We start from the raw sequence: 288,358 nt of genomic DNA, 5'->3' as shown, positions 1-288,358 counted from the left end.
CCCATCCCATTTTAAATTATTGTTGTTACATTTTACATGTTTGTTTTATACACACACACACACACACACACACACTCAAAACAGGTAATTTTATTTATGGTTATTTTGCTATATTAAAAAAACCTTTAAAATAGAGTTATTTATGCAGCCATTATTCCATATTGCATAATCTATGACTATACATTTATAATTAGCAGTGAGATTTATGCTACCTTTTTTGTATTTTCATTGATGTTAATTAGTATAATTTTACTTCCACTCAAATAATCCCCTGTAGAATTTCTTGTAAGACAGGTCTGATCTAATTAACTCCTTCAGTTTTTGTGTCTTCAGAAAGTCTTTATCCCTCATTTGTTTCTGAAGAATACCTTTGCTGGGTATAGAATTCTTGCTTAGAATTTATTTCGTTTCAATATTTTGAATATGTCATCCCATTCTCTCTTGGCCTTGTTTCTCTGGATAATTTCCAATGTTTTATCCTCCAGATTTCTGATTGTTTCTTCTGTATGGTTGAGTGTACTTTTGAAACTCTTTACTTCTTCAGTTAAGTTACTATATTTTTCAACTCTAAGACTCCTGTGTCTTTTTGGGGGGCAGGTTCATGGTTGCTATTTCTTTGTCAGACATCTTGATTTGTTTATGTATTGTTCTATTTTTGTTTAGTTGTTTGTCAGTGTTTTCTTGCCATTCACTAAACTTCCTTAAGAAGATTATTCTGTGTTATTTGAGCATTCATAGATCTCCATTTCTTTAGGATCAGTTATTGGATTTTTATTGATTTCCATTGGGGGTGTCATATTTACCTGCTTTTTCATGGTCTTTGATTCTTATGAGGGTATCTGTACATTTGAGTAATAGGACTCCTCTTCCAGACTTTATACATTTGCTTTGGCGGAGACATTTCTTCACCTGTCAGCTCAGTTTGGGTTTCTGGGTCTATCTCCTGGTAATGTCTTTAGAAAAGTGGTACCTGCTATTAAGGTCTATTTTTTGGATGAGGGAACTATTTGTGCTCTGATGACAGTGGTGGGGTGCCACTACCTATGAACAGTTGGATAGGACTGCCCAATCAAATGAAGCTGTAGGATGGGCCCCACAGATGCCTGAATTCTCTAGTCAGGATTACTAGATAGTTGAGACTGGGCATAATATTCACTAGTAGATGGGCCTATAAATTAGCTTTCCAGCTCTGACAAGGCAGCAGGCCAGGGCCCAGTACCTATATAACTTATTGTTTGGGACCCAAATTAAGCCTGTGTATGCACTGAATTCCCTGGTTAGGTGAGACCACCAGCTTTGCTCTACAGATGGGACTGTGTTCTCTGTTAAAATGCCACTGTATGTAAGGCTGTTGAATGTGCTATGCAGTTCCCATATATTCTAGTTAGCTTCCCTGACTGGATAACCTGAAGACTGTATCCAATAACGAACGTGCTATGAATTAGAGCCCCTGCCCAGGTTCAGTGGGAGAAGCAGCTCTAAAACCAGTAAAACTCTTTGTTGTCTTAACTCAGGCCAGCCTACACTCTAAGGTCCATGGCTGAACGGGACCACTATCTTTGCTGTGCAGACTGTCAGCTCTGTCTGCCCTTCTGTCAGCTCAAATACTTCCCTTCTGTCAGCTCAAATACCACTCAGTTTTCAAGCATTTTTGCCAGTTCTTCTGGTCAGATGGGACTGGAAGACATTTTCTACAGCATATGGGGCTATGTTTCTGCCCCTTTGCCTAGGTGGGAAGGGGAGCAGCTGCTCTAGGTTACTTGTGATTTCCCAAACAGGCTTTCTGATTGGGAAAGGCTGGAAGCTACACTCATCCTTCCTTATATATTAACTCCCTGCCTGTGCATAGCAAAGGAAGCCTTCAAATCTGGCATTAGCTTTGCTTTGGAGGCAGTCAACTCTGCCGGCCTCTCCGCTTGAGTACTACTGGCCAGCATATCTTCCAGAAGTTATCACCAGCCCTTCTGCTCATATGAGGCTGGAAGGCACCCTCCCCAGCTGATGTGATTCAGCTTCTTTCCTGGGTGAGCAAACCAGGCTCTAAAGCCACCAAAATTTTTTGCTTGAGGATCTGAATCAAGCAGATCCACACCCTGCCAAGTAACTTGGTTAGAGTCTCCCAATTTGGTTTTGCAGATAAGCAAAGATGCTGGTTGGGAATACTATTTGGACACGACAGATATGAATTCTGTCTGTTAAGATTCAAGTGGTGGTTTAGCAAGCCCCTCCCCACTCTCCATCACAATTACATTCCCAGTGGCTGGGCACCTCAGATTATCTTGCAGTCCCAATGGTAGGAATTTAGAATAGTGTCTCCCACAAAGTAATCTGAGTTTTCTTTTCCAATTGGAGGAGCAGAGGCTCAGGGAAGACCTCTTTGCATGGTGCTGTGCCATCCTGGGGGAGGGACAATGCAATCAATGTGTAGTTGCTGCTCTTGCTCTTCTAATGTAGTCTGTCTTGGTCTCTGAGGTGCAGGTGATGCTTCAGCCTCACCCCCATATTCTAGGATTGTCTCAGTGGTGTTTGTTCTTGAACAGATGTTACTTCAGCTTGTGAGGGAGAATGAGGTCAGGAATGACCTATGTCTCTGTCTTGGTAATTTCTTTCCTTATATCTAACATGCTTAAGCCTTCATGTTTTATCTACTACCCATTAAGGTATAGATTCTACAACAACAATGATTTTTATAAAATATACACACATATACACACACATGCATTTTAAACTTAGAGCCAGAAACAAACAAGAAAACAAATAAAAGGCATGAGTGACTTTTTTTTTCCCTGTCTCCAAAGATAACAAAAGATAGAAATAGCAACAAAAAAAATCAAAAAGCTGTAACATGCTTCTGTATACCCATGATAAAGAAATTTCCCAACTATGTTATTGTCATCTAAAAGAAAATGTACCTCATGGGAACCCAGGTGCAAATGGTTTGACTGAGATTTCTTAGAAATCTAAGATGACTTCCATACCTTTTCAAACCATTCTACAGTGTTTTTCATTTTTTCTTTTTCTTTTTCTTTCTTTTTTTTTTTTCTTTTTCACAGCTATTTCTGAGATGGTGCAGCTGCAGCTGTACGCACAACAATAGTTCAGCTTACTGGCATCTATTTCCTGATTTAGAATCAACAGGGAAATAATTGTCAGGACTTGAAATGGAATGCTTCAATACAATAGTTGTACATTTAAAAATTAATGTGAGTCTATTTAATTCTAACACCTAGAGATGGGTTTTAAAAAAGCAATACTTCAACAATTTCTCTTTGGGAATAGCTAAATTGGAATTTAAAGATTTTCTGCCTGACCTTAATGTATGTAGAATATTTTTATTCTTTTATCTTTCATTACTATGACTTCAATATGAGAAAATAGTTAAAAAAATTCTCTGTGACATACATATATTTGCATGTACTTATTTATACTTATAACTTAACTAATTTAACTATACTTAACTATAACAACTGGTCAATGTAAACACATGATATAACTTTGAAAAGAAAACAAAATACATTTTCCCTAAGAAATGTTGATTATTTATATTGAGAGTCATATAGTTAATTTCCTCATTAAATATGTCCTAATAAATATGTGGTTGAAAAAACCCAACAGAAAACACTTAAAATTTTACTTTGAAAAATTTAGTAACAATAAGCCTTCTGAGATTTTAGGAAGTGATACAGGGTTAGGGCTACATAATGCCAAAGTGTTGGAAAGAGAATAATGCAATAAAAGTGAATTCTTTCAAACCATTGAGAAAGTAGACCTATTTGATTTCAATATGTTCTCAAAGTAATACATGTCAATTAAAAATAAGTATTTTCTTTTTTTTAATTTTTAAAAATCTTAAGTCATGGATGCAAATATTCCTCAGGTTTAAATTATGTTTATAAGTAAACAAATAGTTAATACATATTAAATGCTTTCTGTATGCTAGACACTGTGCTGTTGTTCACATGCATTTCATCACTTAGTTTTCACAGTTTTTTTATGTATTATTATTTTTCATATTTTACAAATGAGAAAGAAGTAGCATAAAGAGGTTAATACAGCTAATATGTGATAGAACCAGAATTCTAACCACATTTTTCCATGTTTTCACATATAATAGCCTAAAGTTAAATTAGCTTGAGGAGAAATGGAATTAAACTTCCATTGTCATAATATGCTTTCATATTAAAACACAATGACTTTTTTAAAGTATTTTTTCCATACTTTAAATATATCATTTCATTGGTTTGGGGCTCATGGTTTTCCCTAGCTTTCTTATTTCTGTCTACTTTTTGTTATTGTTTATTTTATTTGCCTTAACTCAAGCAACATGATGTGTGCTCTTATCTCTTGATGTTTGGGCATGCTTAGAAACCTGACATCAAAATATGCAGTTAAAAGTTTAAATAATATAGAGGACATTTCTCACTGATCCTCAGAACTACTTGTCAAATGTTTTCAAGCAGTAATCCTATTAATGTAAAGGTCCCTTTGACAAAATGAATTCAATCTGGTTCTCCCCAACTGTATCTAAATAGATAGTAAATAACAAAATCCTTATATACATATGTGAACCACTTTTCCAAATTATTATAAAGTGATTTTATCTCATATGTTCAATATACAATTGGAATGTAGTTATACCACAATATTCTCTGTGCTTTGATGAATGAAGCTAGTCTGAGAGATCTGCCAAAGAATTCTGGAACTGAATGAGATAACTGCTGGACTCATAGTATAATTATTGACAAATGAATAGGGTTCATTTATTTAATGACTCATTAAACAAATATTAATTATTCACTGTTGAAAATTATAGTTGTCATTAGGATAGATGTTAAAGTCACAATACTAGCCTTCAGGATGCTCAGTCAGCTATGGCAGTGGGGATGTATCACAGACTGTTATAATAGACCGTGATCAATGTCATGTTAGAAGTACACCTATTATGACTGAGGACCAGGGAAGGAGTTTGGGAAAGTTTGGCAAAGCTTATCTCTAGTAGAATTACTTAGAAGCTCATCAGTAAAGATGAGATGGACATTTGTGGCAGTGGAAAGCAAAACACAGCATGAGAAAACAATGGAGATGCATACAAAATAGAGGAGTGACAGGGAGGCTGAGGAGTAGGCACAGTCATTGTATGCGATGCTAAAACATGGGTTTTATCCTAAGACTACAAGGAATCCTTGAAGGAGCTATGTAATGTTACTGAAGAAAAAAGATCTATTTTAGAAATATCATTAAGTCAAGAGTATGCAGAAAGAATTAAGAGAAAATCAAACAAGAATAAGAAAAAATGAAGTCTGGAAGTAAGACGTACTTAGTGGGAGAGGTGAAAAAGGCTACATGAGGGATATTAGTATGAGGAAATAGCTAGAGTTACTGAACAACTGGATATGAGGGGTGCAAAGAGGAAGGAATCTGGGTTGACTTTTGGACTTTTATTTTGGGTTGCTATCTAGAGGAGTAAAGATGGAGAGCAGGTTTGAAGGGTATTGGCAGTGATTTAAAATGTAAACAAATGCATCATGTAATGGCTAGAGACTTTGTGAGAGGAGGGCCAGAGAATGATGTACAATGGATAATTGGATAAAGAAGTGCCTTCACAAAGGAACCTTTTTTTTTTTTAATTTCATAACTAGGTAGAAATGGTAAGGTATTTGTTTTGTTTTGATTAATTTGATCGATGAAGAAAAGATAATCATTAATTTAAGGATGCAATATGTATTTTCAATCGTGAGTTATATGACCAAAGTTGATAATATGTCTGTAAAATTTTCAGGAAACTTGAAATTGACTACTAATTGGGTACGATGCAGTTTTATATACTATTAAACTACCTCATATGGTAGATAATAAAGTACTACTAACTCCATGCTTAATATTGGAATAACACTGTACTTCTAAAGAAATTTAAATTATTAAAAATAATTCAGCATGAAAAAATGAATCTGTGACAAAACTGTCAGCTTTAATATCAATTAGATTCAGGAACTCTTGAGTCTGTCGAGATGACAAAGTTGCCTTATTAAATCTTCAAATGTTACTTGGATCATGGGAGGTCTTTGCCATAACATGTAGGCTCCAATTTAGAGTGATAGGCTTATCTGGTACAAATCTGACTCAGTGTTTAGAGTGATGTTAGAATAACTGCCTTGTGGATCCTCCCTATGGGGTCCATGTACACCTTAGTGAGGTCTATTACCTAGAATAGTAGTCTCATTTCAAATCTATCACACCTCTTTCAGTCCTATGATCTTTATATGGGAAAGACAGCACCTTATAGTAATTCTTTCTTTATTTGACTAATATAAATTGCATCACTTTCTTCACACACACACACACACACACACAAATATATATATATATATATATATATATATATATATATATATATATATATATATAATGTTTTTTAAATGTGGCTTCAAAAATAAACTCTTCAGTTTTAATCCTACACAAGTTATCGAACTATTCCTCTGAAAATATTTTAACAAAGTTGACTTGAAATTCTGTATAAACATCTCTGCTTTCTGCAGTAGCACTGACCTATTATTAAGGCAAATAAAGAGTTAATAAAACCAAGTAAAAATTATTGAGAATATGATCTTAAAGAGGTTACTCTTTGAAAATCAACTTTGCACAATCTCTAACAAAGTACAGAGTTTATGCAAAGTAAGAACACTGCAAATTCAGCATTAATCAAATTACTCTGTAATTAATGTTATCAGCCTTACCCAGAGGGTAACCTGCTAACCTTACTTTTGGGATTTGTATTTTCATTCTGCAGCCATTCAGATTACAGCTTTTTGATTTATACTTTATTTTATTATATAACATAATCCCTGATATTTAAATTATCATAATTTTGAGAAGTTTAAAAGGCCATTCCCTTATATTTGATAATGGTACATTTGGTAAAGCTTTCTTTGAGACTGGTATTTTTAGTATATATATATATATATATATATATATATATATATATATATATATATATGGGTATTGTTAATTAGTGGGAGACTGAATATCTGGTTCTCTAGATACAATTTATGCAAGTGTACATGTACAGTTTAAAATGAGGGAAACAGTGAGGTGTACATACTTTTTGTATGAAAGGATGCCTTTTCTCAAATATAATTGTGGTCTCATTTAAGATACTTTAGAGATTAAAAGTAGTCTTTGGTATAACTGAATTATTTATATTCTCGATGGTCTGGTGATTTGATTATAATAATTGACTACATTTGAAACATAACTTTCTAAGTGATTGAAAATGTTTAAGTGCATTGTATAAACATGTAATTAATTAGTTAAAAGTTATTCTAATGGAAAACTTGAAATGTTCATAGACATTAAAATACAAGTACACGTTCTAATCTTTTATTGGTAAATGCAATTGTGTTTGTTCCCAAGAAGATAATCATTCTTGTTGATAAATGTCATTATTTTGGTTGATTTTTTGTTTTGTTCCCAAAAAGGTGGAGTGGGGGGGGGTGACAAAGAAACTGGTTCTGAATGTACAAAGCAGAAGTGGAGGTAGAAAATATCCTAAGTAATGCAAGTTTATTAGATATTGCCACAGGAAACTGGATAGTAAAAATGAAGGAATAAGTGCCTTTGCTCTCATAAAGAGATTTATAGGGCTGTGCTGAATTTATGTCTTGTTAATTCAAAGTAGTAAGAAAGTGAATAAGTAGAGTTACAAAAAAACATCCAAGAAAATAAACCAGACCCTCCAAGCAAAATTAAAATGATATTTTGGCTCAACAGAAGACTATTCTATACATACATTTCTAGAGCATTTCATGTTCTGCTGTCAGTTATGATGCAGTGTTGGGGGGGATGTCTCGGATGATTACCTGATGTAAGATTATGAAGAAAACCTTAAAGAAAAAGATCTCTTAAATAACCCTTTTATTGTACTGGAAATATGTAACAAATATAAGGTTAGGCTGCCAATAATAAGTACCATTTTTACATAAATTTCTCATTTATTATTGAAATTAATTTTAAAATTAATTTATCTCATCTTCCATGTTCTTTTGTGAATGGACTGAGAAAAAGAACAAAATATTAGATAGGCCCTTTTAAAATTTATTGACAAATACATTAATGATTATATGTTAAAACATGAATCAAGTCCACCTCCTCTTCAGATTTACTGGCTTAATGCCACTTAATGACTTGTACCATGGAAATCAAAAGAGACCAAATGCATTTGTTGTTTCCTTAGTAATACCTACAACTAAGAATAGAGTATTATGAGTCTGTTTGTGTAATTTTATGGATTTGAAGTTACATATAATAGAAAACTATATAAATAATGAGTTTTTGGCTACCATGGAATTTAAAATTAATAAACTATATTAATATCTAGAATGAAAGATTGAGAGCAACAGCCACAGCATGACATTGTCAGATTTCGATTCACTGTGCCTGCTAAATTATACAGATGTTAACTTACTGTTTCACATCCACTAGATAGAAAAGGAATACCTCAAGCTTGTTTGCTAAGGTATTTCCTAGGGCAAGTATAGATTATCATAGATAGAGGCCTTGGGGATTTCTTCTCATTTTGATTGATGGGATTAAAAATTATAGATTGTTCAGTTTGAGTAGCACTCTGATTTTTGTTTACTATCATCTATGGGGCCAGAGTTGGATTTGTGTTATATTTCTTAGTTGAGACAGCAACTGCCACTTTGCTACCGTCTTTCTTTTTCACAGTGTTCTCTCCTCAGGCATTCAAATCCCTGCCCTCAATTCCCCCAAATTCTTACCCTAAGCATCATTGCCATCTGTATATCCTATAAGCATTCTTAAACCTTCACTCACCTCCCCAGCTTGTCTCTAGACTTAAGCATTATGTGAACCCCTGGGAACTGGCATACCTTTCTCCAAATCTACATTTTTGTCTTTCTTGTACACCAAACAAAGAATGCTGGACTTATAATAAATTGATTTGACTCCAGCCTTGGCTCTGAATAATTCATGAAAACTTATGCAGATCACAATATGATGCCCATCATCTTGGGCCCTTTGACTTCAGCTGTCTAATTTATTCTCTTTATTTTGGCAGTAGCATAAGAGCATGTCTCTGACAAGAACATGGATTTCTAGGTAGTTGCTCTTGCACCCTCCCACTTACTCTGAGATTGGTTCACACTTGGACTTGTGTCTTTTCAGTGGTCCTTGTCAACAGCTTCCATATGCTGGTTTTTTATTTTTGTGGTCACCCATTTGTAATTTTTTGGAATCTCTTCTGGATTTCTAAGATTTGGGATTCCCTCTTGGCTTTGATTCAGCTTGATCTTCTGGTTTTGGTATTTCTACTCTCTGTAATGATAAACGCCCATCTTAAGTATTTGCTCATGAGAGCCCCAATTGTCCCCTCAGTTATAATCATTTTTATTCTCCCTTGGGGTTTGACTTTTATTATATTTAAATTTGGATATCAAAGTTGATAAATGTCTCTAATTCTGAACTTACATGCTGATTTTATTCTTTTATGCATAGTTAAAACTATTTCTACTGGCTTCGGGCATGGTACTCTCAGAGATCTTCTTGCTGTAATAGAAATGGATCCTGGAAGAGCACATTCTTTAAGGCAATGTGTTAGGAAAGGTTTGCAAGAACATGATGAAGTATAAAAATGGAGAAAAAAAATCACAGGAATAGGTGCTACATGGAAGAGAAGACATGCTCATTAAATAAATATATGGAAAGTTTCTTAATATAATTATTAATTTGGGAAATGCAAATTTAAACCACAAAGGAGAACATTTTGTATTTCCTAGATTGTCAGCCATCTAGGAACCTGATAATACCAAATATGAAGAAGATGCCAATTAAAGAACCTTGAATACACTCTGGTGAGAATGTATATTGATGCACACACTTTAGGAAAATAGTTACCATTATCTTAATATTCACATATCCCTAAATTAACTAATTATGTGTTTTAAAGAAATGTTTCCACATTTGGTCCAGAAGATATGTAAAACAATGGTCACAGTAACAAATTTGTGAAAACAAACATCTGGAAACAATAAAAATAAACATTGACAAAAAGTGGACAAATAAGTAGTGGTTCAGACAATGAAATGTGAGAAATAATAAGCTCTGAATAAGCCACAGATACTCAGAACCGTACACATAAATGCTAACCTGCCATTGAGTGAGCAAAGCAATTGCCAGAACACTACCTATAGTAAGATATATTTTAATAAAGTTCAGAAACAAAATAATACTATTTTTATTTGGCATGCATATAAATATAATAAAGGCATAGGAATCATAATAATGGTAAATACAGAACTTGTTATACTATTATCTTCTTTAGCAGAGGTCAGCAGGGATGAGGGAGAATATACAGGTAAAAAAAATACCGCTTGGTGGGTTTCTTATTGGGTTTGGTAGCAGGCTCCTGGGAGTTCACTATATTATTATTCTTGAGAACCTTGCATACATATTACATAAATGTATCAAATAGCATGTTAAAAATATAATAAAAGAATATATGCTTTTCAATAAAATTTCCCAGTCCCTAAATAAGAAATTTCCTTTACTGATTTTCATATGATGAGTATCATTTATCTAGTTTTATTGAGACATAATTGACATACAACAATTATATTGAGGTATAATTGACATAAAGTGTAAATAAATGTAAAAGTTTCAGATGTATAGCATAATGATGTGACATATGTATATAGTGAAACCACAATAAGTTTAGTTAACATCCATCACTTCATATAGTTACAATTTTGGTTTTCCTTGTAATGAGAACCTTTAGGATCTACTCTCTTTGCAATTTTCAGATATACCATACAACATTGTTAGCTATGATCATCATGTTGAATGTTTACTTTTATTTCTGTTTTAGGAAGTGATTTTATCCTTCATGGGGTGAAGTATTAGCTATAAAGTAGATGAGGAACAAGTACTTACTAAATTTGGTAGGCTAGATGTTATCACAGAGGGATTTTAATATATAAGCAAACACATTTTAATGTTTTCTCCCTTTTTATTTATATTGCCTAATAATACATCATGCCTCACTAACCTTTTGGTAGAGGAAAATACAACAATACAGTTAGTATAACAATAGACAGTTCCCATTCAAAAGAGTTGTTGTGAGCTCTCCTTTTAAACTTTAGATGTATTTAACAAGACAGTGTTCATTTTATGTTTGCTTCAGAGTAAGTCCTTTGCTGTCAATATGACAAAATCAAGTAAAATGCTGGCTAGATGAGAGCACAATCATTTATCCTCTACTACATATCAAGAAATGTTAAAGAAAGATTCTAAATTCTGACAAAGCCTTTCAATACTTGTAACTGACCAGTAGGTAGAATTAAAAAAAAAAAAAAAAGAAGTGTTTTTTTTCAGTAGCACCAAAAGAACTCAAGTGCCTGAGCAGTTAGTGAATGCTTGATAGGTCAGATGCTATTGTCATTTTGTAAGAGGCTCTTAGATATTTAGAAAGTATTCTGTGTGAGCACATACCATTGAACAAATCGCAGGAGGATACATACATGTCAGGCCACAATGACTGCCTCTAGATGTACTTGCTAATAAGCTTGTTATCAGCACATCACTGCTCAGGAATGCATACTGTGCAATAAATTTGCTCCTCTCTCAGTTCAGATCTTTGTGAATGAACAAAATAGAAAAGTGGGAAACAACTCATGTTTAGGGATTAAAAACATTCGAACCAAAAGAATAACAACAAAATACAGCTTATGAACCCAGCCTTAAATTAACTCCATATCCAAAAGATTACATCTCCCATTCTGTGAGTTCTCTTAAAGTTGCTACTATAAACATGTTATGATCTTTTGACACTTCACTTTCTCATGACTTTTGTGATCAGTTACTCCATCATTCCTTTTTTTAGAAGGAACTTAGGGGTAGGGAAGTCCGTCTATTTCTTATAATTGTTCCTTAAGCTCAGCACCATGCCCCACTAATTGGGCAGCTGTGGCACATGAATACACCCTTTCTCCATGAACTTCCACCTTTTCTTCAAAGCAACTTTTTCACAGGTCAAGGGTAAGTGACTGAAGGCACCTAGCAGATGATGTAGTCTTGCCCTGAATCTTTACCCTGGCACTAATGGACTATCGCTGTAACAGGAGTGTGATGGATGACCTCTGCTCATCAGAGGGGTTGACACACTCTTATTTTCCTATCCTTAAATAAATACAAATATTCTGTTAGAAAATACATGGATTTACCTTTTAACTCTTAATTTTCATGAAGTTAAAACTGAGAAAAAATAAAATCAAAAGAAGCCTTAGAACTCTCAAAGTGAGTCATAGAAGTTTCTGACTATTCCAACATAAACTTAGGTAGGAAGAGAAGACCCTAAGTGGTGAGTGCCATGAAACCCTCACACTTTAAGCCTGCACTTTCCATATCAATGGAGTCACCTAGCTGCTCTCTTTATAATCCTCATACCCTTAGTTTCTACCAGTCAATTCTTAGACCACTGAGCCTGCTAAGGAAAGAGTAATGTGCTGTTCATTTTACCTTATAATAGGAGTTGGTAAACTTTTTCTGAATGAGCTGTAAGATTTTTGCAACTCTATTATTATAGTGGGAAAGCAGCCAGAGATAATACATAGATGAATGAGTGTGTCTGTGTTCAAACAAAACTTTATTTGTGGGCACAAATATGAATTTTATATAACTTCCACCTGCCACAACATAATTATATTTTTTTCATCTTTTCTGAATCATTAAAAAATGTAGAAACTGTTCTCAGCTTTCAAGTGGTACAAAAATAGGCAGTGGGCTTTTGCTATAGCATTCTTGGTACATCCATTGCTAATGACAGTTGAGGTATATGGTAATATATTCAAGTTAATGCGCGATGCCATTGTTACTTTAAACTAAAGCAAAGTAAATTCACTTTTTCATATTCACACTTGCATATCATGGACTTCCAACAATCATGTATGGACTTTTGAAAACTATTGCATTTGCTTCTTATCAGTCAAATAAAATATGAAGGAAACTTTAAAAAACTCTCTTTAGGGGAATAAAAATAACCCAGCAGCTTTGTTCAGATTCAGTGGTGTTATGCATTGCATTATAGATAGCTTTAAGAAATGTTCAGCCAGGAATAATGCACAGGTGTGGTGAATAGCCATAGCTTCAGGGAATTTAAATCCTTTTCTATCTACATTATAAATCTGGTTACTCCTTTTAGAAGCACATACCAAATAAATTTCACAATTAATGTACTAACTTTACATTCAGAAATCCTATTTCTTAGAGATATCTCTGATTAAGTAATGGGCAAGGTGTTGCATAATCAAGGCACAGTTGGTCCTGCTAAGGATTCCCCTTGTTAATAACCAGCTGTTTTCAAGGGAGTCACTGGATATAAGTGGTTATCTATCTATTTATTGCTCTGCCTTAATAATGCACTTGTGAAAATCTTCTCTCCCGCATATACTTCCTTAATTTTTGACTTTTGTAAATTTCTGTATTTAGACCAATGATGAGAAAACTACTTGCTGCCAAATCACTGAATAACCAATCTCTGAATGGTCTTCTGAGCCATTATCTGATTTTCAAATAAATCAGTGGCCACTATTTCATAATACATTCCAAAGATGCTAGGTTTAATTTTAAGCAATTTAAGTGTTTTCTTTAGTCTTTCCTGGGTGACCCTTTCCTTTGGCCTTTGCTTATTTATTTCTAATTGTCTCTTGACACACAATCTGACTATAATCAGTGTTTAGTCTTCCTCTAACTCTTCTGCCATCAGATGCACTGATTTCTTTTTATCTACAGCTCATTTGCATTCTCACCTGAAAAGGTGCAGCATCTCAGTAAGTCATGCTTCCCACTGAACCCAATTACTCCCACTGTGCAAAGCAAAGTGAGCCTGAACATCCCATGTGGAATAGGCAACATATGGTTGCTACTATCAACACAGCTGGAACATCTGTGTATAAATTCATGCTCTGTGTGCATCACTTCAGTTGCATACTCATATGAGGCTGAGAGCATGTACAGTTGGGAGGAAGTCTTAGAGATAGTATAGCAAAGAAATAGAAGAGTAGATTTGAAAGATGTATTTACCTAGCGACTGCTCCAGCTCTGTTCTGCTTTCTTGAATGAAGGATAACTACAATTACTCATTTAAAAATTTCTCAACTTCATAATGTAGAAAGAAATCCCATAAATGAACTAGAAAGCTAGGAAAATGATATCAACCTTTGGTTTACCATGTGTCAAATTAATAAGAAAACAATTTCACACACAACACTAACCATACTTACATGTGCCCATCACTGCCCTAAAGTTCTTAAATGGATCATATTATCTAGTGCTCTATAAATACTGTATGTTGAGTCCTCTTATTATACATATTTTATAAATGAATATATTGAGTTAAATTGCACAAGAGACAAAACCAGGATATGAACTAATGTAGTTTGGCTTTTATATATATCTATATTTGTAGATATATAAAAATATGTTGATATTATATATTAACATAATATACATTTATATATAAATATATGTATATATAATCCTATCTGTACATTTATTTATTTTCATGCTATTCCTGAAAAATATCTCAAAAACAAATTACTATAATTAGGATTTATAAATTTGTACCATTTCTTTTCCCTAGTGATACCAGCTCAAGGTTATTAGAAGTGTGCTAGGAAACAATGGCTAGATATTCTTTGTCTAAATTACCTGGGAAGGAAGCAGATATACTAAGGAGAAGACAGAATGGAGGTGAAAACCAGCAGGTATGGTTGAAATGGAGAGAATAGTAACTATGTCTCTCCTCCCACTCCAGTAAGTGACAACTAACCAGATGCTTATTCAACAGAACTTTCTCAGTCTTGACGTAGAAATAGCAATTTCCACTGAGGGAAGAATCTGTTAGTCATATGCTTGCTATATAAAGAAGACACAAATGATATAAGGAAAACATTGAGGAAAAAATCCACAACATATACAAATCATTAACAGTTTGCATGAAAAATCTATCTGGCATTGGACAATTTCAAGGAACTATTAAAACTAATTTTGTTTCAGTATAATTCCACAAATATTACTGACCTCCTATTTTTACAAGGCACTATGGTTCTCAGAATATTTTCATTAGAAATACCAATAAGTACAAATTAGATTTGGAGTTGAGTTTTATAGCCTTTCCCTTCTTTTTCCTGTGTTTTAATTATGAGCCAGCAATTAATTAAAAAGAAAATCAAACAAAAAAGCAGAGGAAATATAAAATAGGAATGCCAAATTAAGGGGAACTGGTCTTTATAGAATCAAAATGTAAGTGGAAGTTTCTTAGCAACAATAAGTGTACTGAATTTATTAATACCTTTTGTAACCTAGATTTTGGTAAATTCTGAAGAAATAAATTCCTTACAGACATAGGAAAAGCAGTTATAGTCCTTAAGGAAATTAGAGTCGATGAGTACATTTAAGACCTGTGTGGCACCAAAATCAAACAAACAAAAAACCCAACAAATAACAAACAAAACAAAACAAACAAACAAACAAACAAAAAAACAGTTGGAATTTAATTCCAAAGCTATATGTTGAATAAATGTATAAAGTTACCCAACTCTGTTTACAAATGCTAAAGGAATTGAACGCAAGTAAAGATGGCCATAGAGTAGCAGAAATCAGGGTGAGTCTTTATTGTTTGTTGAATAAATTATGGAATACATCTTGAAATAGACATGGGAGAATTTCTAATAAGGTGACTAACAAAGAAATGAGAATTGGCACAATACTGAAGGTGGCTTGACTCAAATAGAGGACTTGATATGAGAGAGTTAATAAAAATTAATGTGGCACTATAGAGTGCCTTAAGTATTACATGGGAAATCAGTTGTTTTGTGTGTGTGTGTGTGTGTGCACGCGCGCGCGTGTGTGAGTGCGTGTGTGTTTACTCTGAAAAATGACAGAGCCCCAAAATAAATTCCCTATAAAAGGAATTGATATTATGTGAAAAGCTTTTGGGGATATCATTCCATTAGGAAAGTGCAAGATCAGCAATAAGATATAGGAAACAAAATTATTGGAAGCTAAAGGACAAGTTTGAAGGCAATGAAGAATTTCAGTGTGATGTGAGAAGAATGGCTGAGAAAATGAAGAGGGTTGGTAGACTTTTACGAAGGATGGAAAAAAGTAGGAAAATTAACCCCAAGATTTAGTAATTTGAAGACCAGTAGAATTATAGTACTAATGATAAAAATGAAGCCATTGGATAAGAAGAGAGTTCCATCATGAGGGAAAATAAATTTTCTTTAGATATTTTGGTTTGTTAGTGATGACAAATAAATAAATGTAGCTGTCTTCTATAGACAAAGTGAATCTAAAGGTCTTAGAGATCTGTATGGACAGAGAAGAATTTGAAGGGAAGTGATAATCTTTCAAAAGCAGTGAGCATAGGAAAAGAGTAGAGGTGTAAGGGGTGAGCTAGCGAAGTACAGAGAAACAGAACAATCCTAGAGTACATTCCAGTTGGTGGCAAGGAAGGAACATGTTTCAATAATGTAGGGGTAACTGACTATCATTAAACAGAGTTAGTATCTCACTGTACTTATGGAAAAAGAAGAGTTTTTGAAGATTATATCATGATTACAATGAATGCTTAGTTTATATCCGTGTGTTTGTGTATGTGTTAAATTTATGCAGATTAAGAAAATGTCCTCCTTAAGCATTTTTCTTCCACAAGTGCAAAAGATGTTTTCAAATACATTTTTATATTCATTTTTAAAGTTATGTGTCTTGGCAGGACGCCAAGCCATAACTCAAGGCCAGATCTCTGGAAATTATTCAATAGGCAAAGTTTTTGTTGGATTTGTTTTTGTTTACAGCCCTCTTCCTTTGATGTTCAGGTTTAGTTTTCCCTAGAACATGACCTCTTTTTCCAAATGCCATCGCCCTGCAGAACCAGAAAAGGCCCCACACCTCAGATTTTCTCTTTCTTTATAGCAAATTCTATTATTCTTAACTCATCAGTCTTAACTGGTTCTAATTTAATGACTTATTGGATTAAAAGTGCTCAAATGTTGTCTTTTTCTAATTATATTCATACATCCTAAAAATAAAGATATAACTGTTTTAACAGAATATGTAGAATTTCCATGTGAGGAAGTAAATGTTACCTCACTTACTGGACTGACAATTCTTATGGGCAGGCATTTTGTGTCCTTTGCTGCAGTTGACCGAGATCCTGTCACTGCAGGTATCTTTTGTCTGGGATTCAGTATATAATTTTAACCAATTAAATAACCACAAATCCTTCTAATAGAAAATAAACATAAATAGCATTTATAGTATTTATTGTAACTTGAGGTTTCCATCATTATTTCAGTCCAGCACACCATTATCTGTGCTGGTTTTAATGAGACTGCTAGCAAAGAAAAATAACTGTTCTCATTTTGTGTTGTGTCCAGAAATACTTTATTGGTAATACTGAAAGATAACTCACCGTTGATCTGATTTAAATTTAAATAAAGGACTTAAAAAGGGAAACTTCCCTGTTGCATTGCCCTTAGCTAATATTGTTATGCTAATCCTAAATATGCATTATACAGTCAGAAGCTTAAATGATCAACAGTAGCTGCATGTTTTTCTGCTGATTTCTTTTTCTTTTTTTTTCTCTTTTTTTTGTTGCTATTTTTTTAAATTTATGCAAGGTAAGTTTCCTATTCATATTTTTAACTTCACCTAATGTACCCAATAACAATGTAAAGAAACAGAGATGTTTTAAAAGATTCAGAAAAGTTTACTGATTAAAAGATTACTACACAACTTTCAGAGTTCTACATATGGCATCAACTAAGTGGATTTGAAAGTTAAATTACAGAATGAATACATTCATTTGGACATGATTTATATTATCTTAACACCTTTAATATATATTTTTTGAGATATATTCAATTGTATCTGTACTAACGTAAAAAAAATTCTTGAAAAGTGATGACTCTTTTTTTTAGCTGAACACTTGTTTATTGTGATTAAAATTCATCTCACAAGACAGCAATTTAAGAAAACACCAAGCTACTAACTGTATAGCAAATTTTTATATGATGTCTTTTTGAAAAATATTTTTTAATGTTTATTTATTTTTGAGAGAGAGAGACAGAGTTTGAGCAGGGGAGGGGGAGAGAGAGAGGGAGACACAGAATCCAAAGCAGGCTTCAGGCTCTGAGCTGTCAGCACAGAACCTGACTAAGAGGCTGGAACCAGGAGCTGTGAGATCATGACCTGAGCTGAAGTCAGACACTTAACAGACTGAGCCACGCAGGTGCCCCACATTTTGTCTTTTGTTTCAATTGGTGCTATCATTTATATATTGCTTCTATTATTAACATAGTACAAAAATATGAAATGTGCTATTTATTTTTAAAGTTTATTTTGAGAAGGAGAGAAAGCTCCAACAGGAAGGGGAAGAGAGAATCCCAAGTAGGCTCTGTGCTGTCAGCACAGAACCCCATGAGTGACTTGAGCTCACAAACCATGAGATGAGAACCTGAGTCAAAATCAAGAGTTGGACACTCAACCCACTGAGTCACCCATGTGCCCTGAAATGTACTATCTTAAGGCATATGTTATAATAATTTAGTTTATAGGCAAAAACTCAATTTATGTCTACATCACTATAGGGAACTTAAATGAATTTTATATATACATGCTTTAGAGTTTTTGCTTAATGTTAATATAATGTATTCCTTTTCTTTTAAATCATATTAATATACTAACATTTGACATGAATCTTTGGTAACAGCTGGAATATGAAAAATAGATTAATACTCCTGATTTCTGATAATACAATTTTGATAAAGTGTTAGTGAAATCTAGCAAGGCCCTTTTACATCATTCAAAAAAACTTGTCAATGGTAATTATGCAAATATATACTTTTCAGCAAGTTTATATACAGATGTACAAGTACTTAGCACTTCCATATGCCTTCACAATGACCTAATTTCCATAAGCAAACACAGTTTGCTGTGTGCAAGACTACTAACATTTAGATTTTAAAGTGAGAGCTAAGCACTATATAACACAAAGATATTTCAGTGACAGAATATTCTATTAAAAAAACCATATTTTTCATTAATGATTATGAATTAATAAGGAAATTGATGCTAACTGTACACTTTTTACTTGGTCTTATTTTGGGTCATATTTTTATTTATTATTTTTGGAGGGAGTACATTGTTTGCCCCATTCTTCCTCTAAATTTTTTTCTTCCATATTATTACATTGGTTAAGACCTTGCATACAACATTGAATAGAAGTGATGATAATGGGCATTCTTATCTCATTTCTGATTTTTAGGGAATATTTTAATTTATTCTCTTTTACTGAGATGACTACACTTTTGGGTGATCAATATCAGTGACAGAAGATGATATAGATTTCTGATTTTATAGAATTTTGCCCTGAGCTGGTTGCCCTAGCATCAAGGCCCTTGACCTTGACTGTCTGTATTAATTCTCCTGATACTCGCTGAATAAAGGGTTTAGAAACCTCAACTGGCCTCCAAGAGTTGACTGACATAGACCCACTGCTGGGCCATGCCTACACCTGCTTGATAATTTGGGAATTGAATGATTTCATTTAATATAAATAAATATTTAAGTATATATATCATTTATTTCTGTATGTATATGTATATATATATATATATGTATGTGTGTAAAAACAATGTAAATGTTTATTACATAAAAACAAAGTGTTGCCATATGAAATTAATTATAAAATCTGAAGATAGCCGCTTTCATTAAAAATCCAAAGTTTAAAAATAAGTCTGAGGCAAATTAACAAAATTGCTACACTCTTTTCAGATATTTTGAGAATAGAGGTAGATATTCAAAAAAGATAAAAGATATACAGTGATTGTTCAATACAATTATAATGATGAAAGGTCATTCTGTATCTATGTGTATTTCTGATCCAGGAAATAGAAGAATATATGATTTATAACAAATAATTTGGTGTCCTATATTAAAAGAGAACAAGCACTGAAATTCTATGCCTGCTGCTACTGGTGGAGAATGACAAATCAGTGACTTAGCCACAGGTGTTGTAAATAGCATGTTTCACACAGCCAAGATCAAAATGCCTTTGGAGCTAGAGAGCAGGAATCGTTAAGAATAGGACTCTTACAAACAGGTGTGTGTGCGTGCGTGTGTGTGTATAAAAATATACCTGTAATTGACATTTAGCAGATAACTATTTCATATTTTTATAAGCTGCTTTGTTTAAAAAAAAGTACTTCAGAGATTCAGTAAGATCTGTATAAAATCCTTTGTACCAAATTACTATCTATAATTATATTAATATAGTTCATATCCAAGAAACATCAGTCCGAAACAGGTATTGGTTTGATATAAATCAATCAAAGTAAAGCTTCAAAACAGAAATAAATAAGGTCTTAATGCTCTTTCTTTTGTTAAAGGTGACTTTCAGCAGCAAAAATTCTATTTTCTGTAGAATGTGACCACTTTACCTGCTGAATCAAGTAGAATGTGGAGATATTCAGGAAATACTATTGATTTTAAGCATTATTTGAACCTATAAACAGATTTAAAATGACCTTCTACTGTGATAACAATATCTATAATTTGAAAAGTTTGTAGAGGAAGAAATGTTGCAAGGTCCGGAGTAAGATAAATGGCAATTTATGGAGGTCAGTTGGCCAATTTCAGATCAAAATAGTTGATATCACTGCAAAGCAGTAAATATAGCAACACAATTTCTGGAAAATCACAATTTGAGAATACTTTAATTTTTAAGGAATTGTTTTACTGGCCACTTGGAAATTACTTTATCTATTAAGTTAATGTTATAACTTGGCCATTTGCTATAGCGTGTATTGACTCCTTGAAACACATAACTATGGAAATCTATCTGAGCTTTGGTTTGCCAAAAAGACATCATATAGTGAACCTTAAGTCTTAGGTCAGCCCATGTTAATGTTAAAAGTGTAGAAATAATAATAATGAGTATGTTTTATTTATTTTTTTACAAGTTAACTTCTTTTAGATAACACAATGTCTCTTTTTCAGCTAAATCTAGTGACGTTCTTTAGGGTTCATTACATTTCCACTTTTTACAAATAAACTTGGTATCCATGGTTCCAGTGGTTGGTCCAGACTCAGGTTTAACCTTGCAAATAGATATCAGTTAAAGTTTTGTTAATGGAAGGTGAGTAAGTTCTGGAGATCTACTATACAACATGAGGCCTATAGTTAATAGTATGGTATTGTATACTTAAAAATTGGCTAATGGTAAAATTTATGTTAAGTGCTCTTATCATACATACAAAAAAAACAATTTAATTTAAATTAATAAATAAAGAGGGCAGGAGGAAACTTGTAGAATTTAAGGCATAGCCTTGATTTCAGTGATAATTTCACAGTTGTATATTTTTCTCCAAGTTATATATATGGAATCTATAGCTTTTTATATGTTGATCATGGTTCAGTAAAGTGGCACTTAAAATGTAGTTTAAAATAATTCCAGATTGGAGTGCCTGGATGGTTCAGTCAGTTAAATGTCTGACTTTAGCTCATGTCATGATATCACCATTTGTGAGTTCGAGCCCCATGTCGGGCTCTGTGCTGACAACTCAGAGCCTGGAGCCTCCTTTGGATTCTGTTCTTCCCTCTCTCTGTCTCACCCGCCTCTCAAAAATAAAATATTTTTAAAAAATAATAATTCAAGTTTTTCCATATTTGTTCAGTATTCTAAGTTGGAAGAGCTTAGTATAAGCCAACATGTAGAGCTTAAGAAGTTACACATTTATAATCATTTAAAAATACTAAATAGAAAATAGGAAAAGTAAACCTGTCTAAAAGCAAAGCTCATTTCTAATGAACACAGAGCTTTTCTACAAGAAAGGGGATATTTTTCTAACCAAGCAGGCTATTCATCCAGAAAAAAACATTCATCTTTCTGACCAACTTCTACCTGGCCCCCCAGGAATTTCTAACTTCCTGTTGTTTGCTTCATTCTTGCAAGCCCCATCTGTCTGAAAACACCTCCCTTTCAGTCTCATTTTGAAAACTTGTTTTCTGGATTCACCTAATTATTTTGTTGTGCCCTTACTCAGCATTCAGCTCAAACACTTTGTGTTCTTGTTCTTGTTAATCTGGTTTACAGGCAAAACATAATCTCATTAAAAAAGAGCTGAAGAAAGTATTTTAAGTATTTCCTGCCGAGTATTACTTGGAATTTCCTTGGTTGAATTTTTCAAGGCTTAAAAGTCACAATATTTTTAGTTATTGGGATTTCTTTAAGAATGATTTTCCTGGGAGAAAAAGTTATAAACATTTTATTTTTAGAAGTTTCTGTAAATGTTGAGGTCAATTCATTTCTTTATCAAGTGTCTACTCTTTTATCCATTCATCTGCTTGAAGTAGAAGACATTAGATAGACCTAAAAATCATCTGTAAAAATATCTGTATGTTTCCTATTTTATATGTATCAAAATCTGGGGAAGAGGAGGGGACTGGCAATACTACTTTTAAAATAACTGTTTTACAAGGAATCCTTCTAAACTTTTAGCCTGATTTGCCTTCATTTCCTTCATTATCCTCTGTGAATTTATATGTACTACTCCAACCCCCATCACCATATAGTTAAGGGTATATTACTTAAGAACAAGGTCATTTTTTTTATAACCACATTAAAGAACTTTAACATTGATCCCATGCTATTATTGAATCTAGATTGTATATTCCAACTTGTCATTTGTCCAATAAATGCCATCTATAGTGTGTTTGTTTGTTTGTTTGTTTGTTTGTTTTTCCCCTGATCTAGATCTACACCAGGTATACTCATTGCATTTGTTTGTTATGTTGTTCTAGTTTTCTTTATTTTAGAACATTATCTCAGCATTCCCTTGTGTTTCTTGACCTTGACATTTTTGTAAAAGATCCCACAATTTGGATTATTCTAATATTCCCTCAAGATTAGATTCATGTTATGAATTTTTGGCAGTGATACCACAAAAATGATGTCTCTGTTACAGATTTTGAGGTTCAGTTTCTCAGAATGTTCAGGTGGTCTCAGAACCAACCAACTGGAATCACATCAAAGGAGAAGTCATGTATAAAAGACTACAGAGCAGGTGACCTACCAGTTTTTTAATAATTTATTTATATCACATACTAGGAACTGTTACAGATACTAGCACTATATTGATAAAGATGCTGAATGGCTAGCATCACAGATCAGCAAATTACAACCTTCTGGCCAGATCCAGCCATGGCTATTAATTCAAGAATTGTTTATGGTTACTCTTGTGCTGCTATGGCAAAGTAGAGTAAAGATAATAGAAAATTTATGGTTAACAAAGCCTAAAATTCTTACTGTCTGGATCTTTGTAGAGAAAGTTAGCCAGTCCCTGCTTAAGACAGCATAATCTAGATAATGTATTTTTGTAGATAAACAGTTATTGATAAACAGTTGAGCAATGAGAAAAAAATATGTTAACAGTCATGTGGCTTTAATTTTTTGTGTGTGTGGGGTGAATAGATTTTGACATTACATCTTATATTCTACTGTCTGTTTAGTACAAAATATGTAATACTTTAAAATACTTGACTAGTCACATTCTAGGTCTTGTCGAGGAAGAGTAAGCAGTGTCACCTAGCCAGAAATCCTAGTGTTTCTGAGCCTAACTCTCCTATGATTCTATTGTTCTCTTGCCCACTGCCTACTATAGGCTTTCTTCAAAGGACTAAGCTCATGAGGCTTTAGCATTTCTTGTGTCAGCAAAGACATGTTTCCCCCTCCTTCAAGCAATTTATTTTATTTTATTTATTTTTTAAATTTTTAAAAAGTTTATTTTTGAGAGACAGCATGAGCAGAGGAGGGGCAGAGAGAGAGGGAGACACAGAATCTGAAGCAGAGCCCGATGTAGGGCTCGAACCCATGAACCATGAGATCATAACCTGAACTGAAGTTGGACACTTAACCAACTGAGCCACCCAGGCACCCCTCAAGTGGTTTATTAAAGGGAGAATTAGATTGACTTTAGTGAAATATATTCCATCTTTCCTGAAGACAGAATTTTTGTCCCCTTTAAGAACACTTCTGCTTATGTCTTGAGCAGAATCACATTTTCAAACTGGTGTCTGGACATGCGAATAAATCCCATTATCCATTAATAGGATTTGTCTGCACACCTCCTGTGCATCCTTTGGTGACTGTGAAGTCTTTCACAGTGGGCTGCTTTTTTCTTTTCTTTTCTTTTCTTTCTTTTTTTTTTTTTTAGGTTTCCTCTGAACATCAGTCCAAATAATTTCACTCTATGATACATTTATTTCGTTTAAACTCATCAAGAGAGTGAGAGACTAGTAGTTGATAAAAGTCTTGAATGGCATTGTATTCTCCCTTATTTCACTCAAGGAGATGCCCTGAATTTAGTCTTTTATCTGGGAAAGAACTACAATTTAAATATTTGCAAAATACCTTGGGAATAAAACCAACATCTGTGTTCTTAGATGATGCATTACTCACTACCATTTTTAAGTCTCTGTCATTTAGACTGTCACAAAAATGTGGTTAAAATGCTTAAAGAATAGTGGTATCTATAAAAATAGTCTAAAAAATTGGAAATTTGTTTATAATTTGATGGTAGAAATATTGTACTTTGGGAAATAAAAACATACTCTAGTTTTTAGAAGAATGGGAATTTATACTAATAATAGTACATATTGGTCAGACTAGATCAATAAGATTAATATTGAGTGAAGATAGATCAAATGTCCAGTGTTCTTATTGGGCAACTTGTATCTGCCTATACCTTCATTCCTAGTTGCTAGCAGGAGGTGCCCTTCAGGTCTTACTCTGAATGGCACCCTTTCTATTATCAATCTAGCCTTCTAATGATAACAATACTAACAGTTACTAGAAATTGCTATTCTGTACTATGCCCCTTATTTTATCTGTAATTCTTGCAACTTTTTGCAAGGCAGACATTATTGTCTCATTGTTACAAATAGAAGAAAGGCCTTTGAGTCTCCAAAGTTCAGCTAGTAAGTGACAGAGTTAGGATTAAAACCCAGATCTAACACCAATGTCCACTAACCCACCTACTTTTATCTCAGAGGTTTACACATACTGATCAGACATATTGATGATTATTTGGCCTCATTGGTTAAATGTGGAGCAAATTTTTAAAATAAGAATTGCAACAAGAACACTTTTTTTTTCATTGAGATTTGTCTTATTCCAGAATTCTAATTGCAAAATCATCCCCCCAACCTGTGCAGTGACAGTATACTACATTATTTGTATATTCTTTCAAACCTGCTCATTACTTTACTGCCTGACATTGCTTGATATGTGCCAATCTGACACAAACAAAAGATTTCTAGATATCGAACATTTTCTTGTCAAATGATGTTAAAGAACTAACCTAAAATATACCTCCAACTTCCATGCTCCTAAGTTTTCTATTTCTCATTTCTCTAGAAACCTTCCTTATATTACGGTTCTTCAAGTTAGCTAGAATATTAGTAAATTTAATTGTTTTAATTAAAGAGTTAATCCTCCTTTAAAGAAATTTTAGACACAAAAGCAAATAGCCATAACTTCTTATAGATCTATGCAAAATTAAATATACCTGCATGTAAATTTACCAAGCTGTGAGTGTACTTTACATATAACCATTTTAACTGCACACCGGTTTTAAAGAAGGATAACAGGTGATACTGGAAACCTCCTCCCAAGGCTTACTATGACTTGTCAGAATCAATGCTGTAAATTCCAGACACTATCACAACTCCTTCTATTTCTGAGTATATAAAAATTGGGAGTGGGAAGAAGGAGACATCAGAAGTATAAAACCATTTATTTTGAAGGAAGTGAACTATTTATAATAAGAGCTTTTTACTTTGTCTGAAATCAGTTGGAGAGCTTGGGAGAATAGGACATTTGGGCAGTCTAAGAGATAGTCATGTGTATTTCCGAATACCTACAAAAAGGGAGGCTATTTGATTAAATTGCAGAATATTCAGAGCCACAGATGTTAGAGTGACACATAGCCAAAAGGGTGAGAAGAGACAATAATATAAAGAGTCTAAGTAGAAAAGAATAGTATCAAAAGGAAAAGAAAATGGTAGGAGGAAGAAGCAGAAAACAGAAGATGGTAGGAGGAAGAAGCAGAAAACAGAAAGCAAAAGTCCATTTGGCCACTGGTTCATGTGAGGTCTACCTCCGAGAAAAGAGAAGAGGGGATATAAGACCATTGGAGACTTAGCCACCCTCTATGAGAGAGACTTTATTAGTGGAAAGGATGGATGTGGAGTTGAGTAATATCCCAACCACATACTCAGCCCTCTTCAGACTGATAGAGACCCCTAGAATGTGATGAAACAGGACCAAGCCAGAGTCATGAAAGGATCTTGCCCCAAGCACTGGCATGGTAACTTGCCAACTTGGAGCCTTGTCTATGCTCTCTTGACTTCCGTATCCCCATCCTATAGGGCAACCAACAGAAGGAAGGAATAGAGAAGAAGTGGAAAAATAGACCACTATTTTCCTAACATTCTCTTTCTCCCAAGCCACACATTTTACCAAAAGAAAGACAGAAGGTGTGGATCAGATATAAAATTACATAGTTAAATTGTACTGACCAGAAAGTTATTTCATCCATTCAGGATGATTTCACAGGAATGAAAAGGAGTATTATATATGGCCCTAAGGGAGGATTATATATGGCCCAATTGTAGGACAATGATTACAATAAATGCAAAAAGTGTCAGGTTTATACCCTATTGAGAAAGAAACTTGAATAAGCTGGTTATAAAAAAAATGAGGGGCGCCTGGGTAGCTCAGTCGGTTGAACATCTGACTTCGGCTCAGGTCATGATCTCGCGGTTTGTGAGTTTGAGCCCCGTGTCAGGCTCTGTGCTGACAGCTCAGAGCCTGGAGCCTGCTTCGGATTCTGTGTCCCCCTCTCTCTCTGCCCTTCCCCTGCTCATGCTGTGTCCTCTAGGTCTCAAAAATAAGTAAAAAACATTAAAAAAAAATTTTAAATGAACATGCCAGCACTATAATCATGTGCCTTTCAAAAATAGTGCTCTTGTGGTTCTTACAAAGTGTAATATTATTGTCATATTTATACAATAATTTACTATGTAAATTGGTCTCTGCTCAAACAGAATTGTATCTTTCATGACATAGTAAGATAAGTAATGGGATAAAAAGGCAGAGAGGAAAGAGTTGAAACTATGATAGACAGGGAAGATACCTATTATAATAATATTGAACAGTAACCTCTTTTATTTTAATCCTTGTTAATCCTGCATCCAAACTGCTAAACAGATAGTACTATTGTAGCAAGGAATTTGGGACTTGCTAGGGTAAAATAAAAGGGATTTTGATTTTGAAAATAACTCTTGAAATTTACATATTGAATATGTCAAATGTATTGAAGAAGGGGGATTCAACTGAGGCTGAATTCCGTAAGAGAATAGGAAGGATAAGAATTGCTGAGACCAATTCAACATTAAGGATTGGGAGTCTAGACTGGATTGGTGACCCAGATCCCGTTTCTGAGGAAAGCAATTTTTCTAAGTTCTGGCTTATATCCAATGCAGGCTGTAATTTTCTAAATTTGCCACCTCTCTCCATCCTGGTTCAGGTCACTATATCTAGCCTAAATTATTACTCTAGATAATAATCTGCTACCTTGTCACTCTACAGTCTTGGAAACAAGCAGAATGTCTCAATCAGAGCATAAATCAGGTCATTACACAACTCTGCTCAAGTCTTCCAATGGTTGCCAGTTTCAACCAAAGTTAAAAAAAAAAAGACATACCTGTTGAGCCCTATAAAATTTGACCTACCATCATGACTCCATTACCTGTCTAATCTCATTTCTTACTAACTCCCTTTATTATTTCTTTTCTAACTCCATCCATACAGACCTTCTGGTGCCCTTTGCACTTAGGAGGCCTTAGGAGCTCTACAATGGTTCTGCATTTCATCTACCCGGAACACTCTTCTCTTAGATTTGTAACACATCCTCACTCACTTCCTTCACATCTTTGCTCAAATATCACCCCTACCCGAGCACTCTATTTATGTTTGCCATGTACTTCACCCAATCCCCATCCTGGTACTTCCAATAAGTATCCCCTGCTTTGTTTAAAATATTTTTCCATACATATCATCAACTTCTAACATAGTGAATAATTAGATTAATGACATGATTTGCCATGAATTTGGGACACTTGATTATGAAAGAGGTCACTAAAATAATGAAAATGATGCAATTAAAATATCTGCTTATTGACCAACAATTGGTCTTATGATATTAAAGAATCTATAAAATGCTTCTGTTAAGAAGTTCTCTTATTTTTATAGAATAAAAATAGCATTTATGTGAACAATAAGGTAAAAGATTAAAATTTTAGTATTGAATATACTATGAATATTAAAATAATATATATGAACATTAAAATAGAACAGTTACTGTTGCCACAGCAAAATTACTTTTTTTTAAACATTTATTTATTTATTTAGAGAGAGAGTACATGCACGAGAATCCCAAAAAGGCTTTGTACTGTCAGCACAGAGCCCAACGTGGGGATTAATATCAAACTGTGAGATCATGACCTGAACTGAAATGAAGAGTTTCAACTGACTGAGACACCTAGGTGTCCCTCAAAATTATTTTATAATTTCTTCAGCTGTATCTTTCTATAGTATAGTATCATTTTTCAACATGGAATTATTATTTCCATTTTTCATGGAATTTCTTAGAGAATGTTGGTAAGGAATATGTTGAAAGTCACCATTAACTTTCATAAAAAATGTAAATCCAGTATTTGAGTTTTTATTGTACATTTTTTTTTCTTTTTGTCCTTATTTTGAGTCCTTTGATGCCAAAAGGAATTAGTAGACAATGAAAAGGGTTACCAAACAATAAAATAAAATTTAAAAGACATATAGATTTAAGTTATATGGTAAATAATAAAACCATTTTGGTATGATCATTCAGATTTCTGACAGTATTCTTTATTAGGGAACTTGGAACTTTATACTGCCACTTGTAAGTTGAGAGCTTTCTACATCTTGCGGCCTATGGCCCAGGTAAGGGTGCAACTGGATGGCAGCATTGATTACTTTTTGCACATACCAATAGAAGAAACTATATATAGTCTACATATAGTATACATATATATGTGTCTACATATACACATATATATACATATATATGTATATATATGTATATATATATATAATTTTTAACTGTTTTTGGAAATAATTTTTGATTCACAGGAGGTTACAAAGTCAGTCTAGAAAGGACGTGTGTGTGTGTGTGTGTGTGTGTGTGTGTGTGTGTGTGAGAGAGAGAGAGAGATTCTTCTGGACATCTGGGTCTATATTGTTGCCTTATATTTATTTTTTGTGTTACCTGTATGATATCTGTCTTCCTCTACTAATTGTAAGTTTCGGAAGGGCAATGAATTTTGTGTGTTTTGTTCACTGCTGAATCTCAAGAGCTTAGATCAATCCTTGCATAAGTGATGTACTCAGTAAAAAATCTGCTGAATTAAATGAGTTGATAATAGATTCATCACTTTAGCATGCACAGGCCATATTGTATGGTAATAGATAAAATGACACTCATAGCCTGAGACCCTGATCATGAGAATTATGGTAATCATACCAAAACGTCTTTTCATCTCCTTTCTGTTGTAGCAAAACAAACAATGCCTTAGCCTTGAAGTATATAATTTGGCAATGTAAAGCACAAAAATAATTTAAAAATTACAAAATCCTATTGTATTTTAGCTATGTTTCAGTATATTTATTTAAGAATAATTTCCAAGAAGTAGCCTTTTCAAAGAGACAGCTTAGTGTACATTAATTTGGGGATAGGATGTTTGGGCAGTATGATTGGAGTCATGGTTTAGTTACATTGCTTACACAATTTAGGTTTATCAGGAGAGTGAGCAGAGAGATCTAAAGTCTCATAAATGTTACAGGGGAATATTTATTTTAGGCCTTCAAGGTCTTTCATGGTCTTGTATTTTGGTCAGCATGGGCCTCAAGGCCAATATGCCAAGATCCTACAACATTGATACTTACTATTCTGAAGTTTATAAATCTGAAGAACAAGCAAGTTTTGTGATTTCAAAAGATGAATGAGTTTCCAGCACAGTGATTGGTTTTTCATATGACTTTTGGTTTTCTTTGGAGACTTCAGTCATTGATCCAGGGTAATAGCTGTATGGCCATATTTAAGACTGGGAAGGATGTGCCATAGGGTTGTGATGCCAAGGATTATGAAAGGTAGAAGCATAAATAGATCATTTCCCATGCACCAGTTTTCCTTTGTCCTAATCAGGAAAACAAACCTCAGGTTCCATCTGAATTCATTGGAATTGATGACTCAGAAAGTGGCATAGTGACCAGGCAGGTCTCTAAGTTTTCTTTTCTTCTTCCCCTCCTCCCCCCCCCTTCTCCTCCTCCTCCGCCTTTTTCTTTTTTCTGCTTCTATTTTTTTTTTTTTTTTTTGCCATTAGTCAGGTATGACACTGTTATATCAAATGTTACCCCTTGTAAACTAATGGGTTGGAGTTAAAGGGAAAAGTCTTCATTTCCATTTCTGATAAGAATCTTAAACTAACAGAGAAGTAAGGTTGGCTATGAAAATAAGGCATAGAGGCAAAGATAAGGATGGCAGTCAGTTACTCTTGGCATTTGGGTCTTCGTCCAAGAATCTTTTGGTGGAAACTGTTTCCATATGGAAGTCTGCTGCTGGATCGAAGCTTCTTGGGAACCCTGTTTCCTTCATGATGCCATTTTCACTGGTCTTGAGAGATTCTCAATTATAGATCTCAGACTTGTCAAGATCTCTAAGTCATGGGAATAAGATGGTTTATTTCAAGATGGCAGCTGCAGGTCCAGGCATCCAATCCTTGTAATCAATAGCTGTATTTGTAGTTAATAGTACATAGTGAGGTCCTTGTTTGTTTGTTTGTTTGTTTGTTTAAAGAGCATGAGCATGGAAGGGACAGAGAGAGAGGGAGAGAGAATCTCAAGCAGGCTCTACACTGACAGTGATGTGGGGCTTGAACTCACGAACCATGAGATCATGACTTGAGCTGCAACCAAGAGTCGGACACTTAACCAACTGAGCCACCCAGGCTCCTCCATAGTAAGGTCCTTTTAACTAACTAACTAACTAACTAAGTAAGTAAGTAACTAACTAACTAACAGCAGTCTTATGTTGGTATCATTTTCAGTAAAACTAGGTCTCCAGATTGAAGGTTGTAGAGGGATTTCTATAGTTTTCCCTGAGAGAAAGCATTTAGGCCTATTGGTTATAAAGGTATACTGTCTTAAACATTTGAAGTATTTGACCATTCATTATGGACTTAATTGTACGCTTCCAAAGTTCATATGTTAAAACCTTAATCCCCAATGTGGCTGTGTTTGGAGATAGAGTCTATAGGAGCTAATTAATATTAAATGAGGTCATAGGATGGGGCCCTGATCCAATAGGATTAGTGTTCTTAGAAGCTACCAGAAAGAGTATGCTCGTTATCTCTCCCTCCCTCCCTTGCTGTCTTTTGCTCTCCCTCTTTCCTCTGTATGTGAAGATTCAGTGAGAAGGTACGTGTTTGCAAGCCAAGAAGAGGTCCCTCACCAGAAACTGAATCATCCAGCACCTTGATCTTAGACTTTCCAGCACTGTGAGAAATTTCCATTGTTCAAGCTACCCATTCTATGATATTTTGTTATTGCAGCTTGAGCAGTCTAACACACTATTTATACCTGTAGAAATTTATAATCAGTAACCAGAGGTGTAATTCTAGTCTGTTAGGGTGGGCTGTGATTAGTCCATACAGTGATATCCTCTTATTTCCTTTTGTGAAAATCCAAAAGACATTAAAGCTAGGTATAGGTATTTACCTATACCACAGCAGTTATAATTCATCAGATAATTTTCAAGCTTTATTTTAAATACACCTTTTGTTCCTTTATTGATGACTAAAGATAACAAGGTAGTATCTTATAAAGTACTTTGATTACAGTGCCTATGAAATATGTACCTCAGTTACTGAATTAGTGATTTAGTATATACCCCAAGTGGGAAATACAAAGACTATAAGATAAAAATAAGCCGTCTAAAAAATAGAGAAACAATGGTAAAATCATTCTTACTGTCATTTGAAGAAGGTGAATGCTTAAAATCCATCCTTCAATATTCAAATAGATGTTTAGTTCTTGCCTTTACAGTTATGCCAGGCTTATGAATTTGGCAGATGGGACATATGTCAGAAACATCCTAGGGAATTTTGAGTAAAATTGCCTTATGAATGCTGATTTAAGATTGGAGATAATTTATCTATGCTACAAGGATAAAATAGATCTGTTCTGGGTAATAGATTATGTTAGCCAGCGTTATCAGAATGAAACAAAAAAAGGAAACCTCTCTTGAGGAATAGCACACAACTAGTTTATAAACAGATAGTCAGTGATTACTCTGATAGTGAAAACATATTATACATGGTGAAGACATTGACAGTTGTTTAGAGCCTTTTGATTTATACCATGAAGCATACCATAGTGGTTACTGATTGTCCCTTCAGTGACTACTGCATAAACTTTAGAAACATAAATCAACTCCTAGACAAATAGTGTACCAGTCTTTGCTTGAACATTATCATGCTTTTGAAATAAGAAGCATGCAATCATTAAAACAAATATGCAATCATTAAAACTTATTTTAATTAATGTATTTTACTTGTACATAATGAATTATAACAATTGAAATTCCAAACAAACTTGATCAATTTTAAAATCTTTCCATTCATGAGGGGAAGGAGGCAATCATTTTGGTAACTGGTGGCCATTCTAGAAAACCTACAGATATTTGTTAATCTGAATTTGGTGCCTGGATTTGGGAAATTCCAAAAAAAAAAAAACAAAAACACTTCACAAGGGAAACAAGACATGGGAAAGCCATACATTTTCAAAGGAAGAAATAGGAACAACAATAAAGGGAAATGATTTTAGCAATTTAAATTGCACTTCTCATAATAAGGAAACTTAAAAAATGATTCAGTTCAAGAATATTCTAGAAATACTGAAAATTAACATAATACTTTAATAACAAAAATGGGACTTTCTCTCTGCACAGAGAATAATCTGATCATTTTTAGAATAAAAATTTTATTTTACTTTTTTGTATTTATGGAGAAATATTTTGCAGAAAAGGAACTATAAACCTTTTATGAATAAATATATTAAAATAGAGTCAAAGTTATTACAATGTTTAACATGTTTCATTATTTTCATTTACTTTAATTTTTACTATTCATATTCACAGCTATAATCTGCATGTATATATGTGTAGGACAAGATGTATACAAATATGTAATTATTTATATGCATGATAATATCAAACATTGACTTTAGGTTAAGATATAATGAACTCTATCAATATATCAAACAAAATAATGCATATTTTATATTTATTATTCTATATTAATAAAATATGGTTCTCTTAAGAAAATGGCAGGTCATAGCTATGATTTTGTATGTATTCTTATATCTATAATAGCTATAGTTAATATAATTTCAAATATGTATACTAGCTATCTTCTTTAATCAAAACAACCAACTTTTGTTCCTCCAGACCAAGAAAAAACTAGAAGTTGGGACATTCAAATGTCTTAACTATTTTTCTTAGCGGAAAGTTAATTTGTGTTACCTTTATAGATATATGAATGCATAAATAATATCACCCAAAGGCATTTGAATATATTGACAAATTTTAGCTCTTCTGCAATGCATAAGGATAAACTAAAACTAAATTTAGTGACTAAATATTAATTATTTTTTACTTCAAATTTATCCAGTTATCCCAATATTAGTAATACAATTCAATGTTATTACTAGTTATTAAATTTGATTAAAGGTATTAAAATTATAATTTACATCTACACATTAAGCCTTTATGATTTATGACATAAATGAATTTAGACACTTTAAAACACCTATCATTAAAATTTTCATTTAAACATAATTTTATATATTTAAAAACTTAAACAATTGCAGAATTAACAATAACTTATTTGACTCATAAAACCATTGTAATATTTTTAAATATCAAATTATGTGATTTTAAGACTAGTGACATATAAACTAAAATATTATATGAAGATTAATTGTATATAGTAAAATCTGCAACAATATATAGAGTAGACTTTTAAACAAATAATGTTAACTTCATTTATTTATCAGAAATATTAAAAGAACATTTTCATAACAAAATTCATGTATATATAAATACTTAACTTTAATACTTAAATTAAGTATTAATGAAATATTTAACTAAACTTTAAAGATTTTAATGCTTTGGAGCTCTTAGGTGTTTCTTTAGTCAGAGTTGTAGGTTTAATGTTCGTTAATCAACATACTAAGGAACAAGAAATACAGTTTATTAATTTTGTGTTTTGTTTTGTTTTTCTCTCAAGTTAGCTAACATACAGTGTAGTCTTGGCTTCAGGATTAGAACTCAGTAATTTTTCTCTTACATATAACACCCAGTTGTCATCCCAACAAGTGCCTTCTTCATTTTCTCCCCAAATCTCCCATTTTCCTTAATCCTACAACTCCCCACTCCCATCAACCCTCAGTTTTTTCTTTATATTTAAGAATCTCTTATGGTTTGCCTTACTCTAAATTTTGAACTTATTTTTCCTTCCCTTCCCCTATGGTCATCTGTTAAACATCAATTTACACACATGAGTGAAATCATATGGTATCTGACTTTATCTAACTTATTTTGCCTAGCATAATACCCTCCAGTTCCATTCACATTGTTTCAAATGTCAAGATTTCATTCTTTTACATTGCTGAGAGTATTCCACTGTGTGTGTGTGTGTGTGTGTGTGTGTGTGTGTGTGTGTGTGTGTGTGTACCACATCTTCTACCCATTCATCAGTTGATGGACATTTGTGCTCTTTCCATAATTTAGCTATTGCTGATCATGCTGCTATAAACATTGGAGCACATGTGCCCTTTGAATCAGCACTCCTATATCCTTTGGACAAATGCCTACTAGTGAAATTGCTGGGTCCTAGGGTAATTCTATTTTTTTATTTTGTGAGGAACCTCCATTCTGTTTTCCAGAGTGGCTGCACTGTTTGCATTCCCACCAACAGTGCAAGAGGGTTTCCATTTCTCTCCATCCTCACCAACATTTCTTGTTTCCTGAGTTGTTAATTTTAACCACTTTGAACAGTGTGAGGTGGTATCTCAATGTGGTTTTGATTTGTATTTCCTGGATGATTAGTGATGGTAAGCATCTATTCATGCCATCTGGATGTCTTTGGAAAAGTGTCTATTCATGTCTTCTGCCCATTCACTGGATTATTTGTTTTTTGGGTGTTGAATTGGTAAGTTCTTTATAGATTTTGAATACTCACCCTTTATCCAGTATGTCATTTGCAAATATCTTTTCCCATTCTGTAAGTTGCCTTTTAATTTTGTTGATTGTTTCCTTTGCTGTGCAGAAGCTTTTTATCTCAATGAGGTCCCAGTAGATCATTTTTCCTTTTATTTCCCTTGCCTTGCGAGACATGTCAAGTAAGAAGTTGCTGCAGCTGAGGTCAAAGAGGTTGCTGCCTGTTTTATCCTGTAGGATTTGGATGGTTTTCTGTCTCACATTTAGGTCTTCATCCATTTTGAGTTTATTTTTGTGTATGGTGTAAGGCAGTGGTCCAGTTTCATTCTTCTGCATGTTGCTGTTCAGTTCACCCAGCACCATTTGCTAAAGAGACTGTCTTTTTTTCATTGGGTACTCTTTCCTGTTTTGTTAAAGATTAATTGGCCACATATTTGTGGGTCCATTTCTGGGTTCTCTATTTTATTCCATTTGTCTATGTGTCTGTTTTTGTGCCAATAAATACCATGCCATCTTGATGATTACAGCTTTGTTGTACAGGCTAAATTCCAGGATTGTGATGCATCCAGCTTTGGTTTTCTTTTTCAATGTTACTTTGGCTATTTGGTGTCTTTTGTGTTTCCATATGAATTTTAGGATTGTTTGTTTAGCTCTGTGAAGAATGCTGGTGCTATTTTGGTAGGGATTGCATTGAATGTGTAGATTACTTTGGGTAGTATAGACATTTTAGGAGTGTTTGTTCTTCCAAACCATGAGCATGGAATGTTTTCTATTTCTTCATGTCTTCTTCAATTTATTTCATAAGCTTTCTATAGTTTTCAGTGTACAGATCTTTTATCTCTTCAGTTAGGTTTATTCCTAGGTATTTTATGGTGTTTGCTGCAATTGTAAATGGGATTAATTCCTTGATATCTCTTTTTGTTGCTTCATTTTTGGTGTATAGAAATGCAACTTATTTCTGTACATTGATTTTATATCCTGCGACTTTGCTAAATTCATGTATTAGCTCTAAAAGGTTTTTGGAGAAGTCTTTCAGGTTTTCCAGAGTATCATGTCATCTGTGAAAAGTGAAAGTTTGACTTCCTTGTTGCCAATTTAGATGATTTTTATTTTGTTTTGTTGTCTGATTGATGAGGCTAGGACTTCCAACACTATGATAAATAACAATGTTGAGAGTAGACATACCTGTCATGTTCCTGATCTCAGGGGAAAACTCTCAGTTTTTCCCCATTGAGGAATTTATTAGTTGTGGGCCTCTCATATATGACTTTTATGATGTTAAGGTATTTTCTTCCATCCTGACTTTTGTAAGGTTTTTTATTAAGAAAGGATGCTGTATTTTGTCAAATGCTTCTCCTGCATCTATTGACAGGATCATATGGGTCTTATCCTTTCTTCTATTAAAATGATGTATCACATTGATTGATTTGCAAATATTGAACCAGCCCTGTAGCCCAGGAGTGAATCCCTCTTGACCATAGTGAATAATTCTTTTAATATACTGTTGAATTTGATTTGCTAGTATCTTGTTGAGAATTTTTGCATCCATGTTCATCAGGGATATTGACCTGTAATCCTCCTTTTTAGTGGGCTCTCTGTCTGGTTTGGGAATCACAGTAATAACGCTGGCATCATAAAATGAGTCTGGAGGCTTTTCTTCTGTTTCTATTTTTTGGAACAGCTTGAGAAGAATAGGTATGAACTCAGCTTTAAATGTCTAGTAGAATTCCCCTTGAAAGCCCAATCTGGCCCAAGACTTACTTGCTGGGAGATTTTTGATAACTGATTCAATTTCTTTGCTGGTTATGGGTCTGTTCAAATTTTCTATTTCTTCCTGTTTGAGTTTTAGTGGTGTGTGAGTGCCTAGGAATTTGTATATTTCTTCCACATTGTCCAATTTGTTGGCATATAATTTTTCATAGTATTCTCTAATAATTGTTTATGTTTCTGTGGTGTTGGTTGTGATCTCTCCTCTTTCATTCATGATTTTATTTATTTGGGACCTCTCTGTTATCTTTTTGAGGAGTCTCACTTGAATTTTGTCAATTTTGTTTCTTTCAAAAACCAGGTCTTAGATTCATTGATCTGTTCTACTGTTTTGTGTTTTTGTTTCTCTGTTTGGATTCTATATTGTTTCTTTCTGCTCTAATCTTTGTTATTTCTCTTCTTCTGCTGACTTTGGGCTTTCTTTGCTGCTGCCTTTCTAGCTCTTTTAGGTATGAGCTTAGGTTTTGTATTTGAGACCTTTCTTGCTTCTTGAGATAGTCCTGGATTGCAATGTATTTTCCTCTTAAGACTGCTTTTGCTATATCCCAAAGGGTTTGGACTGTCATATTTTCATTTTCATTTGTTTTCATATATATTTTTAAATTCTTCTTTAGTTCCCTGGTTGACCCTTCATTCTTTAGTAGGATGTTCTTTAACCTCCATGTGTTTGGGGAATTTCCAAATATTTTCTTGTCATTGATTTCAAATTACATAGTGTTGTGATCTGAAAATATGCATGGTATGATCTCAATCCTTTTATACTTGTTGAGGGCTATTTTGTGACCCAATATGTGATCTATTTTGGAGAATGTTCCATATGCACTCAAGAAGAATGTATATTCTGCTGCTTTTAGATGAAAAGTTCTGAATATATCTGTTAAGTCCTGTGGTCCAATGTGTCATGCAGAGCTGTTGTTTCCTTATTGATTTTCTACCTAGATGATCTGTCCATTGTTGTAAGTGGAGTATTAAAGTCCCCTACAATCACAGTATTATTACCTTTTCATTTATTTATGTTTGTGATTAATTGATTCTTATATTTGGCTTCTTTCACAGAGGGAGCATAAACATTTACAATTATTAGCTCTTCTTGATGGATAGACCCCTTAATTATGATATAATGCCCTCCTTCATCTCTTGTTATAGTCTTTGTTTTAAAATCTAGTTTGTCTGATATAAGTATGGCTACTCTGGCTTTCTTATGTTGTCCAGTAGCATGATAGATGGTTCTTCATCCCCTCACTTTCAATCTAAAGGTGTCCTCAGGTTTAAAATGAGTCTCTTATAGACAGCATATAGATGGATCTTTTTTTTTTTAATTTGTTCTGATACCCTACGTCTTTTGATTGGGACATTTATTCCATTTACATAGATTGGATTTAGAGTCATTGTGTTATCTGTAGGTTTCATGCTTACGGTGATGTCTCTGGTCCTCTGTAGTCTTTGCGGCGTTCCACTCACAGAGCCCCCCTTAGGATCTCTTGCAGGGCTGGTTTAGTGGTCATGAACTCCTTCAGTTTTTGTATGTCTGGGAAAGCCTTTATCTCCTTCTATTCTGAATGACAGCCTTGCTGGATAAAGGATTCTTGGCTGCATAATTTTCCTATTCAGCACATTGTATATTTCCTGCCACTCCCTTCTGGCCTGCCAAGTTTCAGTGGACATGTCTGCTATTACCCTTATATGTCTACCCTTGTATGTTAAGGCCTATTTGTCCCTTACTGCTTTCAGAATTCTATCTTTGTATTTTGCCAGTTTCAGTATTATATATCATGGTGTTGACCTGTTTCTGTTGATTTTGAAAGGAGTTTTCTGCGCCTCTTGGACTTGGATGCCTGTTTTCTTCTCCAGATTAGGGAAGTGCTCAGCTATAATTTATTCAAATAAATCTTCTGCCCCTTTCTCTCTTCTTCTGGAACTTTTATGATACGGATATTATTTCACTTCATTGAATCACTTAAGTCTCTAGTTCTCCCCTCGTGGCCTAGTAATTTCCTTTTCCTCTTTTTTTCAGCTTCGTCATTTCCCATCATTTTATCTTCTGTTTCAGCTATTCTCTCCTCTGTTTCTTCCATCCTCACTGTCACTGTATCTGGTTTAATTGGCGTCTCATTTATAGCATTTCTTAATTCATCATGACTATTTCTTAGGTCTTTGATCTCTGAAGCAATAGATTCTCTGCTGGCTTCTATGCTTTTTTCAAGCCTGGCTTTTATCCTAAATTCTCATGACTTTTATCCTAAATTCTTGTTCAGATATATTGTTTACATCTATTTTGAGCAATTCTCTGGCTGTCATTTCTTCCTGGATTTTCTTTTGAGGAGAATTCTTCCATTTAATCATTTTGGCTAGGTTTCTGTCTTTTATGTGTTTTAACAGCTTGTTATGTGTCCTGCTCCTGCAAGTACTACTATATTAAAAGGGAATCATACACTGTCCAGGCCTGGCACTTCAGGAAGTGTTTTCTGAGTGTGTTTCATGCACTTTGTTGTTGCATATTTGGCTGCTCTATCCCACTTCTCAGTCCTCTGCAAAGCTCCTTCTTGCTCATAGTGGTGGATTGGTTGGACCTTGTACCAGATGTGCTTTGATTTGTTTGTTGAAGTAACCCTGGAAAAAAGGAAAGGGCAGGGGAACTTGATACCATACAAAGAGAAAAGTGGAAATGGTGAACAAAGAGACCAAGCGGAGAATTAAAGGAACTATAAGGTTTAATCTAGAGAAAGATAAAGGAAAATAAAGAAGGAGATACAGAAAAGGTGTAAAAAGAGTAGAGTAAAACTGCCTGATTAAACAAAGAAATAAAACAGAGAAAGAATATGAATTGACCAAAAATATGAATTGACCAAAAATAAAATCAGAAACTATGAGCCGATTCCAAAGCAAAAAAGAGGAAGGTAGAAAGAAAAAGAAGAGAAAAGAGAAAAAAAATTAAAAATTGAAACAGACTAACATACAAAATGACAGGATAGTTGTTTGTTGGTGTCTAGAACCAGTGTGTGTGCTGGTCTGGAGGAGAGGCCTTCTGAAACCCTCAGTGTCAGTCTCAGTCAGGTAGATAAGCATTTACCAGGCACAGGGTGAGGGGTGGGTCAGGGTTTGGTGTAAGCAGGTCCTGCCTCCACTGGGGCCGCTGTGCTGTTCACTCAAGTCCCAACGTGTTGATGTTGGGGAGGAAAAATAGTGACATCCTAATCTCTTCTCCCTGGACCAGGTGTCTAAAACCACCCTGTTCAGGCAGCCCTCACATAGTAGCCTGGGTACTCGGCTTGCTCTGCTCCACAGTCTCCCCTGCCTTCTAGTCGCTTGACTGGGATTCAAATCCCGATGTCTTAAGGGGCCCTGCACTATGCAGATTCTGTTCTGGTGTAGTATCACTCAGCTCTGCTGATTAAAGGCCTTTGGCTGGTGCCTGCAGTAAAGTTAAAGAAGATGACTGCAGAGAAGGGAGTTAAGATGGCAGAGAAGTAGAGGGACCGGGATTTCCCTATCCTTCAAACATAGCTGTATTGAGGTCAGAACACTTGGAACACCCAGGAAATCAATTTGCCAAGTGACAGATCTCCACAGGTGAAGGGCAACGTCTTGGTGGCACAGAGGGTCTTTTGTCCTTGGGGAGACAACAAAGCCTCCTCCCACAGTACTCAAGGACAGGGACTGTTCTCTTCCAGGGTGTTCCTGAGATCCCTACCTTCCCCAAGGCTGGCTACCTCCCCTGCAGGCATGGGAACACGACTGGTTCTGGTCCGGAGAAAGTCTCACAATTTTGAAAACTCCAATCTCCAGCTCCTGGAGCTGTTTGCAAAGTAGAAACTGTCACTCTTCATATTTCTCGTTACCCAGTCTGTGGTCCAGAGAGGTTTTTCTCTTGTACTAGTACAATACTGCAATCCACAACTGCTCTGTCATTCTCTCCCTTTTGTCTCTCCACTGAAGTGGTTCCCTCTCCTCCCTGCCTATGCTGTTTTATCTCCCCCAGTTTGCATACACACACCTCTGTCCTGCCAAGCTGTCTCCCTCCACTGTGGAGATCTTTCTGTCACTCTGCAGATTGATTTCCTGAGGGTTCCAAGTGTTCTGACCTCAATACAGCTGTGTTTTAGCGACAAGGGAAATACCAGTCCCCCCTACATCTCGATCATCTTAACTCCCTTTTCTGAATTATTATTTTTTTAATTTTACTCTCTATCTGAGCTACATATTCCTAGATTGCATACATAATAACAGAAAATTATTTTGATAAAGTAGTGCACAAAATTTTCAAAAGGATAGAAAAGGAGAGGGAGAGGAAATGAAAGTAAATAGGTGAAGGAGAATTAAGAGGAGCCAGATTCAGACAAATAAGAAAGTTTCAGTATAAAAAGCTAATTATTATCCCTTTTCAATAAGAAGGAGATTAGATGAAGAAAATCTGTTTTTATGTGCACATGTATGTGTGTGCCTACACATACACTGCCAACACACACACACAAGGATGTGTTACATTTGGTTTAAATAAAGTAGCTTCTTTCTTATGTGAGCTCTTGAAGACAGGAAAGACCATCTCCTCATGAGGATTTCTTTCCTTTGTTTTAAGATGCCTCTCAAATTGACAGATTTGCTCATTGCAAAGTTCTAAGTGATCCTTGTAATTCTAAATTTCCTTGGTAATATATAAAAAACACACAACAATAGAAAAATAGAGTGAGGATATGAACAGTTTTTGTGTGTGCATATATGCATTGATGCTAGTATAATAAATGCAAAGAAATTACTAAAGGAATATTGACCACTTTTATAATATACTTTACAAATTTTTTCTGAATATTTTTTATGGCTTTTAATTTTATTCATGATGATTTTTATCATATAGAATTGTTAACATTTTGCTAATGTGCAGAGATCAATATAAATAAATTTGGAGCAAATTAAAAAAAATCCTGGGTAAAAGTTCTCCAAATATTCTCCAAATATTCACATATATGTGCCATTAACAGTATAATATACATGTACATGTCTGAAAATATTAACACTATTCTCTAACCTGTATGTTTGAAATTGCCCTATAAAGCGAAGGCAAGACAAAGTGGGAGTTCTTAACTGAGAACTATTACTATTAATACCCAAGCTGTACTCTGCCATAACAAGGCAGAGTGCAAGACAGAAGCAGAACTCCTATAGCAGTCCCTGCTTGGGCCCTAAAGGGAAATGACAATGGGTCTGGTATATCCCTTCCTCTTTAAAGCAGAATTACACACCTAGTACTGATCGAAACATGGCACCAAAAGTGAAGGAGACACACAAGCACCCTTAAGTCTTTATTAGCTCAAATTTTCATTAAAACAATAAATATGAGAATAGCATTAAAATGAATATTTCAGGGAGAACCCAAAGCTTAAAGGTATAACAGGATAGAGGAAGAACAATGTTCAGTTTTGTTATGAGAATTGTTCACTGTTCAAATTTTCAGAAGATAAGAAGCATAGGTTTTGTTAACTAAGGAATAAGGTATAGGGCAGCAAGACTGGGACCATGGGTTAGAAGCTGTTGGTTGGACAATTTGAGTTGGTTAGTGTAGGTGGGAAGGAATTTTGGGGGTCTAAGTGCTGGCAAAGATCAGATGGGAAATATTTTCGTTTGTCATGGCCTGTTAGACATTCAGTCTACAATTCTAAGTACATTTAAAAAAGGAACACATTGCTTCTCTCTTTTTACACACACACACACACACACACACACACACACACACACACACACACATTCTTTCCCCTTAAAGTACATGACTTTGTATAGCCTTTCTCCTTTTTAAAACATATTCCACATTCTTGGAAATTAGCAAACACAGGCTAGAATCCTGTCCATTCGCATATAATATTGGGCAATTCTTGGCACATGATATTATGGAGATTACTTACCTTCTTAAGTGATTTCCCCTTTTTCTTTTTAAGTTGCAGAAGAAAATAAAGGACTGATCAATAAAAGGTAAATAGAAATAGAATCAGAAGACAGTAGAACCTTGGAGAAATCATAATTTAAATTTAGACTTCATTTATGTACATTCATGGACATTACATTCTTTTTTATAGTGTTTTTAGATATATTAATAAAATCCTCTATACCACTGATCTTTTTTAAATACCTAGTCATACTTATTTTAGAAAATGTTTTAACTTCCTTAATTATTCTTTGGACAGTCTCTGATTTATCTTCCTTTACCTTGGAAAGTAGCCTCCACTTGCAGATAGTTAATTTTAACTATTTTGTGCAGTGGCTTTTTAACTTCTTATCTATTATATTATTTCAGAAAGTAAGTTATTTTCAAATAAGGGGGAAATAAAAAATATTAGTTGAATAAGATCAATGTCTGACTACTTCAAGGGAATGTTTTTAGATATGAAAAATAAGAAAATATGTGTATGTGTGCTTAAATTTGTGAAGTTCTATTCAGATGTAGGTGTATTCTCATTTTGGAGGTGGTAATGGAAGGACACCCACATGCTCATCTTGATTTGTTTGTAATCTAACATTAGATCTGAGCACATAACATCTTTTTTTCTGTATATGGGAAGATGAAATCAATCGTATGACTCTTTTTCAATGAGAAAAGACTCTTCCAACACATAAGTTACTTTCTTTTCAGTGTTTATATGATGTGACCACAAACTATTGGCTATAGATGATTGCTACAAAGATATACATCTGCTCCTAAATGGGCAACACAAAAGACTTTGGGATTGGTGTTCAGATTTCACAATGCTATAAATGTAATCACAAAAATTTGCATGAAGATACAGAGAAATTTATCTGTGGAAGAAATAATGATTCAGAGATGCAAAAAAGAATGAAGTGAAATCAACAGAAAATACTCTCTCCCTGGTCCTTGTTAGCTTTCCAGCTCCTGCTTCCAATTCAACAAGAATGCCCATTGCTATTGGCTTTGATTGCCTCAGGATCCTTCTATCAAATTCCTTTATTGTTTGAGCTATCCCAAGTTGGTATCAGTTGAAATCAATAGAACACTAACTAAATTATTCTGAACTAAAACACTGAAATTTCATTATTGACCAAGTTTTCCAAAACTTTTCATTTCCAAGGTGGCCCCTTAAATAATGGGGTTATAGAAGTTATCCTTATGGTTCTTACTTCCACCTTCCTACATACAAAAACATCAAACACTTTAATTTCCCAAATGTGGTATTTCTGTATTGGAATAGGTTAACTTTGGATTTAGCCAGTGTGTGTTAGAAACTCCTTAAAATAATGCCTCACTAGCATTTTTTTCGCTTCTGCCATAAGCAGACAGGTCAGGTTCAGTTCATGCACAGAAAATTCATTATGATCACAGCATTTATTAAGGAAAAAATTCAATGAAGAAATTTCAGTAGACGCCATTGACTTGTATTTGCTGAGGCCTTTTCAGAGCATAACTCCCCCCGCCACCCCACCCAAACCATTAGTATATTCTAACAATGCCAATTTTCATCTAAGATACTAAGATATTACATGTATATGAGTTACAAACAGTATTTTACTTAATTACCTAAGTATATATTTTTTTCAACCTCTCCTGATTTTTTCCAAGCTTGGAAAATATGCCAGATCAAAGAGAATGAGCTGTAGCTACCTTTCTTAGGAGTAGGTAAAAAGCCCAGGCTATGTTTATTTCATCACTAAAAGGTACCTTGAATCACAGGGGAAAATTCTGTGACTTCCTTTGTGACTGAAAGCCTTCTTTATGATTTTCAATAATAGTTGTTAAGACAGTGGATATATTCCATAAGCACTATGTAACTAAGTATTAATTTTTCAGTAGTTTTTCTGCATATGTGAACTAATTCAGATTCCCTTAGGAGATTCCCATAAGTGTGAGCTATAGCATATTCATTCAGGTCATTCATCTTGATCTTCTACCAAAGAAAAATAATGTTTCATATGAGAGTATTTTAAAGTGACTGATGAGGATATTGAAAGAACAATAAATTGCTAGTCATAATGAAAATATATTGATGTGCTAAGTGAAAATCCTTCTCTAGTAGCTCTACTTTATTTAGAAATGGAAGAAAGAGAGCATAAGAGACAATGACCCCAGATCCCCCTGTCCTGCTATCCTTGCTATGACAAGCCCTGATAGCTAATGACTCCAATAGACATGCCAGGAGCCAAGCAACATGGATTTGGTGGACATATTGCCATCTTGTCCATACGGTGCACCTGTAAATCACAGGGTACCTCATCAATGTAACTTACCTCACAAATAGAAGAAAATGTACATTTTTCCCTTGCTTTCCATACCATAATGATTTGCTTACTGCTTTTTGCTCTATCACTCTCCTCTCACCAACAACATACCATCAGATCTGGCCACCTTTCCTTCACTCAGATATACCCATTTTGTTTCCACCTAAGCATCTTAGTACAAGCTTTGCCTTCTGTGTATACCATTATTCCCTGAAATGTTACAGGCTGACTCTTTTCATTATTTTAAATTTTTTTTTTAAGTTTATTTATTTTTGAGAGAGAGAGAGAGAGAGAGACAGAGCATGAGTGGGGTAGGGCAGAGAGAGAGAGGGAGACACAGAATCTGAAGCAGGCTCCAGGCTCTGAGCTGTCTGCACAGAGCCCAACACGGGGCTTGAACCAATGAACCATGAGATCATGACCTGAGCCAAAGGCGGACAGACACTTAACCGACTGAGCCACCCAGGTGCCCCTGACTGTTTTCATTTGTAAATCATTTAAATTTATATATATTTTCATGTTAAGTTGGATAAATAATTAATTTAATGCTTGTCTTTGCCCCTTCATAATATAAGCTCCATGAGATATAGGTCTCTGTTTTCTTTACTGCTGTATCCTCATACCTATAACAGGATTGATCAGAGTGGAAGTCCGCATATGTTTGTTGAATGAAGACATCACGATAGCAACACAAACAAATGTTGAAAGCATGATATAAGCAATAAGATGATTGTCATGAAATAGATATTGCATTATAGATTATTTAAAGTAGCCAAACCATAATCAGATAGTTTCAGTGAGAGACAGAAAGAAGGAAGTGCCTGGTTCTTGAGAATATAATAAATGCCTGGTTTTTGAGAATGTATAAAGACGAAATATTCAAATCTTTAAGGAGACATGGAATTTCTTTGTGGTTTTTTTTGTTTGTTTGTTTCGTTTATTTGTTGTTTGTTTTCAAAATTAGTCCCTAGTTTAAAATAGAGAACCCCTGCTTCAGTGACAAAATGAAGTGTTTGAACCAGTGTTCAAAATCTGGGCATTTCCCATGTTTTCCATGTTTGTATATATATGTGATGCTATAAAAAAAAGCATAAATTAATGGCTTATATCATAAACATACAGGGAGTAATTTATTATCTTCCCTTTAATATCCAAAAGCTCTCATTCTCTTCTTTGCCTGTTACAGAAAAACTTTTCGGGTGTGAAGATTACAGGTCCTCAAATCAGAGAACTAGAATTGACTTGTGGGTCTACCATTATGTAACCCTTTTTAATCTAAATTTACCCTGCTTTAAACTGGCAATAACAATAGTACTGAGCTCATAGACTGTTGTGGGTATAAATGAGATTAGTCTGGCATATGTAAAAGAGCAGACCCTCCCACTTACTGAATACTTGTGTTTTATCTGTTTGGAATACTTTATATTGCCTAATTTAGGCTAACAGTCTTTAAGTTAGGTATAATTGCCACAATTAAGAGATAAGAAAACTGAGGAACAAAGAAATTAAGTCACTTTCCAGAGTCATTCGGTTGGTAATAATGCTTATATAGGATAAGTACTTTACATGTTACCTTGCTATTTATTTCAGTGGTCCTCAGTGTGCTCTAGCTTTTAAGTTACATTGAGAACAAATAAAATTACTCCAACATCATCCCATTTATCTACTTCACCATGTGTTTCTACATTCTGATTATCTCTCATTTATCTTCCCTGAATCTTTGGTCATAGTTTTTCTCCATGTCTTTAATATCTGAATTCTCATTTGGAACACTGGCAGTATTATAGAACGGTAAATGGCTTAAGTGTCTTAACTCTGAGCTCCAACTCTGAGTCCTGAGTTGGAAATCTGACTCCATAACTCAGTAGGGGTATGATTTTGATCAAATGACTTTAATATTTAAACTGCAACTTTTGTTACATAATATTGGGGAAATGATCATGCTTTATATGGTGTTGTGAAATTATGTGTAAGTGACTTACCATGTTGCTTGTTACCTAGTAGATGCTTCATTAGTTTTAGCATATTAGTGATCTTGGCTAGGGCATGTAATAATCCTCCTTATAGTGACACTCCTACACTCTATATATGGAGGGAGATTATGGTCATCTTTTAAGCTTTTTGTCAAATATTTCTGATTATCCCACTTTTCTGGCATGTGTGAGATTGGACATCCCCAATCCTTTGAAGTTAGCTGTGGCTAATGATAATGAAATGTATGTGGGATTGCCTGTGTCTTTCTTATACAAATGTAGCTAAATTTAGTGAATGATTTACTATCTTTCCTTCTCCCTGATACACTGGTTGGAAATGTTCTATATGATGCATGCCCTCTTAGCCTGAGACCTGGAACCTGAGGATATAGGCAGAGTTTGCAGCAGACCCTGTGATGGGCACATGGCTAAGAAACAAAGAACCATTTATTCTTGTTAAAATACTATTAAGATTTTTGGGTTTTCCATAATAACAACAAAATCTAGACTATCTGGACTGATGCAGGGGATGCAAGACTTTTTTACATCCTCATCTAACATTTCACTAGGAGAAAGGCAAGCTATTCATTGAAGCACATAAAATATTTTTTTAACACAATGTGTTTTGGATCTTCTCTTTACTTATTTCTTGATAGAAAGAAAAAAAATTCTCTGAAAGAGGAAAAATGGCTCTGTTGAGGACAGGTTGTGAGTTTCAGGATCATGGAGACTAGAGAAATAAGGGAAATCTCTGTAACATGGAATAGAATAAAGACACTCCTCAGAATTTGGAAATTATGTTTCTCATTATTCCATATGACCATGATTACCAAATTGTGTAACCAGGGATAGATGAGGTGTGTGATCATGTCAGGTTTGGCTTTTGCTATGTAACTTCCTGAAACTAAAAATAAATGTAGGGGGGGAAAAAAGTAGAGGGACACCTGGGTGGTTTAGTCAGTTAAGAATTCAACTGTTGATTTCAGCTCAGGTCATGATCTCACGGTTCATGGGATGGAGCCCTGTGTTGGGCTCTGGGCTGACAGCATGGAGCCTGCTTGGGATTCTCTCTCTCCCTCTCTCTGCTCCTCCCCTGCTTTGTCTCTCTTGCATACATTCTCTCTCTCTCTCTCTCTCTCAAAATAAATAAATAAATAAGCATTAAAAAAAAGGTAAATGTAAATACTGACACTTGTCACTAATTATATTGTGGTTGATAAGAATTAGTGTTCTCACTCAGGTTTCAATACTGTGAAGAGCATCGGAAGTTTTTCTGATTACCCTATGTGAAGAGTACTTTACTATGCCCTTTATGGGAATTCCTGGAGCCACCTAGAGACAGTGCTCCTTAATTAACTGTAGGGAGTTTTGAATCAAGAATAGCCGTTCTAAACCTAGATGTTCCCCAAACATGTTTATTATTTATGCTCTGTAGATGCTTAAATGCTAATGTAACACCATTTATGAATAACAAAAAATATTTGATACAAAGAAGATATATTGTATTATTAGGGTTCTTCCAGAGAAATAAACTAAAAAGATAAACAGTTGACCTTTCAACTATATGGGTTGTTCAAGGGTCAACTATACTAATAGTTCCAGGTGTTTTTCTTTCTTTTTTATTTTTAAAAGTTTATTTACTTTTTGAGAGAGAGAGAGAGAGAAATAGAGAGAGAAAGAGAGAGAGAGAGAGAGATTGAGTGCAAGTGGGGGAGGGGCAGAGAGAGAGGGAGAAGGATCTGAAGCAGGCTCTGTGCTGACAGCAGAGAGCCTTACACATACATGGCTCAGACTCATGAACTGTGAGATCATGACCTGAGCCCAAGTTGGATGCTTAACCAACTGAACCTCCCAGGTGCCTCGCCAGGTGTTTTTCTATTACTCTGTCCCTTCTACCTGAAATGGCATTCTTCTTAGTGGCTCCCTCTCCCCTCAGATACCTGTGCACATAGTCCTATCTTTATTATGGAAAACTAAAATATAATTTCTTTTCTCTAGCTTACTTTATTGTAAGAATACAGTATATAATACATATAAAATACAAATATGCATTCATTAATTATCTGTTTTTGTTTTGGTAAGGCTTCCAGTCAATAGTAGGCTATTAGTAGTTAAGTTTTGGGGAAGGCAAAGGTTATATATGGATTTTTGACTGCAAATCCTAACCCCCATGTTGTTCAAAGATCCTGTGTGTGTGTGTATGTGTGTGTGTATTCGATTTTTTTGAAGTTTATTTATTTATTTTGAGAAAGACAGACAGTGCAAGTGGGGGAGGGGCAGATAGAGAGGGAGACAGAGAATCTCAAGCAGGCTCCGCACTGCCAGCATGCAGGGCTCGAGCTCATAAAACCATGAGATCATGACCTCAGCCAAAACCAAGAGTTAGACTCTTAACTGACTGAGCCACCCAGGTGCCCCTCTATATATGAGATTTTAAAGAGTTGGCTCATGCATTTATGGAGGAGGCTGGCAAGTCTAAAATTTTCAGGGTAGGCCAGCAGGCAATACGCCCATCAAGGAGCTGATGATGTTGCAGCTAGAGTCTGAAGGTACTCTAAGAAAGAATTTCTCCTCATTGGAGGATGTCAGTCTTTCTTTTTTTAATTTTTTCCCCCCTTTCTTTAAGGCCCTTCATCCTGATTGGATGAAGCCCACCACATCTGGGAGAGTAATCTGCTTTAAAGACTACTAACTTAAATGTTAATATCATCTAAGAAAACACCTTCAACAGCAATGTTCAGACTAATTTTTGACCACATATTGAGTATTGTAGCTTAGCTGAGAGGAAACATAAAATTAACCATCAAATATATTAACCCTTTAAATGTTGAGTGACTTGATTTTTTATATGTAATGCTTTTATTTTGTATTCTCCTATGAATAAGATTTACTTATATGAATTTAGAAAAAAAATATATTTCTAAAATTGAATCATATATATGTTTGTCTTAACTTTCTGACTCTTACTCTTTCCTATGCTTGTTTTGTTTGTTTGTTTTTATCTTTTTTCAGATTGCACAAAGTGAGCCATGTTCAGATTAATTCTGTGGAATAATCCCTGCTCTTTATTCTAGTACTAATCTATTCATTACTTTTTCTTCCATTTTGTTTTATGTGACTACTTCTCTTACTCTTACATACTTCCTTCTGTTTTCCACATTTTGAAGCTACATTTCTTCAAAGATCACTGTGCCCAAAATAAGATCTACTTGAGCCAATTAGTTAATAATTAGTATGTTACAACTTTGCTAGACTCTGCTCTCATATCTTGCACCTCATGAGCCACTGTCTAGCCTAATTTGAGGCATCACTCTTTGGTTCCTGGTCCAATAAATTGTGTCCTATGTAGAAGTCACGTTGTACTAAATGTGGCCTCCTGTGTGATAAGAGCTGCTTTTCACTGCTTCTTTGGAAGCAAGCTGTGCAATTGGCTATCACTTGCAGGCTTACATCCAGTACCACCAAGACCTGGATCATTACATTTTTATAACAACTTTCAAAACAAAAGACCTGCGATAAAAGTTACTTTCTAAGCCAAGTATTGAATATCTAAATATATAGATACTAAAATTATCTCCACTAAAACCATCACAAACCGTAAGAGAGAAAAACAAATGTAGTTGGAAAATTTTGAAAATGGTATTATGTAAGAGACCAAACATAAGATTTCAGTTTTATAATGTTCAAAATACGTATTTCATGCAAACATTAAAATAAATTATTTGAGCAATTATGAAAAAATAAATGGTGAGCAAAACTGACATGCTTTTATCATATCATAGCCGTACTGATGACAGTGTGTCTGATGTTCAGTTACTGAAAAGAAAATGGTATAAAGTTAAGGTGGGAGAAAAACAAGAGGATACCAACTAGTTAATGAATAAATAAATTAAGTAATCAAGGATGGTGAAAGATAAAAAATAATTGATATTTTTCATAGTACTTTTGAATGAGTCTTAGTTTAAGCAGCCTAGCTCTCTGGTTGAATGTTTTAATGAGGGATCTGCCATCTTTTCACTGATCTTCAGCTTGCCTTGCTTACCAGAGATAATAGGCCCATAAAATATTAAGTTTCCTAGAAATATTTAAATGCTTAGTGGAAAGGCATAGAATGATATATACATATATTTGTCAGTAAAAGCAAACACTCATAACAAAGGATACTTTTAAAGTTCCTTTTTCCTCCTGTTAGCCACCTCCTAAACACTTCTCCAACAGACATATTTTATGGAAATTCTTATTTTATGACACTTGTTTCAAGTTTCTTATTTTCTTATGAGAAAAACAGTGCATAAATAACATAAATCTGAATGAGAACAGTGTACTAATGGAGGAATTTCTTTCTACATATCTAGTTTGTACTCCTCTTTTTTTTTTTTTTAACCAATTTGGGACATGGCCCTTAGTTTTCAAATAAATAGTTGAGACAATTCCAAGCCTGAGTAGCTGAGCTCAATTAAATTTCCCTTGCTACACTTCTAACATTTTCTTACCATTTTTAGTTCGTTGTCACTGACATGATTTCTAGGCAGATATTCCCTGTGGCATTTGCTTACCATCCTTTGCATTTTGAACATCAACTTAATAGTATTTTAGTAACATGTAAGTTGTATTTTTTCCAAGGTGTCAAAGCAGGTGATATGAAATAAAGGAAAACAATTTAATTGAATGAAGGAAAGATTATTTATTCAGTTCAAGTTAGCTGATCATTATTTAGCTGTGAGAAGAGGCAAGTGTGATACAAAGATACACACACACACACACACACACACACACACACAAAACACTGGCCCCTAAGAATTTACCACCTAATATGTGAGAGAGACACACATCATTTTCCTCTATTATCTGTGGCATAAAGAGAGCACTGGCTCTATCAATGTTCTCAACTTTTCATTTGTAATAACTTAATTTGTTTGCACCTCTTGATGTTTGAGTAGGTAAGAAACAAAGAACAAAAATTTCCAAACTTTGGTGAACTGGTAGGGTCCAGTCAAATGTACAAAAGAGGAGCATCAAACTGGGGAGATATAGGGAAGTATTGCAGTATATAGTTACATATGTGAAGAAAATGCTGTTTGTCAGACGTGTGATAGGGAATAATTACTGACAAATACCACTTCAGAGAACCGCTAAAAACAGGATAAGGATTTTTAACTCACTGTATTTTTAAATTTACCGATAACCTTTTGTTTTTCTCTTCCTAGATGATGCCATTGCCCTTATCGATGATTTTGACTTATTGTTTTTACAAAACTCTCTTAAAATTTACTCTCACAGCGTTCTCATTTTATTGGAAATTAAGCATGTAATCAGCCCTTTAGTGACCATCTTAGCAAACAGACCTCTATCTCTTTAGGCTGAGATGTAGTTCACTGGCAGGCATAGATATTACTCTATAAAGTTGTCTTCAACCTTCTGTTCCACAGAAAGACCCTTAGTAATAACAGATAATTGCCTTAATGATTTTGAGTATGTTGACATTGTCAAGCTACTTTTGAAAAGATGAGACTTTAATAAACTAAGAACAATATTTGGAAAATGTATTATGTTTTTTTGAATTTACTTCATTGTTTTCATTTGGTGGAACATATTTTCCTATTATTAGAAAAAAATCAATGGGTAAGAAACCTGAACTCTTAAATAAAAAAATGAACCTACATTCATCTAGAGAAAATAAACCCAAGGAATATAAACCAGAAAAGTGCAAATCGGTTTTAAAAATACAGTCTTAAATAGCTATCAAATGCAGTGCACGCTCCATAAACTGCAGACGGCTTCCTGAATAAAATATGAGGACATGTAGCTCTGTGACTATCTATCTCAGTTAGTTAAAAAAAATTCTGAAGAAAATTTCTAAATAGGCCATATACTATCTGCAAAGGAATAAACAAAGTATCCAGCAGTGACAGTGTTTGCTTTTCATGTGGTGGAACTGTGTGCAAATACAAGGCCTAACAAATGTCAGCTCCTCATTTGCAAATGAAGATGTAAAAGGAAATGTCGGTGGCAGTACATGCAACAGTTCATATTTGAAGTTTGGCACAGTGAACTGACAGCCACAGAGGAGCTGCAGTGGCCTAATCCTTTCTTTCTGCCTTCTAGCAATGATAGTTGGGAAGGGGGGGAGGTTAATAAATATGTGATGAGGAAAAGCTGTGGAAGAATAGCATATCTTCTCTGCAAGAACTCATCTTCAGAGATAATTAACTAGGTGACAACATACAATATGCCATTAACAACAGCATTCAAATCATTTCTGGACTTAAGTACAGTTTTAAGCCGCTTATCAGATTTTCATTTCTGAATCCATTCAGCTGTCAGGCTTACATCCTGGCTCTTTATTGAAGCTCACATGGGAATCCAAAACCTTCTAATTTTCTATACAGATTCATTTCAGAATCAATTAGAGTTGGTGGCAGCCTTGTCCCTGTGTGTAAAGGGGATTAGCTGGGCACTTGCTCAGCTGAATCTACCTCTGAATGTACATTCAACCTTCCGTCGAGAATGAGCTCTTTCTCCCCCCTTCTAGAGGACTCTTCAGCAATTGAACTCCTGTAGACAACAGATGGCAGATAATCACTCGAACAGCCTCCAATTTTGTCAGTAAAAGAAAAGTGATCGTCCACCTCTCTCCTACAGTAAGTAGGTAAGAGACCTCTGGGCATTTGAAGCATGTTCTGCTTTTAAAATAAGGAAATCCACAATCAGCCCCCCTTCTCTGGCAATCTCCTAACAATGTCATCCTTGAGTCCTTGTCCCTGACTTTCTCTCATCAACTACTGGCACATCTTCTCAACCCTTCTGCTTTTTCATTCCTCATCCTGCCTCACCCAATTTTGCTGAAACCTTTATTCTTTCTGTGTGCTATCCAGCCCTAAAAACCATTCTTCATGTTAGCAATAAAACATTTTAATGTTATTCTTTCAAAAAAAAAGTTATGTAGCATATCACAGATAAAAGTACCCTATATTATTTTGCAGGTAAAGCATTTTATGAACAGTCTAAAATGTGTCACTTAAGTTATCAAAAAAATATGCAGAAAATGAATATAGTCCATGTGATCATGGCTATTTGCTTTTTATGTTTTCTAATACTCTGCTCAATTACATTAAACATTCAATATCTTTTCCTGCATGAAAAGTATTTAATTATATTATTTCCTTATTTTAAAAATTATGAAATCATGAAAGTAGTCGAGGGACCTAGTTTAAAAACAAATAAAGTAACAAATGTTATAATTAAAAAAGATAAGTCCATGGCCTCTGCCCTTCAATGCTTACGAGCATTATAGTCATTCAGATATTTTAGAGGTTTCTTCTGGTATTTTCCTTCATATTTTAAAATACTTCACTTGTGGGGACCCTGGGTGGGTCAGTCCGTTAGGCATCTGACTCTTTAAAATAATTTTTTTTAATGTTTATTTATTTTTGGGAGACAGAGAGATTGAGTGGGGGTGGCGGCATAGAGTGAGGGAGACACAGAATCTGAAGCAGGCTCCAGGCTCTGAGCTGTCAGCACAGAGCCCGATGCAGGACTCGAACTCACAAATTGGGGGATCATGACCTGGGCCGAAGTCAGACACTCAACCGACTGAGCTACCCAGCTGCCCAGGCATCTGATTCTTGATATCAGCCCAGGTCATGATCTCATGGTTGGTCATGAGATCGGGCCCTGCATAGGCTCTATGCTGAGTGTGATGTCTGCTTGTGATTCTCTCTCTCTCTCTCTCTCTCTCTCTCCCTCCCTCTCTCCCTCTCTCTCTGCCCCTCCCCTTCTCACATTCTCTCCCTCTCTTTCTCAAAATAAATAAATAAATACAAAAAAAAAATAAAATATAGGGGCTCCTGGGTGGCTCAGTCAGTCAAGCCTCTGACTCTTGATTTCAGCTCAGGTCATGATCTCATGGTGAGTTTGAGCCCCATGTTGGGCTTTATGCTGACAGTACAGAGCCAGCTTGGTATTCTCTCTGTCTGTCCCCTTGCCTACTCACGCTAACTCTCTGTGTCTCTCAACATAAATAAATAAATTAATTAATTAATTAATTAAAAAATAAATAAGTAAAATATAATAAAAATACTTTACTTGCAGTACTATTTTCTAACTTCTCAATTTTATAAAGATCTTTATTTTTTTATTAATTAATTAATTAATTAATTAATTTTTTAAGTAGGCCCCATGCCTAATGCAGAGCTTGAACTCACCATGACCCTGAGATGCTGTACCAAATAAGCCAGCCAGGAACTCCTCTAACTACCCATTTTAAATGTTATATATTAATTTCTTTCTAGGAAATATAATGTTTGAACTCGTTCACTTTAGGCTGCCACTTTGCACTTTTGCACATGTGTTCCACGAGGCACCATATGTGTAATTGGAGTATGAATATTGTCCATGGAATTGTACAAAGCAGTGGGGACCCTGTACCTTGATACAGCATCACTAAGATCATCCTGTTTTATCTTTATTTGTCTATTGCTTTACTGATTTAGTCAAGTCTACACTGCCACTAGTAATAAGATGCAGTATTCTATGCTATCACTTAAAGTGTTTCTAATTAAACTATTTTTCATATTACAATATTTTTATATTATATCTATTTAAAATAATTTTTTAAGTTTTATTTAGAAAGAACTTGTTACCATATATGTATCATGTTTTGCCTACATAGAAAAATATAATAGAAATAAATTGGTTAAGGCTTTTCTAAAAGTTATTTATATTAAGAATCTGACTTATGAGTCACTTTCATCTCAAGGTTTTATTTATGTTTTTCAAAACAATATTGCTTTTCAAAATAATATTATTATCCTCTGTACTATCAAGAGTGCTAGAAATGCAGATATTGTAAAAGATTGCTTTACTATTGTGTCTTGAATTTTCCCCAAGCCTCTAACACTGCCATTTTCTTGATTTTAAGAGATGTCAGCAGCAAGTTTTCAGACCACAACTGGTGCTCTGATTTCTTCCTTAAATGGTAATTAAATAGTCTATTACTTGAAAACTATAGGTGTTACAGTTGTCCAGACATTCTACCAAGATTACTAACCATATTCCTTCGTGTACAGGCAAGAACAACTATGTTTCAAATGATTCCTAGTCAAGAGCTTTTGTAAAATACTATTGATTGATCATAAAATGTGTTCTAATTTCAAGGTTGTTAAAATAGGGAAAATAAAACCCACAAATCTAATAATTTATGAAGTAATAATCAAGGATCAATTAAATTTCTTACATTTTTATGACTATCAAAGATATAAGGACAATTAAAGATCTTTCTAGGACTAATAAAGATCTAGATGAGCTAAGGAATATTCAGTAAACACACTTTTATTGTTATTGCACACCATTTTGTTATCCCTAGTGTTAGTAATTGCATTTTTTATGTTGATTACTTTTGTCTGTATCATTCAATAATTTGTTCCCTACGTCTCCAACAGAAGTTTTAAAATCCAACTCAGTTCAGTCAAACATTCAGGATCCCACCCCCCCACTCCCCTTTGGAGACATCCCTTCGAAAGGCCTCTTTTCCTTGCTGCAGGGTGGGATGTTTGTTTTCATTAAATTATTTGAGACTTTCTTTAGAATCTTACCGTCATTTGTTGTGGATCCCATATTTCATGACTCATACCTTTCTCCTTTTTCATTACTCATAGAATATATCCAGAAGATAACTGAGGAGTACATGGGAAGACATTTTTAAAATTACTGTTCTAAAATACTTTAATGTTAATCTCACATTTGATTAATGGTTTTGCTGGTGTAGAATATTTGGATGGACATCAGGTTTCTTTAAAAGTTAAATGACATTAAAAAGTTATTTATTTATTTATTTATGACATAATTTATTGGCAGGCTAACATAAGTGTGTAAAAGTGCTCTTGGTTTTTGGAGTAGATTCCCATGGTTCATCGCTTACATACAACAGCCAGTGCTCATCCCAACAAGTGCCCTCCTCAATGCCCATCGCTCATTTCCCCCTCCCCCCTACCTCCCCATCAACCCTGTTTGTTCTCTGTATTTAAGAGTCTTTTATGATTTACCTCCCTCCCTCTCTGTTTGTATCTTTTTTTTTTCCCCTTCCCTTCCCCCATGGTCTTTTGTGAAGTTTCTCAAGATCCACATATCAGTGAAAACATATGATAATCTGGCTTTCTCTGACTGACTTATTTCACTTAGCATAATACCTTCCAGTTCCATCCATGTTGCTGCAAATGGCATGATTTCACTCTTTCTCATTGCCAAGTAGTATTCCATTGTAAATATAAACCACATCTTCTTTATCCATTCATCAGTTGATGGGCATTTAGGCTCTTTCTATAATTTGGCTATTGTTGAGAGTGCTGCTATAAACATTGGGGTACAAGTGCCCCTATGCATCAGCACTCCTGTATCCTTTGGATAAATTCCTAGTAGTGCTATTACTGGGTTATAGGGTAGTTCTATTTTTGTTTTTATGAGGAACCTCCACACTGTTTTCCAGAGCAGTTGCACCAGTTTGCATTCCCACCAACAGTGCAAGAGGGTTTCCGTTTCTCCACATCCTCACCAACATCCATTGTTTCCTGAGTTGTTAATTTTAGCCACCCTGACCAGTGTGAGGTGGTATCTCAGTGTGGTTTTGATTTGTATTTCCCTGATGGGGAGTGACATTGAGCATCTTTTCATGTGTCTGTTGGCCGTCTGGATGTCTTCAATAAATTAAAAAAAATACATAATAATAAAGGGGCACCTGGGTGGCTCAGTTAAGTGTGTAACTTTTGCTTCGGTCATGATCTTGTGATTCATGAGTTCGAGCCCTGCATCAGGCTGCCTGTTGTCAGCACACAGCCGGCTTTGAATCCTCTGTCCCCCTCTCTTTCTGCCCCTCCCCTGCTCACTTTCTCTTTCTCTCCCTCTCTCTTTCTCCCACTGTCTCACTCTCAAAAATAAATAAGCATTTAAAAAAATTTAAATGACATTATTTCCATTGAGTCATACTCTCAAGCGTTATTCTTGACCTCTTTAATGACATTATTATCTTAATCTTTTCTGCAGAAATAATGAGAATATTTTTTTAAACCTTGGAAAATTCACAATATTATGTTTAGATGGTTATCTTGTTTATTATGCTTCATTGACCCCTTTAAAATATAGAACATGTATCCTCAGTTCTGGGATTTTTTTTCTGTTAATATTTAATAATTTCTCACCTCTTACCTTGCCCTAAGTTTTTGGTGTTCCTAGTATATGAACATGATACCTACAGAATTGAACGTCTATTATACTCATCATTTTTTTTAATATTTCCCATCTCTACCTTTATTTTGATCTTTTACCAGAGTAATTTCCTCAGCTTAATCATTCATTTCTTCTGACTTTCTCTTTCTTTCTTTCTTTCTTTCTTTCTTTCTTTCTTTCTTTCTTTCTTTCTTTCTTTCTTTCTCTCTCTCTCTCTCTCTCTCTCTCTCTCTCTCTCTCTCTCTCTCTCTCTTTCTTTCTTTCAATTCTTATTTTTGAGAGATAGAGACAGAGTACAGGCAGGGTAGGGGCAGAGGGAGAGGGAGACACAGAATCTGAAGCAGGCTCCAGGCTCTGAGCTGTCAGCACAGAGCCCGACGCGGGGCTGGAACTCATCAACAGCAAGATCATGACCTGAGCAGAAGTTGGAGGCTTAATCAGCTGAGCTACCCAGACATCCCTCTCCTGACAGTTTTAATTTGGGTTGTATTTATTAATTTCTGTCTTTCATGATTTTAATTCCCAAGAATATATCCTTGTTCTTGAATTGATCCTTTCCTAAATAGCATCCTGTTCTTATTTCATAATGAAATATACTTTTTTTTTTTAATTCACACACAGACACCATCTTCTTAATTATTTTTATGGTTGTATTGTCTTCATATTTCCAGCAAAATGTGGCTACCAGCTTATATTTTAGATTGAAACACTGAAATGATCATTAGAATTTCTGTTTGAGAAGCAGGAATTTTGATGAGTAGGCTTCACCAAAAGGTTATAAAAGAGAAGAATATTCACATATTCTTCAAATATTCAAACATTGCAGACCCCATCATATCCTAATTGTGACTTATGTTTCTGTAGAAAGTTGAGATAAGTGCATATTTTCAACCTAACCACACATAATTGAGAAACTCAAAATTTAATATTTTTCATGATAGACATATCAACTACATATATTTAAATTATACAATTTGATAAGTTTTGACATATGTGTATATATATGATCATCACCAAAATTAAGACACTGAACATATATACCTTAAAAATTTCTTTTTGCTTTTATAATCATACCCTTTGTTCATTCCCACATCCTTATCCCCCTTCTATCCCCAGGCAGCCACTGATCAGTTTTAGGTCACTATGTGTTATTTTGCACTTCCTAGAATTTTATATAAATGCAGTCATATATTATATATTTATTTTGTCTGAATTATTTCACTCTGCATAATAATTCTGAGAAAAACCCATGTCAAAGCATGAATCAATATTTAGTTCCTCTTTTTTTTTACTTAGTACTTCACTATAGGGGTATACCATAATTTGTTTATTCTTTTCACTTATTGATCAATGTTGGGTTGTTTGCTTTTTAAATCTACAGAATAAGATGTTACATGCATTTGTATATATGTATTTATATTACATATGCATTATTTGCTCATATATATATTTTCTACCAATTTATGGCTTATATTCTCATTTTTAAGTGTGTTTCAAAATCAGATTTTTTAAATTTTGATGAAGTCTAACTTATTTATACTTTTATGGATCATGTTTTGTGTCATATTTAAAAAACGTTTGAATAAACCAAGGTCACAAAGGTTTTCTCTTGTATTTTTTTCAAGAGATATTATCACTTTATTTATGTTTTCATTGATAACCCAATTTTGATTAATTTTTTCCTAATGTTTGAGGTATATATTAAAGTTTATTTTATGCTTATTCCTTCTTCACATTTTTATTTTGCATTTAAAAAAACAGTTATTCTTTTATATGTGAGCCTATTTATGGCGTCTCTATATTTTTATATTTTTCGTGTCGATACATTCTCTTTTGATTACTAAAGATTTATAATAAGCTTTAAATTATTATCCAAAATTATATTTATCCACAATAATTATCCAAAATTATTATTCTTTTTCAATGTTGTTTTGTCTATTCTAGATACTTTGCACTTCCTTATGAAATTTAGAATCAGTTTGGCAATTGACACAGAAGGGCCTGATGGGATTTGGACTGGGATTATGTTGAAAATGCAGGTCAGGGGGCGCCTGGGTGGCTCAGTCGGTTGAGCGGCTGACTTCGGCTCAGGTCATGATCTCGCGGTCCGTGAGTTCGAGCCCCGCGTCGGACTCTGTGCTGACAGCTCAGAGCCTGGAGCCTGTTTCAGATTCTGTGTCTCCCTCTCTCTGACCCTCTCCCGTTCATGCTCTGTCTCTTTCTGTCTCAAAAATAAATAAATGTTAAAAAAATAAAAAAGAAAAGAAAGAAAATGCAGGCCAGTTTGGGGAGAAGTGACATCTTAGTAATGTTGTGTCTTCTGAAACATGTTATATTGCTCTATTTACCTAGCTTCCTTTGTTTTGCTCAGTAGTGTTGGTAGTTTTCAGCATATAGGTCTTTCCCATCTTTGTAAGATTTATCCCTAAGTATTTCATTTTCTTATGCTATTATAAATGTTATTGTTTTCCTATTTACTGTTTCAGATTATTCTTTAATATAATACAAGGGTACTGTTTATTTTTGAATATTTATTTTTTTATACTCTTATTAACATCACATTTTATTTTTAGTAGCTTTTTGTATTTCATATTTTTGGCATAAACAGTAATGTTCTCTGCAAAATATGACAGCTTTACTTGTTTTAGTTTTCCACAATGGGTGCTTTTTATTTATTTTCCTTGCCAGATTGCATTGTCTAGAATGTGCAGTGTAATGTTGGACAGAAGTGGTGACAATGGCATCCTTGAACTTCTGCTGAAAGGCAAAAAGCATTTAGTATTTTACCAAGTATGATGTTATTGGTAGTGCTTCATAGATGCCTTTATATCAGGTAGAGAAAAATCCTTTCTTTCTTTTTAAATTTATTTTTCTTCATAATTTTTGGAAGCGAGAGCTCGCTCATGTGCGTGCACAAGCAGGGGAGGTGCAGAGGGAGAGCGAGGAAGAGCATCGTAAGCAGGCTCCACACACAGCACCCCACGTGGGGCTTAGTGTCACTACTGTGAGATCATGGCTTGAGCCCAAATCAACTGACTGAGCCACAGATGACCTGAGAAAAATCCCTAATCGGAATCTGCTGATGTTGAATTCTGTTAAGAGGTTATATGTATATAAATACATTTTTTTCTAAAGTTTTGTTTAGAATTTTGTTATCTATGATCATGAGTGATGTTGTTCTGTAGTGTTTAATGTTTTGGTATCAGTATAGCACTAACTTTATAAACTAAGTTGGGAAGTACTCCCTCTTCAATTTTCTGGCAGAGTTTATATATAATCGATATTATTTCTGACTTAAAGATTTGGTTTGCCTCCATTTCTCTTTTTATCTTATTTTCCCTTATTATATTTTTAATATCTACAGAATATCTTGTGGTAGTCCTGTTACTGGTCATTTTTCTTTGTCCTTTCTTTTTTACTGGTCAGTCTGATTTTACCAATTGCATTAATCTTCTCAAAGAACCAATTTTTTACTTCAGTGGTTTTCCTCTGTTTTTGTTTCCTATTTCACTAACTTTGTATTATCTTTGTTAGTTCCTTCTTTCTGCTTACTTTGGGTTTAATCTGTTCTTTTCTTGATTTCTTAAAGTAGAAGATAAGCTCATCATCATTTGAGATGTTCTTATTCACGATACAGATACTTACGTATTTAATATATAGTTTCTCTAAATTCCAGCTTTAGCAGCAATATACAAATTCTGTTATGTTGTGTTATTAATTTCATTCAGTTAAAAGGCCTTCAAGTTTCTATTTTGATTTCTTCTTAGACTTTGAGTTACTGAGAAGTATGTTATTTACTTCTGAAATACTTGGAAAATTTCCTTACAGTATTATGTTATCATTATAATTTAACACATACTATATATGACTTAAATAATGTTAAATTTATCAAAACTAGTTTTTTGGCCCAGAATATGGTCTATCTTAGTCAATGTTTCATGTGTACTAAGTAATGTGTCTTCTATTTTTCATCTATAATTGTCAATTAGGTAAAATATTTGATGTTGCTCAGTTACTCTATGTGCTTACTAAGTTTGTGTCTAATTGTTCTATCCATATGTTATGAGAAAATTATAGAAGTTTCCAAATATAATTGTCAGATTATTTTTCCTCACAGTTCCATCAGTTTATCTTTCATGTATTTTGAAGAGCTGTTGGTGCATAAATATTTAGAATTATAATGTACTCTTAGTAAGCATACCTCTATTTTTATGAAAACAACTCTCATACCTGTAATATTATTTTCTCTCAAATCTACTTTATCTGGTATTAACATAGCTACTGCAGCTTTCTTTTAACTAGCCTTAGCATAGTGCAACTTTATCATTTAATCTCAACCTATTTATGTCTTTATATTTAAAGTGCATTTCTTACAGGAAGCATATAACTCTTGCTGTGTATATGTGTGTGTAAATCTCTAAGGTGACAATCTTTGCTTGTAATGGAGTGTTTAAACCATGTACACTGAATACGATCATTGATATGGCTAGATCTATAATCTTTCTACTTGTTTTCAGTTTATCTCACTCATTCTTTGTTTCCTTCTTTCTCCTTTTCTTACTTCTTGTATTAATTGGGTCATTTTTATGATTCTGTTTTATCACCTTAATTGGTTTATTAGTTAAAATTGTTTTTAAAGACTTTTATTAACTCAGTAATTGTTATAGTGTACATAATATGCATCTTTAACTTATCTGTCTCAAAGTAATATTATACGACATGATATATAATGTTATAAACTTACGTTTGTTTTATTCTGGCTTATATGTTTTAGTTCTCATATATTTTACTTATATATCAATTTTAACCTTCTAATACACTGTTATCATTTTAGTTTAAAGAATTCATTATCTTAATTATATTTAAATTAGATTTAAATATAAGAAGTAAATCATGTATTAGGCCATGTTGTTACCAAATTTAGTGTCTTTATTTATTTGTGTAGATCCATGCTTCTATTTGCTATAATTTTTATTCTGTCTGAAGGATTATATTTAACAATTTTTTTAATGTTGATCTGTTGGTAAAGAAATTTTTTGTCAATTTTATGTCTGAAAATGTCTTTTTTTCACCTTCATTATTAGAAGATATTTTGAAAGAAGTTCAAATTAATAGTTTTTTTTCCTTTCAATACTTTACAACGTAGTTCTATTGTCTTTTGATTGCGTAAGAAGTTGAACAACATAATTCTGACTTCTAAGTACCTCAGTAATATTTTATAATAGAAAATAAGATAGAAGAAGAAAATAAGAAGAAAGAAAAAATATAATTAATTGTGAAGGATCAGTGTTGAAACATATGGGTCCTTTAAATAGACGTGTAAATTTAAAGCATGTGTTTTGGAATGAGTTAATATATGTTTAAATCCTATGTCTATTACTAGATATGCAACTTAGGCAAATGATATAAATTTCTGTTCCTCAGTTTACTTACATAGTAGATAATAAGAATACTGACCCCATGTGAATAAATTAAAGAACAATTGGAATATAATGCATTAAAAATCTTGAGAATTATAAAAATATTTGTTGCTCAAAGAGTAAGTACTTTGGGCATTTTTTGTATGTGAATACAATATTATTTTAAACATGTACAGAGTCTTTACCTGCAACAGAATTTTTACCAATGGTGCACTAAATAGCCTGGCTACTAATATCACTGATACAAGATATTTTTGGAAATGGTGTTTATATCAGTACGACATCCTAAGTGACAGTGTTCTATTTAGTATGTGCATTTTTTCTATAACTTTAATAGAGGTGTTAATAAAACAGATTTCACTCACTGCTTCTCCAGCATGCTTCATTTCTTGATGTAGATCTGAATTTCTGACCTACATCATTTTCATTCTGTGCAAAGTACTTCTTTTAACATTTATCTCAGGGTGGATCTGTTACTGCTGAATTCCATCAGGCTTTATTTTTGTTGTAATTATTTGTCTCAGAGTTTTTTTCTTTTACTTTCAATGGATATACAACTCTAGGTTGGTATTTTTTTTCTTTTATTTCAGTTTTTTACATATTTGATTTCATTCGCTTCTTGCTTGCCTGTGTCTGACAAGATGCCTGATCTAATTCTTGTCTTTGTTCCTCTAATGGGACTCTGGATCTCACTGGATCTTGGAAGATTTTTCCTTTGCTCTGGTTTTCTGCACTTTCAGTACAATATGCCTCAGTCTATTTATTTATTTTTATTTATCATGTTTTACATTCTCTAGATTCCTGGATCTGTGATTTGCTGTCTTTTATAAATTTTGGGAGATTTTTATCTATTATGACTTCAAAAATTTCTTCTGCTCTCTTATTGTTCTCCTTTTGGCATTTCACTTGATCACTTGTTACACCCTTTGAAGTTGTCCCACAGATTATGGGTGTTCTCTTCTGCTTTTTACATTTTTTTGTTTTCACTTTTCCCTTCAGATTGGAATCTTTCTATTGACATAGATTCAGTCACTGATTCTTTCCTCAGTCATGTCCACTCTACTAATGAATTCATCAAAGGGATTTTTCATTTATGTTATGGTGAGTTTTTCTTTAATATAAAAACAAGAACTTTAGAATTCAACCATATAATCTAAACTTACTTATTGAACAAATACTTATCCACAATTTCCATGAAGATTGGGCATTAATCTCTTATTGATTATATTAAGTGATAAATAAATCTCACCGTTTAAAAAGTCAAATAATACCTTTTTAAGTGGATGAGTGTTTCTAGAACCAGTTATTTTAAGAAGTATTCCTTTGTGCTCAAATTCTGTGTGGTTGATTGGTCTAACTCTGTCCTCAACAAAAAGCCTGACCTGCTTACACTTGACAAACTTAATAGATATCTTTGCTTCCATAAACCAATATTATTGAAAAGCCTATTTTTATTACCTCCAAAGTACATCCTAAATCTGTTCATTTCTTTCCTCATCCACTGTTGCTGTTCTCACCCAAGCCATAATAACCTTTGCCTGACCAAGTACAGTAGCCACCCGGTAGATTTCCTTGCTACCACTTTTTGCCCTTGTTTCAAGAGGATTTCTCTTCCCACTTCAACTGTCAGAACTCAGATCAACTTTTTTTTGAATGATAAGGACATATATTGGCTCCCAAAATTGGAAGTCCAATGAGGTTCTTAAGGGTTGAGTTAATTCTGTGATACTGGCTCATTTCTCTGCAGATCTCTTGGCTGTGAGTGATTCTGTGTGTCAGCTTCATAGTGAGATTGTATCTCCATGTGATGACATGTATAGGAACATGGAGAAAGTCACTTGTAGAAACTCTGTCGGATCTTCCAGACAAATGTCCCTCAGAATCTCCTTGACTAAAGCTCCATTTCTGAAAAAATTCATTAATTTTTTGTGAATGTCCATTAACAGGACAATGGAAATAACAGACAAATCAAGCCTCTTTGAGTAGAACTGGAACCAGCTTGCGTGAGCTTCATGAGCAGAAGTGGATACTTGAACAATGTTGGGGTTTTATTAGAAAAAAAGAGGAGAACACTGGAAAATAATGGACACACAAAAGATATCTGCTATACCTAGGAAGATCATATGTTCTGGTTAATAGGAATAGTTCTGTGTATACTGGTTTTTGTGGGATATTAAATGATTTGGTTACTTAAAATTTCCCAACATCTACAATCCATAGTTTACACAGCAGCCAGAATGATCTTTTAAATATTGCCGGATTACTTTTCTCCTGTATTACTCCACAACTGTTTCTAATTCCCACTAAATATAAAATAAAATTTCCTCATTACCTTTGCCTTCACAGCCCCTCCTTGCCTCTATGACAAAATCTCCCTCCATGACGTTTCAGTCACACTTTTTGTTACCCAAATAAGTCCAGCTCGATTTCATACAGAAGCCTTTGAATTACATTCTCCCCTATGCTTGGAATGCTGTGTTCCTTAATTTTTATATGGTATGATTCTTGTGATTCACATCTTAGCTCAGATGTTCAGATTGTCCGAACAATCTAAATTAGCACACTTATTTGCTTTCTATAAAATCAATCTTTTTTTTATAAATTAATTTCTATTTTTATTTTATTTTATTTTATTTTTGAAATTTACATCCAAATTAGTTAGCATTTATGGCAACAATGATTTCAGGAGTAGACTCCTTAGTGCCCCTTACCCATTTAGCCCATCCCCCTTCCCACAACCCCTCCAGTAACCCTCAGTTTGTTCTCCATATTTATGAGTCTCTTCTGTTTTGTCTCCCTCCTGTTTTTATATTATTTTTGTTTCCATTCCCTTTTGTTCATCTGTTTTGTCTCTTAAAGTCTTCATATGAGTGAAGTCATATGATTTTTGTCTTTCTCTGACTGACTAATTTCACTTAGCTTAATACCCTCCAGTTCCATCCATGTAGTTGCAAATGGCAAGATTTCATTATTTTTGATTGCTGAGTAATACTCCAGTGTGTGTATGTGTGTGTGTGTGTGTGTGTGTGTGTGTGTGTGTGTATACACATATATACATATACCACATTTTCTTTACCCATTCATCCATCTATGGACATTTGGGCTCTTTCCATACTTTGGCTGTTGTTGATAGTAATGCTATAAACATGGGGGTGCATGTGTCCTTTTGAATTGGTACACCTGTATCCTGTGGATAAATGCCTAGTAGTGCAATTGCTGGGTTGTAGGGTAGTTCTATTTTTGGTTTTTTGAGGAACCTCCATACTGATTTCCAGAGTGGCTGCACCAGCTTGCATTCCCACCAACAATGCAAAAGAGATCCTCTTTCTCCGCATCCTCGCCAATATCTGTTGTTGCATGAGTTGTTAATGTTAGCCATTCTGACAGGTGTAAGGTGATATCTCATTACGGTTTTGATTTGCATTTCCCTGATGATGAATGATGTGGAGCATTTTTTCATGTGTCTGTTGGCCATCTGGATGTCTTCTTTAGAGAAGTGTCTATTCATGTCTTTTGCCCATTTCTTCACTGGAGTATTTGGTTTTGGGTGTTGAGTTTGATAAGTTCTTTATAGATTTTGGATACTAACCTTTTCTCTGATATGTCATTTGCAAATATCTTCTCCCATTCTGTAGGTTGCCTTTTAGTTTTGCTGATTGTTTCCTTTGCTGTGCAGAAGCTTTTTATTTTGATGAGGTCCAATAGTTCATTCTTGCTTTTGTTTCCCTTGCCTCCAGAGATGTGTTGAGTAAGAAGTTGCTGCAGCCAAGGTCAAAGAGGTTTTTGTCTGCCTTCTCCCCAAGGATTTTGATGGCTTCCTGTGTTACATTTAAGTCTTTCATCCAATTTGAGTTTATTTTTGTGTATGGTATAACAAAGTGATCCAGGTTCATTCTTCTGCATGTGGCTGTCCCATTTTCCCAGCACCACTTGCTGAAGAGACTGTTATTCCATTGGATATTCTTTCCTGCTTTGTCAAAGATTAGTTGTCCATATATTTCTGGGTCCATTTCCGGGTTCTCTGTTCTGTTCCATTTTTCTGAGTGTCTGTTCTTGTTCCAGTACCATACTGTTGTGAGGATTACAGCTTTGTAGTATAGCTTGAAGTCTGGGATTGTGATGCCTCCTGCTTTGGTTTTCTTTTTCAAGATTGCTTTGGCTATTTGGGGTCTTTTCTGGTTCCATACAAATTTTAGGATTATTTGTTCTAGCTCTGTGAAGAATGGTGGTGTTATTTTGATAGGGATTGCATTGAATATGTAGATTGCCTTGGGTAGTATCGACATTTTAACAATATGTGTTCTTCCTATCCAGGAGCATAGCATCTTTTTCCACTTTTTTATGTCTTCTTCAATTTCTTTCATAAGCTTTCTACAGTTTTCAGTGTATAGATTTTTCATTTCTTTGGTTATATTTATTCCTGGGTATTTTATGGTTTTTTTTGTGCAACTGTAAATGGGATCTATTCCTTGATTTCTCTTTCTGTCGCTTCATGGTTGATGTATAGGAATGCAACCAATTTCCTTCCACTTTGCCAAATTCATGAATCAGTTCTAGCAGTTTTTTGGTGGAATCTTTTGGGTTTTCCATATAGAGTATCATGTCATCTGCGAAAAGTGAAAGTTTGACCTCCTCCTGGCCAATTTAGATATCTTTTATTTCTTTGTGTTGTCTGATTGCAGAGGCTAAGACTTCCAATACTATGTTGAATAACAGTGGCTAGAGTGTTCATTCCTGTCTTGTTCCTGACCTTAAAGGAAAAGCTCTCAGTTTCTCCCCATTGAGGATGATATTAGCGTTGGGTCGTTCATATATGGCTTTTATGATCTTGAAGTATGCTCCTTCTATCCCTACTTTCTTGAGGGTTTTTTTCAAGAAGGATGCTGTATTTTGTCAAATGCTTTCTCTGCATCTATTGAAAGGATCATATGGTTCTTGTCCTTTCTTTTATTGATGTGATGAATCATGTTAATTGTTTTGTGGATATTGAACCAGCCCTGCATCCCAGGTATAAATCCCACTTGGTCGTGGTGAATAATTTTTTTAATGTATTGTTGGATCCAGTTGGCTAATATCTTGTTGAGAATTTTGCATCCATGTTCATCAGGGAAATTGGTCTATAGTTCTCCTTTTAAGAGTGGTCTCTGTCTGGTTTTGGAATCAAGGTAATGCTGGCTTCATAGAAAGGGTTTGGAAGTTTTCCTTGCATTTCTATTTTTTGGAACAGTTTCAAGAGAATAGGTGTTAACTCTTCCTTAAGTGTTTGGTAGAATTCCCCTGGAAAGCCATCTGACCCTGGACTCTTGTTTTTTGGCAGATTTTTGATTACTAATTCCATTTCCTTACTGGTTATGGGTCTGTTCAAATTTTCTATTTCTTCCTGTTACAGTTTTGGTAGTGTATATGTGTCTAGGGATTTGTCCATTTCTTCCATATTACCCATTTTATTGCTCATAATATTCTCTTATTGTTTTTATTCCTGCTGTGTTGGTTGTGATCTCTCCTCTTTCATTCTTGATTTTATTTATTTGGGTCCTTTCCTTTTTCTTTTTTGATAAAACTGACTAGTAGTTTATCAGTTTTGTTAATTCTTTCAAAGAACCAGCTTCTGGTTTCATCAATCTGTTCTACTGTTTTTTTAATTTCGATAGCATTAATTTCAGCTCTAATCTTGGTTATGTCCTGTGTTCTGCTGGTTTTCGGTTTTAGTTACTGTTCTTTTTCCAGCGCCTTATGGCATATGGTTAGGTACTGTATCTGAGATCTTTCTTCCTTCTTTCAGATATACTAGATTGCTATATAATTTCCTCTTATGACTGCCTTATTGCATCCCAGAGGTTTTGGGTTGTGGTGTTATTTTCATTGGCTTCCGTGAACTTTTTAAGTTCCTCTTTAACTGCTTGGTTAGCCCATTCATTCTTTCATAGGATGTTCTTCAATCTCCAAGTATTTGTTACCTTTCCAAAATTTTTCTTGTGGTTAATTTCGAGTTTCATAGCATTGTGGTCTGAAAATATGCACGGTGTGATCTCAATCTTTTTGTACTTTCTGAGAGCTGATTTGTGTCCTAGTATATGGCCTAGTCTGGAGAACATTCCATGTACACTGGAGAAGAATGTGTATTCTGCTACTTTAGGATAAAATTTTCTGAATATATCCGTTAAGTCCATCTGGTTCAGTGTGTCATTCAAAGCCATTGTTTCCTTGTTGATTTTTTGATTAGATGATCTGTCCATTGTTGTGAGTGGGGTGTTGAAGTCTCCTACTATTATGGTATTACTGTCGATGAGTTTCTTTATGTTTGTGATTAATTGATTTATATATTTGGATTCTCCCACATTTGGCACATAAATCTTTACAGTTGTTAGGTCTTCTTGGTGGATAGACCCCTTCATTATGATATAATGCCCTTCTGCATCTCTTGATACAGTCTTTATTTTAAAGTCTAGATTGTCTAAGTATGGCTGCTCCAGCTTTCTTTTGTTGACCATTAGCATGATAGATGGTTCTCCATCCCCTTATTCAATCTGAAGGTGTCTTTAGATCTAAAGTGGATCTCCTGTAAACAGCCTATAGATGGATCTTGTTGTCTTATCCATTCTGTTACCCTTTGTCTTTTGATTGGAGCATTGAGTCCATTGACGTTTAGAGTGAGTACTGAAAGATATGAATTTATTGCCATTATGATGCTTGTAGAGTTGGAATTTCTGATAGTGTTCTCTGGTCCTTTCTATTCTTTGTTGCTTTTGGTATTTATTTATTTATTTATTTATTTATTTCTAGATATAGATATATAGATATTTTCATCTTTTCTCCCCTCAGAAAGTCCCCCTTAAAATTTTTTGCAGGGCTGGTTTAGTGGTCACAAACTCCTTTAATTTTTGTTTGTCTGGGAAACTTTTTATCTCTCCTTCTATTTTGTATGACAGCCTTGCTGGATAAGGAATTCTTGGCTGCATATTTTTCTGATTCAGCACACTGAATATATCTTGCCACTCCTTTCTGGCCTGCCAAGTTTCTGTGGATAGGTCTGCTGCAAACCTGATCTGTCTTCCTTTGTAGGTTAGGGACTTTTTTTTCCCTTGCTGCTTTCATGATTCTCCCCTTGCCTGAGTATTTTGTGAATTAGACTATGATATGCCTTGTTGATGATCGGTTTTTGTTGAATATAATGGGATTCCTCTGTGCTTCCTGAATTTTGATGTCTGTGTCTTTCCCGGGTTAGGAAAGTTTTTCACTATGATTTGCTCACAAAGGCCTTCTACCCCTATTTCTCTCTCTTCCTCTTCTGGGACCCCTATGATTCTGATGTTGTTCCTTTTTAATGAGTCACTGATTTCTCTAATTCTTAAATCATGCTCTTTTGCCTTAATCTCCTTCTTTTTTTCTGCTTCATTATTCTCTATAAGTTTGTCGTCTCTGTCGCTGATTCTCTGTTCTGCCTCCTTCATCCTTGCCGCTGCTGCATGCATCTGTGATTGCAGCTCAGTTATAGCATTTTTAATTTCATTCTGGCTATTTTTTACTTCTTTTATCTTGGCAGAAAGGGATTCTAATCTATTTTTGATTCCAGTTAGTATTCTTATTATCATGATTCTAAATTCTGGTTCAGATATCTTGCTTGTATCTATGTTTGTTAAATCCCTGGCTGTCATTTCTTCTTCTTTTTTTTTTTTTTTTTTTTTTTGGTGAATTCCTTTGTTTTGTCATTTTGAAGGGAGAAAAGGAATTAATGAGGTAGAAAAATTGAAATAAAAAATTAAAATTAAAAAAATATTAACATTAAAAAATTAAAAACACACACACAGATGTGTGATGCTAGATGCTAGGTGTGTTTTGTCTGAGTGTTGAAAGTGGTTTGACAGATTAGAGAAAAAAAGAAAGGGGGAGAAAAAAATTGAAAAAAAAATAAATGAAGGAAATTGAGAATTTGCAAGATGAATACACTGAAGTAGACTAAAATGATATGAGGGGAGCAAAATAGAATTTGAAAAAATATGAACAAAAGTAAAGAGTAAAGTAGAAAAAAATTAAAGAAAATTAATAAAAATTAAAAATAAATATGAATCTTTTCTTTTTCTACATTCAAGAAAAAGAAAATAAATGAAAAAGAGAAAAAAGATGAAAAAAGGAAATTGTTTGAAAATTTGTAAAAGTGAATTCATTGTAGTAGACTAAAATAAAATAATAGAAGTAAATAGAATTTGAAAAAATTTACAGAAAAGCAAAATATGTATTAAAAAATTATAGGAAAATATTTTTAATAGAAATTGAAAGTAAAAAGTTTATCTCTTTCTACATTCAATAAAAATAAAAGAAACGAAAAAGAGAAAAAAAGACAAAGAAAAAAGGGAAATCGTTTGAAAATTTGAAAAGGTGAACACACTGAAGTAGCTGAAATAAAATGATGGAAGTAAAATAGAATTTGAAAAAATTTACACAAAGGTAAAAAATATAGTAATAAAAATTTAAAATATTTTTAATAAAAATTGAAAATAAAAATGAGTTTTTTTCTCTTTCTGTATTCAGGAAAGGAAAGAAAGTTTAAAAGAGAAAAAAAAAGAAAGAAAGAAAATTGAATAGATGGACTTGCTAACAAATTGAAGTAGGACTGAAATTACTTCATTTTCCTCTGGAAGTCAGTCTATGTAGTGCTTTATAGTCCATAAACTAAGCTGGTGGTGAGAATTGTGTTCTTGAGAGTGAAGTTGGCCCAGTTGGGAGGGGCTCAGTGTAATGGCTCTGTTCTCCATTAGATGGCACAGCTAGCCTACTGGGGTGGATTGTTGCAGGGCTCGCAGGTGCACATGCACATGTGCAGGAGTGGTGAAAATGGTGCCACCCAGCTACCCAGTCTGTTCTCCTGGATCAGCAGTTGCGCACGTGTCCTCTGTCTTCAGCTTTTGTCTACTCCCTGCTTTCTCACTCTTGGTGACCAGGCCCCAGGCAGTACCTCTCTCCCGAGTTTTGTCTCAGATGTGACTGTTTTCCCTGGCCCCTTACTTCTGAAGGACTTTGACCTGTTCCACCCCTCTGTGGGAGGGTCTCACCAAGCAGTGGCCGAATGAGTAATGGCTTAATGTCAGCTACACCCAGGAATGCTTGCTGGACCCTGCTGCTGCTGGTGCCCTGAGACTATGGCCAGATGCCAGCCCACCCCAGAAAATGTTTGCGAGATAGTGTAGCAGCAACATTTCAGGGAGTATGGAAAATCACAGCACACATCTGACACCAGGCTTCACCCTTAACGACCTTGTTCCAGCACCAGAAAATGTGGGCATTATCTGGGGTCTGCTGGGACCAGGTCGCTTCAACAGTCTCTACCAAGAGTCCTTCCAGCAGTGGAACCGCTTTTCCCTGTGTGGCCTGAGGACCTCCCAGACCCCACTCTGTTCCCAGACCCCATTCTGCTCCTGGGGATTCACCCTTCCCACCAGAGCACCACCAGGTATCCAGCTGTAGAGTTGCAGACTGTGCTCCCCTTGTTTACAGTCTTAATAGAATTTAAACCCTCTCCTTTCTCCTTTCTGCTTTCTCCTTTCTCATTTCTCCCTTTTTAGTTTAGTCCCTGCAGTTGTTTACAATTTTCCACTTTCTTTCCAGCTGCTTTTGGGGAGGGGTGCTTTTCCCATATTCTATCCCCCTCCCCCAGTCTCCGTCCTCTCTCCATTCACAAAAGCACCTCCCTTCTTGCACCTTCTTGGTCCCCAAGAAGTGGTTCACTTCTCTGCACCACATACCTGCTGAATTCTGTGGTTCAGGTTGTGCGGATTGTTGTGTTAATCCTCCAGTCAGTTTTCTAGGTGCATAGGATGGTTTAGTGTTGGTCTGGCTGTATTTCATGGACGCGAGATACACAAAAACCTTCCATGCTGTTCCGCCATCTTGCCTTCTCCTATAAAATCAATCTTTTTTTTTTTTTAAATTTTTTTTCAACGTTTTTTGTTTATTTTTGGGACAGAGAGACACAGAGCATGAACGGGGGAGGGGCCGAGAGAGAGACAGAGACACAGAATCGGAAACAGGCTCCAGGCTCTGAGCCATCAGTCCAGAGCCCGACACGGCTCAAACCCACGGACCGCGAGATCGTGACCTGGCTGAAGTCGGACGCTTAACCGACTGCGCCACCCAGGCGCCCCTAAAATCAATCTTTTTTAAAGAAGTTGTTCTCATAGCTTCTATCACTCTCTGAAATTTTCTTGTACATGAATGTATTTATTTGTTATTCTCTTTTACGCCATCTAGTGCATATAATACATGAAATCAGGGAACTTGTCATTCTTAACACAACTGTCTCTGCATAGCCTAGAACAGTGACTGTCACATGGTTATGATTTAACAAATTTAGGTAATGAATAATTTTATTTAGAGTAGCAATTTTTGTCCTTGTTCATTCTTCTTTCTACAGCAAATATACCCATTCTTTCAACCATGCTTTTCAGGATAAGATATTGAGATTCTTCAGCAACCATTTCGTATAATTTTAGATGTGCCTTCATGTGATTTTGTAATTCTTAAAATATGAAGTGCAGAACTTAACACAGTACTCCAGAATGTACTCCTCTAGTAGCTGGGAAAACACATTCATTTGTGAATATACTAAAAATGCATAGAGTATCTGGGATACCTATGGCTTGTGGTAGCCAATGCACATCATTAGTTTATTTTGAATTCAATCTAAGATTAAAAGCAAAACTCTCCTCTTATTTTTTAATTAATATTTTAAATCAAGATCCATTCATCTGCATTTCTCTTTCCTAATGTTAAGCAAATTGTAAATGGATTCTATGACAAAATGTAGTTCTATAGGGAACTTAATATCATGAAATCATATTAAAATTAGTTGGAATTCCCATATTAATGGGCCCACAATACTAAATCAAATTTCAGAATCTGCAAAGAATTCAGAATCTGATAGTCTTATGGGGTTTCCCTTATACATAACTAGTTGTTTTTCTCTTGCTGATTAAAAAAATTATCTTTATCTTTATTTATTGACATTTAAATTATAATGTAATTTGATGCTGTTCTCTTTTGGTTCATCTTATTGGGGACTCTCTGATTCCTGCACCCAAATGTCTATTTCCTTCCCCAGATTAGAGAAGTTTTCAGATTTTTTTTTTACCTTAGGGTCCTATTTATTTATTTGTTTGTTTGTTTGTTTTAAAAATATAGTTGACATACAATATTGTGTTAGCTTCGGGTGTACAACACAATGATTTGACATTTATATACATTGTGAGTGATTGTCATGATCCAGCTTTGTTATTACAATGTTATTGACTGTATTCCCTGTGCTCTACTTTACATCCCCATGACTGATTTATGTTAAAACTGCAAGTTTATACTTCTCAGTCTCCTTCTCCTGTTTTATCCATATATCCACCCCACTCCCTTCTGACAATCATCAGTTTGTTCTCTACATTTATGTATCTGTTTTTGTTCTTTTTTGTTTTGTTTATTCATTTCTTTATCTCACATATAAGTGAAATTATACAGTATTTGTATTTCTGTGTCTGTCTATTTTCACTCAATATGATGTCCTCTAATTCCATCTATGATGATGCAAATTGCAAGATTTTATTTTTTATAGCAGATAAATATCCCATTGTGTGTGTGTGAGTATGTGTGTGTATGTGTGTATTTTGCATCTTCTTTACCCCTTGATCTAACTATGACAGGTAGGTTTTTTCCATATCCTGACTACTATAAATAATGCTGAATATAAATAATATTGAACATAGGGGTACCTATATTTTTTTTAATTAGTGTTTTTTCATTGTCTTCATATTAATACCAAGAAGTAGAATTGCTGATCATATGGTAGCTCTATTTTTAATTTTTTGAAGAACCCCCATACTCTTTTTTCATAGTAACAGCACTAATTTACATTTTCACCAACAGTGCACAAGTATTATCTTTTATCCACAATTGTGCCAACACTTTTTATTTCTTGTACTTTTTATAATAGGCATTCTGACAGGTGTAAGGTGTTATCTCCCTGGGGCTTTGATTTGCATTTCCCTGATGATGTTACATTGGGCATCTTCATGTGGTGATTGGCTTCTATGTGTCTTCTTTAAAGTGTTTATTCATGTCCTCTCCCCAATTTTTAGTTAGACTATTTGATTCTTTTGTTGTTATTGGTGGTTTTGGGGTTTGAGCTCTATGAGTACTTTATATATTTTAAATATTAACCCCTTATCAAATATATAACTTGCAAATACAATTGACTCCCACAAAGTGGAGATTAGGGAAGGTGACACTCTATGTAGTTGAAAATTTACATATAACTTTTGATAACCCAGAAACTTAATTTCTACTAGGCTACTGTTTCTAGAAGCATTACCGATAACAGAGTCAATTAACACATATTTTGTATGTTACATGTATTGTATACTATATTCTCACAATAAAATAAGAGAAAAGAAAATGTTCTTAGGAAAATATTAAGACAAAGAAAATACATTTACAGTACTCTACTGTATTTATTGAACAAAGTCTACATGTAAGTAAGCCTGCACAGTTCAAACCCATGTTGTTCAAGGATCAACTGTATCTTCTCCCATTTAGTAGGTTACTTTTCATTCTGTTGATGGTTTCTTTTGCTATGGAAAAGCTTTTTAGTTTGATTTACCCTACCTTTTTTTTTCATTTTTAAACCATTATTTATTCAGACTACAGAATATTGGATTTACATCTGACAGTTTATCATATGCATTATGAATATTATACTGGTGCATTGCATATTTTATTTATTTATTATTTTTAAATTAATAAACATAAGTTCCATGTTAATATAAATTAAATATATATTGGATTGACTTTTTTTTTTTTGAGTTCCTGGCAAGGACAACTTTTATTTATTTATTTATTTAAACTTATGTCCAAATTAGTATATAGTGCAATAATGATTTCAGGGGTAGATTCCAGTGATTTATCCCCTACGTATAACACCCAGTGCTCATCCCAACAAGTGCCCTTAATGCCCCTTTCCCATTTAGCCCATCCCCCACCCACAATCCCTCCAGGAACCCTCAGTTTGTTCTCTATATTTAAGAGTCTGTTATGTTTTGTCCCCCTCCCTGTTTTTATATTACTTTTGCTTCCCTTCTGTATGTTCATCTGTTTTGTATCTTAAATTCCACATATGAGTGAAGTCATATGATATTTGCCTTTCTCAGTCTGACTAATTTCATTTAGCGTAATACCCTCTATTTCCATCCACACTGTTGCAAATGTCAAGATTTTATTCTTTTTGATTGTCAAGTAATACTCCATTGTGTGTGTGTGTGTGTGTGTGTGTGTGTGCGTGTGTGTATGTATAAATAAAATCATTTGATAGCACTATGAGTATTTCCCTGTATATTACTAGTTACTTTTCTCTTGCTGCTTTTATGATTCTCTTTAAGTATTGACATTTTAACTATCGTGTGTCATCATGTGGACCTCTTTGATTTCATCTTGTTTGGGGCTCTCTGCTTCTTGGATCTGGATGTCTTTTCCTTCTTCAGGTTAGGAAAGTTTTCAGCTATTATTTCTTCAAATACATTTTCTGAAACTTTCTCTCTTTTCCTTCTGGGGCCCCTATAATGTGATTGTTAGTGTGTTTAATATCATCTCAGAGGTCACTTAAGTTATCCTCATTTTAATTTTTTAATTTTAACTTAATTTTAATATTTATTGTTTTTTTTTCTTTTTCTTTCTTTATTTTTTGTTTATCCTGAGTGTCTGTATTTTGTGTGTGTGTGTGTGTGTGTGTGTGTGTGTGTGTGTGTTTGTTTTAGGGTGGGAACATATTCCTCTGTCTCTTCATTTTGCCTGACTCTTTGTTTGCTCCTATGCATTAGATAGATCAGCTACATTCTCTGGTCTTGAAGGAATGGTCTTAGATAGAACGTGTCCTATCACTCCTGCATGGACCCTCCCACTGTGTCTGGTTTATGAATGCTGTGGTAGTGCTGATGCATGTGGCTGGCCCCTGGTCTATCTGGCTGTAGGGCCAAGCTATTACTGTGGCAGGTGTGCTGGTGGGCAGGATTATCCTATCTTCTGTGAGCTGTAACTGAGGTACAGGTTTATGCAGGGCTTTCTGTGGGGCACACTTCCCTGGCACTTGCAGTCTAGAAGGAGAATTCTTAAGTGTTACCCTCATTGCCGGGATTAGCATGGCAGGGTCAGGTAGTAGCAGTGGCTGCCACCACCAGTATCTTAGTACCCAGGGAGAGGCCCAGCTGCCTTTCTCTCTGGCAGGTGCTCCAGGGTTAGTAAATTGGTCACCTATGGTATATGTGCATTTTAATCTGGCATTTTTGCATTGGTTCTGTGTTGTCTGCACACGAGCCCTTCGAGAGTGGTTTTCCTTTTTCCCTATAGTTCTGTAGTTTTCTTGGACATAATCCCAATTGTTTTACAAAGTCAGATGTTTTGGGGGCTTGTCTCTCCTCCACAGGATCTAAAAGTTGTAGGCCTGATGTGGATCTTGAATTCTCTTGCTTCTCAGGAAAAAACTCTATACCTTTATTTCCTCCTACCATAGGATTCTGCCTTTTTCTTTTAGTGTGACCATATCTTGGGCTCTTGTACATATCTCTGTTGTCTGTCACTTGTTGAGAGACTCTACTCATCTAGTTCCTAAGTCCCCTTCAGAGGGAATTATTTCCCCTGTAGTAGTAGATTTGTTGTATCTTTGGGAGCAGGTGAGCTCAGTATATTGCTACCCCATGGTGTTAACCTTTCCTGAAATCAACAATGTTGGAAGGAGGGAGCAGTGTCTCCCATGCCATGCCAGTCAGTTTTTATCCCCTAATATTTCTGTTTGGGCAAATTTTAATGATTTATCTTAAAGTTCACTTTTCTTCATAGCTCAGTGCATTGTCTATGTAACTAAGAGTAGTTCCTGATGTCTTCTTTCTTTCTACTTGCAGTTTACATTATTGTTTACATCTCTAGGCTGAAATTGTTTAAATTATCTTGCATATTAGCCACCTTTTCCTCTAGAGCTTTAACCTATTAATTGTGGTTATTTTAAATTCCCTGCTATATCTCTGAGTCTGTTTCTGCTGATAATTATATCTCTTGGCATGTTTTTATCTCTTGATTTGTTTGTGCACATTATAATTTAAAAAATATATAGGAAAGCTTAGATAGTATAATAAAGACTGATAAAAACCACAAAACTACAACATTTAAGTTTTGAAAATAAACACACCTTCATATTTTTCCTACTTCTGGACATTTCATGTGAGATTTGAGGTTAATTTGTCTAGAAGTAAAGGTGAGTTGTTTGGATAGTATTGCTACTTTTGTTATCCTTAGTGGCCCTCAGGCTTTAAATTGCTTTAGTGATATCTAGCATTTAGAGTGAGGATATATTTGTCAGAGGTTTTCTTTTGATTACTGTTTCACATTTAGCTGTATGTAGGCCTTCCCTTTCTGCTGTGTCTCGGAGAAGATCTCTCTCCAGTATTTCACTGCTAATTGTTTTTTTATTTTTGTTAGCCTGGTAGTTAGTTGTTGTGTTATGGGGTAAAGTATCTTCTCAATTACTCTTATTATGCCTCAGTCTTATGCAACCACTCTTTCTCTAAGTCTTGAGAATGTGGATTTCTCACTATTCCTATTCCTCCTGCAGCTATAGTTCTGGGTGCAGATGCATCCCTGCCCTTTCCCCAGGGCTGGGAATTTTGTGTATGTTTCCTTTCACTGTCATAAAAGTGACATTGTGTATTGCCCTTCCCTTATAACTTAAGTCTTTTGTTCTCTATGGGAGGTAGGATATAGGGAATTATTTCACATGTTCCTTGCAGCAGCTGCTATTCTTACCTTGGCTTTTGCTACAAGGAAAGCTTTCCCAAGTTTGTCATCAGTTATTTTTTGTTTTTTGTTTGTTTGTTTGTTTGTTTGTTTGAGCTTCTGTGAAGTCCATGGGGAAGAGCATGCATGTAAGTGCATTTGCATCACCCATGGATTCTATATTCTGCTAGACCATATTTGGCCTTTACCAGTTCTTTAACAATTTTCAGTTATTTAACAATTCTCATTAGTGTCAAGCTGTTTCTGCACAGATAAGCATATTATCATGTCTTTTCCCTCCTTTCAGGTTTACAGTGCTCTCACAGTTTTCAGATTTCATAGATTTCAGGTTAGTTTTTGCCTTTCCAACTCAGGTCTTTAATGAGTTCAAGAAATGTGGTAAATTTTGCACTTCAACTGTTTTGTTTGTTTCTATAAGGGTGGAAACAATGTTCTTTCCAGTTTTAAATACACCATGCAGAAATTAGAAGCCCCTTACCTGCATCTTTAAAATATATTTTTATTGAATGTATAGAGCTTCACATTCAAATTTTATTGGTGGTTGTTCTCTCCACAATATTTTTTGATAATGTTATCTTTTGACTTACATAGCTCCTGATAAAAAAAAATTTACAATAGGGGTACTTGTGGGGCTCAGTCTGTTAAGCGTCTGACTCTTGATTTTGGTTCAGGTCATGATCTCACACTTTGTGAGTTTGAGCCTCACATCCAGCTCTGCACTGACAGCACAGAGCCTGCTTGGGATTCTCTGTCTCTCTGCCCCTCCCCAGCTTGTGCACAGTCTTGCATGTGCGCTCTCTTTTTCTCTAAATAAATAAATAAACACAGAAAGAAAGAAAGAAAGAAAGAAAGAAAGAAAGAAAGAAAGAAAGAAAGAAAGAAAGAAAAAAAGAAATAGTTTGTGATAATACTCACATTTTTATCCACTGTATATAGTAAAACTTTTTTTCTCTGTCTGTTTGATGGTAAACAACTCTGTTATGGAGAATTGGTATTATTTTTCTAAGTTGAATTTGCTTGTGGTTTTTGAGGGTTTCGAGGTATAAGTTTGAAATTTTTATCAAATGTAAAAAATAAGAATTGTGCATGTGTCTATTCCATATCTGGAACTCTGGGTATATTTGTGTTAGATTTCTTAATATTTTAAACATGTTACTGATGTGCTGCTTATATTTTTCATTATTTTTCTGGGTGTTCTTAATTTTTAGTAGTTTCTGTTCCTTCATCTTTGATTTTACTCATATTTGGTTCTGTACTATCTAATATCCTGTTAACACAGCATAGTGAAATTTTTATTTCAGGCATTATTTTTTTCATGTCCAAATGTTTGATTTATGTTATTTTTTATATCCTTTTTCCCCCTCATTATGCACACTTTCATCATTTGTGCACATATTGATCATTTGTGGAACAGTAGAGTTAATGTCTTTGTCTGCTCATTCTATTCTCTCAGTCATGTATTCATTGATTTTTATTGCTGTAATTTTCTTTGTTGTGTTAAATGTCCCTTCTTTGAATATATGATATATTTTTATTGTTTTTAATGTTTATTTATTTTTGAGAGACAGAGAAAGACAGAGTATGAGTGGGGAAGGAGCAGAGAGAGAGGGAGACACAGAATCCGAAGCAGGCTCCAGGCTCTGAGCCGTCAGCACAGAGCCCAATGTGGGACTCAAACCCACAAACTGTGAGATCATGACCTGAGCCAAAGTTGGTGCTTAACCAACTGAGCCACCCAGGTGCCCTGCATATATGATAATTTTTATTAGATGGCAGATTTATAAATTTTACATTATTAAATGTTGGATTTTTTTTAATGCTGTTAAATGGTCTTACATTTTGTTCTGGCAAGGAGTGGACTTAATTAAGATCAGTTTACTCATTCTGAAGTCTGTTGTTAGGTTTAAATAGAGCATGTCTAGAGCATCATTTAATCTAGGACTAGTTTGGCCACACTCCTAAGATATAGAACTTTGGGGGCACTTAAGATACTTAACCATGATTTTGATAATATCTCTACTTAACTTGTGTGAGTTTACATGACTACCAGCTCCATGAGATTTTTGAGAACTGGCTTTCATGCTATAAATGTGCAAATTGGTATTTGGCTGAAGCTGCCGTAGGACCTACATGCAGCTTTATGAACATATTTCTCTTCGTTGGTCCCTCCTCTGTGAAACTCTGCTTTATAAGTTTCCAGCTGGCTTGTCCAATCCAAACAACACTTTCTGTCTGTTTGAGTCGGTGAATATTTTTGAGTGTCTACATTCAAATGTGAATCGAAGGGTACTCAACTTAGTTATTGTAGATTATTGGTACTTCTTGTTTTCCATAATTCTTTTTTCTGTCTTTTGTTCAGCTTGATTACTTTCCATTACTCAATCTTCCAGGTCACTAATTCGTTCTTCTGCTTCCTTCATACTGTTCAGTACATGAAGCATGTTTTTCATTTTGTTTGTTGAGCTCTTTGTCTCTGTTATATTATTCTTTATCTCTGTGTTAAGGGTCTCACTCATATCTTCCATGCTTTTCTCAAGTCCAGTGAGTATCCTGATGATCATTGCTTTAAATTGTCTATCAGGCATGTTACTTAAATCTATTTCACTTAAATCTCTGGTCATGGCCTTGTCCTGTTCTTTAATTGGGGATAAATTTCTGTCTCATTTTGTCTATCTCTGTGTATGTTTCTATGTGTTAATAAAGTCAGCTATGTCTTCTTCTCTTGAAAGCAGTGACTTTATGAAGAAGAGGTCGGTCCTGGAGTGTCCTGCAGTGCAGTGTCCCCTGTTCACCAGAACTTGGCACTTTAGGAAAGTATCCTATGTGTGTTGCTTATGCCCTACTATTGTATCTGAGTCACTTTTCCTTTCATTGCAATCGTTTGTACTGACTCTTTGCCTGTTGTGGGGCTATGCTCACTCTCTGTGGTGTTAGTGAGGCACAGGTAGGCCAGCTCTGAGGAGGCATGCAGGCAAGGGAACTTTAGAGCAGGGCGGAAGTGTTAGGAAAATTTGTGCTGGGCCACGGAGTCCTATCCTCTATCTTCTGAAATGCTGTGGCGGCTGAGGGCTGTGCACTAGAGTAGCCAGGAGCCTGAGACACGGTGCAATGTGAGGCAGTGGCTGGAGTTAAGTGGCTGGGTGCAGCAGCTGGGTGCGGTGTGGAGCTGGGTGTGGCACATGATAGTAGCTGTGCGCCCAGCAGCTGGGCAGTGCATGCACAAGGCTTTAACAAAATTTACCCTGAACCTAGGGCCAAGACTAGCATGCTTGGTGTGGACGAGTCCTCAAGAGAACTCGTGGGCATGGCACACTGCTAGCAGTTTATGTAGCGTCTGTATGGGCCTGATACCCAGAAGTGGTTCTGTGTTTATGTGGGGGGCAGGAGAGGAAAATGGTACCTGCCAGCTCCCTTGTTTTCAGATAAGTTCCCCAACACAGTCCAAAGTCAGTATGAACAGATCTGTCTCCCATTCACCCCTGGCATTTTTTATATTGCCTCTCTGGGCAGGACACTGTCTCTCTAAGGGTGGTGACCCAGCTCGCACTTGCTCTCCCAGGTGGCCCAGTGCTGATTCAGCTGACTTTTAAAGCTCCAGGCTCTAAGTCCCACTGTTTTTACAAACTCACTCACAGAATTCAGCCCCTCTTATTTTTGAAGCCCAAAATACTCGGGATTAGTCTTCCCCACGTGAGCTCCCTAGTGTAAGGGCCTGTTTCTCTGCCTTCTTTGCACACACAACCTCCTCCCTCCTGCATGCAGTCTCCCTCCAGCTTTCTGACCTTCCTGAGTTTTCAGATACAGCTTCTTTTCTGTATTTAGTTGTGGAGTTTCTTCTGCCAGTCTTTGGATCACTCTCCAGTTTATTGACTTGGATGTGTATGAAATCTAGCTGTTAACATGGGACAGGTGAGCTTAGAGTCTTCCTACTGTGCCATCTTGATGCAAAGTATTATTGCTCTTCTAATCCTACTGCTACTACTATAGAAACACTGATATTTCTAAATGTGTCACTAGTAAAATCTTTGCAATTCGTGCTTGCTTCAGTAAAACATTTCTAGTATTTTTCCTCTAGTATACAATGCTTTTTTTCTGTTAAACTTGATCCCATTACTTCTTATGACTAAGAGGTTTCTTTATTCAATAATGTGTTAGACAAGCCTGTAAGATATTCTTTGAGATCAAACAAGTACCAATCCTAGTTATTCTATTCACAGATATAAGAAACCTGTTTGTGGAAAATCAACTTAGATTGTGTAGATTCATGATAACTTAAGAAAAAAAAATAATGTTTATTTTTGAGAGAGAGAGAGAGAGACAGAGCATGAGTGAGGGAGGGGGAAAGAGAGACAGAGACACAGAATCGTAAGCACGATCCAGGCTCTGGGCTGTCAGCACAGAGCCGGATGTGGGGCTTGAACCCAAGAGCTGTGAGATCATGACCTGAGTGGAAGTCAGATGCAAAACTGACTGAGCCACCCAGGCACCCCTTTTTTAAAAAAAAAGTTTTTAATTTTTTATATGGTAACTTACATGTTTCAGGAAAATATGGATTAAGAAATTTTTCTTATTTTTACATTTGACTGGCCTAAAAATATTCTTTTTTATTGTCACCTAGAATCTACCTGGTTTACTTAGGTTCACGTAAAAAACTTAATTTTGTATAACTACTATTTATTTCCTCCTCACCTAACAGGTTTTAATTATATAATTCATTATATTACAGGGAGCACAGCAGTTAGACTCTAGAAGGAAGAAATGGTATTATGAGTGTTTATAGATGTTATATATATTTCAGTATCACAGACCCAAGTTTTTTTTTCATGTTTATAAAAGAAAGATCAAGTTATATAAGTTTAAAGGATATAAACATTGAAATGAATCCAAAGAAAGTTTGCTCTTTTCCCCTCTTATTTTTTCCCCCTATATTTTTTTCATTTCCTATGTACCAAATAAAAATATGAGGGCAGACTAATAGGATAAATCTGTTAAAAAAAAAAAACCATATAGTCAGCTTCAGAAAGTAAGAGCCGGACATTACTATGCTGTTTTCTGGAAGAATGTAGGCTCCATGAAGACAAGAGTAGGTTTCTTTTTATTACGGATGTATCACAGTGAATGAGAAAAACTTTGTTTATAATAATTGCTTAATAATTTTTATTGGTCACTATCTATTGAATGAATGCATATACTTCAATGAATATAATTTTCCATTCTTTCAGTATTCACAAAACTCATCAATCCACTCCCCCTAACATACACTTACTGTATTGTTGCTAAACCCAAGTCTCAAAGAGCTTATTGCCTGATGTCACTAAAGGAAAATAGAATCAATTAAGTGAAGCTTAATGTTATGTGGTCTTTTTTCAATGTCTGTAAATAACATAGAAGTATTATAATTTGGGTAAAAAATTATCTGGAAATCATGTTCTTTATATATTTTTCATTGAACTAGGAATGTAACCTCATGATATATTCTTTAAAAACTCCTTCGGGAGACATGAGATAAAATATATTTTACATAGATATATAGACACATATAACTCTAACTCCATGTTTGTACCTACTCAGCTACAGCTACATAATTTTCTGTCTACTATCCATTTAAATCTAATTTTTATAGTAGGTTTATATTTAGTCTATTCTTTGTTTTGCCACAGTATTTTTATTGCAGGAGTGTTTGTTATTTGTTTTGCTTTATTCTATTGTGTTTTATTTTGGTTCGGAGTTACTTTTTTGTCTCATAACGTGCAGAGGAGGTCAAATATTACCATTTTTAATTAGCTTGTGTCATTCTGTAAGAAAAATCACTTTTTAGGTTTTGGCCAAATATACAATAGTGGCCATGTCTATAAGCACCATCTATCTCTTTGTGAATAAGCATTAACTAAAAGAAAACCTTTGGAAGTAGTAGTGGTAGTGCTGTTGCTGCTGCTGCTGCTGCAGCTGCTGCTGCTGATGTAATATTGTAGTGGGCTAGGCAAGCACACGTGCAGTTCTAGACTTTTTCTATGTGTGTGTTCTATGATCTACGGCAGGTAAATAGTAGCTGATCTCGCCCCTTCCCTTTCTTCCTTTGTACAAAATGATGACACTGAATACCTAGGCATAGTGACTAAGGGAATTTTTCTTTACACATGTGAGTATGAAATAATATATTTTTAATGTGATGTTCATTTGTGTTTTCAGATTTTCAGCTTGTAGTGACAGTCACAGACTCCTTTGCTTTTTGCCACATAGAGAACTCTATCTGAGTGAGGGTTTTAGATGGAGGCATAGGAAGATCCTGAACAACCTCCTCCCATAGGCATACCAAATCTAAGCTAAATATGGATAATTGCCCTCTGTAAAAGATCTGAAAACTAGATGAACTGCCTCTCCAGGGCAAAGAACAAAAAGACTACATTGAGACAGGAGAGGAAGAAACATGGTCTCACCAAAAACTCCACCCCTGTTGTGGCAACACATAATAAGGGAGAGATCTTATTAGTCTGACACTACTCTTAGGGGAGCAGAGGGCTGATACCCCACATTAGACATTCTAACCCTTGGGATTTAGACAGGAAAGTCAAACTCCTAAATGATCTGGCTTAGAAAACCAATAGGGCCAACATCCAAGTGGTCCCAAGTGCTACAGGATCCTTTTATTTTATTTTTTATTTTTATTTTTTAAATGTTTATTTTTGAGAGAGAGAGAGAGTGTGTGGGGGGGAGGGGTAGATAGAGAGGTAGTTCTGTGCTGACAGTGGAGAGCCTGGTGTGGGGCTCCAACTCAGGAGCCATGGGATCATGACCTGAACTGAAGTCAGCCACTTAACGGATGGACCCACCCAGGCGCCCCAATATAGGATCCTTTCAAAAGACTCACATGCAGTCTCACTTGACTCAAGACATAGAGAAAAAATAGCAGTTTTAAAAGAGGCTAGACTGTCTGTGAAGGAGAGTCACTTGCTAATCTAAAAGCATCTGCTGCAGGGGGAAGTGACAGTTGAAACTCTCCCCAGAGAGAAAGGTGCTGGTGGATACCATTGTACTCTCCACCTACCTGGCTAGCACAGCTGGACAAGCTGAGATGGCATCCACCCACCAACTTACTAAGGTAGGCAGTGGTGAGTGGTGGCAGCACTCTTTTGCTGCCTTACTGAAGCTGGAGAACAGGTGCAATTGCAGCATTCCCATGCTCCCTTGCCAGGGCAGGTGAGCATGAATGGTGGTGAAGTTGTTTCACTTCCTTGCTAAGTAAATGTGTACAGGAAGTCACAACACTCTCGCTCTCCCTGGCTAGAGATACCAAGCACCAATGGCCATGGTATTCCCCTGGTTTTAGCTTAGGCTTAAGCTCGTGCATGTACAGCGATGTTTTTCCACTGCATTGCTGAAGCCCATGGGTATATGCAACCAAGACCATTTCCCTCTGCTTTTCTAAAGCTGTGAGCATGTACTGCTCCTACACTCTCCAGCTACCTTTCTTAAGCCATTGGGCACTATTCACAGTGAGCATCTTTTGATGGTAAGACCCTGATGGCCAAGGGATGAGTGTTACTGAACTCCATGGAAATGTAACAATAGTGAAAGCATTTCTTAGCAGACCACCACGCCAATGGCTCTGCACAGAGGACTGAAACACAACCCATCCTCCTGTGAAAAAGGCCTATTTACTCTGTCTGGAGCTACACCTGAGGGACAGGCTTCAGGTTTTCCACACATCTTGGGGCAAAAAAAGGCATTCCAGGGAATATACGCATGGACACGGTACTTTAATGTACCCTCTTTGGCCTCACTACAGCTCAACAAAACCCCCCAGAAAGGAACTTCCACACTTGTCTGGAACCTTAATTTTTACAACTGTTGCCCACGGGACACTGCTGAATCTCCTGGTCTGGAGGCAAGCAGTGATTACAATTGCGACTCCACAGGGCTGTATATATTTTGCATACTTTAAATGCTGCTGTCTTAATCAGTAAAGACACGGAGTAGCCAAAATAATATTAAAAAAGAAAAGTAAAGCAGGAGGCATCACAATTATGGACTTCAAACTGTATTGCCAAGCTATAATCATCAAGATAGTAAGATACTGGTCAACTAACTAATCTTTGACAAAGCTGGAAAGAATGTCCAGTGGAAAAAAAGTCTCTTCAGCACATGATGCTAGGAAAACTGGACAGTGACATATAGAAGAATGAATCTGGACCGCTTTCTTACACCATACACAAAAATAAACTCAGAATGGATGAAATACCTAATCTAAGACAGGAAAACTTCAAAATCCTAGAGGAGAAAACAACAACTTCTTTGACCTTGGCCATAGCAATATCTTAATAGACATATCTCTGGAGCAAGGGAAACAAAAGCAAAAATGAACTATTGGCCCTCATCAAGATAAAACACTTCCGCACATTGAAGAAAACAATCAACAAAACTAAAAGGCAGTGATGGAGTGGGAGAAGATATTTGCAAATGACATATCTGATAAAGGGTTAGTATCCAAAATCTATAAAGAACTTATCAAACTCAACACCAAAAACAAATAACCCAGTGAAGAAACGGGCAAAAGACATGAACAGACACTTTTCCAAAGAAGACAGGCTAATAGATACATGAAAAATGATGAACACCACTCATCACCAGGAAAATAAAAATCAAAGCCACAATGAGATACCACCTCACACCTGTCAGAATGTCTATTAACATTAACAACTTAAGAAACAACAGAAGTTGGTGAGGATGCAGAGAAAGGGGGACGCTTTTGCACTGCTGATGAGAATGCAAACTGTTGCAGGTACTCTGAAAAACGGAACAGAGCTTCCTCAAAAATTTAAAAATAGAACTACCCTATGACCCAGAAATAGCACTACTAAGTATTTATCCAAAGGTTACAAAAATGCTGATTTGAAGGGGCACATGCATTGCAATGTTTATTGCAGTACTATTGACAATATCCAAAGTATGGAAAGAGCCCAGATGTCCATTGACTGATGAATGGATAAAGATGTGGTATATATATTCAATGGAAGATAATTTAAGAATTCCAAATAAGATAATACCAGAGATCTCTGCCAAAACACATTAAAAATAAAATGTCAAAAGTTAAAGAATCTTAAAAGAAGCAAGGGAACACATTGTTATATAAAAGGGAAACCTAGGGGCGCCTGGGTGGCGCAGTCGGTTAAGCGTCCAACTTCAGCCAGGTCACGATCTCGCGGTCCGTGAGTTCGAGCCCCGCGTCAGGCTCTGGGCTGATGGCTCAGAGCCTGGAGCCTGTTTCCGATTCTGTGTCTCCGTCTCTCTCTGCCCCTCCCCCGTTCATGCTCTGTCTCTCTCTGTCCCAAAAAATAAATAAACGTTGAAAAAAAAAAAAAAAAAAAAAGGAAACCTATAAGGTGATCAGCAGATTTCCCAGTAGAAACTTTGCAGGCCAGGTGGGAAATGGGATGACATATTCAAAGTGCTGAAAGGACAACCAAAACAATACAACTTCCAATCAAGAATACTCTACTTTGCAAGGTTATCATTCAAAATTGAAGAAGAAAGAGTTTTCCAGACAAGTAAAAGCTAAATGAGTATATCACTCCTACAGCAGCTTTACAAGAAATGTTAAAAAGGCTTCTTTTAGCTGGAAAAAAATGGCACTAAATAATAAGAAAACATACGAAAGTAAAATTCTCACTGGAAAAGGTTAATACGCAGTAAAGGTAGTGGATTGAACCCTATAAAATAGTTCCTATGAAGGTTAAAAGCCAAACACAATAAACTAAACTAAAATTAGTTAAGAGCTACATAAAATAAAAAGCTGTAAAATGTACTACCAAAAACATAAATAATTGGTGGGTTTGGGGACTAAAATGTAGAGTTTGGTCATGTGTTTAACGTTTCTATAGATTTAAAAGAGATTGCCATATATATGTAATATATATATCTATAATTTATATGAAAATTCTAAAGATAAATCATCAAATCAAAATGGAAGAAAGAGACAAAAGTTACAGAGAGGAATAATACAATACAGTACAATACAATACAATGACAGAAAATAATTAACTGGCAATAAGTACATACTTATCAATAATTAATTTTAATGTAAATGGACTAAATTGTCTGCTCAAAAGACGTAGAGTGGCTGAATGTGTAAAAATACAGATACATTTATATACTGGCTATAAGAGACTCACTTCAGAAATCAGAACAAACACAGTCTTAAAGTGAAGAGATGGAAAAAGATATTCTATGTAAATGGAAGTTAAAAAAAATGGTTCGGATATAAAAAAAATCAGACAAAATAGACTGTAAAACAAAGACTGCAATAAAAGACATAGTGGGGTACTATCTAATTATAAAGGAGTCAGTCTAGAAAGATTATAAATATATTTAGACCCAATATAGAAGCACAAAAATATAAAACAATTATTAATAGACCTAAAAGGAAAAGTTGACAGCAATACAATGAGAAGGGACTTTAACACTCCATATACATCAATGGATAGATCATCCAGATAGAAAATCAATAAAGAACCACCAGCCTTCAGTGACACGTTAGACCAGATGAACTTAATAGATACATACAAAACATACCATCCAAAGCAACAGAATACAAATTCTTCCAAGTGCACCTGGAACATTCTCCAGGATAGATCACACATTAGGCACAAAATAAGTCAGTAAATTCAAGAAAATTGAAATAGTATCAAACATCTTTTCTGACCAAAATGGTATGATATTGAATCCAGTTACAAGGAGAAAACTGGAAAAACTACAAATATGTAGAGATTAAACAACATATTACTGAAAAATGACTAGGTCATAGAAGAAATTAAATGAAAAAATTATTAGACATAAATAAAAATTGAAATATTACATACCAAATTTATAGGATGCAGCAAAAGTGGCTCTCAAAAAACATAAACAATTTAACTTTACACTTAAGGAACTAGTGAAATAAGAACATATAAAGCCCAAATTTAGTAGAAGGAAAGAAATAATAAAGATCAGAATGGAAATGAATGAAATAGAGGCTAAAAGGACTATAAAAAAATCAATGAAACTAAGAGCTGCTTCTTTGAAAAGATAAAGTTTAAAAACGTGTATATAGACTAACCAAGAAAAAAAGGGTTCAAATGAATAAAATCAGAAATAAAAGAGAAGTTATGTCTTCTACCACAGAAACACAAATGATCAGGGGAGGCCACTCTGAATTGTATGCCATCAAGTAGAACAATCTACATGAAATTTATAAATTCCTAGAGAGTTAGAATCTTCCAACATATTATCATTAAGAAATAGAAATTTTTTAATAGACTGATTACTGGCAAGGATTGAACCTTTAATCAAAAACCTTCACCAAAACAAAAGCCCAGGGCCAGATGGCTTTACTGGCGAGTTCTCTCAAATATTCAAAAAGATTTAATAACTATCCTTCTCAAACCGTTACAGAAACTTGAAGAGGAGGGAATACTTCCAAGCCCCTTTTACACAGTAAGCATTACCATGATACTCAAATCAAACAAGTACTCTACAAGGAAGAAAATTTCTGGCTATTATCCCTGTTCAACTTAGATGTAAAATTACCAAGATGCTAGTAAACCAAATTCAACAATACACTATAAGGATCATGCATTAAGATCAAGTGGTATTTATTCTAAGCATGTAACAATGGTTCAAGATCCACAGATTAATCAACATGATATACCACATTAACAAAATGAAAGGTAAAAATCATACTACTATCTCAATAGATGCAGAAACAACATTTGACAAGTATTTATTTATTATTAAAAAATGTCAACAAAGTGGGTATAGAGGGAACATACTTCAACTTAATAAAGGCTATATATGGCATACCCATAGTTATATCATACTCAGTGGTGAAAAGTCAAAGCTATCCTCTAAGATCAAGAATAAGACAAGGACTTCCACTATCCCAACTTTTATTCAACATAGTATTGGTAGTCCTACCTATAGCAATTTGGCAAGAAATAGGAATAAAAGGCATCCAAATTGGAAAGGAAGAAATAAAACTGTTACCATTTGCAGATGACTTGATATAGAAAGTCCTACAGACTCCACCAAAAAACTGTTAGAAATAACAAATGAATTCAGTAAAGTTGGAGGATACAAAGTTAATATACAAAAATGTTGCATATCTAGCCACAACTAAGTAACAGAAAGAAATCAAGAAAATAATCCTATTTACAATTGCATCATATTTAATAAAATACCTAGAAATAAATGAGGAGGTGAAAGACTTGTACGTTAAAAACTGTAAGACATTGATGAAAAAATTTTAAGAAGACACAAATGAAATGAAATATATTTCATGTTCATGGATTGGTAGAATTAATACTGTTAACATGTCTATACTACCCAAAGCAATCTGCAGGTTCAGTGCAACAATCATCAACCTTCCAATGGCATTTTTCACAGAACTAGAACCAATCCAAAATTTGTATGAAACACAGAAGACCCTGAATACCTAAAATAATCTTGAGAGTGTACAAAACCAGAATTAGAAAACAACCTGATTTCAAAGTGTACTACAAAGCTGTAATAATCAAAACAGTATGGTATTGGCATAAAAATTGGAACATAGATCAGTGGGATAGAATAGAGAATCCAGATATAAACTTAACACACATGATCAATTAATTAGTGAGAAAGGATGCAAGGATAATTAAGAAAGGACAGTCTCTTCAATAAATATTTCAGGGAAAACAGGACCTTACATGGAAAAGAATGAAACTGGACCACTCTCTTATACCATATACAGAAATTCACTTAAAATGGATTAAAGACTTGAATGTAAGACCTGAAATTATAAGACTTCTAGGACAAAACAGATAGGAAGCTCCTTGATACAATCCTAGGGTTTACTTTTGGATCTGACACCACAGACAATGGAAACAAAAGCAAAACAAACAAATGGGACTGTATCAAACTTAAATCTTCTCCACAGCAAAAAAAAAAAAAAAACATCAACAAAATGAAAAGGCAACTACTGAAATGGGAGAAGATATTTGCAAACTGTCTGATAAGGGGTTAATATTGAAAATACACAAAGAACTCATACAACTTAACAATAAAACCAAACAAATAAAACCAAATAATTGAATTTGAAACTGAGCAGAAGGTCTGAATAGACTTTTTTTTTCTGAAAAAGATATATAGATGGAAAACAGACACATGAAAAGGCTCTAAATATCATTAATCATTAGGGAAATGCAAATAAAAAGTAATGAAATATTATACATGTCAGAATGCATATTATCAAAAAAAGACAAAGAATAACAAATGTTGGAGAGGATGTGAAGAAGAGGGAACCCTCATGTATTGTTGGTAAGAATGTAAATTGGTGCAGCCATCCTTGGAAAACAGTATGGAGATTCTTCAAAAATTAAAAATAGAATTACCATATGACCCAGCAATTCCACTACTGGGTATCTGTGGGAAAAAATGAAAACACTGATTTGAAAAGATACATGTACCCTGTATTCATGCAGCGTTATGCACAATACCCAAGGTATGGAAAAAATTTGATCCATCAACGGATCCATCAATGGATGGATAAAGAAACGATGATATGTATATATACACATGCACACATACACACACAGTGGAATGCTACTCAGCCATAAAAAGAATGGAATATTGCCTTTTGTGACAGCATGGATAGACCTTGAGGGTATTTTGCTAATTGAAGTAAGTCAGACAGAGAATGACAAATACCTCATGATTTCACTTATATGTAGAATCTAAAAAACAGAACAAATAAACAAAACAAAACCCAGCTTTGTAGATACAAAGAGCAGATTGCTGGTTGCCAGGGTTGGGCGTAAGTGCAAAATGGATGAAGGGGATTGAGAAGTATAAACTTCCAGTTATAAAATAGTCATGGAGATATGATGCACAGCAAGGGAAATATAGTCAGTAATATTGTAGTAATTTTGTATGGTAACTAGACTTATTTTGGTGATCATCTTGTAATGTATTCAAATCACTATGTTGTATATATGAAACTAATATAGTGTTGTATGGCAATTGTACATCAATTAAAAAAATATAGTTTGCATGTGTCAAATAGCACATTAAGAAAATAACATACTAATTGTAAGTGGTAGGGTTACAATTGAGTCTAAGTAGAGGTTTGGTGTGCAGAAGAATAAGGTGTTGGATTTCTGTACTATCTAAGATACCCCTAAAGCCATGCAATCCCATTCCCTTCTGTAAGCCATCCAGAGTTTGGGATATAAACTCCTGTGTGGTTCTCCACTGCTTAAAACCCTTCAAGTGTACTTATTGCCACCTGACCTTTTTGATCTAAAGCATAATTTTCTAATGATACTGTTTTCCTTGGCTATAACAATTTAAGAAAAACACTGGAGATATTGCTGCACAAGACTGCAACTGATATATATTATACTGCAGTCCAGCAAAATACAAAACCACATACTAAGTATTTCTGACTTAACAATATGAAATTTATTTTCAATCCCAACAAGGAGAAGTGATTATCTTTCTAGGGATGACACACCTAATTTTTTTCACATTGGAATTTATCTAACACTATTAATATGTTTCCCAATTTATGTCACTGAGAAATACAATAAATTTTCCAAAAGGAGTTAGGGAAGAAGGTATGCAATGGTCAAAACAGATGAAAGTAGAATTTCAAATAATTTTGTTTAGAAATTTCAGTGGTTTGCAAATTTTGAAAATATGCCTGGAGGAATACTTTAATGCTTAAAAGATATTAATGCCCAGCCAGCCATAAAATAATGTTCTGACCTTTTCATACGATTCTAGACAAAGGAAGATTGTTTCTCCTGTGCATGGACACCATGAATTCCCTAGGCTGTTTATCAACAAGGTATAGCTAATATGAAACCCTTCAGCCATTATGTGCTCCAAAAGGCTGTGGTAATAATCACCCAGCAGAGGAGAGAGAGATGCCTACTATTTTGACTGTCTACTTAAGTGCTCCAAGCTCTAAATGAGGTCATCACAACAGAAGTAACCATCAGTTATAATCAGGAGAAATTTTTTAAAAGCCACATCACAAATGCTGTTGGGAAAACTGTTCTGTAGCATGCAGAACAATGAAACTGGACCACTTTCTCACACCATACACAAAAATAAATTTAAAATGTATGAAAGACCTAAATATAAGACAGGAAACCATCAAAATCCTAGAGGAATTCACAGGCAGCAACCTCTTTGACCTTGGCCATAGCAAGTTCATACTATACACGTCTCTGGAGGCAAGGGAAACAAAAGAAAAAAATTAATTATTGGGACTTCATCAAGATAGAAAACTTCTGCATAGTGAAAGAAACAATCAACAAAACTAAAAGGCAACCAATGTTATGGGAGAAGATATTTGCAAATGACATATTGAATACAGGGTTAGTATCCAAAACCTATAAAGAACTTTTCTTTTTTTTTTTTTTAAATTTTAACGTTTATTTATTTTTGAGACAGAGAGAGACAGAGCATGAACAGGGGAGGATCAGAGAGAGGGAGACACAGAATCTAAAACAGGTGCTTACAGCTCAGAGCCCAACACGGGGCTCGAACTCACTGACGGCGAGATCATGACCTGAGCCGAAGTCGGCCGCTTAACCGACTGAGCCACCCAGGCTCCCCTATAAAGAACTTTTCAAACTCAACACCAAAAACCAAATAATACAGTTAATAAATGGGAAGAAGACATGAATAAACATTATTCCAAAGAAGACATCCAGATGGCCAATAGACATGTGAAAACATGTTCAACACCACTCATCATCAGGGAAATACAAATCAAAGCCACAATGAGTACCACCTTGAACCTATCAGAATGGTTAAAATTACCAGCACGGGAAACAACAGATGTTGGCCAGGATGTGGAGAAAGGGGAACCCTCTTAACATTGTTGGTGAGAATGCAACCTGGTGCAAACACTCTGTAAAATAGTGTGGAGGTTCCTCAAAAGTTAAAACTAGAACTACCCAAGGACCCAGCAATTGGACTACAAAGTATTTACCCAAAAGATATAAAAATACTGATTTGAAGGGACACATGCACCCCAATGTTATAGTAACACTATCAACAATAGCCAAATTATGGAAAGAGCCCAAATGTCCATCAACTGATGAATGGATAAAAAGAATGGGTATATGTATACAATGGAATATTACTTACTATCAAAAAGAATGATATCTTGCTGTTTGCAATGACATGAATAGAACTCTACTGTACTATGCTAAGTGAAATAACTCAGAGAAAGACAAATACCACATGATTTCACTCATGTGGAATTTAAGAAACAAAACAGATGAACATAAAGAAAGGGGGAGAAAAAAGAGAGAGAGGAAATCATAAGAGACTCTTTAAAAAAAATTTTTTTTAATGTTTATATTTTGAGAGGGAGAGAGAGACAGAGTGTGAGCAGGGGAAGGGCAGAGGGAGAGGGAGACACAGAATCAGAAGCAGGATCTAGGCTCTGAGCTGTCCCCACAGAGCCCAATGCAGGGCTCAAACTCATAAGCTGTGAGATCATGACCTGAGCCCAAGTCAGACACTTAACTGACTGAATCACCCAGGTGCCCCATTAGACTCTTAACTGTAGAGAACAAACTGAGGGTTGATGGAGGGAGGGAGGCAGGGATGGGCTAAGCTGGTGATGGGTATTAAGGAGGGCACTTGATCTGATGAGCACTAAGTGTTATATGTAAATGATGAATCACTAAATTCTACACCTAAAACCAATATTGCCCTACATGTTAACTAACTAGAATTCAAATAAAATCTTGAAATAAAAAAAATTAAAAATTAAAAAGCCACATCCAAATTCTCTCCATTTAATATTTATATTATATTGCTCTTCCTAAATATCTTCCCAGCCCTTAAATATGTCTCTTTTTCATCAAGTGATGACCTGTATGTTAGTTTAGAAATTAATCTGATGGCATTTATTTTAATTCTATTTTATTTTTAAATAAAATATGGTACAGAAGTAATTTATGTACTACTTACCTTTTGACTAGTTTGGCTACATTATAACCTCTTTAATTTATTAATTAATCCATTAAATGCTCATGGAGTTCCAAATAGGAATTGAAAACTTTTCAGGGAGGTTAAAGCTTAATATGTAAATGATCCACGCAATTGAATTACTATAATGTAATTTATAATATGAACAATACTTATAGAAACATATGAGGAAAACAGTAAAAATTTCAACTCTCAATTGTATTTTCTCACATTTTTAAATATCTTCTACTTAGAGAGTTTCCTGAAGTTGAGATATCATTATTTTCTCTTCATTCTTTACCCTAGTGATGCATCTATTTCTGCTTTCTGATAATCACCTCAGGGGTGAAAAAAATATCTCTTGCTGCGACAATTGTGAGCTGCATTTTTTGGATATTTTTGGATATTTCATAGGTACATTGAAATAACCCAGTGTGAAAATTAGATACCGATAGAGAAATAATAAAAAATTAGGTAGCTGTAGCTAGAGATACAGAAAAGCATAGATTTGTGTGTCTGTATATGTATGTAAAATATATTTCATGTTTCCCAAAGCATTTCATTTTAAGAGTTGTAGAAGGCATTTGCATTGTATGTAACTGAGTACTATACATATCCTAAGAAAAATGGGAAAAAGACTTCAGCAGGTACTTGACAAAAGAGTTTACCCAATAAGTATACTAAATAAGTTAGCCAAGAAGCATAATAAAATGTGTTTAGCATCTCAATATTGGTAAGCATCATTAATGTAAAATAAAGTAATACTATTAACACTATTTTAGTATTCAAATGACTAAGATTAAAAAGAGTGACAATTTTAAGAGTTGGCTAGAAAATGTCTAACTTGAGCTCTCACACATCATTGATGAGGTTGTAAATTGGAGCCATCCCCTGGAAAATCTTTGGCATTATCTACTAAAGTTTATCATACACATATCCTATGAAATAGCCATTTTCCTTAAATATATACCCTGAGTGTACATGACCTAAAACACATACATATGATGCATCACAAACAAACAAGATGGTCTCATGTCAGTATTATTCACAGTATATCAACTCTGGGGAGAAAAAGTCCATGTTCAATAACAGTGGAATGAATTTTTCTATTATAATTATCCAATGGAGTACTGATATTTTTTAATGAAAATGAGTGAGTTCTTGTTTTCATAACATTAATGAATCATCCAAAAATAGTGTTGAGAGAAAGACACTAAAGGAAACTAATATATATGGCTTATATTTCCATTAAAGTTCAAAAACAGGCAAAACACCTATAGTATTCAAAGTTAGGAAAGTAGATAACTTCATGTGGAAGAAAAGGGATAGTTAAGTGACAGTGGCATAAATGTTTTCACAGATATTGGTGATGTTTATTCTTGATCTAGATGGTGTTACATAGGTGTGAAAAGTTTATGATAATTCATCAATCACAACACTGTAATTTTTATACTTTTCTCTATATTAAATATCAGTAAAAACTTTATTTGAAATAGAACTTAATTTAATATGCATGATTATAATCCTTTAAATGCTTAAGAAACAGTTAATCTCTGTTATTAAAACAGATTTTTTTAAAAATGCATATTTCTATAATTGGTGTTAGTTAAATGCCCTTTCATTTGTTCAATGGATAGTAAATATCTTCATTCCCACATACCTTCTACTCACACATATACATTGGAAATATACTTTTGGAAAATAGATCATTTGTCACAAAATTTTAAAGATGGTTATTGAAGGATACTTGGTGACTCAGTCAGTTAAGCATCCAGCTCTTGATTTTGGCGCAGGTCATGATCCCAGGGTCCTGGGATCGAGCCCCACATTGGGTTCTGCATTGGGCATAGAGTCTGCTTAAGATTCTTTTTCTCCCTTTCTCTCTACACTCCCCCGTGCTTTTTCTCTCATAAACAAACAAACAAACAAACAAACTTGTTGAAATATTGGACAAATTGTTTTCTCCGGGAAAGACAGAATTTTAATTTACCAGCACTGAGAGAACTTAATCCTTATGTGCTCTCAAGGAAGAAGAGATACTTTCACTTACTTCCAAAATCATCAACTCATGAAATACAATGAAAACTGAAGTCTCTACCTCACCATTTGATAGAATCAGCTCTGATATTCTACAAATATTTCAGTGCTCCTGTTTATTTGTCTAAAATGCTTGGTATTGCAAAATACAGTTATTTTTCATCTTTTTAATAATACTTAATATACTAATTATACAAGCAGTATCTTACTAATTACACAGTATATATAGGTCATAAGAATTTTTTTAATAATACAATATACCATTATAGTAAAGTTGAGTTTATGACCAATATAAACATAAATATGTTAAAATAATTTTATTAAATACATCTTCTTTCAGTTTGCTTATTAATTTGATAAGGCACACTTGCATTCTAAAAACTTAAATAAGAAATCTTTAACAGTAAATAAATGTGTGCAGTTAATATTATGTGCAGTGATTTTTAAAATCATACGGCTGAAATATTCAGATAAAATCAATAAAGCTTTCTCTTTCTTTCTCCCTTTCCCTCTCTTTCTCTTTCTTTTCTTTTCTTTCTTTCTTTCTTTCTTTCTTTCTTTCTTTCTTTCTTTCTTTCTTTCTTTCTTTCTTTCATTTTTCTTTCAACTGAAACTATTACTTAAACTGCTTAGAAAGATCAATATCAGATATTCGCCAATCCAAAACAATTTTAGATTAAAAAAAAGGCAACTTTTTGTTACATTAAGAGTGCTTTATAAGTCAGAATTTCAAATGCAGAATTAGAACATCCACGCCATTATACTTTACATGTTTTTCTTTTATTTTTCTGACTTTTAATTATGAAAGAAATATTTGTCCATTGATATGTGAAGCATTTGTGAACTAAATGAATACTTCTGTTTATAAAAGTTGTGTGTTCCCTTTTCCCTCATGTATCTGTATTGTTACATACAAAGACATACACAAAAATAACAAAACTGACATTTTATATCTGTTATATTTTATGCTCTATTTTTGGAAGTTAACAGAGCTTAAAGTTTGAATAGTCTTTCTCTATGTAATCATGCAGAAAAATTATAATTCTATCACTTTTAGTTCATTTCCCTGGATTCTTGCACTCTTTGTAACAATTCAATACCCATTTCAAAAATGCAGTGAACCATTTTTCACTATCTCACTGAAGGAGCAATATCCTTGTTCTCTTTTAATATCCATTTCTTTAGGAAGCACATTCCAGCAACTGTTTCCAAGATATAAACATTAGTATTACAGCACACTATTTGACTATAGCCTGTGGGGAGGATTTCCATGCTTCAATACAGTATAATATTCAAAAAAATAAAACTTTTAAAGCTTGAAAGGGGCTAAGGCAACATGATTGGGTTGTGACTACCATCTTGAATTAGGTATTCTAATGACATGCCTATTTCTTCTTTTCAAGCTTCATTTTCCATTAAATATAATCTGAGCAATTCAAATGTGGACTGAATCTCATAGTTTTTCAGAAATCCAGTTTATCTGTTCCAAGCTCATAGCTTCCATTTACTTCAAAGATTGAAACATATAAAGAACCTCTGTCTATGGTTAGTATAGTGAGGCCTTTAAAACAAGATACTATATGAAATACATAACTAAAGTAAAATGCCAATACACTTATTCAAATTTGTTCATCAGGCCAGTAGAGCCATGATTGACAAAAGCGATATTGAGCTTATTTATGTACTATATCCTGGTGATGCAAGTAAAAATAATTATTATTAAAGTAAGGGCATGAAGATGCGAGAAATGTGGAAATTCGCCTCATTTAATAGGGTAGTTGCATTGTTGTTAAGGTTTTTATTTCTTAATTTTCTATATTATACTCTTGCTATGTAATTAAAATGAAAAAGGTAAAATTAGGACATTAAATGAAGCAAAATCAACATTAAATTTTTATTAACAATATAAATTTTTAAACGTGAATGACATTTCACTTTTTCTTTATTAATACAACTTCCATATTTTTCAAGGTCCATGGAGCTGGTGATATATTACTAATTATTATCTTTGGTTTGAAACAGATCACTTACATTTGCTTTGGGCTCCCTTGATTTTTTTTTTAAATTGTGCCCATAGATAACCCAAAGGTTTTCTTAGGGTATACCAAAATTCCTCAAATATGTCCAGTGAGAAAGATAGACTGTTAATGATTCCCTAATTGCATTACCAACACTAAGATTAACCACCCCCATTCAGAGTCTGAGTTCTGGTTTATATAATCATTTATCACCTGGTGAGTCAAATCTACTTATATATTATTAAAGACAACTACTATTTGAAAGAAAACTTTTCATGATTTTTTTTTAGGAAATCCATTTTATTCTCTTATATATGTAGTCATGTGAGGATATATCCCACAATTCTTGGAAGTCTATTTTTTGTTTCCCCCCAAGGGTCCTGTGTGAAATTGTATCTTAAAGACCACGGCAGAATAAAAGCTGTATATTAACCTCTATATGAGTTTTTTTAATGGAAAAAAAGAGAAAAATAGTATCTCATAATACCTCTGTGATTCAGGTAGGGTGTAGTTGCACCTTTATGGTTAAAATTGTAGGCATTATTTTTGTCAGATGATCTCTGAGTTTAGAAATGACTATATACTGAACACAAGCATTGAGAGGCTGTATATGTCCTATCTAAGCCATATGTTTGGCACCCTACCACATGTTAATTATAAATATAATTTAAGTTGGAGTAAGAAAAAACAGAATTTCTTAACTACAAGGCAAATTAGAAGCATATTTTAAATAAAGTGTTTTATATTCTCAAAAAAACCCCACAAACTACTCACTATATTTATGCGATTACCTGCTATTTTCTTTCTTTTTAAATATCTATTTCAATATGGTATTGAGTGATTAAAAGATACTATAGCAATCTCTGATTCTTAGAAAATTACTTTTATTGCTGGCACCATATAGCCAAATTATATTTGCTAAGATTGAGAAATGAAATGTTTTCATTTGTTGTTAAATAGGATGTGTATAGAAAGAGTATTTAATAGCATAAATGTTTTAAAGTTGATTTCCTCATATCTGGGACATTATGCTTTCCTGAGAGTTTTACGTGCATCTAAGACTATTAGAATTTGTGAAACATGTAAAATACTATCCTTGAAAGAATATTATTCTGGTTTGCCCACTAAAACTATCTTAATAGAAATTGATGATGCATAATCACTAATCCTTGCAGTATTCTGCTTTAATATTATTATTTTTTTTTGTCAAAAGTAATATCCAACCTGAATTATAGTCAAAGCAGCATCACTGGATTAAAACTATAATCAGTATCAATATTTTGATCACTGGCTTAGGCCTGTTTGCTAAATAAGACATTTCCAGGATTATCCAATACTTAAAATATTTTCATATTATCTTATCATTGTTTCTTTCACATAAAAACAGTCAATAAAGGGGGACTCTATGAAGTACATAAGACAATGGTACCTTTATATACAAGATAACAGCCATTGACATTATCTGGTTCCCTGATTTTACAGGTACAGAGTATGACTTTCCTAAGGTCATAGTACCAAAAATCATTAAAGTCACAATCAGTAGGAATAAAATAACTGAGTGCCATGTTCATTTTACTATATCACATTCTCCCTAGTTTATAATATAATACATTATTTTTTTTGCACAAATAATTTATTTTTTTTCAATATATGAAATTTATTGTCAAATTGGTTTCCATACAACACCCAGTGCTCATCCCAAAAGGTGCCCTCCTCAATACCCATCACCCACCCTCCCCTCCCTCCCACCCCCCATCAACCATCAGTTTGTTCTCAGTTTTTAACAGTCTCTTATGCTTTGGCTCTCTCCCACTCTAACCTCTTTTTTTTTTTTTCCTTCCCCTCCCCCATGGGTTTCTGTTAAGTTTCTCAAGATCCACATAAGAGTGAAACCATATGGTATCTGTTTTTCTCTGTATGGCTTATTTCACTTAGCATCACACTCTCCAGTTCCATCCACGTTGCTACAAAAGGCCATATTTCATTCTTTCTCATTGCCATGTAGTATTCCATTGTGTATATAAACCACAATTTCTTTATCCATTCATCAGTTGATGGACATTTAGGCTCTTTCCACAATTTGGCTACTGTTGAGAATGCTGCTTATAATATAATGCATTATACTAGAGTTCTACTAATTTTAGAGTAAACATATGTCCTAGGATGTTTAGAGCAATGCTGGTCTACATTTACTGCCATGGCATAATTAATAGCATCCTTTTCACGCTCAAAAGTGTCCACATTTGATTGCTACATTAAATGGTTGCCCTAACCCATACTATTGAATTCATGCTAATATTTACATATGAATGTGTTCTCGTAGGTTGAACCTGAACATAAATGTACAATAGTATGCAACTGTATGAGGCACTTAATATTATATAAGGAATAATAATATAGACTTTGGGAATCACACAGAACTCAGACCAAATCAGCTTGGCATATAGTTCCCATGTTGCCTGAGGTGAGATAGTCTCTCTGGGATTCAGTTTTTATATCAATAAAATATGTCCTATAATACCTGCATTGATATGTTATCTTGGAGATTAAATCAGAAAAAATATAACAAGTGTAGTGGCAACCAACACATATTATTTCAATTCTTATAATAACTTTATTTTTTTAAAGAGAAAAATCTTTAGCATAGTATTTGGGACTATTTATAGAATTGAATAACTGTTCAGTAGCTTAAATGCAAACACTACCTACTGCTCTGGTAGAATCCATTTTGAGCTGAAATTAACAATTGTTCCACTTACCACAGCAAGGAATCCATTTTGCTAAAAATAACAGAAAGGGACATGCTGTATTCCAAAATACATGTATATCGGTTCACTTGAAAAAAATGGATTTTAAATGTATGCAATGCAATAGTCTCCTAATTTCATTCTCTAATTTCCTCATAGACCATTGTTTTCCCTTATTTTTAACTAAAACCTTAGAATTTCCTTAGGAATAAGCTGTCATTCTTGACACAATGTCCCACTGAGACCTTAGCAACTAGTCTTGAAAGAAAAACAAAATGAAATGTATTACACAGAAATTTCCTAATATATTTAAGGTTTTTAGTTAGAAGATACCATATATATGAGATATATGAAAATTAATTCTAATAAAATCAAAATGATGGTTTAATTTTAAAATGCTTTTATTAATAGCAAATATTTTGAAGTTAATATAAATTTAATTCATAATACATGTAAGTAGTTAGCCATGAATATACTGCAAATTATTCTCCATTCTTTTGATAAATATTTCTTGAAACTAGCTATTTTTTGGGTATGGGCATTGACTGACAACATGCCTTCAGGGTCAGTGACTCTATGTATGTCCTATTTTTTGACATAAACCTTAATTCTTCCTCTTATTAAACTACAATTCTATAGATGTTCCACAGAAAATTTCACATCTACCCTCCCGACCCCAACACACATAGATACATGACATTGTGTGTAAGAACATGAGTGTTTATGAAGTGTATGAGTCTAAGGCTCAGTAGAAATTTTAAGGTTAAAGATAGAAATTTTGGAAATTGTGCACACTTAGATAGTATTAAAGCCACGGGTTTGTAGAATTTTATTTAATCATGGAGTTTGGATTGAGAAGGAAAATAACACAGAGCCTAACAGGGAAGTCTAGCATTTAGATGTCCAGAAGAGGAAGAAGGGCCAGAAAAGGTGAATAACAAGAATGGGCTGGATTGCCAATTTTAATTCTGACATGTAAAGAACTTAGAAATTCCCACTTGCATCCCTAAATAGGAAAAATAGAGACAGACTGAAAGTATGGACTTTCTTTGGTCCCATTTAAACTGAGGTATTAGGGTAAATCACTATACTCAAATTTAGAAACAGATGCTTATCCATGGAGACACAGCCAAGGTCTGTCTATCTGAAGCATAAGCTTCTGTATAGGTCAATAGAAACTGAAATTAATAAAACACAGCAGAGATAATTTTGATGAATAGCTTGAGGCTGAGTGTGGAAGAGCATGACAGTGAAGAAAGTATGGAGGGCCACAGATTTAAAGGGTCCCACTGTTTTGTGGGCTCCTTCCTGAAATCCCAGTAGGTTCTCATGGTGAAGATACGAGAAAAATCTTCTCTACCTCTGGCAAGAAGAGAAGATCAAGCATTGTGAAATATAACCAGAAGTTTCCACATAACAAAAGTCAGAAGAAAAGAAGGGCTTTTCTAGAGATTCATCCTAGTTAGAGGTAGTAAATTTCTCCATTAATGCCCCCTTCCCTGTAGCCTTTCTGTCTTACCTAAGGGGGCTTTGATCAAAATCAACAGGAGCCAGGATTTCAGTGAAATCATATGAATACTGCTGACAGAGAATGGAGTAAAAGACAGGATGGAAAAAGACTATACCATTAGAGAAACACTTGTGAAGCCCATGGCCTTAAAACACACTTAAGGCCCACCAAAAGGAAAAGCAAAACAGAACTAAAACAAACAAACAAACAAACAAAAAGATCTCAGGCTGAAGACTTGACTCAGATATTACACAGATGTCCTATTTATTAAGGAGGGAATTTATGATTCATATATTAAGGTCTCTAACAGACAACATGTAAGAATAGATATGTAATATTAGCAAAGAAATCGCAACTCTAAGAATCAAAAGGAAATGCCAGGAGTCAAAAACATTATAAAAAATGGAGAATGCTTGGATGGTTTCTTCAATAGAATCAACACAATGAGAGAAAGAATCAGAGGCCTTGAAGATATATCAGCAGAAACTTCCAAAACTGAAATAAAAACAGGAAAAAAAAGGAAAGAAGAAGAAAAGAATAAAGTAGGAAGGGAGTTAGGGAGGAGAAAGAAAAAAAAAGAAATATAGTAGAATGGGCCAATCAAAAACCATGGGACAACATGAAATGGTACAACATGCATAATTGGAATACTAGAAAGAGCAGAAAGAGAGAATGGAACAGATGGAATATTTGAAGTGATAATAGGTGAAAACTTCCTAAAAGTGATGATAGACAACAAAATGATACAGGGTGTCAGAGAAAATCAAGTAGGAATAATAAAACAAACAAACAAAAACAACCAGGCATATCCTATTTATACTGGAAAAACCAAAGGGAAAAGTTATGAGAGAAGATAGGGGTTGGGAAAGGTGGTTACACCATACATGAATGAGAACAAGAATCAGAATTACAATGAATGTAACATAATAACCTAAGAGAAAACCAACAAGAAAAGGCAGACCAAATTGAAAATCACTGACTTTTATTGGACCCATCAGAAAACTTAAAGTTACAGCCAAGATACACTTGCCTAGAACAGAAGCTGTTGGATTCATAAACTAGTAGGAACACTTACATGGCAAATTTGTTGAGTTGCTAGAGACTAAGTATGCATAAATATGAGAGAGAGAGAGCTTTTGGTGACTGAAGTTTTAGGGAGGCATTTGTAGATTTTACCTCCAGGAAACCGACTAGGTTTTCATGGTGAAGAGTCAAGAAGGATCTCCTGGCTGTCAGGAGACAGTAAAATTTCTGAGGTCTTGAATTTCCAAAATATCTTTATTTTCAATTGCACCAAAAATAATAAAATATCTAGAAATAAACTTAACCAAGGAGATGAAAAATCTGTACTCTAAAAACTATAATTTTTTAAAATTTTTTATGTTTATTTATATTTGAGAGAGACAGAGCAAGCAGGGGAGGGTCATAGAGAGATGGAGACAGAATGTGAAACAGCCTCCAGATTCTCAGCTGTCAGCACAGAGCCTGATGTGGGGCTCTAATTCATGAGCTGTGAGATCATGACCTGAGCTGAAGCCGGCCGCTTCATTGACTGAGCCACTCAGGCACCCCTGAAAACTATAAAATATTGAGGAAATAAATTGAAGATAAAACAAACCGGTGGAAAGATAGTCAATGATCATGGAATGAAAGAGTTAATATTGTTAAAATGTCCATACAAAAGCAATCTACATATTCAATGCAGTCCCTCTCAAAATACCAAAAGCATTTTTCACAGAACTAAAACAAATAATACTAAAATTAGTATGGAGTCAAAAAATACCCCAAATTGCCAAAGCAGTCTTGAGAAAGAACAAAGCTGGATGTGTCCCAATTCCAGATTTCAAGATATACTACAAAGTATTAGTAATGAAAACAGTATGGTACTTGCACAAAAATAGACACACAATTCAATAGAACACCATAGAGAGCCAAGAAATAAACCTATACTTATATGGTCAATTAATCTATGACAGTAGAGGCAAGAGTATACAAAGTGAAAAAGATGATATCTTAAATAATAGTATTGGGAAGGGGCGCCTGGGTGGCTCAGTTGGTTGAACATCCAACTTGACTCAGGTCATGATCTCACAGTTTGCAAGTTCGAGCCCCAAATCGTGCTGTCAGCATAGAGCCCGCTTTGGATACTCAGTTCCCTTCTCTCTGCCCCTGCCCCACTTGCACTCTCTCTCTCTCTCTCAAAAATAAACAATAAAAAACAATAATAATGGTATTGGGAAAACTAGACCACTCTCTTATACCATACACAAAAATAAATTAAAAATGGATTAAAGATATAAATGTGAGACCTGAAACCACAAACTGTTAGAACATAAGGAGTAATTTTTTTGATATGAACTGTAGCAACATTTTTTTTAGATATCTCCTTTGGTAAGGGAAACAAAAGCAAAATTAAACTATTGGAACTACATCAAAATAAAAAGCTCTGCACAGCAAAGGAAACAATCAACAAAACTAAAAGACAGCCTACTGAATGGGAGAAGACATTTACAAATGATATATCTGATAAGGGGTTAGTATCCAGAATGTATAAAGAACTCATACAACTCAACATCAAAATGGGTTAAAAATGAGCAGAGGACAGGGGTGCCTGGGTGGCTCAGTCAGTTAAGCATCCAACTTTGGCTCAGGTCATGATCTCACAGCTGATGTGTTCAAGCCCTGCATCAGGCTCTGTGCTGACAGCTTAGAGCCTGGACCCTGCTTTGTATTCTGTGTCTCCCTCTCTCTCTCTTCCCCTTTCCTGCTCATGCTCTGTCTCTCTCTGTCTCTCAAAAATAAATAAATGTTAATTTAAAAAAATGAGCAGAAGATGTGTATAGATATTTCTCCTAAGAAGATATCCAGATGGTCAACAGACACATGAAAAGATGCTTAGCATTACTTATCATCAGAGAAATGCAGATCAAAACCACAATGAGATAGGACCTCACATCTTGTGCACTGTTGATGGGAATAGAAACTGGTGTAGCCACTGTGAAAACAGTATGGAGATTCCTAAAAAGCTTAAAAATAGAATTACCATATGATCCACTAATTCCACTACTGAGTTTTACCCGAAGAGTATGAAAATATGAATTGGAAAAGATATATGGACTCCTATGTTTATCACTGCATTATTTACAATAGCCGAAGTATGGAAACAACCCATCTCCATTGATATCTGAATGGATAAAGACATGATACACACACACACACACACACACACACACTGGAATATTACTCAGTCATGTAAAGAATTAAATCTTACCATTTGCAACAGCATAGGTGGATCTACAGGGTATAATGCTAAGTGAAATAAGTTAGTCACAGAAAGAGAAATACTGTATGATTTCAGTCTTTTGTGAAATTTAAGAAGCAAAACAGATGAACAAAGGAAAAAAGAGACAAACCAAGAAACAGACTCTAAACTGTTAGAGAATAAATTAGTTACTAGAGGGGAGGTGCGTGAGGGGATGGGTTAAATAGTTGAAGGGGATTAATAGTACACTTATCATGATTAACCCTGAATAATGTATAGAATTGTTGAATCACTGTATTTTACACCTGAAACTAATATAACACTGGATGTTAGTTATACTGGAATTTTGAATGAATGAATGAATGAATGAATGAATGAATAAGTGTAGTTTAATAATATCATTTATACCTCAATAAAACTTAACATTTTAATTTTTTTAAAAAAGTTTATTTTGAGAGAGAGAGTGAATGGGAGGGGGGAAGAAAGAGAGGGAGAGAGAGAATCCCAAGCAGGTTCTGTGCTGTCAGTGCAGAGCCTGAGACAGGGCTCAAGCACACGAACAGTGAGATCATGACCTGTGCCAAAAACAAGAGTTGGTCACTTATCAACTGAGCCCCCCCATGTGCCCCAACATTTTTACTTTGTTGAACCACTTTCGAGGCACTGATCCACTTTCTATGATTTGGAGGTAAAATAAAACATAATAGTAACAAAACATATTCTAAGCCATAAGGTATATGCTGAGTAAAAGCAATGACTGCTTGTCTTGTTAACATTATATCCCAGAATGTAGCACTTTGCCTTGAATTAGGACATACATGTTAAAAATTTGCTCCATCACATGATTTTTCCTCTAAAACCAATAAATCATCCTGGGATAACTTATTAGGGATCACTGGGACCCTGGATTGAATTCTAGGAAGACAGGTATGTCCAGTAATAAAGGCACAATGTCTTTTTTAGTCTTTTTTTTTTTTTTTTTTGGCATGAAGGCTTTACTATATCAATCTGTAGAAGGACACACTTTTCTCAGTGTGTTCTGAAAAACACACTTTGTTCTGAAAAACAAACTTTAATGGCAGCTTTTACTCATGGATGAAAATACACTAAATTATATTTTACACACTGTTGGTTACCAACCTTAATTCATTGATTGCATTCTAATTAATTTTAGTTGAAACAGAACTTCTTACATTACAATTTGAGCTGGGAATATACAGAATAGTTTATTTATTTAAATAATTTAATATGTTAAATTTTCCATAAATAAGAGTTCTTCATTCTAGACAATGTTTTAAAATGTCTTTTCTTCTTCTTTAGTATAAATATAATGATGATAAATGAATGTTATAACATAAAATTTTCAGGGGAGTTTCTTCAGGTGTTTAGTTACATTAAAATCAACAAGCAGCTTCATTCTTTTTTTATAATATAGAAAAACAATGAAAGTATTTATTGTTATTTTAATAATAGGAACTTGGAGTGAAAGCCCTAGGCATAAAGATGCATATTTGGAAGAGTAACTTGTACAGCTTGCATTTAAAAAAAGGATAAATAATGTATATTAGGGCCACGACCTCTTAGGGTAATGAAATAATGACTTCTTTCATTTAAATATTTAGATTCATTTCCTAAGTTGTGATTGCTCTTAGCTTTTTTGTGGCCACTTAATTGTGCTGTATATTTGCATCCCAAAATGACAACAAACTAGTATCTCCAGTGGAATCTAAGAACGAATGACAGGGAGAGAAGTCAAAAGATAGATATTTTGGAATACAAATTGAATTTAACATAAGTAAGAAGATTCATGAAGGCCAGGAAGAGAAAATTGTGCTGGCAATAATCAGACCGTCTTGAATTTTTTTTTATTGGGTACTTGGAATAGATCAGATGTCATCTCATGTTTTTTACAAAGTTCACCTTCCTTCTAAATGTTGTTGGATTCTTTTTTAACTTATATATTTGCAATTCATGGTTTTTAAGCCATGAACTAATCTTTGACCATAGAATTATTTTTCTAAAACATTATGATTCATAAACATTACATTAATTCACTTAAAATATTCTCTATTTTGCTTTATTTTACTAGAGACCACTTAAACAACTACCAGGGAAATGAGGATTTGCTTGAATTATTTATAAGTCTTGAACATGTGCTAACTGTAGACCCAGGCATATTTGAACTGATCTCAGAGTTCAATCTTCTTACCAAATACCTTCTAGCTGAAACAATCACATCATATGCCAAAGTCAAATTGATATTGACAGATTCTTTATCTTAGTTTTATATTCATAGTAACTTATTTAACTTGAGTCCATTCAACATTTTTTTTTTCAGAACATATTGATCAGATTGAATGGAATTGGGCCTTTTTTTTAGTGGAAACAGTAGTTTGATATTTCAAGTTATGTGTGGTCAATGCATGGAGTATTCTAAGCATGAGTTATTTAATTCCATCATTGTAAGAATTCATATGTATTATGATATAGTTACTTAAAAATGGTAAAATAAGGTATGATTTACTGTTTTTACTATATGTGGTCTTATGTGATCCTCTTGTTTCTTCTACAAATATTTCAGCATATTATTTTAAAATAATAACAAATTTTAAATAGTATATCTGATACTCACAAAAGATTGTTGACTAGGTAATGATTGTATCCTTAAAATTCCTGGGAAAGCTCGTAAGTTCTTTTAACAATTTAATTCTTAGAAAAGGACATTAAAACATCTTGGTCATCAAAATGTAATATAACACTCTTCCATTAATCTACCTTGGTCAGGATTACTTCCACCACAAAATATGTATCCTAATAATATATCTGAATGTAAATAGCCAGAGTTAAAAATTAGAAAGTAATCAAATAGATTTTAATAAATTCAGAGGAAATTTGCAGAAACATGAATGTGGTTTTGTGTGTGTATGTGTGTATGTGTGTTTTTAAGTATAAATGGAAAGGGGAGAGTTGGATAAACACTCTTCCAAGTCTGTGGGACTTTTTCCTCCTGGTGAGCTACACTAAATAAATGTACAAATCAATATTTATTTTTAATTTTTATTTGATTTTAGTTTTCAATGCTAATTACTCGAAAACACACTGTTAGTAATAGTAAAAAATGTGATTTTAAAAATAAATTTGAAGACATTTATTATTCAAATTATATATAAACAGCCTAGTAAAATAAACATAGTACCCTAAGTCAGCCTCTGTCATCTCTTTATATTCACTTGCTATACTATCCAGTAAGGCATGAATGAAAATTAGAAGTATTTAAGTTAATTAAGCAAAAATTACTTTGAATGCTTACTGATTTTCTGCTTTGACATATATAGATCTTATGAACTAGTCCATATAGAAGTACTTCAGCATTATCTTAGACTGCTGTTACAATTAACAGAGCTTATAGAGGCACAAGGTTAAAATAGGTTCTAGTCAAGCAAAATTAATTGTTTAATCACACCTTGTAGTGGACTGAATAAAATCCTCCAAAGATCATGTCCCTCGAGAACCTCAGGATGTGACATTATTTGAATTTGGGATGTCTAAAGATGTAACTTATTAAATTTAGATGTGCTCATACTAGAATAGGAGGAGCTCTGAATAAGTGACTGGTGTCCTTAAAAGAGGAGAGGACACATAGTGACACATATAAAGTAAAAAAGCCATGTGAAAACAGTGACAGAGTTGGAATTACACAGCTGTAAACTAAGGATCACCTGGGGCTACGGGAAGCTATAGGAGGCAATGAAGGATTGTTTTTTAAAGTCTTTAGAGGCAGTGTGGCTTCACTGACATTTTGATTTTGGACTTCTTTGTCTCCAGAACTGTGAGGGAATAAATTTATGTTGTTTTAAGACACTGATTTTGTGGTTATTTATTATGACAACACTGGGAAACTAATATACACTCATAAATTCTAGTTAAAGGGCAAATCAACAAGAGGAAATGAAAAAAATTGTATTGACAGTTATTTATCAGTAATCTAGGTGTAATTTCATATTAAACCAGAAAATTTGTGACAATTTTTGATAGGGATAAAACTTTGAAAGATATGGATTAAGTACAGAATAGCATTTACCAACTGTAATTTCTCTAAATTCTTTAATGAATTATCCAGTTAAAAGTTTCAATATATTTCATATATTCAAAATCTTTCAGAAAATGTAGTGGTTTTGGGGGATTATTGTAAGATTTATTTTTATAATTAATTATTATTATTATTTTAATTTGGAGCAGTTTTGCTATGATGTTCCAAGGTATAGTTTTCTTTGCTGTCACCTACCTGGGGGTCCCTAGAAATACTTGAACCTGTTTTTTAATGTCATTTATTACTATTGAAAATTCCTGACAGTATATATTTAATCATGCTTTTTCCTTTTTCCCATCTGTCTTCTGATACCTCAGTTAAATATAAACTATATGATTTTATCATCTTTCTTATAACTTTCCCCAAATTCTTTTCGGTATCTTTCATTTTTCTCATCTCTATGCTTGACCTTAATATAGTCTGTGACCTATCTTCTAGCTCACTGTCTTTCTCATGCTGCTTCTAATTTGTGTTAAATATATTATGTACTTAATTTCCATTAATGTATTTCAGTTGTAGAGTTTTTTCACAAGTGTATAGGTTTTCTAATAACATTCTCCATCTAATCACCTATTTTCTTAGTATTAATCATTTATTTTAAGACTGACACAACTCCATTTTCTTGATTACTTATGAGTCCATTTCTATTTTCTGTTTTTAATATCTTAATTTTTAATCAGTTGATGCTATTCCTTGTTAGACCTGGCAAATGTTTTGTTTGCTTGTTTGCTGCTGACCTTTATGTATAAAATTGTTGGAAGCCGTGAAAAATATTTTTTTTGCATAAATGATCTACTTTTCTTTTTATAGCCTGTTATTGTGATCTAATCAGAGAATAAGGTGATTTGAGGCTGTATTTTAGTGTTTGTGGGGCTGGCCTATTTCTTATTTGCTCTGATTCCTAGGGTGTTTTGTTTTAAGAATCTTAAATAAAAACCTGGGCTATTTAATTGGTTCTTGGTAGTCTCTGAAATCTAATTTTTGTTTGTTTGTTTGTTTGTTTGTTTGTTTCCTTAATATCACAAGGCTGCCAAATGCTCTGGTTGGTTAGTTAGCTCTCGGCTGTCACTTTTTGAATGGGTACTTTGACCTTTGCCCTATGTAGCTAGATTTGCGGAAGACTTTTGTTTGTTTGTTTTCCCTTTCCTATGAGATCAGTGTCCCTCAAGTTTTGGGTGCCCTGATTGGTCAAATAAATCCAAAAAGATATTCTTTTTTACTTTCATAGAGCTGTTAATTATTTTTCTTTAGGAAGATTTATCTGATACAAGCTGCTTCTTCATATCTGGAAGCAGAAGTCACATTAAGAAAACAAATATCTAGCCTAACCATAAAGATTTTCTGAACTATTTTTGGAAAAAAACATTTGAAGAAAAACTGCAATTAAGCTGTGACATGAATGTACTTACCAGAAACGAGATCTCTTATAATTAGGTAATAGAGTATCTCTATCTTTCTGCTTAAATTTATAGAAAAATTTTTGTAAGAATAGATTCTCTTGGCTTTTGTTTTTGGTCCCATATATTCAACCAGGCATCATGAAGTTTCTGGCTTTTGAATGGAAAAAAAAGGTCACTAATTTGAAGAGACACATTTATTGTATACTAAATTTCCACACATACATGGATTTTTTATACTAGTTCTATCTTGATTCTCCAATGACCTAAATTGTTTCTTTCAACACAATTACCATAATACCATGCTATTTTAAAATAAGCTTTTAGGGGCACCTGGGTGGCTCAGTCAGTAAACTGTCAGACTTTAGTTCAGGTCATGATCTCATGGTTCATGAGTTCTAGCCCCACATTGGGCTCTGTGCTGACAGCTCAGAGCCTGGAGCCTGCTTCGGATTCTGTCTCCCTCGCTCTCTGCCCCTCCCCCACTTGAGTTCTGTCTCTCTCTTTCTCTCTCTCTCAAGAATAAATAAAAACATTAAAAAAGTGTAAAAAATACTTTTAATTTAGTTCTTAGAAATTAATGCAAACATAGCATACATACCTGCAAATAATATTCAGTAGAATGTAAGTTTTCTTCTAGTGCCTCTTCTCCGCGTTGTATAGTTATACATACACACACACACACACACACACACACACACACACACACACATACACACATACACATATAGTTGTATAGTTGTGTGTGTATATATATATACATATGTATGTGTGTGTGTGTATATATATATATGTATATATTTGCATGTAGTATTAATTATATTTGTCAATTTATTGTATACTCCCTGGGGTTATTATATACATATACATTTTTTGTTTTTTTTCCCAGATGTTTTTAATTTTTTTTAAATATGAAATTTATTGTCAAATTGGTTTCCATACAACACCCAGTGCTCATCCCAACTTTCCCCTCCCTCCCACCCCCCATCAACCCTCAGTTTATTCTCAGTTTTTAAGAGTCTCTTATGATTTGCCTCCTTCCCTCTCTATAACTTTTTTTCCCCTTCCCCTCCCCTATGGTCTTCTGTTAAGTTTCTCAAGATCCACATAAGACTGAAAGCATATGGTATCTGTCTTTCTCTGTATGACTTATTTTACTTAGCATAACACTCTCCAGTTCCATCCATGTTGCTACAAAAGGCCGTATTCCATTCTTTCTCATTTCCAAGTAGTATTCCATTGTATATATAAACCACAACTTCTTTATTCATTCATCAATGGATGCACATTCAGGGTCTTTCCATAATTTGGCTATTGTTGAAATTGCTGCTATAAACATTGGGATACAATTGCCCGTATGCATCAGCACTCCTGTATCTTATGGGTAAATTCCTAGCAGTGCTATTGCTGGGTCATAGGGTAGACCTATTTTTAATTTTTTGAGGAACCTCCACACTGTTTTCCAGAGTGGCTGCACTAGTTTGCATTCCCACCAACAGTGCAAGAGGGTTCCCATTTCTCCACCTCCTCTCCAGCATCTATAGTCTCCTGATTTGTTCATTTTAGTCACTCTCACTGGCATGAGGTTATATCTCAGTGTGGTTTTGATTTGTATTTCCCTGATGAGGAGTGATGTTGAGCATCTTTTCATGTGCCTGTTGGCCATCTGGATGTCTTCTTTAGAGAAGTGTCTATTCGTGTCTTCTGCCCATTTCTTCACTGGATTATTTGTGTTTTGGGTGTGGAGTTTGGTGAGTTCTTTATAGATTTTGGATACTAGCCATTTGTCCAATATGTCATTTGCAAATACCTTTTCCCATTCCATCGGTTGACTTTTAGTTCTGTTGATTGTTTCCTTTGCAGTGCAGAAGTTTTTATCTTCATTAGGTCCCAATACTTCATTTTTGCTTTTAATTCCCTTGCCTTTGGAGATGTGTCAAGTAAGATATTGCTGCGACTGAGGTCAGAGAGGTTTTTTTCTTGCTTTCTCTTCTAGGGTTTTGATGGTTTCCTGTCTCACATTCATATATATGTATATATGTATATATTTGCATGTAGTGTTAATTATGTTTGTCAATTTATTGTATACTCCCTGGAGTTATTATATATGTATACAGTTTTTTGTTTTGTTTTGTATTTAAGGCTTTATTATTTAGAACAGTTTTAGGTTTACAACAAAACTGAGAGAAGACCAGAGATTTCCCACATATACACTGCCCCTACACATCCAAGCCCCCCACCCATTATCAGTATCACTCACCAGAATGATACTTTTATTTTTTTTCCCAAGGATGAACTGACATAGAAATATAATCACCCAAAGTTCACCGTTTATTTTAATATTCACTCCTAGTGGTATGCATTCAATTGGTTTAGACAAATATATGATGATATATATTCATTATTATAATATCATACAGAATCACCAGTTGGAGTCATAGAGTATGTAGCTATTTCAAATAGATTTCAAATAGATTTCTTTCACTCAGTAATATGCATTGAAGTTTTCTTCATGTCTTTTAATAGTTTGTTAGTTCATTTCTTTTTAGCACTGAATAATATTCCATTGTTTGAATAAACCACATTATTTATCCACTCACCTACTGGAGGGCATTTTGATCACTTTCAAGTTTTGGCAATTATGAGTAAACCTATGTGCAGGTTTTTGCATGGCCTTAAATCTTCAACTCTTTTGGGTGGGTACCAAGGAGTGTAATTGCTTCATCATATGGTTAAATTTTATCTAGTTTTGTAAGAAATTTTTACAGTCTTCCAAAGTAGCTGTACCATTTTGCATTCCCAACATCAATGAATGCAAGTCCTGTTATTCCATATCATTACCAATATTTTGTGTTGTTAGTGACCCAGGTTTTGGAAATTATAATAAGTATATAGTATTGATCTTGTTTTAATTTGTGTTTCCCATATGACATATGATAGAGTATATTAATTCTCTTCATATCACAAAACCTTCTGAGATATTCATAATATTAGCTATCTTAAAAAATAAGAAAAATTAAGCATAGAAAGTTGGGTTAACCAACAAAAGATTGTATGGCTTAGGGATGGTAGAGCCAGAATTTATATAATTTAGATGTTATGTCTGTACTCTTTACTATAAACACATTATCTTGAAGACTGTTCCATTTAAATATTTATAGAACACTGGTATTTTTAATTGCTGCATAGTGTTCTATGCAGACTCTATTAATGTTACTTTGGACTACGTTATTTTTTACTTTTTTTCTATTTTAAACAACAATATCCCTAATATATACATCATTGCCTTTTTCTGTTGGCTAATATATATTTTTGTAAGTTAAATTTTCAGAAATGAATCTGACTGAATCAATGGAGATATGACATTTAAAAATTTAGCAGCTTGTTTTAATATCTATACCTTTTTATTATGGTTGACATTTTACTGGGAAATTATTTGCTCAGTGTTATTTATATTCATCATCTTGGTAATCTCTGTGATTACTTCTTTTATACTTTTTGAATTGGCTTATGAAGTTCCTTTTTGTTTTTAATTTCACTCAGATTTATTTACAGTAAACACTAATTTCTCAAGTAATTTCTTTTTTTCTATAGTTAGTTTCCCATCCAGAGCGTTGATAATGCCTCTCCATTTACTAAATTATATTTTTTATGTTCTAAGTGAAGTTTTTTACTTTTTATTTTTATTGGTCTTCCTCATTTCATTTTAGATAGTATTCATTTTGGAATCATTGTGTTTGAAAGCTTTTTACATTACATTTGCTTTATGGTTACTGGTGATATATAGGAAGGATAATGTGTTTGATATGATGATCTCATAGCCAGAGACCTTGCTGATCTCTTATTCTTGTCTTGAATAACCCATTTAGGTGATACTATCTCCAGCAAATAATGGCAGTTTTATCTTTTATCTTTTTACAATGCTTATTCATAGCCAATCATTTTGTTGTTGACTTTAAACGTTGTCTAGGATGCCAATACATTTTAATTTTTGGTCCCTTTTTTGAATTTTATGAAGGTATAGTTTACACAGCATGGAGTTCACCTATTTTAAGTGTGCAATTCAATATTTTGTCATAAATTTAGAAAATTGTGACATCATCTCCATAATTGAATTTTTAACATTTCTTTCACCTGAAAAGATTCCTTGTACCCATTTGCAGTCATTACCTAATCCATTCCCAGCCAAAGGCAACCACTAATCTCCTAGTAGAACATTATAGTACTAAGTAGCAAAGCAGCCAAACTTGCCTGTTCTTGTCTTTAATAACAGTGTCACAAATGTTTCACTTTTAAATGTGTATGAACAGTTTCTTGTCAACTAAGTTAAAGAAGTTTCCTTTTATTCTGAATTTGACAAGAGCTTTTTTATTAGGAATTAACTTTAATTTTGCCAGACATTTTTCCTGAAGGTAGTCATCATCTGAATTTGACATTGTTTTTCTCATTTATCAGAGATCATTTTATAGATAAACTTTACTAGATTGAGCTATATTTGCCTTTTATTCTTTTACTTGTATATGATATACTATTATTTTTAGAAATCTATATTACATATCTGTTGCTGTATAACAACTAGCTAACACAAATAATAATTATTTATTATTTCCCCTTATATTTTAAGTACACAAATTGGCAGCATTGCACTTGGGTGTTCTAGCTCAGAATTTCTCACGAGATGGCTAATGATGCAATTATCCAGAGTCTTGACTGGAACTGAAGGATCCACTTTCAGGGAGTCTTTTGAACATGCTTGGCAGTTTGTGCCAGCGAGTTGTTTCCTCTCTATGTAGAATCTTTCATAGGACTTCTTGAGTCTCTGCAGCATGTGGAGTAGGGCTTCCCCCAGACTGAGCAGTCCAAGACTACCATGTAAACTACAGTACTTTTTTTGACAGAGCCTTGGCGGTCACAAACTGTTACTTATCTTCTATTCCATGGGTCAAATAGTCCAGCCCTAACTGAATGAGTGAGGGAGCTAAACAAAGGCTTATCCTAGGAGACAAATATTATTTGGTGTAATATCCACAGATCTTCATGTATTCTTACTAATATTTATTATTTGTTATTATTACCATTTATGTTTCTAAGTAACACTGGGGAACATTTTTTATTTCATGCGGTATGTGTATCAAATAATTTGATAATGTTATTTCAGCTTTACAAAATGATTTGGGACCTTTTCTAATCCTCAGTTTAAATAAATTTAAATATATTTGTCCCTTGATGAACATATAAATCCATCACGAGTGTAGGTGATTTTAACACCTGACTTTTAAACATGGAAATAACAGAAAAAGCAATCAGTGATGAAAAAGATTAATTGAAAACTGCAGTTATCAAGTGGGATGTATTAGATATGTACAGAAATATACATGTAATGGTTAAAAATTAAACATATCTACAAAATTGATACCATATCATTAGTTACCTACATTTTATATAGTTCTTACTATGTGCAAGAAAATGTTCAGAATTCTTTACATATATTAGGTCATTAGATTGTCACAAATAACCTATAATTTGGGTACTTCTGCTATATTCACTTTAGAGATAAAGAACCTGAGGAAGAGATGATTAAAAGGGATGTAACTATTAACAGGCAGAATGAATATTTAAATCTATCATTTAGACTCCAAAGTCTGTTTGGTTAGCCAATGCCTTGTGCACTCAAATAACAGCTCTCAATAAGCAGGTAAATACTTAATGAATGATCCAAAGTATGTTTTGAAAATATAACACTCCTAAAATAAAGCACAATCATTAAAGAGACCTAAAAATACATTGAAATCACCATGTATTGCATAATTTAAGGATATTCCTAAATAGCTACATTTAAAGGAGAGTTTTTAATGAAAATTAAAAAAATAACTTTAAAATTGAATAGTAATAAAACTCTACATATAAACTTGTAAGTTTGAAAATATCTATATTTGAGAGGAATTTGTAACATTAAAATTTATATTCACAAATTTTAAAAGTCAAAAATTAATGATTTCAAAGCCCATAGTAAGAAATTAGAAAAAAACAAAAACAGAAATAAACACAAAGAAAGATGTTTAGTGATGTTCCAAGCATGCTATGAGGGTGCATACGTGAGTTGTGTCTTTCCATGTCAGCTTTATTGAATCATAAAGCAAGGTTAACATAATTATAAAGCAGATTCAGGATTCCAAACTCAATGACATTTCAGTATGCATTTAACTTGGCTTCCTACACATCATACAAAGCAAAGAATACAAAGTCACACCAACAAACAAGATACAACAAGGGGTAGGAAGTTAACAAACCAAACATTCAGTCTGTGAGCACTCAATTGAGATGGGGCCTCAGTGTGGTCCAGGTCAGCTCTGGGCTCATGCTACTTATTATGTTCAAGCAGTGGAGAATATCTGATCTGTTCAGAGATCAACTGGGCAGACCCTTTGGCAGCAGTTGCCATTTTGAAATGGTCAGATGTAAAAGGGTCAGAGTTGGGACAGTCTGATAGTTTGCTGCAAAAATTATCCCTTTTTAAAAGACTTTAATCAGTCTTGGGCCTTTGTAGACCTCCTCTGGTTCTGCTGGTTATCAGTTCTGAATGTTGTCAGCCTATGCTGGTTTCCGTGATATCTGGTCTTAGCTGCAACAGCCTGGGATGTTTATATCACTGCCCGACATAAGTCCTGCTTGACATGAGTGACTCCATCCTGCCCTCACAAATGACAAAAAATTGGGTCAGATATCAATGAGATAGAAAAGAAGTAATGTAGAGGCTAAACAAATGCAAACTTGTTTTGTTTTTACATTTGTGAAGATGGGAGAAATATAAACTTATCCTCTAAGTAGATTTCTGAAGAGGGGTTGGTTAATGGCTATAAAATCTCTTCCTTACTTATATGTTGAAAATTGTTTTCAATTATTAAAGACAATATTTGAAGGAGAGATTAGCTGGATATAAAATCTTGGTTCACAATTTGAGTTAAAAAAATACTTCTCTATTACTCCATTGTTGTCTGGCTTTGTATGTTGGTCTTAAAATTGCTAGTCAAATTTTTATTAGTCATTTGATCATTTGTCCTGAAAGCTTTGAAGATTTTAATTTACCTTTGAAATCTAGTAGTTTAATTACAAAAGATCTCAGTATTGGGTTTTTTAAATTTTTTTTAAATGTTTATTTTTGAGAGAGAGAGCATGAGCAGAGGAGGGGCAGTGAGAGAGGGAAACACAGAATCTGAAGCAGGCTGCAGAGCCCAATGTGGGGCTCAAACTCATGAACCATGAGATCATGACCCGAACCGAGAGATCATGACCTGAGCTGAAGTCAGACGCTTAACCCACTGAGCTACGCAGGCACTCCAGGTCTCAGTATTGTTTTGTGTTAACATTCCAGAATACTTGGTAAACCCTTTTAATGGATATATATGTCCAGACTTTCCTATTTCCAGAGAGTTGTTTTGCATTATAGATTTAAATGTTAATTCTGCTCCATTATTTTTGTCATTGTTGTTTGTAATCAAGAATTCTGAGGTAACATGAATATGATTCTTTCTGTGCTAGTCTTGCATTTCCACTTCTTTCTTTTTCACCCTTTTATATTAACTTACATTGACTTTGTGATCTAGATAGTTTTCCTGTCTTTCTTCAATGTCCCTAATTAAATTTTCACTTTAATCTTTTCTCCCTTGGGAACAATGTTATTTACTTTTTTTGCGTGTTTTCTGAGTTAAATATGTCTTTTTCCATCTCTTTTGTAAATTCACTGTTGTTGTTTTATTTGTTCCTATGCATGTCTATTTCATCTTAGATCTTGAATTTGATTCAAAGTAGTTTTCATGCTTGTTTGAGTATACAGCTGACTGTTAAGCAACATGGTGTTTAGGGGTGCCACCCCCTCATGCAGTGGAAAATCCACATATAACATTTAACTTCCCCAAAACTTAACTACTAATAGCTTACTATTAACCAGAAGCCTTACCAATAACATAAATAATAGATTAACACATACTTTGTATTTTACATGTGTTATATACTATATTCATACAATAATACCTAGCTTTTTCTCCTCCTCCTCCTCCTCCTCATCCTCCTCTGCCTCCTCCTTCTTCTTTTTTTGTTTCTTGTTTTTTGTGTTTTTTTTTTTTTGTATTTCTAGGCTGTGCATTTCACCTGCAATTTTTTTTTAAGTTTTGCACATTTCCAAAAAATTTCCAATATATTTATTGACAAGAAAATCTGCATGTAAGTGGTCCCACACAGTGCAAACTCATGATGGGTTATAGGGGTCAACTGTGTAACTCTTACACTTGATTTGTGTGAGTTTCAGTTTCTTATTTTCTGCAATGAACTTTATATCTCTATCACTCATTTTCTTTTACATTGCGGTGTTTTACTAGATTCCTAGCTTAATGTCAATTATTTTTCTTTTCCACTTCGCCATTTAATTACTGCAAAGCACATTTTAGCACATTTTCTTCCCCAGAAGCCATTTGTTCACTACAGTCCCTTTAAAACACCCTTGACCCTTTCTTCTGATTCTATTTCAACTGATTCTTTCCATTAAAGAAAACACCTTTTGAAATTATAAGGTAAATAATTTACATGAGGTTTTTCTCTGTATACCATGCTCTGATTGTCCCATTGCATTTTTAGAATTTTCAAATTTAGGAAGCCTTTAATCTTCTTTGTTGGTTCTTCCCACACTTCCTCATACTCCTTCAGTAGCATCCCACCCAACCTCTGTCTCTGCTCCACAAAAAGAATTAAGGTGGAGTGGAGGTGAGGCAGGAGTGTGTTCCACCACATTGTTGTGATTTGTTGATTTTTCTATTTATATTCAGTTATTTTTCAGTTTGGGAAATTATAGGAGATTGGTTATTACACACCTATCATTATGTATATCTACCTAGAAGCTCAAGAGTTGCTTTTGTTTTTTATCTATTATTATAGTTTCAATCTTTTAATCAAAGTGTTTAGAATATTAACATCTAATATAATTATTGATATTATTGGATTTAGGTACATGTAGTTATTTGTTTTCTGTCAGTTTTCTGTTTTTTCTTTCTTTGTAACTTCTACCCTCTTTTTAAAATTTTTGTATAACTTAATTTTAATTTATTTATTTACCTTTTAATGCCAAGTTTAGGGGTCATTCAGATAACCTGGGCAGAACGTATACCCTGATTTGCATTTCTGTTCCCTGACTTTCTCCTTTCGGATTCCCTTTTTCTTCTTTGGAAGCTTTGGGTGTCCTGGTTTCTCCTTCCAGAAAGATACTGGATTTTCTATTAGAGTTTAAGCTACTCCAAGTGTCTGTCTTGATTGTTGCTGTCAGTGAAAAGAAAGAAAGAAAGTAGGAAAGGATGAAAGGAAGGAAGGGTCAAATAATGAAACTTGGAATATCAGTGCATACCTTGTTGCCTCCTCCAAGTCTTAACTTCTTTCCAAAATCTTTCTACTTTTTTTCACCTTCATATTTTTTTAAATTGAGTTTACAATTGATATCCCCAAGAGTGTTATTTGTTAGTCACTTACTCTTCAGTCACAGAAACAGTGACTTTCATAAACAGTCATGTTTATAAACCTTGGTTTTTTTCCCTTCTTTTCTTCGTGTAGAAGGTCTATTGATTGGTCTTCAAATTCATGGACATATCTTATTTTCAGCAATATCCCCTCTTGTGACTTTTCTATTTCAGATATTGTGTACTTTAGATGTAAAATTTCTATTTGATTCCTTTTAGCAGTTTTCCTTTCTTTATTGATATTTCTGATCCATTCATGTATTTAGACTTTTTCTTTAATTGCTTGAACATATTTATTTAACTGCATAAATCCCTTTCATGCTACTAACAATGCATGGATCAACTTGAGTCTTCTTTACTAACTACAGATTTATCTTATTTGGGGGATAAATTTTACTTTTTTTTTTTTTTTGCACGTTAAGGAGTTTTTGATTGTGCAGTGGAAATTATGTATAATCCATTTTAGATGATACAGATATATTATTGTGTTCTGAAATATATTGATTTCGTTTCTAACAGATAATAAAATAATAGTTAATCACCTTTAATTTGGAGAATCATGGTGTTCTCTACTTTGCTGGTTCAAGTGCTTGGTTTTACTCTCTGGCCAAGAGAAAATGCTTTTGGATTATTGTCTTTATTCCAAAAGTGGACCTTCCATGGAAAGCGTGAGGTGTTCAAAACTGCCTATAAATTGGCAAATCTCAAGCTCAAAATTCAGTCTCTCCTTCATTGATTAATGGCTTAAATCTCTTTTCAGCAATTTTAGGCTTGCAGCTAATGCTTCGTGGTAATCCTTATAAATCTTCCCAAAAGGAAATTTTCTTCAAAGTCATGTTTCCGTTTTTGTTTCTGTTTTCAGAGCTTCAAATTGTTATTTGTAGGGGAGTTAGTACAACACAAGCTACTGTACTATTTCTGGAATGAGAATTGTCTGTTTTCTATTCATTAATATGTATCTGTAAAATAAATCAATACAAACTTAAGAATCAAAGAGGCTTAAGAATTTAGTGTAAGAAAGCATACTGGAAACAATAGAAAACATTGAAACAAAGGTATCATCATAATTTTAGGTGTAAGGGAGTTTGCTAATTGATTAATTGTAGAAGTATTTGCCAGTTTGAGGTCCTCTTGTCTAGTAGATATACTACTGTGCCCTTTCCTTAGATGCTCTCCTGAATCACTGTTGAAACAAAATAATCTCAAAAGCTATTGAAATAACCCTGCTTCAATGTATTTTGGTCTTCCTTTGCTTATAAGTATTTCCACGGAATTGTAGATTCTTGAACTTAGAAGGAACCTGTATGATAACCTATAATCTGATCTCACATCCAGTGTAAGAATTCCTTCTCCACCTCCTGAACAAATGATCACGCGAACAGTTCAAACACTATTAGTGATAGGGTGTTCATTTTTCTGCTTTTACTCAGAAACAGATGCAAGCATTATGTTTTGCTGTGAAAGACACACAGTGAAAAAGAACATGTTCTTTTATTATCCAAAATCCAACAGAATTAACCAGATTGGACAACTTAATTTCAATTCCTTGCTACCAGAAGTATCATCTAAAGAGGCTGTGACTAAGGCTGAACTTACTCTGAAAACTCCTAGAAGCCAAGCATGAAAACCAGATTTGGGTAAAAAAAAAAGTTGATTGTTAATCTATTTATAGTTAAATTTATGTCCCAAGAAGACAGTGAGCAGAATAGGAAGTTTTATTTCCTAAGCTAATTTTTTTTTCCTTATTTGGGGCAAATAAACCAGGCTGTACCACTTCTTAGGGTTTCTCCCTGCAAGGACATCCTGGCTCTGCTATAGACTTAGACCCAGAGGCACAGGCTGATAAATGGTACTTACAAATTCAAAATGTGATTTCATTTAAAATTGAATATACTACTCTTCAACCTGGGAAAATCTGTTACTATTTAAATAAACAAAAAGGTACTTTATATACATTCATTCTAGTACTTCTATGTAGCTATATGTATATATATATAAATTTATTTTCACACATTGGCTATGTGGGTTTACCTATATGTATTTATAAATTCTGACAAGTTGACTAACAGTCAGATAGGCCTTGAATATATTCTTCCATGGTAGAAGTTATTGAAAAATGTCTTCCTCAAAGTTTTGCTGTCATAGGGCAAATACACTTCTCAGATGACTAGTGAAATGTGTGGTTCAACTTTTTGCTGCAAGTTTCACATGTCGATGACCTATAAGACATTACATAATTGCAACTGCTATGATAAATATGATGATTTATGATGTGTGTATTAAAGCCAAATCAATATGTGTGAATTTCTTTTAGGGTTCCCCATAGAGATTCAATTCAAGGTCCATGTAAATTTAATGTATGTCCTTATTTATGGTCCTTTATCATCAATTAAAACAAATCAGAATACCATTCACAATTTAGAGGTTAAACATCAAAGAAAGAGAGTCATTTGAAGTATTTTCTAAGTGTAAGTTTTTAAAATAAAACTTCCAAAGCTTAGAGGTCTGTTCTTTATTTTAGGAATGGATTGTAACCTGATCGATGTTGGAAAAAGAAAATGCCCTATTGCTATTTAGAAGTAATTGTTTTGTCAATGGACAGAGGAAAAGTTCTCTATGTTGGTAAAATAGGAAATTGTGAAATGATTAAATGGCTAAAAGCAAATTCTCAGGGTTTGATGTCATCAGTACCCGTAGTAAATCAGGAGCTCATCAGTTTGGTGGCAATTTGCTAAAGTAGAAAGCTGAAAGTATTATAAAACGAAGCCACATCGAACTTTACTTTTATGTGATATTTCACACCTAAAGCTGATAGATATGGAAGTTTTAATAGCCAAAAGACAGTGTATTAAATCTACTCTTCTGTCAGAGCCAAGTATATATTTGGTAAATAAGACAAAGTTGCCACTTACACAGGCAAAAGTAAAAAGTCTTGGGTAGAGTCCATGGATTTGCTTAAGATATATAATGCCAAAAGGAAAATATTATGTATAAAGTTTTTAATATAATATAAAGTACATAATTTTTCAAAACAGATTCATAAAAATCTACAAACAGAAACTGTAGAAAACATGGATGTAGCATGGAAGAAGAGGAAATTCTGTTTTATCAGAAGTACACAGCAGTAATGATAATATCGAATACTCTATAAACCCAAATTTGTGGAGAGGAAGTATTGAAGAATAAGAAAATGTATGCTGGCTCTGGGAACTTGTTCCCTTTCTAGTGACTCTTTTTGCACTCTTGTTCCCTTTTTGTACTCTTTTTAGTGACTTTTGCCTCCCTGTTAATGGTTATGGTGGTACCTGAATAGATTTGGATACCTGATGTGTCCTGTTAGAATGCATGCCAGTTTCCATAAAGCATGGTCTTGGATTATTCTCAGAGTAAACTGAGGCTTATCAGATACCCCAAATGGGTGCACCTGGGTGACTCAGTTAAGCATCTCTTGATTTCTGCTCAGATCATGATCTCACAGTTCGTGGGTTCGAACCCCACGTCAGGCTCTTCGCTGACAGTGTGGAGCCTGTTTGGGATTCTTTCTCTCTCCGTCTCTCTGTCCCTCCTGAGTCTCTCTATCTGTCTGTCTCTCTCTCTCAAAATAAATAAATAAACTTAAAAAATACCCCAAACATAATGGGGAGAGAGAAAAAGAAAGACAGATTCACAAAGGAGTAAATGACATGATAGGGAACCAGGAAGCAAATATGAGTCTCTGTGATTTTTGTCAGGAATCTACATGAAATTTTTTCCATGGTATGTGTATAGATAGATAGATAGATAGATAGATTCTATGTATATATATAGATATAGATATATTCTATATATATTCTATAGATATATTCTATATATATATTCTATATATATTCTATAAATATTATAAATTTCAGATGAAATGAAAATATTCATAAGGAAAATGAACTTTTTATGTATGTTTATTGTTTGAATTTCAACATATACCTCATGATCATAGAAAAAACAATCTAGGATTTGATTATAGGTAGATAAACATATAGATAGATAATCATAAACATCAGCTGACTAAATGCAGAGAATCTTAAAATAATATGGAGGAAGAAGGAAATGGATAAAATGAAGTTGGAAAGCCCTTATAAAGAATATTTAATGCATAATCAATGTTTATTGAGTAAAATAAAAAAAAACAATGCTAGGGGAGTCTGAGTGGCACAGATGGGTAAGTATCCAACTCTTAGTTTTGGCTTAGGTCATGATCTCGCAGTTCATGGAATTAAGCCCCATGTGAGGCTGGCCTCTGACAGTGTGGAGCCTGCTTGTGATTCTCTCACTCCTCTCTCTGCCCCTACCCCACTCATCAGTGGACACTCTCTCAAAATAAATAAACCCCCATAACAGTAATATGCTAATGGGAAGGTATAATTTATTAAGATAGATGACTGAATAACAAATAGAATAAAACTATCAAAAGGGTTATATATTTTCTTTATGCTGTATGGAAAGTAAAATGTGATTTTTTTCCCTAAGATTTTATTTAAATTCAACTTGGTTAACATACACTGTAGTATTGGTTTCAGAAGTAGAATTTAGTGATTCATCACTTACATATAACACCCAGTGCTCATCACAAGTGCCCCCCATAATGGCCATCATCCACTGAGCCCATTCCCTCACCCATCTCCCCTCCAGGAACCCTCAGTTTATTCTTTACAGTTAAGAGTGTTTTATAGTTCACCACCTTTTATTTTTATCTTATTTTATTTTTCCTTCCCTTCCCCTATGAAGTGAAATGTAATTTAAATGTAAACTATTAATGCAACAATTTAAGAAATAATGAACATTAAGCCATATTAAGTGAGCCACCATTTAAAAATAAAAAAGGTATGATCCTTCTCTTCTGCCCTCATTGGATCACGTTTAGTTTTTGTGGTTTTTTTTTTTTTTTGGTTTTTGTTTTCTGTGATTTAATTCTTTGCACTTAAAACAGCAAATATAGGAAACCAACTTTGCAAGGGGTATAGAATTATTCTGAGAAATGACATCTTCATAATAACAGGCACCAGGATTGTCTTATTGATTTCTGTAGCATAGATCTCTAGCACAGTGTCTGATACATAGTAAATGAAAAGTATATGCATATGTGTTAAGTATATAACAACTGTATTCAAATATTTAATGTCAGATTAAAGTCTTTAAAATTATGTAACTGGTAGAATTTTGACCAAAGGATGGGAATAACCAGAATCAAAGTATGTTTCAATAATAAAGTGGTTTATCATTTCCTTTAGTTGATTGAGAGTAGATTTGAAGACTAATTTTTGTGTTTACTGTAGAAGACACTCAAAATACAGTCGGTGGTGAAAAATGTTAGAAAAATGATTTTGGAGCCTTGCTAAACCTTCACAATCTATAATTGTATATTATCATCTCTCTCTCTTTCTCTCTCACTTTTTCAGCTTTCTGATTGCCCAAGTATTAATAAAATTATGCCAACAAAATTAATTGAGATTTTAAGCTGTTGTTAAATGCTAAAACTTTGCATAGTGATAATCAATTATCAGCTATTTCATTTGAAAAGTCAAAGTTGCAGCTTAAAATAACATTAAAATAACAATAAAACAGTATACTCACATACATTAATAAAGCTCATTTACTATACTCATTGACTATAATTAAGAAATCTAACAAATAATAATATGAATAACATAATTAATTATCGGGCCTACTTAGATACTACTTCTTCTGAAAATCATGTATTACACCAGTCTTATGGTCTTAAACCAATGTAAGGAATCACATACCTCTAGCCTCACTTTCCTAAGTTACCCATTGTTTATATATATATATATGACAGCAACATTTAATTGATAGAAAACTTTTTTTTCCCATTATTGAACACATTTGACTTACTGCTATTTCATAGTGCTGTATCTTCCTTGGGTTATTTCATAACTTTTAATTTCTTTTTAGCTGAGGATATTTCCATTGAGACCATTATAATAAGAAGACTGAAGGTCTGAGATCAGAAAGAAGACCGCTTCAAGCAGAGAGAATACTTGGGTAAGTACCTTGCTTACTCAAGGGACCAAAAGGACAATGTACTACAACGTAGTAAGTGAGGGACAAAAGAGTAGGAAATGAGAGGTGTATGGGGGCCTTCTATGCCAAGGTGATGGGAAAACATTAGAGAGTTTACAGCAGGGAGTTGGAATGAACTAAGATATGTTTTTAAAAGGCCACTGTGACTGCTTTGTGGAGGACAGATAACAAAGAGACCAGAGTAAAAGCAGGCAGGGGGTATTCCATTATTTTAGGCAAAAGCTAGTAGTGGCTTAGAGTAGGGTATAAGTGCTAGAAATAGAATCTGACAAGTTCTCTGTATGCTCAATTTGGAGACAATACAACCTGCTGTGGTATTCAACTGGGAAAGGCAGGAAAGAGAGCAGGGGGCAATAATAGCTCATAAAGTTTTGGCATGCTCAACTGGATGCATCATTATTAGAATTTATAGAGATGAGAAGTTCAGAGGGAGAAACAGATTTGAAGTAAAGAAGGGGAAAATCAAGTGTTAATTATTGATGTGTTAATTTTTGGATGCTTATTAGATATCTAACTATAGACATAAAGGGGGCAGTTAAATATACAAGTCTTGAGTACTAAGAACCAGGTTACAAAATCTTCTTACCAAGTCAAATATCCATCCCTGCCTGGAGAGCTTATCAGAATTCTTAATGAGTTGTTTTATTTTGTTTTGTTAAGTTTGATTTGGTTTTAAATTATGGTTCCCAAACCTCTGATAGTTTTTCAAAGAAATTATACTCTTCTTCTTCAATATAGTATTTCTTCATGTAAGGAGAAATATTTTAGTGATGATTTGCATTTGTCATGTAAACTTAATGGAAGCAGAAGTTTCTAAAACTCAGAGGACAATAATGAAGATAAAATGAAAGTTCTGTACTTGTATGCTGATTCAGTTTGAATTTTTTCTCTCTGCTCCTTCATATATCCTGAGAAATTAATTTTGACTCGATATGAATATTGAACTATATGGTTAGAAAACAATGGAGATCCTTTCAATGTATTTTAGCCTAAATAACTAGAGTCTGTCCTTAGTTTTCTTCTCAAGAACATTCTTCCTTTGTCTATCCCCTTTCTCCTTTGTATCATCACATTTTTTGTTGTTGTCGTTGTTGTTGTGAATTTTCATTTGGAGCATTTTCGTCTTTATAATCCATGTTCTGTTCTGTTTCACCTTAAACAAATAAAAAAAAGCAACTTAGTTAAAATATCTCTCTAGCTAAGAACCCATTTATCTGTTCTCATTTTTTTTTAATTTTTTTTTAACGTTTATTTATTTTTGAGACAGAGAGAGACAGAGCATGAACAGGGGAGGGGCAGAGAGAGAGGGAGACACAGAATCTGAAACAGGCTCCAGGCTCTGAGCTGTCAGCCTACGGCCCGACGCAGGGCTCGAACCCATAGACGGTGAGATCATGACCTGAGCCGAAGTCGGACGCTTAACCAACGAAGCCACCCAGGCGCCCCTATCTGTTCTCATTTTTATAGAAAAATTCTAAAGATTAATTGTCTAGACAACTCATCACTTTGTACATACTCTGTTAACATTGCTAATCTCCACCTCAGTCCACAAAAACTCTTCAAAGCTACCAAAGACTTACATATTTCCCACTAAAAAGAAATGTTTCTATCCTAATCTCATTTGATTTCTCAGTAACTCTTTATACATTTATCATACCTTTTATAAACTCCTACTTAGCTTTTCATGCTAACTTTCACAACAGTATGCAGTCCTGTTTTTCTCCCTAATTTATTGGCCATTCCCTCTCAATATTCTCACTGATTTAATAAATTCGATCAGACTTTTAAATATTAGAGTTCCTTCAAATTATGTCGTGGCTTTTTTTTTTTTTTTTTTTTTTTTTTTTTTTTTGCTGTATATTCACTGCTCACCAAATTTTATGGCCATCTGTTTGGTGATTACTTTCAAAATACATCTCAAGCCAAAACAATTTCTTTGAAACTCAGATTGGTATAGTCAAATTTATACTTGACATTTCCACTTAATCATTTCAAACTTCTTGTGTGGGAAACATAAGACTGGATTCTCTTTTTATCCAAAACCTTATACTCATTTAGTAAATGGCATCACTGTCCACCAACTTGCTAAAGCCAGAGATTCAGAGCCATATTCCACTTATTCCTTTTCCATACTTTCCATATCCAGTTTTGGTAAGTCCTTTTCATTCTATCCCTAAAACATACCTGATATCCATTCATTTTTCTCCATTCCCACTCCAACTTTGTTAAAGCCACCATATTTTTTAATGTAGTTATTTCAATGACTTCTTAAATGATCCCTGTCTAAAATCTACTTAAAAATACAGGAATCAGTGATCTTTAAAAGGAAAAGAACTGATCATATAATTCTCTAGCATGGCTTCCCAATGACCAGGAAGGCTCTCTGAATCTAAGCTCTCCCTTCCTTCCATCCCAATCTTTTGCCAATACCTCCTTCATTCAATTTGCTCCATTCTACTTTGGCCTTCCACTACTTAAAATATGCCAAGTGTCTTTCTGCTTAAGGGTTTTACTGTTTCCTCTTTTGGGAATGTTTAATCCTGGCCCTTTGCTTGTCTGCTCCTATTTTTCCATGCCAACTTAAAAATCGTCTCCACGTTGATTTATCTAATCCCATTACCTAAATTTATCTAATCCCATTACCTATCTAATCCCATTACCTACTGTTCATATTTTCTATGTCAACATTCTTTTTATTTATCTTATGACATAGCCATTATAAATTTCCTTGAATTTCAGAGACCATATCTGTCTTATTTACCTGTAATGGTGTCTTCCCGTATATACTATGGACTTAATGTTTTCATCACCCCAAAATTCATACGTTGAAGCCTAAATACCATGCAATGGTATTTGGAAGTGAGGCCTTTAGAAGGTAATTAGGTCATGAGGATGGAGCTCGCATGCCTGGGAATAATGACCTTGTAAGAAAAGACAAGAGAGAGATGGCCTTTCTCTCTCTGCTCTCCATCACGTAAGGAGACAAGAAGATGTCAGTCTAGAAACCAGGAGGTGAGCCCTCACCAAAAACTAAATATGCTGGCACTTTGATCTTGTACTTCCCAACCTGAAAAACTATGAGAAATAAATGTTTGTTGTTTAAGCCATTCAGTTTATGGCAATTTGTTATTTGCCGCATGAGCAGAATAAGGTCCACTAAATAATTTTTGATAGAAAGAAAGAGGAACTTTCCAAGAATACATAGAAGACATTTTATCTTAAAATCTGTGGACAGTAACAAATAGTTTTGGGAGTAACTGTGCTTTCATGGTCTTATTTGGCACCAGGACCTGAGAGTCTGGATGGCACTGCTTTACTAATTCGTTGGAATAAGCCCTTGGTATTTCTCTATAGTCTATGCATTCTTTCCTGGAAAGAATTTATGGATAGATTTTAATTTTTTGAACTCTTTGAAATTATATGTTGTTTTGTGAATTTTTTATTATGAACATTTGCCCAAGATGAGCTTTTTAAAAATTTCCAATCTTGTATTCAAGTTGCAGAAAAAGCTCAATTAAAAATGATTATAACAGTCATTGAAATCACTGTCATGAATTTTGGACACTACTCTGGGTCATCAATCTAATGTTCTTTCTTTCTTTTTTTGGTAAATAACTTACATACCTGGAAGCCAATATGCAATCACATAAAGAATGCTGATTTTGAATCTTCAAAACCTAGTGGAGAATACTGTTTCTACTACTTACTACTTGGCTGAACTTGGGCAACTTAGTTAACCATTCTGTAAGCCATTCCACTGTATGTAAAGTAAATCTAATAACATCTATTTTACAGACTAATTGTGAGAATTAGAGAAAGTATATACTAAGCACATAATATAGTACCTAATAAAAATTAATGGTCATTCAACATTGAAAAGCATTGATACTGTTATTGTAATAATAACCACTCTATATTTATCAACTTATTCTACTCATAATTTCATGTATAGCATGTTTGTATCCAGATGACTCAGAAATGTGAACTTTATATGTGACATCATATCATTAAATAGCCTAGACTTGGTAAAGTTTCTGCCAGTTTCTATATATGCATATACTTTATACATATCATACCTACTAACTGGATTTGCCACTCTCCTTAAAACTATCATTCACTCTTCCCTGTCCTGTTCCATGCTCAAGGATGCTTACTCCTACACATGGCACCACAGAGACCCTATTGATTTCTGGCCCCTGATTGAGTTTGTTCAATGGTATTGCAGGAAATCAGATGGCTAGGAGAAAATGTTGAAGGTATTTATCATTCCTAATAACCTCTGTCCTTACCTTGCCTCAATATGAGCAATGTCAGTATTCTGTTTTTGGTATTCTTGTTGGACAGCTCTGATTCTATGACTTCACACTCTCTGTGAGGCCTCAATAACATCATTCCCACCGTGTTCCCAGGAAGCCTGTCACTAATGCTCCAGTATACGACCATACCTTTCTGTGACCCATAATTCAGGTCAAATTTGTGTAAAATTACCTTCATAAATATGTGTTAAATTAAAAATTGAGTTTCCTCACAGTACTCTGAATGTCACCCTACTGTGTGCAAGTTAATGATCTAAGCATTATTAATCATCAGAACATCCAAGGACAAAATAATTCTGCCTAGTTCTACCATCACATAAAACTTTTCATTTAGCTGTGTACAGATGTGTTCTCAGTGATTCAGCTCAGTCAGTGTCACACTTTTATAAAGCAGATAGAAATAGGAAGCAATTTACTTCGCTGTTATAACGCTCCATTGCCACTTGTAAAAGGGAAATGTGCTAAACACAGAATGCTCTCTCATTGTTCTCTTCTAAAAGAATGTTTCCATAATTCTTCTGAAATCAAAATATATGTTTGTTGAATTAATGTCAGGGATTGAGTGGTAGTGATTTGCTTCCTCCTACACAATTTCAGAGAAGATGGGTAAAAAAGAAAGAAAAACAATTGCTTTCACTTAAGTACTTTTGACTTAAAGTACAAATGTCAGGAACAAAAAATTACAGAAATATATTTATAAGAAACAAGTGGATTTTCCAATGCTGATGTGCATTGTTTCCATTTAAACTAGTCCAGAATTTTAGTAGATGCAAAAGACAACATTATTCATTCAAATACATAGAGATAAGAGGGATGGAGGTAGAGATATATGTATATAAACAAAAACACATATATATATATACATGTATATTTTATCTTTTACATATTTTTTTTGGATTTTTGACATTATAAAAACATCTTCCATTTATTACCAATACTTGGAGAACACATAAAAAAGATTATTTTACAAATCCTATATACATCATACTCTGTGCTTAATAGGTACAAGTGTCAGGAAGAACCTGAGCACATATTGTTTACAAAAATCTAAATTATTTGAAAAATGAGTATATTAATGGGGCACCTGGGTGGCTCAGTCAGTTAAGCGTCTGACTCTTGGTTTGTGCTCAGTTTGTGAGTTCAAGCCCTGTAGCAGGCTTTGTGCTGGCACTGCAAAACATGGTTGGGATTTTCTGTCTCCTCTCTCTCTCTGCCTTTCCCCCACTTGTGCTCTCTCTGTCTCTGTCTCTATCTCTCTTTCTATCAATAATGAATAAATTAAAAAAAGAAAAAGAGAATATATTAATATTTTGACCATGAAAGTGAGGATAACAAAGAAGCACAATTAAGGGAAAATATTTTTTTGGAAATTAGGTAGAACAGACATTTCATTGGATTTGATTTCTATAGAGTAGATGGAATAAAATATTTTTTATCTTGATAGTGTTTTCCCCCTAATATCGCAGCTTCTTCCTTAAGCTATTGTGAGAGATTTATTCTCCCTCTCTAGTTTTCTTTATTTTAAATAACTTTGTTTTAAACGTTTTATTTATTTAACATATGCTTATTGAAAAAGAACCAAAAGTGTACTCCTTGACTCTGAGATCAATTAAGGTAAAATTACCCACATGAACATATCTACTCAAGTGACATATAGAGTGATAAGGAGAGTATCCATCAGGGTTGTCCAGAAAACAGAACCCGTAAGAGACAGATGATAGATTGATAGAGGATAGATAAATAGAGACAGAGAGACAACAACTATATAGATAGATTTCAAAGAATTGGCTTATGCAATTGTGAGAACTGATAAGTCTGTATTGTTTAGGGTAGGCTGGGAGGTTGTAATTGTCAGGCAGGAACTTATGCTGTAGTCTTAAAGCAGAATTTCTTCTTCCTGCAGTAAACCTCAGTTTTGTTCTTACAGATGTACATGCGAATAAATGAGTCCCATTCACATTATTAAGGAAAATTCTTCTTTATTCAAAGTCAACTGATTGTGGATGTTAACCATATGTACAAAATACCTTCACAGTGACACCTAGATTCATGTTTTAGAAAATAACAGGATTATATGCCAACCAAGTTGACATATAAAACTAACCATCATAGGAATAAAAACTTTTGGTGTAATAATAACTGATATTTGAATAGTAATTTAAAATGAAGTGAAATTACTTTAAAAGCCATTATCATAATTGATCTTTACAATGGGGTTGTAACAGAGGCTGTAAAATGTTTAACAGGCTCAGTTAACAGCACAATTTTTCACCTGAGGCATATAGACTCAAAGTAGTATATACAGACCAAATGGAATGAAAGACAATTTATGGGGGAAATAAAGATTTGACAATTATAAATGTCACAGGAAAATCTTTAAAAGAGAGAATCAGGGGTGCCTGGGTGGCTCAGTTGGTTGAGTGTGTGACTTCAGCTCAGGTCATGATCTTGTGGTTCATGGGTTCAAGCCCCACATTGGCTCTAGTCCCCATTGGGCTCACTGTCAGAAAAAAAAAACCTGCTTTGGATCCTCTCTCCCCCATCTCTGCCTCTCCCTCACTTTCTCTCTCTCTCAAAAATAAATAAACATTAAAAAGAGAGAGAATAAGTATGGAAATATTTTTAAACTATAGCAACTTATTTATAAATATTTTGCATGAATCAGCAAAGCTGAGAGCTTTGGTTCTCAGATCAGAAAGATCTGATTCAATTTATTTGCTTATTCTTTCATCCATTCATTTATTGTATTTGACCTTCCTGGCCCCAGTTTTCTCATTTGTAAAATGCATTTAAAACTAGAGTTGTAGGGGCACCTGGGTAACTCAATTCTTAAGCATCCAACTATTGGTTTCCGCTCAGGTCATGATCTCATGGTTCATGAGTTCGAGCCCCGTGTGAGTCTTCACACTGACAAGGCAGAGCCTGCTTGGGATTCTCTTTCTCCCTCTCTCTTCACTCTTCCCCTGCTCATGTGCTCGCTCTCTCTCTCTCTCTCTCTCTCTGGAAATAACTAAATAAACTTAAAAAAATTTAATTGGAGAAACAGATCACAGGGGATGAGGAGGAGAGGGAGCCCTGTTCACAGAGAGAGAGAGAGACAGAGAGGAAAAGAGAAAACTACACAGGGGATCACACAAGGAAAATACTTCCCCAAATCCATTAATGGGGAAAACTAGAGAGGCTGATTTTTCTGATTTTTACAGCCAGCGGGGCTCAAAAACTGGAGTTTTGGAGGTTCACGGCAAGGCAGATGTGGAACCTGATGGGCACTACAGTGCTCCTGTGGAGAAGGTGAGCAGATAGGCCAGGCGGATGATGTGGTCTGAGGGTCCCCTGGGACACATTTCCCCCTTCTTGGAGTACATATGGGAGAGGTGGCATTTCCTCTCTGGGGACAGAATAGCTGGCAGGTGCCATTTCCCTCCTCTGCTCCTCAGCATAGGCACACAGACATCCGCTGAGGGCGACTAACCTGGACACTGGCTCTTTGCTGCACTTTACTCCAGACTCTATGCTCCTGTGCTTTGGTGCTACTGCCCTTCTGGAACAAACCTGCATCAGTGCCAGGGCAGTAAAACCCTCCCCCATGCACAGGTCCCCACCACACCTGGCCTACCTTGGATAGATCCCCAGGTGCACTTCACTGCAAGACAGGCAGATGGCCTGAACACAGACAGGGTGAAGGCAACAATCTGTGAGACTCCTGGCACACATGAGGGGAGATTGTTCACTCTTCCAGGAAGGCTCCCTGGACAGCAGCAGGCGCAAACTGCCCTCTGGGGAGGAGAGAGCAGGCTGGCACCATTTCTCTCCCCAACTCCTCAGTGTAAACAAACTTCAGTAAGCAACACAGTGCCAACACTGGCAGCCTAAACCACTGACACCAAGCCCTGCCCTCTGCACTCTGGTAGGAGTGCTTTTCTCAGGCAAGTGTGCCTGCAAACCAGCATAGCAGGCCTCTCCCCTGGAAGACCAGCACAACCCCCCACCACACACACACACACACACACACACACACACACACAAAACACATCTACTGACCATAGAATTCTGCAAGGCTTCAGCTCTAGTGGAAATAACATCAGATCTCTTTTAACAAGCAGACCAGAGCACACCTAGTTAAAACTACCTACACCCTGGCTGAGTTTCCAACACTCCCCAAACTCCATAGAGGACTGACCTGAGGGATAGAGCAACCATACAGAGCACTAGAGTGCATGCAGCATACACCAGAGACACTTCCTGAAGTGTCCAGCCCTGAACAGTATGTGACCTCTTCTTCATAAAGCCATTATTCTGAGGAGCAGGAAACCCAACAGGCTTTTCTAACACACAGAAGATAAAGACCTAGACAAAATGCCAAGATGAAAGAATTTATCCCAAAAGAAAGAACAAGAAAAGGTCAGAACCAGGGATCTAATCAAAACATATATAAGTAATATGCTTGACCCAGAAATTAGAGCAACAATTTTAAGGATACTAATCTCACCACTGTTATTCAACATAGTGTTGGAAGTCCTAGACTCAGCAATCAGACAACACAAAGAAACAAAAGGCATCCAAACTGGCAAGGAGGAAGTCAGCTTTCAGTCAGACAACATGATACTTTATGCGGAAAACCCAAAAGACTCCACCAAAAAACTGCTAGAACTGATACATGAATTCAGCAAAGTCACAGGATATAAAATCAACACACATAAATCAGTTGCATTTCTATACACCAAAAATGAAGAAGCATAAAGAAATCAAGGAATTGATCCCATTCACAATTGCACCAAAAAACATAAAATATCTAGGAATAAACCCAACCAAAGATTTGAAAAATCTATACACTGAAAACTATAGAAAGCTTATGAAAAAATTGAAGACGACACCAAAAAAATATAAAAACATTCCATGTTCATGGATTGGAAGAACAAAAATTGTTAAAATGTTGACACAACCCAAAACAATCTACTTATTCAATGTAATCCCTATCAAAATACCACCAGCATTCTTTACAGACCTGAAACAAACAAACCTAAATTTGTATGGAATCAGAAAAGACCCCAAATAGCCAAAGCAATCCTGAAAAAAGAAAACTAAAGCTGGAGACCTCAGAATTCTGGACTTAAAGCTGTATTACAAAGCTATAATCATCAAGACAGTATGGTACTGGCACAAAAACAGACACATAGATTAATGGAATAGAGTAGAGAACCCAGAAATGGACCCACAAACAAAGAATATCCAATGGAAAAAAGACAATCTCTTCAGCAAATGATGTTGGGAAAACTGTATGGCAACATGCAGAAGAATTAATCTGGACCACTTTCTTAAGCCATACACAAAAATAAACTCAAAATGGATGAAAGAGCTAAACATAAGACAGGAAGCCATCAAAATCCTAGAGGGGAAAATAGGCAGCAACCTATTTGACCTTAGCCGCAGAAATTTCTTACTTGACATGTCTCTTAAGGCAAGGGAAACAAAAGCAAAAATGAACTTTTGGGAACTCATCAAGATAACCTTCTGCATAGCAAAGGAAATAATCTGCAAAATCAAAAAACAACTGGTTGAATGGGAGAAGATATTTGCAAACAACATATCAGATAAAGGGTATACAAAATCTGTAGTATCCAAAATCTATAAAGAACTTATCAAACTCAGTACCCAAAACACAAATAGTTCAGTGAAGAAATGGGCAAAAGACATGAATAGACATTTTTCCAAAGAAGACAACCAGATGGCTAACAGACATATGAAAAAAATGCTCAACATCACTCATCATCAGGGAAATGCAAATAAAACCACAATGAGATGCCACCTTACACCTGTCAGAATGGCTAAAATTAACAACTCAGGCAACAACGGATGTTGGCGAGGATGTGGAGAAAGGAGGAACCCTTTTGCACTGCTGTTGGGAATGCAAACTGGTGCAGCTACTCTGGAAAACAGAATGGAGGTTCCTCAAAAAATTAGAAATAGAACTACCCTATGATCCAGCAATAGCACTACTAGGAATTTATCCAAAGGACACAAAAATGCTGATTCGAAGGGATACATGCACCCCCATGTTTATAGCAGCACTATCAACAATAGCCAAAGTATGGAAAGAGCCCAAATGTCCATCGATGGATGAATGGATAAAGATTGGTATATGTATTCAATGGTATATTACTCAGCAATGAAAAAGAATGAAATCTTGCCATTTGCAGCAACGTGGATGGAACTAGAGTGTAATATGCTAAGCGAAATAAGTCAGTCAGAGAAAAACAAATATATGATTTCAGTCATATATGGAATTTAAGATACAAAACAGATGAGCATAAGAGAAGGAAAGCAAAAATAATATAAAAACAGACAAACCATAAGAGACTCCTAAATACAGAGAACAAACTGAGGGTTGATAATGGGGTATTGGTTGTGGGGAAGGACTAAAAAGGTGAAGGACATTCAGGAGGGCACTGGTTGGGATGAACACTGGGTCTTACATGTAAGTGATGAATTACTAAATTCTATTCCTGATTTTTTTTAATTAAAAACAAACAACAAAAATAATCATGAGGATTCTTACCAGCTAGGCATGAGAAAAGCATAGAAGACACCAGGGAGTCCCATACCACAGAGATAAAAGAGCTTTAAGCCAATCAGACCCGAATAAAAAATGCAATAATGGAGAATGAAAAACAACTGAATGTAATGACTGCAATGATGGAAGAGACAGAGGAATGAATAACTGGTATAGAACATAGAATTATGGAAAATAATGAGGCTACACAAAAGAGGGAAAAAATCTTACAACACAAAAGTAGATTTATGGAACTCAGTGACTCCATGAAACATAATAACATTCATATCTTAGGAGTCCCAGAAGAAGAGAGAGGAAAGGATGCAGAAGGTTTATTTGAGGAAATTCTAGCTGAAAACTTACCTAATATGGGGAAAGAAACAGACATCTAAATCTGGGAGGCACAGAGAACTCCCCAAAAAATCAATTAAAGCAGGCCAACACCAAGATTTTTCGTAGCTAAATTTGCAAAATATAGAGATAAAGAAAAAAATCCTAAAAGCATAAAGGCAAATAAGTCCCTAACTTTCAAGGGAAAATAAAGAAGGTTAGCAGCAGATGTCTCTATAGAAAGTTGGTAGGCCAGAAGGGAGTGGCATGATATATTCAACCTCCTGAATGGGAAAAATATGCAGCCAAGAATACTCTATCAAGCAAAGCTGTCATTCGGAATAGAGTGAGAGATAAAGAATTTCTCAAAAATAAAAGCAGTTCATGTCCACTAAATCACCCATGCAAGAAAGATTAAAGGGGACCCTTTAAGTGTGAAAGAAAAACCAAAAGCAACAAAGAAAAGAACAGAAAAAATCTCCAGATATGACAAAACACATAATAAAATGGCACTAAATTTGTGTCTATCAATAATGACTCTGAGTGTAAATGGACTAAATGTTCTAATCAAAAGACTTCGGGTGTCAGAATTGATTTAAAAACAAGAACTATCTATATGTTGCCTATAAGAGACTTATTTTCAACCTAAAGGCACCTACAGCCTGAAACTGAAGGGACAGAGAACCGTTTATCATGCTAATGGACATCAAAAAAAAAAAAAAAGCCAGGGTAGCAATACTTATATCAGACAAAATAGACTTTAAACCACAGATTATAACAAGACATAAAGAAGGGCACTATATCGAAATAAAGTGGTCTATTCAACAAATAGAACAATTATAAATATTGGGTGTCCCCAATGTGAAAGCACCCAAATGTATAAGATAGTTAATAAAAAAACATAAACACACTCTTTGATAATAATAGAATAACAGTAGGGGACATCAATGGAAAGATCATGTTAGCAGAAAATCAAAAAGAAAACAATGGTTTTGAATTACACACTGGGCCAGATGGACTTAACAGATATGTTCAGATCATTCCATCCTAAGACAGCAGAATATTCATTCTTTTTGAATGGATGTGGGAAATTCTCTGGAATAGATCACCTACTGGGTCACAAGTCAGACCACAACAAGTACAAAAGACTGAGATCATACCATGCATATTTTCAGACCACAACACTATGAAACTTGAAGTCAACCACAAGAAAATATTTGGAACAACCATAAATACATGGAAGTTAATGAACATTTTACTAAAGAATGAATGGGTCAACCAGAAAATTAATGAAGAAAAAAAAATACATGGAAGCAAATGAAAATGACAACATGATGGTCCAAAACCTTTGGAATGCAGCAAAAGTGGTCATAAGAGGGAAATAGATAGCAATACATGCCTACATTAGAAAGCAAAAAAAATCTCATACACAACATGGCCTTACAATAAAGGAGCCAGAAAAAGAACAACAAATGGAGCCTACAGCCAGCAGAAGAGGGTGGATAATAAACATTAGAGCAGAAATAAATGATATAAAAACAAACCAAAAAATTAGAATAGATCAATGAAATCAGGAAAAGATTCTTTGAAAAAATTGATAAAATTGATAACCCCCTAGCCCCTAGAAAGAAAGAAAGAAAGAAAGAAAGAAAGAAAGAAAGAAAGAAAGAAAGGACCCAAATGAATAAAACCATGAATGAGAGAGAGATAATACTCAACACCACAGAAATGAAAACAATGAGAATAATGCCAAAATATTGGGCAATGGAAAGAAATGGATGAATTCCTAGAAACATATAAACTACCAAAACTGAAACAAGAAGAAGTAAAAAACTTAAATGGACCAATAACCAGCAAACAAATGGAGTCAGTAATCAAAAATTTCCCAACAAAAGTACAGGGCCACATGGCTTCCCTGGGGAATTTTACAAACACTTAAAGAAGAGTTGATACCTATTCTCCTCAAACTGTTCCGAAATACAGAAATGGAAAGAAAACTTTCAAACTCATTCTTTGAGGCTAGCATTACCTTGATTGCAAAAACAGACAAAGACCCCACTAAAAAAGAATAACATGCCGGTATCCCTAATAAACATAGATGCAAAAATTCTCAACAAAATACTAGCAAATTGAATCCCACAGTACATTAAAGGAATTATTCACCACAACCAAATAAGATTTATTTCTGGGTTGCAAGTGCAGTTCAATTTTCACAAATCAATGTGATACACTATAATAGTAAAAGAAAAGATAAGGAACATATGATCCTCTCAATAGATGAAGAAAAAGCATTTGACAAAGTACAGCATCCACTCTTGATAAAAACCCTCAACAACATAGGATACAGGGAACATAAGTCAATATCATAAAGACCATATATGAAATACCCAGAGCTAATATCATCCTCAGTGGGAGAAAAACTGAGGGGTTTTCCTCTATGGTCAGGAACAAGACAGGGATGTCCAATGTCACCAGTTTTATTTAACTTAGTACTGGAAGTCTTAGCCTCAGTAATCAGATAAGAAAAATAAATAAAAGGCATCCAAATTTGCAAGGAAGAGGTCAAACTCACTATTTGCAGACAACATAATACTCTAAGTAGAAAACCTGAAAGACATCACCAAAAAATTGCTAGAACTGATACACAAATTCAGTAAAGTCATAGGAAACAAAATCAATATAGACATCTGTTGCATTTCTATACACTAATGAGTCAGAAGAAAGAGAAATCAAGGAATTGATCTTACTTACAATTGCACCAAAAACAATAAGATACCTCAGTATAAACAACCAAAAGGGTAAAAGATCTATACTCTAAAAACTATAAGACACTTTTGAATGAAATTGAGGATGACACAAAGAAATGAAAAAACAAAACAAAACAAAACAAAAAAACCATTCCATGCTCCTGGATTGGAAGAAAAAATATTGTTAAAATGTTTATACTACCCAAAGCAACCTACACACTTAATGCAATCCCTTTTAAAACACCACCAGCATTTTCACAGAGCTAGAAAAAAAATCCTAAAATTTGTATGGAACCATGAAAGACTCTGAATAGCCAAAAAACTGCTAGATATATATCCCACCCACCTGCCTTTTTGGAAATTCATGGTGAGGCAGTAACCCCTTACCCCTAGAAAGTTTTCTGTGGTTGACCTTTATGCACAATATAAAACATCACTAATCTGGTTGTAGTTTCTACATCTCCATTTGTAATAAACAAGTGATTGGAAGAATTTTTAGCCAGAATTTGTTAAGGGAAACATATAAAGTATATTTTATATACTTTATATACTTTATATACTGTATATACTTTATATACTGTATATTACGTATGGAGGATGCATTATTTATATTGTTAGCTTCAACTAAGCGAAATAATAAATAAATTCAACAAATTGATGTAAATTGATGAAACCAATGAGGGAGAACCTCCTGAAAAAACTAATTTGGTAATAATAGAATTCATTTACACAAGAAAAAATGATTAATGTCTAATAATAAAAACATTTAAACTCACTTGTAGTGAAAATATAAAATTAAATATTAAAATATTATAATCCACCTACTAAAATGGAAGGATTTTAGAGCTATTTATCCATCTATTTGCCAGGTTAAGGAGGCAGGCAAGTGATGTGACACTGCTGTGGTACAAGCATCTGGAAACCAAGAGAAAGATGGGAATGATAAACTCTAAAAATAACATATGCCCTTTATTTTTTTCTTAAAAAATGTTTATTTATTTATTTTAAGAGAGAGAGAGTGAAGTAGTGCACATGTGTGAGAGCAGGGGTGGGTTGGGGGAGCAGAGAGAGAATCCCAAGCAGGCTCCACACTGTCATCCTGGATCCCTATGCAGGGCTAGGTGACCTGAGTCAAAATCGAGAGTGAATTGCTTAACTGATTGAGTCACCCAGGTGCCCCACCATATGCCTTTTAAAACAGAAAATCATCATGTAGAAATTTATAATTATAAAAAATAGAAAAATACAAATTATTTTTAAGGATATTCATCACAATATGATTTGCAACAACACAAAATAAAGTTTCCTCAAATATGAAATTGCGTAGATAAATGGCATTCTGTACAACTGTTCAAAGTCAAGGGGCACCTGGGCGGCTTAGTCGGTTAAGTGTCCAGCTCTTGATTTTGGCTCAGGTCATGATCTCACCGTTAGTGGGATTGAACTCTACATAGTGCAGAGCCCTCTGCTGTCAGTGCAGAACCTGCTTGGGATTCTCTCTCTCCTCTGCCTCTACCCAACTCGTGCATGTGTTCTCTCTCTCTCTGTCTCTCTCTCTCCCCCCCCCCTCAAAATAAATAAATAAACATTAACAAAAAACTGTTCAAAGTCAAGATAGAGAATACAATTTTGTGACTGGAGAAAACAAGTTTAGAAAGCAAGCTCAAAAGCAGAGTGTATGTTAATTATGATATGTATCCTTATGCAAAATATCAAAAATGATTTACTAAGGGACATGGAATTATGGGTAAATTTTTTTCTGTGTTAACCAGTTGCTTTCCCAATCAATATGAAATAGTTTCCTATTAAATGATACCAGATTACGAAATGAATAAAAATGTACAAAAATGTGTTGGAGGAATAACATTACCAAGCCTAAAAACATTTCTTTAGACCTAGTAAATGACAACAAAAAATCAGAAATGGAATAAATATATGTTTTTGCTTCTTCTAGTGATCCTGAATTAGAAATCAAATCTGAAACAAATTTATATATAATTAGGTTAAAATTTGGGACTTTATGTGGATCCTTATGAAGATTGAGAAGCACAAATTGAATAATAGTCAACATTTTGTGTTTATTTAATCATAGCAGAAAGTAGAAAGAAAAATAATCAGCTGATTATGTAAACAGAAAATGTACTTTGTACGATACTATGGGTTTATTGAGAAGTGTATAAACTGGCCTATAGTCCCTTTCACGATTATAACTGCTCATCTATAATTTCTAATGAAGTCTACTGAACTATACACTGGGGATAATATATCTGTTTAAAAATGAATTTCTGAGCTTCAAGGGTTTTTTTTGATGTAAAGAAATTTCAAATTCAAATTCATTATGCATATTTGACCTCTGCCCCACTATTAGAAATGAAAAAGGATGCAACAACTGTATTTTTTCCTGTCAAAATTAAACTGTCATTTTGAATATTAATGAGAACTTCATCTATTGATTTATCTTTAGCTAATTGTTGTGGATGTCTCATTTTGGTTTTGCCACTTGGCTATAAAGCCTGTCAATATTTTATTGATTAGAGAATGGAAAATCAATGGTTTTATTCACTATGGCCAACATGAAGATTTAATATATCCTCATAGCCAGACATATTATGAAGAAATAAGTATACTAATGATCACTTTAGAAATTTGTTGTTAGTAATTTTTAAGATATAAACAAAAATTCTGTAAAGAACTGGATGTGTAGAAGCATCTGGAGATAATTTACATTTATTCTTTAGATTAACTGTGCTAGTAATAGGCCCATGAAAATCCTACCTAGTATAGTGTGATGGCATGTGAATTAATATTGGACTTGCAATATAAATATCTTGTTACAGTTTCTTTGAATATAGGAAAAATATACACTAAATGGATACCAAAACAGGAAACTAAAATATGAAAGGGGGGTAGAAAGAAAGTAATAAAAAGGAAGGGCGGGGGATGGAAGGAAATAAGGAAAGGAAGGAAGGAAGGAAAGAAAGAAGGAAGGAAGGAAAGAAGAATTTCTTAGTGGCAGAGTGAAATGCTTGTGTGGAATGAAAAATTCCAACTTTTCCTATTTTACCTTATGCTTTTAAATACATTGTGCTATTTAATCTTCTATCTGGATCACTGCTTACAAGTCTATTTTGAAGGTCTCTTTGCTGTACTAGATGCTTTCCGATTTAAAGGCATTCTTAGGTCATTAGTTTTATAAGTAACATTTTTTCAGGTCACTAAGTTCTCAGAGTTCCTTTTTTATGATATATTTTATTTGATATTTCTGTACATGGTCTCTTGATAGACTCCTCTGGGTAAAAGTGAAAGAGAATAAAGGGCAAAATATGTAGGCAGTAACCTAAACAGCAATGCCAGAGTGTATTAAACTCTACTTTATGTGAGCAGATAAAGTGCATAGGCCAATTTTGTTGTTGTGAAAGGGCATTTTTTAAAGGTGTGCAGAAGTATGCATGGGGGTGTACATGTTTGTATATGTGCATATTGATAAAAAGAAAAACTTTTTTTATTTTAATTCTAGTCATAGTTTCAAAGAGGTAAGAATTACTGAAAAAAAAGAAATTGAAGGTGCCATTTCATGCCCTTAAGTATTAGATAGGTACCCTGAATTTTGAATATATGAATGAAAAGAAAAACATATTATCCTGCATTATAATGCTTGTTTATATAATTATAAAATAGGAATACAAAACACATTCTTACTGCCTTTTCTGGAGAAGATCAAATAGATCATTTAAATCCTTAAGGAGAATATTGTATCTGCAAGTTGCTTAAATCTATATGGGAAGTATCGTTTGTTTCCCACACTCTTTAACTCCCAGATGTATAAAAAAAATACCCGTAATTCTGAGGGAAAAAACCCACAGTGTGGAAATTTATGGATAGCACTCTGATGAAAAAGAGCTGGGAGAAAGCTAAAGTGATTAAATTTAAAAAGTCATTTTGGGGGCGCCTGGGTGGCTCAGTCAGTTAGGTGGCCGACTTCGGCTCAGGTCATGATCTCACTGTCTGTGAGTTCGAGCCCCGCGTCGGGCTCTGTGCTGACAGCTCAGAGCCTGGAGCCTGTTTCGGATTCTGTACCCTCCCCCATTCATGCTCTGTCTCTCTCTGTCTCAAAAATAAATAAACGTTAAAAAAAATTTTTTTTTAAATAAATAAAAAGTCATTTTGGAAAAGCAAAAACCAAGTGGTAGGGACATCCCCACAATGGGGAATGAATCCAGAGACTGTAAGGCAGAAATTTCTAGAGAAGACACTTGAGTTCGAAGTTGTCCAGAGATCGAGTCTGGATGAGAACATGTTAAATACAAGTGGGGAAAGTCCAAGGTAATGGTTGAATGAAGTTGTAATCATATGGTGAATATGTGGTTGCGGTGCTTGTGTATGTCATTAAAGAGCCGAACACCCAAAATGTGGGTGATAAAAGTATCAAAGGAATTTTATGAGTGATGTAAGCCCTTTCATATTCATCTCTTTTATATGCATAACATAAAATTTAGCTGATCAATGGGAGCAGGCAGTGTTTAACTATTATAATCTCTAATCAATGGACTAAATTTTAATGTTTTTTTTTAAAGTATTTGTTTAAATGGAGACTAAAACTAACTATTTTGCATGTTGTTACCTAAGAAAATAACTGGAATATATATTTCTTCCAATCCTGAAATTCTGTTTTTTTTTTTTAAAGCAGTCACACTTTTTAGACATGACTGATATGTAGTGGGGTGGACCTCATTTTGTTGAAACTGAGAAACATAAACAGTAATCTACCTGAACCAAAAATTGAGCCCTCTTTGTCCTGAGTTGGAGTTTCTGTAAGCAAAGGTAGAAGACTTCTAATGAAGGAGTTCTGACTGCTCTAACACATGGGAGGATATTTATATAGCTGTTTATTCATTTGATTTTTTTAAATGTTTTATTTCCACTCGATCCAGAGTGGCACATATTCACGGGCCTGCATACAGAATTCCATTCTCTTACACAGTGATGGTTTTCTTCTGCAGTATTTCAAATTCCCTTCATAAGGGATGCCAGGGACTTAATACCCCACATTCAATTCACAACCAATAACAAATGGGGATCAATGAATAAATATATCCAGTTTCCCTCTTGTAGAGATGGGACAACTCAGAACAGGTATTACACAGCCTACAAAGATCCATTGATTTGGTCCCAGTTCCCCAAAGTACAAACATGAATAGCAACGTATTCTTGGTTGATTTTTTTTCCTTTCCATATCTCACTTAATCCTTTTTTCAGTGTTTACTTGAACTACCTCACATAAAAATCAAACCTAAGATAATCTTCATTTTCCACAAAGATTTTTGATAGTTTATAAAAATACAAATGATCTAATAAAGAATAGAACTAAAGTTCCTAAAGTTATAAAGTATACAGCCTCGTTGAAGTAAACTTGAAAATTTCAAAGCAGATATTAAAGTCATCCATTATGAAAAGAAAAAAAATAATAGTGCTATAATTTTTACCAATATATTATCAAAATTACAATAATATGTTTACTGAAAATCCTTACTTTGAAAATTGCCCCCAAATGATTTTCTGAACATTATTATTGGATATGATCCATTTAAATGTTGGAAACGTAGATAAAATATTTTAGAATTGTTAACATCATTTTTGTATGTGTTTAAGAGGAATCTTCTATTTGTTTGTGAAAACAAAACTATGTAATCAATATTTAAGGACATTTAATATGTCTTTTTATATATTACAGAAATGGAACATAAATCAGATAATCAGAAAACAGTTGCTAATAGTTAAGATATAAGTTATGTTAAGGGATATAAGTGTATAGAAATTCATATCTTCTTTTTATATGTATGAGGAAATTATTCATGCAGTCTCTGATTCTCAAAATAGTGTTAAAAGTCAGTATTTTCAATAAGATGGAGTAGATGCACTTTTTCCTGTTCTTCCGATCAAGTTTAGGTAAAAATTGTACACCTAGGTAATTATATAAAACAAACATAAGAATGCTCTGAAATGTGGAGAGAAGAAGGCAGACTGTCTAAGGACCTTTGGACTAAGGAATAGCATGGCAATTCATCCCCTAGATTTCCTTTTTGTCTCATATATCATTAATTTGGTGGTAGAGAAGCTTGTAACCCCAAAATACCAGGTAAAGACAAGAAAGCCCCAATGAAAACGTTCTTTATCTAGTTGAAGAACCAGGAAAGGACAGCCTAGCAAGACAGAAAACATTTAGGTAATAATTGACCTACTCTTGTCCAAACACCATAGAATAAACTGTGGACCCACTATAACCTTTGTAAGCAAAGTTTGAATAGAGGCCAAGACTGCCACCTTCAGCTGGCTATAATGAGGCACCCCTGCCCTGCCACCAGAGTTGTATTGAGGCCAGAGGCTGAATGAAGAACTGGGACTTTCATTACCACTGGATGCTAATGAGAACTTCTGCCTCTTTCTCATCCCCATGATGTCAATGGAGACCACATGGGGAATTTAGGCTTATAACCTCACCCAGAGGTAATGAGAATCCCTTCCCCTACAGTCTGCTAGATTGGTGTCAGAGGTGGCCTACTGAAGAGTCAGATCTTTCTCCACAGCCCAGAGGTAATGAGCCATGTCTCTGCCTCTGTGGGAGAAAGGGGGGCATGCAGAGAAGTAACGAGACCCCCCCTGACCTACAATGCATCTATGAAAGCATCTATGAAAGTCTAGTGAGGAGTATCACGACACCCTGACCAATGGTAGGGAAGTGCCTCCGAATTCCTAGGGTATGGATGGAGGCTGAGTAGAAAACCTGGAATTTCACCCCATTTAGCAGTAATGATACGATATTCCCCTTTCCCTGATGGTACAGCGTCAGAAGAGTCCTCCCAAAGCAGATAATTTAAATAAGATTCAGAGTTTGAGAACATAGTATCTTAAACGTTAAGGAAATTTTCTTTCTTTTTTTCTTTTTTTTGGGGGGGTGAGAAAGTTGTTTCTTTTTTTAAAGTTTTTATTTTAATTCATTTAGTTAACATACAGTGTTATGTTACTTTCAGGGGTACAATATACTGATTCAATACTTCTATACAACACCTTATGCTGAACTCAACAGGACCAGTGCACTCCTTAATCCACATCATTTATTTCTTTCTCTCCCTTTGCTTTTTTGTTTTATTTCTTAAATTCCACATATGAGTAAAATCATATATTTGACTTACTCGACTTAGCATTATACTCTATATCTCCATCCATATCTATCTATATCTATATCTATCTATCTATCTATCTATCTATCTATCTATATCTAATCTATCATCTCTATACCACTTCTTCTTTATCCATTCATCTATTGATGGACACTTGGGCTGCTTCCATAATTTTGCTATTGTAAATAATGCTACAATAAACATAGATGTGCATGTATCTCTTTGGATTACTGTTTTTGTATTTTGGGGTAAATACCTAGTAATGCCATTACTGGATTGTAGGGTAGTTCTGTTTTTAACTTTTTGAGGAACCTCCGTATTGTTTTCCACAGTGGCTACATCAATTTGCATTCCCACTAACAGTGAATGACGGTTCCCTTTTCTCCACATCCTTACCAACACTTGTTTCTTGCGTTTTTTATTTTAGCCATTCTGACAGGTACGAGTCTTATCTCCTTGTGGTTTTGATTTGAATTTCCCTGATGATAAGAGATGATGAGCATCTTTTCATGTGTGTGTTGGCCATCTGCATGTATTCTTTGAAAAAATATTCATGTCTTTTGCCACTTTTTAATAAGATTTTGAGTTGTGTAAATTCTTTATATATTTTGGATACTAAATCTTTATCAGATATGTCATTTGCAAATATCTTCTCTTATTTTCTAAGGTTGCCTTTTAGTTTTATTGATTGTTTCCTTCCTGTTGTGCAGGTTTTGATGTAGTCCCAATAGTTTATTTTTGTTGTTGTTTCTCTTGCCTCCAGAGACCTATAGAGAAAAAAGTTGCTATGGCAGATGTCAAAAAAGTTACTGCCTATGTTCTCTTCTAGGGTTTTATATGGTTTCAGGTCTCACATTAATGTCTTTAATCCATTTTGAATTTACTTTATATATGGTATAAGAAAGTGGTCCAGTTTCTTTCTTTTCCATGTTGTTGTCCAGTTTTCCCAACACCATTTGTTAAAAGAGACTGTCATTTTCCTTTTGGGTATTCTTTCCTGATTTGTTGAAGATTAATTAATCTCATATATAATTGTGGTTTATTTCTGGGCTTTCTATTTTGCTCCATTGATATTTGTGTCTATTTTTCTGTGTGTGCCAGTAAGATACTATTTTGATTACTACAGCTTTGTAATATAACTTGAAGTCCAGAATTGTGATGCTTTTAGCTTTGCTTTTCTTTCAAGATTGCTTTGGCTATTTGGGGTCTTTTGTGGTTCCATAAAAATTTTAGGATTGTTCTAGCTCTGTGAAAAATGCTATTGGTATTTTGATGGGGATTGCATGAAATCTGTAGATTGCTCTGGGTAGTATAGACATTTTAACAATATTTATTCTTCCAGTCCATGAGCATGAAATCTCAATTTCATCAGTGTTTTATAGTACTGATAAAGTACTATAAAGAACAGAGTACAGGTTCAGAGTACAGGGTTTAAACAACCCTTTGTTTAGGTTTATTCCTAGGTATCTTGTTATTTTTGGTACAATTATAAATGAGATTATTTTCTTAATTTTTCTGCTGCCTCATTATTGGTGTATAGAAATTCAACTGAATTTCAGTTTCAGTATATTGATTTTATATCTTGTGACTTTACTGAATTCGTTTATCATTTCTAGCAGGTTTTTTTGGTGGAATCTTTGGATTTTTTATATATATTATTATGTTATCTGCAAATAGTGTAAGGTTTGCTTCTTTCATACTGATTTGGATGCCTTTTAATTCTTTTTGTTATCTGTTTTGGCTAGGACTTCCAGTATTGTGTTGAGTAAGGGTAGTGACAGTGAACATCTTTGTCTTTGATCTTAGGGGAAAAGCTCTCAGTTTTTCCCCATTAAGGATGAAATTAGCTGTAGGCTTTTTATATATGGCCCTTAAGATGTTGAGTTATGTTCCATCTGTCCCTACTTTGTTGATGGTTTTTATCATGCTTAGATGTTGTACTTTGTCTAATGATTTTTTCTATGTACATTGAAAAGATCATATGTTTTTTACCCATTCTCTTATTGAGGTGATGTATCACATTTATTGACTTGTTAACATTGAACCTCTCTTACATCCCAGGATGAAATCGCACTCGATTGTGGTGAATGATATTTTTAATGCATTGTTGGATTCAGTTTCCTAGGATTTTTGCATGTATGTTCATCAGGAATATTGGCCTGTAGTTCTCTTTTCTAGTGGTGTCTTTAACTGATTTTGCTATCAGGGTAATGCTGGCTTCCTAGAATGAGTTTGGATGTTGTTCTTCCTTTTCTGTTTTTTGGAATAGTTTGAGAAAAGAGGTGTTAACTCCTCAAATGTTTGATAGAATTTGCCTGTGAAGTCCTCTGGTCCTGTTGGGAGTTTTTTGATTATCAATTCAGTTTATTTTCTGGTTATTGGTTTGTTCATATTTTCTATATCTTCTTGTTTATATATTTCTAGGAATTTATCAATTTTTTCTAAGTTGTCCAATTTGTTGGACAACTTATAATATTCTCTTATAATTATTTTTCATCATATTATTAGTATTTCTGTGATGTTTGTTATTTCTTTTCTCTTATTTATGATTTTATTTATTTCAGTACTTTTTTTTTTCTTGATAAGTCTGGATAGAGCTTTATCACTTTTATTGATATTTTTCAAAGAACCAGCTCCTGGTTTCATTGATCTGTTGTATTCTTTTTGTTTATTTGTTTGTTTTAGTTTCTATATCATTCATTTCTGTTCTAATCTTTATTATTTCCTTCTCTCTGCCGATTTTAGGTTTTGTTTATAATTCTTTTTCTAGCTCCCTTAGGTGTAACATTAGGTTGTTTATTTGAGATTTATTTTTCTTGGTTCTTGAGGTAAACCCTGTATTGCTATGAACTCTCTTCTTAAAATTGATTTGGTACATCCAAAAGGTTTTACACCATTGTATTTTCATTTTTATTTATTTCCATGTACTTTTTTATTCCCTCTTTATTCCTGTTTGATCCATTCATTATTTAGTAGAATATTATTTAACCTCCATGTATCTTTGATCTTGCCAAATTTTTTTTCTTGTGACTGACTTTCAGTTTCATAGACTTGTGGTCAGAAAAGATGCATAGTACACTTCAGTCTTCTTGAATTTGTTGAGGCTTGTTTTGTGGTCTAATATGCAATCTATTCTGGAGAATATTCTATGTGCACTTGAAAAGAATGTGTATTCAGATGTTCTGAGATGGAATGTTCTGAATATGTCTGTTAAATATCTCTGTTCCAGTGTGTGATTCAAAACCATTGTTTCCTTGCTGATTTTCTGTTTGGATGATTTGTCCATTGATGTAAGTGGGGTGTTGAAGTGCCTACTATTATTATGTTATTATCAATTAGTTCCTTTATGTTTTTTATTAACTGTTTTGTGCATTTGGGTATCCTATGTTTGGTGCATAAAATTTCAATTGTTGTGTCTTCTTGTTAGATTGCCCCTTTATTATTATATAGTGTCCCTCTTTGTCTCTTGTTACAGTCTTTGTTTTACAGTCTATTTTGTCTGACATAAATATTGCTACTCTGGCTTCCTTTTGACATCCATTTGCATGATAGATCATTCTCCATCCCTTTACTATGAATCTAAAGATGTCTTTAGGTCTAAAATGTATTACTTGTATGCAGCTATAGATGGGCCTTTTTTTCCCCATTCTGTCACACATGTCTTTTGTTTGGACCAGTTAGTCTAAATCATTTACATTCAAAGTAATTATTGATAGATATGTGATTTATTGTCATTTTATTATTTGTTTTGTGGTTGTTTCTGAATATTTGCTCCTTTCTTGTTTTTCTTTTTTTCATGTTTTGCTGATTTTCTTACTGATATATTTGGATTTCTTTATCTTTTTCTTTGCATATTTACTAGTGGTTTTTGATTTGTGGTTACCATTAGGTTTGTATATAACCTCTTCTGGATATAGCAGTCTAGATTAAGTTAATGGTCATTTAGTCTGAATCCATTCTTTACACCTCTCCTTCCCATGTTTTAGGTATATATTGTCATATTTTACATCCTTTTATTTTGTGAGTTCCTTGACTGTTTTTTTTTTACAGAAATATTCATTTTCACTGCTTTTGTGTTTCCTACATTTATAGTGTCACTTTTGGCCTCTCCTTTCCACTCAGAGTGCCCTTTAATATTTCTCACAGGGCTGGTTTAGTGTTCATTAGTTACTTTAGTTTTTGTTTGCCTGGGAAACTATTTATCTCTCCATCTTTTCTGAATGATAGCCTTGCTAGATAGAATATTCTTGGCTACAGATTTTCCCATTCAGCACTTTGAATATATCATGTCATTTCCTTATGGTTTAGAAAGTTTCTGCTGAAAAATCCCCTGATAGCCTTATAGAGTTTCCCTTGTATGTTATTGTCTTCTTTTGCTGCTTTAATAATTGTTTTTTATTTCCTTCATCACTATATTTTGCCAACTTAATTATATTATGCGTTAGTGTGGATCTGCTTTTGTTGATTTTTTGGGGGTTTCTCTGTGCCCCTAGGATCTGGATATTTGTTTCTTTCCCCAAATTAGGGAAGTTTTCAGCTTTTATTTCTGCATGTAAATTGCCTGCCTTCTTATCTATCTCTTCTTTCGAGGACTCCTATAATATGAACGTTATTTTGTTTGGTGGAGTCACTGAGTTCCCTAAGTCCTTTCTGATTTTCTATATATTTTTTGTCTCTTTCACTCAGCTTGATAACTTTCCATTACTCTGTATTCTATGTCACTAATTCATTCCTCTGTGTCTTCCAGCTGCTGTTTATTCTATCAAGGTATGTTTCTCATTTCATTTGTTATTTCTTATCTCTGTATTAAGTGCATCACTCATGTCTTCCACTCTTTTCTCAAATCCAGTGAGTATCCTTATGCTTATTGCTTTAAATTCTCCATCAGACATGTTACTTACATCTTTTCACTTAGATGTCTGGCCATGTCTTTGTCCTCTTCTTTCATCTGGGAAAATTTCCTACGTCTTCTCATTTTATTTAAGTCTCTGTGCCTGTTTCTCTGTGTGCCTGATTTTCCTAAGTCAGCTATATCCCCTCTTCTTGAGGGTAATGGCTTTACGAAGAAGAGGTCCTGTAGTGCCCTGCCATATAGTGTCTTCTGTTACCCAGGGCCTGGTGCTTCTGGGAGTGTCTCCAATGCGTGCTGTGTGTGCTCTCCTGTTCTGTCCTGGCCAATTTGTCCTTCAGGCCAGTCATTTGCAGAGACTGTCTTTATTGTGCACAATGTTTGGTCCCTGGTCTGAATGTGGTGCATTTTACCTGGGTGTGTTCTGGTCTGCTTCTGAAATGAGACCTGTCTCCACTGCCACTGGAACTAAGGCTCTACAAAACTCCCAACTGAGGAGACACTGTGTAAGCAGGAATTTGGACCAGTCTGAAGGAGGGTGCCTGACAAGCTGGGACTGAGGCAAGGGATGCTGAGAAGGGTGGTTCCACTGGAGTGCTGAGTGGGAGGTGGGGTAGGGGGATCTTGGTATAAGCAAGTTAGGTAGCTAGTGTTGGTGCTATGCTAGTTCTTGCAGGTGGCCTTGTGTTTATGCTGAGGAGCAGGGGAGGGAAATTATGCTGGTCATTTCTTTTATTATGAGAAGGGTCTTTCTGTGAATACTGCCTCTTTGTGACTTGCTCTGAGTTAAGCAAATAACCTCCCCACTGTGTGCTCCAGGGTATTTTCAGATTACTCTTTCCGCACTGTTTGTCTAAGGGTTGTTTTCCTGTGTTTTCTCCAAGAACAGTCCAGTGCCCTCCAGACTCTATCCCAGCCTCACCTGCTGACCTTTGAAACTCCAGGCTTTAAGCTCTGCTAGTTGTAAGAACTACAAAAAGTGGCCCTTATCTAAGCAATTTCTAAGCCAATTGTTATGGGGATTTCTTTTTCTTAGGTGCTCCCCTGTGTCTTACTTTGTCTCTGGCCCTTCTGCCTGACTGCAGCTCTCTCCTTACCACAGTGTCCACTATCTGTTTCTCTCCCAAACCTCATCCCTGCATTTTGTACCTTCTTTGATGTGGTCTCTTCTCTCCCTTTTATTGTGGAGTTTATTTTACCCATCTTTAGGTCAATTTTTGGGGTATGTAGGATGATTTGATAGTTATCTGGTTTTATTCATGTGGTGAGGTAAGCATAAGGTCCTCTCACTCTACCATCATCTTCTGACCCCTGTTTTATTTTATTTTATTTTTCTTCAGTTTCTCAAACCTGTCAAACGTTTTGCTGCCTCTGGGCCTTTGTGTAGTCCATTCCTTCTTTTTGATTGCTCTTCCAGATTTAATACTCCTCCTCCCCAACCACCCGTGTTCATCCTCAGAAGATAACTTTTCAACCTCAAAGCTAAGTTTCATGTACAGTTTTTTTTTCATTCCATTGTATGCTTTTGTCTCTTAGAACTTACCACAAGGTGCAATGATGTGTCTATGTATTTTGTGTTTATATGCCTTGTTAGCCATGTGTTCCACGATGTTGAAAAGCTCTCACTGCTTCACCACTTTAGCCCTGAGACATACATAATAAACATTCAATAAACATTTTATGACAAAAAAATGGCTACATAGTAAAATTTAAGTGATTGGGTATGTGGGTATTCAATGGAAATCTCTTTCAATGTTTTTGTATGTACGCAAATGTTCATAATAAAATAGAAAAAGAACAAAACATATTAAGTACTTAAATGAGCACTAATAGCTGAGAACCAGTAGTGTATTCATCACAATTTTGAAGTATATATTCCTATGAATATATTCAAGGATCAGAAAAAGTCAATAATGCTACAATCTTCTGATTTTCTTGACAAAATATTACAAAAGATGCCTATGCCTGCATCCCTGTTTCTTTTCATATCTTGTAGACTAGAATCAGGAAACCTTATATGGAAAGTCATTAATAAGGCCTATTGTATAATGGACTATTGGTCCATGTAAAGAGATCATATTTTAGAAAGATGTACAGACTAGACATGTCCAAATGAAATGTAATGCAAGGCACATGTGTAATTTTATATTTTCTAGTAGCCACATTTAAAAGAATAAAAATTAGCAGGTTAATTAATTTTAATAGTCTTTTATTTAATAAAATATGTCAATATATAATATTTCAACATGCAATCAATATAAAAATTATAAATGAGTTATTTTTTAATACAGAGTCTTCAAAAACACAGTATGTGTTTTACAGTATATCTCAGTTCAGGCTCAAGTGCAACAATAAGCACAGGAAGCTAGTGGCCACTCTATTGGACAGCACAGGTATAGATAGATAATAGGCTTAGTGCATTTAGATTAAAAGATGTCTCATATTTGTATAATGGCTAGTAACCATCAATGTATTCAAGATTCTCCAATTAGAATAGACATTCAATAATACTAGTAGCTAAAGCATTTATTGAATGCAGTTAAATTAAATGAATTCTTTGAAGAACAATACAGGGTCCCAGACTCAGGAGTCATTAGGCACCACAAAATCAGAGGCTTTATACAAACACTGTAAATTCTAAGAGCTAAGCATTCTGAACAATATCTAACATCACTGTTTATCCACACTCTTTCTTGTGAATGCCAAAAATTGAATATCTATGCTCAAAAAACACTTTTACTATCAGTTCTAAAAGTTAGACCTGGAACTATCCAAAATGATTTGATTTATTAGGTTTATGCTTTCTGGTGCAATAAGAAATTTATAGTAAATTTAACATTTTATAGACTCCTAAAAAGCCTCTTCAGGGTTTGATTTTATTGCCGGCTAGCTTGGCCTTGCCAAGGGCTCATGTTTATTTGCTTTTTGTTTTCTCCCCTACCATATAGTCTGACAAACTAGAAACTAAGAGTATGAGACCCACATTTTCCCAAATAGGGATGACAAAGAATTCTCAATTTCACTTCCTATAGCTTGTAATGTGTCACCATTTGCATTGTGTAAATGAGGAAATGGTTCATTATTCTTGATTTCGCAAAAACATCATTCATACAATGCAGGCTTATAATTAAGAATATAGAGTTTATTGGTGGGGAAGTGAAAGACTAGCATGAAATCTAGAAACAAATTTTAATTTAACATGACAGTCTCTATTTTTTTAAAGATAGACACAACTGCCCTCAGCAGTTTATCTCTGGTTAAGTTTAGTTCGAACTGATCTCTGATCATGCCATTGGTGAGAAATGCAAAAGTAAAAGGGAAAGAGCATACGCGTGTGTGTGTGTGTGTGCGCGCGCGCGCGTGTGTGTGTGGGTGTGTGTGTGTGTGCGTTTAAAGAGATGACAAGAATATGAAGCGTGGTATATGATTAGGAAAGATATTTAAGTAGATTGGTTCCAGATCTTTGAGTCTTGTAGGTCATGGAGAGTGTGTCAGTACAGGTCCCCCAGTACACAAGCACTATGGTGAAATTAGAAGTACAGGTTTGGGAGAGAGAATAGCTGTGAAAGATAGTGGGGGATAAAGTAGGATTGGATATAGGATGAGGTAGAATGAGAGAAGTGGAAGGTGATTTTTTATATTTTTATAAGAACAACTGGATTAATGATGGTGCCATTTGATGAGCAGAGAAAGTAGTAGGTTTGGGAGGGAGAAAAAAATACTATTGTGATGTAAAGAGTAAGGTACCATTTAGGTATCCATGTGGAGACACTGAATAGACAATTTGATAGAGGAATTTGAATCTCAGTGTGGTCTCAGCTGGATATAATTATTTTAAAAGTCATAGCTTAACAATTACAATTAAAATCACAATGTTGTACAGAATCAATCAAGAGGTAAGTATAGATGAACAATTAATTATTGAAATAATATTCAGAGTCTTACATACAGATAATCATCTAGAAAATGAAGTTAAAAAAGAAGCGACCAGTGAGGTAAAAGAGAAACTAGTGAAATGTGGCATTTAAAAAACCAAGTGTATTAGTAAGTTTTCTCCAGAAAACCAGAATCAATAGGACATATATGAATAGATATAAGAGGACCTGTGATGTCTGAGGTTAGAAATCAGATGCCCAGTTTAAGAAGAGAGAGAATTTTCCCTTCCTCCACCTTTATAGTCAGTCTAGTTGAATCTTCAGTGGATTGGATAATGAGTACCCACATTGCTGAGGGAGGATTTTCTTTACTTAGTTTACTGATTCAAATGCTAATCTCTTCTAGAAACACCCTTACAAACACACCCATAAATAATGTTTTACCAACAATCTGGGCATCTGTTAACCCAGTCAAACTGGCACATAAAATTAACCATCAAACCAAATGAAATATATGTTTTAAGAGGAAGTAATGAGCAAAGACAAGTACTATGAGAGGCTTTTGAGAAGCCTCTGTTTCTCAGACTTAGTGAAACAATTTCTTTTAGGACTACCTTCCAAACTCAGTTATTTTTAAAGTTTTGGGAAATAAATTTGGATTTTCACCTTTGAGCCTGCATTTTTATATACACAAAAGCACTTTAAGTTACTCTGGGGAAAAAAAACCATTGTATCCATTAGGTTATCAACCTAAGACCACAGAAACAAAATCTCTGTGTCCTCCTATGTAATTCTTCCCTTTCTCTCTTCTGGACTCTGGATATGAAAGAAATTATTAAAAATATACCTGTTCCTGAGAAAAACTATACTACTCTATTTAGAAGATAGGAAATGCCACCATAAACCATGTTTTTGACTATTTAAAGAAACATTTTTTCTATCCTTTTTGTCTCATTTGATGCCAAAAGGATGTTCGAATGAATTTATGACTGAGCACAGGCATATCTCCTGGTTGAGCAGTCTTTTATAAGTACAGTACTCCTTTACTTTGTGCCTTACAAATTATAAGAGAGACTCAGGGAGTCTAGGTTTTGAAGTGGACTAGTGCTCCATTTTCAGTGACAACTGATTTCCACTGTTTTGCTGTCCTTTGTCTCAATTATGATTGAACTGGAATGCCATTTCAGTTCCATAATCCGAGAACTGCTGCAAATCAAAGAACCTTAACTTTAGGTATTAGCAAATATTTTATGATTTTGATATGCCTCCATTATGTAATTTTTTTTTTATCAGCATACTTTAATCACCTGTAAGGAGAGCCCTCCCAGAGAAAAATCATAGTCATTTTCTCTTGCCACTGTTGTAGGGTTCCCTTTCCTTTCATTGTTCCTCGCTATTAATTCCTAGTGTTTCAGAGACCTTTTCTTTAGGCAAACCCTTCTATGAAACTATATGTGAGTGACAACTCACATGTAAGTCATGCTTATCTATTAGCATATTATTTTTAATGTGAAAATTATGCATTAGCTCAAAAACAATTCTATGGGTACAAAAGCATCTTGATTTTTTTTAAGGAAAGTTACCCTTCCAAAATTCCAAGATACTTTATTTATCTGGGCAAGAAGTAGTGATTTTTTTCACATCAATCACGTATATTAGAGCAGTGCAACTTGTGTGTGTGTGTGTGTGTGTGTGTGTGTGTGTGTGTGTGTGTGTGATTTCCCATGGAGCTCAGTAATTCACAGAAATAGTGCTCAAGTGGAGTAAAGTTGGAGTTGACCGTCAAAGACAGAGTTCTTTCTACATACACACTCTGCCAAAATTGAGAGTCAGAAATCAATTAAAAGATTTTTATAATTTGTTGCCAATGACATAAAGAAAGCTTGTTAAGGGCATCTGGGTGGCTCAGTCGGTTAAGTGTCCAACTCTTGATTTCAGCGCAGGTCTGATCTCACAGTTCCTGAGTTCGAGCCCCGCATCAGGCTATGTGCTGACAGCGTGCAGCCTGCTTGGAATTCTCTCTTTCTCTCTCTCTGACCCTCCCTTGCTCATGCTCTTTCTCTGTCTCAAAATAAACAAATAAACTTTAAAAAGGGAGCTTGTTCAATGGCTTATTTAATATGCAATAAAACCTCTCAGATTCTGCGGTTTTGAAAATGTCTAAGGCTCTTTACTTCGTTCTCAAAGAAGACTAATTTTAACCATTGAACATAAAAATATATGAAATATTTTTTAATGTTTATTTCTGAGAGACGGGGGTTAGAGGGGCAGAGAGAGGGAGACAGAGAATCCCAAGCAGGCTCACGTTATCAGTGCAAAGCCTGACTCAGGGCTCAAACTCACAAACTATGATATCATGACCTGAGCCAAAATCAAGAGTTGGACGCTTAACCAACTGAGTCACCCATGTGCCCCAAAATATTTTTAAAATATATTATTATCGAGTATTTTTCACACAGTTACAAACGTATACCCAACTCGGATCATGTTGCCCAGCACATGCACAGTGAGAGGTGCCTGCATCCAGCTGAAGGGAAGAGAACATTGGGTTTTAGAGGATGTCTCAACAGGGGGTATCACAGAAAACTGCGAGGCAGGTAGTGCATAAAGGGGACCTTGAAAAACTCAGACAGTTACCCATGAAAGAATCAGCATTTGAACTCTTAGCCTACAAAGAGCATCTTTGCTCTTCAGTGTTGTCCGGAAAAACCTCAAGAAAGTTACAACTACACTCTGGTACTTTTGCAGGGCTTATCCAGCTTCCCCCCCACCCTTCAGCATAATACACAAGAGGGAGTGGACCTTGACGATAGAAAAGAGGACAATTATCTCAGAGCCAGACCATGCCTCTCCTTTATACCCTGTAGTCCAGAATTCCAGCTCAAGTCTGCTGTGAGGGTATGAGAGGCAATGAAGTTTAAAATACACTTTTAAGTGGAAGCTGTGCACTGAATTTAATAATAGAAAGTGACTGGAAATTTATTGGATTTTTGCAGAATATAATTGGGGAGGCAACAGAAAATTTAAAAGAGCATTTATTGATCTATTTAATCAGTGCATATTTATTCAGCACCTACCACGTAGCAGATATTGCTATAGTTGTTGAGGATACATCTGTGAACAACAGCACAGATAAAACACCTGCCCCCATGGAACATAAATGTAAATTCTATTGAGAGCCTCTTTAAGACAGAAGAAAAATAAAACCAATTCCTATTTCAACTTCACTGAGTTGACATACATTATTAAACGTGTTAAAACCAGTATCAAAAAATCTCACATTACAGATTTGAAATAAAAATTTAAGCTGTTTTTCTCCCAGAGTTTGTAATTCATTGCTTCAAGTCAACTTTCACATGGCACTGGCTTCTTGGAATTGCTAATTTTCCTACATTGACCTTGCTTGTACCTGAAGAGGCCATCAGAAAATGGGTGGAAGAGCAGCATTTCCAGTGTGTCTCCTGCCCCTAGTTTATTAGGGGTTTAAAGATAATTTTAAGTTTTAAATAGTGACTTTTTTTTCTGGCTATGTCAATAAAGCATTTAGTATTATTACATCTCTCATGAAAACTTAGTGAAATCCACCTGTGAAATAACAAGTCCAATGTTCTTTTTGAGACTTAATTTTCAGAGATAGTACATTCCTTTGCTTTTGTATCCACATCTTGGTTCCCACTTGGTTGTGTTTGCATACACCTTGGGCTTATCCAACTGTGGTAAGATATTGGCTAGTATTCTTTTTTGTTGTGTTGTGTTGTGTTGTGTTGTTTTGTGTTTCTTTCCCGAGTCACTTTGTCTAAATGAAAGTATTTGGTTGTTCCTATATCTTTAATTGGTCTCTGAACCACTTCTATCCATTTTTGGGCATGATGTCATGCTGGTACATCAGTCTTTTTTTCCCGCCTCAAAAATTTTCTCTTTTTATTCTCTTACTGTTTACAGTCTAAAATTGGTTGACTTTCCAACATTGCAAAACCATGAATTTCTTGAATCTCTCTGAAACCTTATAATCTTGCTTGCAGACCGGCAGATTCTTTCTGAGCTCTTCTCTTTCTCACCCAAGAGAGATCAGTGCAAACATATACCCAGTTATAATGTTTTGTGCCTTCTTTTCCTCATCCTACAATTTTACTTTGTACATTATCTGTTTCCAAGTACTTCAGATGACACTTTACTATTTTTTTTTACCATTGCATAATGTTGATTGCCATCTTTCAAGCATACTAGTGTCTCCGCTGTCCATTCTTTGGCTTCTAAGCCAATGCATACAGTTCTTTTTTTTTTTTTTTTTGAGAAATATTCTTCTACCATAATGAATGCCAAAAAGAGGATAAAAGACACTTATATTTAATTTACATCTAAAAGAGCTAAGGAGAGGCTTATTGGGGAAGAAAGTAAAAGTCCCATAGGCTGGGAACAGAGGAAGGAAAATTTGAATGGGAAAAACAGGCTATACATAATAGACTGGGATAAAATTTAGTCCAAACCTATGAAGAATATAAGAAAAAGTGCTAAGAGGTTAGGTATTGCTTCACAGTTAATGTGTTTTGAGTGATAGAAGTAAAGAATGCATTTTCTTTTATATTAAAGAGTTGATAGTCAAACTTTGTCATAGATATAAAATATTGAACACTGGACCATAGGTTCATGAGTTTTACATATAAACCACAGTTGTTCTTTTTTCAACTTAAATTATCATAATTTATAGCTATAATAACACTGGCATAATTCTAATACAAAGGTGGTTTATTTTGTTTCATTATAATATGATTAGATGGGTATACAATTTAACATGTAGATTTTAGAAATGATTTTCCCTTCATTACAAGGTGTCTAGAGATTCCAGTGTCTTTTTATGACAAAGATAGTTTTGAAGTTTAAATGGGAATAAGGCAAGAAATAAAACTCAATTATTATATTTTTCTGTCTCCACACAAAAAAGTCAGTACAAAAGCTACAAAGATGGTACTGGTACTCTGTTCCTTTCATACCTATTATTTTGATTCATAGTCACATTAATTTTTTCTACTTTTCTTCAAAACTGAAATGCAGATAGATGGTCCGGAATGAGAGAGGAGGGAACAGCTAAAAGTGATTATTTGTTTCAAGTTTCTGATGCTTGGATTAAAAATGTATAGGGGTTATAGGTCAGATTGAGGAATATATATTACATATCTGTTTCTGAACTTTGAATTTTTACGTTTACCATATTTACCTTTGGACATGTAAAGCAAAAGAATAATGGAAACTAAAATTTGGATCAGTATTTTATGGACTGTTCTTAATATGTTGTATATTTTACTGCATATACACTTAGTTGAAAGATCACAGTACTAAGAGTTAAAAGATCATGGTAACTTTCCTGCTTCTGACACTAACTATAGCTAGAATTCTAAGAAGTTACGTACTTTTCTACATACTAATTTTCATGTCTTAATATAAAGAAACTTCTGATTTTATTAATTTCTGTTCTACTCTAAAACTATATTGTCAAATTTGTATGTAATTAGTTACAGATAAAAAATTATTTTATGTTTTATAATTATTGAATTCTAGGAAATATGAGCTCATTATTATAATCTTTTCCCAGTTAGTAGAGGAAATATTTCCCAGTTAGTAGAGGGAATATTCAAGCACACATTTCCCTGGGTGAGTCAATCAACATCTCTAAGTGTTGTTTACCCAAATTTTCCTATCAGTAAATAGGGATAATAGTATTATGCATATAACCATGCAGACAAAATAATAAAATATGCACTCAAAAACCATAAGGCAAAAATGATGTATCTCTTCTTAAAATATATTAGAAGAAGTAGAGTGGCTGTTCAATGTTTATTTTTTCCAAGTTAAGCATAAATGGAATCATATTTTAAATACAGGAACCACACTTGGAGAATGAGCGTGCCATTTATAAGGTCATAGGATAGCTGTTTTAAATAATCTCTATGCATAATGTGGGGCTCAAACTAGAATAGCTGTTTTAAAAACCAAGGGAAAGTATTAAAATAATTATTACCCTGAAATGCTTACTCTAAGTTGTGTTTTGAGGATATCAAAATACAGCAATGGATACAGATGATCAAAAAACAACTCTTCATAAACAATTTTGCTTTTCCTAATTATTGTTTATATTAATACCCAGAAAATATTAAAAGGATTAAGAACACAATACATTTTTGACAATTTTTATACAAGAAGTAATGGTTGGACATTTTAAGAACACTTGATACCTAACGAATTATCATTCTGAAAGTAGAAAGGTATGTAGATGAATACAAACATATGCATATATGGATATATTTACATGTGGCTAAGTTTTCAAACACAAAAACATATGTTCTTATTGTGTTGATGTTGTTTTTTTAATGTGGTCTGTATGATTTCTGTAAAATGGAGAAAATTATTAACAGTTTTATCTCTCAGGTGTTTGGAAGTTTATTCTAAGTTCTATGATTTCAAAAAGAGTATTGAAAACAGAAGCATTATCATTCAGGACATTCTATTTCTCACAAGTATTAAGGTATTTTAAGGTTTATAGATTTTTTAAGACAAGCAATTTTTTGTTCTTCTTTTGTTAACAAGCATGAATTTTATGCTGAAACATGACCCCACTTGAACAAAGCTTATAAACTCTTTCCAATGCTCATTAAACCCTAAAGAGCTCTAATCACCATTTTGTGGGTTTGAACTCCTTTTCTGGTTAATGTCTTTACAATTATTGTTTTGCCCATATGTCATTTTAGAATAGTAGGTAATTTTTCTCTCACATTCTGACTCTTGTCTTCAGTGTGATGTGTGTACCAGATAAAGTGAGATAAGGTGAGATCTTGCTTTATTTGCCTCTTAACTGTATATGGTGTATGTATTTCACTTGGCATCATGTCTGGGAAAATCGATTAAGTTTCAATTCAGAAAAGAAGCCAGAAATCTCTTCAAGTTAAATCAGTGAGAATTGCTGTAATCAAATTTTACCCTGTTCTTTAAACAATTATGGTTTTATAAAACATTTCTGCAAAGAACTGTACACTGATGGATGTTTGAGAACAACTTTAAAGTACTAAGTTTAAGTTAAAATGATTTTTCAATTAGGGAATGTTTGAAAACTTGGCATATGAAAACAGATGCACGAGAATCTAAATTTAATGTTATCTTTTTACAAACCTTGAGCTTGTAAACTTTTGCAACTATAGATAATGATGATTCTTAATTTGGAAAATAAATATGCATGTATCACACCAAAACTTTCTAAATTATGTAAAAATTATAACTCTAAGGTACAGTATAAGAACTAAAATTGCAGAAGTATTTCAAACTGACACATCTTTCTACTATGTTTAATTTTATCTACAATAAAGGAAGATAACTTCATCTTTACTGCCAATTAAATGTATATTATTTTTCTTACTCTATTTTATTTTATTCTGAATGAATGGCCTTTCAAGTGTTTCGTGTATATTTCACTAAATGGACTTATTAAATACTTAAATATATTATAAGAAGCAGATACACTTTTGCACTGTAAGATTACCGAAGGAATGTTCAAAGAGGTATATTATACACTATCATCAGTGTAAGAAAACAGTGAGGTGTAAATAAATAAGAAATGGATTATATTATGGCAAAAGGATTGGTTTGCAGTGAAGACAAAGTCAAAGCATATTAAAATGGCTATTCAGTGTTGGAATTTAAGCAAGATCCATTTCATTTTATACCAGGGAGTCTAGTCTAATCTTTCTCAGAGTCCCCCTGAACAAGTTGAGATAATGGCAGTCTCATGCTTCTTGGCTTATCTTCCCATAAACCCTTCTGTCGAACTTAGAATATTGATTGTCTCCAAACATTTGCCAACCCATTTGGTAACCACCTTCTTTTCCACAAATATTGCTAGAGTGCTCAATTATCAGCTGTTAAATATCTGAACAATATCCTTTGTCTGGCCAGCTGCTAAAATGTCCAGTTGCTGAGCTTATTTCGTCTCAAATACATAGGAGGCCTGCCAACAGCATCATATCTCAGCACACTTCAACCAGTCCTGATACCATCTTTTCAGTGGCCAGCTGTTGCATTTATAGTTAAATTGTTGCCAAACTAAAGGCCACAAAAAACAATGCCTTGTCTTTTGGGGGGAACTTTTATCTTGTCCATGCTTCATCATCAATGTCATGTTGCTCTGAGCTATCGCCAGCCTCCTACAGATCTCCAGAATGCTTTTGGAACTTATTTTGTATTCATCATAGCTGGCGAATAATTGAAGCAATCCACCTGCTCTAGGGCTTGTCTGTCAACTTTGATCTGGTTGCGGCATGAGTGACACTTGCTTATTGTTGTAAATTTGGCTACTGGTTTTTCAGGCAAAGTGAGCAATGTGCTTTATGATAGATCTCTGTAGGTCCTTTTCCTCTTGAAAAGCACAACTAAGTGTTATTCATAACTGCATTTCTAGTTTATCCATAAACACTTAATTTTAAATTGAAAAGGAATTGAATCCTGCTTATAAGTAAATAATGGCTAAGTGTATAAAAACATTTGTTATGTAAAATGTATAAAGGAGAGAATTATCTATATCCCTTACATAAAATAACTACTTTAAATATTAAGTGTTATTTCTAGTCTTTTATTCTGGAAGTTACAAATGGATTGTATATGAATTTGGTGGCTATCTCTTACTTCAAATGCAGATTTGGAATGTTACCATTTTGGCAAATTGATATATTTTTTATGAGAAATATATAATAGTTGAGAAATTAGCAATAACACTGAAAATAAAAAAACAAAACCAATAAATAATTATTAATATTTTTGTGATAAATAGGTCCATGTTTTTCTATTTATGTATGTTTTATGTATATTTATCATAGTTTTAAAAATTGAGATAACTCTATACATATTTGTTTTTCTTAATATATGATGGTAACAAATAGATAATATAAATAATAAAAACTAACCATTTCCCCTTCTCTTTAATAAGATACTTCACGGAAAAAAATTAATATTTACTGCTACCTTTCCACAGTATTTCTGTTTTTTTAAACCAATACAAGAATGTGTAAATGCTATTCAGTATTTTTACTTATAAATACCATATTATATACATTATTTTCATTTACCACATGTATCATTTTGTTCAAGTTATTTTCTCATATATGATGTTAATAAATATCTCCCCATATGAGTAATACATTTGGAGGCTTAATTTTAATGGAATATAAAGTTTTATCTTCATTGATGATCTTTCTTTGATTATTAAACTGTTATTTGAAATTAAGAGCATTTATAATTTTTATTTTATAAACACAGTGATAATAACCAATATGATGCAAAGTGATAAAAGTAGGTATCCTCTAGAATTGAAATTAATGATAAAAGAGTATAAAGTTTAAAAATAATCTTGATTAATATGGTCTCTTGCTTAACAGAAAGAAAATTTAGTCTTCAACAGTTTTAAATATAACATGTCCATTTTGATATAGATTCTGATACCATTTTTATGTTGTATATAAATGTATATTTTTCTTTCAGAGATTATCATTATTTTTATAACTATTATTTTAAAATGCCTATGTGCAATCATTTTTTAAAATATTTTATAGTTACATGCAAAAAGTCAGAAAAAGTGGTTGAGAAAAGTAATACTAACTGCATTTATAAGTGCATATGTAATTTATATATCTAATTTTAACTAGACATAGATGTAAATATCATTGGAGACATTAATGCAAATGTATACACATATGTTTATCTAATTTGCCACTTTTTGTAAAAGTGGAATTATACTCTGAAACCTATTTTATTATTAAATAGAGAACAGTAATCAGTAACACATTAATCCAATCAATAAAATGGTATTATGAAAATTAATTGAACTTTTAATATTTATATTCATAAAGCATATTCACATGCTTTATATTCATATTCATATGTACAAAATCAATTACAACTAGATTAAATATTTAAATATAAATAAGCCAAAATGTTAAAATAATTAAAAGCAAATAATTTTATGACTTTGGCAGATTATATTTTCTTAAAATACATAATGTAAAAAAACAAATTAGTAAAGGAATATAATGGTATATGCAGCTACAGAAAAATTTGAAGTTTAGATATGCTTACAAATCCCACTTGGAAACATAAAACAAATGAGTCATTGGAAAGCTATGGAAAATGCATATTTATTTATTGCTATGGGAATACAAATTATTATAACCAGTTTGTGTACACTTTGACAGGATCTGATACAATTTGTAAGGCACATACTCTAAGGCCTACTTAGGAATGCTACTAATTCTAAGAATTCTACTGTGAGCATCTATATTAGAAAAGCAGTCATATATATGCCTATATAGTTATATATAGAATGGCTAGCATTTTGTATGACCAAATGGTAGAAATCAGTACCATAAAAAAACATGAATTATAAGATGAAGTATTAGTTTTCCTTTGTCATGAAGAGGGACACCTCCATCTTTATGTAGATCTAACCAAGGAAAGATGTATACAAATATTATCTATTGAAGGTGTGCAATTGAGAGACATGTTATTTAATTTAATAATGCTTATTTATCCTTTTAATGCATTTCTTCTACAATATCACTGCAACTTACCTGTTTCACTCCACTGAGGAAAAGCAATTTAAGTAGTAGCAGATATTATCTGTGTGAAAAACAATAAATGTGCTTTGCCTGTGAACCTTTAAAAAAAATAAGTGAATGTCTTTTTAGGGCAGTTGCATTATCCAGAATTTAAAATCTACCTTTCTCTACACTTTGGAAAAGGAAGGGAAATTATAGCACTTTGTGGCTGGGGTTTCTCCACGTTAATGGGATAAATATTGATTTCCACAACTTCATAAAGTGGGATTCTCAAATATTATGCTATAAAACTTTGACTATTTATTTTGTTCATTTTGCACAAAAAGTTATATGTCTATTCACATATTTTCATGTTTTGTTTTTCCCTAAGTGTAATAATAATGTCTCAGGTTTTATCCTAAGGGTTAAGGAATCTTTTTCCTGTTAATTTTAGATATTCTAAAAGACTGGTTTTGTGAAGAGCATATATGCAAGCACTTATAGAATTTGTTTATTACCTCTGCACATTGATACATGGCTTTCTATGTTCTAATTTGTAGTCTCATTTTAAGCATATTGTATTTTTTTCTACTTGTTCTTTAGTGTACTTTTTAAAAGTGTAATCTCTCTATGCATTTAAGAAAATGAAATCAATTATGATTAACTTGTTTAAAATTGTTCTTTTTTATTTTTTTTAAAGACCTTGGCATGTGTATAACCTTGGTTTGCAAGGATAATTTGTTCCAGAAATATGCTTGTAATCCAAAGCACTTGTATATCAAAGCGGATTTCCCCATAAGAAATAATGGAAACTCAGACGATTCATTCCATGACCCAAAAATATTCATATCAAAATGGCTACAATACTGTAATGTAATACAAAATAATAAAGAAAATACAAAATATGAAGAAAAATAAACAAATTAACCTGCACTTACCTTTGAAAACCTTTAGGGCTGATGTGAGGAGACAGGAGAGAGGAGGGTTATTGTGTAGGATGACTTCCACTATCACTAACAGATGTTGACTACAGTATTAATAAACTGTTGTCATATCCCACATTTAATGTAACTGGCAATAAGGCAGCAGAGGAAATGGTCTATATCTGCAGGCAGTGTGATCTAAAATGAAGCAAAGCATTCCTCAGCTTACCCTTGTATGGAAAAGCAAAGAACCGTCCATAGGTGCTTTAAAGTGACAAAAAATACACTGGTGTCAGTTGTGGGCACCTTCCAACATTCTCAAAAATCATTGATTTCTGCCCAACACTTTGACCTAAGACCGAACATCTGAATATGGGAGACGATCACCCATAATCCTGCAGCAAGAGAAAGAGAGAACCATTGGCTTAGTTGTGACCATGTGACATCTGGCATCATGTACTATTCGTATTGCCAAGCCATCACGAGTTTATCAAGTTAAAATTTATTAGAAATGTTTGCTCATCTTGCAGAATACTCACAGAACAAGTTACTCCCAACCCAAGGTTGTACCGGATTTCTTTGGTGTGTGAATGATTATATGAGAATTTTCTCAGTATTTTAAAAACTTTGGTGGATTTCCTCTCCAAGCAGTATTTTGGAGGCAATAAAATTTAAGTCAGATATTGAGTGTGAGCCCTTGACCTCATTTGGAGAGCTATTGTATAACCTTAAATAATTAACCTATCTACTTTTATTTTCTGTCATGAAGCTAAAAAAATACTAATAACCTCAAAGAAATGTAGTGAATATTGATAGAATAGTGTTTGAAAGACATTTTGAGGTATTTGGTGTAAACAGAAAATATTCTTATTTCTGAAATGAAATGTGGTTTGTAAGATGTAATTTGAATATTCTCTGACAGGATATATAAGAGGATCTATAATACTACCTTACATTAATACAAATATTTAAATTTTCCAAGTGCTTTTATATATATATTTTTATAGCTTTACTTTTTGTTATTCAGTGGTTGTTCTTTGAAAAAAAAATGAAAAAAATACAGAAAACCCTAATAATGCCATAGTGACTGTGTCAGTGGTTATAATGGGAAATGATAACCATTGATGCAGTCACATTTGTGTATTTTTAAGACATTTTCCTAATTATTCCAAATTGAATGTCTTAAAAATATACTTCTTACTTGAAAATATTTCATTACATTAAGAAATATTTATAAACAAAATGTAATAACTAATTGCAGATTGAGATCTTTCAACCATCTGTAAAGCAAAAAAGAAAGAAAGTGAGGCAGGAGTGAAGGTAAGAGGAAGAGAGAGGGAGAGACAGTGAGAAAGAGAGGACTAGAGGAGAGGAAGGAAGGGAGGGGGCGGGAGAGGAGAGGAGAGAGGGAAGAAGAGAGAGAGAAAGGGAGGGAGGGAGAGAGAGGGAAGGAAAAAAGGAAGGAAGGAAGGAAGGGAGGGAGGGAGGGGGGGAGGAAGGAAGGAAGGAAGGAAGGAAGGAAGGAAGGAAGGAAGGAAGGAAAGATATTTTTAAAGCACCCAGGAATTGACAACACTATTTAGAAAAGGTGTCTTCTATAGCATAACTGATTTAATATGGAGCATTTGGAATTAGACACTGTTCTCAAGCTACTGAAGGCATTAGTGACTCCTTTTTGAGTTTATAGCACAGAGTATGAATGATTGTCTAAGTCCACCCCTCAAAGCATCAAGTTACAATGCTCTAAAGCCATTTAGCATATTCTTATTGACTTACAGACCATGGAAATAATGACAGAAAGAAAGAGATTTGAATACATTTATTGTGGCTCTCCACAGTGGTCTGATAACTTGACTATCAAGCAGGGCTTTGGGGCCTGTTAGTGGCAAAGCTGTGGAAAAAAAGCAAAGTCACTTTATCTTAAGCTACCGGAAAGTTTAATAGTGTTGGACTACTAGTGCGTTAACTCATCTCTACCACAAATTTTCAGTCTACTAAACAAGAAGAAGATGGTGTGGATTCACGTTAGATCAAAATAATAAATCCAAGCGATTCTTTTCTACTTTTCAGTGGCTCTTGGGAGGTTTTTTGCACAGAGAATTCCTAAGAAGCTGCACACCAAGTAAGGTTGTTAATAAAAAAGTGAGTTTTATGGTCAGCTAAAATTGAATATTAAGTAATTTTGTCTTTAAAATACTAATGACAAATGTTCCATGGTAAAGCTAATAATATAAATAGCAACTTTAATAGATATCACATTTATGGGGTCGTCATACAGATATTGTACAAAATGCCTTATATACATTTTCTCATGTCTTTCATACAACACTATGATGTAGATTTAGTCATTATCTTCCTCCACAGATTGTAAAACTCAGCCATAAAAAGGTTAAGTACCTTAAAGAACAGATCCAGTAAGCACTAGATCTAGGATTTCAACCCAGAGAATTTAATTCTATTCTTTGAAATACTAATCTCCAAATCTCCTTAATTTAAATTAAATGCACCAGAGATTGATGCAGAGATATTACATTGGACATTATCATGAGGAAGGATTGCATTTTAGAAATGTCCTTTGTGATTTTCCTTTCCCTGGGTTCTAATTCATCTCTTTCCTCTTGTCTTCTGCAACTTTATTTTTTTTTCCTAAACGATGGTTATTCTGCTACTTCTCAAACCAGTCCTAGACACAGAAATATTTTATTCTACCATGTTTAGGTTAACTGGATAACTGAGGCAATGGAGTAAAAATGTTTATATTATGTGATGCAATTTTCAATACAAATAAAAAATAAGTTGCCCAAAGAGATTAATATCTTAAAGGAAAAATTAGGCTCGGAGAATGGACATGATGCCACATGTTTTTTTTTTTTTTCCTGGCATTTAGAGGCAGTCCAATAAGTATCACTATATTTGCTGTTCAAGTTGAGATCCAATGGAAACATAGGGGAGACAGAGAGACAGTGATGGATGTATGAATTTTATTACTGAGTGGTAATGAAACAATTTGCTTATATTTGTGATGGTTACAATGGCTTATTCTTACTTCGCTCAAGAATAAGGGTCTTTTACTAACACAGACACTGGCAAAGTTAAAACCTACTGGCCTTGTACCCAGTATAGAGCAGGGCTTACTCCATTGAGCTCATGACTTGGCCGTGGTCATGTAGGACCCAGACGTGGAAGACAGGAGATACCAAAAGAGGGGGAGAAAGGTAAACGGCTGAGCAATAACTTTACTGTCTCTTTTTGAAAAGCTCAATCATATCATTTGCTATTTCCTTGGGAGAATATGGAGTGTGTGTGTGTGTGTGTGTGTGTGTGTGTGTGTGTGTGTGTAATTTGGCAGAGGGTTCCAGTAGGATAGAAGAAAAGGCTAGTAGTGGTACTCTCACATGAAATAACATGAAATGAAGAGAATTAAGAAATTATATTTCCCTGTGTCATTATTTTTTCTATGCTAGAAAATATACAAAATACTCTCATCTTAAAATATTAAAACATATACACAAAAAGAAAATAACTATTTCTGTGATGTTTTATTTCTATATCTCATTTTATTTTAACTGAAAAAAATAATTTGTTTTTGTATATAAACTTAGCCTTTTCTCTTGTTTATTTTTAAATGTCAAATCATTATGTGTGGACTATTATTCATATTGTCTTCTCTCTCTCTCTTTTTTCTGAAACTCTCCCTCACAACACACAAGCACACAAATAGGTCATAACGATCTCTTTATAACATTGCATCTTACTCTCTGGTGCTTTCATTATTGCTGCATTCATACACCATTATTTGGGTTTTATGCTTAAACCCCTTTGCAAGGATATTTGATTTCTTTCTAATTTCCACTCTCATCCTCACCACTTGGAACTGTCATTCTTAAATTTTAAACATCCAGCAGGGTATCACCTTATGGTTAATTTGCTTCTAATATGTATTTTGGCCATTTGGATAACCTCCTCGGGTAGTACTTGTTCAAATCTTGTGCTTATTTTACTTTTACTTGTCTTTAATTTCTCATTGAATTATAGTTCTTTATATAATTCCAGTGTGAACTTTGTGTCTTAGATATTTTCTCTGACTCCATAGCTTTCCTCCACTACCTTACAGTGACATTTAATAGATAACTTTTAAAAATTTTAATGTTGGGTGCCTGGGTGACTCAGTCGGTTAAGCGTCTGACTCTTGATTTCGACTCAGATCATGATCTCACAGTTCGTGAGTTTGAGCTCCACATCAGGTTCTGTGCTGTTAGTGCAGAGTATGCTTGGGATTATTTCTCTCTCTCTCTCTCTGCCCCTCCCCTGCTCATGCTCTCTCTCTCTAAACAAAAAAAAAATGCCAAAAAAAACCCCATAGATATATGTTTCAGTGTTGATGTGTCTACATGTGATTCCATTTTGAAGTAATGACAGTACAGCTTTAAAGGCCAGACAATAGGCTGAGGTTAGTGGAACAGAATTCTGGGCCAGACTATTAGTCTTTCTACTTCCAGACTTCTTATTATTTAAGATAAGCATTCATATTCTATAAGCTACATATATTTGAAATTTTTGTAATTTACATCCAAAATCATCTTGTCAGGCAGATTATTGTGTGGTTTTGAGGAAGAGATCTCCAAAGTTAACACAGAAGCCATACTGCAGTCACAAATTGTATATATGCAAGGGTGCTAAGTGGTGAATATGAGAACTGACATGGTTCCTATGTGGACTGTTAACTAATTACTCTGATTCTAGTTCTTTTTCTCCATCTTGCTTCTAATATAGGTAGACTCCTACCTTGAAACCTCTCTCCAAAGAGTCTTCATTAAAAAGAATTGGCAAAGGATACCTATTTCCACCTTCTCCAAAATGTTCACCTATGGTTTCCTAGACTTTGGTGTATTACTCAAACTATCCCATTATGGTCTTCTAGAATTTTTTTTTTTTTTTGGATCCACTTATAACTACTCCACCTAATCACAGTTTCATTTGGTATCTATCCCTTATGGTATATAGTCATGGTCATTGTAATGAGATTAAGGGATAAAAGGAGGGAAATATGTAAGTGCAGGTAACTACTGTCAAAGAAAAATTGTATTAAGTGGTAAGACTTTATTCAGGACTATTGCAAGAGGGGAGAGAGCTTGAACTCTAAGTCTTCTGAAATAAAAGGTCGTATATACACCAGAGTGAGCTAATGGAAAAGTACTACAGTACATTAGTGAAGCATAAGTCAATGTGATGAGGCCACCTGTATTTGCTAATTGCACTTACCTAAGTTAGGCTCCTACCCACACAGAAACAGGGAGACAGGGGCCCTATCTTTCTTGATGATTCCATTCAAAGGAATGGTTCCTGGGTCCTTGAGTAGTATATTCCTGGTTATAGAAGATTTACATCACAAAGGAGGAGAGAATTTATAATTGTTAAGTTTCTAAAGTAAATGCTCTAAATAAAGCAAGGTAAGGTGCCTAGATTCAGGAAGAAACTTGTCTGAATTTTTATCAAAGTAGAACTTTAAAGTCATCAAGATCACTGTGTTGATGAGAATTTCAGAATTTCTAAAACCTCCCCACTGATTCTTATGCATGGCTGGATTAGGTACAACAAGACAACTATGATCTTTTATAACAGTTTAATTCAAACTCATGACTAAGGTAATCTCAAATTAGGTTGCTTCTCTAACTACGTTGCCAAGCATACACTTTATTCTCTCTTTATAGAAGAAGTTCACTTTGCTTTTACACCCACCCACAAATAATTCTAATTGTTTTTAACATACGATTGTATTACTTTATATTTGGTGTTAATTATATTACAGATTAAATTAATACCAGAAATATATTATTTTAATTATAAAAATCAATAACACATAGTCACACCAAGAAAACTGTCATGGTATTTTCAATATGTGAGGACAAAGCTAATCAGGCCTCTGTTAATGTAAAATTAAGACATTTTGTCATGGTTGAGACATTAATTTGGGGCTCCTAAGCAAATAAGTAGGGAGAAGAGCTTTTCATTTTTTGAAATATTATAGTAGTGATCCCTCAGAATGTCTAATGCCTTTCCATTTCCCCAAAGTTAATGGCCCTCCCAGAGATTACTGGGAGGGAAGGGACTGGGCACTACAACCTAGTGAGAACTGTGCATTAGATGAAATGTAAGTGCTTCTCCCACTCAGGCAGAAGTAGAAGGACACTGGCAACTATTTTACAGTTACCACTTTATGCAAGGGGTCTCTTCTGATCTCTTTCAGTTGAACAGTCTTAAAAAACTGTGCTTTGTAGACCCTTCAGCCTCACCCTCTGCTGCTGCATTACAAAGTGCTGGACAGCACCAGGACTCAGTTTACGGACCCTTTTCCTTGCATCTGACACTTGAGCTAAATTAATGTATATCACCTGCTTTAGCAATGACCTGACTGTTGCCTAAGAGGTTTAATCCAATTTTACAAGGAAGCTTGAGCATCTGTAGTTTTCAGATGGGATTACTAGTCAGATGGCTATGAAATTAACCAATTAACCAATTGGTCCAAGAACTCTGCTATGGATAATTTTTCTGATAAAGTTAACTATGAGGAGACAGGAAAGAGTTTCCATGGTGGGGGTGAGGAAAGAAAAGAGTACAGAGATTGACATACTGGACAAGCCCAGGTAGGGCAATGCCATTGACAGTGAGCAGAGCTGGAAGCTGGCAAACAACATGAACACAGAAAAAGTTAAAACACACAGGGGCACCTGCATGGCTCAGTCAGTTAAGCATCTGACTTTGGCTCAGGTCGTGATCTCACAGTTTCTGGATTTGAGCCCTGCCTTGTGCTCTGTGCTGACAGCTTGAGCCTGCTTCACATTTTGTCTCTGTCTCTCTCTGCCCCTACCCCTCTCTGTCCCTCCTTCTCTCCCTCTCTCTCTCTGTCAAATATAAATAAACATTAAAAGAAGTTACAAACACATGTATGTTTATAAATGACAATTCCCCAGTTGCAGAGATGACCAAAGCAACTCTTTAAGGAAAAGAATTGCAGAAATAGTTTGAATTTCCAAAGGATTCTAGAAACACCCTAAAGTTTTATAAAATCAAGAGGTACAGAACTTTGGGATATTATACATATGACAATATTTTATTCTCTCTTTCTTCAGATGAAAGGACATACAGAAAACATGTTTTAAAAGGTTTTGTCCTGGGGCACCTGGGTGGCCCAGTCGATTAAACATCTGACTCTTCATTTTGGCTCTGGTCATGATTTCATGGTCATGAGATGGAGTCCCATGTCAGGCTCCATGCTGAGTGTGGAGCCTGCTTGGGATTCTCTCCCTCTCTCCCTCTCTCTCTGCCCCTGCCCTGTTTACACGCTCTCGCTGTCTGTCAAACAATTAAAAAATACGTAAAAACAAAACAAACAAAAAAAATATCCTTATCCATTTTTCCCTACACACATAATTACATTTTCTCCTGAAAATATATTTCATGGTGTCTATATTTTGAAGTTGAAGCATTCTGGTCAAATATGGGATCCTTCAGAGATCCCTTTGATTATAATTTCTATGAAAGTCCTCCATGAATTTTAAGTGATGGACATTTTGTCCTATGAAAGCCGGGCTTATCCCAAGTTAGTTTTATATATGGAGGCACTTTGGGTGTTATACCTGAAATTTTAAGATAATATGTCTGTAACTGTTCAGTGCCAGTGTTGAAAAATTCACCTTTGCTCTCTTGGTAATACCTTCCAATAGGTTTCAAGTGACTTGCCATAATACCTTCAAGCAACTCTGACAAAACAGCCCAGTAGAACCCTTCAGTGAGGGAATTGTCCTAGGTAAGGAATTCTACTGAAATCATTCTTTGGCCTAATATCTTGATTTGTTTGGTTTTATTCACATATCTATACATTTATGCAGACATTTTATCTTCTTTGACCACCTTAATGAACCCCTCCTCTTTCCTAGAATTTTATTAGTTGTTGAGGATGGAGTGGTAAATAGAATTTTAATGTGAGGTGCATTTAAATAAAATTGTAACTCCCAATAGTAATTAGCAATGAACCCTTGCCTAAGACCATGGAAATTAAAAATATAGCCAATTTTAATTGCTTTTATTTTTCTTGATTATGCTGCCATATCCTAGTTCCCAATAAATGTAGGTCCTAGTGATTATGTAACATTCTGGGTTTTTTTTTTTTAATTTTAATTTTATTTTTGAGGGAGAGAGAGAGAGAGAGAGATAAATAGAGTATGATCAGGGGAGGGGCAGAGAGAGAAGGAGAGAGAGAATCCCAAGCAGGCTCTGTGCTGAAAGCAGTGAGCCTCGTGAGGGGCTTGAACTCAAGAACCATGAGGTCATGACCTGAGCTGAAGTCAGAGGCTCTATAGACTGAGCTTCACAGGAGCCCTGTGACATTCTTGATATCTAGCTAAGAGATACTAATCTATACTTCTCTTCCCATCTTTCATTGATAGTGGCTAATTTGAAACTTGCTACTTGGAAAAAAAAAAGGCAAATAATGGATTTGTGATGTCTACTCAGTCATTCCTTCATTCAGTAAACAAAAGGGGGCAGTGTCATGGGTAGTTAATAGGGCCATCTTTTGTTTCCCAAATAAATTATATTTTGGTGTGAGTCTCTTAATATCTTTCACATTTATTTCTATTTTAGTGATACTGCCTAGAATGCATAGTTCCTGCCCTAAATTAATTTCTCCTGGGGTACTGAAATTTCTTCTTTAGAAAGATCACTGAAATAGAGTGGTAAAAGGAAATTACATATCAAGAAGATACTAAACTGAAGGATGAAACAATTGTTTGATAGTAGTGGGAATGAAAATAAAGCAAGGGTTCAAAATATTTAGGAAAGGATTAGAAGAACTAGTTGTTTGAAAGGATAAATAGGCTGAGGAAAAGTGATTTAGGAGTCTAGGATCGCTTGTTAATGTGTGAGTGCTTTGCAAGTATTTTTCATGAAAAATTATTTTTCTAAATATTTTTTGCATGGTCATCTATGAAATGCCATTGAATTAGCACAAGTATGTGAGATTATTCATATGTGGAATGAAATAAACACATTGAATGAAAGAATAAAATAGTTGGGAAAGAAATAACTGAAATTTCAGCTAATGATGTTTAGTATTTATTTTTCAGGACCAGATATATTCTGAAATGTTTTATTTGTTCTATTTAAATCGATTAATATTCACAGTAACTGTAAATTAAGCACTGTTATTTTTCCAGTTTAACAGATGAAGAAACTAAAGTCTGAGTCATTTAGTAACTTTTCTAATGTTATATAGCTTGGCAGAGTGAGGATTAAAACATATTTAAGGCCCATAGGTTTATAGCCTGGTTTAGTAATATCTATATTCTATTGTCTATATTTTAAATTTCTGAAATGCTCTATAAGAGCAAATACCATATCTTCTTGTTTATGAAAGCAGAATAAAAATATACATTAAATTTACATTTCTTATCTACTCCCAAAATACTTATTTTCTGGGACTATTTATGACTTTGATAGTTATCGCAATATAATATCACATGCAGAATTCTTACTGCTTAATTTTATCCATATGAACAGATTATTTTTCTATTTCCCTTTATGGAATGCCATGCAAGTTGAAAATCTATACCAATAAAACCTTTTTAATGGAGGCTGATAATTCCTACCAGGATTTGCCTCGAGTAAAGTTTTGATTTTTAATAACTTCTTTTTAAACTGATTAGAAGAATTTGAAGAATAATTTCCTTAAAGCATTTATTTCCAAAGTCATTTTTAAATTGCACTATCATTTTCAAGTTGTGATCAGTCTGCATTATTTTCAGAGAAGAGGCAGTTTGGAAACAATCTGTAGTAGCAGGCAATTCTTGTCATAACTTTTTTAGCAACAGAAAACAATAAAATTAAACATAACCAACAATTTTCAAATATTATTCATTTGACTTTAGAAAATATCTGACTTTAGAAAATAAAATAAAGGTAACTATAGATATTTGTAATCCCTTGAAGAATTATAATTTTTAAAATATGTTACGGAAGCCCTTCTGATTTTAAATAAAATCATCTGGAAGGCTTGTTAAAATGTTGATGCCTCGATCCCAGCCCTGGAGATTCTGATTCAGTATGTCCAGGATAGGGCCCAGTTTTGCCTTTGTGACAGGTCTCCACATAATGTTTACATTGCTATTTCATGGCTCACACTTCATGAAGCATTGCTTTAGTCCACATTTAAGACTATTGAGATATCACTGTGAAATTAAGCAAAAAACAAACAAACAAACATTTAATCAAAATACAAGAAAGAACTAGATTTGTTCCCAGCTCCGATACCTCTTGTTTTGTATTCATTTATTTGTTTGTTTACTTTATAAACTGAAAATCTACCTGGAAAACAGAAAACAAAAAACAACTCCAAAGTATTTCTTTTGTGTAGTCTCTGAATAGTAAAAGACAAGCTCCCCCACATGTCTATGATGAAGAGTACATCCAGTCAGCCTCTAGACATAAACTGATCAAACCCATGTGATTTACCTTTTAATCTTCATCCTTTCTGGCCATCCTTTTCTCATTAGACCCAAAACACACTAATAGTGTATACTAAAATTAGAAGCTTTAATAGAAAAATAGCAAAGACAGGCCATGAGAACCAGCAATCTTAGAATTGTAATTTACATTCCAGTGGGAGCCATCTATGAAAAGACTTATTTTAATTTAATCCTCAGTTAGGGGTCCTGTTTTCAGAGCAAAAAAGAAACACTGAAATCAGCTCTCTATGAGCAATGCAGATTTTTAATATAGTTAGATTATAAGGTAATAACATTTTGCAAGTTTCCAAAACTTATGATCCCACACAGGTTTAATTGCCATAAGCCATTAGTTGAGAACATTTTCCTGAGAAATATATATTGAACAAAAATGTGAATGGAAAGCAACTGTTTCAAATATCTTAAACTGTGCAACTTCATGTTAAATGTTTTTTCTCCTATGAAAAGAAAAAAAAAGATTATGTTCTAATATGTTTAGAATTTCTCAAATTGCTCATTTAAAAAAAAATGTATCAGTGGGAACAAACTGTCTTGGAAACAAAAGAGATAGCTTTACCCAAATTTCCTTTTGTATGTTATTTTAGGAAACCAAGTTAACACATACAACATAGTAAAATTAAAAACATACTAAAGACGAGTAAGTGTGTGGTTTATTCTCCATTTACCTTTACCCAGCTCTATTCTTCACCCTTTTCTGTTGCACTCAGTCCAGGAGGCTGGCCCCTGGACACTCTATCTTCCAGATTCCCTTGACATCTAGCTTTTGTTGGTTTTGGATGATGGTAACCTGGGCAGTTTAAAAGAGGAAACAGAAACTAAAATATTTGTTCCCCACTTCCTGCATTGTATCATATTTGTCCCTGGTAGTCATTGTATTCCTCTGTGGCAATAACTTCCATTAGCTGGCCCACTTATCCAATATTCTAGCATTCACTGAGCACCAGTAACTATTTCCTCCTTTGTCCCTGAGGCCCTCGAGTTGGTAACTGTGTCCTTCTGTAGCTTTTCTCTGGGTATCTCACTGTCTATGATTTGATCTTTTAAGCCAGGATTTTCCATCTTGACACAATTGACATTTTGAATTGGATAGTTCTCTTTTGTGCAGAGGTATCCTGTGGATTGTAGGATGTTTAGAGTCATTTTTGCTCTCTACCCACAAGAAGCAAGTAGCACCCCTCCTCAGTAATGATAATCAAATATGTCTCCAGAATGTCAAGTGTCCCTTGGAGGACAAAATCCACCCTCTCCTCCAGCACACACCCCCTCTAGCTGAGAACCACTGCCATAAACCATCTCATGGTTCCGTATTATTTTCCTTACAGTCTCTTCATTATAACCATTGGAATAGAATCTTGACTCATATAAGGGAAGATAATTAACTAAAACAGTTGGAAAAGATGATGTATTAACCAATTTCAATAATGTTGGAAAAGTAAATCATGATTAATTAAGTCTATATGGTAAGATTATACCAGCCCATGGAAAATCTTTTATCCTTACTGTATAGGAATAGTTCTTAAAGGTGTAACTATGGACTTTACTTAATAAAATGACTATTTTCAAATTGGAACTTTGTTTAAATAATTTGTTAAGTAATATATAGCATTACCAAAATGCAGATAACATAAAAAGTCAGAGTTGCATTATATTAAATCTATAAAGTATTGTAAAGAGTATTAAGAATAGTAAAGTAACTCAAAGCTAATAAAAATATATAGATGTTTATTTGAATGATGTAAAATAACAATTATTTACATTTGGAAATTATTATAAAAAATAAACTCAGAACTAAAAATCCAATGAACACATCTTTTATGAATATTATAAAATGGTCCTTATTAATGATGTTTTAGCATTTTCAGTTCTCTACTTTCTGTGCATAAGATAGCGTTTCTCTACCCTATTGAAATTAAGTTTATCCACATGACTCTTTATCCAATCAAATATGTGCAGAAGCAAATTATTTTTCTTTTCCTTTTTGAAATTGATACTCTGTAACTGGCTCTCATATTTAAACACAATGATGGTAAGAATTGGTCAATCTCATATATAATGTAAGTAATAGATATAATCATTAGTTACTCATGATGACTGCTTGGTTTATCAGTTCTAACAGAGTTTATCTTTTATGCCCATCTTAAAATTTCACATTATTAAAAACAAAGTTAGCTTTTTGTTAGTTTACCATTCACGATGAAGGCGGGGATGAAACATACTGCATATAATTATAAAATTTTAGATTAGATTTAATGTATTAATTCACAGGGAAATATATTTAATCACTTAAACAAATGAAAAGCTAATATTTGTATCACATAATTCTTAGTACTGTAAGAAGACTAAACTACTTTGCAATTAATTCTTTCTAAAACTATAAAATAATCCTTCAATTATTAGCTCGTCTACTCTCAACCCTTGAGAATTGTGGAAACAAAGTTTGCTAATTGTAGCATATCAGAATTTTAACCTCATAACTTTTAAATCCTCATCTAGTGATTTTTCTAATATGCCTTTTTCCCTTTCTTATGCCATTAATTTCTAGATCATAAGATATGATAAATGTAAACCACCACATAATGTGTTCTCTGGATGGTAGAAATAATACAGGAAAAAAACTTAATATTTAAAAGTGTCTTCCATGTGCGAATTTGTTTAATTCTCACAACTATACTATAGAGGTTTATTGCTATTGTTGTTTGTGTGATATTTAAAATATAGGTGAGCAATTGTTATATTTTCCAAATTAGTACTCCAGCGTGTAAGCAGCAACTGCTCTTTAAAGCAGCTTTACTTCACAGAAAGATTGGTGCAGTAGTAAAACCCATGGTCTCTTAAAATAGCTATAGGTCTCAAAACTTAGGAAGACACTAGCAAGCAGATAGAGCGTTAGGTTGTCCTTTGGTCATAGCTCTTCTAGGACATTTGCATGTGAAAGATATATCAATCCATCTGGTTCTAGTTTAATAATTCTTTGTTGCATTTGTATATTGTTGGGAGGTAGAATGATAACATGCCTCACAAGGATATTTATAGTAGAATTTAAACTGCATGAAGTCAGAAGCTTGTAACTGCGGAATTTGCTTGGATAAATTTGAGTGTATCTTGTTCAAAGCTGCATCCCCAAAATATTGGCTACAGTTAAGCATGTAGTAGATATTTCACAAGTGTGTTCTTGAAGACATTCATAATCACATCCATATTTGGATAACAAAATGAAGATTTAAAAGGAAAATCAGAGGAAAATATTTAAAGAAGTCAAAAAGCACATAGAGTTACTATAATTGTGGATTTAACCAAATAGTAATCTATATTTTTGTTCAATAAACATTCTTTCTTAGTGTTCCCATAAGTATATGATAGCCTAAGGACTTAATGTACATTTATTTTTTTTAGATAACTTTTATAATGTTTATTTTTGAGAGAGAGAGAGAGAGAGAGACAGAGTGCAAGCAGGGGAGGGGCAGAGACAGAGAGAGACACAGAATCCGAAGCAGACTCCAGGCTCTGAGCTGTCAGCACGGAGCCTGACGCAGGGCTCAAACTGACAGACCGCGAGATCGCGACCTGAGCACAAGTCGGACACTAAACCGACTGAGCCACCAAGCGCCCCTTAATGTACATTTAACAAGAGAAACTTGCCCAGGCCTATTTCAGACACTATTGTATAGCAATACTATGCCATTGTGTAAAATGTACATTGTAGTAACAATGATGCGAATTTCCATGCTAGCAGCAATTCACTAGTCCTGTTGTGAATATAGCCAAACTTTCACATATTAGTGTGCAGAAAACTAGGTTTCTAGAATATGATTGTGAACCCTTACTTCTTTTTTTTTTATTTGCAGTGTGTGTGTGTGTGTGTGTGTGTGTGTGTGTGTGTAATTAGACCAATGTCAAAGTCTTTGTAAATTTGAAAATAGATGTGATTTATTACTATTTCACCTCATCTGCACCTTACTATTTATTCTCCTCTGAGTTGTTTATATCATATTCATGAGTTTGAAAATTGGCCAGTATCGGAGAAGAATCATGTTTATTTTTGAAAATTAATTACTCTGTTGCAGCTTTCACTACTTGTTTATACCCCTTTACCTGCCCCCCATTGACTTCAGTCACAAACAAGTCTTTTAAAATACTCTGCCACATTACAGCAGAATAGCCTGGTGAGTAAGAAGCTAGGAGCAGTACCAGAAACCATTAAACCTTACACAAATGATGCCAGTAAGGTTTGCCACAGCAGCAGTGCTGTATTCAATTATAAATAATAACACAAGTACAAGTGCATGCCCTGGGCTCTCAGCTGATTAAATATCATAACTACACAGGCTCAAGTACCGAGGCATGAAAGAAAGATTCCCAGTTTTTACCGAGAAACTAAAACTCTATCACTTAAGTGTTAATTGGTGTTCCATTGAGTAACAATGCTGTGAACTGAAAAGGCAAGACAAGGACTCCCTGCTGTAATGTTAAAATGGTATGTGTCTGTTATCAGGTTGCTAAATTACCAGTGGTGTATACACTACCTCATCTAGTTGAAATAATGCAGGAGAACAGTAGGGGGTGAATGGGACCAACCTGCAAATTGATAAATAGATTCAGTTCATGGGCACCTGAATTATATCTCACGATCATGTATCCTACATCTTCTGACTATGAGTGATTAAAAAGGAAGGTACTTAAATGAGATTTCATTATTTACTTGCCGTGTAATGTCACGTAGATGTGAGTGTTTGTAATTAAAATGTGAATGTACTATTTTGTACTGTGCACAAAATACACACAAATAAAAGCAAACATTTATTGATATCAATGTTTATATTGAGTTATAATGTCATAATCTTGGGGATTTTCCTGAGAAAAGGAAAGAAAAATAATAATTCTTGAAATATACATGGTTCCTCTGCACTATCACTAACTGTGAGGTAGATCATTGTCTCCAATTTACACAAGAGGAAAATGATGCTCAAAGAATTGATACTTAAGACAGGTATACAATCAGACAAGACGATTGTTTCTAATTACCAGTTCTGATCTCTTTGTATTAGACCACAATTTCATTTACAAATTTGTCAAAACTAAATACAGTGATAAAATTTTCATCCTTTTATTTCAAGTAATCATACTTTGTTAAATTCATACATATTTTGTTAGAAGAATAATCCCCCTAATCTCCCAGGTATTCTGGGGATCCCTAATTCCAGGGATAATATAGAAAGTAAGATAAACTGGGGCCCCTGGGTGGCTCAGTCGGTTAAGCGTCCGACTTCGGCTCAGATCATGATCTCACGGTTGGTGAGTTCGAGCCCCACGTCAGGCTCTGTGCTGACAGCTCAGAGCCTGGAGCCTGCTTCAGATTCTTTGTCTCCCTCTCTCTCTGCCAACCCCCACTCATGCTCTGTCTCTCTCTGCCTCTCAAAAATAAAGAAATGTAATAAGAAAAAAAATCTTTAAAAAAAAGAAAGATAAAGTATTTTACTATTTGAACTTTTGTACAGTATATCTTTTTGATTAAGAAAAAAATACTGTCAGTGGCCGTGAATGTTTATATGTATGGATAGTAAAGATTATTGGCCATGCTTGATAAAGTCTTAGCAGTGAACACATCTGGATTGACCCTCACCTAATTCTTTAAGAGCTTTACAGCATTTTATATGTATGTATCCCAGGGTGTAGTGGAACAATTTGTGCTGAATTATTTTTTTTAATTGAAAATATTGATTATGTTTAGATTTGATAAATTCTACAGTTGTGCTAATATGGTAGCCACCAGCTTGGTGTGATTATTTAAATTTAATTAAAACTAAGTAAGATTTGAAATTCAGTTTCTTAATTATGCTTGCTACATTTCACCTGCTACCAAGATACAAGTGACAATTGGCTACCAAACTAAACATTTCAATGTTGCAGAACTCCTATTTAACAAGGCAATTTTAGAACATATGGAGTTGTACTATACATTTGAAAGAACTACAATTTTTCATACAAATTCTACCAGAAACACTGAACGTATCATTATTCTAATTTTAAATATATAATATTAATGACACAAATGTTAAGAATTAAGTGGCAAAAAACAGTTAAACAATATGATACAAGATGTGTATGAGGAATCCTTTTGACAGGTTACCAGCAGTAAGTATGTAGCTGAGGAATGCATCAGTGAATTTGAAGATAGTTCCATAGTTATCATTCAAACTGAAACTTACAGAGGAAAGAGTAAAAATCATCTTCGGTCATCATCATAATCATAATCACACAGAAGATATAGGACAATATCAAGCAGTCTAATGTATACAGACGTATCTTGTTTTATTGTGTTTTATTTTATTGTACTTTGCAGATATTGTATTTTTTACAAAAAGAAGTTTTATGGCATTCCTGCATTGAGCAAGTCTATCAGCAACTTTTTTCCAACAGCATTTGCCCAGTTTGTGTCTCTGTGTTGCATTTTGGTAACTTTGTAATATTTCAAAAACTTCTTCAGTGTTATTATATTTTTTACGGTGATCTGTGATCAGTGATCATTGGTGTTACTATGATAGTCATTTTGGTATGCCATGAACCACACCTATGTGAAGCAGGCAAACTTAATTGATAAATGTGGTGTGTGTTCTGACTGCTCCACGGAGTGGCTGCTCCCCACCATCTCTCCTCAGGCTTCCCTATACTCTGAGACACAACGATATTGAAATTAGGCCAATTAATAACCCTGCATCGGCCTCTAAGTGTTCAACTGAAAGGAGGAGTTACACATCTCTCAGTTTAAATCAAAGTTATAAATGATTAAGCTTAGTGAGGAAGGCACATCAAAAGCCTGGATAGGCCAAAAGCTAGGTCTCTTACACCAAACTATCAAGAGGTGAATGCAAAGGAAAAATTGTTGAAAGGAGATTAAAAGTGCTACTCCACTGAACATCCAAATGATAAGAAAGCAAACAGACTTATTGCTGAAATGGAGAAAGTTTTAGTGGTCTGCATAGAAGAGCAAATCAACCACAACCATGTTTCCTTAAATCAAAGCCTAATGCAAAGCAAGGCCCTTATGTCTTCAATTCTACAAAAGTTGAGAGGGGTGAAGAAGTTGCAGAAGAAATGTTTGAAGCTAGCAGAAGTGCATGAAGTTTAAAAAGTGGTCTCCATAACAGAAAAGTGCAAGGTGAAACAGCAAGTGCTGATGTAGAAGCTGTAGCAAGTTACCCAGAAAATCTAAGATAAATAATGACGGTGGAAACACTAAACAACAAATTTTCAGTAGAGACAAAGCAGTGTTCTACTGGAAGAAGATGCCATTTGGACTTTTATAGCTGGAGAAGAGAAGTCAGTGCCTGGCTTCAAAGCTCCAAAGGACCAGCTGACACTCTTGATAGGGGTCAATGGAGCTAGTGACTTTATGTTGAAGCCAGTGTTCATTTACCATTCTGAAAATCCTAGGACCCTTAGGAATTATGCTAAATATACTCTGCCTGTGTTCTATATGAATAACAAAACCTGGATAACAACACTTCTGTTTACAACATGGTTTACTGAATGAATACTTTCAGCCCACTATTGAGATCTAGTGCCCAGAAAAAAAGATTACTTTCAAAATCTTCCAGCTTACTGACAATGCCCTTGGTCACCCTGGAGCTCTGAAGGAGATACACAATGAGATTAATGTTGTTTTCCTGCTTGGTAACACGCAACTATTTTGTAGCCTATGGATTAAGGAGTAATTGTGATTTTCAAGTCTCATTATTTAACAAACACATTTTGCAAGGCTCTAGCTGCCATAGATAGTGATTCCTCTCATTGATCTGGGCAAAGTAAATTGAAAAACTTCTGGAAACAATTCACCATTCTAGATACCATTAAGAACATTTGTGATTCATGGGAAGAGGTCAAAACAGTAACATGAGTTTCAAAGATGTTGATCGAAGACTTCAGTGGAGGAAGTAACTATAGATGTGATAGAAACAGCAAGAGAAATAGAAGTAGAAGTAGAGCCTGGAGATGTGACTGAATTGTTGCAATCTCATGATCAAATTTGAACAGATGAGGAGTTGCTTCTTATGGATGAGCAAAGAAAGTAGTTTCTTGCGATGGAATCTACTCCTGGTGAAGAAACTGTGGGGAGTGTTGAACTGTATATGTATTACATAAGGTTAATTGATAAATCAGGGTTTGACAGGATTAACTCAAATTTTGAAAGAATTTCTGTGGGTAAAATGCTATCAAACAGCATCACATGCTACAGAAATCATCTGTGAAAGGAAGAGTCACTTAATGTGGCAAACTTTGTTACTGTCTTACTTTAAGAAATTGTTGCAGCCACTGCATTCTTCAGCAACCACCACCTTGATTGGTCAGTGGCCATCAACACTGAGGCAGGACCCTCCACCAGCAAAAAGATTATGACTTGCTGACAGCTCAGACAATGCTTTGCATATTTTAGCACAAAAGTATTTTTATTAAGAGTATGAACATTGTGGTTTTAGATATACTATTAAACACTTAATAGACAATAATGTCATGGAACATAACTTTTATATGCACTGAGAAACAAAAAAATTCATTTTACTCACTGTATTGTGATAATTGCCTTACTGTGGTGGCCTGAATCCAAATGCACAATATCTCTGAGGATATTTGTCTTTCTCTGATGGACTTACTTCGCTTAGCATAATACTCTCTAGCTCCACCCATGTTGTTGCAAATGGCAAGATTTCATTCTTTTCTATTGCTGAGTAATCTCCATTATATATATACCACTTCTTCTTTATCCATTCATCAGTGGATGGACACTTGGACTGTATCTGTAATTTGGCTATTATAGATAATGCTGCTATAAACATTGGGGAGCTTGTATCCCTTCGAATTAGTATTTTTGTATTCTTTTTGTAAATACCTAGTAGTGCAATTGCTGGATCATAGGGTTCCACTTTCTGAGGAAACTGCATACTGTTTCCTACAGTGGCTGCACCAGTTTGCATTCCCACCAACAGTGCAAGAGGGTTCCCCTTTCACCACATCCTCACCATCCTCTGTTGATTCATTGTAATTCTTATTTGTATTGCCCTATGAGCAGTGATGTTGAGCATCTTTTCATGTATATTTGTGTCTTCTTTAGAGAAATGTCTATTCATACCTTCTGCATTTTTTAATTGGATTATTTATTTTTTGAGTGTTGAGTGTTATAAGTTCTTTATATATTTTAGATATTAACCCCTTATCAGATACGTCATTTGCAAATAACTTCTACCATTCCATAGGTTACCTTTGAGTTTTGTTGATAGTTTCCTTCTCTGTGTAGACATTTTTTTTTTATTTTGATGAAGTCCCAGTAGTTTATTTTTCTTTTGTTTCCCTTGCCACCAGAGACATATCCGGAAAGAAGTTGTTATGGCTGATGTCAAAATGATTATTGCCTATGTTCTCCTCTAGGGTTTTTATGGTTTCAGGTTTCATATTTAGGTCTTCAATCCATTTGAATTTGTTTTTGTGTGTGCTGTAAAAAAATGGTCCAGTTTCATTCTTTGCATGTTGTTGTCCACTTTTTCTTCACCTTTACACTTTGGTTTAATTCCTTCTTCGCATTTTATTGATAGCCGCAGGTTTATAAGTCTTTAAAATTTATTTTGCCTTATTATTTATGTATATATATATATATATATATATATATACACACACACACATACATGTATATACTTAATGCTTATTTATTTATTTTAAGAGAGAGAGTGCATGAACGGGGGGTGGGAGCAGAGAGGGGGAGAGAGAGAGAATCCCGTGCAAAATCCACACTGTCAGCACAGAGCCCAACACAGGGTTCGATCCCACCAACTGGGAGATCATGACTTCTGCTGAAATCAGGGGTTGGTCACTTAGCCGACAGAGCCACCCAGGCACCCCAAATTTATTTTGCTTTATACAAAATATTTAAGTTGTTCCAATATCTAATATTTTTTAAATGTAGTAAATTTCTAATTTGTTTTCCAATTTAACCTTTTGTTAGAAAATTATTTTCTTGGCAATTGATCATAATACGTAGTCATTATATATATATATATATATATATATATATATATATATATATATATATAATGGCAATCCTAATAAACCACACTCTAAAATAATTTTTTCACATTGACAAAGTATGTGTTATACTTAAAATGCGTTACATATTATAAGGAAAGGAAATAATAGAAAATAATTTTTATTTTTTATTTATTTTTTAAAAATTTTTAATGTTTATTTTTTAGAGGGAGAGAGAGATGGAGTGCAAGTGGGGGAGGAGCAGAGAGAGAGGGAGGGAGACACAGACTCTAAAGCAGGCTCCAGGCTCTGAGCTATCAACACAGAGCCCAAAGCAGGGCTTGAACTCACTAACCACAAGATTATGTCCTGTGCCGAAGTCAGCCATTTAACTGAGCCACCCAGGCGCCCGTAGAAAATAATTTTTAAAAAGTAATTTGTTCTACACAAATATAAGCCTATTAGCTTTAGCCTGCATTCTAAGTGTCCGTGTGTAGAAATCCTACGTTTCTATTAGTCTACTTGTAAAAATTACAAATGAAATACATTTAGTAAAGAAATAGAATTATAAAAAATGCATACGTGGGGGAAAAGATTGCTGTAATCCCATGCCCCTCTCCCAGCCACTGCTAACGTATTATACTGCTTTTCAGTATAATATATATATTTGTAAAAAATGTAGACACTCCTAAAAGAGGCAATAAGCAAAATGCTATCATTAAATGAGGAAAATCAAACCTTTATGCCCATTCACATTGAGAACTTCCCAAACACCTGGAAACTTTACCTCCAGTTCACTACATATCAGCTTGTTGCCATAATTTACCTGCTACTTTACATTATAATGACATGGTACCGAAGAGACAAAACTGTTGTTTCCCTGCTGAAAATGTAATCAATACACACCTGTTTTCTGCTGGGAAAACTGCAGCGGTAGATGTGGTAGCATTTTAACCTGTAAGATGGTGACAAAGTAGCATGCTGGAAACACAGGAATTTGACAAACTTTCACATACTGTTTGCAAATTGAACACAAGCAGTGGGATACTGGCATATGTTACTATTTCCATGATGACAGATTATGATGCTTCAGGTAAAAGTTAGAATCATTCATGGAAAAGTAGAGGAAATCCAGTCATGAAACAAAGCTACAGGGGTACAACTTCATGTTTTCTAATATCTTCCAAGTATATTTCATTTTAATGTAAAGTTTCTTTTAAAAGCAAAGGAGTTTAGTCAGCGATCAATATCCATAGAAGTGGGGGAGTGGAGATTACATTAGACTTTTTCTTGAATTAATTATATTTCAGACAAAACTAAAAGGTTTAATTATGATGTTTGAATAATTGATTAAATTTTATTTCAAATTAATGATTTTTGCAGTGCATATGTAAAAATAAGCTATGTCTGAATGAGGTACACCATCAGTCATCTTTCCTCCAAATTAGGATGTATTATCCACATTGTTAGTCTATTTCACGCAAAATTGAACAAATCGGCCACATAATCAGCTGTTTTCCTTCTTAGAACAGAATTAACAAAAACAAAACAATATTGAATTTTGATCAATAATATTTGGTCATTTGTTGAGCATGCCTTTAAACAATATTATTAGTTTACTTTTATGGTGGAGGGAAATTGAATAGCATTTTAGAAACTTCAAAAATTATTGGTTTTAGAAATTTTTTTAAGTATCTCTCTTCATTAGTGATAAATAAAATTTCAAGTTTGTATATTTATCAATACATTTATTGATTTTCCAGTTATTTTTCTTTGTATATAGTCCCCAAAAATCAAGTCTACTTGTCTTTGAGATCTAATTAAAAAAAGGTGATCTAGGGGTGCCTGGGTGGCTCAGTTTGGTTAAGCGTCAGACTCTGGATTTCAGCTTAGGTCATGATCTCACAATTTGTGAATCAGCAAGGAGCCTGCTTGGGATTCTCTCCCTCAAAATAAATAAACTTTAAAAGAGAGAGAGAGAGAAAAGAAAAGGTGATCTGAAGGCAAATTCCAACCAAAACATTGCATTTTAAAAGACTTTAATTTGGAATAATCTAAAATTAAGATTGTTTAAAATATTTTATGTATTTTTTTTTATTTTAGAGAGAGAGAAAGAGAGCACAGTGTGGGAGGGGCCAGGGTGGGAGAGGCCAGGGTGGGGGAGAGTGAGAGAGAGAGAGAGAGAGAGAGAGAGAGAGAGGATTTTAAGCAGGCTCCACGCTAAGCATAGAGCTTGATCTCACAACGGTGAGTGAGATCATGACCTGAGCTGATCACGAGTTGGATGCTTAACTGACTGAGCCACCCAGGTACCCCTAAAATTATGATTTTAACTATATTTTTTTGCTTGAAAAAGAGTACAGATTTTCTAGTTACTTGTTTTTATCTTGTTTATATTGTAGATTAGATTATGTTGTCATATTTAATTTAGTTGTTATTTATACTATTTATATAATGTGGTTTTTGTCCTGTAGTAGATAATAATAAGGTTTGGAGTGTGATGCCAAAGACCCTAATTACACATATTCTGTTTACAGTAGGAAATTGTCAGTGCTACTAGAGCAAAACAGAGGGAAGAAACTTGAGATATTCTTTTGTTAGTTTTCCCATTTAAAGGTTTACTTTGTATATAGTAAAAGCAATCAGTTACCCAGTGGAAACTATAGGAAATATGCCTCTGAACATTTTTCTTGTCCCTCCATCATTTGCACTTTATAATCTTCTATTTATGAAGAGGTCAAATAATTGTGCTGTTGAGTTGCCATTCATGTCTCATATGTAAACTCCAGGTTTACCTCCTTGGACGATGCCTTCCCTGACTACCTCCTATTTTGTGCAAGTATTTTACTTGAAACTCTTCTTATGTATTTCTTTGTTTTGGGTTATGTTGAGTCTGTTTTCTTACTTCCTAAAATATAAGAATCCTTTCTTTTAAATTTTTAAATTTTTTTTTTTTTTGAGAGAAAGAGAGAGAATCCCAGGGAGGCATCAGCATGGAGCCTGATGCAGGGCTCAAACTCAGGAACCATGAGATCATGACCTGAGCCGAAGACAAGAGTCGGATGCTTAACCGACTGAACCGCTCTGGTGCCTAGAATGTAAGAATCCTTAAAGGAAGTACCCTTGGCTATCTGCTTCATTGCAGTTTCCAAGTCGTCAAGAACAGTGCAGCATACATATTATATACTCAGTCAACACTGGAAGTTGCTGAAAGAAAAAAAAATTAATTAAATAAATAAATACATAAATAAATAATCTGAATTAATAATAAATTAAGAACTCAACCCCACATTAGGTACATGAGGTAACTTTTATTTTGACTAATCTGTGGCCATTTAATATAACCCTCTGTCAAAATCTAGACTAAGTCTCCAAGGCCACTAACAAGTTCTAGTCAGTGTTCCTGACAAGACATATTTATCTTCTCTACTTATTTACCCCACTGAGTTTCACTCAGAGACACAGAAAAAAACCATAATTTCAAAATTGTATATTCATCTTTTTATGCTTATGTATGTTGTTGAATACCCTATAGTAGTAGAATTGAAGATGGGGGTTATATCCTTAATTCAGTAATAAAGAAAATCTCATAAAAAGAAAATTAAAATTGAAAATACTTTATGAATCCATGTGTTGCATTCTTATATAGCATTCTAGAGAAAATCCAACCCACCTAGTTTTCCTTCTAGTTTGAAACAGATTATAATTTCTTCAGTTAAGTATTAGATGATATATTTGGCTTGTTTCTAAGGGTCATTTTGGTTAAGTTATGAACCTTAAACATAAGAGTTGCACTTAACATTTTGTCATATTTACGCTATCAGAGACCATAGACACATGTTACAATCTGAAATCTATGCTCACTTCTGGGCATAGGCTGAGTAAAAAAGTGGGGATAAATGCCTGCACAACTAAACTTACAGTCTTTCTCTCAGGAATAGAATTCAACTCCACTCTTCTACATCAGGGTCCCTTTAAGTCTACTCTTTTCAAGGAGTGGAAGCAATAAGTTTGTCTTGCCTTGAATTCGGAGAATTATTTTGAGATTGAACAAAGTGGCAATAGCAGCTCACACAGAAGTACTATTAATGCCCCTCTTCCCTGTGTTCATTCTGATACATTTAGCTGGCCAGCCTGTACTTGACTTGTGTTTGGTCCATCCCTACATTCTTAAATCCAACTGTCTTGGGATCAGACTCTGCCAAGGCCTGGCCTACACCATCTGCTCTGACTGACTGCCAGGATTCCCGGCTGCCCTGACAAGCCTGGAGAACCATTCTGGTTTTTGTCTCTCCTGTGAATATTTGTGGTTTCCAAATAAGTGACTCTCGGTTAAGTGAAATATTAGTGTCCCAATCGTAGACGTTAATATTTCTATCCCATTGCTATTCTAACTATGAAAATCTCCAACATCTAAAATATGATACTTTGTTTTAGGTGACAAAATTAACTGTAAACATTGACCAAATGAAGCCTATACATACAAAGTAGACCAGTACAATAATGTTAATTCTGTAACTATATTTGAGAAACAATGGCTAAAGAAACTGACAAATGTGTCCTGGAAAACAGAATACCTGTATTGAGTAATGACATGCTAGTGGTGTCTTAACCTTAAAATGCAAAAATACACAAATATACACAGGGAATGAGGAGGGTTTTGTTTTATTGTTTAAGTCTACATTCTGTCACTGAGTGTTCATCAATGAAAAACTCTAACCGTCATGTCTGTTTAGTTCAGCAAATGCTTACAAAACTGCAAGCACTTGCCTATTCTCTGGACTTGGAGCCTCAATATTCAACATCCTCAGGGGCTCATGTTCAAGAAGGTATAATATAGTGGCTCTGTAAATTGGTTGATTCATAATATCATCCTACAAAGCATTGAAGTAAGTCTGTATAGAGTAGACATTTATATGTAAACTGTTTCAAATCACCTGTTAACCTGTTAAGGTTAACATGTTTTCTAGTAATTCAAAATCATGGAACTTTAAATGCTTTTCTTATTTTTATGTTTATCATTGTTTTATAGGTTAGATTAATGGATGAAAGAAGGATTTTTTTGTTTTATTTTTGTTGTCAATTCTGCTGCTTAAATTTGAGCCATTTTTATAACTGGAAATTTCTTAAAAGGTGAAATTAGAGTGATTCTTGCTTTGAGAAGTTATATTTACAGGGTATGTTCATCCTGACTGCTATGGGGTTTATTTGTTACAAATAACACATGACAAGACTTTCTGCTGTTTATATTTAAAACAGTCAACAACTTTCAAATATGTTTTCTTAAAAATAGTATCTAATCCATCATTTTTTAACTACATTTAGAGAAGCTGTGGAATCAGATTACCCCTAGCAAAAAAGGCAAGATAATTGACAAATATTATAGTTGTTTAATCTAGAATAAATAACTTTTCATTTTCTGACATTTTTGTTTATTATTTGCTTATGATGAGATGTTAAGTAATTTTAATAAACATTTGCAAACCTGAAGTTTTGGAGAACATATACTTTAAGAAATAGAAAATTAGCTGTAATTGGAAGGTCTCTCCCATTCTTTCAAATATATACACACATACACACATGTACATATACATACATATCTATAACCACACACATATATGTGAAGTATGTTTTTTTTCCTTATATCAACAATAGAAATTGAGAGAGAAGTAGCTGAGTAAAATAAAGGTAGCATCCACAGGTAACAGCCAGCAAAGAAGAGTAGGGATAAAAATGAGATTCAGAAAATTAACCAAATTAGAAATTTTGCTATTGTATCTAATGCAACACTTAATTTTCCGCTTTTAGGAAACCATAGATTTTTTTAATAGATGATGTTTGTCAACTTGTGAAAAATTGTCTGTTTATCTTCATTTCAAAGAGTGTCTTTTATCTTCATTTCCCTTTCCTTCTTGCTGAAACAAGGTTGGGAGCAGAGAATGAGAGGTTCAAAGATGGAAATATATAAAGTATGTTCAAAGATATTAAGAACATTACAGGAAGACTATCAAAATATAATATTTATTAGATTGCATACAGTAGGCCAGAGTTTATACTACATAGCAATTATATAAGAGAGAAATATGGTAGATGGAATTCATAATGTAGTAACTCCTATAACTAGTGGATTATTGACTTTCTACACAGAAGAAGAAATTGCATTTATCCCAAATGGTGGAGCATCAGGACAACTGGACTAAAAAATAGTTTTTCTTAATATTTGCAAGAGAAAAGTTAGGAGAAAATTTTTAAAAAAGGGCTAGGGATGCCTGGGTGGTCCAGTAGGTAGAGCGTCAGACTTTGGCTTCAGGTCGTGATCTCACCGTTTGTGGGTTTAAGCTCCATATAGGGCTCTTTGCTGTCAGCACAGAGCCAACTTGGATTGTCTGTCCCCCTCTCTCTGTCCCTCCTCAGCTCATGCTGTCTCTCAAAAATAAATAAACATTGGGGCACCTGGGTGGCTCAGTCGATTGAGCGTCCAACTTCTGCTCAGTCATGACCTCGCAGTTCACAGGTTCGAGCCCCTAGTCAGGGCTCGTTGCTGACAGCTCAGAGCCTGGAGCCTGCTTCAGATTCTGTGCCTCCCTCCCTCTCTGCCCCTCCCCGCTGTTGCACTCTGTCATTCCCGCTCTCAAAAATAAGTAAACATTTAAAAAAAGAAACTTAAAAAAATAAACAATTAAAAAAAGAGTTCCTACTATTTCTAGGCATAAAAATTGTTTGAGTCTTAAAAAAAAATAATGGTAGAAAGTATTAACTTCCAATCATATAATTATGTTAACTGAGTTAAGTCAAGGCAGTTACTTTTTCAATTAGGCATTTATAATATCTTCATGGAAATTTTACTTTCTGTTTTTAAACCTGAACTCACAACATTGTTATAATATTAATACTCATTTACTAATATATATTCTTAAGAACAATTGTAATTTGCATTTTGGAAATTGTGAATAAGAAAGAGGAGTATGTTGATCATTGTCTTAAAATCATGATTCCTTTTATCTATCATATCTATCTAACTTACACCCAGTAAAATTTACTATTTTGGGTGTAAATTTCTAGTGAGTTTTGACAAATAGAGACATATATCTTTCACCAGAGTAAAACTACAGAACAGTTCCACTGCCCTAAGAAATTTATTCATGTTGCCACTTTTTAACCACTGCCTCTCACACTCCAAACCACAGGCAGTCACAGATTTTTATGTAAATGGAATCACTCAGTATATATCCTTTTGAATCTTGCCACTTCCACTCATATTGCCTTGAAGATTCAATATGCTATTATGTGTATTAACAGTTTGTTCTTTTTTATTGTTAAATAGGATTCCGTTATATGGATGTGCTGCATCCATATAATTGTTACCCAATTACTAGACTTTTTTTTTAATTTTAAGCATTTATATATAAAGCTACTATAAACATTTTCATATAGGGTTTTTTATAAAGAAAATTTTATTTTTTAATACTACAGTAGATATCAGTTTATCTTTATAAGAAATTGCCAAACTATTTTCCAGAGAGACCATACCATTTTGCATTCCCACTATCAATGAATGAAAGTTCCAGTTGATTGGTTTCTATATCAACACTTAGTATTGTCTTTTTGAAATTTTATTTTAACTCTGACTTTCTTTTATAAAATATTCTGTAGTGCGAATAACACGATCTAACATGGGGATTTAATTTCTTCTTTCAAAACATATCTTTGCCATAAACTGTGTGATCAGGTGCATGAAATTGATTTTTTTTTTTAAAAGTATAATGTTTATCCTAATGTTAATGATACATATATTTATTTAATCATAGTATAATAGTTATCCTATGATATAATTGACAATATCTTCAAATATTGCACAATTCGTTTCTAAAATCTTTAAGTTATATGCTCATTTTACTTCTGAGGTTTTGAGATTTCTTTTTCTTTCAGTTATTATATAATCCCTTAAGAAATGTAATCACTATAAATAGGATAGCAGCCATTGTACATGAAAACTTGCATTTGGTTTTCACATAGTTATTCAAAGGCAAGCATAAAGAGCATAGGTTAAAAAAATATGATTAAACATATTACCAGATCAATCCTGAGATTGCAAATATGTATACAAATATGTGATTTGAGTTTGTATGCATACTTACATACACATATAATACTTATATACACATTTAAGCTTTTTATTTCTGTTTTGATAATGGCAATGATGAAGAACTTTTCTGTAGGGTTTTTGCATTTAAATCCATCACTCATTGGCTCTATATAATATTGAAAACATATTAGTTGTGAAACAAAAAAGATTATGAACTATGTGTTTTACTTAACAACTATTTGTGTATATGCATCTCAAATTGTGATCTATGTATAGACAATGTCCTATTTGTATGTAATTGGCCTATATTATACAAATAGTAGACTATGGGTTGGAAGACTATATTTGAAAAGCTAATGGCAATTATCCACATGAATTGAAACAATAATTACATATATTAAATTTTTTATTTACTCTTAATTTTAAAAATTATCAATGATTTTAGAACTATTAAATTATATATATGCACAATGTGAAAGTAAATAGCTCTAAGTGAGCATACAGTTAAATGCAATACTGTATTTTCAAAAGGGGTGCACTTTAATTTGCTGGTTAGTTTTACAACCCACTATCATTTTTATAGTTATGAAAACATAGAAGAGCGTTCATATCTCACGCTTCAGCACTCAAAGAATTATTAATGTCAAAATAATTAGTTACAATTTTTATATTGCTTTCACAGAATTACTTGTATAGATATAAAGCAACACACTTAGTTTTAATTACTGGTACAGTAAAATGATTACTTGTTCACTTATGCAAAATTACTTTAAAATATTTGTTTTTAAGACCCTTTTCACAGGGTAAATAGATGTTTATAAGTAAGGAAAAATTACATGGTACAACGTTTTCTCTGTGAATTTCTTATAAATAAGCTCCATGGCATTAATACTATAGTACTTTTTATATTGGTTTAATTTAATTTTAGCCATTAATTATTGAAGCCTATCTATAAACATCTTTATTTTTTTAAGTTTTTTTTTTAATTCCAATATAGCTAACCTACAACGTTATATTAGTTTCAGGTGTACAATGTAGAGATTCAGCAATCCTATACTCAATCTGTTCCTGATAAGTGTAGTCTTTAATCCCCATCACCTATTTCACCCAACCCCTCACGCACCTTTCCTCTATCAGTTTGTTCCCTATAGGTAAGTCTGCTTCTTTGTCTCTCTTTTTCTTTTGCTTATTTTTTTGTTTCTTAAATTCCACATATGATTGAAATTATATGGTATTTGCCTTTCTTTGACTCATTTCACTTTGCATTATACTCTCTAGCTCTATCCATGTCATTGCTAATGACAAGATTTCATTCTGTTTTATTCCTGAATAATATTCCTTTATATATATCACTTCTTTATCCATTCATCTGTCAATGAACACTTGGGCTGCTTCCAAAATTTGGTTATTGTAAATAATGCTGCAGTAAACATAAGAGTGTATGTATTCCTTTGGATTCGTGTTTTGTATTTTTGGATAAATACCTACTAGTGCAATTACTGGATCGTAGGGTAGCTCTACTTTTAACTTTTTGAGGAAACTCCATACTGTTTTCTAAAGTGGCTGTACCCAACAACAACAGTGCATTCCCAACAACAGTGCACAAGTGTTCCTTTTTCTCCACGTCCCTGTCAACACTTGCTTTATCTTGTGTTTTTAATTATAGCTATTCTGTCAGGTGTGAGGTAATACCTCACTGTGGTTTTGATTTACATTTCCCTGATGTTGAGCATCTTTTCATGTGTCTGTTGGCCACCTGTATGTCTTCTTTAGAGAAACGTCTGTTCGTGTCTTACTTTTTAATTGGATTATTTGTGTGGGGATTTTTGGTGCTGAGTTATGTAAGTTCTTTATACATTTTGGATACTAACACTTTATCAGCTATGTCATTTGCAAATATTTTCTCTCATTCTGTAGATTGTCTTTTGGTTTTGTTGTTTATTTTCTTCACTGTGCAGAAGCTTTTTATTTTGATGTAGTTGCAATTTTATTTTTGCTTTTGTTTCCCTTGCTTCAGGAGACATATCTAGAAAACTGTTGCTATAGATGATGTCAGAGACATTACTCCCTGTGCTCCTTCCTAATATTTTTGTGGTTCCAGGCTCACATTTAGGTCTTTAATCCATTTTGAGTTTATTTTTGTGTATAGTGTGAGAACATGGTCTGGTTTCATTCTTCTGCATATAGTTGTCCAGTTTTCCCACCACCATTTGTTGAAGAGATTGTCTTCTTTCCTCCTTTGTGGAAGATTAATTGACCATATAATTGTACATTTAATTATGGGTTTTCTCTTCTGTTCCACTGATGTATGTGTCTATTTTGATGCCAATGCCAGGACCATACTCTTTTGATTACTAAAGCTTTGTAATATAACTTGAAGTCTGGAATTGTGATTCCTCCAGTTGTTGTTTTTGTTTAGCTTTGTTTTTCTACATTGTTTTGTCTATTTAGGGTCTTTTGTGGTTCCACACTCATTTTAGGATTGTTCGTTTTGTTCTGCGAAAAATGCTATTTGTATTTTGAATGAGATTACATTAAATCTGTAGATAGACATTTTAATAATAGTTGTTCTTCCACCCCATGAACATGGAACGTCTGTCTTTAAACTTTAAAAGAGGTTTACTTTTCTCTGTACTTCCTCCCAAATTCTTGTGTAAGATTCTAGAAAACACAGTAACCTAGAATCCTATACAAACTCTCAGGGTTTTGTTTCTTTGTTTGTTTTGGTTTGTTTTTGTTTTTTGCTTCCTCCTTTCACACTCTTCTACAATTCACCTCCTGTAAGTTGCTTTTACCTGTCAGAATTTCTGTGCCTTTTTTTGACTATGGGTAGCAAGTTATTTCATTAATAATTTTTAATTACTTAAGACATCATTTTTTTTATTCTACTTGTGCTCTTTTAGGTCTTTAGTGATAGAACATTTCTAAAATCCCAGGTTCTTTTAAAATAACAACTCCACCATCAATCTGTTTGTTCTCAATTAGTAAATTCTACCTGAAGGACAATTAGTTTGTATATATCAGTCTGTTGAACTTGTCTAAACTTTTCATTCTCATTCAGTGCTATTGGGTACTGTTAATTCTTTCTGATTTGGGTCTTGTCCAATAAATCAATTAAATAATGCTTAAGATTTAGATTGTTATAGCCTCTATTATTAAAAATACTCTGGCCACATTACTTATGGTGGACAGCTACTAGATGCTGAATGCATTGTTGAACAATTATTTCTGATCATGGTTTTTGCTTTATCTGTTTATCACTAGAAATCTTATTTCAATATATGACCTAATAGATTACAATTGTGTGCAGAAATTCAAGAGACAAGTGTCGCCTGTGTGGTACAGTCAGTTGAGCAACGGACTCTTGATTTCATCTCAGATCATGATTTCATGGTTCATAACATTGAACCATGTCTTGGGCTCTGCACTCGCAGCATGCAACCTGCTTGGGATTCTCTCTCTCCCTCTGTCTCTGCCCCTCTGCTGCTCATTGCACACATGCACCCTTTCTTTTCCTCTCTCTCAACAAACAAAAAAACTCAAAAAGAATTTCAGAGACAAAATGTAATTGAGCCTTCCTTATTTATGCTAGCAAGACATCTAAATAGCTATAGGGGAAGATTAAGTTGGTGCAGATTTGAACCCGTCATAGACATATCTAAGCACCAGATCTGTGAGTCAGGTGGTTAGAACAAGCTAGAATATTAAGACATTCCTGTAAGAGTCCCCTCCTAAGCCAAAATACCCATCAATTCATAGTTTTTATGTTTTGTACATTATAATGTGTACACTTAAGTATATAAAATAAAAAAGCTCATCATTTTTCATGTAAAACTGTCTCACATAGTATGAGAAACACTGACCAAAATAGTTGTAACTGGAAAGAATTCATATAATTTCTGTCATCACCTTCTAATTTCTTTTTTTTCTTATTGTATTACATCAGTACCAAATATAGCTTATGCTCACACATTTTGTTAAAATGATCCTGGGGATATAAATATTCTATCCTTATTATTTTATGAATAATATTTGGATCTAAATATCATAGTCTTATATTTTATGAATCATATTTACCTTTTGAGGAGAAGAATCATAATTATTTCTCTCTTATTGTTCTTTGCATTATTGGGACTTAGCATATTGCCAAGTCATAATAGACATGAAAGGATACATTTGCTGAATTGAGGGGTAAAATAAATTTCCCTCTCTCTCTCTCTGTCTCTCTCCCTTTTCATGATTTCTCAAATATCAGCCCAAGGAGTTCCATAAATCCCTGAGATATATTCTGAGAGATTCTGATATAGTGGGTCTTCAGAAGTGCTTGAAGAGATGAATTTTTGCAGATATATCTGGTGATACTAATGCAGATAGATGGTCACTGGACAAAACTTTGAGATAAACAGTAGTTACAAAAAGAAGGTAACTTGGGTAATTTGTGAACTAAACAAAATTCTAATGAATCATTTTGGTAAAGCACAATATATTATAGGTTTAAAATGGTACATCATTAACATAAGAAATCAAGAAATAGAGAAATTAATATAAACTGGAAATATAGTAGTTTCATTCCAATTTGATTTTTAGCTTGTTTTATACAATCAGTAAAAAACGTGGTTGAGGCACATAATGCCTAAAGTAAAATTAATTTAAGAAGACCAATAACATGAGTGAACCTTTTAACTCACTAAATTTAACATGAGCACTAACACCACCACCAAGAGCAAGATAGTAAATAGAAAGGATATCAATATTTCATATATGTTAAATATGTAACAATGAATTCTTTGTATTATCATAATTTTTATTCTGCAGGGGAGTTTGTTTTTCTTCTCTGTTAGGCATAAATTTAAATTCTGTCTGAATATGAGCATTGGATTTGCTGCAGTCCATTCTCCAAGATGACCTCTGATCTAAAGAACCTAGAGAATGTGGTTTCAAACCTGCCATGCCTAACATGTGCTGCTGTGTACTACAATTACAACAGCTATTTTTCTATATGTATGATTCTATGTATATAGATAGATATGTTCTCCTATATTTAGAAGATTAAATATATAAGAATATGATATATAAGAATATATATGTATTTTCCTGTATAAGAATATATAGTAGGGGTGCTTGGGTTGCTCAGTCAGTTAGGCATCCATCTCTTGGTTTCAGCTCAGGTCATGATCTCATGGTTCGTGAATTAGAGCCCCGCATCAGGCTCCTCATTGCTGGTGGGGAGCCTGCTTGGAATTCTCTCTCTCCCTGTCTCACTGCCCCTCCCCCACTCATGGTCTCTCTGTCTGTGTCGCTCTCATAATAAATAAATAAATAAATAAATAAATAAATAAATAAATATGAAAAGAAGGATATGTATATTATTCTATATATAATATATTCTTTATTTACTGAAATATGGAAAACTAATAGAGTGATTTATTAGTGACCAAGATGACCTTTACATTCTCCTCAGCTTGACTAATTTTTACAGAGTTCTTTTTATGACCATAAGTCTCGACTTCCTTTTCTTAGAGCATTTACTTTAGAAAATGTGCAGTTGCAAATTTCTTCTCTGCCCCTTTGAGATACACATTGTCTCTAAGCCTCTTTCCAGTTTTAGAGTCTCCATGTGTCTTTCTCAAGGACCTGGGAGCCATCCCTCTGAAGTGTAATCAAAGGGAAAGAAAGCACCCCTGTCTCCCAGTCTCTGTGAGAGGATAGGAGCCTCACTTTGATAAGTGCTGATTGGCAAATAGATGAACTAATCACATCCACCAGTCTCTCCCAAATGTCTTCCAGTTCTTGTCCACTAGTTTATCCTTCCAGCGTTTTGTTTTGTAGGAATTGAGCTCAGACAGTCTCCCTTATTAAAATAGTCTTGAATAAAATCTCCTTTGCCTATTTAACTCTAGCAAAATTTTTTTTGACATTGGTATTTACTTCTTTATCATAATCTTATAAGAAAACTCTTACTTTATTTAAAAAAAAAACTTCAATATGTTTTATCAGAAAATTCTTCAGCTCCAGGATATCTAGCTAATCAAATGCAGCCTAATTAGATTTATAATTGCTAGTGAATCTCTCATTATAAATAGTAATTTATATTGATGTGTCGTTTTAATTTATCTCTGTAGTTTCAGTGCGTCATAAAAATCTCTACCAATAGCCTCTTTCTATAAGCTCCACATTTATCTTATCATTATTTCCTAATTCAAATAAAGACATACAAGATACAAAAATGATGGGAGCTTTTTTGGAAAAGTAGATAGTCATTATTGCCCTCTGAGTCTCAGTTTTCTGATCTATAAATGCTCTCTTAAAAATTATGTATACACACACATATAAAGAGAGAGAGAGAGAGAGAGAGGGAAGAGTTGACACACAATATTATATTAGTTTCAGATATACAACATAGTAATTCAGCAACTCTATACATTAAACTATGCTCACCACAAATGTAGCTAACATCTGTCACTATGGAACCCTATAACAATAGCATTGACTATATCCCCTATGCTGTACCATTTAGTCCCATGGCATATTCACTCCATAACTGGAAGCCTGTATCACCCACTCCTCTTTGCCTGTTTTGTCCATCCCCTTATCACCTTCCCCTCTAGCAACCATCTGTTTGTTCTCTGTATTTATAGGGGCTGATTCTGTTTTTTGTGTGTATGTTGTTTATTCATCTTTATTTTTAGATTCCACATATAAGTGAAATTATATGTTATTTTTCCTTATCTGTCTACCTAATTTCACTTAGCTTAATACCCTCTAGGTCTGTCCATGTTGTCACAATGGCATGATCAGGTCTTTTTATGGTGTGTAATATTTCACAAATATCCCATATACATATGTATATATCTCACATCTTTCTTATCCATTCATCTATTGATGGATACTTAGCTTGCTTCCATATCTTAGCTAATGTATGCAATGCTGAAATAAACATAGGAGCACCTTTTTGAATGAGTGCTTTTATTTTCTTTGGGTAAATAACAAGCAGTAGAATTATTGAAGCATACAATATTTCTATTTTTAATTTTTGAGGAACCTCCATTCTGTTTTCCATGAAGGAAACGATCAACAAAACGGCAACCTACTAAATGGGAGAAGTTATATACAAATGATATATCCAATAAATGAGTAATTAATGTCCAAAACATACAAAGAACTTATACAACTCACCACCAAAACAAAACAAAGAACCAAATAATCTAATTAAAAATGGGCAGAGAACCTGAACTGATATTTTTCCAGAGAAGACATACAGATGGCAAACAGACACATGAAAAGATGCTTTGCATCACTAGTCATCAGGGTAATGCAAATCAAAACCACAATGAGCTATCACCTTACATTTGTCAAAAAGGCTAGAATCAAAAAGAAGAAACAACAAGTGTTGGTGAGGAGGTAAAGAAAAAGGACCCCTCATTTACTGGAGATGTAAGTTGGTATAGCCACTGTGTAAATGGTCTCTCAAAGATTGAAGCAATTTACCTCATAAATTTTTATGTTTTTAAAATACAATAAAACTTATTAAAAATTAATGGCTATTCAAAAAATATATCAAGTTGATTCATTCTGTCAAAGGGATATATATTCACCATGCCCTAATTTTAAGGCATTATCAATTAAATCATTTTTAATTTTCTGTAGACTTGATCATAATATTCTTAACAGAAAGGAAATAATTAGAATTAAAATTACTTGAATTAATACAATTTTTTCTTAGTATAAATTCTAATGGTATTTTTACTGTATTTGAATAACATTCAGATCATTACAAGACAAAGGCAACCATAAGTTGGCATATAAATCATAATGTGATGGCATTAACGATATTATGGTGGAGCAATTAAGTTTCAATATGTAAGGAAGTGCTTTGGGAAATTTAAATTTCTTTTATAACCTCATTATATTAAAATTTAGCAATATACCTGAAGCACATATTCACAGCTTAAGGCTTCCTTAAACGACACTAAAAATTGTTTAATCTTTGAAAATGGGTTATGTAGCCATACTTTTACAAATTTTCCTCATGAGAATGACTTTTTCCCTAACTTGAAAAAAAATACCTCAAATATGTAATAATAATTAAAGCATGCACTTATTGCATGAAAAAACTTAATAACAACAACAAAACATTACAAAACAACATTTACTCTTCCTTCCATAATATATACCACTTCTCTTCTAATGTTCATCAAGTTTTTTCTTAACGTTTGTCATTTTTTGGTTTTAGTTATTGGAAGATATGACTTAAAGGCACAGCTATCAGACTCTGTGCTTTGAATTTTCTGAGATTGGAAATCCCAAAATATCTGCCCAATAGAGGATTTTTTCAAGTTCCCATTTGGGTAAAATCTTAGTCACTAAATTTTGAGCTCTTAAAATAAAATCAACATTCAACTAAAACAGGTTTTTTAGATTGTTCCTGAATCCTATAATTCTCTAACATCAGGAAACTGCCTGAGGAAGAAGCTGAGAAATAAGTAAAAATGCACTGATCCTTGTTCAGTCAGTCTCTCCAGTAGGAAAAACAACGGTGTGACTGTTTATTGATTTTTTTTTCCCCAGAACATTTGTTCTAGTAAAATTGTAGTCCTTTTCCCTGTCAAAATATAACTGCCTTTCATATTCAAAACATTTAGAAGCTATACTTATTAATAAATATGGCATTAATAGTGACTGTTAATATCATATTTATTAATGTTTAAATTTTATATTAAATTAAAAGTTTGTTTTAAACTTCTTATCTAGAAATAAAATAAGAAATAATATATCTTTCCTATCCATATCTAAAAATACCATTTTGTATTCAGCCTCATATATTTACTTTGATTTTCCCATTTTTTAAGAGCATCAAACATTTAAATGAAATAATTATTTCTCATACATATGCTTTACATAAAAGTGTATGGATACTTAAAATACATCCTCTTTTTCCAAATATCCATATTGAAATTGCTAAAGTATTAGTGTGGATAATTAAAATAGTACAAAATATTGAAAATTATAAAAGATCAGAATATCTGCTTGCTTAATTCCTATAACTTTTCAAGATAAAATAAGTTTGTAAAATTCAAACTTTAATATATAACATTTGATTCTGTAGCAGTGCTTCCAATAATTTATCAGTTGCTTATATCATGGCATAGAAAAAATTATAAATTATTAAAAAGAATCCAGGTCATTAGCAGGGAACAAAAAGAATATGTAATGAATATGGAGTATGGCAATGATGAGGTGTAGGCACATTGATAGGTTCAATTATTTCCTCCTTGAAAATAAAATACAAGTGATTCAAGAATGATAAAAATTCAGCATTCTTCTTTGTTCGTTGGTAATTCCATGCCTAAATTGTAACTGGAATAACCATATTACTGATACTGATGGTCATCATTTAATTACATTGGACATATGCTTTGATTTTTCTCAATATAATGTGGAAAATTGCACTGGCTAAAATATGTCCAAAAAATGTCCTATTTTTAAAGTGTAGCCTCTGTATTTTAATCTGTAATCTCCTAAAGTATTGAATTATGTGGTTTGACTTTACACTACGTGAAGATTAAGCATTTCCTTTAGTTCCTTTTAAATTAACCTTCCATTAGTTTTTGAGTGATCTCTCCTTCCTGTATTATGGAATAGCATATAAAAAAGCATCTTATCAATTTTTACTATACACTTCAAAATCTTAAATAACTCAATTATATTCACTCTATCTCTTCACATTTCTAAGCTAAGTAGTCTGAACTTTCCCACTCTCCTTTTGTATATGTGTAAGTTTCATTCTACTTTAATCATCTTAGGTGTCCTTTTGTGAACTCTTTCATCCTTATCTTACCCTGGGGAGTGTATCCTAACTTAAGATGGTGCTTCACATTGGAAGATTCTATATATAATTATAACATAAATTAGTGCTATTAATTTGCATTTATATACCATTTCGTTTATGCAAAGTGCTTTTAGTTTATCTTTACAATATTGCTAGGAACTTATTAGCATATGTGTTTTGACAGAGGGAGTACAAAGAGGTTGAAACTAACCCCAAATCACTAGGGGTACATTTAAATCATCTTTTGAGACAAGAGAAAATGATCCTTTTTTTTTAAATTTTGATTTATTTTTGAAAGAGAGAGAGACAGAGCATGAGCAGGGGAGGGGCAGAGAGAAAGGGAGACACAGAATCTTAAGCAGGCTCCAGGCACAGAGCCTGACATGGGTCTCAAACTCACAAGCCATGAGATCATGACCTGAGCTGAAGTCGGATGCTTAACCGACTGAGACATCCTGGTGCCCCCAAAATGATTCTTTTTATTTAAAAAATATTTTTTAAACCTAATTTCACCAATAGGAACTTACTAAAAGTCACTATTAATTTTCTAATAATAGAACAAGTGAAAAAATGATTTTGATACAGTATTTTTCTTTTTTTAATGTTTTTATTTATTTTTGACACAGAGACAGAGCATGAGCAGGGAAGGGGCAGAGAGAGAGGGAGACACAGAATCTGAAGCAGGCTCCAGCCTCTGAGCTGTCAGCACAAGCCCGATGTGGGGCTTGAACTCACAGGCTGTGAGATCATGACCTGAGCTGAAGTCAGACCTTCAACTGACTGAGCCACCCAGGTGCCCCAGTATTGTTTTTTAACTAGTAAGACTACTTGTTTAGTGTGTATGAGAATACTTAGAAAAGTAGAACTTTGTCACTTATTCTAAATTTCAAATAATTTTGTTTAAAGAATAATAAATTTCCAATATTTTAAAAACTAAAAGTAATTCCACTCAAAATTAATTGAGATGACTTGAATCTAGCAAATACCATCAGGAATATAGATTTCTGTCTTATATCTGGGAAATGCCTCTCCTCCATTCTTATATGTTTTAGGGGTGCCTGTTCTGATTACTTGATTTACACACCTGGTCTTGGAGTCTTGGTATGGTAGAAATTTACCATATTAATCCTCGGACTTTCTTTCTCTCATTTTAGGCCTAATGTCTGAAATTAAGGTCCAATATTATGTAGTGTCTTGATTGGTGAAATTAGGAAAGCCTCAAATGGCCTAACCAAGAGTTTAATGTCTTCTCTCTGCTCCTGTGAATAACATCTCCAAGACCAAAACAACAACAACAACAACAACAACAACAACCTCATTATTAAAAAGACCAGGTGTAATTTCTGCTTATCATTGAGTAGCAAGCTCCAGTTTCATGCCAACTTACAGAATGGCGCAAACAAGCCCAACACATCATCCTGGGGGAATAAGGAGACACCCAACTCTCTTGTTAAGTCTTCCCCCTGGTTTTTCATTAGGTTCCAGATTGCAACCCTTGTGTGGCCCTGCTTGGAGTCCAGTGTCCCCCTTTCCTGAGCTGTGTGTGTAACTTACAAACCACTATGTATCTAATATGTCCAGTGTCAGGTATCGTGTTTCTGGCCATCTCTATAATCCCAGGGTGGACATTACTCCTTCACTGAAGAGGAGAAAAGAAGGTGATTAGAATATCACATAATGACAATTCTTGCATCACTGGACACATTGTCCACCAATGAAAAACAACCATAAAGTGTATTTCATTTCCTAGCATGCTTATATCCCAGTTATTTGTTGAAAAATTGTGAAGATGTGGGAATCTGCAAATAAACATGGGGCTTTCCAGGAATATTTTTCACTCTAGAGTCCCCTAGGGAAGTAGTGTTTGAAAATCAGTTTCTCACTGGATGGCGACATGCAGAAAAATGAAACTAGACCACTTTCTTACACCATACACAAAAATAAATTCAAAATGGATGAAATACCTAAATGTGAGACAGGAAACCATCCAAATCCTAAAGGAGAACATAGGCAGAAACCTCTTTGACCTCAGCCAGAGCAAATTCTTAGTAGACACGACGCCAAAGGCAAGGAAAACAATAGCAAACATGAACTATTGGGACTTTATCAAGATAAAAAGCTTTTGCACAGTGAAGGAAACAATCAACAAAACTGAAAGCAGCCTACAGAATAAGATATTTGTGAATGACCTATCTAACAAAGGGTTAGTATCCAAAATCTATAAAGAACTTACCACACTCAGATAACCCAATTAGGAAATGGACAGAGGACATGAATAGACACTTTTCCAAAGAAGACATCTAGATGGCCAACAGACACATGAAAAGATGCTAAACATCACTCATCATCATGGAAATATAAATCAAAACCACAATAAGATACCACCTCACACCTGTCAGATTGACTACAATTAACAACACGAGACAACAGGTGTTGATGAGAATGCAGAGAAAAGAGAACCCTCTTGCATTCTTGGTAGGAATGCAATTTGGTACAGCCACTCTGGAGAACAGTATGAGGTTCCTCAAGAAACTAAATATAGAACTACCTTGGCAATCTAGCAATTGAAGTATTAGGTATTTATCCAAAGGCTTCAAAAATACAGATTTGAAGGGATACGTGCAACCCAGTGTTTACAGCAGCATTATCAACATTAGCCTTACTATGGAGAGAGCACAAATGTCCATCAGCTGATGAATGAATAAAGAAAATGTGGTATACAATGGAATATTACCATATGATTTCACTCATATATAGAATTTAAGAAATAAAACAGATGAACATATGGGAAGGGATGGGGGGGAGAGAAGAGAGACAGATCACAAGAGACTCTTGATAGAAAACAAACTATGGGTTGACAGAGGGAGGTAGGTGGGCTAGATGGGTGATAGGTACTAAGGAGGGCCCTTGTGATGGGCACTGGGTGTTGTACGTAAGTGATGAATCACTGCATTCTACTCCTGAAATCAATATTGCACTGTATATTAACTAATGTTTAAATTTAAAAAAAGGATAAAATCAATTTCTTACAATAAAGTCAAATTCTTAGGACATCTACTAGTTTTTCTACAGCATCCAAATTTTAACATTTTTAAGAACGTTAGTGAAATGTGGCTAATTTTAGTTTGGCATGCAGACCTAGTACAAGGAGAAAGCAAAGGAATATTTCAAAAGTAGAAACAAGAAAAGGCTATTAATAAATACTAAATTTATTTAGAAGATTCTATGTGACAAAAGAAAAAGTAGATCATTATCTCGATATTTGCAATAATTCTAAGGGACAGATGTGAGTTATTTACTCATTTAAGACAGAGAATATCTGGTTTTGAGGGACATGTCACCTTTTCAAAATTTTTACTACTGGTGAATAGCAGGACTCTTTTCATTTGGCTTAAAAGTCCACCATGTATTTTTTATTGTACTAGAAAAACAAAAACAACATAAGAAATAAAAAGAAAGAAGAAGAAAGAAAGAAAAAGAAAGAAAGAAAGAAAGAAAGAAAGAAAGAAAGAAAGAAAGAAAGAAAAAGAAAGAGAAAGAGGGAGGAGGAAAAGATGAAAGGAAGAAGGGACAGACACAAATTAGGGGAAATCAATTTTGTTACTTTTTTAAAAAAATAGGACTACATAAAATTATAGAAATAAGGTTATCGAGTACTCACTTAAAAATGAATCCTCGGTTTCCTTTTTAATATAATTACCATGGAGACTAGTGGTCTTCCTTACCTCTTTCCCATCATTTATTATTTGCTGAAAAGTGTCTGAGAAATGGTGCATAAAGATAAAGCAAGTTGAAGTCTAGCAATGAAATTTGGCATTATTAAGTACGAAACCATCTTCTAAAGTGATTGAAAATGCCTAAAAGTCCTCTTTTAAAATTGTCACCTTACTTCTCATTCTTCTCTAGTTACAATTTATGTTTAAGTACCAGCATTAATTACAAAGGTAAAAAAACCTAGTTTATAGTCAGATATTCAGTTTAAATTTGTTATTTAATATTTTTTGTTTATATCGCTGGAAATTTTATCAATGTATAAGATCTATATTAATTTATAGAGTAGCCTGGAAAGTTTAGAAACATAGTCTGCATAAAATTATTTATATTGAAAATGAATCCCTAATTCTGAGAAATGCACTGACATAATTTTATTATTATAGCGAAGAAAAAGAATGGTGCTTTATTTTTTAAAAAAAAGTAAAAGAAAGTTGCAAGTTTTGAAATGCAATTCATTTGGATTGTATGTTCAGCAATTTTTTTTTCCTAAAAGAGAAAACCACAGTGCCCTTTTCAAAAATCCTTACAATCCTTGTTTCCTTCTCACTTAATAATCCTGTTTATCAAAATGACCAGTGGAGATGATATTACATATGTCATTGATCTTGACTCATATTTACCATATTATTGTAATTAGTAGTGAATGAATATAATGTGACTGGAGAAAGATTCACCAAAGGTTCTCTCTACCCTTTAACCTGTAAAATAGTCCACTCACTTCACTTGGCTTTGGAGAGACAGAGTAACTATAACTGTTTTCAAAATGGGGAATAGAAACCAATAAATCACTTTAAAAATCTTAAGTTTGGAAAATCTTACATGTTTGTTCAATATTTATATGACTGCTGAGGAAAGTGAAGTACTTTTTTTTTGAGATAGAAACTATCTACATAGCAAGTATACTTTATAGAAAAGTAATAGGTCTTTTTGTGATTGTTCCTACAGTCCAATATCTCACACTTCTCTAATCATAATTTATCTGATGATTTGTTACGAATAGAGAAGTGCCCTCAACCTTCACCTTCAGTAGGCCTGGGGTAGGGTCTAGGGTACCTGTACTGCCAAGGGATTATTTTTGTATTAAACAAGAATAATTAGCAATGGCAATTTATGTATTAAATTTTAAAAGTAAAAATCCCTAAAGCTACTACAAGTCTTATAATAGGAAATTTGTATTTTAGAGGCTCTTTAATTTTGGTTAATTATATCCTTATCAAAATTATCAAAAGTTACTGATAGTCTGTCATTTTTGAAAGTCAAAATCTAAAATTTAAGAGGAACACTTCTAATTTGTAACAATATTATATTACCTTAAGTAGCTGAGCTCATAATAAACAATTTGAGCTTAACTTTTCATTCTAACATTTTCTAAACCTGTAACATTTGCCTAAGTTCTTTGCAGTTTTGTTTTACCTGAGTACCAGTTGTTCCGTTCTTAATTTACTATTATCATTACTTTTTAGACTTTTTACACTCCATTCCCTATAAAAAATTTGTGAAATCATTGATTGTCTTAGCTCCTTTAGGTTGCTGTAACAAAAATACCATGAACTTGGTGGCTTAAAAAACAAAAACTTATTTCTCTCACTATTGGAGGCTGAGAAGTCCAACATCAAGATAATCCAGGATAATTTCCCATCTCCAAATATTTAACTTCATCATGTCTACAAAATCTCTTAGCCATGTAAAGTAACACATTTACAAGTTGTGGAGATTAGGACACAGACATCTTTGGAGGACCGCTGTTCATTCTACTATGATATGAAATGATGGAAATGACATCAAAATGAGAACAGAAAGCTAGGTCAGATGTGAGACTGAATGTGTATAACAGACTGTTGCTATAACAGTGTATGTGAGACTGAATGTGTATAACAGGGGTTGCTAGTTAATTCAGGTATTCATATTTTGGATATTGTAGACCAGTGCTTGTAATAAAAGTCAGAAATGAAACTCTAGAGATAGAAATATAAATTTGGGAAGTTATATAGAGTTAATAGTTTAACATACTGGACTGGCTAATACTGCTTAAAGAAAATACACAGAGGAGGTTCTTGAGTTGTGTCTAAAGAGGAAGAAAGGAAAGATATAAAAGATGAAAGGAGATTGAAATTCATTAAAGCCAAGGAAGAAAGTGTTTTAGGGAGAGGACTCTCGAGGGAAAGGGTTAGGTAAGATAGGATCTAAGCAACAGTTATGGAATCCCATAGGAAGAAACAGAATTAAATAGAATGAACACATGCCAACCACTCAATCTATGCTTACTATGATGCTACGTATTTTATCTAGATTAGACATTCTCATTCTCACATCAGAGGCACAGTTTAGATGATATCAGTGATTTTTTACAGATGAGGAAAATGAAGTTAGGCAATGGACTCGTCTTTCCATGGTCAATTATCTAATGTTTGCAGAAGCAATTGTGGAATTCCCATTGTGTCTAATTCCCAAAATGTGTGGCCTGTCCATGACATTATGCTATCCTTACGGAGAATATAAAGCAGATTAAAAATGATTCAGGGGGTGCCTGGGTGGCTCAGTTGGTTGTTTCTGATTTTAACTCTGGTCATTTTAATCCACGGCTTGTGGACTTGAGCCCCATGTCAGGCTCCGTGCTGACAGTGCAAAGCCTTCTTGGTATTCTCTCTCTTTCCCTGTATCTCTGCCCCTCCTCCACTCATCCTTTCTCACTGTCTCAAAAAAAATGAATAAATTAAAAAAAAATCCAGGAATCAAGGTAGGTAAACAAGCAAACAAAATGTGAAGACAATGAGTGTAAACAATTCTTTTGGAGAATGAAGAAATAAGCAACTTAGAAAACAATTCTGTAGAACTATTAAGCTGAGGAAAAATAAGCATTTATAGACCAAAAGAACAAAAAAATATTCTTTAAGTTATGCGTTTTTGTGCTCAGAATAGGAAAGAAATGATCATTGGTGGAAATTAATTCTTGGAAAGATAAGAAAGAAGGAAATCAAAATATAAGATGGGAAAAATCAGCCCCGCAAAGGAATCTAGCATTCTGGGGCCCAACCTTCCTATATCCCACTATGTCACTATATCCCACTTGTAACTATATCCCACTGTGTCCATTTCCTAATTACTTAGTGTACCATGTTATGTATGTTACAGTTCTGGGATTTGCCCTTTTAACTCCTTTAGCTTGAGATTCCCTTCCTCATATTCTTTGTCTACAAAATTCCATTCATTGACCAAAAGCCTATGGGTATATGATCTCATTTATGAAGTAGTATTAATTCCATTTAGAGATTTTTTTTCTGTTTACTTTCTCAGTTTATACATCTCTTTATAGATAATTTTATAATGAGTCATAATAATGTTATAATAACAACAATGATATTATGGCATCCTTAATTACCAGATAGTATTCTATGCGTTTATGTATAGCACCTCATTAATCTGCATACATCCCTACATCTTCATTTATCAAAAAGAAAACTGAGGTTAATCAATTTTATAGAGTTTTTTTTAATATCATACAATTATGAGAGAATATAGAATCAACACTTCTTACTTAGTCTTTTTTCTTAAGTTACCTCTGGTTAGAAGAAACAAAAATTCCACAAGATAATTTAAATAAAAGAAAATGGGGTATGATTTTAATGCCATATGTTTTACAAAGTCTATGGAAAATTTTATATCTGAGTTGTAGGCAGATTTGAATGGCATAACTCTATCGACCTTAGCAACAAGTAGCTGGAAGCCTATACCTTCATGCTCTATTTTTAATGTGATTCCATGACCAGTGGACAATTTCTGCACCCCTTTGAAATGGTAGTAAAGAATGATACCAATCATCCTAAAGCACCTTATTTTATGAGACAAAATAAATTAAGCAAACATATCTGAAAGTATATTTTAATTAATTGATCAGCAATTATTTAATTAGAATAATTAATATTTATTCAAGGTTTAGTTTCTTGTAAAAAAAACACTCAAATATGTTTTTAAGTAAAAGAGAAATAAATTGGGAAGGTGAGAAATCCATCTCACAGAACACAGACATAGTAAGAAAATCTAAAGCTTTCAAGGAACGAAAAAATCAGGAGTCCCGTTTACTTGAGAACATGTTTTTGTCTCTGCTTCTCTATTTGGATTGATTTCACTCTTAACTCTCTTTCTGCTGATGGATTTTCTTTGAATCTCAAACATAGTTCTGCATAGCATTATGTTAAAAATTCCATTATAGATTACATTATCTGAGAAATAGTTTTATGAATGAAATAAATTAATAAGTCCAGGGGATTGGTTGTCTATTCCTTATCTAATCAACTAGAGTAGAAGTGTATTGTCCCATGCTCTGGGAACAATTCACTGAGAGTTGGGGGAGAATATAAGGTAATGGCATGAAAATATGGTTCTATCTCTTCATAAAAAGGCACTGTGTGCTGGGAATCTCCCCATGAGATTTTCCTTCTAAGGTAATACCAATAACACTTGTCCCCACCCTCATTTATAGGTGTATATATCATTAATGTATTCATTAATTTGGATTTAGTAGTTTAACTCATAAGTCTCTATAATAAGATATAAGAATTTATAAAGAGTACAAAAACAAAAGTAAACACTTCTACCATTTGATATATTTGTCCTTGTTTTTGTCTTAAAATATGGCAAACCAAAGACTTACATCAAGGTTTATTTATTTATTTTTTTGTTAGTTTATTTGTTTTGACTAAACGGAAATGATTCAGACCTCCATAATGATATCCATATGTGCCTATGTGAGCCTGAAAATCATTCCAACATCATGATTGATGAATTTGCTGCTGTCTCAGGTTTTAAAATTAATTTGAGAAAATGAAAATTGTAATACAACTTGCTTTATCTGCACAGCATGCCATCTATATAAATCACTAAATGAACACCAGAGGGAATTAAATATTTTGGAATGATATAAAAATAAATTTGAAATAAATGCAAAACTTTGGAATTAAATATATAAAAATTTTCTTAAACCTATTATGATAAAACTTTTAAATTTAAAATAGATATATTGATCTGAAAGATAATAGCATTAGAAAATAAGGTAATTAGGTCAAGTTTTTGCTCATTTTGTTTTATGCTTTAGAATGTTGTTTTTATTATGTTTACAATATGACAGCCTTCATTTCATAAGATCATATCTTTTATGTCCAACATTTCCTGAAGCAGAAAGTTATTCTACATAATCTTTTCAAGTGATTGATTCCTTTACAAAGTCAGGGGTCTGACCTCCATGTAGGGAACCAAGGCTGCATTTCCTGGGCACAAACAACTCAAGATGATATCAAGTTGATGGTCTGCTTAATTGAATATCTGAATCTGGACTGCTTGTGTTCTCTGTTATAGAGATTGCTCTTTTTAATGAATAATCTGGTTTGTTTTAGATTCCTGACATCAAATATTTCATCTAGACTATGGTAGGAATGCCATTTTGGATGCCAGCCTTGCTATTTCCCCACATTTGGGCTTTCCTATGATATTGTCAAATTCCAGTGAGTAACATTTTAGTAATTTAACTTGGAGCACTTTTTAATTTTTTTTTTATTGAAAAGTATCTAGCCATGAAAGACAGCATATTGAAAAAATTCAAGAATCTATTTTTCCAAAATGTAGAATTTTTTATTTATATTTAGCAATTTTTTTAATTTTTTTTAAAGTTTATAGATTTATTTTGAGAGACACAGGGACAGCACAATCAGCTGAGGGGCAGAGAGAGAGGAAGATAGAGAGAATCCCAAACAAGCTCCACACCTTTAGCACAGAGCACGATGTGGGACTAGAGTTTACGAACCATGAGATCATGACCTGATCAGGAACCAAGAGTTGGGCACTTAACGGACTGAGTCACCCAGGTGCTCTCAATTTACCAATTTTATATGAAGTATTATGGTACTTAAGGACAATTATCTGGTAGTGCATTTGGCATAATTCCTTATGTGAAATAAATAGATATACCATAATAATTCAAGGCTTAATAACAGGGGAAATTTGGTGCTAGCTATGTGTGAACTCTTGGTACTATCTTCGCAACTTTCTATAAATCTAAAACTATTGAAATATATAATATGTTTATCAAAATAAACTTAGTTGTCTTATGGGTAATTTGAAACCATAATATTATATATCTGGGATTATAAATAAAATCTAGTGACCTCAACGGGGTTTTTTTAAGTTTCTTTTTCTATATGATAAAATAAAATTCAATGTTTACTTAAAAATATGTACATTGTCCCAAGTATAATATGATGAAAACTGATATAAAACTGTATTTTCCTTCTGTATTGTTAAGGAAAAAATAAATAGTAAATAATAATATATAATATAGAAGAGAGAGAATATATTGCTTTTTAGTTTATCCCAAAGTAATGCATTGTTCATTTAAAATAAATATATATGATGTTTCTTAGAGAAGGATGGTGGATGGTGTCAGGAGACAGGTAGAAAATAATAATCCTAAACTCCACAGTACAAATACATCCATTATTAGATTCTGTTGCAAGCCTTTCTTGCTACTTCACTATATATTTTATTTTCTTTTAAGTAAAAATCCTTGAGGGCACCTGGATCCCTCAGCCAGTTAGGCATCCAACTTCAGCTCAGGTCATAATTTTGGCTCAGGTCATGAGTTCCAGCCCTGCGTCAGGCTCTGTGCTGACAGCTCAGAGCCTGGAGCTGCTTTGGATCCTGTGTCTCCTCTCTCTCTGCCCTTTCCCTGCTTGCACTCTGTCTTTCTCTCTCTCTCTGTCTGTCTCTCTCTCTCTCTAAAATATAAATAAGCATTAAATATCAATGAATCAATAATCAATATCCTGTTTCCTTAGATCACACTAATACAAATGTATTTAGGTATTAGTAATCTTCATTATAGATACATTTCAATTGATACATAATTTTCCATTGAGTATATGAGCCCTTGCTTCCCTAAATATTTATCTTATGTAGGGCCTTTAGGTTCTTTTCAAATCATAGAAAATACAGTGTTATGAAGTATTTTATCCTTGTAAGCAGTAGAGTGTTCAGCCTCATAAAGGAGACAGTGTTTTGGGGGGCAGGATGAGTGTTGAATGGGAGTGACTCTGTATGTCTATCATTTGTGCTTTCTGAAAAAGAATTAAGGTGACTGTTGTCTGTGGGGTACTTATAATGGGCTGCCGCCTCTAAATAAACTCAGCAAAATAAACAGCTCATGAAAATTTATTAAAAACAAACAATAAAATTTGATTCTATTATATTTATGGAAATATTTTTATATTTCTGTATTAAGGCTGAGGTATACGGAGATAAAAGTTTCATTTGAAGTTTTAAAAAATGTTTCCAAATATTTGCTACTTAATAATTGGATAACTATCCATAATTGGATAACTCAAAATTCACTAGTGATCATGAAGCATCTAAGAATTCATTTAAGAACAAGTTACAACTTGATTAGTCAAAAAATATAAATGAACAGCAGAACACAAGTAAGAAGTAAAACTTTGTATCTCTTGCATGTAACTGATTTCAGACTTTCACTGCTTTATGAGCCAGCTTATAGTCATTTAGGAATAATTTCCATGTATCAGACATGGCAGTTCCCATTTAGAGCTGTATGGCCAAATTCTCCTAACTAAATTTTACGTCTACACATTGTATTAGTTGGTTTCAGAGCAGCAATTATCTTAGGTGCCTTATAGTATATTTGCAATAAATATCATATAAATTTGATTAACTGACAAAACTTATGTTTATCTTTGGCATCTAATCAGTTTTAGAGACTCTTTACTTCTCTGCATACTACTAGTTTCCATGCTGCTTAAGGTAGCAGTCATCCTTATTATGTATCAGAACTGAAATGCCAAGTCTTCATTGCTAAATCCAGTAAGCTCTGAAGACACACCTGCTTCACCAGTCTTATAAGCAACAAAATAACCTCCTGATATTGTCACAAGCAAGGTTAGTACCATAGCATAATAAAAAAACACATTTTTTTAAATTTAAGCAAATAAATTATTCAAGTTTCAACAAGCAAATAATTATCTACCAAAGGAAAACCTTTGAGAAAAGATGCTAATGTTCCACTTTAGCATGGTAATGTTCCATACCCCAACTCCACTAGGTCTAACTCACAGAATTTCTGTATTAACCTGAAGAGAACAAAGGTCAATACTCAAACACTTTGTTTAATATGAGCAACCTGGAATTGAAATAGGTGATGTGAGGTCTCATATTTTATGGCGTTAACAAAGAAATCTTTGGTAAAATATATAGAAAAAATATTAGATGAGCCTTTTCCATAGTTTCCATTTTTCCTATGCTTTTCAATTTGTTCCTTTTGCCATCAACACAACAACAAGCAATATCATAGGAATTAGTGGGTATTATGAAGATAGATTGGTGAGGATGACCCTCTTTATGGAATGCATTCCTTTTGTTTGCAGTTGTTCTCACTAACTCTCAGGAATCTCATTAAGCATCTTACATATTATGGATTTTCAGCATATTTCCATGAATCAAAACTGTTCATTCACTTGATAAAGGAGTACTGAGTACCAGGTATGTTCCAGGCACTGTATTAAGTACTGTGCAAATAATTATAATCACAATGTAATTGCATGCCCACATGGAATGAACTCCACCAGCCCTAACAATTCCCAGATGGATCTCACTGCTCCCCATATCATACTGCCAAGGATATTGATAAACTTAGTATCCACATATGATAGATATGACAAATCCTCTCCTTACATAGGTGATATATATCAAATGTGGGAAGAGGAAGATTGTACTTCTATCAAATATATCAAAATATTTCTATTCAAATATATTTAAATATATCCTAGTAAACATCAACATTCATATCCTAGAAATATCAATATATTTCTATTCAAATATATCCTAGTAAACAAAAATAATAAAAACAAACACTTGCAAAATAGTTCTAAGGAAATAAATAGGAAATGTAGGTTTATTTAGGACAGGTACCACCCTAGGCCCTGCTGATTATGGTATTAACTATCCTGGGAAGAAAAAAGTAAATAAGCCAGCATTTTAAGATCATTTTTTGAAAAAAAAAAAGATCCTTTTTGATACAGCTGCGTTTACTAAATGAAATAAAATAAAGTGATTGACGTTATCAAGTGTGCTTTACAGGGGTATGTGCAGCTACGTCAGCTTGGATAGTAATCGATGACCTGACGAATTTTTCAGTTTTGAGGTAATCATATCATTTTCCTATCATGTGTTTCCTATCATGTGTTAAAGAAGAAATACAGAAGGATAGAGAATTGTGAAACTCTATTCCTGGGGATAAGTAAGTAAGTAAGTAAGTAAATAAATAAATAAATAAAACAGGTCAAGGAGGCTTAAAGTGCAGTTTAACTTCTGACCAATTAAAGGCAGGAACCAATACAACTATTTCAGTTGTGTTTGTATCCTTAGCTGAGACAGTAATAACAACTTCTTTCCTTTCGTCTTAAACTTTATAAGCAGAGCCTATGTTGTGCCCTGATATTTTGGTTCTAAGGCTATATACAAATTATTTATCCTTCTTGTGCCTCAGTTAACTGTAAAATGGAGATATGTATATATTTCATAGGTTCTGAGGTTTAAAGGAGTTAATATATGAAAATTTATAGAAGTTATAATACTAATTTACTAAGTTATAATACTAATTTATAGAAGTTATAATACTAATGTATATAATGTAAATAATTATACATTCATAAGTAAATTACCAAAGAAAATTATATCTACCTGAATGATACCTGGCACAAAAAGCAATGTTTATTTATTTTATAAGTTTAAAATAACTTACTAAAATGAAATATTACAAATTATATTTGTTTCCCAGAGAGACAGAGTGCAAGGGGGGAGGGGCAGAGAGAGTGAGACACAGAATCTGAAGCAGGCTCCAGACTCCCAGCTGTCAGCACAGAGCCCAACGTGGATCTCAAACCCATGAACCACGAGATCATGACCTGAGCTGAAGTCTGATGCTTAATTGACTGAGCCACTCAGGCACCCTTGTAAAACCCTATTTCTAAATAAGGTGACAGGTACTAGGGGGAGTTAGAACTTAAGCATGTATTTTTTAAGGGAGAGGAGTAAAGGACATTTTTTTCTAATTTTTTCAAGTTTATTTTATTTATTTTGAGAGAGAAAGAGTGCTCAGGGAATCCCAAGCAGAGATTCCAATCTCAGAACTGAACCTGAGATCAGGTCATGACCTGAGCTGAAATCAAGAGTCAGTGGCCTGACTAAGCCAGCCAGGCTTGCCAAGGACAAAATTAACCCACAGCAATTACTTAAAAAATTGATTTGGTCATTAAACAAATATTTACTGGATACCTTTTAATAGTCTAGTCACCATACCAGGTACTGTTTTAAAGATAATTTAAAATTCTTAAGGGTATAAACTGAAAGACATTAAAGTTAATACTAATGGGAACTCTCTCATGTCAGTAAACAAATGCTGAAAACTTGTAGGCTGTGTGCTTAATCATCAATTTTATTGAAAATGAAACTCAGCTATTCAAAAAGTTAAGTATTCGTTAAGAGTCATCCAATAGATAAATTGGAACTAGATTCTAACACAGTTCATTCTGCCCTGAAGTGCTGTGTAGTTATCATTGTTTAGAGCCTTCTCAAAATAAAAAATTTCAAACTATATTAAAGAAAAAGAGATTAAGTTATAATTAGGCTTGTTCAGTAAGATACTGCTATGTCATATACTCGATTTTGTGTGTTTTTATGTGAAGCCATGTTTATCATTGCACAGGCCCATGCTGTAAACAAATGTGTGAGAGGTTTAATTTTCTTGATCTTCTCAATAGTTTTTTTTTCATTGTTAATGAACAAAAAAAAATATAATACAAAACCAATCATAGAATTGTTTTTCAATAATTGCTCCCTAGAATTAGCAGTCTCTATAAATGTTTATCATTGACTGCTTCATATAATTAGAAACCTCAAGGTGACAGACACTAGCTAAGATTATTTCTACCTGTCAGCCTCTATGGTAGTCAATAAATCTCTTTTGGGATAATAAATGTCAAGTAATTTTTTTACAAAATCAAGATAATACACTCAATTGGATATTCAGTATCCTTATAGATAGTATAAACTTTTATTTAAAACCATCTTAAGTATATTGATTATGTAGAAAGAGTTAATGGAAGACTGAGAAATGGAATAAAAATGTAACCCTCATTTTTATTATTGTTTAATCAATGGAAGCATATCAGAAGGCATGTCAAGAGAAAGATAGTGACTGCTTCTGTAAATAAATAAATCTGATGGATTGATCAAATCCTTAAAAGAAAGGAAAAAAACTGACACAAAATTTAACTATTTAATATTCAACTGTGGACATGCTCTTATCCTTTAAAACTATAGCCATTAGAAAAAGTAAGGCAAATTTTTATTCACTAATTGCTGATTTCTCAGTGTTTCATTTACTTGGAGAAGAGCAAAAAAAGATAAGAGACTCCTAGTTCTGGACAAGGCAGTAATATAAATGTGCCAAGGATTTGACCAAAACTCTTACCAGTTGAGACGAATGACCCATTTTAAAAAGTTTTAACTTGTTGGCTTGAACATATTGGGATGTATTAGTTCTGTTCTTCTGTGGTATAATTTGTGTGTTCCAGTTCAAATCAGCTACCCCAATCTAGAAACTAGAAAATATTTCTTTCTATACCTTATGAGCATCATTTCTGTTCCTCAGCTTTTCAAACATATAGGAAAAAGATATAGTTTCTTAGGTCAAAAAAATGAGGGCCAAATTTGTGAATGGCTAGTCAGATTTTTGTTGTTGTTGCCAGTAATGAATTATTTATAGGAATATTCAAACCTAGCTATGAAATATAATTGATTATTTTCAAATAGGCCCAGAATTATGTATCTTTCCCTAAAATGTCCATGGTACATTGAGAAAGAAAAATTCATTAACAAAATTGGATAAGGCAAATTTCTATTCATTTGCTAATGCTCCCTATTTTTACATTTTTGTTTGCCTGAGGATACAATAATCACATACCTTTTATACATCACAAAAAACAATAATAAATATATATAGACTGCTTATATTGTAAGAGAAGGAAAAAATAACTATTTACTTTCATGAATGTCCCAATCTTATAATCATAATGTACCTTTCCTTTTATAGGGCAATGAAGAGAACACCTCCCACATGAAAAAGTCTAAATATGTCTTAAAAGTTATGCCTATGATAGAGTTTTATAATATAGCTTTAAAAATACATGAATATATGCCCTTACATGAGAACAAGCCCATTACACCAAATTGTATATCATTTAAAATGATAAAATACCCTTTTACTGGCGCTTGCAGTTAGAGGTGTAATTTGAATACCTAGGAAATCAATATCTGCTTTAGTATGTGATTACTGCTAAATAATTGAAGTATCAGACAAGCAATGAACCACAGGGTTTTTCTGTGCAAACAGCAAAGCATTCTAAGTATAAAGCTCTTCTCAGTGCTAGTGGACCTCAGGTTGTAATTACATAAAACTTTTAAATGTGCTATTTTTTTTCCAAAAGAGCCTGTTGGGGTAACCATTCAAGGGAAGAAAAAAATGCTAAAAATATCAGAATTGACACTTCATACTGAGGCAAAAAAGAAGGAACTGTTTAAAGGTAAATTGATAAGGAAGATTCTGGAGGGCTCTCATTCACAACACCTTAACAATACCGTCCTCCAGGTCACTTGGAACCTTTCATGCACAGCTTGGAGTACCTTAGAAACATTCAGCTTCATTCTTCACCAGATCATCAGGGATTGCACTTTTTCTTTCCTTAGTTCCAAAAGCTTAAATCTCTCTTTATGGCAGACTCTCATGTCTTGTCCTGAAAATACTTTCTGATAGAAATAAATTCTTCTCAGCCAGAGCCCACCTTGCAGCCTCTGGGAGATGGGGGGAGAGCATGGTCCTTACCACCCCCTTATCCAGCAGTGCGTGGATCAAAGACATATGTGCCTACAGGGCCAGGCAGGTGAGGTTGAAGCAAAGCAGTCTGGGGCAAACAGTAAATAGCAATTTACACCGAGGCTCAGAGTTTGAATGGAGGGAGATGTATCTTGGAATGTGACCAAAAAAATGTACTTCTTCTAAGAGGTGACATTTTTACTCCAGTGTTTTAATTGACTTTTTGTGCGTGTGAATATTTGGGCCCATTTTCCCTGATCTTTATTCAAAAGGAAGCTGAAATTTCATGCATTTCTGCAAGATGTTCCAACTTGCAAATGTTGACAACTTATATTCAGAAAATTGATTGCCAGATAAAGCTTTTTGTTGGAGGGTAATTCCTTCAAAATATAAATATCAACATATTTAGGTATTTGTTTTTTATATATTAATATTTTGTGAAATAGTCATTTAAATAGTTATAAAGCATAGGAATTACTTTTATTGCATTTCTTACTGTATATCATTAGGATCTTATTATGTTACTGTGATTACCAAACATATTTTTTGATATCCATAGAGGAGTACCACAAAATTAATACATTTGAATGTTTTCTACTTCTAACTTCCTGTTAAAAATTTTTTTAAAAATCCATTCACTTAAGAGAAATTGAGCTATATAAACTCTTATCTTTGACAATGCACACTGTAAAAGTTAGTGTGTAATGCAATCTATCCAATAACTTTCTAATTTCAAGAAAATTTCTGATCTTGATGATGTCATGAATTTCAACCCTATACTTATTAGAATGAGGTAATGTTGTCTTTGTATTGCTCAATTAAAGACATACAAGAGACAATCTAATATGTTATATGCCACGTGGTGAATTCAATCAATAATAATAATACTATTGCACTTTAAGCAATAACCACCAAAAGTCTATGTGTTCATAAATTTTATTATTTAGTTTATTGTAGTCATCTAAGATGTTATATTATTTTTCTATATTAGATCCATTTCTTTGCAGCATGATGGCATTTTCTCTAATAAATCAAAATAAAATCTTTAAAGTTCAGGATTGTTACTAGAATGTTATTTAACACATACTAAACAAAAGAGGGAGTAGAAAGCATTGTAACTTTTATTTTATCATTGTCCAGACTCTAGAGACTGTGTGTTTTTTCTTGGTCTTCAAAGATAAGTAGGAACTGAATAATGATATAAGGAGTGTCACAAAATTGAGCTAAAGTTTAATAATTTATGGTACATTAATATACAGGACCACATTACTAAATAGTTTTCTATGAATCACATTGATTTTATCAGCAGAGTTTTGATAGTTGCCTAGCAGTGTTAGTTTGTTGTTTTGCTTATAACATTTGGGCCATTACCACTCTCTTAGGAGTGGTTGAGTTTTGTACTTTTAAATAAGATTAGAAAAATCTAGGGGTGCCAGGGTGGCTCATTTGGTTAAGAGTCTGACTTCAGCTCAGGTCATGGTCTCACAGTTCGTGGGTTCGAGCCCTGTGTTGGGCTCTGTGCTGACAGCTCAGAGCTCAGAGCCTCAATCCTACTCTGGATTCTGTATCTCTCCCTCTGCCCCTCCCCTGCTTGCACTCTTTCTCTCACACTCTGTCTTTCAAAAAAAAAAAAGTGAAAATGTTAATTTTTTTAATTACAAAAAAGATTAGAAAAATCAAGAATAAACAAATCTCTGTAATTTCTCTTCTTAACATTCAATACCAGCCTAAATTTGGTCCAAAGAATTATTATTGCCTTCTTTCTCAATGTATTATATATTCAACATATAATCAAATATACTCAGTATAAGCATGATGAACATCTAAAGTGTTCTATCAGATATCTCAAAATGTGTCTTTCACTCATGTCTGTAAGTTTGTTCACTTTGTCCTCTCTCTTCCTGGAAACCCTTCTCCCTACTTACTGTCTTTAAAAACTTGGCCTACTTGTGGTAGACATCTTGTTATTTATTTTTTGGTTCAACATCAGAAACCTCTTCCTAAATGGGATGAATCTTGGGGACGGCAGAGGTTGTCTCACAGTATTAAAGCCCAAAAGATCTGATATACATGCCTTAAGTTTTCCACACAGTGAAAACACAGTAGCAACCTACGCTTGGAAAGTTAGTTCTACCTACTCTGGATTTTGAATTGGAAGCTAAAGATACCAAAAAGTAAGACTGGTGAAGTCAGGCTTGTGTTGGAAGAAGTGAAACTAGCAATTATCGGTTCTTTATATATAGAAGTAACAGTGATAGCAGAGGTGGTGTCCATTTGTCTTTCAAGGGGAAAGATTACACAAAAAAGTGATCTTTTTGTAGCAAATTGTTGCATCTGATCTTTGCGGGTTGCTGCAATAGTATTCTAAATAGACCCCGAAGTGGGATTTTGACTGTAGCTCTGAATACATAGCCTTCTTTGTTTCTATCTATTTCTATTACCCAGTTCTTCAGTCATCCCAGTATTTCTGTGATACATTTATTTTCTATTTAATTAGCCATCAATTTTTATTGTTTGCAACTAGGAAAATTCAGAATAATATATATTGGTGCCAGATTCAAGGTAGTGACATCACCTGGTATCCAGCTGTTGCTCAAGAAAGGCCTTTATTTTCGCTGCCTTATTAAATAAAAATGATTATAGAAATAAGTTTTCTTCTGTTAGGGACATTAGTACATATCTCTCATTTTTTCCTTCATATTCTTAAATCCTGTGCCATAATTTAGGCTGTAAAGATTTTAATCATCTCATTTCATAAACCTAATTTCATGACCTATAAATTAAATATATTGATAAACAGGAAATCATAAATTAATAGATAACCAATATTCCTTTAAGGATGAGAAATATCACATAACAGACAAAGGTTTGTCCCTCTATAAAACATCTGAAAGAAAGGGAGTCCAGTAAATTTTGGGATAGCTCCCTCAAAGTGAAGAACAATTTTCTATACCTTGTATCTTGCCACAACAGGGGATATTCTTTTATATTTGAAAAGAATCATATGATCTGTTTAGGTATACTGACAAATTAATCAGGTGACCCAAAAGACAACAGAAGTGTCTTCAACATGTCCAAGTTTCAGTACAAGAAGCTTTATTTTGAAAGGATTCTAAGATCTTAAGCAGGATTCACATATCAAGGAATAAATTTGAAGGGAAATTCTGAATTAAAAATGTCATTCTGACATTTTACTATGATAAATAAGTCAATTAAACAAACTTTGTCTCAACCTCTGCTAAGTAAATGAGGATTGCATTATTTTAATTGTATGTGAATTTTTTTAAAAAAAATAAGATTTCTGCTGAAATATTTAGGGGTAAATTAGCATACCCCTTTAAAATAGTATAGCAAAACCTGAGAGACAGAGAGAGAGAGAGTGCTAAAGTATACCTGACAAAATGACATTTCAAAAATATGTAGGTAAATTATATAAGAATATGCATTGAAAATATCAACTTTCTGTAGGTTTGAAAATGTCTACAATAGGTGAGAAAAACTTAGTAAAACAAGAAAATCATTATATTGTTATTTGGATTATTTTGAATAACATTAATTCAGTTCATTATGAATTTAAAATCCTAAGCTGTGATAGGCCTAAACTAGTTGGCCTAAACTAGTATTTTTATGGCAAATAAACTTTAAAATGCAATTTACTCTTTGATTTAATCATTGGAATTCTGTTCTCCAACTGTTTTGCTTCATAGGCTCATTTCTTTTTTATAATTCTAATACCTTTATATTTACAGTTTATAAAGCATTTCAACATATACTACATGAGTATCATAAGGAAAGATAGGGTTCAGTGTTGGGACAACTTAAGCACTTCAGACTTTGCCGAGAAACCGAAACACAGTTGTCATTTCACCTTCAGGTCGTCTGACCCTTCATGGTACACATGGTACTGGAAAGAAGATTGAGTGGCAAATTGGAGGCATGCTAATTAAATTTGAAATTCTTCCTTAGATAGTGTCAATGGTATCATTAACTCACTAGTTCCTCCTTCTGGGTTGATCACAATTTCATTTTCTGTAACCACCCTAAGAAACAGATAAATTACACATGGATTAGTCGGACTTGATTGTGACTAAAAATCCTTCATTTCATTCTAACACAATCATGCTCTGTGAGGTATGTCTAAATAGTCTGAAGCAAGTAAAATAAGTGGATCATTTCCACTTTAACATTTAGTGAAATAAATGGAGTGTGCTGCTGAATTCAGAAGAGAAGGTATTTAAATTTAATGGCAAAGTAAATATGTAATTTTAAAAACTCAAGGGCATTAAGAGATAGTGGCTATGATACTACAATCCAAAATATCATACTGTAATTTTTTTCTCATTTCTAAAATAAAAACACATTTTCTTATGATTTCTATTAAAGTTGACTTAGCTAAATTCAAATAGATATATGCATATATATGTGTATAAATAATTTATAAATTATATATGTATATATAATTTTTCTAAGTTGCAATGTATCTAGCACAAAAAATAGATTTTCTGCAAACTACACAATTCAATGTACTGTTAAGTCTGTGTAATGTAACCACAAGAGTATAGAGGAAGTAAGTCTAGGAATAGTAGGGAAAAAGTACAAGTACACTATATTTGTTTGGCAAATACAGTTGATGGAAGGAGTAAATAAGAGAAATTCAAGAAGACTGAAATGAGTAGATAAGCAGTTTTGATGAACGGTTTAATCTCTGGACTATACATTTTTCAGAGCTTATTTGTTGTTATGTTTGGAAAGTTAATATTCATATTCATTATGTTTGAGAATATCCCAGGAATATGATTTCTTTCCTTCAACAAGCCTTGCCATTTCTGTCAACTCTGATATTTTTCATGTTTGTTCTGATCGCCCTGTTTTTATTTAGCCAGAAACTCTTCTGCTGTATTTTCTCTTTGGGGTCTTCACTATAACTTGAGATGAATTATCTTTATTTTACAAGTAATTTCACTAATACTGTTGCATTTTGGTCAGAATAAGGACAAGTCAAATGAATGTATGATTATGAGTAGCAGTTAAAAAAACCAAAAATTCATTACAACTGCCTCTTTCTTAAGAATTCTAAATAAAATTAACTCCAGACTTATCTATTGGTCTATCATTTAACCCTTTAGACTGTGCAATATATCTAGGGTTGAGAATATATTTTCCTCTTTGTTTCTGGAAGCTATCCAGAGAAAAAGACACATTTAAAGACCCATTTTATAAGCCTGATAGCCTACAGTTAAAGCTGTGTAAGTCCTCAGCTCCTTTTTTCCTCTCTCCCTGCCTTTCTTTGTGATTTTATGATTTTCGGCGTTGATTTGTTTCTATGTGTATATTGTATATAGCTATAGGTACAATAATTTGCTTAGTGATACACAATATAAAATAAAAAAGATATAAACTGTAACGTCAAAAATATAAAATGTAGGGAGAGATAGAGTAAAAATGTAGAGCTTTTGTATGTGATCAAAGTGTTATCAGCTTAGGGCTGCCAAGGTGGCTCAGTCGATTAAGGGAGTAAGTGACTCTTGATTTCCACTCAGGTCATGATCCCTGCTTGGGACTCGCTCTCTGCCTCTCTCTCTCTGCCCCTTCCCTGCTCACTAACTAAATAAATAGATAAATGAATAAATAAATAAGTAAGAAATAAATAAATAAATAAATAAATAAATAAATAAATAAAACATCATTGATATCTTTCACTGTTCATACATATGGGTCTTTATCATTGAGTCAAATTGTATGTAAATCACATGGTATAAATGTGATATTTTGTAATGTTCCTGAATTTGAATAAGACAAATGGTACAATGAATTCTTTTGTTCACTTAAATCATTTGCAAAACTTTATATGTTTTTGTGTACACTAAATTCTTCCATTTACAACTATTTGTTAAAATATATACACATTTTTTTAAATATGAAATGTATTGTCAAATTGGTTTCCATACAATACCCAGTGCTCATCCCAACAGGTGCCCTCTTCAATACCCCTCACCCACCGTCCCCTCCCTCCCACCCCGCATCAACCCTCAGTTTGTTCTCAGTTTTTAAGAGTCTCTTATGCTTTGGCTCCCTCCCTCTGTAACCTTTTTTTTTTCTTCCCCTCCCCCATGGTCTTCTGTTGAGTTTCTTAGGATCCACATAAGAGTAAAAACATACAGTATCTGTCTTTCTCTTTATGACTTATTTCACTTAGCATAACACTATCCAGTTCCATCCATGTTGCTACAAAAGGCCAGATTTCATTCTTTCTCATTGCCACGTAGTATTCCATTGTGTATATAAACCACAATTTCTTTATCCATTTATCAGTTGATGGACATTTAGGCTCTTTCCATAATTTGGCTATTGTTGAAAGTGCTGCTATAAACATTGGGGTACAAGTGCCCCTATGCATCAGCACTCCTGTATCCCTGGAATAAATTCCTACCAGTGCTATTGCTGGGTCATAGGGTAGATATATTTTTATTTTTTTAAGGAACCTCCACACTGTTTTCCAGAGCAGCTGCACCTGTTTGCATTCCCACCAACAGTGCAAGAGGGTTCCCATTTCTCCACATCCTCTCCAGCATCTATAGTCTCCTGATTTGTTCATTTTAGCTACTCTGACTGGAGTGAGGTGGTATCTGAGTGTGGTTTTGATTTGTATTTCCCTGATGAGAAGCAGTGTAGAGCATCTTTTCATGTGCCTATTGGCCATCTGGACGTCTACTTTAGAGAAGTCTCTATTCATGTCTTCTGCCCATTTCTTCACAGGATTATTTGTTTTTCAGGTGTGGAGTTTGGTGAGCTCTTTATAGATTTTGGATACTAGCCCTTTGTCCTATATGTCATTTGCAAATATCTTTTCCCATTCTGTCAGTTGCCTTTTAGTTTTGTTGATTGTTTCCTTTGCAGTGCAGAAGCTTTTTATCTTGATGAGGTCCCAATAGTTCATTTTTGCTTTTAAATCCCTTGACTTTGGGGATGTGTCAAGTAAGAAATTGCTGTGGCTGAGGTCAGAGAGGATTTTTCCTGCTTTCTCCTCTCGGGTTTTGATGGTTTCCTGTCTCATATTCAGGTCCTTTATCCATTTTGAGTTTATTTTTGTGAATGGTGTGAGAAAGTGGTCTAGTTTCATTCTTCTGCATGTGATATCCAGCTCTCCCAGCACCATTTATTAAAGAGACTTTTTTTCCATTGGATATTCTTTCCTGCTTTATCAAAGATTAGTTGGCCATACTTTTGTGGGTCTAGTTCTGGGGTTTCTATTCTATTCCATTGGTCTAAGTGTCTGTTTTTGTGCCAATACCATGCTGTCTTGATGATTACAGCTTTGTAGAGGCTAAAGTCTGGGATTGTGATGCCTCCTGCTTTGGTCTTCTTCTTCACTATTACTTTGGCTATTCGGGGTCTCTTGTGGTTCCATACAAATTTTAGGATTGCTTGTTCTAGCTTCAAGAAGAATGCTGGTGCAATTTTGATTGGGATTGCATTGAATGTGTAGATAGCTTTGGGTAGTATTGACATTTTAACAATATTTATTCTTCCAATCCATGAGCATGGAATGTTTTTCCATTTCCTTATATCTTCAGTTTCCTTCATAAGCTTTCTATAGTTTTCAGCATACAGATTTTTTACATCTTTGGTTAGGTTTATTCCTAGGTATTTTATGATTCTTGGTGCAATTGTGAATGGGATCAGTTTCTTTATTTGTCTTTCTGTTGCTTCATTGTTAGTGTATAAGAATGCAACTGATTTCTGTACATTGATTTTGTACCCTCTGACTTCGCTGAATTCACGTATCAGTCCTAGCAAATTTTTGGTGGAGTCTATCAGGTTTTCCATGTATAATATCGTGTCATCTGCAAAAAGTGAAAGCTTGACTTCATCTTTGCCAATTTTGATGCCTTTGATTTCCTTTTGTTGTCTGATTGCTGATGCTAGAACTTCCTTCACTATGTTAAACAACAGCAGTGAGAGTAGACATCCCTGTCCTGTTCCTCATCTCAGGGGGAAAGCTCTCAGTTTTTCCCCATTGAGGATGATATTAGCTGTGGGCTTTTCATAAATGGCTTTTATGATGTTTAAATATGTTCCTTCTATCCTGACTTTCTTGAGAGTTTTTATTAAGAAAGGATGCTAAATTTTGTCAAATGCTTTTTCTGCATCGATTGACAGGATCATATGGTTCTTTTCTTTTCTTTTATTAATGTGATGTATCACATTGATTGATTTTGAATTTTGAACCAGCCCTGCAGCCCAGGAATGAGTCCCACTTGATCACGGTGAATAATTCTTTTTATATGCTGTTGAATTCGATTTGCTAGTATCTTATTGAGAATTTTTGCATCCATATTCATCAGGGATATTGGCCTGTAGTTCTCTTTTGTTGCTGGATCTCTGGTTTAGGAATCAAAGTAATGCTGACTTCATAGAATGAGTCTGGAAGTTTTCCTTCCGTCTCTATTTTATGGAACAGCTTGAGAAGGATAGGTATTATCTCTGCTTTAAATGTCTGGTAGAATTCCCTTGGGAAGCTATCTGGTCCTGGACTCTTATTTGTTGGGAGATTTTTGATAACTGATTCAATTTCTTCACTGGTTATGGGTCCATTCAAGTTTTCTATTTCTTCCTGTTTGAGTTTTGGAAGTGGGTATGTGCTTAGGAATTTGTCCATTTCTTCCAGGTTGTCCAGTTTGTTGGAATATAATTTTTTATAGTATTCCCTGATAATTGCTTGTATTTCTGTGGAATTGGTTGTAATAATTCCATTTTCATTCATGATTTTATCTATTTGGGTCATCTCCCTTTTCTTTTTGAGAAGCTTGGCTAGAGGTTTATCAAACTTGTTTATTTTTTCAAAAAACCAGCTCTTGGTTTCGTTGATCTGCTCTACAGTTTTTTAGATTCTATATTGTTTATTTCTGCTCTAATCTTTATTATTTCTTCTGCTGGGTTTGGGGTGTCTTTGCTGCTCTGCTTCTATTTCCGTTAGGTGTGCTGTTAGATTTTGTGTTTAGGATTTTTCTTGTTTCTTGAGATAGGCCTGGATTGCAATGTATTTTCTTCTCAGGACTGCCTTCACTGCATCCCAGAGCATTTGGATTGTTGTATTTTCATTTTAATTTGTTTCCATTTTTTAATTTCTTCTCTAATTGCCTGGTTGACCCATTCATTCTTTAGTAGGGTGTTCTTTAACCTCCATGCTTTTGGAGGTTTTCCAGACTTTTTCCTGTGGTTGATTTCAAGTTTCACAGCATTGTGGTCTGAAAGTGTGCATGGTATGATCTCAATTTTCTTATACTTATCAAGGGCTGTTTTGTTACCCAGTATGTGACCTATCTTGGAGAATGTTCCATGTGCACTCAAGAAAAAGTATATTCTGTTGCTTTGGGATGCAGAGTTCTAAATATATCTGTCAAATCCATCTGATCCAATGTATCATTCAGGGCCCTTGTTTCTTTATTGATCCTATGTCTAGATGATCTATCCATTGTTGTAAGTGGACTATTAAAGTCCCCTGCAATTACCACATTCTTATCAATAAGGTTGCTTATGTTTGTAATTAATTGTTTTATATATTTGGGGGCTCCCATATTCAGCACATAGACATTTATAAATTGTCAATTCTTCCTGATGGATAGTCCCTGTAATTATTATATAATGCCCTTCTTCATCTCTTGTTACAGACTTTAATTTAAAGTAGTTTGTCTGATATAAGTATGGCTACTCCAGCTTTCTTTTGACTTCCAGTAGCATGATAGATAGTTCTCCATCCCCTCACTTTCAATCTGAAGGTGTCCTCAGGTCTAAAATGAGTCTCTTGTAGACAGCAAATAGATGGGTCTTGTTTTTTAACCATTCTGATACCCTATGTCTTTTGGTTTGAGCATTTAGTCCATTTACATTCAGTGCTTTATAGAAAGATATGGGTTTAGAGTCATTGTGATGTCTGTAGGTGTCATGCTTGTAGTGATGTCTCTGGTACTTTGTGGTCCTTGCAACTTTTCACTCACAGAATCCTCCTTAGGATCTCTTGTATGGCTGGTTTAGTGGTGATGAATTCCTTCAGTTTTTGTTTTTTGGGAAGACCTTTATCTCTCCTTCTATTCTGAATGACAGCCTTGCTGGATAAAGAGTTATCGGCTGCATATTCTTCCTGTTCATCACATTGAAGATTTCCTGCCATTCCTTTCTGGCCTGCCAAGTTTCAGTAGACAGGTCTGCCACTAGTTTTATGGGTCTCCCTTTGTAAGTTAGAGCCTGTTTATCCCTAGCTGGTTTCAGGATTTTCTCTTTATCCTTGTATTTTGCCAGTTTCACTATGATATATCCTGAAGAAGATCAATTCAAGTTACGTCCGAAGGGAGTTCTCTGTGCCTCTTGGATTTCAATGCCTTTTTCCTTCCCCAGACCAGGGAAGTTCTCAGCTATGATTTGTTCAAGTACACCTTCAGCCCCTTTCTCTCTCTCTTCTTCTTCTGGAATTCCTATGATACGGATATTGTTCCATTTGATTGCATCACTTAGTTCTCTAATTCTCCTCTCATACTCCTGGATTTTTTTATCTCTTTTTCTCAGCTTCCTCTTTTTCCATAATTTTATATTCTAATTCACCCTTTTTCTCCTCTGCCTCTTCAATTTGTGCTATGGCCACCTCCATTTTATTTTGCACCTCATATATAGCATATTTTAGCTCCTCATGACTATTTCTTAGTCCCTTGATTTCAGTAGCAATAGATTCTCTGCTGTCCTCTATGCTTTTTTTAAGCCCAGTGATTAATTTTATGACTATTATTCTAAATTTTTGTTCTCTTATATTGCTTAAATCGTTTTTGAGCAATTCATTAGCTATCGCTACTTCCTGGAGTTTCTTTTGAGGAGAATTGTTCTGTTTTGTCATTTTGGGTAGTCCCTGTGGTAACTCCAAACTGCAGGGCACTTCCCCCTGTGCTGTCTGGAGTAACTTGTGTTGGTGGGCGGGGCTGCAGTCAGACCTGATGTCTCCCCCCAGCCCACTGCTGAGGCCACAGTCAGACTGGTGTGTACCTTATCTTTCCGTCTCCCAGGGGCAGGACTCACTGTGGAGTGGTGTGGCCCCTGTCTGGGCTACTTGCGCACTGCCAGGCTTGTGGTGCTCTTTCGATTGGATCTGGTGTATTAGCCAGGGTGGATCCACAAGGTACACAGGGGTAGGAGGGGCAGGCTTAGCTAGCTTTGCCATGGGTGGTCCCCTGTGGGAGGGGTCCTATAGCACCTGGAGGGAGGCAGACCCATCAGAGGGATGGATCCACAGAAGCACAGCGTTGGGTGTTTGCATGGTGCAAGCAAGTTCAGTGATGGGAACTGATTCCCTTTGGGATTTCAGCTGGGGGATTGAACAGGGATATGGCACTTGCCAGCACCTTTGTTCCCCACGGAGCTGAGCTCTGTCTTCCAGGGCTCAGCAACTCTCCCTCCCGGTGCCCTCTCGCCCTCCCCGCTCTCCAAGAGCACAGATGTTAACTTTTAACATTGCATATGTTAAGTCCCGCTAGCTGTCAGAACTCACGCAGTCTGGCCCCTCTGCTTTTGGAAGCCAGACTCGTGGGCTCTGCCTTGCTGGGCGAGCTGCCCCTCCACCACCCTGGCTCCCTCCTGCCAGTCCGTGCAGCGGGCACTGCCTCTCTGCCCTTCCTACCCTCTTCTGTAGGCCTCTTGTCTACACTTGGCTCCAGAGAGTCTGCTCTGCTAGTCTTCTGGCAGTTTTCTGGGTTATGTAGGCAGATGTGGGTGGAATCTAAGCAATCAGCAGGACAAGGTGAGCCTAGCGTCCTCTACGCTGTCATCTTCTAGTTCCCCAAACAACTAATACTTCTATTGGAGAAGTCTGTTGTATTTCTGTCATGCACAGCATGGAGTTTCATTGCCTCCTGAAGTAAACATTTTCAAAAGAACAATGAGACTTTTGTTCTGGAGGAAAAGCAAGCAGTAGCAGAGCTAGTGTTTGTTTAACATATAATATATTCCAGGTTATCTACTGGATGCCACTGTTCTGTATTTTATAGAACAGCGTTTGGCAATTTTTTTTCATGTAAATGACAAGTAGTAGATATTTTAGGCTTTTGAGTAATAAAGTCTCTATTCAGACTCTCAACTCTGCATTTATAGGTGTGAAAGCTTTGTAGGCAAAGGAAATGGGTATAGTATGTTCCAATAAAACTTTTTTTCTATGGGCTGGATTTGTTCCCATGGCTGTAGTTTGCTAGCTCATGTTGGGGAACACATATGGGTAAAAGTGACTATGACTTCACAAAGATAAAGGGAAAAGTCTCTGCTTCAAGAAATAAGAGATTGGTGGGTGAATACATTCTTATTAAATGATTAAAAAATGTTAAAAATGATGTGAAGGCTGCAGTTATTAAAGTAAACTGGCTTGAGAGCATGGAAGAGATGTTATCCTCACTGTGAAACCCATATCCAAACAATCTCTTTATATATACTATGTTTTAACCACACCATTCCCTGAAAACAATGAACACTTTCAGTATTGAAATCATATTGTTTCATCTTTACCTATGGCTTAAGTACTACCCCACCTTTGCTCTGCTTTTTAAATGCCATCCACACATGGTCCAAACAAGACTTTGCTAATCACTAAAACTCAAATATTACTATCTCACTACAATTTCCCTTGAGTACGCTCTGAAAAATGCCCTCACGTATATTTCTAGAGAAATTCAAAGAAAAAAATAATAGATAAAATTTACCTTAAAAACTTGAGCTGCATAATTGACATATAGTTTCTCAATTCTTTTTTTTAGTTTTTTTTAATGTTTATTTATTCTTGACACAGAGAGAGACAGAGCATGAGTGGGGGAGGGGCAGAGAGAGAGGGAGACACAGAACCTGAAGCAGGCTCCAGGCTCTGAGCTGTCAGCACAGAGCCTGACGTGGGGCATAACTCACAAGCCGTGAGATCATGACCTGAGCTGAAGTCGGATGCTTAACCGACTGAGCCATTCAGGCGCCCCTATAGTTTCTCAATTCTAAAAAAGAAAATATATATAGCAATCTGAAGGTTAAGTCTTCTTCTATACATATACTAATAAAGGCATAGTAGTATTGAGTAGTTAATTTAATTTATTGGAGAAGTTTGTTGTATCTCTGTGATGCACAGCATGGAATTTCATTCACAAATAAAGGCAATCTTGAGTAGTTAATTTAATGTTTCCAAATATAGTGAAAACTGAGACTAATATTTGCTTGAAACTAAAACTCAATGTCTTTCCTCTATACCAGTCTATCCCTAGTAGTACTTACCAATTTTATTGCATTAATTTTTTTGCACTTCTGTCTCTAGGTCCGGGTTGCAAGTTCCTTGAAGGCATATTTCTGCATTTCTAACATTTTAACACAGTTTCTGAAATGCATTGTCTAAAAAAGGTTTATTGAAAAATTAAGTTGAAAAAATAAATTGAAAAAAGTTGTAAGATATATCTATTAGCCATCTTTCTTTCCTAATATATAAATGTCTATCCATGTGGATCATTATATACATATGAGAAGAGAGGCAATGAAAAATTTACTTCCCAGTTCAAGAGGCATGTTAGATATTTATCAAAGCAACCTTCAGAAAAACAACATGTCCTTGAAGACATAGCCAATTAGACTACAAGAGGCTGAGGGAAGAGTTCTTTGTGTTTTTTTAAAGGTTTATTTTTCTTTAGTTATTTATGTTCTTAGAACCATATCTTAATGTCCAATAATAAGGCACGTTATGAAAGGGATAGACTACAGAATGCCATCATCAACACTATTTTACTTGTGAGTTTTACCTTTATAACACCAGACCACATAGGTAAGTTTGGGATGATAGACTAGATTTTTCTCAATCTCACCACTTTGGCCACTACTGCTGGTATCAAGGAAAGACAAAGGAGATTCCAGTAGCTGAAGCCCTGGTAATAGTTTTGAGATATTACAACATGGACTCAAATGATTTTTCATGCTTTTGAATACTATAGTTTCCACTTCTAAGTATTTAATCTGTGCAATTTCTCAGGTGGTTAACACTGCACACATGCACACATACATATAGGAAAATCTGTTACTATATATACACCCGTATATACCAGGATACCAAATATTATGGCTCAATAGAGCTTTGTGTATTTCATTAATACTCTTCATACTTATTTTTGTTGCCATATTTCTCTAGCTTGGTTTTCTTCAGAGATTTCCAGGATACTCTCTTGCTCTGATTAATTTTATTTGAAAATTGTATGATGCTTGAAATACTCTATGCTTATTTCAAATATGACATCTGTTCATATTTTCATTTATTCAAAATGCTACTCAGTTTAATAAAATGTATTGTTCATAATGTTTTTGTCACTCAGCTAATATATTTCAAAGAACAAATCATCCTGTTATTACAGATTGTTCAATATTTTGTTCTTATGGCTGAAGAACTATAATTTGTTCTCATCAAGTAGTTTATATTATAATTAAAATATTATATTGTATTATATTATATTATATTATATTATAATTACTGTAATCCAATTATGATTGCTAACCAGGAGTTAGGTAAAACTTCACAGGCACAAAACTGCCCTCAAATCAGACATTAGCTTCAAGTATGGAAGTTCTTAGGCCATACACACTTCTGACCAACTGACTACAAATTTGGTGTTCCAGTTACCCCTTCAACATTAATAATACATCAGAACAACTCACAGAACTGAGGAAAGTACTATACTATGATTGCAGTTTTGTTGCAAAGCTAAAAATCAGGACAAGTCAAAACAAGAGACACATAGGGGAAGGTCTGAGAAGTTCCCATGTCCATTCTCTGTGGAGTCAGGATGAGTCACCCTCTTGGCATATTAATGTGTATAACCATCCAGGAAGTATACCCAAGCTCTGAGTTTTATTGGGTTTTATTATGTAGATATGGTTGATTAAATTATGTGATTGAACTGAACCTCCAACCCTCATTCCCACAGGATTGATTTGATGTCATGTAACACAAAACCTCATCCCTCTAATCATATAGTTGCTGTTTCTGGTATGGCTAGCCCCCAACCTAAAGCAATTAAAGTGTCCACCTGAGTCACCTTCTTAGCATAAACTCAGGTGTGGTCTTAGAGGAGGACCATCAAGAATAACAAACATACTCCCCCAAATGGGACAATGTCTAGGATTTAGAGTTTCCATCCCAGGAAGTGGAGACAAAGACCAGCCAAACTCTTTATTACACAAGAATTACATTAACATTTTGCTTTAATATATTAAAGAAAGCCATTGAAATAGATGTTATACTGAGAACAAGTCAACAGAGCTTAACTATAATCTCAATTTCAATCAGACTAAATGAAAGTTCAACGGGTGTTTTAGAATAGCCTATTATAGCTATCACATTAATGGGTAGTCAACACAGTAATTCATAAGAATGTCAATAACTTCTAACATTGGAAATATTCATATGTGTGTAGTCTAATTGAGCCTGGTCAAAAGATTAAATCAATCTGTATCACTATGGCCCATTTTTATAACCCTTGGTCCATGAGAGAACCACAAATACCAATCTCATTATTCATAGAACCATTTTAGGAAGAAAAGAAACTCAGTTATATTTATGCCCTATCTAGTCCTAAAATTTATCCATCCAAATGTTATTTAGAAAAATTTTAAAGTCCACTTTCTTGTCCTCAAATCTGTAAACATTATCTGAACAAAAATCACCAAAGCTCTAATGTTATTTTTTTCATCTAATATTAGAGTCAAAGGAGTAATTGGTTTATATAACAACAACAACAGAATTCCATGTTAATTATAATTAAGTCTTTGAACATGAAAATGTGTAAATATTTGCTGAGTATCATTTTTTGGGATGTTGTAATGAAATAACTAGACTGTGAAAATAGGTGACTAGGGTATTAGACCCTTACTTTTTGTTTTTATTTTAAAATAAAATAATTTTTATTTTTATTTTATTTTTGTTTTAAAAGCATGCTCATTTGCAAATTGTTTATCCTTATCTCTAGAGACTGGCTAGCATTGGGAAGGGCAGTCTCTCTAGGCTCAACAAAGCCCCAAATATCAAAACATGAGACTACAGAAAATAAAATATACAGTTAATACCATACCCAACCCCAGCCTTCTCTAAGTTCATACTAACCAAATGTAGAAGCAACTCAAATGTTCCTCACCTGTAGAGTAGATAAGCAAAATGTTGTATATCCATACAATGAAATATTATTCAGCAGCAAAAATAATGAATGATCCATGTCATAACATGGGTGTACCTTGAAAACATTTTAAGTGAAAGAAGCCAGATATATATAATTAGATGGTGGTGATGGCTATACATGTGAATAAATGAAAAACCACTTTAGTTTGATATAACTGAAGTATATTTCAGTAACATTAAAATATATAATACACAGAGAATCAATATTACAAAAAGAACAAAAAATCACTAGCTATTCTATACTTCAGTAATAACCACTTAAAAATGGGTAGTGTAAATTGTGTTGCATTACAGTAACTTTAAAAAATATAAAATGTCTTGGGATATTAATACTCTGATGAGAAATACTGTGTGAAGAATATTATGAAAGAAAAGCAATAAAAGGATTTTTTTTTAAAAAGGAAGAGAAAGGCCATTTTCATAGACATAAGTGGTTAATATTAAAAAAACAATGTTCTTAAAATGTATAAATATAATTCTGTCAAAATAGAGTATTGACGATTTAGGAAGTTTTTGGCTTTACGTTTCTTCTTAATATCAAATGGACTTATATAAATGTGCAACTAGAGAGATCTTTTAAAAATGTAAATCAGTGGCGCCTGGGTGACTCAGTCAGTTAAGCGTCTGACTTCAGCTCAGGTCATGATCTCACGGTCCGTGAGTTCGAGCCCCACGTCGGGCTCCGTGCTGACAGCTCAGAGCCTGGAGCCTGCTTCCGATTCTGTGTCTCCCTCTCTCTCTGACCCTCCCCCATTAATGCTCTGTCTCTCTCTGTCTCAAAAATAAAAAGAAACATTTAAAAAAAATGTAAATAGTTCTGGGTTCATAATAGATAGACTAGTGGGGCAGAATATGTACTTCACAGATTATTATATTTAAATTAGTTATTATAATAATAAAGTACTTACTAGTGGAAAAATAGAATTATTTAATAAACTCTCCTTGGATAACTTACTAACAATTTGGAGAATAGTTGGGCTATATTAATATTTATACGTCAGTTCTATATGAATTAGTTTTAAATGAAACCCTGCAGGGGCGCCTTGGTGGCCCAGTTGGTTAAGTGTAGGACTCTTGATCTTGGTTCAGGTCATAATCTTATGGTTCGTGAGTTCAAGTCCCACATCAGGCTCTGCACTGACAGAGGAGAGCCTGCTTGGGATTCTGTCTCTCCCTCTCTGCCCTTTCCCACTTGCTCTCTCTCTCTTTCAAAAATAAATAAACTTTAATAAATAAGTAAATAAACACTGCAGATTTTAGAAGTACTTGAATATACATAGTCACTATTTTAATATATGAATATGGAAAAGACAATATTTTTAAAATTAAGTGAAACTATGAACACAAAATATATTTTATTATTTTATATATGTATATAATTCACAATAATGTAGTATAACATATAGTATCGTGATTCAAAATAATGCACTAGTTTTTATATATGCATATGTTTTAATATATGATTATGTATGTATGTGTGTATATATATATATGTATAAATGTATTTATAGCCATGTAGTTAAAAAATTAAGGCTCTGGAGTGACATTTTAAACAATTATTAAGTCCCTGTTATTCATTTTTCTCATCTGGGAATCATTATAAAAATAACATTTGCCTCTTGAAATGTTTGGCATAATTAAATTAAATTATACATGTAATGCGAGTTAACAGAGTCTGAGATACAGTAAAATCTCAATAAACATTACCTATTAACCAGTATTGTAAAAGCTTACACATTCAGAAATATATTAAGTTAATAAAAAAGACCTCATTCAAATTCCAGCCCTTTGTCATAGGTAACCAATACTGACAATTGTGTGTATACTAAGTACTTTTTATATCTACTTTCACACATGTATATTTTAAGGAAATCTTAACTTACTGTTTACTTTTTATAAAAATATATGTAATTTATATCATTTAGCAAGTTGTATTGTTCTTACCTAACAATGCAACTCATTATAGTATATCATTGGGCTTCCAGCATCCATTTCTCCCATTCTTGTAACAGAACCCATATTTCTGAGCCATCACCTCAGTCCAAATGGATTGGGTATGCTAACTCCAGCCCAGCCCCAGGTGTGGTCATATGACTCAAGCCTAGAAAGAGAGGTTATGGAGCCTTCCTGGGCACAGTGTCTGGTTTAGGGATGGGCACATGATCTGTGACCAGTGTAACACAAATAATTTCTTTTATTGTTAGTGTAAAGATACGTATTTCTGCTGGGTTGAAAACTGAGCCTGAAGTTAATGGTAGCTATGCTGCCACTAATTAATGAAAGTCAACCTAGAACCAACACAAATAATAAAGTATTCAAAAGATAGAAAATGATGGTGACTTGATTTATATTGCTCGACGCCCTGGATCTCTCATTGACTAGGACCAGGAATGTCGCTGGGTATTTACATTGCATGTAGAATCTATATATTCTTTTTGTCTTAATTTTATTTGTGTCAGGCTCTGTCATTGCAACCAAAATTAGTAAATATGGAGAGCTATGTCCCTCCCTCTCTCTGTATATATTTTCTATTATCATATCAATGCTAAAATGAATACATGTGCCCATATAGTTGTACATATGTGTAAGTAGTTTTGTGTGTGGAAAAGTTGCTTGAGTCAAGTTCACAGAAAATTTCAATTTTGATAAGTACAAACTGCTCCATTCTCTTTTTCTTTTAATTTACAATTACATCAAATAAAATACAAATTTGTTTTCAAATGCTTTTTTGCCAACACTGAATAATACCAATATAATTTTATTTTACATAATCTGATAAATAATAACACATTAGTAAAGGTTAGCGCAACCCATTATATACGTGTGTGTGTGTGTGTGTGTGTGTGGTTGTATGTATGTATATCGACCATTTGTGTTTTTAATGTGTAATTTATTTGACAATGATTTTGGCATTTTTAAAAACATGTATTGCGTTACTTGTCTTTTCAAAGATTTTTAAGATTTTATATTACTGTTACTCATCATTTGTTGTACATATTGCTGAAAATGTCCCCCTTATGCATTTTCTTTGTTCATGATATCATGTGTTATATAGTGTTTGTTTAATGTCCATCTTTATGGTTTCTGATTGTGTCTCTAATTTAGGAATTCTAGAAAGCCATCCTAAGCATAATAACAAAACAGTTATCATAAAATTATTGGTTGAGGGGCACCTGGGGTGGCTCAGTCGGTTGAGCATCCGACTTCAGCTCAGGTGATGTTCTCACAAGTTTGTGAGTTGGAAAGCCCAGAGTCAGGCTTTGTGCTGACAGCTTGGAGCCTGGAACCTGCTTTGGATTCTGTGTCTTCCTCTCTCTCTGCCCCTCCCCAACTTGTGCACTCTCTCTCTCTCTCTCTCTCTCAAAAATAAATAAAATTTAAAAATTAAAAAAATAAAATAATTGGTGGATAATTCAATGATGTAAAAACCAAAGAGCTTCTGAACAGAATAAAAAATTAACTGAAATTAGCTGAACAAGCACAAAAATAAGAAAAAAAAGTATTTGCAATATAAGGGGTAAAGAGAAGGTTCATGTCTAACATATGCAAAACTCTTATAAATCACTGAGAAAAAAATCATGAAAGATGACAGATTTTAAATACATATATGAAAACTTCCACTGTTGAGATTATTAAGAAACAGTTCATCTAACAGACTGAAAGAATGTGGTATAAAATTTTTGGAAGGCACTTGGTAAATATGCATGTAAAATATGCCTACTCATTGACAATACTAATTCTAGGAATTCATCCCAAAGGAAGGGTTTAACAACTATATGACATGCTCAGACAGTATATTAATTGCATTAAGGCAATTTTAATGTAACCAAAATGGAATAAGAATATATATATATATATATATATATATATATATATATATATATATATCCATAAAATGGAGAAATGCCATAGAGAATTTTGAATTGATGTAAAAAAAAAAGATGAGGCAAATTTCACTTGAGAAAAGGACTATACAATACATATTAATCCTATTTAATTTTTTTTAATGTTTATTTATTTTTGAGAGAGAGAGAGAGAGCGTGAGCAGGGGAGGGGCAGAGAGAGAGGGAAACACAGAATCCAAAGCAAGCTCCAGGCTCTGAGCTGTCAGCACAGAGTCTGATGCAGGGCTTGAACTCCTGTGAGATCATGAGCTGAGCTGAAGTCGGCCACATAACCAACTGAGCCACCCAGGCACCCCACCTATTAATCCTATTATAAATGTAGAGATTTAAAATTGATTTCTGTACAAAAATACATACCTATGCAAATTAAGGAAAATTAGAAAAGTTAGTAAATATATTTTGAATATGAACAGCAATTTTCTCTGGATGGTGGTATGAAGAGAGATTTTTATTTTTGTCTTTATGTAGTTTGGAGATGTTTTTAACAATTATAAAGGGTTACGCTTATAGTAAACAGTTACAAAAACATTCCCATTTTCATGATAAAAATATTACAAGAGAGGTTATGACTAATTCTGGGAAAAGCAAGGACAGGAGAAAGTTCTGAAGCAATAATCATCAGATGAGAGTTTTAAAATAATCAAAATAATTAAAGAATAATTTCCTTTCTTCTGGATTGAGTAAATGGAATGAATACATGTATCCATGTAGTTGTACATATGTGTAAGTATTTTTGTGTGTGGAAAAGTTGTTGGGTTATTGTTTCCTTTTCATTCCATTTTCCCCTTTTCAGTATATCTTGGTATATTGTTTTGTCTCTTTTGTGATTGCCACCAACGTCTACTACTCTTTGTTTTCTAGTACACTATGCTCTTCCTCAGCATTTACTATCAATTCCTGTTTGCTACTCAATGCAAATTTGTATCTCAGGTTGTTACTAAAACCACCTTTTTGTCATTTTCTTTTTTGTTAAAGGTATTACAGGATTTTGCCTTTCTTTATATCTCTTTATTTCCTCTCATTTCAATTCAAAACTATCTTTATTTAGCCAGGAAATCTAGACAAGTGTCTCAATGTATGTTCATTTTGTTAGAATTCAAGAGTATGCATTTGCAGCTGGACATTTCCATGGGTTTATATGCCCCAGTATAACTGACAATTTCTGACAACTCTTATTTATTTTTAACTTAAAATTCAGTACTGAATTATTAAAAGGTCAAAACTCTGAAGCAGTTATACTTGTGTTATCTACTTCTCTTTACAGTGCAAAAGATTTTCTGAACTTTTGACCTTGTCATTCAGAAAAGGTCATAATAATTTACACAAAGGTGTACAAAATTAAAATATCAAAAAGAAACAAAGCATGTGTGAATTATAATTTTTTGTCACATAGCAATAAGATTACATCATTCTAAAACTATGTGGAGCTGAACTTTAAAATTTGAAAATAGCAAATGATGGTAGTGTTCACTATTTTATCTGTTTAGTTCAGGATGCACAAATATGCCATAAGATGACATCAAATTGCAGATAAAAGTTTCTCTACATTCCAATAGGTATTCAGTGATACAAATGTCCTGGAATCCTCTAGGGGTCTGAATGCAAGAACTGCAAGCTGGGCCATCATTCCTGTTACTAGTCTTCTTACAGTTACAGACGAAGTCATTGCACTGAGACGCAGGCCTACATTCACTTAACAGAATGCCACCTCACGGGTCTTTCTTATGGTAAGCTGGCCCTTTCCTAACTGCTGAACTGCCAAGGGGTAGTCCTAGATTTAGGGTCTCTCTCCACTCCCAGCCACTTTTATATATGATTCCTATACACATTCTCACTGTCCTTATCATAAAACCCTAATTCTGGGTTTTAAAAATCATTATAGGGGTCACTGGGTGGCTCAGTCAGTTAAGTGTTCAACTCTTGATTTCAACTCAGGTCATGATCTCACAGTCTTGAGATCGAGCCTTGTCTTGGGCTCCATTCTGAGCATGAAGCCTGCTTGGGATTCTTTCTCTCCCCCTCTCTCTATACCCTTCCCTTGCTCACACACTCTCTCATGCTCTCTCTCTCTCCCTCTCTTAAATAAATAAACATTTTAAAAAATGTATAATAGTCATATGACTATATAATAAAGCCCAGGGTTTAGCATCACAGATATATTTAGTATGCATTTGAAAATATCCTATTCCACTTCCTTGGAATTTGAGATTTCAAAATATGCAGTAGTTAATTGGCAAATGCAAAATAATAAGAGATGTGAATTTCCAGAGGAATAATCCAGGATGATATAAAAATAACATAGGCTGAAACAGATCATATATTTTATTATGTGCAGGTTGCCCCAACTGTTCATGCTGTGTTTATTTTCATAAATCCAAAATCATTAAAAATTAGCCACATATAGAACCAAGGTATAGTCACTGTGTCTTACCAAGACAGTGATTTTAAATTATTAATACATATTTAGTGGTGGGGGTGGCCTAGTGATTTTATAGTGTGCTTCTAATTTTGTCATGTTGTGTTTTATTTGTATTTTATTGCAAAAATCATAGGTAAGAATGAAACAACTCAGTAGAAATAAGAATCAAAAATAATTCAAAGAGTACATGGAAAATAATGAAGCAATTCTTTCTTTCTTGTGTTAAAAAAGGTGTTAAAATGCCTTGAACAACTATGCTTCCATTCTCTCCCATCATGATAAAAGGAAATAAAAGTTTTCAATAATAATTACTATAGTATCGTATTTAGAGTAAATCAAAGAAGCAATTATGTTTTTACCTCTGTTTGCCAAACTATGTCCTGCTAAAGAGGACATAATATAAATAGTTATATGCTATAATGAAATAACTTTTGGAAATTCTGATTTAAACAAAGATAAACCTATCATAATGCTGCAGGGATTCTTACATGCTTAAAATCTTTATTGTACTGAATTATCTAAGGCAATGCTTTATGCTTCTGTAATTTAATTGATCAGAAATCCTTCCACCATCCATTGAAAAAAAAAATTTCTTACAGTTCATGAAATGCAAGAATGCTAGCCTAACAAATTTTAATTTGTACACTGTATCTTCTTAAAAAGGTATCCTACCTTTTAAGTGATTTAAGGATTATCTTTGATAAAGTTATATACTTTTTCCTCCAAGATACACATTAATAAAACTAATTAAACTCAGTGCTACATAGTTGTCATTTATACAACTGTACAAAATAAAATGAAATTTTTAGGGCATAATAAAATAGTTACAAAACTCATATCTTTTTAATTTTTTTGTATGTTTTCTCTATTAATTACTATTATTCTGTTAACAAAATACTTCCATTTCATAGGTGAGAAAACTAGAAAACAAAAAGTTAAACTGTTGAAGATCTAAAATCTGATTCCAAAGATGAAAGTTAGACATTAGAGTTAGAGTTAGACATTAGCCACTGGATTAAGATCTATTTTATAATAGCAAGGTCAAGTCTATTCTCCATTAGACTTTGTATTGATAAAGTTTGCCTTAAAACTTCAGGAATTTTAAACATGCTGCAAACAAATTAAAATCAATTCTGTAAAATTTGTCAAGCTTGAGTCTTTATTAGAATTACTAATTATCTGTATCATTTGATTGAGAAGACATATGATTCTGTTCACAGCAAGGGGTATGTAAAATCATTAACTGTCTCTCCCTCTAGATATAACAAGTGATGTGTAGACCTAAACTCAGCAGGGACCATCTTTATAAGCATGCCCTGAGGGAAAGTAGAACATGCTTGAATGGAATACTGTTAAATGAGCCTAATATGACCCTCCCTTTCTCCTCCATGTACTTAATCTCTGTAGGCCTTGATATTTGAAATCAACTTCCATTCCTCCATGCAAAACATAATATGATACATTACTATTTTTTAAATGAATCTAATAAAAGTAAACATTTAACAGTGAGGAGTGTCAATGATGCAACTCAGTTACCTTTTGAATTTCATAAAGAGCTCTGGTATTATGAAAAGTCAGTTTACAGTACAAACTATGATTTTAGCAGGAGCATAGGTTTGGGCTACCCTAGAGACCAATATGATATTTGCTCAGTGCCTTCTCTCATAACATACCCTATGTCAATTGTCTGAGATAGGAAGGAAGTTAAATTGGCCCTCACTCCTGGGAGCTTCTTCACATGAGAAGTTGCCTGGACTATTCAGTTTAAGTCCTTTACCCTAAGCAATTAATGCTCTTCCCTGCTGAAACAAATCCTAACTCTAAACTCTAAATGGAAAGAAAGAAAGATAGGAAGATAGGAAGAAAGGAAGGAAAGAAAGAAAAGAAGGAAGGAGGTAGGATCTTTCAAATCTGAAATAACTCTAGGTAATTTTTTAGTTGTGTTGATAAGTCTATAGGGCAAAGGAAAAAAAAAGAAAGCAGGAAATAATAAATAGTCACAACTTTGCATTTGTTCTTTTATAAGGAATGCTTATAATAATTTTTGAGATCAATGAATTAAACAAGAGTCTGGGAGAAAATGATTTCAAACCTAGGTTGTGGAGCAAGAAGTGTATTGTGGCTAAAGCAGAAGAATAGGATGTTGCAGAAGGGAAAAGTTAGGTAGGCTGGATTCCATGGCACCTTTTAGACAACATTAAGATGCTGGATTCTAAGTATTAGTTTGAATAAGATGGAATGCAATCATAGAGCATGCAAAAGAGTGACCTAATCTGATACATTTGGATGTAACTGCTTTCAGTTATACAGTGACTTTTAAGTTAAAGATGGAAGTGGAAACATCAATTGCTTTTGCAATTATTCAGGTGAGATATGAAAACTGTATTTAGGTAATAGCAGTAGAGCAGTAAATAGTGGTGGATTTGAGATGCTTTTTGAATAAAGACATGATAGCTTTTGCAGATGGATTAGATGTGCTGTATGAGAGAATGGTGGTAGATGATATGTCTTTGGATTTTTGTCCTAAGCAAGTGGAAAAAGGATATTGTGACTTACTAATGTGGGCAAAATTCTGGAGGATCATGTATGATGAGGATGACAAATGCCTGTTTTTGGACATATTACATTTAGAATGCCTTTTGGACATCCAAGGGGATAACTGAGTTAGGCAGTTGGCTATATATAAAACTGATGTTTAAGCAAGACTTCAGTTTAGAAAGTTTATAGATATAAGTTATGGGGTCATCAGCATAAAGGTGGTATGTCAAGGCAGGGGACTTGATGAGATCCTCTAAGGAGACAGAGTATATAGAGAAGAAAGGATGTCAGAGATTGAGACCTGGGTTTTGCTGACCACAATGATGGAGAAGATGAAAAAGCAGCAAAAGTGACAGGAGCTAGAGCAGTGGAGAGGTAGAGATCAAGAGAATGGGTTTCCGGCATTCAGCCGTTGTAGCCGACCTCCTTGCCTTCTGTCTCACCACCTGCCCCTCCCCCGCGTGCCACTGTCTCCCTGGAAACTGGACGCAATACCCGCTGACCGGAAGCTGGTTTCATGGCAGCCTCGAAGAAAGCAGTTTTGGGGCCATTGGTGGGGGCAGTGGACCAGGGCACCAGCTCAACGCGCTTTTTGGTTTTCAATTCAAAAACAGCCGAACTACTTAGTCATCATCAAGTGGAAATAAAACAAGAGTTTCCAAGAGAAGGATGGGTGGAACAAGACCCTAAGGAAATTCTGCAGTCTGTCTATGAGTGTATAGAGAAAACATGTGAGAAGCTTGGACAGCTCAATATTGATATTTCCAACATAAAAGCTATTGGTGTCAGTAACCAAAGGGAAACCACTGTAGTCTGGGACAAGTTAACTGGAGAGCCTCTCTACAATGCTGTGGTGTGGCTTGATTTAAGAACCCAGTCTACCGTTGAGAATCTTAGTAAAAAAATTCCAGGAAATAATAACTTTGTCAAGTCTAAGACAGGCCTTCCACTTAGCACTTACTTCAGTGCTGTGAAACTTCGCTGGCTCCTTGACAATGTGAGAACAGTGAAAGAGGCTGTTGAAGAAGACAGAGCTCTTTTTGGGACCATTGATGCGTGGCTTATTTGGAGTTTGACAGGAGGGACCAACAGAGGTGTCCATTGTACAGATGTAACCAATGCAAGTAGGACAATGCTTTTCAACATTCATTCTCTGGAGTGGGATAAAGAGCTCTGTGAATTTTTTGAAATTCCAATGAAAATTCTTCCAAATGTCCGGAGTTCTTCTGAGATCTATGGCCTAATGAAAGCTGGGGTCTTGGAAGGTGTCCCAATATCTGGGTGTTTGGGAGACCAGTCTGCTGCATTGGTGGGACAAATGTGCTTCCAGGATGGACAAGCCAAAAATACCTATGGAACAGGCTGCTTCTTACTGTGTAATACAGGCCATAAGTGTGTGTTTTCTGAACATGGCCTTCTGACCACAGTGGCTTACAAGCTTGGCAGAGACAAACCAGTGTATTATGCATTGGAAGGTTCTGTAGCTATAGCTGGTGCTGTTATTCGCTGGCTAAGAGACAATCTTGGAATTATAAAGAGCTCAGAAGAAATAGAAAAACTTGCTAAAGAAGTAGGTACATCGTATGGCTGCTATTTCGTCCCTGCGTTTTCAGGGTTATATGCACCTTACTGGGAGCCCAGTGCAAGAGGGATCATCTGTGGGCTCACTCAGTTCACCAATAAATGCCATATTGCTTTTGCTGCATTAGAAGCTGTTTGTTTCCAAACCCGGGAGATTTTGGATGCCATGAACCGCGACTGTGGGATTCCACTCAGTCATTTACAGGTAGATGGAGGAATGACCAACAACAAAATTCTTATGCAGCTACAAGCAGATATTCTGTATATTCCAGTAGTGAAAACCTCAATGCCTGAAACAACTGCCCTGGGAGCTGCCATGGCAGCAGGGGCTGCAGAAGGAGTTGATGTTTGGAGTCTCCAACCCGAGGATTTGTCAGCGGTTATGATGGAGCGGTTTGAACCCCAGATCAACGCTGAGGAAAGTGAAATTCGTTACTCTACATGGAAGAAAGCTGTGATAAAGTCAATGGGTTGGGTTACAGCTCAGTCTTCAGAAAGTGGTGACCCTAGTATCTTCTGTAGTCTACCCTTGGGCTTTTTTATAGTGAGTAGCATGGTAATGTTAATCGGAGCAAGGTACATCTCAGGTATCCCATAAATAATACCAACTCATGGATTCCAAAGACGTGAGCTCTTTGCCTAGTGAAAGAATCTAACGATTGTCTCTTAATGTGATGTCACTGTTCATAGTATAAGTCACTTGCTACATGACCCTTCAAGTAGACCTGGGCTTTGAAATAAAGAAAATTCTGCAGAATGCTATAGAAACATTTGGTGTTTTTTTTTTGTTTTTTTTTTTTTTAACATGGAGAGTTAAGATTGGACCAGCCACCTTTGGGGCTGACCCCTCATTTGCCATTATGTTCTGCCCCATTCCCTCTGAGACCTAGGAAGAATTCAGATTCTTCATTGGAATCTTTCATCAAACATATTCAAACACTGATGGTCTGGGATTTGATTCTCTGCACTACACACATTTGATTAAGAAGTGATTACTAACCACCTACAAATGAGTGACTTTTTGTTTCTTTTTGACAGACCCTAAAATTCTTCTTTTGTGCATATTAAGAAGACCACAACATCTTCACTGAATGTTTAAATGGAAACCTCTACTAAATTCTTAAAATGTAAATTTAGTACTCTCATAGCCTAGATATTTTTTAGAAAGGTATTTGCCAAAACTGAAATTCTTCAGACCTTTTACCTGATTTTGCTAATTCACTGAATTGCTGTCTGGATCTTATAGGAAGAACACTATTTTTTTTTTTCCATCTCCTTTTTATATTTCTTACTTTGTACATATAACATATATGCCTTTATATTTTATATACAGAGGGTAGCCTATTTATAAATTAAGAGCACATTGTATCCAGTAGGTTATGATGGGGCTGGTCTTAAGTGGACCACTATGTTTATAAATATTTTGGGGAAAACACTGTGTACATTTTTGGGCAACAGTTATGAATATTTACCAGAAGAAACTTTTTCCTAAAGAGCCAGCATTTAAAGTTTAAGTATATGTTTTGGGTTAATAAAAGAAAATGTACTTTAAAAAAATGGGTTTTGGAAGAAGAGAATAATCATCTGGGTTAAATGCTGGTGACTGATGAGAATCAAGAGCTGATTTTGAATCAGGCTAAATAGATCTTGTATTAATAAGACTTTGAAAATAGAAACCTCTTTGCAATTGTGGGAACAAAAATCTCAACTGAAGTAATTTTTTTTAATGAGAAGAAAAATTTGAAGACTGTGCCTATAGTTTTCCTGATGGCAAGTACAAAAATATTAACATGTAGTTGTAGGTCAAGGAGTGATTTTTTTAAGAAAGGAGAGCAGATGGTGAACATAAGATGTTCTATATGACATAATTATCTACTTGAAATTAAAAGCATGCAATTTACTCTCATTCATTAAAGTGAGTTGGAGCAAATTTGTTTGGTATTTTAAGAACCTGCATGTGATTTGACCATAGTCCATATAGATTGTTGAGCCCGAACATAGAGAGTTGAAAGACCATATTTTCAAAGATTAATTATTCTTGTCTGGCATAAAATGATAACTAAAAAAATAAATGATCTGTGGACCCATATTGAAAATTATGTTTCCACTGCACAATTTAGCTACTCAGTTTAAAATGTAAATGCAATTAATATTTAAGACAAATGTATCAAAAAATTAAGAGGACAGAAAATATAATACGGAAGAGGTATGCTAATCACAGAGAGAGAGGTAAAAAAAAGAGAAAACACCAAACATCAATAAGTAATATAATGATCCCATAATCTAGAATAAGGGCATTTATCTAGGTATAATTAGTATACCTAATATAACTCATAAAACAATATAATTATATTAATATTAATATATTATTTTTAATTTTTAAAGCCAGTCATTTTATTTGATCCAGGACAAGGGTTTTGAGAATAAGAGTTCAGATAAACACAATTTCAGCCATCACCAGAGAACTAAATTAGACCAAAGGAAAACTGGCATTGTGTATTAAGGCAGATTCACTCCAAAGGCTTCAATGCAGTTCCAAATCTTGAATTAAAACATGGTATAAGGCACTAAAATAAAATATAAAAAGGGATAAATTTGATTACTCTAAATCTTGGTAGATCTGCCACTCCCCCTAAATTTAACAACTTTTTTCTTCTTGCCACTGAGTAGTGTAAAATTTTGTTATTCGTTTCCCAAATACAGAGCAAAGTTTTAAAAACTTTAAGACAAACTCAGAATTGAGTCTTAAAAAGCTAGCAAAAATAATACTTTCAGAGTATTTATGAAGGATTTCTTGCCATGAGATCTGTTATCACAGAGATAAAACTGTATTCCAGGTAATCAATAAAATATTATTAAAAATATAATCAGGAAAAATGAACTGTCACCAGACAATCTGCCACAACATTTTTCAATGAACAGGATTTAGTTTAACTAATTAAAACAATGTGCTATTAAAATGATGGTGTAAATCTGTTATACATAATCATGTGTTTAATGTACCACGGTAAATAATCATGCTTCATTCAAGTTTGTGAAGGATTCCTGAGTTTCTTGTTTATTTGTTTTTAAACTTCTATAGAAATGCTTTCTTATATTGAAATTTTAAATTGGAAAGAGGTGTCTAATTATCTGGTCTCAAATATGATGTTGATCTAGAATGATTGGGTGAGCCATCCTTTTCCTTTAAGAAGACATGGAACTGATATGGTAACAAAAAAACAAAATGCCAAATGATACTCATTTGGGGATGTATCTCAGGGAAAAATCAACATATTTGCAAAAGAAAAAAGGGCAAAGGGAATTTTTATATGGCACAAGAGTGCTACACTTCATCAAAGTAAATGCATGAATAAAAGAGACTCTTAAGATGTAAATACACTCAATAAACCATGCAAATATTTAAACATTAAATATCTCAGTCGTATGGGGCTAGAAAAATTTATCAAAATGTGAAACGTGTATTTAAAAACATTACTTTAAAAATGATCCCATATGATACTCCACTTTTTAAACATTTGCAGTTACCTAAATATAAGTGCATGGCTTGATATATGTTTTTGAATATAGGAATTCCTCAAATCACACTTAAATTGCATTTTTCTATTGTGGTTATTTGTTTTTAACTTTTTTCTTTTAAAAATATCTTTACTGAAATATAAATCAAAGATCATAAAATTCACCCATTTTAAAGTTTACAATTGAGGGCACCTGGGTGGCTCAGTCATTTAAGCCTCTGACTCGGTTTCAGTTCAGGTCATGATCTCACATGTTCATGAGTTCAAGCTTCACGTTGAGCTCTGCGCTGATGGCACAGAGCCTGCTTGGGATACTCTCTCTCTCTATCTCTCGCTGCTCTTCCCCCTCTCATGCTATCTCTCTCAAAAATAAATAAACTTTAAAAAATAATCATAAAGTTTACAATTCAATGGCTTTTAGTGTAGTCACAAAGTTGTGCAAGAATCATCACATTCATAAGTTTAGACCATTTTCAACATCTCAGAAGGAAACCTATACCCATTAAGTCACACCCCAATCCTCCTCAACCTACTCCATGTCCCCAACCCTGCCCGCCACCACAATGGCTTAGGAAACTACTAATCAACTTTCTGTTTCTATATATTTGCCTATTCTGGGTATGTCATATAAATAGAATCATACAATATGTTGTCTTTCGTAAGTGGCTTCTTTCACTTAGCATAATATTTTCAAGATTTAGCCATGTTGTAGCATGCATCAATACTTCATTTCTATGGCTGAAAAATATCCCATTGTATGGATATACCACATTTTGTTTATTCACTCATCATTTGATGAACGTTTGGTTGTTTCCATCTTTTGGCTATTTTGAATAATACCACTATGAACATTCAAGTACAAGTATTTGTTTAAACACCCGTTCTCAGTTCTCTTGGGTATATATCTAGCAGAGGAGTTGCCAAATCAAATGGTAAGTGTGTGTTTAATGTATTGAAGGAATGCCAAATTATTTCTCTAAAAGACTGCACTTCATGTTCCCATCATAATCTATTTCATTTTTAGTTTTAAAATTAGAACCAACTTTATTTCTAAATTCAAGGCATCTGAAATCTGTTTGGTCTGTAGTCCATCAAGTCCTGTCTCTTCTTGGCCTCAATATACAGTCCCTCCATATCATCATGACTGAATCATCCTAGTTCAACCTCATTAAGCTTGATCTTGGTCTGTACAAAATCAAGGAATTCTAGCTCAATATTCAGACAGTACATCAAATCATTTATTGAAACTTGACCAACTTTGACTTTTTTTCCTATTTAAAATTAGAATATGTTCATCCTGTTCTCCAAACCTAGGACCTGCCTCAAAATATAATTGCAGAGGTGCCTGGGTGGCTCAGTCGGTTAAGCATCTGACTCTTGGTTTTATCTCAGGTTATGATCTCAAGGTTCATGAGTTCAAGCCCCACATCAGGGTCTGCACTGACAGCACAGAGCCTGTCTGGGATTCTCTCTCTCCCTCTCTTTCTGCCCTTCCTCCACTCTCTCTGTTTCTCAAAATAAATAAACTTTATATATATTATATAATTTTATATATTATAATTATATATTATAATATAGGATGTTGTTATATTATTATTATTATATATTTAGTTGCACTTACTACATTCCATTTCTTATTCCTGTGCCTGACATCTCTTTTATCAGTAGTTTGTCCATACCATTGTCCATGTAAGGCAAGGAGTCTGTTATGATAGTGATATTCTCAAGGTGAACTGGAGTCATATTGAATGAATTCTGGTGGCATTTTGCCCATTACCAGAAGGCAGATTTCCATGTCAATTGATTATCTGCCTAGCTGTCAATTCTAGAATTATCAAATTCAGTTTATAAATGGATTCAGGTTTTATAATTCCTATTAATTCCTCTTGCTAGTTGCTAAGTTCCATTTTACCTACTACCTGCAGCCACAACATGTGTTCCATTGTCTGTAGTGCTGGTCATCATATTCTAAATGCTGGACTTAATATTCTCCCATCATATGATACTCCTAGTGTCTCCCACTTTCTAGTAAGAATGTCTACTTACAGGTTCCTTTCTCAACTCTGACTCTTCCATAGAAGTTACCACGCTAGACCTTAGCCATGTGCCAAGATATGACAGCTATGCAAGATGGCCCATTTCTAAAATGACAAATACTTATGCTTCTTTTGAATGTTATAATATTAATATATTACTTCAGCATTTCATTGTATTCATAATTTTGTAAAGATTTTATCATAATTATGAAAATGTTATGCATATTTATACTTGTTAATGGAAGCAGTTTCTACCTTTCTTGAACTCCATTGGTTAGGAAAAAAAATAGAAAATGTAAGTCCTTTTTAATTCAATAAGATCTGTGTTGGCAAGTGTGTAGTTTGTAGGTTTTCTAACAAATGCTATGGTAGGTCTATAGAATAGGACATGAAAATAACAAAGCAGTAAATTCAAAAATAATATTGCTATGTTCTTAACTGACAATGGCCTAAGAAAGTTTAGAAAAAATATTTAGTAACAAGTAGTTTAGGTATCAGAGAAAGCCCATTCCTACGTGGAGGTATGCTAAATATTTGATGAAGATGTTTATAGCCATTGCAGTGTTGTAGAGTAAGTCAAACAATGTCTGATTATTTAATTTCCAGCTGAATGTTTGTATCTCCTAAACTTTTTAGCAATATTTATTTCTTTTGAGTTTAGGTATAACAGAAAAGCACATGGAGTAATTATTTAAATATTTTCAAGGACCAAGATATTATATGTTAAATTAATTACATGTTCTGGAGCATAAACTAGAAGTATTCGTTTTACAGATATTTTCTCTATTTCCATAGAGTATTCTTCTTTATAAACTAAGTTTCCGTAATTTAGACATAAAAATAAATAATGACTAAAAAAGATTCTTAAATATCCAACTGATAAAAATTCATGGGTCCATGATGATGTTAAAAAAAAGAGAGAAAAACTATAAAGAAAAACTCATTTGCCACCAATATTACCCCAACTCTGTTATCTGAAATTCATTAATTATAGAGGCTGAATTAAACATAAATGCTGCCCTTTAATCAAAAACTGTAATTCATCTCCTGTCGATAATCAACAGCTCAGAGAAGGCTAGGTAAAAATATAGAAAGAATTATATAATTAGAAAATTACTCCTTATTACATTGGTGATTCAGTAAATGATCATTAGTGTAGGCAAAAAAAAAAAAGTGAATGAAGGATTATTGAGGACCAGATATTTTTAAAGTGTGAAAAGTATTATCTCACAGATTTTTTGCTAATTATGAAAGAAGAAAAACATATCTTTATAATAGAGAGATCTAGTCTATAATCTCAAAGAAAGATGAATGTTAGCCTTACTTATTTTGGTACAACCAGATACTGTGCCTACTGATGGAATTCAGTGTACAGTAGATTGTATTACTTGTACTGTATTTTTGCCAAAAAAAAAAAAATCATTTGAATTAAATCAGGCCTTTAGGCCTAATTTCTTGTTTACAGGTAATAGAGTTTGAGGAAAAGTTTAAATGACATCATCAGGAAATAATTAGGCAAGTCTAGTATGTGGGAAATTCTAAAAGAAACAGATTTCCAATACCATGCTGTCTTGATGATTACAGCTTTGTAATACAGGCTAAAGACCAGAATTATAAACAAATAATCCAGTGAAGAAATAAATGGACAAAAGACATGAATAGACACTTTTCCAAAGAAGACAATCAGATGGCTAACAGACACATGAAAAGATACGCAGCATTGTTCATCATCAGGGAAATACAAATCAAAACCACATTGAGATAGCACCTCACACCGGTCAGGTCAGAGTGGCTAAATTAATTCAGGAAACAACAGATGTTGTCAAGGATGTGGAGAAAGTGGAACCCTCTTGCACTCTTGCTGAGAATGCAAACTGGTGCAGCCACTCTGGAAAACAGTGTGGAGGTTCCTCAAAAATTAATAGAATTATCCTATGACCCAGCAATAGCACTACCAGGAATTTATCCAAAGGATACAGGAATGCTGATTCAAAGGGGCACATGTACCCCAATGTATATAGCAACACTATGAACAATAGCCAAGGTATGGAAAGAGCCCATCTGTCCATTAGCTGATGAATGGATAAAGATGTGGTGTGTGTGTGTGTATATGTGTGTGTGTGTGTGTGTGTGTGTGTGTGTGTAATGGACTATATATATATATATATATATATATATATATATATATATATATATAATGAAATCTTGACATAAGTGAAATAAGTCAGAGAAAGACAGATATCATGTGATTTCACTCATATGTGGAATTGGAGAAACTTAAGACCATAGGGGAAGAGAAGGAAAAATAAGACACAAAGAGAGAGGGAGGCAAACCATAAGAGACTTTTAAATACGAGAACAAGCTGAGGGTTGATGGGTGTGGGGGATTGGGGAAGTGGGGAAAATGGGTGATGGACATTGAGGAGGGCACTTGTTGGGATAAGCACTGGATATTGTATGTAAGTGATGAATCACAGGAATCTATTCCTGAAGCAAAGAGTACATTGTATGTTAGCTAACTTGACAATAAATAAATTAAAAAAGTAAAAAATAAAAGAAACAGACTTACTGTCTTCAAAAATGTATCTTAAAAGAATAAAATGGTGGAAATCTAATATAAATTTTAAAAACAATAAAAAAAACTTTAAAAATGAATGTGTGAAACTTTTTGTATCATGGCTGAAAATAAAATAGCAATAAAAAATGATGGCAGATATTTGAGGAATTTAGAATATGAGTTATATGTTAAAATTCAGAAAATAATAGTATTTCTAATGTACTATTATATCTTATATAGGATATTGGCATTGAGGTTAGGTAGGAGTATGTCCTATTTAGGAAATGCATAATGATTTATATTTAGGTAAATTATCATTACTTTGTAACCATCAAATGGTAAAAAAATATATATACATAAATATTAATAAGTAGATAAAGCTGTTATCACAAAATGTTAAAGAATTTTTATTTCTAGATGATGAATATGATGTGCTGATACTTGTTATAAGATTCTTTTCCTGTGTTTTTTGAATTTGGAAATTTTTCACATTTTTCATAATGATAAGATGAAAATGGAATTATATAAGATTAATATAATTATATAAGAGCATTTTTAGGGTAAGCAAAATAAGATTATGATGGTGAGTAATTTTCTACCATAATATGCATATTTTCTTTGGTTTAATAAGTGAGAATTTACAAAATTATTTAAATGATGCCTTTAATTTGGGACACAAAAAGTCTAAATCTCAAAAAAGTTCTAGCATTATCAAAAGAATGTTATTTCAGTATTTACTAGATTGGGCTCCACTCTCCTTTTAGCACTTCTAAATTTGTAATACTTTTCTCTAATTTAGAAAACTGCCAAGGACATTTTAATCTCAAGATTTTGTAGATAAACTGCTTCATCAAGTTGAAGCAAATTCTCCCCTGCCCCCTCCCCAGGCTGGGGCTTAGAGAAAAGCTACTTCTGTTTTGTATTTACTTCACTCTTGCCTAATAAAAATCATTGAAAATTATCCTGTGGGCTGTTGATACAGACTTTGTTGAATAATAAATAAGTAAAAGATTTAAAAAATTAAGCAAAGAGAACTCATGAATTATGGGTAGTGTTTTTGTGAGCAAGAATAATCAATTCACTGCTATTTCGAAACCAAAGTCCAATTCTCTGCACTGGGCGCATTCCATGTTATGTATGATATATTGCAATATCAAATACGTTGAAAACAAACCATCTTTCACTAAAAATCAACAGCATTCTAAGAGTATTTGCAGTCATTTATAAATATCATCTGTACTGTTCATGAAAAATGAGTAAATACTTCTTGTGATTCTAATTATTTGTTACTACATCAAGAGCAGATAGCTCAATGTGTGTAAGATGGGAAGATGCAGAAAAATGCCAAGTGCCAGGATCCCAAATAACCTCAAATAGCTGATCACACAATGGCTCAGATTCAGGTGGGACGAATCCTTGTAATTGAAAGAAATTTAAGTGAATACTGCTAGATAGACTTCTAAATGCAATTAACGAAGGTATATCATAAGAGTATAATGTACAGTAGTGTAACAGAACTTATTATATTGGTGTTTACTAATAATATATTAAAATCTTCCTAATATTATCTGGAAAAAGCAGCCCACACTGTTTCAAATAATCTCAACCTTTTTCTGTCTTTCAATTTTTTCTTGCAAATCTTAAAGCAACTAAAACCACAAACCAAACTCTGCATGACATCTTAACTATTAATACCATAAATAACTGGATTTAAGGTATTGTTGGATTTCTGAAATTTAGCTGAAAGTTGTCAGTAATCTGATTTGACATTTGGTAGGAAATAGCACTTTTAGCCATAGGTATCCAAAACTATGGGCCTGAGTATCAAAAATTTCTAGCTAATTAAAGAAAATACACACTATAGGTAAAATTTTACTGGATTTTGCTTTTAGAAATTTCATTTTTAAAAAGTGTATGTGGTTAAAGAAACAAATCCTGTTTATGTACGCCTCATTGCAGAGTGGGTGTTTTACAATATCATCCCATTCTTTTTTTTTTTTTTAATGTTTATTTATTTTTGAGAGAGAGAGAGAGAGAGACCAGGGGAGGGGCAGAGAGAGAGGGAGACACAGAATCTGAAGCAGGCTCCGGGCTCCGAGCTGTCAGCACAGAGCCAATGCGGGGCTCTAACCCACGAACTGTGAGATCATGACCTGAGCTGAAGTCAGATGCTTAACCAACTGAGCCACCCAGGTTTCCCTATCACCCCAGTCTTCATAGACCACAGTCCATGCTGCTACAATGAGGCAATGCTTTTATTCTCACTCTAGTGTCTGTAGAACACTGAGTGTATGTATTTAAATAATTAATTTTCACTTATGACTATCTATGAAGAATATCATAGGTGATAGATAGTGTCTTATCCATCTTTGATTGCCTAGGTCCAAGCACAGGGCCTGACACAGACAACATACATGAGTATATATTGTGTTGAATGTAATTTGAAAAGCTAAGAGACAAGAGTTGCTAACTTTGTGCTGTAGAGACCTGGCTTGTGTACCAACCCATCGGCTCTACCGCTTAGGATTTCTTGAATGAACTTGAGAATATAACTGGGGACTACAGATTCTTAATTGTGTCATATTCAAATTGTCAATAAGATTGCCTGCTCACATGATTGTCATGCGAATAAACTGTAACGAAAATAACAGGTGGTAGTCTTCATTGAGTAACTTTGCTGAGCACCTACTATGTAACAAGTGTGGCCCTCAGTGTGATATGCAAATTCTAAACATTTTAGATACATGATCTGATTTAATGCTCGACAACGCTATAAATTATGGGTTATTATTTCTCAACTTTACAGGTTAAGAAAATCAAACAAAAGGAGACTAAATAATTTGCTGAAGATCAAACAGAAAGTGGATTCGGAACCCAGGTAATTTGATTCCTTTTGAGCTATCCAAAAGGCCTGCATATAATAATGATCAATAAAGATTTAGATTTAAAAAACAAAACAAATGCTATTATGAGGCTCCTTTTTTTGAGGAAAAATTGCAGACCTTCTTTGGTCCAATAATTGCTAATGAGTGTGTCATTTTTATGAGCGTATGAATATACTTAAGCCTTCAAAGACTCTCACTTCGGCAAGCTGTTGAACACTAAATGGATGTGAATAGCTAGAGGGAAGTATTCTCTGCATAATAGGAGTGACTTATTTCTATTAAAGAAAACCACATGTGACTTGTGTAAGACGTGGCACTTCTGCCGTATGATTTACCACGTATCTATTTCTTTAACTCTTCCTGCATGTTTTTGACTTAAATTGCCCTTGCCTTTTAGTTGAGATTCAACATTTGAAATATGAAATAAGAAGTGTTATTTCCATCTAATTCTTAAAAATTTGGCTTCCATCTCGACAGGCACCTGATTTGGAGAAAAGTAGAGGCTCTAGCCAGCTGGAAAGAATGAGAAAGTTAAAAAAGAGTCAAGGTTTCTAAGAATATAGGTCTCTCCCCATTTAAACAGTTCCAAACCACACTCACTTATAATCATAGACCAAAAAAGTCTTGACTTTTTCTCTATAGAGCCTTTTAAATCATCTATGGCAGGCCAAGGGCTACAGCTCCAGGCAGCCACATGGTCAGAATCTCTGTTCTCATGTCTGTGACTATAAGAAAAGTCTGTAAACCAATTTCCAGACTGTGTTAAAAGTAGTTTAACTGTCAAAAGAAAAAAAACAGGTGCCTTTGATGTTCAATATTTGAAATTAAACATTTGGTTTATATATGTGTCCTTTTAAGGATTATTAAACTATAACTAGTCACTTATACTTGAGTCTCACATTGTTACAGCTAACTAACAATTATATTACTTCTCAGCTGACTCCAGTATTAAGCTTACAAGTGCCAGTTACAATTAAAAAGAATTTTTTTTTAAAAAATTCACCACAGATTATTCACAAAACTGAATGCATTTACTTTGTGGAGTTCCCTACAGGTAAACTAACCTAAGCTAAGCAGGTATGGTTTTTCTAAACACTGCTCTCAGATTATTTTTTTTTCCTCAAATAATAACAGCTTTAAAAAAAAGTGTTTTACATTATTTTCTGCTGTATAGCTGTTATAACATATGAGGAAGAACAGTAGTTTGAGTGACTCTGTTCTAAGAAAGCATATATTTATTTTCTACAATATAGGAATTTCTTTACTGTCATGATTACTTCTTCCATTAATACTAGTCAAGGCACAAATGCCAACATCTAGACATAAAATTTTTAGTATTTGAATAAATTTGAGACCAATTAACTTGGTCTATCCCAGCACACGAAATGAGTTCATGAAAACAGCCTGTTTGCTGTATTGCAGACCAACTGCTGGAGAACATTCATCAGTCTCTAAGGAGAAGTTTCTATTTCCACAGGACTGTTCCTACAGATTACTATTAAGTGGCGGCAATAAGGATGTTTTGGGGTTCTTTATTTTCCATCTCTATCAGTTCCCCTGGGTCACCCCATATAAATACTAAATTGAAGCACATTGTGCTCGCTATTCAAAATATCTTCAAAACAAGTCCCCTACAGTCCCCTTCCAATTAGACTGACCCTCTTAAGTTCCTCTTAAATGGAAATTCTGAAGCTACTATTGGTGGTTATTCCTTCTATTTTGAAACAGTTTAATCAAAATAAATTTCTAGGGAAGCAATTGTCCTGTTCTCATATTCTAAAAGTTTGCCAATACAGAGTCCTGTTTATGCTGGCTAAGTAAGAACAGTTACTTGTTTTCTTTTTCACTCTATTAAATTAGGTAAAATGTCTCTAATTTTGTGGAATAGTGGTAAACTTTGAATATAACTTAAAAATTTGCTTCAAGAGTTATCTTGACAGCATCATTTCTAAACTGATCAAAGTATTCAATACTGATTATAGATTTTGATTAGCAATCAGACTTCTTATCAAAGCCCAAATGTATTAAATTTTTAAAAAACAAATTTCATAAAAATTATATAAAAATGTTTATTTAAAATAACCTGGATGATATTAGCATCCATGTTTTTGTAATTAATAAATTTGAAAGGGAACAATGAAAAAGAATAATCTTTAGTTATTTAGAAGGTACAAGGTGGTTACATATTTCATCCAGAGAATGATTCACATGTTATAGGAATATGATGTTCATTTTGGCTTATAGACTTTTTCCTTTATAATTCAATTGGACCAAATTTTTCTCTTATGGAGTATATAAAGAAAGTATATTTGTCAATACATTTCAAGAATTCACATATATTAGTGCTTATTATTTGATTTAATGGGGAGACACATACTGTTAAATGCTCTTAACTATATTATCTATTAGCCTGCAAATGTAGAAAGATATCCAAGCAAGAGTCCTTCTTTTAAAGCTTATTTAGGAAGTAATTTCATGAAGCACCTGGGTGACTCAGTCAGTTAAGCTTCTGACTTCAGCTAAGGTCATGATCTTACAATTGGTTTGTTTAAGCCTCATGTCAGGCTCTGTGCTGACCAGCTCAGAGCCTGGAGCCTGCTTCTGATTCTGTGCCTCCCTCTCTCTTTCTGCCCCTCCCCCACTCATGCTCTGACTCTCTGTCTTTCTTTCAAAAATAAATAAGCAATAAAGGCAGTTATTATGTTTAAAACAAAAAAGAAAGTAATTTCATGAATTTAAAAAACATTTTTCTTGCCAATGATTAATATATCATAGAGATAATTATTAAAGATGATTTGTAAGCTGCAATAGGTTGCTTGAAAAATAATTTTATTTTCTACTCTAATTCCTAATTTATAATTAAGTAGTGTGAAATTAATATAACTTTGATAAAATTATTCATGTAAAATCTATGTAATATTTCTTAATATTTAGCTTCAACTTTATATTGAACCATGTATAACATGCATAAAGGTAGGTGAACATGGTGGAAGATACCTGGAAGGGTTGCTGGTGTTTGATCTGTAGCCTTACCCAGATAACCAATAAACAGAACTGTATTCATATCCCAGAATGCTCTACTATGTGTCTTTCTACTTATAATCCACATGAAGGTAAGTGATTTTCTTACTTTCACAGATTTATTCACCTGGTTTAGAACTGTATATAGTAGAATCATGCAGAATGTACCTTTTCGTGTCCAATGCCTATAAGTCAAATGTTTTGATTGTGAGATCTGTGTGGGTACATGTTACAGTATCATTTTCATTTCCATTATTGTGTTGTCTTCTGTTGTACAAATGTATCAAAATTAATTTATTCACCCTGTATTAATGAACACTAGGATATTTCCAAATTGGGACATTTTTGAAAAATCGTGCTATGATCAATTTTATACCTGTTATCTGGTGCACATATGTACATTTAATTGGGTAAACATATGCAAATATGTAGAGAGTACTCATAGAATTGCTAAGTTATATGGTATCTGATGTTCAACATTAGTGAATACTGTCACTTTCCAAGTGTTTTGTACCAATATGTACCTAAACAGCAGTATGTAAGAGTTCCCATTGCATCATATATTCGGCAGTTCTTCATATGGTCAATATTTTGTTTGGTTTTGGTTTTGCTTTAATGTTCTGGATGGATCTGAAATGCCATCTTATTGCAGTTTTAATTTGAATTTCATAATCATGTAAAATATGTAATCACACTTCATAATTTTTTTAATGTGATGTTTTGATAATTGCATATTTTATTAAGTTACTTGTTTTTTTTCTAATTGATTTTTAAACAACCTTTAATCTGGATAGGACTCTTATGTCAAATATATTGAACATATCCCATTTTTTGGATAGATATTTCTCTCAATAATAGTTTATGATTTTTTAAAATATTAATAATAACACAGTCTCAACTATTATTTTTTTTTCATTTTATGATTGCTGCTTTTGTGTCTGTGTATAATATCAATGTCTATCTCCATGGTCATGAAGGTTTTCTTTTTCTTTTTTATGTTATTTGCCAGAAGTTTAATTACTTTAAGATGCACATTTTCTTGTGAAAACTCATGACATATTGTGTTATGTGGAAACCAAGGTCTTTTACATTTTCTCATGAGATATAACGTATTTGGAACATTTATTTTATTAAGATATAATTCACATACCATAAAACTCACCCTTTTGAAGTGTACAATTCATTGTTTTTTAGTGTATTTGCAAAGTGGTACAACCATCACCACCACATTTTATCACTTTTAAAAGAAGCTCCATATCTACTAACAGTCTTTCTAGTTTTTCCCTTTTCATGAACACTAGGCAACAACTAATCAACTTTCTATGAATTTGTCTATTCTGGACATTGCATATCAGTGGCACCATAGGAAATACAACCTCTTGTATCTAGTTTCTTTCCCTTAACACAATCTTTTCAGAGTGTGATCACTTTGAAGTATGTATCAGTGCTTCATTCCTTTTTATGGCTGAATAATTACCCATTGTATGAGTAAATTGTGGATATTCATTTATCAGTTGAAGTAGCTGTGGCTGTTTCTACTCTTTTAGCTCTTATTAATAATGCTTTTATGAAGTTTGTGTATGTGTTGCTGTGTAAACATGATTTTTAATTCTCCTGGGTACGTACCTAGAAGTGAAATAACTGGGTCATGTGATAACTTTATTTACATTTTTGAGGAAATGTTCTGAGGACTGTTTTCGAAGTGGCTGCCTATTTTACATTCCCAACAGCAATGTGATTATTATACTTTAGTAGTATTCTAACAAAAAATCGTTATGGTCTATCTCTTAGATTACAGCAATCTTGGTGGGTATGAAGTAATATGTAGTCATTTTGATTTTCACTTCACTAATGACTATTGATATTGAACACCTTTTACAGTGCTTACTGGCCATTTTTACAAGGTTTTTAAAGAAATATATTTAGTTTAGCCCATCCTTAAAATTGTCTTTTTATTATTGAGTTTTAAGAGTTCTTTATACAGTGAGGACACTAGTCCCTTATGATTTTCAAATATTTTCTTGATTTTGTGTGTTGTCTTTTTCAAATTATTGATGGTGACTTTTGAAACACAGTGGTTTTTAATTTTTACAAAGTTGATTTTAGCTATTATTTTTCTTTTGTTGCTTTGCTTAGATATTTGGAGAAATATCTAAGAAACCATTGGCTAGTTCAAAAATCACAAGGATTTACATTTATGTTTTCTTCCATGAATTTTATAGTTTTAGCTCTTCCATTTAAAGCTGATTAATTCTGTGTTAATGTATATGTACAAGGAAGGAGCCCAAGTCGTTCTTTTGCTTGTGGATATCCAGTTTTCCAGTCATCATTTGTTGAAAAGATTATTTCTGTATTGATTTGTTTTTGCAACTTTGCTGAAAATTAACTGACCATAATTTGAGTGTTTATTTCTGGACTCTCAATTCTATTCTCTTGACATATATGTGTATACTTATGTCAGTACCACACTATTCTGATTACTGTAGCTGCATACCAAGTCTTGAAATCAAGAAATCTGTGTCCCCCAGTATCCTCCAAATTTACTGAGGTCTTTAACTTCTTTCAACAGTGTTTTATAGTTTTGTTTGTAGAAGTTTTGCACACTTATGTAAGTTTATTCCTAGATATTTTAATCTCTTTGATGATATTGGAAATTGTTAATTTTAGAGATTTTTTATTAAAGTTCTGAAATGCAATGGATTTTTCTGTTTATCTTGTGTCCTACCAATTTGATGAACTTGTTTACTAGACCTAATGTATTTTTGTTTATTCCTTAAGTTTTTCTAAATAAAAAATTAGGTAATATGTGAATGGCAATAGTTTTACTTCTTTCTTTCCAACCTGATGCTTTTTCTTTATTTCTTTCTTACTCAGTTTCCCTGGCTATAGCATCTTGTCAGTATTCAATAAAATGGCAGATGTGGACATCCTTCTCTTGGTCTTGTTCTTAGGATGAAATCTTTGTCTTTTCCCATTAAGTTTAATGTTAGCCATGGGTGGATGTTGTTATTGTTGTTGTTTTAAGTATATATTCTTTATCTGTTTGAGGAGGTTCCCATCTATTGTGTTAATTTTGTCAAATGCTTTTTGCTACATTTACTGAAGTGATCATGACTTTGGTCCTTTATTCTATCAATGTAGGATATTACATTGATTGATTTTGGTATATCTACTAGGTCATATTGCTGGATGCAATTTGTTAGTATTTTGTTAAGAAATTAGTGTCTATATTCATAGGGGATATTGCTCTGTATTTTGCACTCGTTGCCATTCTAAATTTGGCTTTAATTTCAGGATAACATTGGCCTAAAAGAATGAGTTTAGAAGTATTCCCTCCTCTTCTCCTTTTATGAAAGTCTGTGAAGGGTTAGTGCTAAATCTTTAAATGTTTCTGAGAATTCAACAAGGAAGGCTTGTGGGTTGGGCTTATATTTTGGAGATTTTTTTAATTAATAATTCAATTACTTGTTATGGGTATACTCAGATTTCCATTTCTTCTTGAGTCATTTTCAATACTAAGTAGATGTCTTTCTAGGCATGAGTCCATTTCATCTAGGTTATCTAATTTATTGGCATGTATACTTGTTCAAAGCTTTTTCTAATAATTCTTTTTTTATTATTATTCTATAAGATCAGGAGTATATCCCTTCTTTCACTACTTATTTTAGTAATTTGGGTCTTCTCTGTGTTTTTCTTGTGCAATCTAGCTACAATTTTTTTTTAATTTTATTGAACTTTGTAAAGAAACAAGCTATGATATCATTGATTTCTCTATTTTATTTATCTGTTTTAACATTTTCTATTTCCATCTTTCTGCTCACTTTGAGACTAGATTACTCTTCTACTTTAGTTTGTTTATAGATTTGAGATAGTTATTACTTTTTAATGTATACATTACAGGTATAAACTTCCCCTCAAGTACTGTTTTAGCTACATTCCAAAAGCTTAGACATGTTTTTATTTTTATTCACCTCAAAGTATTTTGTAAAATTTCTTGTTCTGATTTTTTGACCCATTTTTTAATTTAGGAATATGTTGTTTAACTTCACATATCTGTGAATTCCCCAAATTTCCTTCTGTGTTTGACATCTAGTTTAATTCCATTGTAATTCAAGAACAAACTTTGATAAGTTCTTCTAAAATTTTGGAGGCTTTATTTATGACCTAAATATGATGTATCCTTAGAATATGCTCATTCTTTTTTTTTCATTCATTTCCCTTATTGTTTCACAGAATGGGGAATCTCCATTTTTTATCTTCAAGTGCACCAATTCCTTTTGTGTCTTCATGGGCCTCTCTAGGCTTTCATGTCAGTTATTGTACTATTCAGCTCCAGGATTTCTACTGGGTTCTTTTTTATTACTTATATATCTTTATTTTCATTTTTTATTTTGAGAAACATTGTTATCATACTTTTTTTGTAGTTATTTAGGCATAGTTTTTCCATAGTTTTGTGAAGATGTTTAAAATAGCTGATATAAATTCTTTGTCTGAAAGAGAAAGAAAGAAAGAAAGAAAGAAAGAAAGAAAGAAAGAAAGAGAGAGAAAGAAAGAAAGAAAGAGAGGAAGGAAGGAAGGAAGGAAGGAAGGAAGGAAGGAAGGAAGGAAGGAAGAAAGAAAGAAAGAAAGAAAGAAAGAAAGAAAGAAAGAAAGAAAGAAAGAAAGAAAGAAAGAAAAGGAAGCCAGGGAGGCAGGAAAGTCTTTGCCTCTGAAGTCCAGTGTTTGGGCTTCCTCTTGCATTGTTTCTTTTGACTGCTATGCTCTCATGTATAGGCCATATATTTTTTTTACTTCATTGGATACTTTTGTTTTTTGTTGTTGTTAAAATCATTGTTTTAAATCATATAAGGTGACAACAGTGAAAATCAGACTTTTCTCCTTTTCCCATGGTTTGTTGTTGTTACTGTTTAGTGTAGTTATTGTTTGCTTACTAACTAATTCTATACGGTCTGTCTTCATTGTCAAGTATGCTTACTGAAGTCTCTGCTTAGCTAGTTTAGTAGCCAGCTATTAAATGGATGGAGATTTTCTTAAATGCCTTGGGCCAAGAAGTCTTCCAATTTTTGTTAAGGTGTTCTCTGTGTGTTCTGAGGTATGCCTTCATTGTGTAAGCCAGTTGTTTGTAACACTCTACTATCCTTCACTTACTGCTTACACAGAACCTCAAGTTAGGCAACATTTGAGAGCTAGTGGCTTTCTCAGGTCTTTTCTTTTTATGCACAAACCCTGGGCATGCACACATTTCTGTGCATGTGTGTGGTCTTCTAAATGTTCAGGAACATGTCTAAGCTATTTTTTAATTAAATAATTAATTAATTTTTTGGAGAAAATATTTAAATGAGATTACTATGGAATAACAAATCCTATGAACTGATGAGTCAAAGAAAGAAAGAAAACTAAAAAGGACAATTTTAACCTAGGAAAAACAGGGGTAACCTACTCTATTATCTTGCATAGCTAGTGCTGCATTTCCATTGGGTCAGCATGTGAGGAACGTCAGCCAAACGTCTGGTGTGGTGGCCACTTCCGTCTGTTGCTCAGTCTCACAGTGTTCCTGAACTGGAGATGTTCTGCTTAACTGAGAATAAAGACCACCCCACCTGGACTTACCCACTGGAAACAGTTGCTGGATTCAGGAGCCACCTGAGGGAGCTCAGAAGGGCAACGAGAGGTGTCTATGGGGCTGCAGACAAGTGTAACACACATGAAAAAATGCTCAACATCACTAATCATCAGAGAAATGCAAATCAAAACCACAATGAGATATCACCTCACACCTGTCAGAATGGCTAAAATCAGAGCTCTTTGAAATTCCCTATGAACATCTATCCACCAGCTTTTCTTTTTTTTAAACCTCTTCTTTTCCGCAAATGTTATCACGGTCTTGGGCAGCTGAAATGTTAAGCAATTGCTGCTGATAATTTTAACAAATACCCTCAGATAAGGCTGTACTGAATGAGCTCTTAGTCATGTCAAATAAATATAATTTCTGCAAGTGGGAGTCTTCCAGGGAACCACAGGACAGGTAAAATAATGACCATTATGGAGCTGCAGAGATAAGTGATGAGACAAGGGCAAATTAAAATACCCACAAAGCTCTCTGTTCTTAACTGAGATCATTTATTAAAAAAAATGTTCCTGGGGTTGTACAAGCCTTTGGTTGATATCCAGAGATCTGAAAAAATAAAATAAAATCTGACTTTTTTTTTTTTTGCAGTTTACTCATTGGTATTATGAAATAACAGATTTTTGCAGGCCAAAGTTTACCATTTTTACAAACATCCTCCTCCATACCTTGTTTGCAGACTATTTTAGGCAGGTATAATTATGGGATGAGATTTTTTGCCCCATGTAGTACTTTATGTCATTTTATTGTCTTTTCACTTACATGATTTTCAACAAAAGTATTTTTTAATTATTTTCCATATTGCTATGTAAATAATGTATATATATTTTTTCTATCTGTTTTAAGTTTTGTTCTTTGTATTTAGTTTTTGGTAGTATGAAACGATACTATTTTATTTATTTATTTATTTATTTTCAGCTTTTATCTTGCTGGGGTTTCTCTGAGATTCTTGGTTCCATGGTCAATGCTAGTCATTCACTTTAAGAATGCTTTGGCCATTATCTTTTCAATATTTATTCTACCCATTTTCACTCCTTATTTGTGATGCAAATCATGCATACGAAAGTTTGATATTGCCCCAAAGTTCTTGGATGTTCTGTTGTGTGTTTTTAATTTTTTTTCCTTCTTTTTTTGCATTTAACTTTGGATGAGTTCTATTGATATAACTTCAAATTCTCCTGGTAATTCTGGGAAAAATTCTTATGTGCACAGGGTATAATTGTAAAACAGGTGAAGTTATAACTAATACAATGGGCACACTTGTTTCATGGTGGTAGAAAGAAAACTATAATCTCATCACATGAGGAAGAAACACTTCAGACACTGGGTGGCAAGGGAGAGAGAGAAATGCTAAGTATTTTTGTCTTTTAGAATCACCCTTAGAACCTTCCTCATGCAAGAAACCCTTCTCCATGTCACTCTCCTAAACTGTTGCAGGTACTTTTAATCTACCTGACTGCTAGATGTTCTAGATTTTGATAGATAGCTCCAACCAAGATTTTGTTCCTTTTCTCTTAATATTGAACTATAAATACATTGGGACAGAGGAGAGGACCCCAGCAACCCCATCTCCAGACAAAACACCTGTCAATATCTTTGAACATTGCTTAACCATGTTTCAAAGCCATCATTCGGTCATTCTATGGGGCAAACAGATATGATCCTGCTGGTGATTTAGATACTCCCTTTGAAACAAGAATTAGATCAGTTATTGAAATTAAATTTGGAAGCCAAATATTTGTTAGTTTCTGGGGTGAGACTATATTGAAGGCATTCTCAATCTCTGCCCCCTGCCAGTGGATGTTAGTTTCACTTGCAAGGCCCCAAAATTTTGAAAAAAAAATTTCTTTCTAGGAACATTATATCTGTCTCCTGTGTTTCTTTTCTGGTACACTAACTTATAATTTAGGAGTAGATATTAGAGATCTTTAGGTGTTTTACGAAACAGTAACAGGAATTCATGCAGCCCATATATGACTGTAGATATCTTCAAAATGAGGTGACTTTTGGTTGCTTTGGGATACTTCCCAGAGGATTAACTGATTTATTATTTATGTCCTCCTCGAAGGCAGTTGTCTCTATAATGTGAGTCAACAAATTAGAAACCATGTACAAAATTTATCCCTGGCTTTAACTAAAATGATCAATTATATTGCAATGTCCCTGGAAGGCATTCAGTTCAGCCTGAACTCACTGGTCATGGTTGTTATGGGTGACTGCCTGAGACTTTTTCCTTATGGGCCAAGGCAGAGTCTATACAATCACTAATGCATCTGCTACAACTGGACTAACGCCTCAAGCCAAGTCAAAAGGTCAATGCTGAAACATATGGAGAAAGACACCAACCAGGCTTTCTAAGTAAAACCCGATTTGTTTGTTCAGCTGTGCCTGGTACCTTGGATGGCATATTTGTGGTTAACACTTCAGGTTGTCCTCATTAAGCTGCTTAGAATCTTATTGAGAATAGCATTAGTTAAATGTTGTAAGAAACGATTGAATAGATTTTGTTCCTACCCCGTGTAGGTCAGATTAATCAGAGTGGCCAGTGAAGTGACATACTTATTAGAAAAGTTACCAAATTCAAGGCAAATGTAGAAATAAGGGATGAATATTGTTGGGAAACAATTCTCCTCAGGTCTCTCATGTCTCTGCATATCTTGTGAGTGAGTCACTGGTGGCTCTTTGTCCCAGACTATATTTTCAATAACATGTATATAGATGATCTTCTTAGAAATAAAATCTCTCTCCAGACCAAATTGCAGACATGCTTTTAATAACCAGTAGAAAAAAGGTAATGTCTTCCTCCAGAACAATGAGTAACTGTAATAACTGACTATAAGAAAAAACTAATATCCCCTAAACTTAGTTTCCTATAACACAACCCACTGCATGTAGCATATCTTACCAATGTGAAGGAAATTCTACAGGAAAAATTAGCCCATTCATTCAACCAACAAATAACTTGGGAAAAAAAACAAGGAAGAAGAATGGATGATGCCCTAGAATAAAAAAGACATTAAAAAACTCATCAACCAACCAAATACAATGCATACATCTTGTTTGATCCTAATTTAAACAAATCAGTGATGACAACTTTTTTTGAAACAATCACTGACATTAAAATATCAACTATGTATTAGATAACAGTAAGGAATTATCACTGTGTTAATTGTGGTTACTAAATTAAGGTTTTGTATAAAATTAAAGTTCTCTTTTTGTTTTAAAAAGAAATACATATTATTAACTCATGAAAGGGTATTTTGGCGCTATTTTTATATTAAAAAATTAATGAAGTTCTTTGCAAAAAGAATTAAGATTTATTAAAGGAAACAAAGTATATATATAGATAACCAATACTGTGAATATAATCAAGCACAATAAAATTTGGCTGTTATGGCTCACAATCATTTTCAGAATGTTGTGTAGACCCTGGTCTAATGATCTGATACTTGACCAGTAGTTCCCAATACGAAGTGATTTTATTCCTCAGAGGATATTTGGCAATGTCTGGAGACACTTTTGTTTGCCACACTGGGGAGGTGCTACTGGCATCCAGTGGGTAGAAGCCATGGATGCTGCTAAACATCCTACAATGCATAGGACATCCCCTCAAAAAAAAAAGAATTATGTGGGTTAAAATGTCAATAGTGCCAACCTTAAGAAACCCTGATGATGAAAAGAAAGTGGAATTACCTATTGTTGTCATGTTCAAATTAACACAGGAGTGAAAGTAGGAAAAGCCTGGATGTCCAGGACTTATAAGTTAAATTGTGGATAATTTTGCAAATCTCCCAAGCACACCACTGTCAACCTCAGCTGATGCAAGAGAAGTAGATGATTCTTAAGCTGCAGTGGAGACAGGGAGGGTTTCAAGCTGACATGCACTTAATCCTCAGCGAATGTGAGCATGCCTAGCCCGCCAGCTTTCCTGGATCCACGGTAGTCTTAGATCTGACAGCTTCTCTCCTGAAGAACAAACTGGTACTCTGACTGCTTTCTTTGCTTGCCATACTGCTGGATCATGGCTGAAGTGTGAATGGCAAAGGATTTTTCCCATTTGTTTTTCCACTTTTATGCACAAAAACATTGGTGGAGTCTTGCTTTTCGTTTGAAAGAAGTATATCTTGAATAGGAACCTGAATTCTCTTTAAGAGCCATAACTGAATTTCAGATTTGTTGTTCATTAATACCTTGGCAGCTATTATCCAGAGTAGATTCCAAAGAGGAGTCTAGAGATTCTTATATTTTCTTCTTTAGAAGAGACCAGTCACAGGGGAAGGGGCTCTCTCTCTCTCTCTCTCTCTTGCTCTCTTTCTCTCTCAAGTTTTACTGCCCTTTTTACCCTCCAGGGTATCACCTGTCCAAGGAAAGAGAAGTACTAAGAATGATGTCTATTCCCATTTGCTTAATACTTTTGCCATCACTTAATTCTGTTTTCTGCAGGTTTTCAGATAACTGTGACCCTTCTTTGTTATTAAGGTAATATTCAATGAGTTTAACTTTATCTAGATCTTCATGTAAGTTTACTGTGTTTTCTGGGAATCCAACTGCTTGTCCACCTCCATCCAGCATTATACCTTGTTTCTCAAATTTTCTAAATCTAGGATCCCCTCCAGTTCAGCACCACTCTGTTCCCCAAAACTTTAGTACTGACTGCATCTATTTTTCTATAGCAGAACAGGTTGTAACTTAGCTTTCCTTGGGTCCTTTGGATTAAGAGAAAGGCACTCCTTTGACATGTCTCTTTTGTCCATTCTACTATCATTTTGAGAAGAAAATTCTTCCAAGTCAACAAAATCCTTACATTCCCCTAAAAGGGAATTTTCCTTGGCTGTGGATTCAAATGCATGGAAAGTTTCAGAAAGCTCCTTGCTAATCTGTCACTTAGTCATATCTATGTCACCAAAAACTATTAAGAAGCGAGTATGTGGGGGAGGATATAACTGAAACAAACTTGGACAAATAGTACTTTCTTTTTTTAAGTTTATTTATTTTGAGAGAGAGAGAGAGAGAGAGAGAGAGAGAGAGAGAGAGAACACAATAAGGGGAAGAACAGAAAGAGAGGAAGAGAGAGAAATCCCAAGCAGGCTCCGCACTATCAGCACAGAGCCCTATGTGGGGCTAAAACTCAAGAACAGTGAGATCATGACCTGAGCCAAAATAAAATGTCGGACATTTAACCAACTGAACCACCCAGGAGCCCCTGGACTTTTATTTCTAATTATCGAAACTGGATGATGGATACCTAAGGATTCATCATGCTATTATCTTTCAAAACAAAACAAAACAAAACAAAACAAACAGGAACTCTGGAATATACCCTTTTTAATCCAAAGCCCAGGTCCACTGCTTAATAACTGTGTGCCCTTTGGAAATTTCCTTAACATTGTTTCTCCATTTTTATCAGCTGAAAATGAGGATAATATTAGTACCTGTTTCATAGAGTTGCAATGTCTTAACTGTGTTAACGTTTTTGGCACTTAGAATAATGCCTTATTATATGTATTTCTTAAATGCTAAAATTTAAATATTGTTGCTTAAAATAATTATAAAACAAGGAATTTTACCCAATTATGTTTAGAGGATTAATTATTAATGAATGCTCCAGAAAAAAATACATCTAATATTAGGCACATAAATGGTAATCTTCTATGAAGAACCAATTAACATGATTTATAACCATTGATGTCTTCTTGTATTTTTTTACCCTCGAATGGTAATGGGAGCCTTTTAGACAATTTGATTTTAATTTAAGATCGCCCAGCATTTTCATGACTTCCACTGCATGAACTAAATCTAGGACGTATTTTAAAAATTCTCTGTAACTTACATCCAAGTTGAGAAATCATTTCACTTCTCCTCCAGGTCTGAATAAATATAGACCATTTTTACAATAAAAAAAATCCTCAGAAAGCAAAGAAGATATTTTCTTTACTAAAATATACATTCAGAATTGTAGCCCAAATGCCTGACACATAGACAGCATTCTATTAATCAAACAGCTCAATCAACCAATCAATCAATTTTTTTAAATGAGTTACTTAACAATTCAAATGTTTCCTGACTCAGGATAGGCACTAGTAAAACTGTCTGCTTCATAAAATTCTACTGTGAATTCATAATAGAGAATAGAATTCACAGCAAGAAAATCACATTATCTACTCCCCCCCGCCCCTAGTAAGTTAAAAGTGGTTTTTATATCTACTTCTGCCAGAGATCTCCATTTCCCATTCACTGCTGAATGCCCTTGCCTCAAATATACTTCACAGAGGGATGACAATTTACCTTTCTCAATAAGAAATAAATGTTCAATGGTTTAGAGGAAAGAAAAGTCTTATATACTTGTTCATTTCAAATATTTCCCACAAACTCACCCCAGTTATATTAGCTTTCTCTGAATATGAGAATGGAAAGTCCTGGAACAGAGATTCCATTTCCCAAGCTAAATGATGTGATAGTTTTACAACTTAAGTGGAGAAGGTACTTCATTTCACATTTTCTCAATTATAGGATAATAAACTCTGGAACCAGTGAATGGTTGTTAAGAACTACTAGAGAAAATTAAATAAAAGAAAAAATATAAAAGTGAAGTAATATGTTTTCATAAAGAACAAATCTACTTAAGTTATATAACAAACACAATGGCACATTTTGGGGAAAATTTTTGTATGATATAAAATTTAAATGACAGTAACATTAATTCAATCAATAACCTCAGAAATAACTAAATTTGTACTTTAGAATTTCACACCAAATTTTAAAAGTCAACACTTGAACCTTATTTTGAATTAATGACTCAGTTCTTTGTTGTAGGCATTTGTGTCTGTATAAACTGCGAGGATGATTTAAAAGTTGCATCTTGAGTTTTGATAATTTGAAATACAAGTAAGACTATTAATATAAGTATTAATTGGTACTGCATCTATATCTACTATAAATTACTTAGTAAGTTTTATAGTATTAAGTTGTTTTATGCATAATATTTTGCTAATGAGAATGTGAGCTCTCTGGCAGCAAGTATGAGGATATAATGCTCTGTAGTTTTATAGATATATGTTTTAGAAGTAATATGGCCTGGGTTCTAGTTCTGACTCCATCATTAACTGGTTTCATGGCATAGGATATCACTTAATCTTTCTGAGTCTTAGCTTTTTAATTTTATAAATGAGGATAGTATCATGAAACATAAATGGAGATAGAGTTTAGAAAATTATTGAAAGCTACATAATCATGAAGTATATGAAATCCTGATAAAACCCTTCAGAGTAGCACAAGACAAAAAAAATATTAAAAGTAGCATACCACAAAGTGTGTTAAATGTAATAACCATTGCTGTAATCATTATTGCTTAAATAATTATTGCTCTAATAATTTTGTTTACTTATTTAAAAAAGATAAATTATTGATGAAAAGAACTGGGATTATACATTTCTATTCTGCATAGTGGGTTGATAAACTGATTTCCATAATATTTTCTAAAAAGAGGATATTATAGATGAAGTCTGTAATTCTCATAGAAAAATGATGTCAATTTCTAAATAAAATACTTTGAGATAAAATTAAACATGTGCTAAAAATGTCATGTTTTGAAATTCAAATAAACAAAAAAGGCAAGAAAGGGGGAATAAACTAAAATCAGAGACAATTGCACAACAAACTGTAGAATGGTATATCCAAACCCACCATTCTCAATAATGACAATAAATGCTAATAATGGACAAACTACTTCAAATAAAAGGCAAAGATTGTCAGAGGGATTAAGAATAAACAACAACAATAAAAACCCAAGACCCAACTAGTTTTCTGTACAGTTATCTACATGGCTGTTCAGCACCATTAAGCGAAGTCAACGTTACTCCATAACTACCTTAACTACCTTACTGCATGAATTACCTTGTTCTTTTTGAAGGTTGTTTTTTACTATTTTAGGTTACTTTTGTTTTCATATAAATTTTAAAATCAGCTTGTTTATTACTTATAAAAAGTGAGGATGTTGATTACAATCACATATCATCTTAGAGTTGCAACTCAACAACATAAAAACCTTCAATCCATTCATACCCACTGCTGCATTTATTTGTATTTTCTTTAATTTCTCTTTGCAATACCTTGGAGTTTTCTGCCTTAAGCACATGTCACTATATGTATTCTTTAGTATTTTAATTTTGATGTCATTATAGTTGGCTCATTACCAGGATTCTGAATTACAAATGGAATTTGCATATTGATCTTATGTCTTGTGACCTTGTTAAAATTAACAAAATAATTGTCCTAATACCTCATTTCTATATTGTTTAGAGTTTTACCTACAATATCAGTGCAATACGATACCTGTAATAAAGACTTGTATTTCCATTCTTTTTTAAAAAAATTTTTAATGTTTATTTATTTTTGAGAGAGAGAGAGAGAGACTGAGTGCGAGTAGAGGAGGGGCAGAGAGAGAGGGAGATACAGAATCCCAAGCAGGCTCCAGGCTCTGAGCTGTCAGCACAGAGCCCATCGTGGGGCTACAACTCACAAACTATGAGATCATGACCTGAGCCTAAGCCAGACACTTAACTGACTGAGCCACCCAGGCACCCCTGCTTTATTTCCATTCTAATCTTCATGTCATTTATTTTACTATTGAATAATATTGTAGTCAGCAAAAATAATAAAATAATTATTATATATCATAAATTATGTCATAAATATATAATATTTATTATCTATAATCTATTACATTGTATTATAAGTAAAAATACAAAGTACTCTTTTAAAAATGATTAACTAATTTAAACAGATATATCTAAAAGGAAAATAAGCACATGGCCAAGACACATATGGAAAAGTACTGAAGAACAGTACTCATTAGAGAAAATTCAAGGGCTCCTGGGTGGTTTAGTCGGTTAAGTGGCAGACTCTTGGTTTCATCTCAGGTCATGATCTCATGGTTTGTGGGATTGAGATCCATGTCAGGCCCTGCACTGACAGCATAGAACCTGCTTGGGATTCTCTCTCTCCCTCTCTCTCAAATAAATAAACTTTAAAAAGAAGGGAAAACAATGCAAACTTTACCTTAATGAAGTACTATTACATGCCACTAGAATGACTATGCTAAAAACACTGAACCCCAAATGTACACAAAACTCCCTTACATTACTGGTGAAAGCATAAAAGTATACAGCCCCTTTGTAAAAATTATATGACGGTTTTTTTACATACATACATCTATCCTATGAGTTAGCATTTCTGCTCATATATTTGTCCAAGTGAAATAAAAACATATTCACCCCTGGGTGGCTCAAGTCACTTGAATGGTCTACTCTTGATTTCAGCTTAGATCATGATCCCAGGGTTGTAGGATCAATCCCCATGTCTGGATCCTTGCTCAGTGTGGAGCCTGATTAAGATTCTCTCTCTCTCTCTCTCTCTCTCTCTCTCTCTCTCTCTCTCTCACTTACTGTTCTCGCTGCCCATCTTCCCTGCTTGTATGTCTCTGTCCCCATTAAAAAAAAATACCCACATTTTCACAAATGGTCTCTAAAATCAAATACATGAAAGCTTTCTTCATAATGGCCAAAAATTAAAAAAAAAGGAATTAGTCCATTATGAAAGGATTGAATAGATAGATTATAAAATTCCATACAACAGAATACTTTTAGCAGTTAGAAGTATTGAACAACTGTTATGGGCAACAAAAGTTAAATCTCACAACAATTATACTGTGCTTACAAAAGATTTTTCACCCTCTGATATAATTAACATCAATTTTAACTCCAGTGACAAAAATTGGAAGAGAGTCTACCTGTTGGTTAGTAGATTTACTGGGAAGAGACCTGAGCAAACTTTCTGAGGTGAAGAAGTTTTTATATCTTAATATGATTGTGAGTTATACAGGTATATTTTTGTGTCAAAACTCATTAAATTATATACTGAAAATGTGTATTTTCCTATAGTGGATTATACTTAAATAGAACAAAAAGTTATAAACAAACTGAAAGGGAGGGAAACTGTTATATATAAAATTATACCTCAATAAAAGATAAATAGAAATATATAGACATTGTTTTATTATTATATATTACCTTATTATTATTATAGCTTATTACAATGTTGTTCAACAGTATACTACTAGTAAATTAAAGTGAAACTGCCTTATTTGACAAACCAGTTAAAAACAGTCTTTTGTTTTTTGTTTTTTGGGTTTTTTTTTTTTTTTTTTGTAAATAAGGGACAAATATCAAATTGCAGACATTTTAGATGGATTAAGATATTTTTGGTAAATTCATTGTGCCTAAAATTTTCAACTACCACTGAGTTTATGCTAATAAGACTTTCTCTAGAGATGCATAGAAAAGTTTTTATAAGTAAAATATATATCTTGAATTTGAAAGAAGAAAGGGAAAATGGCACTGGTGGCTAAAACAAAGGAAACAATATGAAAAATGTTGTTGATAATCTTTGAAGTGCTACATAGGGATTCATTTTTAATATATTTTCTTTTGGACACATTTGAAATTTACCTAATAAAAAGGTTCATATTATCACGTTTTATAGTTTTTTGATTTCATGTTATAAGAAAAATTTCCCCACTCTATGATTTCAGATGTCTCTCATGATTTATTCTATTTAAATGCTTTAAAAAACATTATTTTTCATTAGCAATACATATTCACTGTAGGGCAATTAGGAAATATAGGTAGAGCAGAGGTGCAGGATAAGCATGCACAATCAAACTATGTAGAGATAAGCACAATGGGAATGCTTCTCTATTATATACATAATATGTCTTCATTGAAGAAAAAACAATAAAATTTTAATAGCATCTTAGAATATTAAAGACTATGGTAAATTCTGCTAAAAATTATTAACTGATTAACTTCACTTAATTATATGTGTGCTGAAGTATATGTGTATGTGTGCCTCTGCCTATCGTATAGTATGCACGCCCAAGAATTTATGCAGAAGTGTTAGGCAAACGTTTTGTCACAATGATTTATAGCTCACTACTTGACACTGTCCATTCATGTTTTAATATAAATATAATTTTAGGTTTTGATGTAATAAATAGCTTTTATCCATAATTTATGGTTTATATATATATATATTTCATATATATTTTGTTATATATATTATATTTTTTCATATATATTTCTATATATTTCATTATTTATTTTTCATATATATTTATTTCATATATACATTTCATATATATTTAAGTTATCAAATGCCATTTTGGGATATATTATCATATATATATATGATCATAGTGTTAGGCACTCATTGTTTGTATGGTTGGAGGAATAGTTTCTCAAATATAACACTGGAGAAAAGAGTTGAAGACAAAAGCAAAGCTAATACTTTTAGATAATATGTAAACTAAAGTTCTCCAGAATATACAACTACTACATTGCTTTTGAGAAACTATTCCTCCACCATAAAAGTGATGATTTTCCCTCAATTCCTTTTTAGAACTTCCTCCTTAGACCTTTCTTTATGCACAAATATATTCTGTGATTTACTCACTCTGAAAGGATATCAAAAGACAGTATCCAAGAAGTACTGATAGCTGCTAATGGCTTACAAAGGCCCCCGGGACAAAACCCTAAAATGCAGATTTAAAGTTGTCCAGTTTTCTAATTGTTACAGGCTCTGAGTTTCTAACACACACACACACACACACACACACACACACACACACACACACCAGATTGCGGGGGAGGGGGGGAGGGGGACTGCATAATTTTTGTTTTAACTTTTTTGAGTAGCCTACATTATATTTAAGAACATGGACATGTTAGGCAAAAAGTTGAAGCCTAAATGCATTTTCTTTTCAACCTGGCTCCATGCATCTTCAAATACTATTGATATGTCTATGATTCAGGCATTCAGTTGTCTGGAATCTAGTGTAGAGAATACTACACCAATGTGTTCATGGTTATTTTACTGAAATTTTTGTGTGGCAGTATTGTAGGCTTCTAGCCATATTACGTTTTTTCCCCAAGTTTTTATTTAAATTTCAGTTAGTTAACATACAGTGTAATATTAGTTGCAAGTGTAGAATTTAGTGATTCAACACTTCCATACAACACCCGGTGCTCATCATAACAAGCGCCCTTCTTGATACCCATCACTTATTTATTTAATCCACTCCCCACCCACCTCCCCTCCTACCCATATTATTTTGAACTGAATGTATATTTATTTAATCAGAGAAATACATTTGTTTGAATATTCTCATAAATTGTTAGAATAGTTGTAAATTAGCTGAAACTTTTAGAGGGTGATTTAGCAATATCTATTACATTCCAAAGTTTATATATTTGCTGTCCAAATTTTATAGAGATATGTTCCAAACAGTGCATGATAGTTATATGTTCATTGGTCTTTGTAGCATTACTTAAAATTGAAGGAAACCTGGAAAAATATTTATCAATTGAGGATTGCTTAAATATTAAACATATATTGAATAGAAAGATGCATATACATGTACAGGTGTGTAAACTCCTCAAAATTCTATTGTAAATGTAAAGCAAATTTTATATGCATATTATTTTGCATTTATATACATAATGACAATAAGAGGCAGACATGAATATGTGTGTAGTCTATATAAAAACATATGTGTGTCTCTGTATTAATTTGTTTAATTCAGGTCTATAACTGAAAGATTGTGAGCAAGGAGACATACTTTTGAATTTATGTATTTTATATTTTATATAAGTATTTTATTTTATATTTTATATTATTTAAATATATTTTTCTATATTTTATTATTTTATATTTTATTTAAGTATGTTTATTATTTATATTAATAAGATAAAAATACTGTTAATGTAAAAGCAAAAGAATATTTTTAAAGAAAGTAATAAATGCTATTTTAAAGGACTGTTCCAGGATTTAAATATGATGTATATGATTCGACCTTTGTAATCTAGCATTCTATAAACAAGGTTATAATTCTGTTCTTTGTGTTTCCCACAGCCCAATACTTAAGCATAGGATTGTTCACATATTATATAGTATCCTTTTATAATATATATGTATGTATATATACATACATATACATACATATATATATACATACATATATATTATAAAGCATAGGATTGTTCACATATTAGTATCCTTTTATTATATATATGTGTATATATATATATATATATATATCTGATATAAACTTATGGTCCATCTTTTATAATCATTTAACTCTTCTTTATTCTTAAAAGTTATTTATGGTCAGAAGAATTCTGCTTGCAAATATTTATCATTTTAGTTGTGTTTCATTTGCTCTTTAACCCTTAAAAAATTACTTACTAGTTTTTGAAAAAATATGTCAAAGAATATCCTTTGTATAATCGTAATAGACAACAGCTCTATTTCAGTTAAATATCAGACTATTCTAATTTTGTTTTGCCCTTGCATATAGTTTTTAATAAAAATTATGCTTTAAAATATCATAATGAGGAGTAGATGGATATTGCTTAAAATATCAACATATCTAAGTATCTCTTTTTTTTTGTATTTTCATTTAATGTGTTTGCCACATTGACTTGGAAAAGAGTAGTGGGAGAATGTCCCAGAAAATAACAACCATCTGTGTAAAGATCAAAATGTCCAATCCAGAGGGCATATATGTTCATGAAGATTCAAATACTAAATTAAAAATAACTTTTGCAGTCTTTTAAACAATGAAGAACCGTGGGTACAGTTATACAGCACAAAATTCATGTTTCTGCAGAGCCATAGGCAAGTTGGAAGTAGGGCAACTTTACTAATCAGTGGACAAGTTAGCCTTGATGCGTTGGTTGTGAACTTCCGATAAGAAATCGCAAATATCTAATCTCTCTATGCTGACAAATAAAAATGGTTCATGAGCTTTGGTAGCTGGCTAGGAACACATCTGTTGAACAAACAACATCCTGGGCTTTCTGTCAGTCTCTCCCTGCCTTCCATTCTCTGAAAGTCATCCAGAGCCTGGCGGTCACTTCCCTTATGTCCACCAACTGTACCTCCTTTGCTCTAGTGGGTTGCACTCCTGAGAAGACACATCACTCAGTGTCTGAGTCGTTTGATTTAAGGCTTTCGTTCCCTGTAAAAATCTCTCTAAAATGTAATGATTACTTCTTTATGGAAAAAGAATTAATGGAAATCACAACTGACACAGTGGTTTTCATGGCAAATGTTATTACAAATATGATGATGTGTAAAGTTCATTAAGTAGTGCTCATTTAAAGTTCAAATGCTAATAGATGCTGGATTTTCACAAAGCCAAGCAGAGGCCCTACTGGAGTCCTGGGTTCTATTCAAGGTCATGGTTCTGATTTGTTGGGCAATCTTCAACAAAGTCACTTACTTGGCCTTAACCTAAATCTAGTGGGTTTTTCCTTCCATCTGTAAAAAATTAGGTTAATAACACATGTTTATTTGTAAAGTGCTTTGGTATGCTCAGAGTAAAAAAGTCACAAATGCAAATATTGTTAGTATTGTATTTATTAATTGCTGAGGATGGCTTCAGTGCACCTTTGCTATTTAAAAATCTTGCTTGCAGCTGTGAAAACATTATGCTTAACACAGCAATTATCAGTGGTGGTTGGTGCAGAACTCAGAGGGAAGACAGCTGCTGGGGGGACCACTTATTCAGAGCAGAGTGAGAAGGTAAAAGAAATTACAGGTATTATTTTTAAAGTAAAGGGCAATTATATATGTGATTATAAGTTATATGTTAAAAGTGTGTATATATGTACATTTATGTATACATATACATGTACATATGTGTTCACCTGTATCTATCTATCCATCTATATCAAACACTCCTGTATCTGTGATCAAAGAAAGAAGACTGAGATTTTTTGTTTTGTTTTATTACTGTCAATTTCTTGCCTTTACCAGATTCCCCGAGGCTTATAAATTCCCTTCCCTTCAACCGAGCTTGCTTTTGCGTACATGTGTTACTGCACTTCTGTTTCTCAGTGAAAATGAACATATAATATTACAATAAAAAGGAGAACGGCTAAAGGCAGCAAGTATTGGAAAACATATCTTTGTGAAAATTACATCTTCTCCCCTTTTGTTCCTTCAAGACTAACAGTGCTTATTCTTGTTCTCTTTGGTACCAGAGAGATTAACACTGTGTGTATCTCTATACCTGTATTTTTTTTTTTATTTTACGGGTCATCTCTGGCCATGTGTTATCCTAGTAACTGTATGCAAATTTACTTATACTCATGCACTTTCATTGTCAATTTTCCCAAGACAGTGTATATGGATTCTTCAGACTTCCATACATCAGCAGTGTTGCACTTATCACATGTGGATTGTCAGAAGATAAGACCCTGACGTGAAAGTGCAACTAATGTGATTCCTTTGCTGTTATTTCCCATTTTTCACCTACAGCCAAATTAAAACACCTGTATAGAATTTCATTTAGTGGAAACAAAAGTAATGTTTTGCATACAGGAAGCATAGGATCAGTAAAATAAATTCCTTATTGCAAAAAGAAAAGAGAAAGGGAGACATGAAGAAAGGGAATCCTAAGAGGGATGGATTTACAATGTCCAGCTTATGAATGACTTTTCTGCTGCTGCTTCTCTCAACGGACTCCTTCATCTTTCATTTTTCTTTCCTCTACTTTTTTTTCCATTTTTTTTTCTTTTACTCTCCTTCTCTCTTTTGACTGAGGAGTTCTACTTGGGCCACGTAACTGATAAGAAAAAAAGTCATCTGAGGAATGTGTCAGCCAGTAAACTGCAATAAAGCCATGACAAACTTAAGCGAGTATGCAGATTATTTAGGTAAATTAAAAGTAAGTCAATATGCAATGGAAGTGACACATTGGTGATTTACATCAACCAAATTAAACACTGTTAATAACATGTTTAGCTCTGGTTTTATGGACTTTGGCTAACAGACTCTTGCAAATATGACATTATCAAGCTGTTCTTTTTTAACCTCACTTGGAGAGGGGCAAAGTTAATAATACTCTGTCACATTATCATCTTTGGTCCACAGAAAGACTTTTTTCTTATTCCATGTATTCCCTTTAACTTATGTACTGCACCCTTTTCCTTATCTA

General features: G+C 34.0%; 1 protein-coding gene and 1 long non-coding RNA gene across 2 annotated transcripts; both read left to right on the top strand.

Moving 5' to 3' along the window:
* Nucleotides 1–53,943: 53,943 nt before the first annotated feature.
* Nucleotides 53,944–263,696, top strand: LOC128315578 (uncharacterized). Its single transcript, XR_008298465.1, has 4 exons — nt 53,944–54,059; nt 129,375–129,464; nt 178,567–178,649; nt 263,576–263,696. It is a non-coding gene; the product is annotated as an uncharacterized LOC128315578 (long non-coding RNA).
* Nucleotides 251,560–253,426, top strand: LOC106980087 (glycerol kinase). The gene has a single exon (XM_015078053.3). It carries the CDS (start codon nt 251,595–251,597, stop codon nt 253,254–253,256), a length of 1,662 nt encoding a protein of 553 aa, XP_014933539.1. The 5' UTR covers nt 251,560–251,594; the 3' UTR covers nt 253,257–253,426.
* Nucleotides 263,697–288,358: the final 24,662 nt, after the last annotated feature.

This window comes from Acinonyx jubatus, chromosome B2 (assembly GCF_027475565.1).
Source record: "Acinonyx jubatus isolate Ajub_Pintada_27869175 chromosome B2, VMU_Ajub_asm_v1.0, whole genome shotgun sequence".
In the NCBI taxonomy this organism is placed as follows: Eukaryota; Metazoa; Chordata; class Mammalia; order Carnivora; family Felidae; genus Acinonyx; species Acinonyx jubatus.
This window is presented reverse-complemented; position numbering and strand designations above follow the sequence as displayed.

Excerpts from the sequence above, each read along its gene's own strand:
- LOC106980087 (XM_015078053.3), top strand. The coding sequence starts at position 251,595 with ATGGCAGCCTCGAAGAAAGCAGTTTTGGGGCCATTGGTGGGGGCAGTG.